This window comes from Centroberyx gerrardi, chromosome 20, assembly GCF_048128805.1.
Source record: "Centroberyx gerrardi isolate f3 chromosome 20, fCenGer3.hap1.cur.20231027, whole genome shotgun sequence".
NCBI lineage: Eukaryota > Metazoa > Chordata > Actinopteri > Beryciformes > Berycidae > Centroberyx > Centroberyx gerrardi.
The window spans coordinates 5,239,261-5,511,366 of record NC_136016.1 but is presented as its reverse complement, the minus strand read 5'-3'; the positions used below and the strand labels follow the sequence as shown (position 1 = coordinate 5,511,366).

Sequence of the window (272,106 nt, the reverse complement as noted above, 5' to 3'; positions counted from 1 at the left end):
GAATGGAGTCAGGGAGATAAATATTGGAGCTGATTTTTTTCCTTTTGCAGGAGAGTTTGCATAGAATCAGCATGGGCAGGGATGGACAGCGGGAGCATGGGTGCTTTCCTCATATATATGATTCTCGACCTTTTTCATATCAAGGACCCTAATTTAGTCCACATTAGACCCACGGATTTGATGAGATTTTGTCTCTTGGACCCAAATCTGAGAATATTTTTATTGTCAGATATGATTTTGTCCAGAATTCCATGACTATCTGTATTGTAGGTAGAGAGATAACAGTGAAACTGTGATCAAAACAGTCATTCTTCTACATTCTCTAATTGTGTTCTTGTAAATGAAATAATGGTGAAGTTTAACAATTCATCAATTTGCTGGGGACCCCGTGGAACCCACTCAAGGACTCCTGGTGGTCCCCTGACCCCATGCTGAGAACCACTGCTCTAAGGAGCTGAAACGTTTTGGGGTTTTTTTGCGCTTGAGCATTTTTTGGCACCAATGTCCGAATAAAAAACTGTCTGAATAAAAGAATCTTTGCATTCATCTCAGTATATATGGACTGATTTATTGAGGCTATTTTGCCAGGTTGTGTTTCCCCATACTGGACCTCTGTAACTCCCTGTATTCTTGCCTCGACCGCTTTATCTGGGCGTGCAACGCTGCAGAGTAGAACTAAAGGAAGAGATCTTATTAGTCCTGTAGCTCCATCCCAGCCACCTTTACACTGGCTCCCACTCAATTTCAGGATTGATTCTGAAATAAAGCAATAAATGGCCCGGCTCCAGCGTACATTTCAGCACTGTTATCTCCTTATGTGCAGGAGTATTAGATGAGCAGACAAAACTCTTTGGACTGTTCCAAAGGCCAAATTAAAGACTAAAAATGATCAAACCTTGACTCTTCTTTTAAGAGCCAACTGAGAAAACCTACTTTTATCGATTCGCATTATATGGATGTGTTTGTTTCTTATTCTTTTAATTGTGCTGCACTTTGTACTTTGTGTAAGAAAAGTGCTTTGGAACTAAAGTCTATTATTGCTGCCCAGTCTTCCACTGCTCTCTAACCTCTAGGCTATTGCCACTTGCTCATCCTGAGTGGTAAAGAGTGATAATGACTGAATAATGAGCACACTTAACAGAGTGAGAATGATTGCATAATGAGAATAGTTACGCTTTATTGATGATTAATTACAATTTTACAGACACAGTTTTATTATAGTGACTGACTGGCTAATTTTAATACGCTTCCTGATTGGGCGTGATAGATTTACATAATGAAGACGCTCACAGTGAAAGCAATAATGTTTTATAGTCGGGACGCTGTCGTGTTCCGGACGCATTTTTTTCGTCAATTGTCTAACAGGCTAATTTAAATTTTAAAATAAAGACGCACACACACGCATGAAGTTTATTTGGCTGTGAAACACCTATAAGTTCATTAAGCTGATTGCATTTGACATTCATTATTCACTTATCTGCATGCTGGGATGTGATTTGCAAAGCAGATCCCCACTATAAATATAGAGTAAGTCTGTCATACTGTTTTTGTTTGATTAAAATTGCCTGACAGGCTTCCACAGGCGGTGAAATATGCTTCTCAGTGTATATGGAAGCAAAGAAAGTTATGGTAATTGTGGAGGCAGGTGATTTACTTTTTCGAGACTCCCTGTCCTTTCCCTCCTTTCCTCATCCCTTCCTCCCTCTCTCCTCCCTCTCTCTCTTCCTATGTTGATCCTGTGGCTGGTCCATGTCTCTGTACGGTGAATGTGTGTGAGCTCTAATGAACAGACAGACAGTGACAGATGCTGGGAGCCCGCTGATCCCTCTCTCTCTCTTCAAATAGATTCATTTACATAATTACTCCCTCGCCAGTCTGAATACCACATATACACACATATGTAGACACTCACATGTGCACTATACAGTACCACGCATGGATAAAAGAAGGGGTGCTCTGTCATGTGGTTTGTACTCAAGCTGTACAATTAACATGGTAATCCTTAAGCTTTCATGAACTGAGTATAGGTTGAATGACTATTGTATTATAGCAATTGCTGATAGAGAGTAGCAAACAGACATATATTTAGGTGAAAATGTTGCAAATCATTACTATAATTAAATAACAAAAAACAGCAAAGTAAATTGCAATATTGACGAAATTGCATGATGCATGATTGCATGATGGATACATGATCCAGATGGCTTGCTGTGTTACCATTAACATTCAGATAAGGATTCCTCATCTATTTGGTCAGCATCCATAAAGGTGTGTAGGAACCTCAGTTTGTGCGTATCAGTGAGTGTGTGTATATGTGTGTGTGTATGAGCTTGTGCAGGTTGATGTGTACTGAGGAAGTTCACTTTGTTGTGCTTGTCACTTTGACCTGCCTGTGCCATCAACCTGCTGGCTCGATTAGCAACCCACTGCTCCCTTCTGACACACACACACACACACACCCAGATCATTGAGGATGACACGCCTCATCACCTCTGCCGCTCCCCTCCCCCCCCGCCCGTACGATGCGTTGGCTGACCTCTGCAGCCGAGGTCATCCCCCCCCCCCCCCCCCCCCGTTCCTTCTTTGTCTCATCACCTCCGTGTCTGTCTCTCCGCGGGTGATGACCGCTCACGGCGGCTGATCATGAGCGCCTCTCTAATGACTTGCGGCTCTAATGCGCCTCGTTTGGCGGAATGGACGACCATTTTCAAGGTTGAGAAAGTGCGTTTTTCCAGCGAAGGCCTGTTTGTTGTCCGGGAGGGGGGCGAGAGCCTGTGATTGAGTGTGACTTGGCATGTGTGTACGCGTGTGTGCGTGTCGGCCGTGTGCGATACATATGTCAACATGCGTGTATGCGTCACAAAAGGGGCGCATCCATCGCCGCTTGTCAGCCTCCCGCTCTGTCACTGCCGAACGTCAAACCCTCTCCTCCTAATAAACTAATCGCACTCGAGGTGGAACTCGAGTAATTCAGGGAAAGCGACTCGCCCTCCCTTAAATGTGATTTATGGCTGACAATAGCATCCAAAGTGCATCATTGACTCGTTACCTCCTCCGTTAATAGAGACGCTCACCGCTCTCTTCCTCTAAGCCAGTCGGGGGGAGTCATTACTCCTTGTGGCCCCCGCTCGGGCTCACGGAGCACCAGTGCAGCACATATCATTAATCAATCCCTAAACACGCTGTATTTACTGCTCCTGCAGGGCTCCGGCGGCTTGGGAATGCGTGAAGAAAACAGCACCCGTCTAATTGAGTTTATTAGCTTTAGAAATCTCACTCATATTGCGCAGAGTTGCCGCTACGAGGCGAAGTAAATTACAGTTTACCCGTGTATTGGAATAATGAGAAAAACTTGCACTGTATTAGATTAGGTTTCTATAATAATCCATACCTCTTAATTGAAAAAAAGTGCAGTATACATGTTACATAAAGCTGTTCTGTGCGATTCCAGCTGCCACAGAAGTATCAGCCGGCGCTCTGGCCTAGTTTTCAAAGAGCTGATTGTGTGGAGAAAGAATCTCATCCCTCTCCCCTCGCTCCTCTCTTGTTTTTTTGGGGAGGCTGAAGGGAGTCTCAGGTGGCGGGGCGCACTCGCCAATTACACAGCAGATAGGAGCGTAACAGGAATGCAAGGGCGGCCACAGGACTGGGAGGTAAAATCAAACCCGGGCCACAGCCGCACAGAGCAGACGGGGATTGTGCCTGCGAGACCGCGTATTACTAGCGATGTTACATCTGCGGAATATTACCCAAGAGTGAGGCGAGGGAGGAGAGGGAGAGAATAAGGACACAACGCAAATAGTTACACAGTCACAGCAGATGGCTTTGCTTACTAGATCAGAACACCTGGTTGGCTGCTTAATGAAAGTGGCAGTGAGTTACGGAGAGTCAAATGTCAGACGGTGTAATAAATGATTGTGTCACAGGCTATTAGAGTCGCACAGCTTTTACTCAGTACTGCGCTGAATAGTTGATGATTTATATCAAGGATGCCCTCATTTTTTGAAATGGCAGGCCAAAAGCCAAAGAGTAACATGAGTAGTAAATTGAATATCATCAGGGTGTAATACACCTTTTTTATATGCACGGAATCTGAAAACCGCTTCAAAATCTATAACAAAACAGCATCAAAATAGACCAAATAAAACATCTCTCCACTCTGGAGTCCTTCAGAGCGCCAACAAGAATTATTTGAACCATGAAAGAAAGAATTAAACAGCAGCTTGAGATAAAAATGAATCATTTACAAGCAGCCTCTGTTCTGTCTAATAATTCTCAAGATCGCAGCTCGTTTCATAGACGGATCGCCCGCTGCTTTGATACGCTCGATACTTCGCCGCTTTACTGTCCACGAGCTCCATCGGGTCGTCTTCATGCAGCAGATGACATATTAGCCAATACGGCAGCCATGGAGGGTCAATAAGCTTTTAGTTACGGTTCACTTAGACCCCGAGCGCCATCCGGAGATGTATGACCAAGTAGTCTGGGGACCGCTGTATCAATCTTATTGTTGCTCGGCGCTTTTGCTAATTCAATTAAACCGAGCCTGCCGCCTTCCCCTTTGGGGAGTTACCAAGTTGATGAAAATAATGAATGCTTTAAGTTGATTGGAATTGCAAATAATGGTATTCTCTTTGAAAGTGGAGCACTTGGCGCCATTGTGTGATTGTTTTGTTGGAAATTCGGCGAGATTCAATCAGCCTCGAAGCATATTAGAGTAACACTGATGAATATCTATCACCGCGCAGTCAGGTAAACAGCTATTAATGTCTTATTTTTGGGGTGTTTTTATGATGCAAAACAGATTATGTCCTGAACCATCAGAGATAAACAGATTTCATAAATTAAGAACTTGTTTTTTGACACAGAATAACAGCATAACATAACATCCATGCATTATGTGCGCCTATTTTTACCAGCCGTTGTGAAGCATGGGAGCAGTTGTCATGAAAGACCTGCACTCCATGAACACAGGCAAGAAAATGTCTCATCAGTTCAGAGAAATTCCTCTTGGATAAAAAAATATAGTAAAAAATAATGATAAAATAAAAAACAGAAATAAGAAATAAAAAATATTGTTATGTAAATGACTGCATACATATTTTGTATCTGCACCCTCAGTGGGAATCAAAGCCCTAAGCCTGGTAGTGCTAGTGCCATACTCAAGCATTGATTATGCGGTATTTCCATTTCTTATAACCTGGCACTGTAATGGGAATTTAATAGACAGAGATACATCCACAGAGAAAGAGAGAAGGTTGATACTTTCCAAGTCACTTTTCCCCCACGGGTCATTAGTTACCAATCTGGCTTGCTTAGGCATTCTTCTCTGCACTGTATTTCACAATATGTGATAAAAGTGTGCCTGAATATTATGCATCGGTTCCCAGAGGAGTGAAGGGAACGATGAGTTATCAGGTGAGATGCTCCAGAGTGCTTCAGTGTTAGATATTCATGCGACAGACGGATCGCCGTCTTGCCATGCTAACGGCCGTCGCTGTGCGCCCGTCAGCACTTCGCCCGTCAGCACTTCGCCGTGCTTCTGAGCGTCTGCTTTCAGACAGCACTGGCGTCGCCGCTGTAGCCGGGCCCGTTTCGCACCCGGGACAGGAAGGGAAAAGCAGCCGTCAGCACATTAAGTCGGGAAGGCTCGAGATTATAAGGCGCCTCCCCCACCCTTTAATATTTCTGCTCCCGTGGCAGCACTTCAGCGTAGGAGCTGTCGAGGCGATATTTTCACTATGTTTATGGTCAATAAAACGGTTGTGTACTGTAGTCTGCTGGTGCTATATCTCACAGTCCCACCAAGGACAGTGAAAACAGGAGCATTATTCTAGAGATCTTTTGGAAAGGCAAGACCCCAAATTGCCTTAAAATGTTGAATGTATGATTTCAGTCTCAGTTCTGGTTCAACATTTGCATAATTTTGGCTGTAAAGGTGCATGTTTTAGCCCATTTACTACAATTCACGTATACTTAAAAGTCGGCTGCCAAACAGCATTGCTTTCATATGCTATTTAGTCTGAAAATCAAACCCAGAAGACAAACGATAAGCAAACATGGGCATTGTGAAAAGGATGATGAGGATGTGGCTTCTTCTTGCTTTAAAAAAAGTTATGATAGTTTGTCTGGTGAACTACCCAGTAAGAAATGTGTTTTTCCAATTTATCCGATAGCACTTGAAGGCACCATTCCTTTCTTTCCAACACGGAAATGCTTTCCATGCAGAGACACCCACACAACAGAATGTACGTCTCCGCCAGAAAATAGTCCCTGAAGATTGTTTATCACCTGAACATTTGACATTCAAAAAAATGGAAATGGAGTAAATATAAAAAAAAATTTAAAAAAATAAAAATGGTTTGGAAAATGGTCGGTAGTAATATAAAGTATGCTTGCAGTGTAGTAAATGGGCTAAAACATGCAAAAATACCAGTATGGTCCTTTAAACTCACAGCATTTAGGTCATCATACCTGTCTGTGTGTGTTTGGCCAGAAAAAAAAATTCCAAGGGAGTAATATAAATCTGGGTTACAGCACCGTTGCCACAATGATAGATAACATATGTAGATGAAAAATTGCCTGCGTGTTTCAAATACATTTCGCAAGGCATTGGGAGAGATTGGGTGAGTCACTTTCAGTTTCAGTTCAGGTATACAGCTGAGGCAATGAATGGAACAAAATTTGATGGGGGTAGATAGAGAGTCATTGCTAGCTAGTGGAAATGGGCAAAAACGTGGATTACAGATATATATTGAAAGGATTCCTCCAAATCTTGTGTATGGGTGTGTCTGTTGGTTGGCCTGTGTGTGTGTGTGTGTCTCTGTATGTGTAGTAAGTCTCAGTCTATCACCAGGAAGGACACTGGACACAGTTCTCCGATTCTGTCCACACTTTATCAAAATCAAACTCAAAATATGCAAAAACCAGTCCTAGAATAATATTCCCCCTTTCAGCTATGAGTCCAACAATCTGTATGAGCACAACCAGCTTTCCCAGGCTTCTGGCTCATCAAGTCCATGTTCTTCAGTCCCACCTTCTTCTTTTCAACTGAAGTACGATTCCGAAACAGAAGAACGCCGAGGACGGATGAAGATTTAAGGAAGAAGTTTACTTGCCAACCGAGGTTGCATCAGATGGTGACCGACGAGAATAAATGGAAAGCCCCAAGATTCATTGCAAAAACAATACATCATGTCCAAATGGCACAATAGTCTACAGTACAGAGCCGGTAGAAACAGCTGGGAAAAAGAAAGCCTGTGTGTCTTAATTGATCGCACAACTTTAAGCACACAGCCCGTCTCTCCAACTGGAGGATGCTTCTCTCTAAGTTCATTCTCTCCAAGACAGCTTGGGAAAAACTTTCTCCACAAAGCCACAACTATTGCCTTGGCAGAGTTGATATTAATACTGCGCTCATGTCATGTCAGATTTACCGTAAACACAAGCTGCCAACTGGGAAAAAAGCATTCTCCTAGTGATAATTACAAGCAGGATAGGTGGGATGTTTTTTTTTGTAAGCGCCGATATTTCCCACTTGGCGTCACGACTTGTGGAAGGCAGCAAACACACTGCAGAAAATCCACCTTTGTCAGCAGTTCAAGACAATAGAGACGAGACAAAAGTTATATTCACACAAGCACAATCAACCCTACTTATCAAAAGCGAGTAATGTCTGCTGCAATTCGTTTACGGTTGATTGTAAATTCATCAATAAAATGATTTTGGATGTGGCCGTTCCAACGAGTTAAACGTGTTAACGCTTCTACCTTCCGCTTCTTCCGAAATGACGTTAATGTGTCTTTCTCCGCCTCCAGGCCAACGCTCAGTAACCGCCCTGCTTGCTGTAGCATGTCCGTGTCCGTGTGTCTTTCATCCCTCCGCGGTATCACTTTGTAATTACCCTCGGATCTCTGTACAGCGTCTACACGGCATCAAACAAGGTCAGCGGGGAAGTGTGTCTCGGTCCTCTGTCAAGGCCTTCACAAAGACACCGCCTCTCACCTGAAAGTAAACAGAGACAGCTTTCGGGAGAGATAATACGGCGGGTTGTAAAGTCACCCTGAATTACAAAGTCGTGTAAAGATACTGCGTCTGAGAGGACAACAGAGGAGTCAAATTGGAAAACGGTTGATAGGGGAGTCGCTGATGGTGTACGATAGAGAAAAGGGAAACAAATGGGCTGGAAGGCGCTAACAAGGCGGAGAGAGGGTGAGAGCTGTTTAAGTAAAAAATATAAAAAAAAGGAAAGGATTGTAAGTAAGAGAAGGGGCTGGGTGTCTGGACTGTTAAGTGAGAGAAGTGAGCAAATGAAGGGGAATGAAGGAGACACTTGGGAGAGATGAAGTGATAGATTTGGAGACTGGTAGAACAGATAAGCGGAGACAGTAATAGCTAGCTGTGACAGGAGGGGGGACACCTTGTTGAATTCTGACAAGCCCGCTCATCAGCAGCTAAGCTCCACTTAAGCTCTCAAAATATCACCGTAATGAATGGGGCATTGATTTTCTCGGAGGGAAGGGCCGATACGAATGCGGCGCAATCATAAACGTGCGCTTACGTGTCTTGAAATGATTACAAATTTTTGAAGGGTGAATGGTTTCAACTGTGGCTCGGGAGAAATGTGAAGGGAGTTTAGATGGGAGGTAAAGTGAAAAAGTGACAGTGTTTTTGACACTGATAAGACACTGTACCTGCACGAGCTACAGCAGCTGTCAAGTAACCAAGCTAACAAGCTACTAGCATGCTGTGGAATGGCTGTTGGAGGCCAATTCTGTGAACCAGGCAGCTGACATCCATTATGTGCTTCAACCATGCATGCTCTGCGCCAGATCAGATGTGATGCAGCCAACGACATGATAGATTACTGCTAGTTTGTGTTATCTCAAACAGAATCCTTCACTTTATGCATTATTTGTAAAAAAATAATAGCCAAGAGACTTAAAGACAGCCTAAAATAAATGAAGAAGACAATATCCCAACTGCATTCAGTGTAATAGAAACGGATCAGAGGAGCAGTAAACAATTAAAAATAAAAGAAATATACAGTATTTACATTTGAATTCTAGAATTATTATTCTCAATTGGATCTAGTCCAGAAACATTCCACAGAGACATGAAATGATTGGATTGAAATGTACTTGCTACTGTAATTACCCTAAAAGACATGAAATATAATTTCTCTTTGATTACTGTACTGAAGCAAATAGATGTGAATAGCAGTCTTTGAAATTAACGTTGTAATCCGGTGTGTGAGTGTGTGGGGCTCAAAAGTTTGTGTGTGTGTATGTGTGAAACCAATTAGTGTCCTGTGGTCTAAATGCTGTTTTAGAGGATTTCGCACCCTCACAGGAATAAAATTCTGGGTAAAACACAGAATCCTTGTCAGTTGTTGGCATGAAAATTGTCAAATTTAAAGATATTGAATATCAACACAAAGTAGCAGCTATCAGCAGTTTCAATACTAAATGTATATCAGGCTTCAGAAACCTGTAGCAGTCAAACCCTAATTTTCACACTGCCTAACTAGACTGAAGGCGTCCTGTGCCGGCCTGGTGACTCATCCATCACAGTAGCTGGAAGTTAGTAGTATCAGATGTGGAATCACTCGGCCTAATGAGGTACTGGTGCATATCAGGCGTGCTGCATGGAAATGGCTGGGGATCCATCCCAGCGGGACCGGGCCCTGATAAGAGTGTTCCAGTGAATGAGGAAAGCAGATCAAGCGAGAGGGATTAAGAGTCAGTGTATCAGGCCGGGTCACACAGCTCTGATTGACAAGGGTTATGTAATGAGCCGAGGGTCGCTGACACACTGACATGACTTCCTCTGCTGGACACGTATGTGTATGTAAACGGCATCAATCACGTGACAGGTGCTGATGCGGGTCGAGGCATTGCGCACCCATGGGTCCGCCTCGTGTCCAATAAAATTCATACACTAGCTCGGCAAATTAGCTTTTGACTTAAAGCATTCCATCAGCCTTAAGCATTTGAAACCCTGCAATAAGTAGAGCACATCAATTGCGTGACCTACTTGCATATTTGTCGAATTGACATCTTTTCATTGAAACAGAATGCATAATAATGATGGAATCTCTTTAAAGAGTAGTGCAGTGGTTGTATATGAAGTATTTATGCAACGCTTGGCTTTCAAGCCATTTCACTTGCATTTTTGCACTTCTGACTTTTCAATACTATGCTGAGTTCCTGAGCAGTCAGCCACCAACAATGACTATCAGCAATCAGCAGTGATGTGTTCTGCTAACTTTGTTTTAACTAGGTTATGAATGGTGGTACTCATAAAAACAATTTTATTGCAGTCCTACTTACTCTTTTATTCTTTTTTTTATTTTTTTTTTATAGTGCCAGTGGTATTTCAAAATCCAAGGCTATGTAAAATTAAAAAGAATAGACTCAACAAGCAATGAAAAATGTGAAGAACCCATGACCAGGTTTTCCATCACCCTGGTGGGAAGGATGGCTGAGCCAAAGTCTGTAGATTATCTGGTCTAGACAACAACAAGAAAGCAATCAAGCTCTCCTGACAACGGTGTGAAAGTTCAGTGACCGCACTGGGACTACAATGGTTTTTGAACAAAGCGGGCATGCTGATTGTGTAGAGCGATGGTCCCATGTCAATCCTGAAATTGTTTACTTCCGCAAAACGGTGACTCAGCCTCATAATTTATAGACCTGGGAATAAACCAGCGCAGTGACTGTTGCCTGCCTGCACCCAAGGACAAAACCTGTTTTCTCCTTGCTGTGCTTGCACCCAACGGTTAAAACTGCGACATGCCGAAGGTGCTTAGTTCAGTATGAGGTGGAGATGCTCAACTCTGCGCAGCCTGGATTTTGCCCATTGCAGGGGGATCCTTCATCATTTGCAGAGAAATTTCTAGCATGTTACTGACCTCAGATTCAGGTAGCGTGGTCACGTTGCAACAGCAACATGTTGACTAAAAGTTTGACCTAGTTTTCAGCTACCCAACTCCAGAGGGGGATGTGGAAAAAAATAAGCAAAACGAAACAAGGACAATCCACCTACAACTAACAAAATCACATTCCGCCTACTATCAGGCTGATATCCTTTGGTCCTCTGTCACTGTAACCTCAAATATGATCAAACAAAACCCATTTTGATGGACATATGCAGCATGGGGAAGGAAGGTGGCATGACCAGTGCTGTGGAAGAATGCAGTCCATCACATTTTGCCTTGTACGGGAGTAACAGGGGGTATTATGGCCAGGGTATAGGCTTGGCAGGGTGAGCTATATTAGCTAGGCTGGGAGGTTCTTCATCATGGCCCGCAATGAATTCCCCAGACGACTGAGCTGTGTGGGGCGCCTGGATGATTGCCTGGGTCCGTTCAATTTACGACCCCCCCTGCCGCCTGCTCCCAAGGGGGGGGAGGGTGGCTTAGCGGAATGCATAGAGTCAAGCATACACTTTTATAATACCCATATATGAAATTCTGTGGTGGGGATTTTGTGTATAGTTTAAATAGCGGACATGCACATGTCATAGCCCATGAAACCCCGCTCATTACTTAAGAGCCCATAGTGAATCCCACAGGAGCAGAATTTTCCAGATGTTTTGTTTTACACGTCTATTGCACAGCGCGGTGCTTTCTAGCTAATTGCCCCCGCTGGTCTAGAAATGCACACTTGTATCGGCCGGTGGTGCGGACAGGCAGAGATGGAGAGGCGGAAAGATCTGGGGAATCGTCCCGAGATCAGAGGGGCGATCACACGCCCCGTAGCCATACACCACGCTGCACCCCAGGGGTCACTGCTGCTCTGACCTACATACTTAAGCTGGGGAACATGGGGGCAATTACTGAAAAGACGATTCCACGGGCACAATGCCTTAATTAGACATGCGGTTTTTACTGCTGGCTGATACCGCCGAAATTAATCAGAATAGAGAATGGGCTTCAGTATAGCATGGGAAAAAGTGAGAAATGGGGAAAGAGGGAGAGATTAAAAGCTATGAGAAGCAGACAGGAAAAGCTAACATGGGAACAAATTCACTGTTGCGTTATGTACTTTTAAAGTGGCCCTATAAAAGCACCGCCTGTTTAATTAAACTAGCTCTCACCAACAGAATTGTTCATTTACCTTAATATGCCTCTGTGAAAACAATAGGAATGCATCTATTTTCTCGTGCTCGGAAATGGATCAAGGCTACATGTAGTGATTTTAGTCTGGCATTTCTGTCAATACACCAGTTTCCCTGTGTATCCAAAATAGATCACCGCCATGTTTGCCTGTCCCTTGATTCCACTGCTGTTTTTATTTTCAATCAATCATAGAAGCTGGAAAACAAGTAAAAAGTACTTACGTGAGCGAGAAGTAGGTCAAGATGGTTGGGAAAGTGCAGGTTCTACCGTCAAGGGCCACTTGTCTTACTATTAGTTCCCTTCCTATGAGTCGTTATGCCATGGCAACACACCCTTCAATGCCTGACACAGCATAATGAAGAAAAAGTGTTTGATTAAACTGTATAGCTGTGTGCTTTGACAAGAAGGAAGGAGAGGAAGAGGCAGAAAGGTAGCAATGAGAGAGATATGGAAAGAGAGAGAGAGGACTGAATGAAAATCAAACTGTTTTTGTTGACTGTCCTTAGAGAGTAAGCTCTAAGCAGGGTTGGAAAGAGTGCCAACATATCCTACTCAAGTAGAAGTACATGCTTAGCAGAAATTTTAAAAAGTGGAATTACTGGTGTATAAATGCACTTGAGCAAAAGCAAAAGGTACTGTCACTCATTTCTAATGTAGTCAGAGTCAGTGTTTTAAATATCCACCGCTCACCCGGCTACAGGCTTTGCTAAGGTACTGCAGTCATACGAAAATCTTCAGAGTAAAAGTTACTGTTAAAATAAGAGAAGATTTTTACTCATTCTTACGTGCAACGACAGAAGGACAAGGGGACAGAGGTAAAAAAACAACAAAAAAAAACAAAACTTTTACCAAATAAAATGCAGAATTGCTCCACAAATGTTTCTGATGCAATGCTTATGGAGAGCCTACAAAATTTGTACTCTGTAACTGATGCAGGTTAAATTATAGCTGGTACATGCCCTCTGGCAGCCATATTAGAGGTTCATAGTTCTTGGCAACAATGGCTGAGAACAGCTGGCAGCATTTCTAAACTTACCACTTGAACATTTCAGCAGTATGGTACTGGAATGTTTCATTTGCCTCTTTTTCAATGGAGACGAGATGATTTTGCGACCAGCCTGTTCAGCCTGTTCAGTCAGCTAACCGTCACTGTTGTTAACACAGTGCATGATAGCTAACATAGTAGCCAGAAGCTAGTAGTGTCTAGTGTCTTGCATACTAACATTACAGTTGCTTTGCTAAATTAGCTTGCTGGCTAGTTAGCTAACTAACAAATTCAAAAACAAGTCATTGTTTAAGTGAACTGAGCTGACTCTTCTCAAGCTACAAGTGTTTTGGAGTAGAGACTAGCTAAACAATACAGTTTACTGCCTCACAGTAAGATACATTTGGAAATATACTGCAAATCTCCCTTACTGGATAATTCACATTTACTTATAACATTACCTACACCCACACCATAACTATCTCTCTTTGTTGTAGGCTAATCATAGGCCTTGCGTGGAGATGGTGACACAACTGCAAAGCCTCTATAATAGGCCTAATGCTATCAAAACATAGGTATACTTAAGTAAAATTAAAATTACTGACTTAAAAAAAACAAACAAACAGCACAACACAAGTACGCCAAAAAGCTACCCAATCATAATAACCAGAGTATTTGTAATTTGCCTCTTCCACCCTTGCATATAATCCTCTCATGTGCCTCTCTCTTTGTGCTCGGCTTCTGGAGGGGGATCAGCAAGCCGGTGAACAGGTGTGAGCAGGTGTGCTGAAGGGGTTTGATCTCTCCCTCTCTGGCTTCATCCATCTCTCTCTGTCACATACAGCTGTGGCTCTCTGTCGGTGCCTCATTGTCATTCCGGAGGGATGTCCGTCCTCCAAACTTATCTCCGCAGGAGCCCGGCTCTTACAGTGATTATACAGGTCCTCCGGGAAGAGGAACCCACAGCCGGCCCAATCTCTGCCTTTATCTGCTTTTAGCTATGGGTGACAAAAGGAAGCATGTTGACTTGCCCGGCACCCGCCTCAAACACACACGGACATAGGCCTATATACAGGGTTCATACAAGGGTTCAACTGATATGGGTATTTAAAGGCCGATACCATTACTGATACTTCTGGATTGAAACTTGATATGTAGCTGATATGTTATGCCAATATTCAGCATCTTTCACACCAAAAAAAAAAAAAAGTATTTAGTGTTTTCCCCAAGAATTGTATTCTTGTCAGGGTGGAAAAGCCTCTGAAACAGCATTTAGACCATGGGACACTTCATTAAAATATGAATATATATACAATCAACTGAGCATGCTTGGTGCAACATCATGCTTCACATTCATGTTAGAATCAATTCAGGTGAAGGGCTTCCCATAGACAACCAGTGGTCAAATATGTAATCAAACAAACTGCATCACAGCCATCATATTAGAGGTGGACGACACTGTCTAGACTATATCTGACACACACACACACACACGTGCACACACACAAACACACACTCGTGTTTTAGTGAGAGGGATATCTGATACCTCTGACCAGAGCTGTATCAACCTGTTCCAGCAGGAGTAGGTGAGGGAACAATCAAAGTGCCCTTCACAGAGCGATATGGCACTGGGCTGACGTCATGCAACAAGCCAGACAGAGGCTGGACTGTATGCCAAGTTGGCCAATAGGGAGGAAAAAAACAAACTAATACAAACAGAGAATACAGCAGCTTTGACAGATGGGAAAAGGTATTCACTCGCAGTCACGTTTCTTCTATTTGTCAAGACACGCATGGTTATTGATATTTCTTCAGCACTCCTATTGGCTGAAATACCTTGACTGACCCAAATTAGACCCCGTCCTTGCCTGCCTGCATTAGACATAACCAGGCGGCTCCATGATGTAATCAGCCAAATGGTGGCCATACGCTCAGCTAGGGGGGATGAACTGTACGTATGGCCGGTTGCCTCGTGGTTCATATTAATGGGCAAACATTATATTTCCCATGAGCTTTTTTTCGGAGATAAGACTCGCAGGAGGAGAAGAAAGCGGAGAGACTGTTGGAACCTATTTCTCCGGGCTTTGGCGCCATGAATTATTGAGGGATTTGGAGGAAAACTGGGCTTTAGGTTCAAACGCTCTGGATTCATTAGGAGATAAGTATTGGCTATTAGGCTTTGTAGCGGAGACCTTTCATCGTGTGCAGCGATGGCAGTAGGATTAGTTGGAGGTGGTATTTTTGGGCTTTCATGCATTATGCTCGGCTATGTAATAAACATCATTAGTTATCATTGCGCTGATTACTGTCACTTGGGATGAATAATTGAGGGCTGAAGTAAGGCGCTCGTTAAACAAATTGTTTCTCATTCTTTGAGGCAATGCTGAGTTTGTTCTCTGGCCTTAGACGACAGTATTCTCCCTCAGCTAATGTTATGTACACATTATCAGCATCTCAGTACATTATGAAAGCTTCACACCAGGCATTTTACACAGCTCTAGTAATAAAGAATCCCTATTATATGCTCCAATCACTCCTTCTGGCCTCTATACAACACCCATTATAGTTCCTCTGTAATAATCCCCAGTTAAATATAGTCTGATCAGAGCAGGGGGGGAGAAAAAAGAGTCGATTTCCAGCTGCAGCCGCCACCTGCCTGCTACTGTAATGTCACATTACTGAGATAAAGAGGCCGCCCTCACAAGGAGCTTGTAAGGCAGAGTGGGGAAACTTTCAGAGCGGCACAACCCCGCTGCTTTCGCCCTGCGGTCTCGTCCTTGTGTGTAGCTGTTAAGTCCGCCAAAGGCAAAACTGAAGGAGGTTAATTAGAGGTGCGGCCGATCTGTACAGTATCCGTACTAGCGGGACCAGCGCCGATCCAGCTCCAATAAGCACTCGCGCTCCGATCGGCAAATGAAGCCGTCTCAGTGCAATTTAATGACCCGCGCTTTGGCACGGCACAGCACTTTCTTGTGGGGGGAGGAAAAATCTGCTGCGGTTCTTGGAAGTCAGTGAAGATGAGTCTAAAACTGCAATGTGCCCGCTGTGCCAAACCAAAGTCTCTGGCGGTGTCGAGAATGACATGCTGTCCAACAACAGGCGACTGAAGTAAAACTGCTGAAATGCTGTTTGTGGAAAAGAACCTCGCATTCAAGTAGGCCAAGGCCGACTTGTTTCATTATATCGGGCTGGGGAGCTCGTTTCATGCTGCACAAATTCACCAGCATAGCACCTGTTGTTCATAAGAGGAGCACTTGCTATTCAGGCCGATCTGTTTCCTTACAACCTATCGCACTGTTTTTATTCTAGGTTTCTATTCTAGGTGCATGTACAGTACTGTATCTTCTAAACATAGCTCTCTGTAGCAGGCATTTAGATCGATTCTGCAGTCTTTTCGCTATAAGGCAGGAGAGGCAAGCTGCCTGATGTCCACACTGGCAGCAGTGGGATTGCTCCCTGCTGAGAAGTCGGTCAGTGCCGCTGTAATGTACCTGTCACAGCACTACCAGCCGTTTTCCTTAGTGGCTTTTTTTTTTTTTTTTCAGTACACTCTGTTCCAGAAATTTCCACAGACTGCAGAAGACTCCAGGCTATTACCCTGCTGTCTGAGAGATCACTGCTGTATAGCGGCCTCACGTTTAAAGCAGCGTCTCTCCTTGACCCGCAGAGGTGAGGATCGAACTACAGTGTGTTTGCTCTTATAAAAGCAGGTCCACTTGGTTAAGAGCTGCATGTTTGTACTGGGTGTTGTATATCTGGGAAAAAAAGTTACATGGCTGCAGTGGTGGAAAGAGTACTAGAATGTCCTACTCAAATAGAAGTACTGTCACTTTGCTGATATTGTACTGCAGTAGAAGTAAAAGTGCTGGTGTAAAAATCTACTTAAGTAAACGTATAAAGGATCTCATTTAAAATGTCCTAAGAGTAAAAGTTATTGAGTTACTTTTTAGAAAAGAGAACGTTGTTAGATGTGATCTTTTCTATGTTTTTTTATTCTAAAAGGACGAGAGGACAGAGTTCAAGCTTTATTCTTTTAATTAAATTTGAAAAATTACACAACAAAGTGCACAAACAAAGCAATTGTGAATTGCTTTACAATTTGTTAATTTATGATTGTCCAGTTTCTGATGCTGAGAACCACAAAATCTGAACTCTGTAATGGATGTGATTTAAATTGTGGTGAAATACATTACTTAAGTAAAAATGTACTTAAGTAAAAGTAAAATGACTGACTTTAAAAAATACTCAAAAAAGTACAAGTACACAAAAAAGCTACTCAATAACAGTAACATGAGTAAATGTAATTAGTTGCTTCCACCCTTGCATGGCTGTGACTAATATGACTAAATGAAATTGCCCTTCACTACACTGAAACCCCAGAAGATAATGCATTGCGAGCACGTTAACAATCTGTATGCATTGTACATTTGACCGCCCTGACTGCAGAACAAGACATTTCTGTATGCCACAGCTGACGTTACACTGGAAGCCGGTTGGCGCCGTGCCCTCGCCCACATTAGCATACTGGCTCGGCCTTTGACCTCCCCAACCGCGTGCACCCCTAGCCCCTGGCTGCGGTGGGAATCGCCGGGTGTCAAGGAGACAGAGGTTCAGCAACAATTGGAGATGACAGCTCATTCATCATGGCCAAGGTATCCGTTCCACTGAATAGAGCACATTCTCCACCCTGCGCTGCGCCTGGCTCGCTTAATTAAAAAACGGGGAACACAGTAAACAACTTCAATGGCTTCTTCTCTTCGCAGTGCTACCTCATTAAAAAACATACTTTTGATGTTCGGCATCTATTTTCTGTATGAAGAATGGAATTGAGTTGTTCATTTCGAGGACATGCTTTGATTGTTCTCTTTGTTCTGGCCGCTGTGTGTTTTTAGTGCCGCGTGGCATGCGAGCGCGTTTGTGTGTGAGAGTGATCATTTCTTATTGTCCACCATGCAGACAGCAGAAAGTTAGCTGTGTATCTTAGCACACACACCCACCCACACACACACACACATAAACATACTTGGTTCCTGCCATTATTCATTGCGATATTGGATCTCAGGGTCGCAATTTGATTTCAGAAAGATTAGTGCTTAAAGGTAAAGTCCACCCTAAAATACTTCATCACTTAAAATCAGCTATTGGTGATGCACCTTGCATTTCTGGGTTTATTTCTCTTATTCCTGTGGATAACTGGCCAAATATAGATGATGTGACATTATATCTAAAAAAAACAACAGTAAGCAAAAGGGTTTGGTGTCAGTCCCTCAGAATCAAAGAGGAAGATAATAGAGATGCCATTTTGCACCAAAGTTCAACAATGACACAGGGAGAAATCCATCGTAGAAGAGGCAGAGAGACCAATTTCCCCACTGACAGCAGCCTCAATAGACCAGAATGCAATGCAGCCATAAGACATGTTGTGTTTTTGTGGTGATTTTAACAGCAAGTCAGAATCCATATTTAAAACCTCCAACTAAACCTGAAGATTTCCAGGGGAATTAGGCTGTAGAACTCTAATGAGAAGCACTTTAATGTCCCCAAATACTAGTTACCATGTTATTACCTGATTTTATTATACACTGATTGCTAATTTGGGGTCTGGGTGTTGGACTTTTTGAGCTGTGACATTCCCAAGTCGCTGTAAGTGGAAGAAAATTGTTTAAGTAGGAATAGGTGCAACTAGATTAGGAGGAATTAGGAGGCGGGGGTGGAGTTCACTTTCCCCCGGTGACCGCTGTGCTCATCCAACTGTGTGTAATGAGACACATTTGCATGACATGTTGAATTACTTGCATTATCTGCTTTTTCCTTTTATGAATCAGAGTTACTGAATGCAACTTTTACAATTAAGCCTCTGTGTGCTGTTGTGTGAAAACCTCTTAATTCCACTTTTTGGTGTTATTCACATTCTTACTTGATTTAATTGCATGTCTGCGCGCTGAATTAATTTCAGGAGCTCAAGGCCAATTAAACCTATTCAAAACATAGTCCGTAATTATCAGTAAATGATGAATAAGCCGGAAAATACGCTTTTTCTTAATTACCGAAAAGGTTGAATTCGGGAAGTAGGAGGGTATTATACGACAACGGCACTGCAGGTACTTGTGTTTTTTTGACCATGAAAATCAAAGAAAGCCAAAGAGCCTTGGGTAGCAGCGAGCAACTTTAGCGCTTCTAATCATTTTATTTTGCTTTCCAAGCCTCGCACAGCCTTGAAGAGAGAGGACACACAACTATTTCTAAATTCCTTTCTCCTTTTGATTTCTCAATTAACCAAATTTGCATGTGCGGTCATAGTTCTTCTCCTTCTTCCCAGTCTCTTATGATTCCTGTCTATCAGTGTATCTGTCTGTCTACCTTTCTTTTTGTCCGTCTATCTTTCCGTCTGTCTTCCGCAGTGACCCATCAATATCGTCTCTGTCCTTGGACCTGGAACTGAGCGGCATAAGTCATCCCGGCCTTGCTAATCTCAGGTAATGGAGGAGAATTGGTTTTGCCCTCCTTTCCTCCTCCCCCCCTGCACCGCCTGACCTCCAGGAATGCCCATCCGCCATCTTAACGAATGAAAATAAATAGCGATATTAAATCCTGGTAATCCATTGTCTCCACAATCCGCTTGCCAGTCCATTCCGGAACATCAAAAAGTCCCGAGCTGCATGCGCGTTCCCAGCCAGATGGCAGAACTTCGCTCATTTCGATTGAATTACTTGTACATGACATTATTTTTTCTATAGAGGAATAATTAAATTGTGTCCCTCAATTAGCTTGGTTCATGGCCAGATTTATCAAAGAAGAAGGAAACGGAGGGAAGAGTGACTCAATTAGTGGAGTAATTACAACACAGTGACCTTGAATTCAATGGGACACACTCTCAAAATCTCCTCGCAGACTTTTTGTGTTTCATCGCAGTAATGTCACTTATTCAGGAAGCAGCTGCGAATGGGAGAAATCTGCAGCGCATCCACTGGAAAGTTTTACATTGCGTTATAATTAGGCTTAGTCAGTCTTCAAGATCGACTTGATTAACTTTTCTTGCATGGGACTTTTAAAAATTAAGTTTGCGTGTTAAACCGTTCCTTCAATTAGTTTGAGTCAGTTCCCATCAGGATGCTGTTTGTATCAACTGCTGTCAAGCAAGGCTGAACATCTGAGAGCGGCCGCTTTCAAAACAAACGCCCACGCATGCAGTTTACACTCACACTCGCAAACAGGCCGTGGGTGTGTGTGTGTGCAGAGTGTGATGCTGCGTTCCAGACGGGCAGTGCTGCTCTGTAATTGGCTGAGCCAGCTCGTTAAGGGGCTCTGTTCCAGCCCCTCTGGGTGTTAATGTGGCCCCTGAACGCCTGGCAGCCGCTTTCATCCAGACCTCCACCCAGAAACCAGACCCATGACTCCGCAGCAATTAGCACCCATCAGCCTGTAAACAAACTGCCATGCTAGACTAGGCTAAGTACGTGCATGTGTGTGTGGACTCTTGTGTATAAGTGAAAGAAAAAGAGAGCGGAAGTCTATATATATATACAGTATGTACATATTGTTGTCTGTTTTCTTTGTTTTGGCGAGCAAATTCAGATACAGCTCTATTACCATGAATGGAAACATAATGAGCCACTGTGAGCCATTAAGAATTAAATGAGTGGAACACCCAGCACAGAATGGGCCTCCAAATGACTGTGAATCAATTTGCTCAGTGTGTGATATTTGTGTAGCTTGCCACACCAAATAATTGAACAACTGTGTTCTGGATTTTGCAAGTACGATGACAAAGCTCAATGGGGAAATCTGGCGAAGGAGTGTGCATATTTGTCTGTGTGTGTGTGTGTATGGCTGTGTCCATACTGCCAAGAACTGATTATTATTGTTATTATTTGAAGGCATTACTTAAATAATAGACAAGGTTCATTGATTCCAATGGCCCTAGAGGAATATAAGCTCTATATAATTTCTGTGCATTCGGGCGACAATAATGGGACTATTACTCGTTTTTTGTGGCCCGATATGAGAAATGGATCCCGCTCAAACCTGCCTGCCTAGCTAATGAATATGCACACACACACACATACACACACACACACTGTGGACTCTTGGAGGCTGCTTAAAGGCGAATGGCGTGTGTGTAGTTGAGGGAGATGGAGGCTGGCTCGGTGACTGAGAGAAAGTCTGAGTGGTTTTGTAGCAGCCTGCCTCCTCAGTGAAGCTCCGATCTGGAGCAGCAGCAGCTTCTCACCCAGGACCGAGCGTCAGAGCGCTCAGCACAAGAACAAGTGACAGATAGAAAATTGATATAGCGATGAGCGGCCCTCAGCAGGCACGGTATACATTTTGGTTCCTATTCCACCTGTTAAGCTATGCTCAGGCAGGCAGCTCAAAATGTTTTGTGCACCCGATACGAGTCGGATTTGTTTTGCCCAAAGTCTGACAGCTAAAAAAACAAAACAAAACACATGGAATCCAATCTTTTCAGATCAGATTTTAAACGATGTTAGTTGGCGGTTTGATTGTGGCATCTCTGAAAATGCAACTCAGTTGGCTCACTCAGATTTTGAGGTTTTTTTCATCTTTCTTGACATCACACATAGTGACAAAAAGAGCAGAGAACAAACACAGAGGAGAGCTAGCCAGAGAATATGGATGCCTGGACAAATGATGAGGTTTCATGCCTCCTCTCATGAATGCGTTCTGTATACTGTTACTAAAAAATGTGTGAATAGTGTGTGAGTGTGAATATGCAACGACATAGCCGGCGATTCCTATTGGCTGAATAGGTAAATACCTAGATCCTCACGCATCCTTTAATTTATTTTTTCTACTTACAAAAAAAAAAAATGTTTGTCTTATTGGATACATAAAACCAAACAACAGCACTGATTCATGGGAGGTCCTCCCTTCCCCAGCAAGAGATGGATCTTATAGGCTAAGGCCCCGTTGAAAATCCTCATTTTAAACCTGCAACAAGCGATATCAGACCTTATAACCAATCCTGAAACTGTGTGCTGTATGTGGAGATTCCAATGAGACATAATGATATAAACCAATATCCACACAGCAGCCAGCTGTGTTGCTGTTTTCACCGCTTTTCGTTTAAATTTTTAGCTTAGCTGTTAGCCTTTATGCACGCTGCTTTGCAATGTTTGTCCTTCGTAGGCTTCCGTAGTGCAGTAGCTTTGCTGTGTTTTATTTACAAGTGTGTTGCAGTTTCTGTCACCCTCTAGTGGTCAGAATATTTTGCTTATTGCAGCTTTAAGCTGCAAAAAGCCCATGTCCACACAAGAGGAGAGAGCCACATTCACCTTTGTATTTACATTACATTTTATTTTGATATTCATGTGCTTTATCTAATAATCGGTAACAAAAATAAACTGCTTTAAACACTACTTGTCTTTATTGCTTGATGGCGGGTAGGATTTGACTTAAAGGGTAACTTCGGTATTTTTCAACCTGGACCCTATTTTCCCATCTTTTTGTGTCTAAGTGACTAAAGGGGACAACAATTTTTGAAATTGGTCCAGTACAGTCTGGTCCACACAGGCCTGTGTGTAACCAAGTCTCGCTCAAGTCTCGCTCAAGTTGAGTTGTTGCAGGAAGTTACACACAAACCGGATCAAGCGAAAGGTAAAGAAAAACATTTCATTTCTCTGTAGGGTCCTTTCCATAATGTTGTCAGACACTTATAATAACAATCTGAGCCTGTCAGTGGCAAAAACAAGCACTTTAGTGGACGTACATTGACGGTGCGATTTGCCCCGTCGGATTACATTGCAGCCCGTTTCGCGGCTGCCGGCTGACGCGATCTTGCTCAATACTGGACCAATTTCAAAAATTGTTGTCCCCGTTAGTTACTTAGACACAAAAAGATGGGAAAATAGGGTCCAGGTTGAAAAATACCGAAGTTACCCTTTAAAAGGGGGCCTCCACAGAAGATTTTGGGTCTCCAGCAGTTTAGAGCCGGCCCTGAAACTTTCCATGTTACTAGCTTGTTGCTAGCATCCAGAGTTGTTTGACAGAAAACAACTTCATACAGACAGTAACCAATTTTGTAATGACCGCAAATGATTATACCATCTAAACACACAATGGTGTCACTTGCAAAGTACAATGTGGACAGTCAGCTTTAAAGATCAGATTTGTCTGCTGTCTGAACATAGCAGTATTGTTCCAAAAGCATCCTGACGGTTGTGAATCCAGACACAGCGGGAGGTGCAGCCTACATAACGCTGGTGGTAAAGGGAGGATTGCTTTTAGTGATGTTTACATGAACCAAAGAGCCTCTGCTCATGTACTTTAAACACAGCAGACCGGACCGGCACTTTATGATATAGTTTCATCTCTCTCTCTCCCTCTCTCTTTCTTTACTTTACTGCTTGGCATGAATGGCACTTCTCCGCCCACGCCGTCCTTAGCGGGCACCTGACAGACACAATGAAAGGCAGCTGGCAGGACGGCACTGAAGAATGAAGTGAATAATTTATCTGAGCATCTGGGCCCATTTCCCTCACTCATCTCACCCCCTCTACCCCCTCCCCCCCCCCCCATCCTCACCCATCCTCTTCATCTCTCCCCGTCTCTCGCTTTCACCCTCCACCCACACCTCCGTCAAGACGAGCTTTCTTTTTCTTATTTTTTCTTTTTTTTTTTTTTAGACTTGACTTCGGCTCCGTTCTCTTTCCCCCCCTTCAATCTGTCTTCTCCAGCCCTCCCTAATTCCCTCCCTCATTTTCTTTTTTTGGAGTCAATTCTGCCACATTCTCTGCCTTCTCTCGCCTGCATCCAAAGTCCTCTGTCCAAATTTGAAATTCACTTTAAAGTTCTCCTGCAGCTATCACGGGAGAACTGTACTTGATATATATAATTTTTATAGATATCTTTACAAAGTGTATTTTATTGAATAGCGTGTGTATTTATTCAACACACATACACTGCATGTAACTCTAGTTTTGGATGGTAGTATCGACACAGTTATGTGAGGAGAAGATTTTGCAGTTGGTGGCTGAGGTATGAGGTGAGGATACTGTTGATGTCGGGTGGAAACCACTGAAACTTCAATTGAAGGATTAAAGCGTAACTAAACACCAAACCCACATCTGTGTACATCTAAAGGTAAACAGCATGCTACTGAAATTGACATCTGCCATTGGCTGATCTTTGGTGCCAGGTGATGTCACCTTCTATAGAGTACAACAGGTGGTGACATCACCTGGCACCAATGCTCCTCTATGGATTGGGACAATTCTACAACCCTTGGGTTTACAAAACCTATTCAAAATCAATTCAAGCTAGGTCAAGCTAAAAGCAAGGCTGTTTTACTTAGATCCTGAAAAGTTCACATTTTGGAGATACAAGGTATTCATACACACTTATTATTCACTCTGGTGCTCCATGCTAACACTTTAGCATTCACTATGTTGAGTGATAGTAGGCGACTAGCATTATCCAAAGTGAGTACACTGACCTTTTAGGAACACAAAAGTTGTTAGCCATTTTTATAATATGGCCTCTACATTCATAAATTGTAAAAATGAATCATAATTCAGTCAGTATAGCTGATGTAGCCAGGTGTATTTTTGGAACTATTTTAGGTGAGAGTGCTTTTTCGCTGTACAGTCTCCCATCGCCCGTCACCTTTACTTCCTATGTTGACAACAAGCCATGCTCCAAGTCTTGCAGGGAGAGAAATCTTTTGACAGGAAAAGTAGACCCTGGCAGTTCAAAACAGGTTATTTTTGTGTCATATTTTGTGTAAATAGCACCAATAACCCACACAAAACTGCTAGACTTTGCCTCATATCATTTAGCTTTAGAGCTGCTACAAGTTCTCATTGTCTCACTTTTGAGATAATGCTAGTGGCCTACTATCACTCAACATAATTAATGCTAAAGTGTTAGCATGGAACAAACAATCTACCAGGGATGTTGACCGATGGCCCAATTTCCCCAAACCTTGGTGTATTCCTTTCATTTGATTAAGGTGATATTATGATTATAGCAAATTTTATACAAACATGCATAATATTGCAAAAAAAATAAAATGTGAATTAGGTGTGTTTCTATAAGCTAGGTTGAAGTGAATAAGTAGGCTTCCTGAATGTCAAAAAAAAACAAAAAAAACACTAGAAAAATGGAAGGGTTTTTCAAGAATTGATTAGTATTGGGCAAGTTGTTCTTGTTCTTTGGTGTCAGCTAATGTTGGCCATATTTCATGCTGTCCAAAGACGAAAACAAAGAAATGCAGTTGGTCATATTCTAATTCCAAGACAGAGACTTAAACAAGAGACACTGCCTGGATAACATTTCTGGGAGGTCGCGGCGGACAGATATTTTCCGGTCAGCATTTCAGCATGAACTTTTGTGTAATGAGACTGGACCGAGCATATGTCAATATTTTTTCATGAAATGTGTTTCCTCATTTTCTTTATCAACAAAAAATGTTCCGCTTCAAGCAAACACATTTTTTTTTGTGATATTGAGGATGTTTTATCATGATCAAATTTTGCTTTTTCTATTCAACTTTTCTAATTTGATACATCATAATTTGCAAAAAAAAAAAAAGAATCAGCTTATCAAACAGATCCAGGTCCAGGTTATTGGGAGAAATCATGTTACTTTGAACCTTAGTCCATAACTGCAGAACAGTATGCATGTAAGTGTACCCATGTAGAGTAAATATAAAAAGAAAAGAAAAGCCCCTGGAGGGAGAGATGTGTGTGTAGGAGAGCTGAGAGGGATGGGATGAATGTAAGAAGAAACCCTGGGGAGGAGAGCAAACGGCACAGTGGATATGATGTGTGAGTGGGAAGGAGAGAGCAAATAAAACAACAGAGAGAGAGAGAGAGAGAGAGAGAGAAGAACCGCAGAGAGGGACGGAGAGATTCGGTGAGAGAAGATGACTGGGGGTGGGGGGGGGGGCGTATTAACACACCGCCAAGTTATGCGGGGCTGCTTTTAATCCCTCCGCCCGGTTTCATTAGAGCGCTCCGTCATTCGTCATCGATCACTGGTTGTCACGGAGGATATGTGGCAGCCGCGAGCCACCCCCGGCTCTGCTCCACTCCGCAACATGCTGGGACCTTAATGGAATGATTCACTCGGAGAGAGAGAGAGAGAGGGAGAGAGACAGTCAGACAGACAGAGAAAGGTCACAGAACTCTTTAACCCCTCTGGCTGACGGCCTCGCGGCTCATTCGGCTGACAGTGAGATAGCGGGACGGGCGCTCGGCATCGCAGCGGGGCCTTAATGGCTTCGACTGTTCCGGAGCCTGCGACCGGCCAGAGTTGAGTACATTTCCTTCACGGGTCGAGTGGTGCGACTGTCCCGATGGCTCTTATTGACATCAGCCCGCTTTGTTTGTTTGTTTTTTTTATCCTCAAACATCACAGTGCATTTAAATGAAACTGGTAAAACGTGGCCAGTGGTTGAGTGAATGTCAACGAAATCAAAAATTAAACATTTATATCATATATAGCTGGAGAATATGTTGGAAAAATCGTCTCAGGGTGTAGAATTGGCTTTGGTTGATAAGGCTTTGTAGAACAAAGATTTTCTGTATGGGAAGATGAATCACTCCATTCCAAAAAAAAACAAAACAAAAAACAAACAAACCCTGTTCAAACCGCCAGTCTGTACTTGTGGGAGTTAAACCTCAGACAATGGCTTTTCTCCAAGTAATCGTACCTCCCAGCCTGTACGGCTGCTCCATGAAAACGCCGGTTACTGTAGTGACCTGAATGCCAAAAACACTTTCAGCCTGTGGGGAATGTGGCCTAAACTTTTTCTCAGATGTTGTTCATGCAAGTCGGTTAATTTTAATGTTTTAAAAAAAGAAAATTAGCCTAGTTTTTGAGTTTTCTTTACTGGGCAGTAAAGATAAATGTGTTGGCTGGAGCTCTATAGTGAATTGTCTTTGGATGACCATAGTATGGTATAGCATTTATTAAAGTATTGGTAGTCATTACTATACTCTCATTCACAGTATGGCAGGATTATATGATTGTAGAATTGTATATATACAGTATATCTTACTTTTAGTTTTAATGTACTACATAATAACCTCACTCATGTGTCACAGTGATTTTTCCATATGTATGAAGAAACCTATGAGGAGACCTCCTAGCCTCCGATCAGAAAACCCACTGATCAGAGAGCAATGAAGACTCCCTGTCAATCTCCCATATTTACCGTGAAGGCGATTCCATTCTTAAGCTGTCTCCTCACTAATCATTATCATTTGGACCCGACTGTGCAACAGTGTGTGTGTGTGTGTGGTTACGGTCTTCCCCCGGAAGAGTCAGGCTGCCAGTTCATGTGAGCCTCGTATCGGCAGGACGCTGTTTATATCCCTGACAGCCAGCCGCAGCCGCAGCCTCTGATAGGAGATAATGGGAGGGCACTAAGTAGCTGGAGCTGCTGTCCAGCAACGACAGGATCAATAACCTGTCTTCTCTGACAGGCCTAAAGGGAGCGGAGGGGAAGAATGAGAGAGAGAGGAAACAAAAAGAGGAAAATAGAAACAAAAAGTAGGGCAGAAGTCTTACAAAATTGGCTATTATTTTCATGATCCATCATTATTTAAGATCAGGCTCAGACAGTAAGCTGGGAGCTTGGATAAATATTACTCTTTTGCCAGACAAATGGGGAGAAGAGGCTGTATATTTAAGTCTAATCGCACCTAGTGGAACTGGAATAAAGTTGTGTGTTAATTTCAGAGTAAAACGGTTCCCGTTTTGTGCCACAAAGCAGCGGTTCTTAAGGTGGGGTCCGGGGACCACCAGGGGTCCTTGAGGGGTTCCAGTGGGTCCCCAGCAAATTGATGAATTGTTAAACTTCACCATTATTATTATTACAGAATGTAGAAGAATGACTGTTTTGATCATAGTTTCACTGTTATCTCTCTACCTACAATACAGATAGTCATGGAATTCTGGACAAAATCATATCTGACAATAAAAATATTCTCAGATTTGGGTCAGACAAGCAAAATCTCATCACATGGGGGTCCGTGGCCCAAATGTGGACTGTGGTGGAAGTTTTCTGTAATAGAAGAGACTTGGAGATGAGAAGTTGTCTTTCTGTCGTCTTTGTTGCTTGCAAGCAAGGTACAACGTTCACCCAACAAGTGTGTGAATCAAAGAGCGAAACAATGAGCTTTGTCCACCCTTCTTATAATCATGTAGTAGAAACAGCTGAGTCATGAGAAGTCCGGCACATTCTTATACTTGAAACATTCTACGATTAGGGTGCATCTGTGCAAGACAAAATCCAGTTCCAACCCGACACTCAAGGCCTTCTCTGGTCAGAACCTTTGTTTATCTCAAACTGGTGGAGAATGGAAAATTACTGAAGACAGAGACAGCATTCAACTGAGAAATGGTATCATGCTTGATACATGATGAATAGAATGGCCAGGTTCCGGAGATAAAAGATTTCCAGGGCAAACAAGGACCAATTCAACTAGCCACTGTCTTATCTGTCTCAGGTCAGGTCAAAGGCATGAGAGATGTGCTGAACAGCAGTTTGTACATTTCCACACTGAGATGAGCTCTCATAATAATACAAAGAGAGTACAGTACAGATATTAAAGACATATAGAATAGTATAATAGTGTAATTTCCTCCACAATTCCTCCCCTTGAGCATTCTATGCTCACTTAAACATGAGAAATCATACAAAAGAAACTTATCACATATAACTAATGTGCAAGACAGGCGAGAGTATCACACGTCATCCCGAGCACAAGATCTCACCAGCAAAACGCTGATCACCTACACTAGGAGCAAAACGCTCAGAGCTGAAGTTGTAAGAAGTTGTGCTTGGGCGCCTAATGAGAAATGAACCAAAAACTCTTCCGGGTGCTTTATTATTTAACTGACCATGGAAGAGAAAAAAGATTCACCAGTCACATCTCAAAAAGACCCCTCATCACCTTATCTGCAACATAGTATGACAATAACATAAAAACAACAACATGATAAATCACCAAATATAATTCTAAAAAAAAGAATGATAAATAATCTATATATGGAAATGAAGGGTCCTTGATATGAAAAAGGTTGAGAATCACTGCCATAAAGCAATTTCCCTTTGTGCCGCAAAGCAGCAGATTTCCCGCCAAATCTGCCCAGGTGGCGCACAATGTAAAATGCAGTGTCGAGGCTGCCAATCTTCTCACCAATGGTCTCGTTTGTTTACAGTAAATACACTAGTGTCTCAAAATGAACGTGGTAATGATTTATTGATGTTTTAATGCTACACGTAGCACCTTGAACATGCAGTGCACCATATGATAGTGATGTACACTATTCTTTGAGTGAAACTGCGCTGTTGAAAAACAAAAGAGGCTGAAACAAAAATAATCCAAGGCAGTGAATGATATGATGCTGGGGGCCATTGTGGAGTGAAATTCAATCCCTCGCAGTGAGACAAATTGTTCCATTAGCGAGTCGCTGTCCTTTCAATTTCCCTGCCTGTTGATTAATAGCTAAAGAGCACTGTCTGTCACAACGGGAGTCTAACTTGGCATGTCTTCCCCGCGACTCCTCAGCCAAGGCCCCCCATAATGAGCCTCTGCTCTCCGCTCCCAGCAGCAGATTGCTTTGATGCTCCTATTTACCCAGCTTCTGTTGGCTTACCATAAAGAATGCACAAATCCACCCACTCACCCACCCCTCCGCCTGGAAATTAGAACAGTACGCTGATGGTAATGGAAAAAAATGAGATAGTACCATCAGAACAAATGAAAATCAGCGTGGTATTGTCACTCACTTTAATGTAATGCCGTCAAGACGTGCGTTTCCAATTTCCATTCACCCTTGACACCCTGCTTGGTGATACACTAGGAGTTATATTCCCATGGCTTGACCGGGCTCATCAACAAAAGCTTTACTGGATGGGTGAACACATAGAGGTGCATATTTCACCCGTACGGATGAAATAAGAGAATGGCAGCGAAAATCAATCGGCTCTGGCTTAAGACGTTCAGTAATGCCTCGGCGTTGGGGAGGAATGCTAATGTCGCTCCTGCTCTTTATCTCCATTGCCCTGTGGAGAAGGACAGCTAGCAGGAGACCAAGCGCCTTTCTCATTTTCTCTCTCTCTCTTTTTACTGGTTTTATTCTTAAATACTCCGACTTGAATTTGCAGACCTGCTAACTTGAGAACATCAATAAATTATAGTGCCCTCTTCCTCCCTCTCTTTCTTTATTTCTCGTTTTTCTCTAACGCGCCATTTGTCTTGTCTCCTTGTTCCAACTGTTGCCCCCAGCTCAACTTCTTCTGCTCACTTTGACAGAGCGCAAAAAGGTGACGATGATGATGAGGAGCAGCTATCGTTGGGTCAGGCAATCAGAGGGAAAATGAGAAAGAGGGAGAGAGAGAGGAAGACAGAGAGAGAGAGACAGACAGAGAGAGACAGAGAGAGAGGCAGATTGGAATTCTAGTTAGGAATATTTCTCAGAGGAGTTTTATACAAACATTTCTTGAACGCAGAGTTGCTCTGGAGGCAGAAACAATGATATTGGATGAGTTAAACCTCAGTGGGCGGAGCTAGAGAATCACAGTGTTTTGGAGCGCAACTTAGCTAACTGGTAACTTGAATTACAGAGAATATAAGGTGGTCAAAATATAAATAAAACATATAGCAATGACTTTTTCTCATTAATTTATGACCATGGCATTCATGATATTGGAAGGTCAGCAGCCAGCTAACTAGCTAGCTATAGGCTAGTATGGCTTTTAATTTGGAAGGGCAACTAGGCTAATAACGTAGTATGGCTAGAAGACTTTTCAGTTAGTCATAAGAGTGCTAGGCTTCAAAGCTACTGTACCTCTTCTCTTACCTCTTGTCTTTTTCACTGGGCTTCAGTCTAACGTTACTTAGCCAGTAAAACTGTGGTTCTGTGGCTGTGCCCATTGAGGTTTAACTCAACCAATAAGATTATTTCTGCCTCCAGAGCAGCTCTGCGTTCAAAAAATGGTTGTATAACTAAAACTTCATTCTGACAGGTAAAGAGCGAGAGAGAGGTGAGCCGGTATCAAATTACTACACCTGGGAAGGCGTGCTGTGATAGTCACCCTGTTAGAAGGATCAGCCAAGGAAATATGGAGATGAGAGGATAAGAATAGCTCTCAATTTCCTGTGTCCAGTCCCAAGATGAAACATACATCCTGGGTTTAATTTTCCGACACCACAAAAGTGGATTGACATACCGTAGCACTGATCCACTCCTTGGAGTCAGACTGTATTGATGACACCATCCGTCATGATGACCCATATACAATATATGCACTGTACTGTATGTCTGGAATAAGAATTGCCTTGCATTTTGCCTTGTAATGGACACATTTGTATTGATGTTGCTAATACAAATTCAATAAGGAAAAAATAACAACACAGTAAACATATTAATCAGTTTGTCCGATCAGAATATTGACCTAGGTGTCTGTTATCATCAAGTCCGTGAGGGTGAAGCCTCATTTTCTGAACAAAAGGCAATCATAAATTGTCATAAACTGTAAAACGAGGTTGGAAATATCATTATAAATTGATGAAATTTATATGTGGGTGTCTTATAGAAGCAAGGCAAAGTATCCAAAGTGGCACAAATTTTAATAGAAGCGAACAGGGCTGGGAGTGGGATGACAGAGGTGACATGTTTCATGTCTCGGCAGAGTAATGACACATGTGGAGTGGTGAGGAGGAGCGCCGCCGCCGCTGCTTTCTGCATTCTGCTGACTCTACTCACTCTTAAGACAGATGGGGGATTTTTAAAACGATTGTTTACGTGATTTCCCCCCGTGACAAGTAAATGGAAAAACCTTCCTGATTGATTGCGGAGAAATCCAGGCACTTACAGGCTGGCACGAGCTGTCACCCACAGATAAACTGTTCTTTCTGCCCTGAAATGAATATCCACCAGACAGATATGACTGGATATGAGGGCATTTCTGTGCAGAACATGCTTTCTGAACGGCTTTTTAAAATGATATCCTTTTGAATATACAACAAAAAACACAACATATAGGTAATTGTATTGAAAGAATGATTTACGTTTGACTAGTACAATTATATCCGTGTTAGGGATGGAAGAAGAAGAGGAAGAAGATGAAGAAGACGACGAAGTAGACGAGTTAGCTTCTTTTGCTCCTCTCTTGCAGGAGGCCTAAAGCGCTTTGCAGGAAAAATGAATAATAAAAAACTCCAATAAAAAATGGATAGAAAGTAAAAGGGGTGAGACGTTTAAGAGTTTGAAATTGAAGTGTGTAAGAAAACTACTGCCGACTAAAAATGGGTTTAAAGGGAGAAGCCTGTGGTGAGCGGCGGCTGGGCCTGCATCTGTGGTGACATTAGCAGGCGGCTTGTCTCTATTGGGTAACCCTCGGGAAAATCACCTTCAAAATGTAATCTGTTATCTGCTTAAAAATGTCAATAGCAACATAATCCGCCGGATTGATCAATCACAGTCCTTTTTGGAGTACTTTGCTTCCTTTGCTTCAGAAAAAAAGTTAACATGACATTTATTCCAACTGTAATTTGAATAGCTGCAATTATCATAATCGGTAACACTACAATGGTCTTATTCCAGTGTATTAAAGGTCCCATATTGTGGAAAACGTGATTTCCCTTGCCTCTTTGATTATAAAGGAATTGGATGTGCTATCTAAACATGGTGAAAGTATCAAAATGCACGGTTGCCAACTAAATCCACACAATCCATATTAGAAAAGCGAGCCTCTAAACGAGCTGTTTGGACTTCCGTAACTTTGTGGCGTCACAAAGGTTCGCTCAATATCATTTTTGTAAGAAATAATAGACTAACAAAGTGTTTTTTTCAAAGCGGTTGAGCGGTTGTCATTGTTTATTACCAGAGAGTTTTCCCTACTTGTAGCCACCAGGCTGCGGTGTCTCACGTTTCACTCTTGAAACAGTTAGCCAATCAGAACAGAGGGTCGTTAATATTAATGACCCTTAAAGACACAGCGACAGAAACAGCCTGTTCTTGGTACGGCTCAGAGAGATGCTGGAAAATGAACGTGTAGAAATGGATTGAGAGTGTTTTTGGTACATGACACCACACACACAGCTTTGAATGGACCTCAAGACATAAAATAATATGGAAAGTGGAGAATATGGGAACTTTAAGCTGTGTATTAACCTATTGTAAGTACACAATATTACTGTGTAGGTACTTGATGAGAATCTACCTGATACATAATGGACTTACAACGGTGTAACAACACTTGTAATGTAATGTAACTTCAAAGCGTACAAACATAATGTACTAAGTACTTACAAAAGTGTTCCGGCACCTGACATAAGCAGTGCTGAGTGACTCATAACTCAATGTTATGTTGTGCCTCACTGAGCACTGGTGATAGCCTGTAATATATGAAGTTACACTGTGTTGTGACACTGTTGTAAGTACATTATGTATTCTGGAGATTTTCATCAACTACACAGTAATATTGTATACTTACAGTACTTTTCCACAGGTTAATACACTGGAATAAATGAGTAAAATGTTACCCCATTTAATGTTCAAATTAGTGTAATCTCATTTCATATAATCCGTTACTCCCCTGCCCTGGTCACCACTATGATGCCTGTTTCAGCCGTCTCTTCTCAGGTTTAATTTGGGTGTTTTGAATCATGCTTTCAACCAAGTGACCAAGGCAACACCATTAATCCATGAACAGATGGGAGAGGTCATGTTTACCAGGTACAGCTAGATGTCTGTGTCATTTCCAGCAGCAAATCAGCCTGTGTTGGTCTACAATACATACCAGGCAAACACATTTAATGAGGGATCACTGGGTAAATGCCATTTGTTATCCAACAGTCTGTTCATTTATTGGACAAGTAGTCGTCCTGCTGTTGGGGAAGTTACTTAGCAGGATTAAGTGAGAGATCATGCTTTTGATATTCTATTTGTTTCTGGACAATGTCTCGTGTATTTAGCAGTGTTTAATTTAGTGCTGTATTTGCTATTGCGGAATGATGGTGAGGGACTGAACTGCGCTCATTATAATCACTGGTTAGCAAAACATTATTTCTTCATCCCATGCTTTCACAGTCAAACAGGCGCCTTTATTCTAATATTTCTGAAATTTCTAGATCTATCTGAGGATAGCAGTGTGCTCCAGGCGTCTTCGATACTGAATAACCCAGAATTTGTGGCGTTCCTTTTTTTTTTTTTTCCTTTGAAGAGAAGAGACGTCCAAAAAGTGGATGGGAAATCATCAAAAGGGACTCACTCATTTTTGATCAAATGACAGTTTGAGGTGTTTTCATCTCTGTTTTTTTCATGATGGTCAGCTGAACTCAGCAAGACTCTCTTGTACTCCCACTGTCCCTCAACTTCATCTTTAGCGTTGTAACATTACTTTGCACTGTTAGTTTTGCCCCCAGAGACCCTGTGTCCTTTGAAAAGTAGCAAATAGACATACAGATTCAGTATGGAGGAGGTTGTTTTTGAACTGCACTCTAGATTGCTCTTATTTCTCAGTACGTGGGCAATTTGTCGCGGCGGGCACAGAAAGAAATTGACTGGATCAGAAAGGTCTGTGAAGCTTGGCCTGCCATATTAATTGCATGCGTAAACTTGCCCTTAAAGCCGCTGTGTACCAAAGCTTTATGGATTAGTTTGCTGTCACTTCCCCTTTCGAAACCCTTCCATCGTGGTTAAGGGGATTAGGCCTCGGCTGGCCCTAAGAACACTTCTATATTAATAAGTAATTGTGCTTGCTCCACTGCAGTCGGGACCCAGCGTACGTACTGAATTATAACCACATAAATACATCAAAGGAAGTAGGTTACGGGCGAGACCGGGCGCTTTGTTCGGGCTTAATCCAACCTGGAGCACCTTAGGAGTGTACTGTCTCCGCCGCTGGCCTCACAGGCATCCAAATGAGCATCGAAATGTCACAGACAGTCGAGGAGGGGATGGGAAACCACAAAGAGCTGCAGGTATAGCCGGGTTTAGTATGCAACAGAAGTTCCTCGTCGTGTCTGGAGAGCCTCCTCTCTTTGAGAGAAGGTTAAAGGAAACGGATAATTTACTCTGGCTTATCGGGAACCTTCAGCTGATTGCGAGGGGGAAAAAAAGTTTGGTCTAATTAGCTGTGGACAATCTTGAGACGGCTCAGAGAGATTTTTGATCAGAATGGACTCTTCTACAGTGAAAAAGAAAACTGATTCATGAGTGGGGACAAGGGAGGGCTTTTTTCCCCTTCTGGGCATCAATATTCTGACATATCTGAACATAACGGGGTAATTGGGAACAACATATTGGTTCAAATGCAAAATTTAATGTTCCATGACGTTTATGGTGGGTTGCCTTGACGCAGACTGAAAATCAGCATTGACACATTGCCTCAGCTTCTGTTATGACTGTCCCAGAGGACCACCAGCATGTTAGATTCTTCAGATGAGCTGAAATACCAGCCATCTGAGGAGCCACGAATCACACAGTACATTTCTTCATCTTGCTCAGTAGACCTTAAGTTTTGGGCTCTTTGAGGAGCTTTTTCAGTCACGATGTGTCTTCACTGGCGGCGGAGAGGTAACACATGGCAAGCTAGAGACATCCCTCTGAAGTCCATCTCATCTGGAATCAGAGGGGAGAGACAAAAGACTTCTCAGATCCGCTCAATCCTGCCATGCATATGGAGTAGACAAGACAGCAGATCCACACCACTCCATCATGTGGTTGGTGTCAGGCTCTTAAACCCACGCCGTAACTCACAGCAAGACAGATTAATTGTACTTTGTCACTGCTTTTGATACCACCATACTGCTGTAGCAACGTCAAGTGTGAAACTCCTCACCCACCGGCTTTGATCTTTATTTCATGATGCGATCATGGCCAGTTATTTTTTATTTAAACTTGCACTGACTGAATGTTTGAATGTTTCAGGAGCCAAAACTTTGGCTCCTGAAAAGGCATTTCACTGATTCATTGTTGGCTCTAAGACTTCCAGGTAGCACTCTTTGAGGTCGAAGGTTGGACATTTCCTTCGGCAGTGACTGATTTTCAGTAGTGCTTTAGAAGTCAGTGAAGTGTGTGAAAATGCGTACGCAATTGCATATATTTTCCTTATATAAGGTGTGACTAGTGTGCATGTGGGGGGTAATTACACTTTTTCTTTATTTATTCATGTTGTGCTTCTAAAATACACAGCACAAATTTGAATAAATAAAAGCAGAATGAAAATGCATGCAGAACAACTGAACTCGATGCTATTGATGCAGTTACCGTTTCCCCTTTGGTGCTTCGGTTGGCAGTGGTTAGTTCACTGGCTTTCAAAAACTCCATAAAATACTTTTCATGAGCCAGTGGTGTGAGCAAGCACAGTGAGATCAGCAAACTATGGGACTGTTTCCTTAATTTGTGTTTGATTTAGGGGAAACCCACACTGTATAGCACGGTTATCTCACAATGTGTTTGACACCAAGTTCTATCTTTATATTGTTTTATGTGGAGGGCTGGAGGCACAGAGCAGCATGTTTGATTGGAACCGCAGCTTGTTATTCCCTCTCAAGCCTCGAGTCATGCCCAAAATTATTTTTTGTCTGCCTGTGCAATGTCTTTGAAGAGACAATGTATGCTATTTGCCACAATCAAAAATTGATCACAATTAAACAAGTCGATGCGGCCCTGACAATATTATCATAAATTGAACTCCATGCATTGTACTCTACTATACTTATTTTAATTTGATGATATTAGCAGGATCCTGAATTTCAGCTCCAGCCAAAATCCATAGCGAGAAAGAATGTCTTTTCTTTTTTCATCTTTTGTATGAATTCCACTGTGGAAACCATACTTTAAAGCCGCCAAGACCCTGTGGGCGTGTGGAGAATGACTTGTACTGGTTCAAACGCCGAGCTCTAAGAGGGAGCGTCAGAAAAAGCATTCGAATTCCCAACACAAAAGGAGTCGTGTCCTCGTGCTTCTACTGTAATGAGCACCATGCCTCCACACAACTCAGAGCTGTTGGGGATTCTCGAAGTTGCAAAGTCTCTTTAAACTTAACTTTTACTTAACTTTTACTTTCTACCCCAAAAAAAGGTGGACTCTCAGATGTTGGTCACTTGGGTCTATTGATTAGATACTATTGCTACAGTCAAAATAGCAGCACTGTAATTACAATATTTCTGGCAGCATTCCGGCAGCATCTGCTTGCTACTGTTGTGACGGTTGGCGCACCAGTGAAATCTAGGACACTTTTGGACCCACAGTGCAATCGTTTGGCTTCAGAACACTTAGATTATGCCGCTTGGAGTATATATGCTGTTTGGAATAATTTTATGCAACTTTTTTTGCCCTTTTTGGAACTTTTCAAGGAAACGGTCTCCATTCACTGCAGTTGTTTTGGAGAAGGCTGCTACGGAGCAGCGCTAGCAAACTCGCTGTGTGTTATATTGACATACGAACTTCACCAGTGTTTCAAATGACATGAGGGTGAGTAGATGGGCTGTTCTACTAGTGAAGCAACTACAAACAAGAGTGACCATGTCTACAGAGACAGTAATATCTACACCATATGAATATATCAAACATGCTTTATAAAACAGTGTGATAATTGCTTTGTTACATTAGTATTGCATAGCTATTACAGCTGATAGCAACCAAATACTCAACCGATAACGTTATAAACACAAAGGACAGCGACTGCTTACAGTAACGTTAGCACTAGACCTACATTAGCATTTAGCAACTGATCTAACAAGCTGCAACTCAATGCAGGCACTGGCTGATAAAGTTACTCAAAGTAGACTAATAAAACTAATAAATTATAGCGAAACCTACCCGTCCAGTCACATCTGCATCGCTTCTCATCATCCCTTCTAGGAATGCTTTTCATCTTGGAAAGGCAATACTGATGTTCACTGTAGTTTTGGCTCGGAGAAGATTTCCTTTTTAGCACGCTTGCCTTCCTGTGAGCTATTAAGCAATTTCTTTTTTCTTAGATTTTCTGTTGATTAAGTTTCAGCCATGGTGGCTATCGCTGCTCATGCTAATTACCCAGTTCTTCTTCCACTGTTGCTGCTGCTGGAAACGTAAGACTTCCTGTGCGCCAGAGGATTTTTCCTGGGAAAGACCTACCAGACACCAGGGCCCTCATTTATCAATCTAACGTAGAAACCAATGAAAAAAAATGCAGTACGGAAAGAAATCACTGCTGCGGTCAACAGCGTTACCGTCGACAATCGAACTCCAGCTGAGGTTTGCATATTTCATTTATACATCTGTGATATGTATAGCCTATATATAATAGTAATATAATAGCAAACAATTTGAAAATACCTATTTATGTTAGGGATAGGCTATATGACACATAGTCGATGTAGGCCTTTACAAAATAGAATATTTTGCCATAGGCTGCATATTTTTAAGTGATGTGGCTGCATATGCTTAGATGCCAGTCAGAATATACGGTCTAATAACAATTCTCCGACTCAGCCAGATTTACTATGCTGCACCACAAGTCCACGCTGACTCGAAAACTTGCGTACACGAGTTGAGACCAGTTTGATCGTAGCCTCCGCTCACGTCCAAATTGATAAATGCCAAGCTTTGCGTGGAAATGACCGTACGCCCAGTTCGTTTCGTAAATGAGGGCCCAGGTGTTTAGAACGGCAAATGTAAAAGCTTTCCTGAACTAGGTATAAGTTCAATCAGTGTGCCTAGTGGCCAATACATTTTTGTTATCAAATCTCCAAACGAAAATTGGTGGCTGATCATTTTTTGCTTTCAACTCATCCAAATGAAAAAAGTTTTTTGAGCTTTTCCATTGTGACTTTACATCCAAGTAGTCCATGATGTTGATGAGGTAGTTTGTTAAGGACACAGAGCTCCTGCCCAAGCATGCTTTTTGCACATAAAGGATCTATATCTAGCCAGATGGGAAGAGGGCGAATCATGGCTTGAGGGGGTGCTCAGTCAGGGTCTTGTGTTATATTGGTGTTTTATATGCGACAGCATTGGTGTTGAGGTCTGAGAGGTCCAATGATCTTATCTGCAGTCTGTGTGTTTTTTCATTTCTGAGTTTGTTCCTGTTGGTGACTGTTAACATGGTTCTCACAGTTTCTCAACGGTCACACTCTTGATGGAGCTGAAGATGTGGGGGTGCAGGGTATGTTTGGGGACCAATGAGTAGTTGTCTGTTGGAAATTTACCTTTAAACGTTATGCATTTAGTACAGTACATTATTATACTACCAATAGGTCCAAGACAGATTAATTGAAAGGGATGTCACTGACCAACTTCAACAGGTTTTATGGACTGCCCTTGTATGTAAAAGCTTTTAAAATGCATAGAATTAGAAATGTCTTCAGTGGGACAGTGTCATAATAAATAATGGTTAAGTGTCCACCATGCTATACCCCTGATGCTATACCTGATTAGTTACTTTAACATAAATAGCAGCGATCAGCCAGGCAGAATGTACACATGTAAAAGTACATTTGTTCAGGATTATTAAACTAGGGGTAAAGAAAGACAATTTAGCTGTTTTTCTAATAGGCTGGGACCTGTGGCTAGAGGGAAGTGAGACATGTTAAACAGCAGGGTGATGTACAACACAGTACTGCAGATGTCGAGTCTCCTCTTTTAGCCTAGCACACCCATACATTACAGTTTAGATTTACATCACATTTTACTTTCACATCAATTGATTTTTTTGAGTGTTAGTTCCAAAACAGCCATGCCCTAGCACTGATTGAAAGATGTACAGTACCTGTTTGTTCAATGAAAATGTGATGCAAGTGTAGTAGGAACACTTGTTTTAATGTTAATGCATTACTCCCTCTTAGCTTTTGAACACACCCCCATAGCATTAGGTTGACTCCTCCCTGGTCCAGCCCTCCAATTAGCTTATGAGGGTATTTAAGATAGCTGTAGCATCATGGCTGCCTTTCTCTGTCTCTGCCTGTTGGTTGCCATATTGGCCCCTCTGTGTGACTCTGAGGTAGGTGATGCAGTCATGAGGTTGTTTAAGGTTCTTTTTATGTACCCAATGACTGAGTTTTATTTGTTTGTAATAGTCTCCTGTCTGCCTGTCTACCTGGTCGTACTGGTGTCTGCTTAGCTGAGATTTGTGACTCAAGGTATGTTTTCTAACTGTGTTGATATACTAAGCATATGTGAAGTGGCACTGCAATTGACCAATCTCATCTGCTGTAGTTCCTGTCTGCCTTTGGGCAACGTGGATGCTTACCCCCGGAGTCTGCTTAGCCAACGCACCTTTATGTCAAGGTACTGGTTACTTTAGTTGGTGGTAAGTAGGGTATGATAAATACCTGAGGTAAATTGTTATTACAACGTTGTAGCCCTGTTACTAATGTGTCTCCTGTATTGTAGGTCTCTATCAGTTGCTGTTTTGCTTCCATAGACAAAATGGAGTTTTGCCTGTTTTAACTGTCTGTGATTGTAGAACTGGGTGTTTGTGTTTTAGATCGAACCAACTGGTTGTTTGGTATTAATTCTTATGCTTTGTTTTCATTGATTAATATTTTTGGTTATTCCCCTTTAGTGGAGCTGAGTGCTGGCTTGTTGTGGAGGCTAGGCACTCTAGTGTGGTCTAGTCAGTTTATAGTGGTAAGAGCACTGGGACACATTATTGTACACCGTTTGCAGTGGTTACCATTTACCGAGTGGTGGGTAAGTTATTGCACTCCTGGAACACACCCTTCGTTAGTCTGCCTCTCGGTTGCTGGCCTCAGCCCACTTCCCCCTTTTTGTAGTTTCATAATTAAGTACTGGAAGTGTTAACAAAACTAAATTATTGTAATAAACCTTTTGCTACGTCTTCATAGAAATTTGATTCATTTCTTTGCATTTCTAACCAACTCTCTCCACAGACCCTTCCAGTCACCAATTATTCAATAAATTTGCATTTCAGTTGGAATCATGTCTCTGTCTTCAGTTAACGAACTTGTGTAGCCTGTGTATGACCCAGGTATTAGTCCAGGTTCCCCCAATATAATTCCTGGGGTGAAAAGTCTCTAGGTGTTGTCAGGTTAGTTATTTCCCCTTTTCTGTTCCTCCTACCACCCCGCCACACAAGTAAGTACGTATGCAAAGACAAGATCCAAATGTTTCCAACACATAAGAACTGGTCATTGGCTCCCCAAACCCTGCACCCCTACATCTTCAGCTCCATCAACAGTGAGAAAGTTGAGAGACAAGTGATAACCATGAAATCAAAAACAAACACACCACAAATTAGATCATTGGACCTCTCAGATCTCAACACCAAAGCTGTCGCATGTAAAACACCTATATAACCATCTGGCTGGATTTAGATCCTTACATGCAAAAAGCATGCTTGGGCAGGATCATGGACTACTTGAGTGTAATGTTTGTACTCTCTAGTGGCATTAAAGACGAGATGAAATGAAAAATGCCTTTTTAACCCTTTTAGATCACATCCCCGGTCATACTGTGCACCTATTTAACAATATATGCCAAAAAAAATACCAAAAATCAATTTCATTGTATTCTTATATCAAAATTCAATCATGTTTTCTTCCTGTAAAACAAAATATGCCGTGTGCTTACGTACGCATGCCCGTAACTAATTTCAACCAATAATATCATGACATCCACCCATCAATCAATCTTCAACTTTTAGCGCACAGAGCTAAGAGGCTAAGATTCATTAGTTAGCTAGCTAGCAACAGCATGGTACTTCGGTGTGTCTTCGGGTGTTATGACACACCCACTTTTCAACGTTCAAATCAAATTCCTCCCAACGTTATGTCCCGCCTGTCTTTCCTGTTTCACTCGGAAATACGTCACGATACGGAAGTTAGATACTCTCGAAATGCCGTTTCATCTCGACTTTAAGTCTATATGCAACTTCACAAGGTGTTATTGATGTGAACAGTTGCAGTCTTTGTATTTACTGTTTCTTGTATTTGCTGTACCTTGAGGAAGACAATAAAACATTATGTAGTGTGCTGTCTTGATACGCCTCCTTGACATCTGTTTTGGATAGAGAGATTAATTCAGTTACGAAGGGACACTGGTTAACTGTTCATTGAAAAGAGGAAATTAATCAGGAGCAACAATTGTCTGTTTAGCAGGACCAAGGAGCAGCTCATTTCTGTCCTCGCCTTTCCTGTCCCTCTGGTGGAGCATCATACTGCTCTGACCTCCTTAGTCAACAGTGTCGAGGTCTGCGGCTGAGAAACGTTGACTTTTAACAGCAGCTGTGTAGGCGATTAAGCTATCACTTACACTAGCCACTGTAGTGTTAACAGTTCCTGCAGATTCACCCAGGTCAAAAAGTAGTATACTTTAGTGTATTAGAAATATAATTTAAGTATACAAAAGTTATTACAAGTATACTTTTACTTTTGTGCTTAATTTAAAGTATATTTAACATGTACTTTTAAAAAGTGTACTTCAAAGTAGATGTCATTAAGTTCAACTTCAATGTACTAAAAATAAATATACCAATTCTGCAATACTTAAAGTGGTATTTCAGTGAACTTATAAAAAGTGTACTTTATTGTAAGTGTATTGTAAATTTTACGTAAGTGTACTTTTAAAAAGTATACTAAATTGCAAATACTTATAGTGGTAATTTAGTGTACTTATGAAAAGTATACTTATTTCCAAGTCCTTTGTAATACACTATTAGTATGCTTTATTAAAGTGTACTTTAATTTCACTTCATTAGAAGTGTATTTAAGTATACTTACAAACAGTGCACTTTAATGTTAGTTCATTTTAAGCTGTACTTCAGTGTACTTTGAAAAAGTATATTAAATTGCAAATACTTATAGTGGTAATTTAGTGTACTTATGAAATTTATTTAGCTAAAAGTGTATTGTAGTATAATTACATGAAGAGTACTTTATTCTAAGGAAAAGAACCTACCTTCTCTGGAAAAGTTGAGGCCTTCCTTGATGCCCCGTCAAATAAGTCTTGTTCAATATGGAGGAATTACATATACACTCAGAAATATAGGGGTACGGTACAGGCCCATTTCTGTCCCTACAGATACACTTGTCCCTAATGTACCCTCATAGGTATGCTAGTGGACCTTAACATACTAATTGTGTACCTTTTTTGCACCTAAAAGGTACACAGACATTTCTGACAGCAAAAGGTACACATTTGTACCATTTTACCTCCAATTTAAGGTACAATAAGAGCATGCAAATTTGTCAGTATCATATGTATAGATTTAGGGGTTCGGGGGGAGTTAGGGGCTTTATCAGTTTAATGTGCAGTTTTATTTTAATACAGCTCTCAGTCTGTACGGTCTGCATATGAGTCAGTGAGGCTGGCTTACTTAAAAGCTTAGCTTGCTGAACATTTGTCATTTTCAGGTGTTTTTTGATTATAGTTCTTATGTTTATCCATGTCTTCATTAGTACGCAAAATGATATGGTAAAAAAAATGGTTGTGTGCTTAATCAAAAAGTAATCAGTAGGCTCATGAAATGGCTATCATTTTAATGTCAGCATGTAAATTACGTTACACAGAAAACACACTGCCAGCAGGGGGCGGTAGGACGACTTTCCCGGCTATCGGGATTTTGACCCCTCCCCCTTTCAAAACTAACGGTCAGCCTTCATCTCAGCCTTTTGGTACCACGCGCTCTCACAGTGGTGCCCTCGGGTGTAAAGTGGTGCCAAAATGTCTCATTTATCGAGTTTGTCAACAGATGGGATCATTAAAACACCAATAGAAGCTGGAATACAAGTGACGAAGAGGCACAGAAATTCAGGGGTAAGTTAACTCTTAAGATCTTGGTAACTAGCATGCTCTAATTATGCTAATGTTAGCTAAGTAGTAAGGCTAATCATCTTTTCATCGTGTGTGTGAAATCATTCTACCAATTCAGGATTGCACAACATGGCTTGTTGCTAAAATAAGATGAGTCTGTAGGTACGCGTTATTTCAGGAGCGATTTTATCATCCACCTACACAGGTTTTGGTTATTATAGGAATTCTAGCCAGCTAGCTAAAGTTAGCCACATACTAGCACATAGCTAGCTAGGTTAACGTTAGTTATTGAGCTAACCTAAAAGAGTTAACCAAGAGCAGGAAAACATGGAGATAGATTTGAATCAATACAGCCTTGGGCTTGCGTGCATTTTTCAGGCTAAGTGGAAATGCAGTATTCTTAAAAAAAATAATTCAGATTTCAATAGATAGCTAAATTGAAGTCACAAGTTCAGCCGTAGCGTTTTTTTCCTTAAATATCTAACAGTTAGGCAGACTCATTGCTTAGCCTATTTCTACCAGTCCCCACTCATATGCTCCAATGGAGTTAAGTTAACTTGGGCAATGTTGACAGAGCAACTAATGTTAATCCTCTAAATGTACATAGCCTAAAGGGCAGTTTATAGTACAGCGATTTATGATCGTCACCACCGGCGATGATCATATTCTATCGTCGGTCGCAATGACATGTTGTTTATACTTTCAGCGACAGGCGATCTGTCGTTGCGATGGTCGTTGCGCCCATCGCTGAGACTTAAATTGGATTGAACTTTGACCCCATCGCTGGCTCAGTTGTCATGACAACATTATGGAACTCTCTTATCCTAACGTCGATTAATTCTCTGAGCTCAAATTAAACGGTAATCAACAGCTCTGGAAGACCGTACTTTTGTAATAGACTGTAGAATAAAACGTACACTGAGGAGACAATTTATGCTATTTATCTAGACCTGGATAAAGGAATGAAATGAAACTTCTTATTTAAAAAGAAAGAGTGAAAAATAACATTGCAAAAGCAGTTACATAACATGTAGGTACATTAGGCTATTCTGCAGACTGGTTTACAAACTGCATTATTATTATTTTCCAGTGCTGCCATAACTCTATGTAATTAAGCATATTTGCAGCTGCATATTTTTCTTGTAGAGCTTCCTGGGATCGTTGCCTCACTCAAATATGTCTTTGAGGCCATGAGAAGAGGCTCATCTTTCAACTCAAGTTCAAGCCCAAGTTCCAGTGAGCTGTGTATCCCTGGATGCTCAGAAATGGTTAGAAAAGTCCTTATGATTATCAAAATTTTATAGTTGTACTAAGAATTTATTTTAGCTGTGTCTGTGTCTGTGTGTACGAGCACTTCAGAAAATATAGTGTCATAGTGCCTGCTTTGTATTGTGTGTGATTCATTGTTATAATACCCCTGCCTGTTTCTTTTTCTACCCAGATTGCACTCGCTGATTCTGATGTTACAGTCCCCAAAAGGATGTTTGAGAGACTCAACAAATCACGAGTTTCTCTTTTCACCCAAGACTTGGCCACGCTGATTTTTGGAAAAGACACACTGGCCAAATCCACACTCACAGGGAAATCAGGCATTCAAACGGCAAAGGACCGGTTGGACCCTCACAAATTCAATGTGCTCATAGGTATGTGTGGATCCTATACATGATCACTGTTTTTGCTGTCTCTACATATCAAGGGTCTGACTAAAATAAACAAATCTTACCGTTAAAAAATAAATGTATTAAAAATATTGGTATTCATGTAGGTAATCATTGGCTTGATACCTTTGTACTTAAACACAGTTAAACTAATTCACAAATTGGTTGATGTGGTACTGGAATGCCATGTAGACTTGGCAGGGGTACTGCAAGACTTATTCATTTTGATTATTCATTGTACCTATTTAATAACATTTCATCATATATGAACTCCTAGGCTGAATTTACATTAACGTTTTTGTATTACATTTCCATTCATGTTAACATAAAAGAACTAAGCATTAAATGGGTTGGCTGCCGTGTGGACAAACATTTCACCCTGAAAGGATGCCATTTTAAAAAATTAAGAACGGCTGCTGTAACTTGAAAATATAGGTTTCTACCTACAAATGGTTACCTTTCAAAAGGACACCAGATCGTGGTGCCATATTGTGTTACAGCAACTTTGAAGCAAAATGAAAAAATGTTCCTCTTGTAGACTGCACATAAAATAAGGGTACACTGATTTCAGTGGTTAATTTTGCTTTTATATAAAAAAAAAAGTCTCTTTGTCCCTTCCACAGACACCGTGATAAAGCAGTTTCCAAATACCACAGTGTCTGAAGTGGGAGCCCTCATTCGCAGAAAATGCAACGAGTCCTACCTGCAGACAACCGACCCTCCACTGGAAGGATGAAGATGGTGACATTTAAGTTTTAGTTTCTGTGTTTTGTTCAACCATTTGTACGCTTACCTTGAGTTTGTAAAAAATGCACTTATTTCTGCACTTCATTATTTTTTAGATTCTTATATTTTTTGTGCAGGACATTGCAATGTGAGGCATGCCTCTAAGAAAATCATTCTTGTTTTGCATTAATGATGACATATTCATAGTTTACATTTCAGTAATAGAGGTATGTTTGAAGTGTGCTACAAATTGTTCTGTTTAAAGTAGCTCAGCCATACCGTCTCACTGATCAATATATTATTTTAATTTATTTTTGGTCAAGATGTGATATATGCTGTACTTATGTACACAGGGAATGTATTTTTTGACTGTAATGTACACAACAAGATCTACATTAAAGTGTTTCTAGTGTTCTGTGTGTGTGTGTGTGTGTGTGTGTTGGTTTTAAAATATATTTTCTACTGCTTTTTATTGTACTGGAGTAGTAGTATATTTTTAATGCAGTAATAATGAGCTATTGAATGGTTTTAAAAAACAGCTTTTTATTATACTAATAGTGGCTCTTGGAGTATACTGGTAATAAATTACTAATGAACTGATATCCTATTGAAAGTGTCCATGGAACACATTGATATGAAACTTAAGATATACTCAGAGAGTACCTCAAATACGACAGAAAAGGGTATTTTAAATGTAATTTAAAGTAATACATTTCGATTACAATAAAGGTACTTAAAGTTGTTCCATTTTAACACAACTAAGTACATTAAAATATATTGCAATTAGCTTGAAATTGAACTTAAGCATTTCTAAAAGAACACTTAACATACTTAAAGTTGTTCCAAAATAACACACTTAGTATGCACTTAGTATAGCACAATTAAAATGTATTAAATACATTGAAGAAAAGCACAACTTAAGTATATTTCTTTTTCACCTGGGCAGAAAAGGCTATATTTGTCAACCATTTAGCTATTAGCAAAGCACAGGAATGATTTAACAAGGCTAATGGTTGAATAAATTGTTTTAAGATGCCAACAACAGTTTACAAACTTAGCTAGCAAATGTTAGCTAGTTAGCTTTAGTTTAGCTATAAATAACAGAAGTTGGATATCTGACTTACATATTAGATAGTCACATACAAAATGTAATAAAACTGTCCAAAATCATGTCTTCAGCAACCTACTGTTCCCTTCTAGCAATGTTTGTCCAATCCAACGTTAGCTGCAGGCAGTGGTGTAGTCTAGTTTATTGTAGTGGGTATACTCAGAGATTTGTTTCCGGGGGGGGGATACATAATTGGCGGGGGGGGGGGGGGGGGGTTCTCTGGTGGTCCTCCCCCCAGAAAAAAAAAAAGTAATTTAAAACAAATTTCCTGCATTTCTACACCACCTAACCTCTTGGATTAAGTCAAGAAACACCAACCCTGTATATGTCGAGCCGGGGAAATGACCGTCAAGCAACTGTGTTCGTTGGTAGGTGACGTCAGGTCTAGGTCACGGGCCACGGCCAAACTCAAAGCCCCTCCTATATGGGAAGCCACCACATTCTGCGCTTCGTAACACAGACAGAGCGCACAGGGTGAATCTAACTATAAAGCAAGGAATCTCTGTCTGTCTGTCTGTCTGTGAGTGTGTGTGTCCTTCGTCCAATCTACTTCACACTTGGCGGGTGTATTGCTGGGGACCCAAGGACGTGCAGTGTCGGATTTGGTGCAATTTGGACACACGACACGTTCAATATTAATAAACAAGCGAACAGCACTCTGTGCAGCAGCAGGGCGGGGCGAACAGCGCTCTGTGCAGCAGCGGGGCGGGGCGAACAGCGCTCTGTGCAGGGGCGGGGCGAACAGCGCTCTGTGCAGCAGCGGGGCGGGGCGAACAGCGCTCTGTGCAGCAGCGGGGCGAACAGCGCTCTGTGCAGGGGCGGGGCGAACAGCGCTCTGTGCAGCAGCGGGGCGAACAGCGCTCTGTGCAGCAGCGGGGCGGGGCGAACAGCGCTCTGTGCAGCAGCGGGGCGAACAGCGCTCTGTGCAGCAGCGGGGTGAATGGGCATTGCACTAGTTTTATGAATGAAGTGTGAATGGAGGAGATGCCTTCCCCTGCAAAACTTATTTTATTGCAGTTATACTCTACCCGGTATTTGCGAAACAAAATCACTGAAGTGAAAGTTCTGTCACAAAACTATATTGTTACATATCCATCGTATCCAGCGCATTTTTAAGTGGGTATATGGAAATCCTGGAGCTTTCTTAGTGGGTATACGGCGTATACCTGCGTATCACGTAGACTACACCACTGGTTGCAGGTAAACTTAGCCTCTACTGCAGCACAGCACACAGAAGCAGAGAACACTGCCGGTAAACCAAACTCACCTCAAGCTAGCTGCACCCACCTGAGATCGACCTTTTTTTGAGACGTTAAGACATGGTCGTGACTATTTCCAGGTTGCTGAAGCAAAAAGCACATTGTCACATGACGCCATTCAGTGTTCCAAAAGTTGAATGACGTGAACCGCTATGGAATTACTCATTAGCTCAAACAAATAGCAGCTGCGTTAAAAAAAATAGCATAGATGGCAAAAAAGGCTAGGGTACAAGGATGTGTACATATGAGCATTAGGGGGTAAATAAACTACTAATCCCAGAGAGACTTGTGCCATCGAAGTCCCACAATTACAGAGCTCAGAATTGTCTTGTCTATCATCTCCATCGTCTTGTCAGGTGGAAGAGAAGTATCTTATATATAGAGCTAGTCATATAAGATAGACCTAACATTACAACCATGGACTATAAATGGTTACAATGTTAAGACAAGAATAACATGGTCCAGTGTTTTGTACCTGGTTGCCACTATTGGTCAGGAGTGCACAATTGCAGTTCATTATACCACTTTTTGTTTTTTAATTAAAATGTTGCAATTTATAATACATTTTCACATTTACATCTTATTGTGGCTTCATTATTCCAAGCAGAACAGTAAATAACAAAGAATTTAGCATTTTGAGTCTTTTGATCCTTCATAGAGCAGAAATCATGAGGGGTTACAAAAGGACACGGGAAGAAGGGGGAGGATCAGGAGAGAAGAGAAAAGAGTAAAAGTGGTTTTGTTGAAGCCAGAGCAACAGGGGGGCGAGAGATTTATCACCTGAGGCAAACATTGACTCTTTATGCCTCTGCCTCTTGAGCTGTCCCAGAGGTCTCCTTGCTCTTTGGCACTAGAGAGCATGGTAATAACCCACTTAGATGTGGAGCCATGAAAACAATCAATCATTAATGCTCAAACAGATTCACTCGAAAAACACAAAAAGTCTGTGAAATCTCTGAGCAGCTATGGATATCACTAAGGCTTCGGTTCCATTTGTTTCAGAGCGACTTTTAGCATCTGATCACGCCAGGATGTGTTCGGTGATGGGTCTGAGCGCTCAAAAGTTGGATTTTGCTCACATTGCTTGCTATCAGCTCTTCAAAACCAGATATGGAAGTGGTCAGGCTTCACAATGTGCATACAAGCAATGTAAAGCGATTGAGAGAGAGAACATGAAAAAGTTATGCATACACAGTTTAGAATAAATGCAGCCACAGGAGACGCAGAGCAGTTATTTGCAGGCTAAGTGTGGACATACAGCGATGTGATCTTAGAAAATCCAATCTTCAGAATCAGATAAGATCTCAAAAATCAAATGAAAAGGACTGTGTAGGAAGTGTAACCATAGCCTAATGTCTCTTTGAATGCCATCCTAAAGCAGCCTCATTTCCATTCTGTGATCATTTCTTTCTCTTTCTCTACACCTGTTAAGGCAGCACAGCTTCCTCGAAGAGTTGTGAACCGGAGAACCTCTCCACCTCGTCCAAGCACTTGTGGTAATGATGTGTCGAAAGAAAAACACGGGCAGAATTTTTTAAACCTTTAATTATCCAGGGAAAGCCCACTGAGCACGCTTGCTCTTTCCCAGCTACGCCCTGCTTCACATTCAAACAGTTACACACTTTCCCACTTTGCAGCTGCCCAGTACAACCACAGTCTTCTGCTGATGTCCACTGAGCAGCAGTCGGGGGTTCAGTGGCTTGCTCAAGGGCAACTCCACAGTATTTGTTGAGGAAAGTGAGAGTTTTACTCATTCACTAGCCAGTCCAGGGATTCAAACTAGCAACCTTGTGGTCATAAGTCCATTTCTCTACCCTCTAGGTCAGTGATTCTCAACCTTTTTCATATCAAGGACCCCTGATTTAGTAGACATTACGACCACGGACCCCCATTTGATTTTGTCTCTTGACCCACATCTGAGAATATTTTTATTGTTAGATATGATTTTGTTCAGAATTCCATGACTATCTGTATTGTAGGTAGAGAGATAACAGAGAAACTATGATCAAAATAGTCGTTCTTCAGCAATTTGCTGGGGACCCCCTTGAATCCTCTCAAGGACCCCTGGTGGTCCCTGGACCCCACGTTGAGAACCACTGCTCTAGGTTACCGCCGTCCCTTAAGACTTACAAGACTTGCGGTTACAGTATGATTTCTCCAAGACATTGTTTATACGTTCCTAACCTTGGAAACAGAGATTTTTAGAATAGCAATGTGCCCACAGTGCTTTCAGGGGGAAATCGACAGAAATCCATTAATCTTCTTCTTCCCCCAGGTAGAATACCCAGAATACTTTGTGTTGGTTGATGTTTGATTAAAGGCCTGCGGCCACCCCTCAGGGAGCACCAGACGACATAAGAAATGTATCTGTATTTATCAAGGTCCGCATGAGCAGTTGGCTCCAGAGGAAGCTGACGCTACGGTGACGTCTGGAAAATGTTTGCCACAGTTTGTGTGTGTCCTTGATCTGGGGGAATAATGACAAATCAATACTTAACTCATCTCATCTCAGGAGAAAATAGGCTGTGGTCTGAGTACATCTGTCACTTTGCTCCTGCAGAGTGGAAGAGCACAGCAGAAACACAGATCTGTGTGCCACTGCTGGAGGGAAATAATAGGGGTGTTGGCTTGTAGATCACTGTCTCCCATAGAGCCACCATATGTTCCATACATCCTGATTGTTTTTCACAAATAACAATGACACCATCAAGGTGAAAAGTGGAACATGTATCTATATAGTAACACACACTCTTACACACAAGTTAATGGGTTGGTGCGTTTCATGCAAGAAATTGGTATTTGCCTAAATTGAAAATTGCCCCAGATTGTCAAAAAAAACATGAATTTATATACAAGCATTACGCAATTCAAGCGGAAAACGTTAACAGACAGCATTTTCAAATTCACACCTCAAGATCAGAGAGATGCCTGTGTAATTCATTTCCAAAAAACACCAAAATAACTGGCATGTAATGAGGCGAATAAAATTCATCTGGAGTGTGGGTTCACGGGAGAAATTAGTGGAAAGAGTTTTGGTGCGAGACAACAAGGTTACAGAGCTGCTGGCCCGCCTGGTGTCGCCGATCCCTCTCAGGTGGCCTCTTGCTGCCTCTCTGTTGCCTTGGTGGCTCCAGCCAGTATGTTTGATATGTATTCCACATTCTCTAATGCACCTTGACACTATGTGGGTGTACAGCTCACTCTCAGTCTCTCTCTGTCCCCCCCAAACACACTATCTTTATGCTAATCCTTAGGCCTGATGCTCGGAAGATCCCCGGAGAGGGTTACACACACCCGCAAGCCATACAGGCAAGCACACACACTCTCTCTCACACACACACACACACACACACACACACGCAAACAGACTCAAAACACACACCACCTGTACTGACTGCAATTACTCCCGTGACGCTCTCAAAAGAAATGAAGGCATCATTCAAAAAGGATTTCATCAAAAATAAGCATTGATTTAGCGGTTTAGCTTTGGGTTTCTTTGCTCTGGGTGAAATCATGGATTGAAATGCTCCTTTCATGCTTGTCTCTCGCCTTCTATTTTCTTAGAGCTCGTATAGATTTCTCACTCTGGGCAATCATCTGTGTGTGTGTGTGTGTGTGTGTGTATGTGTGTGTATTCTTGTACTTCTATTCTTACGAGGACGAGGACTAAATGTCCAACCAAGGATAGAGAGATGAGGAAAATCCTCCAAATTGAGGACATTTTGCTGGTCCTCACTTCTACAAGTTAGTTTAGGATTAGTACTTGGGTTTAGGGTTAAGGTTAGAATTAGGTTTAGAGTGTTAAAGGTGCTATGTGTGGTATTTTTGCATTAATATATCATTGCCACATACATTTTGAGACATTAGTACAATTACTGTAAACAAACAAGATTGGTAGAGGCTGCCATTCTTCATTGCCGACAATATTGCCTCTGCCAGCCTCTACACTGCATTTTACATTGTGAGCCACCGGGTCAGATTTGGCGGGAAATCTGCTGGATTGCTTTACGGCACAAAACAGGAAGAGGGCGCTGTTCTTCCAGAGCAAACAGACCTAAATCCTTCAGAGGATCAAGTGAAAGACCGATGAAAAAATCACTTCAAACATGTTTATCCTCTTCAATAAAGCCAAAGAAAAACCTTTGACTGCATAAGCAACATCATCTTTGTATTGTAATTAATGCAAGGTCCTCACAAGTATAGCAATACCAGCATGTGTGTGTCTGTGCGTGTGTGTAGGTGTGTTAACGATTACACATGGCTAAATACGTACATGAATACATACTTGCGTGCGTCTGTGTTTTGCATCACCCGGACCGTGTCTATGGAGAAACCGACTGAAAATCGTATGTATCTAAAAGCGTTTAGCTCATTGATGCTAGGCCCTTCAAACAAGTGTTCAGAGCTACAGGACGTGTTGAAGCATTTCCCACCCGCTTTTCGTCTGGCTGTGCCGCTTATCTCCCAGGCAGCAGTTATTTTTATCTGAAGCCAGGGAAACATGGTCCAGAGCCTCGGCAAGGAGCTCTTATACGGCGAGAGGCTATCTCTTGAATGACAAATGAAGATGATGAAGAGGGGCGAATATACAGTCTTTCCGCCGGTACATGCTAATGATACACTGCTGCCTGTCCTCTCTGGCTGCGGACACTCCTCTTCCTTCTCTTCTCTTCTCTTCTCTTCTACTCAGCCTTTCTCCTCTCTTTTTCTCTGCCCTTCTACTCTCTTCTTCTCTTGTACCCTCTTCTCTTATTTGCCTCTTCTGTACTCTCATTTGTCTCTCTTTCTCTCTCTCTTTCCTTTAACCACCACACGATCCGCCACGAAACCATGATGAAACAAACGGCAACGCGTCTAATAGCCCTTAAAAAGGAAAGCATTAAAAAGTTTAGTAAGAAAATGCAAGGGCTTACACTCGGCTTTTTGTGCGCTTTCCGTCGGCCTCGCTAATCTTTAGCGCCGCTTGTGAAACATCTCATTCGATTTCGCCGATCCTTCAAGGTGGTTCGAATGGCCCCGAGAAGTGTGTTTTCATCAGCGGCGCATTCATTATTCGTAAATTGTTGTGAGTTTTCCTCAAGGGTTTCCATTAAAAGACTTATTAATACTTATGTGGCAGTTTAATTGAACAATTAGGACCTTGAAAGGGAAAAAACACATCCGCTGCCTGTAGGCTCTCAATGTGGCTAAGCCTATCATCCAGTATGAGCGCGGAGTATAATGGATCAAATTAGTATCCTGAACCAATTATAATTCAAATCACAGTGTCAGGAACTTTTCTATTGTGATAATCAACTTCATTATTGTAAGTTTGGAAGATATAACAGCTTCCTCATAAAGTAAATTAATATTTGATGAAGCAATCTAGAGCTCTCCTCATTATTATGAAGAGCTGCACTTCTTCTCTTATAGACGAAGTTGGATTGTCATTGCTTTATTGCTAGCATCACGGCGATACGCCCACGCCCAGCGCCACCGAGCTTTTAACACCGCGGCGATGCAAAATTAACGATATAAACGCAGAGGCAGAAATATAGAAGTCATAAAAACATCAGAAATTCTCAGGGATAGCGCTCAGATGATCTGTATAATTCAAATTCCCTGCGTTAAACCTCATGAGGCGAAAGCGTCGCCGAATGATGCAATATTAAGAGGAGTTTATGAAATAGTAATAGCCATCGGAATGACGTTCCTCATCCGCATAATGCCGTATAAACTGCTATTCAAAGGCGACAGATGACATGAATCATTTCTTCATGGCAAGTAACTCCATACACACACACACACACACACACACACACACAGTTTGGAAAGGACACACTCCAGCTTAGGCGTGCTTTATCTTATTTAGAAACCTATTGACAGCATTCAAACAGTAGGGGAAATTAAGAGCGATCGCAAAGAGATAGCTGTGCTTTCCATGTCTGAGTATGAGAAAGCTGGATCAAACATGGATGATTAGAATGAATGAATGAATGAACGCATGACCCATTTTCCCACCTAACCTCGGTGACTCTGGCTGCAGAGTTTGCCTGATTGTCTCTCTACCTCCAGCACAATGTGGTCTGATTTCACTCCACCCCCCCGACCCCCCTCCCATTCTGCATGATGATTGAAGGGATAATAGAGAAGGAGACACCTGTAATCAGCGCTGATTTCAGGGGACCGGAAATGAATTTGTGACAGGATTTACTCGCCTCATCTGTGTTTTGGATCACCAGACAATCTAGGACTGTTACCTCAGTTCAACTACTGTTATATCCTGCCTTGAACTAGGATTAGACCGATATGGGGTTTTTGAAGGCTGACACAGACATTTTTGGATTGAGGCTGCCGATAGCTGATATTTTATGCTGCTATTGAAACATCTTTATATTTAACCGTTTTCATGCCAAAAAATTACGAGCATCCAGTGTTTCCCCCCAGATTTGTATTCTTGTCAGGGTGGAAAAGCCTCTGAAACAGTATTTAGACCATGATGGGACACTAAAACTCTCCATTGAAACCCGGGATACTACTACTACTAGTAGGGATGGGACGATGGGACGCTTATCTTACAATATGATTTGATACGCAATGTAATACAATGAAATAAATAAAAGTTCAATCACAACAAAGTCTGACTGTGCAGAATTATGTTTATTTCCGAGCCACAAAACCTTTCTAGCAATGGTATTGGCTTGCTAGAATGTAAACAACAATTTAAAAATGTCATTACCAAGTGACAATAATATAATTTGGATGGAGAGCTTATGAAACTGTGATGGTCAAGCGTCTCATCTGTGATTACTGCAGCAGAATAAAATGGAGCTAATGTCACCATTCATTTTTCTGCCCCACGATACGTATTGTCACATTTTTGTATCGCGATATATTGAATTTCGATATATTGTCCCATCCCTAACTACTACTAATAACAATAATCAACCATATTCATATATATTTGTGTGGAAACCAATTAGAATCAGTATTGATCAATGCAATTAAACAGAGGTGGATAAAACTGACTGGCTGATTTGGATGAATTTTTAACAAAAGGGCCAATATCGGCCTCATAAATACACAAACCAACAAATCAGTTTAAACACTACTTTCAGCCTCTCACAGTCACTGCTCTGGTTGTTCAAGGTAAAATAAATAAAAGTCTACAGAGGCTCATTTCCGTGTTCTGGCACTTAAACTTCGCTTGGCAGGTCTGTGAGTGTGTTTGTGCTGAATTCTTAAATTTTATTTCCCCGTGGAGAGAGAGGGGAACATTGATTGTTGTGTACTGACGAAATGTGTAGCAGTATTTGCATCATCGTGGTGATATGATATGAGAAAGACATGACTGGACTCCGGTTCAACGTCAACACTAGAGATTAGAGACAATTAGCTGACGACTCTGTCACGCTGATAAACAGGAACAATGCATTTACACCGCACATCTCTGTGATGAGAACACACACATACTGTACACACACACACATCTTCCCTCTCTCTCTTCCTCTCTCTCTGTCATCACTTCTTCCTTCATTATCACCACAGCCACCCAGAGATCAAGTAATTACACCTCCAGAGCAGCATGGTAATCGAACCCCTCCATATTTAGATTAGACCTTCATCAAGTGTCAACCCTTAACTTTTATCAGATGCATGACGTTCAATCAGATATTCAATTACTTGACATGCACACGAACAAGGGCATGCAAATACTCGTTCACTCTTTATTTATTTGGCTATCTTGAAATTTGCTCTCTTGGATTTCTACTTCCACTATATCCTGTACGTATGCTTACTGAGCTGTCGGTTTCTATTTTAAGAAGTACTTAAGACACCTTGCTGTTAGCTAATTGTAATTACTACAGTTAAAACAGGGGGGAATGGCTCCATAGTGGGGCTTGGGGAAACTCACAGTCTGGGTGTCACTGATGACATTGCCTTTGATAACTTTCTCAGTGAATGTCTAATTACTTATTAGCTGGCTAATTAGGAAATAATCAAGTACTGGTAATCTAAATGTGGAAATTGAAGGGCATGGGAAGAAGTGTTATTTTTATTCTTATAGAGATAGTGAAGTGACAGTTTGCAGTGTCATCGCAGGCCCGGTGCTGGACCTGGTGGCTGTCCAGTCAAGCCTGAAGCTTGTCAAATGCACACTTTCCCCCTCCCAATGCCGGAGTGAAGAGCACAGATACAACACTGCCCCCTTCAGATCAGATCTGTCACTGGTCTGCAGGCAGTAAAATGGCTCACCAGCAAAGTTCAACTGACCAAACTGCTCTTGTTGCATCAGTATTTCTCCTTCGTCTGTATTTATCAACTTGAGTTGTTTGTCTTACCGTTCAAACAGACAGACAGAAAGAGAGAGAGAAAGAAAGAGAGACAGAGAGAGAGAGAGAGAGAGAACATCTCCAGTTGCAAAGCAGGTTTCGGAGCATGGAAAGGCTTGCGTTCTCATTTCATGGATTAGTGGAGTGAACATCTCCAAATGTTAAGGGTCTGAGAACAGATGGCGTTTTCTGGCCTTTTATGGAACAATGAGATTCCTCGAGCAAAGTATGAGAACTCCAACAGTATAGGTTGGATTTTCTAAATATAGAAATTCAATTTTTAGCCTTTGGATGAACACAAATGCATTCCTATAGATCAGAGTAGAAGATTACCAGTCCAACATCTTTCTCACTGATGGAGAATCTGTGAAGCATCAAATGATCATGCACTTTATTTACCCTCAGATAACACATGGTGATGTCATGTTCCTCACAAACTGGTACACAGTACAGTAGGTGGCGCTGTGGTTCCTGACACTAATGTAGACATCTTCAAGTCACAATGAAATGGCATTTTGAGAGCATCTTGCTTCCTTAATGGGATGTATTTCCTGTTAAAACAGGATATTGGGGGGGGGACATAAAGCAGGGAGGGATCATTCAAAAGTGTAAACCAATGACATATCAGCTAGGGAGAGAAAGGCAGTTTTATTTGATTGGAGGGGCAGGAATGTTCCAAAATATGTGCAGGTGTTATTGGTTGGAATTTGTATGTACGCCTTCTGGTAGACGATGAAGTCACCACTAAAGATTTTCCATTTTCCATTTTTTTTGGCATAAATTGTCAAATAGGTGTATGGTATGATAGGTAGAATGTAGTACTCAGGGAAGGCCGGCTTAGACCTTTGAATTGAGGTGAGTTCATGAAGTAAATAGGACAAGCAATGCTGACCTTTACCCGACACTAGGAGAGACTCCTCTCAAATAATGTGAAGCGTTCGCAGCTGCTTGTTAACTTTTTGTTTGAAATCAATGGTTTTCCACTTCAGCGGTAACGTGTGGAAAACGAGAAAGTGAGGACCAGTAAGCCCTACCGCGTTGCTCTTAGCTAAATTGCCACGGTGGACTTGAATAGATGTTCGGCTGACGCAGCGAAGCGTCAAGCAACTGTTTGGGAGGATTTAACTGACATCTGACACCATTTCAGGTCTGCATGTCGTCTCTGAGTACGTGTCTTTTGGCGTGGGATCTTATCTCGCTCCGGTTTAGAAAAAATAAAACGTGTCATTATGTAATGGGAGAGGGCCCGTCATTGGGCCTTCAGTCGGTAATCCTTCTAGGAAGAGAGATGTGGAGCCAGCTGAAGCCTCAAACCTGGTACCGCTCCACCTTCCAGTGTAAATGGAGAGATTCCTGAGAGCAGACACAACCTTAGTCATGCCTCAAGGGGAGGTAGGGGGATAAGTTGAGGTTAGAAAGAGGGATAGAGAGAGGGAGAGGGAGAAGTAGAGGCAGTCTTCCTGTTTCCAAGTGGGAGACACTTGTGGCCAAATCTGGGCAGGATGGGAGAAACGACGCAAACAGTCTCCGACCGTGGGGTTTGGACCTCCGCCCGAAAACAGACACAAAATTGATAGTGTTTATATTGCGGAATTCATTGCAGGCATATTTTGAAGGGATGCAGGATGTGTGTTGATTTGTATCAACATTTTTCCTTGAGAGTTTTTCGCAGGGTGTTGAATTCATCTCCAGTGACGGGGCTGAAGAGCTAATCAAAGGGGAACATGTAATTCTGATGAATGGCCCGACTCAGAGGCCAAAGTCCAGAATGACACATCATCTAATTTTAGAAGGTCCTGTCCTTTGGGTTAGGATGAAAAGTAGGGGGGGGGGGACTAAGAAAGGAAGGAGGACGTGGGAGGATCGTTTGATATCTTGTTGACGTGACTGCTTACATGGATTGACAAGCCAACATAAAAAATGATGTGAAAAGGATTCTGAATACATTTTCACATCAAAATGAATGCATTAAAGCTGCACTTAGCAAGGGTTTTATGTACAAATACACCAGTGTCTAGTATGTACACTGGTGAGAAATCTTTTCCATACAAGAAGTGACGAATCGAAACTCCAAAAAAGGATAATACCGGTGTTTTTTTTAAATTTGTGTCATTGGTCTAGGTTGCCCATCTCCTTTACATTGTTCCTGGTGGTGTCTGCACACTGTCAGCATAGTTGGAGACATCAGGGCTCGTTTTCATACCTTGATTCAGTCTTTTAAAGCATGAAAAACAACTTCCACAGACTTGAAAATTGCCCGAGTTGGATAATCCATCACAGTAAACATGAATCCTTCATTTGGTTTTGTCAAAGTTTCCGTTGTATTGTTATTTCATTGTGCCCGAGTCGAGTGTTTTCATATCAATGCGTTACAGTCTGTTTACTGCCAATCACCTGACACCCACGGGAAGAAATGGACGTCTCCGCCAGGAAATAATCCCTCAAGAACATGTCGCCTTACAAACTTTATTGTCACATCCATGTCTTCTTATTTAGGGCATCTTTGTTATCCAGGACAGCAGGATTTCTAGGTAGTGAAGTCCTCAAAATTCAAGCAGTTACCTCTCGCTGCCATGTGGGGCCGCCAAATTGTCTTGTGCAGCTTTAAAGTCTGAGCCACCCATGAATTACCAAGATAATGACCAATTTCAAATGGAACCCACCCAACTAGGCAAGGTATTATGCAAACACAGCCGCTACCAAGTGCTTACGATGGCATCCACACCTTGGATACATCCCCCTGAGGTGATGACTGTTATGTCGCCCCCCTCCGATCCCACTATTTGACAGAGCCGGCTGACAAGTCACTGGAGTTCATCGGCCCTGGAGATGGAAGAGCCTGGAATTGGTTTTAATCATTAGGATGGGAGCAGCTGCGGGGGCCCCATGTGCATGCCACTGTCAGACTGCTACATGTGCTGGCTAATGCATAAAGAAAACACAAGCATGCTTATTTATGTTACCAGAAAGCAAAGGTTTTTATCTTAAACAGGCTGCGCCTGTCAAGGTTGTTCTAAACGGAGCTTACAGGCTTCATCTGCTTTCGGCATTGAAAGCCAGGGAATGTTTTCTTCCCAGTAACGGAAACACACTGCACATAAAACAATGTGTTATCTTGTTTTGTGTCATCAATAAGTGACTCTGCGGTTCGTCTGATGCATTTACTAGTGTCTGTTATGCTATATTTAGTGTTAATGTGACATACATTGCCGTACCTGGAGGATGTGAAGGGACAGTGGTTATGGTGCAGATCGGACCAAAATGACCTTGTGCTGGCACTGAATCACTTAGGACTCCATGTCTCGGTTGCTAAGTGTCTGTTTGACTGTCTCCTTGTGTAACAGTGTTGCTTTGCATCCTTATGCTCTGGTATGAGTGTTGTTATCTCTTGCCTCGGCATAAAGAACAAACAAAAGAACAACTCTGTGATGAAACGGCGGACACACAACACACAGCTTTCCCCAGGAAAAGTTTCGGATTCGGTGTTCCAGCCAAAAACTGTCCAGCTTTGCACTGTGTGTATACAGAGCTGTCAGAGGAATAGATAAACGTTTGAAAAATTAATTATTCGATCGTTATCTGCGGGCTGAAGCAAAACAATCTCGGGGCTAAAAGCGTGAAAGCACGCTAACAGAGAGAAAATGAGACATACTTCAGGAGAATTGGAAATACACAAGGCGACAGAACAGAGAATAAATCACAAATAGGATTATGCCGAGCTTGGTGCTAGATAATTTAATGATTTTCTTGCATTAGGCGCCACTGTTTGAAGGTCCTTGAGGATTTTCAGCATCTAAGTAGTGCATTACTAGAATATTTGAAATACTTAATATTTGGAAAACCTCATCACGGCTAATTACATCATGTCCTTCTGCTAATTCAAACAAACCCTTTCATCTGCTTGAACATTTCGTACTTCCCTTTTGTCTACATAAACAACACGAGCAAAACTAACTTTTCATGAGCTCTCTCCAAAACATAAACTATTAAGGATTAGTAAACACATAAAAATGCTTTGATTACAATCCTTGTCATTGCTAACAAATTATCATTCATGTCTTTTAACCTCCAAATGCCTTTGGAACTTGGTTATTGGCCGTGAATACATTGTTCTTACCTTTGTTCATAAATTTTAGTCAAGCATGAAAGTATGCTAATCAAAACTTATAGTGGAAAAGTTCTATTATGAAAGTGACCGTGCGAGGTTATTCAGGAGTCTTTGCCCTGTGTTTAGACTGTGGTGCTCAGTGTGTGTTTGGGAGAATGTAAATGGATGATAAATCTTTGAACGCTGGGCTGACAACCCCCCCCCATCCCCCTTTCTGTTTTCCTATACCAGAGCTAATCTCTCTCCATCTCCAGCAGGCCTCCCACAAAAAAGACCCGCAAACCACGCATGAATCCGCGTTATCGTCACGTGTTTGTAACGTGACATGGAAGCGAAAGAAATTAGAATTTTTGAGAAATAGACGCGATTTCTCCGAGATTAAAGGTAGAAAACGGAGTGAGTGGAGGGGGGGGGAAATAGGTGGGAGATGAGGAGGATGGGAAAGCATCTCTCATCCTGAGCCCGTCCAAGCCCAAGGACATCTGGACCTGTTGAAAAGGAATTAGAGGGTTGAGTCCTGTGTCACAGCCCTATTAACCTCCTCAATGGGCAACTTTATGTCCCGCCGCAGGAACCGGGGCTGCAAATGAAAAGCGCTTGCAGCCAGTTGGGTTGAAAAACGTTCTTCATCCCAAGTAAAAAAAATAAAAAATTGCAAACCACGGGGTGACTGGAGAAATTGTTAAAACGGGAGACAATGTCCAGCCATTACAACTCCATGACTGCTACTGCAGCAATGTGAAAGAGCCAAAACCAATCTATATGTTTTTGTCTTCCTTGTTCCTCCTCTCTGCATGCTTCATGTTTACTCATCCTGTGGCGCTGGTGATTCAGAGCAGGAAACGTGGAGTCATGACTACCCAGGTCAAGGATGTCTCTGTTTGCTTAGTCTTTCATCTCCAAGCTCTCTCCATCAGCTCATTCCACCACTCCAACACCGAAACTCACCTCCCCATATCTGTGCTCTTATATCTTAAAGGTGCTACATGTAGCAGTTCATTGTCAAATTAATTGCGATGCCTTGGTATAATTACTGTAAACAAATGAGACCATGGTGGAGACGATTGGTAGTCTTTATATCACACCAGTAGTATTGTTAGTGCGAGTGTTTAGTTGTTTTCTCTTAGGCTTTACTGAAGAGAATATGCTGGAGGTAATTTTTCTATTGGCCTTCCACCATCTATTGACAGAAACTGTGAGCGATTTGGCTGCATTTGCACTGGAAGAACAGCGCCCTCTTCCTCTTTTGTGCCATAAAGCAATCTCCCTTGGTGACGTACATCAATACAGCAAATTTCCCACCAAATCTGTCCCATTTGTTTACGGAATTATGCTAATGTGTCAAAACTAATGTAGTAATGATTTTGATACTGATGTTAAAATGTTACACATAGCAGCTTTAAGTTATGGGCCTTACTATATGGGAGGGCCAGAGATATTTTAATACGATATTCTTTTCCAAGACTTATGTTTTTATTTATTTAACCAGGCAAGTCAATTCACCATATTCACACGGCGGCCATTTTCCTCTGACGTCACGCTCAGGGTGGGAAGCTCAAATGCTGTTATCAAAAGGATAATGTCGTACTGCTGTGTTCCAGGTTGCAAACGTAGGGAATCTGACAAATCGTTATCATTACACCACTTCCCGATTGATCAGCAACTGAAAAGACAATGGATAGTGAAAATCCGGAGGGACATCGGGCCATATTTCAAGGTAAAACAACATATTTGATAACCCATTAGCTGCCGTTAGACAACAGCTAACGTTAGCATTCAACCACTTCCTAGCTAACATTACCGTTTGATAGTGTTACATGATACGATAGGAAAGGCGTAAATTAATTCTGAAATATCAACGCACATCTTGGACACATATTTAGAAATATGTGTTCCAGTGAGCATAATGTCACATAACGGTAATGTTAGCGAGGAAGTGGTTGAATGCTAACGTTAGCTGTTGTCTAACGGCAGCTAATGGGTTATCAAATATGTTGTTTTACCTTGAAATATGGCCCGATGTCCCTCCGGATTTTCACTATCCATTGTCTTTTCAGTTGCTGATCAATCGGGAAGTGGTGTAATGATAACGATTTGTCAGATTCCCTACGTTTATACAACTTGCAACCTGGAACACAGCAGTACGACATTATCCTTTTGATAACAGCATTTGAGCTTCCCACCCTGAGCGTGACGTCAGAGGAAAATGGCCGCCGTGTGAATATGGTGAATTAAGAGCAAATTGCTGTTGTTGTGTGAACCTCGTAACTCTAATTTTGATGATTTTCATGTTTTAATTTCAGGAAATTCTACCATCCTTGGGCTTATGAAACCCTTTAAAACCTATTGGATAACAGAAACTGAAAACAGCTGTTTTTACCTTAATTTCGGATTTTGGAGATGTTTTCACACGTCACATAGCGACAAAATTGGCCTGGCAGACAAGACATAATGGAAAACGTGCAGCTAAAGCCTCAGTCACACCTCCTTCAATGCATTTTCTTCTGTATGATCGCTGCTTGCTTGGAACCAGAAACAAAACAACGGGGCGCTTCTTCCGCACAGCCTCGGCCCTCAGGTCACACACTGCCTAGTGATGTTGTTATTTGGCTACAGAGCGATGCGGTGCCCGGAGCTGGAGCCGGTGTTGACCCAGGCAGACCGGTGGACAGGATGTTCCCCAGGCTCCAGGCTCTCTGCACGGCCCTCACCCTGTTTGTTTTTCCGGCTGAAAGCTGCCGTTCGCTTCATCGCTCTCCCCCTCCTCCTCCTCCTGCCATCACTCTGCCTCAGCAAGACTGTAAACACATGGAGGATACAGTACACGTGTACGTGCATATGCACAAACAAATATACAGTATGCACAAAATGTGTCTACAGCAGGGTTGGGGTCAGTTCATGAATGAACTCATCAATTAAAATTCAACTGAGGAATTGGAATTGAATTGGAGTTTCAGGAACCACATATCTAAGATTATCCATAGTGTTATATATTATCAATACTGAATATCATGAAATGTTAAAGGAACCTTTCAGGTGGTATTTGATGCATAACATGTAATCGTAATACATACATTATGATTGAATGTATTGTGATTGTGATATGTGATTTGTTGAACTTGCCTTTTATTTGATTCATAATGTTACATTTATAATATTTAGCAAGTCAAGGCAACCTCTCTTAGGAGTGGAATATCATGGAATTTAATCGTGTTATGTAGTTTAGTGTAGTGTTATTACTTTGCCTATTACTCCCTGTTACACTGTTGTCATATTATTTTTTTGTTACACCCACAAAATTGCCAATTGGTGTCCTCGCCTCGCCTTTGTTAACCTTCAAAACCTTCAAAAATCAGGGAATCAGGCAGCACTGATGTCCAGTGTTCTTGTCATCATTTTGCTTGATTAAATCGAAGTAATGGAGAAAGAGAGAATCTTATATATATATATATTCTCATATAAGCTAGTTCAATGCGACTAATTATGAATGAAATTATGAATGGAAAATGAATTGGAAGCTGGGAGTGGTATATAGTTTTTGGATCATTCACCCGCAATCTGATAACACAAGTAACAACTTATTTTGTTGATTGGTAACTCTAATATAGCAATTCATTACACTATTGATGGGATACTGTACTGAATAACACATTACCACCCAACACTGGTTATGCATGTACACATATCATCCATCTCTCCTTGTCACTCTGTCATAAAGGAATGGAGCTGCCCTAACGCCTTTACAGTTTTCTCACGCCAGCCTCCCTCTTTACCAAGAAGTGTTTGTACTTTCCACCTGAAAAATGATCAAAGCTCCAACTCCCGGCCGCGGCCGGGCCGGCCCGCAGGCAGCAGAGACCCAAACAGTTTACGCACCGGCGCTGCAACCTGTTTAACTTCCCACATAGCACCTGTCCCGTCCGCTAAACACTTTCTAACCCATTTGCGGCCGACTGTAAACATTTGCGTACGCGCCCGCCGAGGCCTCTCCTCACCCCGAGTGCTGTGTTTACCTAATATGTGTAACACTCCCCCCCATCAACACTGGATGGGATGGACCTGCAGAGAGGTGGGGGTGCGGAGAGGAGATATACGCAGGCATGTTAATATGGCTGAACTGTTTGAACTTTCACTTGAAATTCACCCAGTGAATTTATGGCTATTTGTGCGGGCTGAAGAGTTCTCGTGGAAGAAATTTATGCAACATGGTCATAACAGGAGGTTCGTTTGATTGGTGGGAAAACAAAATATATTACGTGATTATATTTCATCGGTATGAACATTTTCACCTGATACATTGTTGTTTATGCAGGTATAACCTGAGCCTTAAAGGTGAAATCCACCCTAAAACACTTTAACACTGTTAAAAAAACAACTATTGGGGATGTACTTTGCATTTGGTGGCCCTCAGAATCAAAGAACAAGGGCTTCTTTCTAGACTCACCATTTTGCACCGATGTTCAACAATCATACAGAAAGAAATCCATCAGAGAAGAGCAAGAGAGACCTATTTCCTCAATAGACCAGAATGCAATGCAGCCAGAAAGTTTTGCGTAAGGGCGCAGCTGCAGTCATGGACGCACCAATGTTCAAGAAGTAGTTGGCCATCTAGCTGTATTTACATGCCCATACGTCCATCTTTGATTGAAAGGTGCAAGTTCACGCCCCTTCTCTGGGGTTTGTTGAAAAGCATTCTGGGAAACGTAGGAAATCACTAACTGAAGTAGTAGTAGGCAAGGCAGGTTGAGAGAAAGTGTGTACGCCAAAACAGTTTCATCACAAAAATTACTCCTGGATGCACTGAACATCACAGATTGATGATATTTAAGTGTAAGAGCACCCAAAGGTGAATTATTAAAATGCCTTCCTGGCTGCTATTTATTCTATTTCATTTGTAGATGGACTCAACACTAATACACAACTCAGACATTACTTTCCCCAGTGCCAAGTTGTATTTCTTTGACATGCATGTATTCTCAACAAGCAATGACTCTCCTAACACAGGGGCATTTAAAGCAGCCATGGTTAACATCTGGCCCGAACACAAAGGACTGCAAAGCAAACATTCACACAGAAAAAAAATTACCTGCGTCACCTCACTGTTCTACAGTCAGAAATCCAATACCCTTGACCCAAATCTGGAGAACAGCAGACAGCAGCAGCTTCAGGAATCAACAAATCTCCTACAGCCTGGAATGGAAGGTGCCTGTTTGTTTAGTCCAGATGGTCTAAACTGGTAAAATGCTGTGCCATATTGTGTTTTTAGATTTTTTAGATATGCCCCTCTCTGAACATGAAGGACATAAAATTGGGCTTTAGTCTATTTTTCATTCTGTTGTCTGGCGTGTTTATCCCTCTTGTGACTGTAATGTATTCATCTTAACCCTCAGTTAAAGATCATGGGAAAACACTTGAGACTTGAACTCAGATGCATTGTATGACATGAAACAATGAAGTGGGATTAGAGTCCCTTTGTGTGCTTCTCCAGCAGTCAGTAGTCCATGGTGTTACAGCTCAAGCGTGCAATTGTGTACATTTACACTGTAAAGAATCTGTGAATATTGTGAGTTGAATGAAGTGGAGAACGAAATTCATTTCATCCTATACTGTCCTTTATATCATGATTTACGACAAATATTGTTTAAAAAAGTTCATGTTCCTGATTTAGATTTGATAGGTATTGAGAATGGAGCTTTAATTGAATACCTTTTTGATAATGTTTTTGCATTCTCTGAATATCTCTCTAAAGCATGGGATAGGAGGAGAAAAGTAACATATGATAGATAAATTCTTCATACTCTATTCTATATGGATTGCAAACTATTGGTTTATGAACTGGATCAAATATACAGTGTTTGGCACTAATGGATGCTGATGCAGATTTTGTCCTGTTTGGATTTGTGTATTGTGTCTTGTGCTTAGGGGGCTGTGTTTGTATGTTTGTTTGTTTTTTTCCATTGTGGGATATCTCCTGGAGCGTTATTTGTGGGAGGTTTATGTTTATGTTTGGATGATGTTTATGTTTTTGTTTATGTTTATATTGATGTTTGGATGATAACGAAGTATTGTGCTGTTAGATGATGGTGGGTTAATATGCCGGAATGTTTGTTTTGTTTTGTTATTAGTTAATGTGTCTGAATAATCCCATGAGGGATGGGTCATGTAAATGACCAGACACAAAAATAAAATATTTATTCATTCAAATATTCATAAGGCATACAGTGTAAATGTGCAGAAATCCAGGCATGGATATGAAGTCTTGTCAAAAATGCATGAGACTGCGCAGTTTCATCGCTTTACAACTCAGATTTATCTTGTTTTAAATCCTGCCAGAATCAAAGGTAAGCTTGCCAGAGACAAACAGAGATTATTACAGCCATAATGATCTTTAATGTGTGAAAAGATGCAGGCGTTTTACACAAAGCGTGTGTGTGGTAGCTAGTAAACTGTTTAAACCTGTTTAAACCCGCTCTGTTGCTGAGACAGTTATGGCTCCAGCTCCTCATTCTCTCATATGACTGAGAAAACACTTTGTACAGTGCATCTTGCCATGGCAGCTTTTACTGTACTGTCACAAATTTAGTCGGCTTTTATGATAGAGTGGACTGTTATTTTTGGGCAGCAAGGTGGTGTAGTGGGTAGGAAGACCATCCTTCAACCAGAGGACGGGGTTCAAACCTTTGTGTCTGTCCTTGAGCAAGACACTGAATCCCTACTAGCTGAACGTGACCTCTGACCTCCTGATGGAGGCAGGTGAAAATAAGAGCATATCCCTTTAAAGTCCCAATGAAATGGCATTTTGAGAGCATCTTGCGTCTTTAATTTGATGTATTTCCTGTTGAAACAGGATATTGGGATAGGACATAATCATTCAAAAGCGTAAGCCAATGGGATATCAGGAAGAGAAAGGCAGTTTTATTTGATGGTGCACGGAGGGGCGGGATATTGTTCAAAAATCTGGAATTGGAATTGGAATTTTTATTTACTCCTACTGGTACATGATGAGGTAACAAAGATACGCTGTCTTCCAGGAAGTAAAAGTAATGGGATTTCGATATGAAGAAAATAAAAATTCTGTAAATTTTTTGGCATTTATCATTAAATATGTGTATATTAATTCAGTTAACAAGGTGAAAATGTCACTTTCCATTTCATTGTGACTTCAAGTATCACATTATTATTGATCAGAAGAGGAACGCTGCACGGGCTTCAAACGTGTTCACTGGAGCTGCTCATTGGACATGTGGGGAGTCCATATGAGGAAGAAAAGAGAAGAAAAAATCCAAGGCACTCTCCTCTGCATGAAGTTAAAAAGCCTTTATTAACCTTGGCTATTTCATGTTAAAATGTTAGAAAACACACCAAGGCTTTGCGGCCCCAACAATATAATACAAGAAACATAGGCCTATAGTATTCTGTTACATTACCACACTGCCATCTTGGTAGGAAAATAACAGGTGATTGTAATAAATTAACAGGTGATTACAATCAAATGACAAACACAGCCAATGAGCTGTGTGTATTGTAAAGCGCCATATTGGTAGGAAATGCATGTGACATCATGGGAATACAATGAATAGAACTTCACTCCCAAACCCCCATAAAAAAAGAAGGAAATACAATATGCAAACCAAAATATCATATGCAAATCCAAATAACATGACAGAACGTACTATAGTCATGTAGTCCCTTCATGTTCAAACATATTGTTTTAAAGTATTTGCAATTAAGTATAAAATCTCACCTTTGTGTGGCTTGTCCTAGTTGTTTTCATATGGATGTCTTAAAAATGGCTGCCTCTTCCCTGTGCGGCGAGCCCCCAACATGGCTAACGTTGTACAGCTTACAGGGAAGAGGCGTAGAAGAAGAGTGGCAGACATTTTTTAGACATCCATATGAAAATAACTAGGACAAGGACTAGGTGAGATTTTATACTTAATTGCAAATACTTTCAAACAATATGTTTTACTCGTGTAACAGAAACGTGTTAAAGGACGTCAGAAGGCTTGTCGAAGCTTGTTGAAGATTGGCAAATTTCGGTCTGGAAACCTTGCCCAAATGAAGTCAAAGTGCAGTACATAATGTTTTCCGAAAGTTTTTTAATGGAACGACTTGGGACTGGCACCCACAAAGTGCCAGTACCAAAGGGGCTACTTTATGATGTAAACTACCACTAGGCACTAATAGTGATTGGTACAACTGAAGAGCATTAATGCTAATTAGCAAACAGTAGGCTAACTATGTGATTAGCAAAAACATTAAGCTCTAGTGAAATTACTGTTATTTGCTTACCTTCACAGCATTAGCTAGTCTTAGCTAGTAGCCTAAAGCAAATAACTATTTACCGTTGGTGTCACTGCCAAGGTAGAATACATTTGAAACTCAGCTCTGACGCATCTGACTTTTCCTTTTTAGGTTTCTTGTGCCTGTCAGGAACTAGCATAACAGCTATATTCTGTATATAAATTATTTTAAGAAAGATTTTTATCCTCTGTATAAAATTAAAAAAGCCTTTAGTAACCTTGGCTATTTTATGTTAAAATGTTAGAACGCACCAACGCGTTGCGGCCCCACCAGGCCTTCTTCAGGGTGCAGAGAACAGTGAAACATACAGGAGGCTACAAACACAGGTGTGTATAATTAGACAGAGACTGACTGCTACTCTCATTAGCCTCCAATTGCCTTGTCTGCCTGTCTAAACTATAGGCTCTCACTTAAAAAACCCCACACAACAACAATATAATACAAGAAACATAGGCCTATGGAACTTCACTCCCAAAACCTCATGTATACGCTGTATTCTGGTCCTGGCTTGTTTGAATTTATGGTGTCTTGTAAGCCCATGCGGGCTGGGCATACAATTGTATGCAGGACACAATAATAAAAGTTCATTCATTCATTCATTCATTCATTCATTCATTTATAAAAAACAGAGGGAAATACAATATGCAAACCAAAATATCATATGCAAATCCAAATAACATGACACATTAATGTACAACCAAGGGCTAAAGTCTACACTGATTACAAGAAGGGACTATAGTCTCCTGTATGTTTCTGTTCTCTGCACCCTGAAGAAGGCCTGGTGGGGCCGCAACGTTAAAGGAATAGTTCACCCAAAAATGAAAATTCAGTCATTATCTACTCACCCCCCATGCCAGTTGAAAAAAACTGGTGAAGTTTGTTAGTCCATAAAACACTCTTGGAGCTTCCCAGTACAACTCAGCCTTCTTGAAAACAACTGCTCTTTGAGGAGTGATCTTTAGAGTTCCAAAAATAACAAAAAATAACCATAAAATGACTCCATACAGATCGTGCAGCATAATCTATGTCTTCTGACGCTATACGATCGCTCTGTGAGTGACAAAAAAAGACATTTTTGAAATGATCGTATGGCGTCAGAAGACTTGGATTATGCTGCACGAGCTGTATGGACTAATTAGCTAAAACATTACCCGACAGAATAAGCTCTAGTGAAAATTACTCGTATTTGCTTACCTTCACAGCATTAGCTAGTAGAGCAAATAACAAATTACTATTGGTGTCATTGCGAAGGTAGAAAACGTTTAAAACTAAAGCATGTACTTCCCATACAAAACTGTACTGCAGGCTTCAATTAACGCTTGCATGCATGACTCCGATCTATCTGAATTTCCCCTCTTTACAGATTCCCTGGGCAGGCACAGGCACTGGCCTAATAGAGCCTGAACCTTGGGAGAGTGTTTAGAGCATCAAAACCAGTATGTGGGTTTCAAATGGGCACTCCGGAGCCCTCGCATTACCTCCTCGACAGCCTCTTCAGTCTCTTCCCTCCCTGCTGAAAACAAGTCCAGCTCTCATAGAAGAATGGGACTGCAATCCTACGACCACTAGCCCGAGGCTGTGTCTGCCTCAAACTGCTTTAATGCCGTTTCAATCTTCCCTGACCACAACAGCTGGAAAATGAATATTTTTGATGTATGTATTTTCACTCGCTTCTAAACCCTCTCTAAACTGTTTATTAGTTATAAGCAGAATACAGACGTATGGCCCTGTCACAGCTGTATATGGTCATGCGTACAGAGCCAGAAATAATCTAATTTCACTTGATGTTTCGTATATCACATTCACAAATAATGGCATGGCTGGTGCACTTTGGTGCCTGGTACACAATAATATCCGACATATGGTCGCTGGCATGGATTCTGTCACATCCATACCACAGATGCATCCGAAAACTATATCACCATATAATGAAAACACAATTACTCCATATGATGCATTGCTGAGTTTTGCTTCTTCGCTTCAGAACAGATATGTATGGCTCTCTATTTCACCTGCTTCTTCTTATTGCCATGTAGCTTAAGCCATCTCACTATTTTTCCTGCTCTCTTTAATATGGTGATTAAGCTGCTGCATGCCTCTCATTGCTAGTTAATGCACTTTGAGATTCTTTTGATTACGCTTTGCACTTAATGAAACTCTATAAATCCCAACTTTTATTACCATAAACTAATAACATAGCTATTGCTTTATTTGTGGTCGTGAAAGAAGCACTCTGTTTATTTATTACTTTTGGTTTTAGTTTGCTCAGAAACATAAAATCTCCTCTTCTCTCCATCCCTGCCACTAACTCTTAAGGTAAAGAGTTTTGTCTGAAATATCCTCACATCATATATACTTAAGGCACACTAGGCTCAGAGGGCTACTTTAGCTCCATGCTCTCCCATTTGGTTGCCTGTGTTTGGCTCTAGTCCCATTAGTTTACACTGGATCCCCATTAGTGTCAGAAATCCTGGATGGTTCCCAGTTACTGCGAGAGAGAGCCACCCACGTTAAACGGCTACTGAACCTCTTTTCTCCCACACAGGGGGGTCAATCCCTTCCCTCTCTTTCTCCAATACAGGTGGTGTGTGTGCATGCATGAGCATTTGCATATGTATTCCAGTGTGTGTATGTGCTCACACGAGGTGTTGATGTTTGTACCTTTCAGCGAGCGTGTGTTCCCATTTGCTCCTGTGTGATTACGTTCTCTCGGACAACAAAGTTAGTCCAGTTATGTGGCCGGCTCTCCCTGGGCCTTATCTTGATTGGTTAGGGGAGGACGGGGTGGGAGAGGCGATCTGTCGGTGAGGATCCACAGGCACTCTCAGTCGCGCTGGGTCAATAGGGAGTACAGACAGATCCACCTCCTTCACAGCCTGAGAGGATCTTCATGAACACTGGAGAGGAACCATCTAACCGAGGATAACTTTAAAGCCGAATCCATCATCAGGAGATAACTTGATCCCACGTGTTGCAGGTGGCAAGAAAACTTCATTGAAAAAATCATAAACAAAGAAGGAACCTTGGAAATCTGTTGGGCAAAGCAAATCCCTGGAAGGACCCAAGAGGAGTGATGCTTTTGAATCAATCCCAACTGCGAGAAGTGTTGACTAACTGAAGCATCGTCAACTTGTGCTTAGCTGAGGAGGCTCTTGTCCATGTGTTTGCCTTTTGGTGTGTTGAGGAAGCAGGGAGATAAACCAAGGATGAGCGAGAGGCCAGGCGGGTCCAAGGACGTGGCATGAGCAGCTTTCAATGTACAGTAAACACTCAGCACCATGCCAACGCTACTGCCAACCTGGCGCCAGAGGACACTCCTGCTCTTCTTACTCCTCTTTGTTGTCTTCAATCTCCAGGTAAATTAAACAGCTGACACACACATGTATGCACATAAACATGCCACTACTATACTTCCATTCAGTTGATTCACATTTGTTCCCTTTGGACATCAAAAGTTAAGCCTGGTGCTCTCTGACATATATACACATACACACACACACACACACACACACACACACAGACACTGCACACCCAAGGGTCAACACACCCTAAAACTCAACATTTTATTGTTTATGTGATGGATGTTTAAACATATATTAGGTTGACATTTTTGACATTGCTAACTATTTCACAATGAGATAAAAACTTGGTTCTGGACAAGAACTCTCCATCTGATTTATTAGTCAAGATTACATGCTGCATTTGCCATGAAACACAGCAAAGACCCTGCTGACAGCCGGCTGTAGGCAAATATAAGGCCATGATTCTAAAAAATATGGAGGGGATTTTTCTTATCTGAAATTTAGCCTTTTTTCCCATTAAGCCAGTACTACAGGAGATCAGAGGTATACACTTTCTACAGTAACTAGTTCTAAAATTAGCGGTCAAACAGCAGCCTGGAAATACCAGTGTGGTGACATGCTTAAAAAACAGCTCCTTATCTGTTTTGGACATCATAAATTCGATTTTTTTTCCCAGGGAGGAGAGAGATAAATAAAACGCAAGGCAAAAATAAACCCAAGATCACACAGCACTTATGTCATGGTCTTTGCCCAATAAAACTTCCATCTTTGACATTACAGTGGATTCTCATGGGAGCTAAGGCTCTGTGGCTGGATTTGATTTAGCTCCATAGGGGAAAATAGACAAGAGAGAGAGAGACAGCAGCTCCTGTCTTCCCTCCGCTTGCGCTACCTTTCCGGACAGGTTCTTGACGAGACGAGTTGGAGTGAATTGAAACGTCCCCCCGTCAGCAGGCTTGCATGAGAAATCTTTGTGTCACAGGTGGAGGATGAGCCACCAGGCAGCCAAAAAAGACACAAAGGGGTTGCAGAGTTCAGCTGCTTCCTCACTGGGGTGTGAAGACTGTGAATGTTCGCCAGAGATAGGAAACCTACTGTCCTCAGCCCTGCCACTGAATAACAAATGAGAGAGGAGGCAGCCGCGGTGCTCTGTTTGCTTCTCAAACAAAAGGAGAGGTTTATTTGTCTCAATAATGAGAGCAAACTAGGGAGTGTTACTCGCTGAAGACATAATCACAATTCATGACTGACTCCTAATTAACATGACAGCTGAGACATTATGAATACCAACTGTAAATTCAAAATCATTAATTAACCCAGACACTGTTCGCATCATTTAAACATCAAAGCTAAGGAGGAATAGAGAGATGTATTTGAATTGCTGTAGGCTTGATGCTATTTTGCTTATATTAATGTTGATAAAATTGCCTGTATATATCAGAGATTACACACAGGTCAACATGTTCCCTCAGTGAGTGAAGGTGGGCCTGAGTAAATACCCCCACCATGTGGGTAAATACAAATACTGCACCATCCACTGCGCACTGTGCAGCCGTTCAGAGGCAGCAGACACTATGTAATGGATGTGTGATCAAATGAAGAGTTCTATTCCAAAATGCTATACATCCATCTTAGGACAAGAGTGAAAACACAGATCAATACATGCTTCAAAGTGTTAGAGTTTTGTAAGATAGCTAATGACATCAGTAATATTCCTTAATGTGCTCTATTTTCATGCCAGCCTCATTTTGTAAGGTTAGGGGTCAAACTTTTCAGGTGATGAAAATCTCATTCTGGAATGAAACTCTTCAAATCGAACTTTTCTCTCAATGTCTTAACCCATGTTTTTCTGAAAGGTAACGGGCTCGGTGCTTGAAAGTCTGATATCCAAACGGACCGAATATTCGGAGAACTGCACCAGAACTCTAGCAACAAGTGCGCTCTCAAGAACTGGTGAGTCACGTGTTCAATGTTCAGCTAAATGTTCAGCTAAAGCTTCAGTATCTTCATGAAGATAATGACAAGTTATTCTTGTATTGCAGGAATCTACTGTAATGGGACATTTGATATGTTCGTGTGTTGGCCCCATTCATCTCCTGGGAATGTGTCGGTCCCATGCCCGTCTTACTTACCATGGATCAGTGAGGGTAACATTACATTGTAGCACCTCATTGCTACACCTTTTCCAAAACAACAAATGCTTAGAAGTCATACATTAACAGAAAAACACTCTCACTGCAGCTTTGACCAAATTACTTGAATGGTTCTGTGTGTTCCTCAGACTTTCTGTCACTGCATTCACTGCATTCACTGCATTCACTGAGTGATTCATTCACTTCAAGTGAATGAATCACTGAGTGAATCACGGGACAGACTGCTGTCCTAGCTAGTCACAGGATCAAGTGTTCAACAGCTCAATTAGATGGCCCAACATCATCTAATTGCTCAGTCATGCTTTAAATGTGAAGCAACAGTCTTCAATTGGCCATGCCAGCTTCGGTTTTTGAAATTGACTCAATCCACTCTACAGTATCTAAATTCTTTATTTAAAGCTGCTCTAGGCAACTTTGCACATTGGCGACTCCAAATGGCAGTGAGTGGTAACTGTTAGAAGTTTATGGTCTTCAATACCCAGAAATCATGTGACTTCATGTCAGTAAACTACACAACCCAGCTGGTCTGTGATGCCAAAAGGATACCAAAGAAACGAAGAGAGATAACAGAGTGCTGCTCACTGCTGTTTAGGCAGTTTGGATTTTGATTTTTGAAGTTTTGATTTGTCAATTCCTGTGGGCAGAAGTGTACATACCCAACACCAGAACTTCATTTGGGCCAAAAATAGTGTGTCTCAGTTAGAGGGGATGGGACGCTCTGATCTGCTGCAGCCCCACTTTGTAATTTAGGTTGATAAGACGGGTGTACTTTTTACATAAAAATCTTGCCTAGCACAGCTTTAAAAAATTAACTGCCTAGTCAGTCAGCTCCTCGACTGACAGGAGAACCGACGCGTGTCAATGCGTCCTTCCATTTTCTGCAGATGCCACCAGGAGCGTGCACCGAGAATGCCTGGCGAACGGGACTTGGCGACTGAGGGAGAATTCCTCAGAGGCCTGGAGGGAGCAGTCAGAATGTGAGGGAAACCATTACTTTAAAGACAAGGTGAGGAGGGGGAGGGGGAGGAGGCCATGAAATATATAGGTTCACCTTTCCCTAAGTGTTGGGACTGAAAGCCAGGAATGTATTTGATGATTTGTGTTCTCTCATCCACCCTTTGCGGCGGGATAAATGACTTACGACAGCCATGCTAGGAAAACCATTACGGCTGTTATCTTTGACAGCTGACTGTTTTCAAAAGACCTAGAAAGTCTCTGTTTATTGGAAAGGCCTGATGAATGCATGTGTGTTTCCTCGTGTTGTGTGTGTGTGTGTGTGTGTGTGTCAGGAGGAAAAAATGCTTCGCCAGACCGCCCTCAGGGTCATCTCCATCATTGGCTACTCCCTGTCCCTGTCCTCCCTCACACTGGCTACTCTCCTCATGGGCATGTTCAGGTCAGTGGTCTGGGCTAGAGGAGTTGCATTAATATTTCTAATGGTCATGCAGTCAAAGTTGTAGATTATGTGTTGAGAAAAGGGAGATCCAAGGCTTCCATACCCCGATGAGGACCATGGGGCAGAAGCGCGTTCGTGCACTTAGAATTCTGACTAGAGTACCTTGGATCTGCCTTTTTTCCACATGATTACCAGAGGAACCTTTTTAATCCAAAGGTTCCCAAGCCACCCATCTTCAAACTTAGAAGCGGAGAAGAATTCAAGCTTTATATCTGTTTTCCAAGTTTTCCATGTGTCAAAGACAAAACCAAGAGCGCTACTTGGTACCAGAAATGTCCGCACCAAAAAGCAATCAACAGGTGCTCATGTATTCAAAATCAAAGATGGCGCAAAGAACTCTGTTGTGATGAATGACATTTAAGGCCCTTATTTCATATTGGCAATTTCAGATTGAATGAGCCTTTGTCAAGGTGAAACGCGTTTGTCAGTTTTTAATTGTTGAAATTGACATTGTGAAATGAAAGCTTTTACTTTTGCTCATCAAAACAGAGTGCCTCAGACTCTCTTTGATTTTTAATATATGTTTTAAAGACACTTTGATTAGAGCATATTGAATTTTGAGAATAAAGTTCTTGAAACCAATGCTTACTTTAAGCAACCGGTGCTGAAGCTACAAAGACAGGCAATTTGCCTTTCGATGAAAAAAACAATTTAATTTTGTCATTATGCCCCGTCTATTAGTCATTCTGATAGACAATCAATAAGGCATGAGACACAGATCCACCAGCTTTATCTTAGTCTTTGACTGATGCTATGCACGGTTTCACAATACTGTGGATGCGGATGCACAGAAGATGCATAATGAGGCTGATCATTATTAATAACATTATACAAACCCGGAAGCATTTCCATGTCGTTGCATGTAATTTGATCATTTTTCATTCCCTCTCATGTCATGATGCCCTCAGTAATCTGTTTACAGTTGCACAGCGGCTATAGATCAATGCCTTCCTCAACCCGCTCCTGTATCTGCTTACCAGGAAGCTCCACTGCACCAGGAACTACATCCACATGAATCTGTTTGTGTCATTCATCCTGAGAGCAACGGCGGTCATTTCCAAGGAAATCATATTACAAATCATGTATACCAACTTACCCACAGACGACCCTGGGTGGAACTCCCACTCCAACTCTGCGGTATATACTCACCACTCCTTTATCATTCATATAGTAGCAGATTACTGATTAGTATGCTTTATTTGGGGGGGGATTTCAGAAGCAGTTTGAATCAGCCAAACAATCTGACAGAGTAATCCACCTAAACAGATAGCGGTGATGTGCAAAATCTCCAGAGTGTCCATGGAGTACTTTGTGGCCTGCAATTACTTCTGGCTCTTGGTGGAGGCCATTTTCCTCCACACCCTCCTCTTCACCGCATTTCTGACCAGGAGACGCCTGCTGAAGAGATACATGCTCCTGGGATGGGGTAAGGGCTGATAATGAATTCTGTGTGTGTGTGTGTGTGCACTTGTATTAAAAAAGGTGTGAGAGAGAGAAAGTTTTATGTGCTGATGTGACTGTTAACTGTGTATCTTATGCTGTTGTTACTTTACAGGTACACCTGTCCTGTTTCTGACACCATGGACAGTGATTAAGATTTTATATGAAAATACAGGGTGAGTGTCTGGATACATATTTCAGTATAGAATACTGTTTTTTCCCCCTGTTGAGATTGTTCTTCATTGCTTGATTTTCTCATTCTCATTCCCAAGATGCTGGGACATTGTGAATAGAGGGTTCTATTGGATAATAAGTGGCCCGATTACTTTATCAGTACTGGTAAGTAAAGTATCAATCCTGGAGAGTCACAGATACAATGTATGTGTCTCCTGTGAGTTGCATTCCTTCAGGGAAATGTCATTCTGATTTCATACTAATTTGTACGCTCTCTGTCTTGTGAGGCCATGTAAAATAGGGGCAGTTCTTTAGTAGTCACAAGTATGACCGATTACTAATTTACTGGTACACAAATTCCCTTAGGAACAGAGGACATTTATACACATTTTAGTCAGCATTTATATTGGGCATATATCTTTTTAAACTACCTTTGATATGTGTTGCAGGTGATTTTCTTTATATTCATCAAGATCCTGATGCTGCTGCTCTCCAAGCTGAAGGCAGATCAGGTGAAATTTACCGACTACAGATACAGGTATTTTAGAGTCTCCCCTGCCGTGCCTCGCTACTGCAACTGCTTGCAAACCTGAATGGCAGCGAACAAGTTTTGAGTCTGACCTTGAGAGTTGTTTCCATAAATAGTCCCTTTGACTGGTAGATTCCTGCTTTAACATTTAAATGTTAATCGCTCCCATGTACAGCACAAACCCAAATGTCATCCCCGCAATCTCTGGCCTCTTTACTCCACACCATAAATGTCACAGCGGTAGGGGAATCTCATGCATATCATTTACCGAGATTTCTCCTCTCTTTGCTCTTTGACTCGTTTGCCAATATAAATTTTATAGTCTCTCTCCTGTAAATTTTGCCTTAACGCGGGATGTCACAGTTTCTTGTCTCGCCCGTTTGGAGTAGCCCTCCGTAATTATACGGTGTGTCTCTGTCGCCCTGTCAGCTTGGCCAGAGCCACGCTGGTGCTGATTCCTCTGCTGGGGATCCATGAGGTGGTGTTCACTTTGCTGATAGATGAGTGTGTGGAGGGCAGCAGCCGCTATGCCAGGAACTTCATCAACCTCACCCTCAGCTCCTTCCAGGTAAGGGAGAGCTAGTGAAATAATGACTGATAGTAATATTTTCATTACTCTTTTAGTTCCATATCAACCCTTACGTGTGATCTGTAACCTTTTCAGGGATTCTTGGTTGCTGTGCTGTACTGTTTTGCCAATGGAGAGGTAAGATATTTCATTCAATACATCTACTGATTTTCATCAATGGCCATCAATGTTTTTATGGACCAAGTAAATTTGCACATACAAGAAATTTGACTTGGTCACATTAAAGTCACAAGGAAGCAGCATTTCAGTGGTGTTTTGCTTTTGAAATTTCATGTATTTCCGGTTGAAACAGGATGTTGGGGCGGGACATAACGCAGGGAGGGATTGTTCAACAGTGGGTGGGTTGGATGACAACAAACATGGAAAGTGAAATGCTTTGCACATAATCTTAAGCTTTCACAAATACTGGATTCTTCAAAATGAATGAATTCCAGCCACCGGGAAGCAAACATGGAAAAGGAAACAGGGTTTTTGGCAATGAACACCCACAAATGCCCCACTTTACCATGTTGCCACTCTGCCACTGTGTCACTCTGAAAGTTATGAAGGTTTTATATTTTATAATGGGAGGGGCTGAGGGGGCGATTGTTAAAAAATCTGCGATGGTATTATTGGTTGGTATTTTTATGTACACCTACTGGTCCGCCAAATAACCACAAGTAAAACAAATGGGATTTTGACATAAAAATACAAGAAAATAAAAATATTGTAAATTTTTTGGGGGCATTTATTTCTAAATTCATTTATTTCATTTTGAGTTTAAACATAACCCAACATATAATTATAAAAAGTAGTATATACAAATAGAAATTTAGGGAATAGAGTCCCAATGTATACCTATATACCCATACCTACAATAGAATACATGGTAACTCCTTTGTTTCTATGCGTATTCAGGTCCAAGCCGAACTGAAAAAGCGCTGGCAGCTTTTCCTGTTCACCAACCACTTCCAGGCGAGGAGCTGTTTCGGGGGCGCGCCCCTCAAGCACCTGTGGAAGTACACCCGAGGGCGCCGGCCACACGGCTCCCAGCAGAGCGAGTCGTACGACGAGGGCGCGGCCTCCGGCACGAGCCCGCACCTGCTTCAGGTGGCCGTGCACGGGGGAGGCGCGGTGCTCGGGGCGGGACAGGTCAAAGGTCAGAGGGTGAAGGGCTGCAACGCAACGGGACTGGACTTTCTGACCCGGAAGAGCCTGTCCAGCAGCGATGGAGAGTTGACGTTCGGAGAGACTCTGGAGGAGATTCTGGAGGAGAGCGAGTTCTGATGAATTCCTGGGAAAGACTGAAAGAGTAATTCAGAAACATGTAGGGTTCCCACTGGTCATGGAATTTCTGGAATACCGTATTTCCTCTAATAGTGGCCCGGGCCTTTATTTACCTCAACTGCAGAGGGTACCAGGCCTTTATTGGAAGCAGGCTTATATTAGAGACAGGCCTTTATTTCTAATTCCCTCTGTTGGATAAGTATATTTGCTCATATTTTAGTACGAAGCCTCCTTGTTTTCTGATCTGCTTCTGTTGGGGTACGTTAGGTAGACGTTTTTTTGTTACTGCAATGCATTATTATGCTCCAGAGACTTCTGCCGGCCGAGCCGTCTTGTGGCACTTGTACGTTACTACAAACTACAGTTACAAACAGGCACCAGGAGTTTACCGGTATCCACCGTTGTTTGTATGTAAGCTGAAGCTAACTGAACCTGGACACCGATGTGTTCCCGGTGATCCGGCCGAGATTTCGGCGGGGGTCCGGGGCTTGGATCGGGAGGATCAATGCGGGCCGTGGGCACGGTGGAGAGGCAGCGGCGGAGAGAGGAGACGGACACGGTCCAGCCATATACTAGGTTTTGACCTAGTCTTGTTTCCTTTGTTTTTTCCCCCGGCCTGTATTTGAGACCGGCCTTTATTTGTTCGTGTCGACGACGGCCCTGGCCATTATCGGACACCCGGCTTTTAATTGACTACAGGCCACTATTAGAGGAAATACGGTATCATGGAATGTCGAGGGGTTGGTACTCCAGACAGGGAAAGTCAGGGAATTTGAATAATTCTCTGGAGACGTCATGGAATACAGTAATACACCAGAATGTATTTGAACTTCTTTCACATATTCATTGTATTCGTTTTCTGCTGTTTTTTCTCCACAGCTGTAATGGAAACCAGACTGTTTACCCCCTTTATAGAAACAACATTAACAAACCAGGAAGGAATAGTCAGACAGAGTGATGGAAAGTCATGGAAAGGTCATGGCATTTTACATCAGGCCCACAGTGGGAGCCCTGGAAACATAATATACAGGCATTTAGCAATACACAGGAGGGTTTAACAATCCATCCAGAGGCCCCAATCAAAAGTTATTCTATCTTTGTTGACTGCTCTAGAGTTATACTTATTGCAGGCATATAATGTTCACTTTGTGCATTTGTACAGTGTTTCAGATTTGTGCTTTATTTACCATGTAAAATATGATAGCATCTTATTATGTTAGGCCAGTTAAAAAGGATCCATACGGCACGACATATGGATTGAAATGTAAATATAAATACAATGTATTTGTTGTCTGAAAATGTGAATAGTAAATATAGTCAAGAGCAGAATGCACAGGCTATATGTGCTATATGTGTATATAGGCTTATATACGAGTTATTCTTATTCTTATGAAGCATAAGACATTTTGTTTTACAGTTAAAATCACAAAACCTTGATTTGTAGATATAGCGCTGTGATTCGACATGACACAAGAGGTGATGAACTTATGCGACTGTGTAAGCATGGAGTGAGACACAGCTGGAGAAATAAAAGGTTGAGGTTAAAGGATGGAAGGGTTCTTGTTCTCCTGCGGCTCGTCAGACTGGATGAGTGGGAGGATGTTTCTGTTCATCACTCCCTGGATCAACTCGTCAGCACTGATAAAGCAGAAGGAAGAACTTCAAGATTTTATTCCTTTTCTCTGGTGTGTTCTCGTCCTCAGGTAGGTTCTTCTGATCCTCCTTGAAGATCATACTGAATATAGACTAAAGAAAATAGTTTGGGTATTAGTATCTGCTTTAAAGCTGCACTAGGCACAATATTTATGTTAAAATACACCTGACCTTATTGGAGTAAATCATGAAGTAGGGCTGAAACAGAAAAGATTGTACCTTCCCCATTAATTGAGACACAGCAGATCCACCTACAAGTAACAAATAACAAGAAAAAAAATAAATTAATAAATAACAAATCAAAACTTTTCCATTTATTTATCCTCTTTTTTTTTTTATTACGAATTGAAATTTAAGAGTACAAAAGGTTAGTGTCTCCAAAACAGCAGCAAGCAAGAACTCAGTCCAGAGAAAACAGATATTTAGTTTACTGACGACACGGTACATGATTTCTGGGTAATGAAGTCCTTCAAACTTTCAAAAATTCAAACTCGTTGCCACTGGGGGCCGCCAAAGTGCAAAGTTGCATAGTGCTGCTTTAAGGTGGTCAATTAGCAATTAGTTTCATAACACATGCATTGCCATATATTTCCTAGAATTCTTCTCTTTCACCTTGACAATTTCCTCGTTCTTGGTCGGTTCCATTGCGGTCCGCATCATAGAGGTTCAAGGCCCACTCCGGTTTCTGAATGGTCTTCCATAGGGAGGTCAGGTGCAGAGCCACGATGTACTCTTTAAAGTCAAGTGCCATCACTCTTTCAATTCAAACCAGCCAGGTTTTAAACTGTCAAAGTCAATGACAGTTACAAGCACAGTGTGCACAGATGACGAGCAACAGCGTAGTGGTCGAACATGATTCGACCACTGGGACACTCTTTAAGGAAGGTCTGGTACCTGCAATAGATTAGGAGAAGAAGAAGAAGGGGGAGATAATTGCAGTATTCCCAAACTCTGGACCCATGTAATAGCTATTTAATAAAGACAATGACACAGTGACAGTTGTCTCTTATTTAAAGCTAGATTAAAATGACCACACTCTGGGATTAGATGTGGCAATTAATCACACAGGTTTAGACTGACTCCTGTGAAGCTGCCTGGGGTAAACACACACACACACACACACCCGCACACACACCCACAGGACACAGTTTGATAAATTTATGAGTAGGATCATTGCACAGAACAAAACATTGGTAATAAGACAATATGACAATCAAATTTCATGATGAAACTTTAATGATCTCCATGGGGAAACTGGGTTATTGCAGCAGCAGAGAACAGGATGCAGGTGAGAATAAGACAAAGAGACTACTGAAGATAGTGAAGATAGACTGCTGAACATATACTACCCAAACATATACAGAAGAATAGGTTTACAATGTAGTTCTAGAGAGTAATTCTCATCATCATCACTTTAGAAGGCTTTACACCCTCAGCAGGGTGCTTCACAGTCTTATCTGCTCTCTGATTAAATTGGAATTAGTCTGTTACCTAACTGTTTTATGAGGCTACAATAATGCAGTAGTCTACCCTGAAGTGTCCAACATTTATGGAAATGCAACACAAACTTCTTGCCTGGTAACAAATAACAAAAAAACAAACAAAAACAAAACATCATAAGCCATGTACTTGTGTGTCTGTGGTAGTCAACTATGAGTTTATAGTGACTTTATTGTACCTTATGGTATTATTTCCCATCATATCACTATAATATTCCTATAATATTCCAGGAAGCACTATATCTCCTATCCTATATGTCTCTGGATACTCAATAGTGAATTTACAGTAACTCATAATGCTATTTTGTTCTCCTAGGGTGCATAACATTCCTGTTATATTACTATAATACTCCTCAAGAACTTCTAGTGTATCTGGGACTCAATAGTGAGTTTATAGTGGCCTTATATACTCTATGGTGCTGTTATATCACCTATGGTATTGCTAAATATTCCTATAGTGTGACTTATAGTCTGTCAATAGTGAGTGATGGTGACCTTATTGTACTTTATGGTGTTTTTAATCTCATGTTATCACTATAATATTACTATAATATTCCTATAGAGACTTGTGGTTCTCAATAGTGAGTTTATAGTGACCTTAGTGGACTCTATGGTACGTTTTATATCCTATAATTATATTATTATAATATTCATACAGTATTCCTCAAGGAAATTATAGTGTGTCTGTGGTATTCAATAGCGAGTTTATACAGGTATAGTATGGTAGTTTATGGTATTTTTTATTATTATTTTATTATTTCTTAGGGTATCACCATAATATTCCTTTAATATTCATATAGGACATAAGTTGGTATCCTCCTAAAATAGTTCTTTTGTTAAGGGACTTGTCGCAGAACATCACATTATTTTTTGATACAAAACCATGTGAGCACATGATGAGGAGCTGTGACAGCATATCAAATCAATCAATCACAGTGTAACGAGCCTTGGTTCAGCCTTGATTCAGACCAATCGGCTGCCACGCGCTTTATTCCGCCCTGATTCTGAGCCAATGGCGGCGCCGAGCGAGTCATGTGGGCTGGAGCTGCACATCCCAGCATTTCATAACCCTAAACCCTCTTTCCCGGGGGATTAGATGATTATTCCTATCTGTTCCTATCGCTGAGAGACGGTAATAACGATGGCCGGTACTCCTGTCGGCGACAACGCAGCGGAGCGCACCGGCTACATCACCCGGGTCCAGAGCTTCAGCGCGTGCCACCGACTCCACAGGTCCCGTCCGCTTTTTCATACGATAAGAGGCTATTCAGTACTATAGCTTCTATTTCTATTACTGACTGCTTTAGCTTGGCTGCATTAATACTGCTGATTCATTCTGATGGAAACCACTGGCAATAGCTTGCTAGTGGTTGGCTGCATTTTACAGCCTTTGTTTGTTTTTGATGCGGATGAAACCTGTTGCGTGAGTCCCGAGGATTCATGGGAGTTCACAGGGACGCCGCGGTGTGTTTAGACCATTGCTGCCTTCACGGGCTGTCAGAAATTCGGAAATCAAAAGTTAACTCTCCCATGAACGACCCAGCAAAGTCGGGATTTTCACTAACAGCTGAGTTTAGAAGGCCTGTGTAGAGGGAAAAATGTCAGAGAGCATGGATGGAAGATGGTAAATTCAGTAAAATGTAAATGACATTCCTAATGTTAGTTTTCTGTTCTCCATTCTTCTTCTGCAGCACAAAGTAGCCCTGTGCCGCTTAATATTTTAACTAACAGCAGCCATCCATTAACTCCTTTTGCTACAGGGCCCATTATGTTATTATTGCCAGTCAAAAGCATTTGAATTTACATTTACAAATTCAAATTTTGAAAATAGCAGTTTACGAGGAGCACCTGAAGGCAGCAGGTGGCAATGAAGTACTTTGCATATTTCGCTTGTCTAAAATACGGGCTAGAGCATTGATGCCACAATAAGATAACGCAGCAGGTTTTGATCACACTTGTCTCTTCTCTAGTAAGCACTTGAGCGATGAGGACAATAAAAGAGTGTTTGGAAAATGCAACAATCCCAACGGGCACGGACACAACTACAAAGGTGTGTTATTCTCAGTCATTCATCATGATGCTGTGTATTCAGTCACAGGTTCATAGATAAATATTATCAACCATCTTACACAGCTATTTCCATTTTCTCCTATTCATTCCATGCTCTCATTCCTGCCAACAGTGGAGGTGACAGTCAGAGGAAAAGTAAGTACTCTTCTTCTTCTTCTTCTTCTCCTCCAACATCCTTTGCAACAATGTTACAGAGCATGCAGCGCCGTGTTGAAAAAGTCAGTCAGAAGTCTGTCACATGATCACACACACACACACACATACAGACAGAGTAACCTAATCTGTGTGCCTTCCCTAGATCGACCGTCACACTGGCATGGTCATGAACCTGACAGACCTGAAGAAGTGCATTGAAGTAAGCACATGTCAACACTGCCCTCTCTCTTCCTCCATTTTATTGCCATTTGGGGCCGCCAACAAGTGAAATTGCCTATTGCAGCTTTAACTATCATGTAAAATCAGACTAATATCTAATCCAGCCTAAAAATTACAGGAAAACATGAAATGAAATATTAAATTGAACAACTTTGAAATATCAGATAGGACCCTACCACTGTAGTTTGTTTCGCAAATTAGTTTCCATTTCCATTTTCCAGAAACTAAGAAAAAATAAGATTATGTCACTCGGTTTATACAAAATAGCTAGTGTTGGTATTCAGTAATTGCAATTTCCACTTTCATCCACAAGTTGCACTGTTTGATCAAAAGTCTCTAAATGTCAAATACGCTCTTTTTGGGTTTTTTCCAGATTTCCAGTTGAAACATGAAGCGACATTTTGAGAATCACTTTATTGATAGATATTTTAAAAACACGGCCCATATTCAGACCAAAACTAAGCATAGTTAATGGTGTAAAATAATAAGACAAGTGCAATAGATTCTGGCAGTTTTTTCATCCAAAGGAGCTCCAGACATTTTATCTGCACAGACTGGATAAGAGAAGGAGTCAAGTGTCTTATGATTTTATGGAGACAATGAAAAACCTGTGGCTTTAAATTTCACTGTAAGCTGTAGAAGAGAGGGAAGGCATGTGCACCAGGCTTGAATAGTCTACATGTAATGGAAACACTGCGGTGTAAATCTTTATCTTTTATCTTGTAGCTCCTCAGGTGATCAGTGTTAACAATGTCCCTATAGAAACTCTATCTCGGTGTTTCAGTCTGAAGCGTCCCCCACCCTGTGCATGTCTATATCAGCTGTCATACAACACTTCTGTCTATGTCCTCTTTCAGTTTTTCCTGTGTTGTGTACCTGTTTTGTATGTGTGTCAGCACAAATTAACCACGCCAAATTCCTTGTACACCCGTTATACTTAGAAAATTAAAACAACTTTGATTCTGATTAATATTTTCATTGACTGACTAATTGTTTGACTCCTACAGGACGTCATCATGACTCCACTGGACCATAAAAACCTGGATAAGGACGTCCCATACTTTGCTGATGTTGTCAGGTGTGTATCCTCCTCAACTGGTTTCACCAAGTTTCTACAGATTTGAGTTTTGTTGTTTTCAATTATTTCTTCTTCTTCTTCTTTTTCTGTCACGCAGCACGACTGAGAACGTGGCCGTTTACATATGGGACAACATGGCGAAGGTCCTCCCGCCCAGTCTGCTGCACGAGGTTAAGATTTACGAGACGGACAAGAACGTCGTCGTGTATCGAGGAGAGTAGTCAGTGTTGATGTCATGTGACGTATTAATCGATATCCCTGTGCTTGAGAAGTGCCATTTATTATTGTTGTGTCAAGTTCAGTGATGACTGGTACAGACAAGGGTTAGACCCAAAGCTGATAGCTGATACTTTGGGCTGATACCTGATATCTTTCATATAAATTCCACCATTTTCATGCCAAAAATCCCCCCAGAATTGTATTCTTGTCAGGACGGAAAAGCCTCTGAAACAGCTTTGAGACCATCATGGGACACTAAAACTCTCCACTGAATCCCAAATATGATGATATTCATTCATGCTCGTGTGGAATCCAATCAAAAGGATTAGGAGCTTCCCATAGACAACCAGTGTAGTATTGATCAATCCTACAATATGTAACCAAACTGCATCATATCTGTCATATCAGAGGTGGACGACACTGACTGACTGATATCCATATCCAAGCATAAATCAGCCCAATATATCAGCAAACCAATATATCAATCTAGCCCTGCGTTCGACAGCTGAACTCCTTCACAGAAAAGCCAATGAATCTTGAATTCTTTAGTGAACACATGAACTGAGGGCCAATACAACAACTATCACTGCACAGCTTTCCTCTGATTAGCAGCAGTAGTTGTCAATCATTCAAAATGCACCTATTACATGTTTTTATATATACACAGATACATAGATTATTCTAACTTAATACTACCCCATCCACAATATGATGTACAAAAATCAGCTCAACTCCGATAAATGAAGTATATCAGGATTGTGTTATTCCGCCATACAACTACCTTGTAATGGACAAAATAATGGAAACAATAACAATACACTATATGAATGTAGCTAATAAGGAGTAAGGCCACTGTTTCTCTTTAGAACAGCTTCAGTCCTCCTTGGATTCTGTCATCAAGTCCTGAACTGCACAGTTTTCATTGAGACTGAGTCACAGAGGTGTTGGTTCAATTCTCTGCTCATTTTTGAGGCTATAGTTTTGTGGTGTTTACTAACTGTCCTTCTGTCCCTGTCAGTGAGCTGTTCCTCTTTACAGTTTGTCATGTTTGGCATAAGTTGTCATTATTTTCCACACTATTCTTCTTGATGCATTAAATAATTTAGCAGTGTTTGTGACCAATGGTCCTATTTGAACTGTTTGGATTTCTGTTAGTTGCATTTTGTTACATGTTCATATAAAAGTGCTGATTGAAAGGCTGACACATACTGCTCATTAGCATTCAGCTTAATACGACTGGCCTGTGTAGCTGCCTTTGAAATTATGATTTACCACAGGTGATTACATGTCTAATGTGCAATAACAGTCCAGCGAGCCAAAGACTGACATCTAGAGACTGACTGACATCATTTTGTATCAACTTTTTGCTCTACAACATGATGATGTGCATCTATTTTTTCAGTGCAAGTTTTACTGTGTGAAGAATCAAGTAGTTTCTTGCAATAAAGGCAAAAGATGATTTTGGAAAATAAAAATTCTTCTTCATTTCCTGCAAACAGCAGTCAGAAACATTGTTGGTGAAGTTGAACCACTAGAGGGCGACATCTGACTTCCAGGAAACTTTAAGTATGAGATGGGATTCCAGGTGTTATTGACAAGATTGACACAAGACCATAAATGACCACAGCATGCTAAATGAAATTATTAATGACAGATAAATATCCTGCATTTATGCATGTTTAGCAGCACTAACAGAACAGATTATGCTTCCCTCTATTGTCTTCATTATCAGTAGAAATGGAGTTCTGCTCTTCCCAAGGTCTGTGTGTCATCTTCCAGCTCCTTCCCACAGGAACCCAGTTCATACATATTCCAGGCCCAGCAGAAACAGGTCTATCTGATTTATGGAAATACTTCTCAAGGTGTTGCGGAGCAGTCAGTCGTAGCGGGCGGGTGCTCCATCTTCTGGACGTAGCATAACAAAATGCGATGTGATTCATTACCCGTGTTAGACCTCGGGGTTAGCAGCGGCAAACATGTAAATCTGCAACGTGTCTCTGTGGGGTTTTGTGCACCTGAACCACTCCGGTGACAAATCACAATGTAAATATAACTTATCACAAGAGTGTAAAAAGGCATTCATTTCTGAAGCAGTGTTCTGTTATGGCTGATATGCTGGCACAAGCCATTTCTTAAGCAATACTGACACTCCGGCTTTTCAGTGCTGCATGTTGGCCCCTAACCACACTGTGAGATAACTGCCTCCTTGTCTGATAGGTTGCAGCCTGATGCCTTTATTGCCTCTTGTGAATTTAGACCACAACATGTGTGATATGTCACAGGATACAACATAGATGGCTGATAACGCTACAGCAGTAACAAGGGGGGGCCCTTTTTTTTTGAGTTGTAATCTTTATGTCAAGAATCAGCTGCCAGTTGAGGCATGACGTTATGCCCGGCTCAAACCTCTAATTAATCAAATTCCATAAACGTGTGTCACGCACAGGCAGACGATCTGCAGCGAACAAGACGGAGCAGGACAGAGAACGCTTTAAACGCTGCTATGAGATCAGAATAAACTCTTCTCTTGTTCGTCTGATGCATTGATTCTAGTGAAGGTTGGCTGATCCTAGATCTGTGCCCAGGGGGAACGGCTTGCAGCAGAGACAGACATGTTACAGCGGCGGCTCGATGCACAGCACACACAGCTGTATAATTACACTCTGATAGAACGCAGTGAGATTACTGCAATTAACAAGTAAAAGCTAGTGATTACCCTGCTGCTTCATAAAAAAGCATTTTTTGACTCCTATATATGTAAAAAAAACAATCTGATCCTGAATCAGCTCGGCCTTTATGGGCTGAAAGGTGCAACACTGCAGTTATTGTCTTGTGTGTTTAGCCCAAAGCAAGGCAGTGGGGTCGGGTTACTTCCTCTAATTGTCTTGACAAAGGTAATTACAGACTTCACTTGTTTGCTGCCTTTATATGACGGTGCCTCGGTGTCCGTGGGACGCCCGCCCCACTGTGTGTGTCACCCGCTGTGTGGCCCCCGCTGCAACAGTAGGTGCCTTTCACTGAGAAAATGGCCCCATGCCAGAGTCGAAGCAAAGATAAGCTGCACAAGAACCTTAAGGGGGGAACGTAGCAATTCCTCTTGAATCTGAAGGAGTGCTGAAGGGTTTTGGAGGGGACGGCTTGATTGATATTAGCTCTTTCATTAGGGCATTAGTTAGGAAACTGAAGGGCTGAGAGTTGGAAAAGACTGCCAGTACTCTTTCCGTGCCATTTTTTTTCACTACACCTGGCTTTTTCCAGCACCACTTGTTGCACAAACAGGGGGGGGGAGTGTTTGCTTTGTCAGAGACGACGAAAGTGCAAATCTGCAAAAAAGAAAACATCTTAAAAATCGCAGGAACGCATCTGGTTTTCTTTCAAGCTGAGCAGAAATAGTCTTGTCTGATTTGATGTAGCGGAGAGTGTGTGATGTTCAGGGGTGTGATGAGCGTAAATGTGATCCGCAGTGGCACGACAGCGTCCGGTCAGGCTGCCTACTGTACATTCAGGTGCAGAATAAATCGAGTTTGACGTGCACTGTGCTTTTCATTAGGGTGAGGTCAAATTCTTGAGCTCGGCACACATGCTGACATCCCCAACAAAAAAAAACCCCAAAAATTGACTGTCATCTGATCCTCCTGTCAGGTAATAAGACTGTAAAAAATCCTATTTTCCACTGCCAGGCTGATTAAAAAGTGAAATTACCTGTTCTCTCCGTTCCACCCCCCCCCCAGGATGAAACAAGTGAATCATCCCCCTCCTGTCATTTTTTCCTATATTGCAAGGTAAACATATCATTTCATGCATGATTTCAGCCGGTGCCGCACATCTCCCCGGAGCTTAGTGCGGAGACGACTGATTGACTGACACACTGACACACACAGGCAGACAGGCAGGGGAATGAAAAGTGTGGGAAGAGCCAGGATTATGCCAGACGAGCCTGAGTCTTGTGGGAAATTTTCGAGTAAGATAATCTCCGATAAAGTGGCTCGCCTATTAGATAACTGAATCCGTTCTCAGTGCTGCTAATTGCACATTTATCTTGATTTCACAAGGTTTAATGAAATGTTGTCTCAGCAGATTTCACCTGGTTGCGCAATTTGCTCTTTCCAGTGTTGCATTGTGTTTACATGATGCAGTAGAGCGGGAAACCAATACTGATTAAGAACAAAATTAGTTGAGTTTTTTTTGCATGCACATATGCTTCTTCATGAATAAAATTTGTATATCTTGAACCATGTGTACATCATGGGTGGGTTAGGTGAGTTAGGTGTAAGGTGTCAGTTTGTCTGTATATATCATATATCAGTTTATATATATATATAAACTGTCATGCATTTTACACGGCCAAAGGTTCTCTCAGTCCGTGCCCTTGACCTAAATGCATTGTCCAAAATGACTAATGTGTCTTGCAGAGAGCAATTGTCTAAAAATCACATATACTGTATATACACTGTTGTCTTGTCTCTCCCACTTCAGAAACTGAATAAAAAAAGAAAAAGAGCTAAATACGGAGAGCGTCATTCCAAAATGAGATTTCTATCCACCATGTGAAGTGACACTTACTCTTATGATTGACAGCATCAAAACAAATTATGCTACTTTGGGGCAGTTGGTACCATATGTCCTTGTCTAACAGCACTTATAGACTATTGAAAAAAAAAGGGGACAAAAGGAAGACAAGGCACTCTTCTTTTGTCTGCAAAACTAAAAAAGCCTTTGTTTTTCTATGACTAACCAGGTTGGTATGTAGAGGTAGGTCACAATAGAAAATTAAAGGCTTTTTTAACTTTTGCACATAAAAGAGGAGTGCCTTGAGTTCAAGTATTGTTTTACCCTTGACTTCTAAGAGCACTTCTTTCTTTTTCTTTTTTCTTTCTTTTTTTTTTGAACAGACAAATCCTCTCAACCTGGATATATGGCGTTTTGGAGTGGTGCTCTTCATATCTTTGGATGCAAATAGAAATTCTCTCTATATTAGTCTGCTTAGGAATGTTATTTCTCTGCAGCAGGAATCTGCTTTTTTAAATTGAAGGGAGTGTGTGTGTGTGTGTGTGTGTGTGTGTGTGTGTGGGGGGGGTACCTTGGTTTTGCAGATAGTTCTGCTGGAGGCTGGAAGTCTGTCTCCCTGTGTTGCACCACTGTCAGTGGGTGGTGTAGCTTTAGGCAGGAGGGGGGAGAAAGGGAGGACGTGTGTGTGTGTGTGCTGTGTGTGTGGGGACTGTTCAAGCTCGTTCGTGTTTTCTTTTTACTCCCCCACCTCCCTCCCTCCCTCCCTCCCTCCCTGTTCGCCTCCCTCCTGCTCCTCTCAGGGTCAGATAGCAGGCGCTAACACACTTTCACACACACTTACACACCCTCTCTCTCTCTCTCTCTCTCTCTCTCTCTCTCTTTCTCTAACACACACATACACACTCCCACAGCCTCAACAGAGACACACACACACACACATGCTTCACTTCCTCCCCAGAGCCCGGTTGGGTGAAGACAGAATGGGCGGCGGCGAGCTGTGAGGATGGAGAAGAGAGTGTGTGTGATCCAGACTGACTTCCACCAGTACAGACCCACCATCGCCATCCACAGCAAACCACTGGCACATGTAAGAAACCTCTCTCTCTCTCTCTCTCTCTCTCTCTCTCTCTTCCTCCTATCTTTTTCTCTGTTTCTCTGTCTCTCTGTTGTGTCTCTGTTTCCCACTCCTTCCCTTCCTCTCTCCATTCCTGCATGCCACTGTCGGTCTCTCCCTCGTTCCCACTGTAATACCCTTCTCCCTATCTGTGTGTGTGTGTGTGTGTGTGTGTATCAATACACACTCCAGCATGTTGCGTTCATGGGTACCAGGGCCCCTCCTCGCTGCGGGCCCACCCCCCGCTAGAAAAGAGGAGGTCTCTCTCCGTTCAACAGGGGGCGTCAGAGTGCGTAGCGTGGTTGTGTGTGTGTGTGTGTGTTCATATGCTGGTGTGAGCACATGCATGTACAGTGTGTGTGTGCCTGTTAAAATCCTTGTACTTATGTTTTTTGGCTGTTTTTTTTGCAGTTTTCCATGTTTTTGGTTGAAGTAGAATTCCTAGAGTTCCAGCTTTTGCTGTAAATCCGTTTTATAGGGTTGACAAGAGGCAGCGCTCATGTGCTGGACCAGACTCTCTCTCTCTCTCTCTCTCTCTCTCTCTCTCACACACACACACACACTCACATGCATACACACACACAGCAGAGGAATGCAAACACAGCCGACCTATCAGGCAGGCTGAGACCACTGAAACAGTAAATTTCAGGGAGTTGCAAACAATTGGTTGAGGCAGAGATAAGAGGGAAAACTACATCTATGTAGCCTCAAAAGATTGGCAGTACAGGTCTATATAACCATATAGAGTAGACTTAGACAGACTAATCAGTTTACTATATATTGGTCCGATATCGGCCTTTTAGTAAATATCAGCCAGTCATTTGGTCCACTGCTGATATGACCACAGCAACGTAAAAACAGTCTATAAAACCTGTGGTTAAATTTAATTTTCTTTGCACATTTTATTTATTCATTTAATTGTTCAATAATGTTTTTTTCTTCATTTAAAGATAGTAATTGATACCAGAGTTTCCCTGCCATTGAATAAGTGTGGTGGGTGGGTCACTCTGCCTTAAAGAGCTGCTAACCCATCTAAAAGAATTTCATCAGTCTGGGTTTCAGTGGAGAGTTTTAGTGTCCCATGATGGTCTAAATGCTGTTTCAGAGGCTTTTCCACACTGACAAGAATACAATTCTGGGGGAAACACTGAATACTTGCAATTTAATTGGCATGAAAATGTACAAATCGGCTATTGGCAGCTTCAGTGTAAAAATATATCAGTATTGGCCTGCTATTTTGTGCAGATATTCAATACCTTTAAATTTGACCATTTTCATGCCAAAAAATTATAAGTATTGAGTGTTTCTCTTGAATATTTCTTCTTAGCAAGGTGGAAACAGTATGTACTAAAACTCTCCTTCCTTAAAATGTCATTGCAGATTTTACAGACTGTTAATACAGCTGTGGTCAGGGAAGAACCTCCATTATACTGGCCGATATCCAATGTTTAATAAAATCGACAAATATCGGTCAAACCCAATGCTGTAGATTGCATGCTTGCTCACTTTCTTTCTGCTGATGATGAATGGTTGTGCGACATCGAGCGGCTTCTCTCCACTGCAGACCATGATGGCTCTTACAGCAGATGAATGCTGGTCTGATCTCTTGCTCTTCTCTCTTTTTTTTCCACACTCACCCACACATACACACACACACATGCATATAGCTCTTTCCTCTGGCGCTGCCTCCGCAGGTGTGTCTGCCAACAAAGACATGAAAAGCTGCGTTGATTTCTCCCTTTGATGGTACTGCATGTGGGTCATCATCACACACTTGAGTGTTTTGAGGGGTCAGAGAGAAAACTCTATACCTTCTGGCTGTTTCATCTTGTAATAAATTTGAAAGGAGCTAAATTGAAAGGACGAGATCAATCCCGGTGATTTCCAGATAATGCTATGTTTGGGTCGGTCAAACACAGCCACAGTTAATGGTGGCTGTGTATTATTCTTGGAGCTGATGTCTAACTATGTCAGGCATTTCAATCAGCCCTTCGTCAAGGCCACAATATCTGGCACTTAAGAGGAAAGAAGCCCTCCACTGCTTTTACAACGCCAACAGCTACCTCGCCGGTGTAATTACCTCCCAACAATCATGTCATTGATATGATTTATAAGCCAGCATTGTTGTACCTGACCTGCACCCAGTCTTCCACATCAGATGAGTGTAAGTGAATTGTGAGGTGCTTCGCTGATCAAAGGCTGGCTGTGCGTTCCTCCGCGACCCGGATCCAGGGTTCAGCCAGAGGCCAAGCTGTGGACCGCTTCACCCTGCGCTCCATTCACCTGGAAGCGTTTTGCAGACTGGAGTTTTAGTTGTGCAAACATTGCCGTTCTGGAGGCCGTAATAATCTCATTGGTTGCGTTAAATCTCAACAGGCGGAGTCAAATAACTGTTTTTCTGGTTTAATATTGGACTGAAGCCAGTGGAAAGGGATGAGGAGCTAGCTAATATTATGAAGCCTAGCACTCTTGCAACTAACTGAAAGTTATCTAGGTTAGCTAGTTAGCTTAGCTGAACTTCCAGGGTCAAACTAGCCATATTAGCCTATAGCTATCTAGGTAAGCTAGTTAGCTAGCTGCTGACCTTCCAATATCATGAATACCATGGTCATGAATGAATGAGATAAATAAGTCATTGCTATTTACATTTTTTATTTATATTTTGACCAGAGTTCCTTTGCCATTCAAGTTTGCTAGTTAGCTAACTGAAAAACTGTGGTTCTCCAGAGCAGCTCTGCCTCTGAAAAATGTGTGTATAAAACTCCAATTTGCAAGCGTTTTAATGGATAACTTTGAGGCAGAGTCCAATCTTTGCAATGCTGTCATTGTGTTGTTTGAAGGTAGTTGGCTTGACGTTTGTTTGGGTGGTGCAGACAGTGATTGGGATAATGTACAGTCATACAGCGCTCAAGGCTGGATATAGAGGATTTTACTTACTATTGAGGATATAGCCAATAGCATCTAAACCTCCGACAGGTGTGAATGGGAGTTGAGATGGTGTACAGCTGTTCAAATAAACTTAGAGGAATGGAGATCCTGGGACTAATATCCCAGTTACCTCCACACTGAGGAGGAATGTCAGGAATGGGGGAAATGGGGTGATTTGGGGAACTACTACATTGTCTGGAAAAACTGTGAAAAAAAGTATCCTGGACTCACAAGAAGAAACAGTCTTCGAATCAGATGGAAAGTTGGAAAGTTTGTTTTACTGGGAGGAGAAGTGAAGTGTGTAAATCACAGATCTGCACCCTTGTGTGTCTGTTTTGACGGTTCGCTCTGCAGGTTTGATTGGACAAACATCGCCGTACTTCAAGTCAAAACACGAACACTGTACCTCGCATTCATCGTGCATGGAGGGATTGCACAGTAACAAAGAGGGCATTTCATCTGGGTTGGTTGGTGCCTTCACAACAATAACGTTGGCTTAGGAGGTTGAGCCCTGTGATCATGCTAAAGGTGAACCATTGATGTGTCATATTTATCTTCCCTCGCTGTTTGGCGTCAGTGTGCAGATTGATGTTGAGTACGGCAAAGCCTGCACTGACAGGTAAATATATTGTGTTTTTAAACTGACTGTAGGCGAAGGAAGTTCAGGTGTGTCAGCAGGCAGATCCTCATGGCGCTTAAAACACACACATCCTAAATCTTATTTGGACAACGTGGCAATTACCGGCAGACACTTAAGAGAGGTGATGCCACATTTCCCTGTCTAATTTCCCCCGTTGACAAACTATACAGTATGTCAGTTTTGAGAGGTAAACTCACTGTTGGGGTTCAGAGAGCTGAGCTAATGACAGCTCTTTTCCAATGGCAAAGATACCAGTGCTCAAGCAGCAATAGGTTTTTCTGTCTGTCTGTCTCTCTCTCTGTGTGTGTGTGTGTGTGTGTGTGTGTGTGTGTGTGTGTCTTCCGCCTGTCTTTCTGTGATACAGCTTTCCCTTTTCAAAACCTCATCTTCTTCAGAAGTCGCTGCGGAAAAAATCAGCTCACATCTGTTTTTCCAGGCAAGGAAACTACAAATTTATGCTTTGGTAGCCAAGCCAAAATGACTTGTAGCATCTTGTTAGGTGTGGAGAGAAAATGAGAGAAGATTGATTGAGTCTGGCGCGCAGCGGAAGGCGGTACGGTAGACAATTGCTCTCTGCAAGACACATTAGTCGTTTCGGACAATGCATTTAGGTCAAGGGCACGGACCGAGAGAACCTTTGGCTGTGTAAAATGCATGAAATTGGGGTGTTTATGGCCATTAGAAGGCCGCGTCCCAGAATTCAATGCAGACACAGAGGCACCGGTGACCTCGCTCAGTCAGCTGTTGCTTTGGGCTATACCACTGTGACTCAGAATCACTTATAACAGTCAAGCATATGCACTGTTTGTATCTACTTGAAGCACTTGAGATACAAGCTAGGTTCTTTAACATCTTGGATATTCTGATGGGGAGAAAGGGCAGAAGATGTTCCCATGTTGAGCTGAATTCCACTGTAAACCCCCAGCCTTGGTTTATGTCATGGTGTGTGTGCAGAATACTGTTGTGTTTACATGGGTCTGTCAGGAGGCTCATCTGTTGACAGAGGTCTGTTTAGCCAGTGAGTCTGGTTCGTTGTGGTCTGGTTGGGTGGTGAGGTGCTGGTGATAAGGAGTAGGTCTCTCGCTGCAATAACATGCGTACATCCCATCAACATCCTTCACATCGCTGCCTGCCTCTGCTGAACTAAACAGCAGCTGGGTGAACTCTGACCTTTGATCTTTAGTCTTCTGTACCAGCTAGTGATCAGACCTGGGTGAAATAGTACATGCAAGTAATTCTTAGTGTTTGTCTTAAATGGCTTGAGGCGCCTATACTGTAAAAGTAGGCAAAAATAAACCATAAAACTCTTTGAAAACACTATCCAGCCCAGGTCTAGCACTGATCTCAACTCTACCTGGACTGTCGCCATACGCTTCTGGGAGGCAAGACACAACAGAGCACAATGGAAAAGATCAGACCCAAGGGTTATATATCATGACAAGGTTTGGACGGTTTTGCAGGGCAATACCTGATGAACAATTATCTTATCAGCTAGTGCTAGCCTGTCTACTTTTGCAGAATTCCTTACTTAAAGGTGCGACGTGTAGCATTTTAACATCAATAACTCATTGCCACATGAATTCTGAGACATTAGTATGATTACCATAAAGAAATGAGACCATGGCCCGAGAAGACTGGCAGCCTCTACCGGCCTCTACACTGCATTTTACATTGTGTGCCACCATGTTGGATTTGGAGGGAAATCTGCTGGATTGCTTTACAGCACAAAACAGCAAGAGGGTACTGTTCTTCCAGAGCAAACAGAGCTAAAGTTTCAGAGTTTCTGGTAATGGCAGATGGTGGAAAGAGTGAAACGCCAATGGAAAAATCACTTCCCACATGTTTAGTCTCTTCAGTAAAGAGAAGGAGAAAACCTTTGACCAAAGAAGCAAGGAAGTAGCAACATTCTATTTATGACAGGATGCAACCGGTTTTATAGGAAATGTGGTCTTAATTTAGAGAAACACTAGCACTAACAATACCACTGGTATGAGATAGAGGCTACCAATAGTCTCAACCATAGACTCAATTGTTTACAATATTATACCAAGGTATCACAATCAATGTAAATGTTAAAATGCTACATGTAGCATCTGTAAAACGTTTACCTCTCTCATTTGCCTGTCAGTGTATGAGGGGGTACATTTCTCTCCACTGGTCAGTACAGAGAGACAGAAGCATTTGCTCTCCTTTATGATTCCAGAGAGCTCAGCAGCACTGCAGCAGGACAGGGAGGAAACTTTATATTGTTTTAGTGAAAGAAGGCCAGCAGGAGGCCTGTCTGGAGAGAGGGGCGCATGTGTTTGCATGGGTGTGCGCTTGCGTGCACGTGCACGTGTGACACATTTATGTGCATGCGTGTATATGCGTGCATGTGTGTGTGTGTTGGTGTGTGCGTAAGGACGTCTGGTTAGAGGGCAAAGCACGTCGACGGAGGCAGTAGTGTGTGTGTGTGTGTGTGGGTTGTGGATGGAGGGGAGAGGAGAGAAGGGAGAGAGGGGTGTGTGTGTGTGAGGGGGGGTGTGCAGCTCAGACTCCAGACAGAAGTGAGAGCCAGCCAGCCAGCCAGCACAGCCAGGCTGAAATATCAGGCTTTCTGTACGTGTGTGTGTGTGTGTGCGTGTGTGTGAATTTGTGGTGTGTGTGTGTTGCTCCAGGTTGCGCCTCTGTCGCTGCAGCAGCACATTCAGGCACAGGAGGCAGGGATGAGGGAGAGAGAGGAGCTGAGGAGAGCCATAGAGCAGAGTGACCGACTCCTCTCCAAGGTCCGAGAGCTGGAGGAGCAGAACGGCCGGCTCAGCCAGGAAAAGAATGAGGCGGCCACTAAATACCGAGCTGTAAGTCTCCACGCTCTGCTCTGCATCTACTCTCTTTCCCCCTCTTCTTCTCTGTCTCTCTCTCTCATTTGTTTCCATTCTCCTTTTGTTTCAATAACTTGATACTTTTAGAACTCACATGATTCGTGATTAGGTCTGAATTTCTGCTCGATAAGGGATTTTCAACGTGGTCATTACACCAAAACCCCGGGTGGATGATATTAAGTGGATAATGATAGGGGAGAGACGGACTGGGAGGGGGGGGGGGGGGGAGATGCAGCCACCATGGCAGTCAGTGTGCTCTAGCTTGTTTTAATGCTCCTTTCTCCTCTCTGTGGGTTTTTACTGCTGCGCTGACCATTTTCCAGTAGATCGTTTTTATGGAGAGAGCGAGTACAGAGTGTGTTCAAGACTGTCATAGTGGCTGCGAGGCACCCTGCTGCTCTCTCTCTGGCCCTGAGGCGCACGCTCATGACTGAGTGGTTTCCTCCCAGGAGAGCTGCTTGACTGGCACGCCCCCTTTTGTTGTGGAGATCAGTTTATAAAGTGGGGGAGCATTTGACAGTTTACGTAACGCTTGATTGTGAAAAAGACAAACCGGAATTGCTGTTTCTATTAATCAATCCCTAAATACATTCAATTCCATCATTCAAAAGATAGGAGTTTGAGTCTGCCACTGATTTTCCAGAAGAAATGCAAGGAGGACAGGGTTGTTTTTTTTAATGCTACATATCCATTATCATCTGCTCAATACTTAACAAATATAACTGATTATATCATCTCTAATCCACTCGTTTCTGAGCAAAAATGCTGCACTAGACACATTTTTTAGGTAAAAATACATCCATCTTATCTGCCTAAATCATACAGTGGGTCTGCAATAGAGAAGAACATCCCATCCACCTCTAAATGATATGACATAGATTTGCTCTATTTGCCCAAATGAAATTCTGGTGGCAGTTATGGTCACTTCTCCACCCACAGAAGTGACAAATCGAAGTTTCAGAGTGAAATCGAAGTTTAAGAGTGAAATCCGTCCAGACAAAGCTGGACTCACCAACATTAGATCTTTTCCTCTCTCGTCTCTTTGGTATCTTTGGTATAAAGCATCACAGACCGGCCGGGTTGGTCAACATGAGCGAGCTGTGCAGTTCACTGACGTCACCTTGCAGGACTTCTGGGTACCGAGGTCCCAACCGTTCTCAGCTGCCTGGTGCAGCTTTAAGATAACTTTCTAAGCGATATTCCACATTGAGCCCTGACTTTCATGCCAGTGATCATTTTGTTAGAGCGGGTTGTCCCATTTTTCAAAGTGGGTGGATATCCCATTTTCGGAGTGAAGGTCTCCTAGGGGCAGAGGATTTAGTGTGAGAGAGTGGAGCGGCACTAGTGGTGCCAGTGTTTTGCAGAAAGCGCTCCAGAGTGTCCTGAGGGATCGGGTCGCTGCTGGTGCTGAGTGCCTTAGCAGACCCTCCAGGCGGCTTCAGTGGAACACATCGTAAACTGCTTTAAAGAGCCGGACTGCTGCTCTCGTCACTCCGTGCTTTACTGCTGTCTGGGTTTGACAAACTGAAGTGTCACCAAGGATCTTTTGTGACCCTCTGTAGGTGACTTTGAATATGGTAGCATCATCTACAGCATCAGTTTTGTGTTAAAACCAATGGTGTAGAGGTAAATTAAGATAATCAAGATAAGTTGATGATCTTCATAAGGCAAACAACTACAAAAAGTCAATTATACTCTCAGAAAAGCATTCATTTATGCTTTTATCCACCCTAAAATATCCTAGTCTCATCTAACCTACATGAGTTTGATACTATAATGCATACTGAATTTCATATTATAATGATCTAAAAAAGTGGTAAGCTGTATTCCGCAAATAAAAATGTGTATAAACTGGGTTTAGTTGGGTTTAAACTCTGCTGTTAGATCCCATTCTCCTGCACATTCCTCCTCCACACTCCACATTTTTCCAAACACTTCATTTACAAAGCCTTTTAAAATCAGTATAGGTAAGCGGTGAAGTCTATAACTCCTTACTCCTTTTTTTTATGAGCCTTTTACAGACAAACATTACGTGTTTTTCTATCGAACTCACCAGGTGTGCTCTGGCTCCCGACTGCGTCTTTTTTTCACCGCTTAGATTAGCCAGCCGTAAATAATGAAGTTAATCTGCGGAGGAGACAGATCGGCCGGCATAATTCATACCTTGGAGCCTTTCTGATTTGACTGCAGTGAGAAATGTGACCCCTTGTCAGAGCTGCTTAGCGCCGTTGCCTGTAGGACCAGTTCCAGTTTTCCAGGGGGAAGTTTGTCCCTCTTGCTCATTATCCCGTAGGTTTTGTGAGGCTGGAGCTGGTCGGGGCTCAGAGGGACACCTCACATCTTTCATCAGCGGATGATGAATTCCTGCTTCTTAATCAACCTTACTACAGTGCTGCTGCCCCACAAGGCCAACACTGTGTATGTGTGCTTGTGTATAATTTTCTGGATCAGGCCAATAGTTCTTTTTTTTTCAATCCTTATGAAGTCAAGTCATCCGCATCGACTCTCATGTCAGCATTTTACAATAAAACGCCAAACAGCAGGTTTTATTTAAATTAACAATCCACAACATTTTCATATCAATAAATGTCTGTTTTTCTACTCTCTATCATCAATTGATGTAACACAACAGTGATCCAACTGATATCTAGTTCATGAACACTTTTACATTTGCTTTTCTAAACACCCGGTGTCTGGTAGATCTTTCCTGGGAAAAATACTCTGATGCGTGTTACGTTTCTGGTTTGTTTAGAATAAATAGAAGAAGAACTGGGTAGTCAGCATGAGCAGTGATAGCCACCATGGCTGAACAGACAAAGAAAAGAGAAACTCAAACTGCATCAGAAAATCCAAAGGAAAAGACGTCACAGTCCCACCCACACTGTTTGATTGACAGGTGATTTCTGGGAAGTGCAGTGCAACACCACAGCAATGAGTGCAGAGCAACAATGATGAAGACAAAAAAAACCCAAACAAGGATCTCATGGACGACCACTTTAACAATAAGCGAAAAAGAAAAGGTTTTTCTTTGCTTTTGGCCGCGGGCTTCTTCGGGACACGTGGATCCGAACAGAGAAAAGTGCACTGTTTACCCCTCAATTACTGCTAATGGGAAATAAATGTGGAGCGTTCCTCCGCAGCTATCCAGATGCCCCAGTTCTGCATGTGGAAAAACTTTCAGTCTGGACTGGCTCTGAAGTTTTCTGGGGCCCGAGGCAAACTCTGGGACAAAAGACTGGCAGGGAGAGAGAGAGGGAGAGAGAGGAGGAGGATAAAGAGAGCAATATGAAGACTGACTGTAGATGTTCTGGGGCAAGGGGAGTGATTCAGGTAAAACTCTAGGCTGAGAAATAATGCAAGAGATTGTCATATGGACTTTTATTTCCCCATATTTTCTCCTATCCTCTGCTATGAGTTTTGGGGTTTTCCCTCATTAAAAACCAAGCTTCCCTGTTCAGATTGCAGTTGAATATCTCAATCTCTGTTTTCTATAACACCAGTCCACGATAGATATCTCAGGCAGTGGAAAAAAACATCCGGAGGATGCTGCAGAACCCACAGCCTCCTCTCTCTCTGCTCTGTATCATCTCTCATCTCATCTTTGGGACGCTCTGCCAATTAAATGCCAGGCTCTCCACCTCATGGAGGCACTAGTTTGATGTCTCAGAGGCTTAGAATACGGGTTGCATTTGGCAAAGGAAGCAGGCGAACATAGCAGGATGTTACCCGGTGTGTCCGGAGTGGCGGTAATCATCTGTGTATCCAGAGGGTTTTCCTCTAATGCTTTCATCCAGACACTGGTGTCCTCACATTACCTGATGACTCTCTAATCAGCATCCTGCGCAAATGTCTTTCAACTGCAAGGCAAGTCTCTCGATGAGTGAATGGTTGAAGCTTTGAAACACCAGTGAGGACATAAAATTGGCTTGCCTCAGGTAATATAAAAGGCACTGAACATATTTTAATGCAGGTAATTTATGTTAAAGTTTATTTAATTTTTAGTGTTTTGAGGACATGGTGTGAGAGCGGCAAAAGTGCCGTTTTTACCAAAATTATCAAATTAAAGCGCTTCAAAAAACTGAACCAGGCAGTAACAGATTTAAAGATTTGAACTAGACTTCAGTATTGTTCCTCGTGTAAAGTCAGTCAAAAGATACTTAGATTTTTTGGCTTCAAGCCTTAGAGTTGGTAAAATAATGCAAATCCATAATCAGACAGGATTTCCTATATTCATATTGGAATCGGTGGCATATCTCGGTGGTTCTCAACCTGGGGGTCGGGACCCCACCAGGGGGTCGCAAGATAATTTTGGGGGGTAGCGAGCTGACTCATGGGATAGGAAAAAACATATTTCTACTATACAAATTTATTACCATGTCTATTTTTTCAAATTTTTCTCTAATTTTTGCTTTTCCCCTGTGAAATACTGAATAGTTTTCAGCCTCTAGGCCTCCTCTGATAATGAATCAAATGAAATGACCTGAAAAGGGAAAATCATTCTCTGGGTTGAACTGTTCACCACCATATGCAGCCTGTTATGGAGGGTTGTGAGTAGGTATTACTTTGTTTTAAGGGGTCACAAGCCAAAAAGGTGGAGAACCGCTGGTATATCTGCTTCACTGGCAGCCTTGGTGTCAGATATGAGAGTGTTGGTGTTGGACATGAGTGGTGTCTGGAGAGGCAGTCTGGGCACGCCAAGTGCCTCTGGCTTCTCCAGTTCATGTAGGAGTTACTGGACAGCCATGAACAGATCTCTCTGTGCTGCCTCTCCGCACAAGAATCCAGACCACATTGTCAAAATAAAACAAATTGAATTCTCAGAAATCTATTGTTTTAACATGGTTTTTTTTGGTGGTTTGATGTCTGCCACGGCCCAGTGGCATTGGCAGAGTGCTTATCCTCGCGGATACATAGCTGTGTCCAGTTCTGGTCATTTTTAGACGCAGTGCTTTTCTAGCTTTGTGTAATTTAGAAAGGTCAGGCTGCATTGCCAGAGTGTTGTGGAGCCTTTGGTTCACAATCAGAATCACTTTTGGATGATTCCTCCATCCACAAATATGTTGTGTCTATGATAGAGCAGACTTCCGTGCACATGCATCATGCACATTGTCACTTTTCTGTACATATGGTATCTCCATATGGAGTTATTCATAAAGTGGAGAGCTAGTAATACATGTATCCAAACCTGCACGTTCTGTATCTCCAGCTGTAAAATGAATATATCTGGAAGGTGTATAGTATATTTTTTATAACACACATCTACATGCCTAGACACTTTATGTATATTTGTATGGCCCTCTGTAGACCTGTTAATGTGAATACAAGCACATTTTTTTGTTACATATTGCATATAAATTGATATTTTTATAATTTTTTCACTTATTTCATACTGAACATATTTCACTTTTTTGTGGCTCAGTAAGTTCTACTGCTACTACTCTTCAATCTCTTCATACAGTAATCCATACTTTTTTCATACCTTAATTCATACATTTCTCATACAGTGTTGAAATTGCCAGCTGCGTACATTTACGTAAATGCACCCCATTGGCTCTATTCATATTCTATTTTTCTTTGTTGTATCCCATTACTGTTTGCTGCTGCAATGGCTCGATTTCCCCATGAGGATCATTAAAGGTTCCTCTTACTACTCATTCCATCATGGATCCTTGCCTGATGTTTACCCTAGATAGGGAAATGCTTAGTCTAGTCTTTGTGGGTCTCGGTGGCTCCATTCAAGAAAATCATCCGCACTTGAATCTAAAGCACAATATGCCTCGTTGTTCCTGCTAAGATGAATGCCGTGGCATTGTGGGGGCCATGTGGGCGTGGGCACACAAGACATTCATGTCAATTATAACGTAGACAGAGAGAAGAATAGGCATTTCTGACTGTGGAATACGGCCCTTGTTTTCTTGTCTTTGTGCGGTGGGGCTGAGGGCTTTGATGGTGCAGCTGAGTTTTCTGTGGAGGAACAACGCAACGTTAGAGGCTTTTCTCGTGACCTGACATCCTACACCGACCACCGTCCCTCCGGGAGACCTTTGGATCCCCCGAAACTGGGGAGAGACACCTGTTTCTGGAGGAGGAGGAGAGGGGAGAGGGGAGAGGAGAGGCGGTTGTTGCTGTGGTAAAGCGCAGTCTAAGAGTGGACCGAGCGGTGACTAGCTGCATAGGGTTACTGTACATAACAGGCAGCAGCATAGTAGGCAATGGGAAGGCTTGGGAGAACATAGGGACGGATGTTTGGATTTCAGTAGCGTACTGAAACGAAAAGGAGGGGAATGGTTGATTGAGAGGACAGAAAGAGCAAGAGAGGGAGGAAAAAAAACAGGAAGGTTGAGAGAGAGGATTGGAAGCTGACAGGTTAAGGAGTCTGAGGGAGGCAAAGGAAAGGTGTGCAGAGCTCCAAGTGTGCTGCGAGAGAGAGGATCTGTTGGGAGTGTGCCGACTGGAGGTGAATTACTGCCGAAACCCACCTGGAACAACCTGAACAGCTGTCAGCCAACCCAGTGAAGAGCCAGAGCAGTGAAGTCCGTCTGCAGTAGCTGCAAGTCTCTCATCAAACTGAAGCACGATCAGAGGCAAGCTGCCAGGCAAGTTGTTACATTGCCGTTCAACTGAAGCGTGCAAAGCAAGACTGTGTGTGTAGTTCAGGGAAATTCTAATGGAGGTGATGTCTGCGAGGCGCCGGCAGCGTTGCCACTCCCTCTCTGATGACTATGAAGAGGCCAATGGGAGCCAGGCGGATCCTGGACCGGAACCAGAACCAGAGGAACTGGACTGGGATAGCTACAGCGTCACACTGGAGCACAGATTAGCAGCTGTGGGTAATTCCTTCTGGAGTGTGTGTGTGTGTGTGTGTGTGTGGTAGATTAAAGCAATAAGCCCCGCGAGGCCGTGGTTTACAGTGATTTTAGAACAGAACTGTTCTAAAATCACTGTAAACCACGGCCTTGCGGGGCTTATTGCTTTTATAAAACGGTTACTACATATACCTGGCAAGGTTTCATAAAATAAACACACAGCAACAAAAAAATGCAATAATTTATTGATAACAAATAATCATTCTTCCGCCAAGCAATGTAGTTCTTCAGCGACATTTAGCAGAATGGTTGCCAAGCAACACACAGACGCAGACACAGACAATTTGTTTGGCGCAGTAATACTGATGTGATGCGGTCACAGGTGTGTGTTTATAGAGTTTTCTCTCTAGAGTTTTATATTTTAAAACGGCTTCGAACGCAGCTCAGCCAATCATAATCAAGGACCGGAACTATCCATTTTATAAAAGAGTTTTAGTGACACAAGAATGTCTAAATAAGTTAGTTAAACCTCAGTGGTTAAAGCCAAAGAGCCACAGTTTTTCAGAGTGCAAGTTAGCTAACTGACAAACTTGAAGAAGGAACCCTAACCCTATAAATGACTTTGTTTCTCATTCATTCATGACCATGGCATTCATTATGTTGGAAGGTCAGCAGCTAGCTAACTAGCTTACCTAGCTATAGGCTAGTATGGCTAGTTTGAACTCGGACGGTCAGCTAGGCTAACTAGCTAACCTAGATAACTATGGTTAGAATTCAGGTAGACTTCATAATATTAGCTTCCTTCTCTCTTACCTCTTGCATTTTTCACTGGGCTTCGTTACTTAGAAAAACTGTTCTTTGTCTCCGCCCATTGAGGTTTAACTCAACCAAATGAGATTATTTCTGCCTCCAGAGCAGCTCTGCTCAAGAAATGGTTGTAATAACTAAAACTCTGATCTGCGTGTGCATGTGCATATGTAGACACAGGCATATGCGTGTACTTGTACGTGTGTGTCTCCACTGTTGAAGCGGTGAATGAACCTGCCATACATGCATACCTGTTCACACCTGCTCAACAGTTGCAAGGTGAAAGGGTTAAAAGGTGCAAACAGCTTGAGCAGAATGAGAAGCGAGACAATTGTAGAGAAGAGATTTGAAAAAGGCAGGGGAAGAGCCCAAGCCAAGCACTTTTATGGAAATAAATGCAGATGGAAATGTGGTTGTGCGATCATTTCACAAATGCCCACATATTTGGGTATGTTATTAGCCCGTTCCAAATGCCTTGCCCATGATGACTGGCCCATAAGAAAATAAGAGCAACCGGAGCAAGCTCTCACAATCAGGCCTTTTCAGTCCTGTTATGGATGGTGGCAGTTGACAAAGTGATCTGCTGTTTGGTAGAACTTGCTTATCAAGTCCACACTGTACGTCACTGTGTTGCCTCTTCTGTCATATATTAAAGAAAGGCAGGCTAACAAGGGAAGGTTTTCTTTGCTTCTTACTGGAGGGAGGATAAGTTCCAGCTTGTGGCATAACCTGCGGTAAGATCGTCTTTGTGTCAACTAATTGTCTCTACCTTTGCTTTAGCCTCTTTCCTTTTCTTATTCTTTCATTCATCTAATCCCTTCCATTTCAATTTGATCCTTTAATCTTTTGCTGATTCTTTCAGTTTCCCTTTACCCCATTTGACCTCCTTTTCTTTCTTTTAATTATCTCCTTTCAAAAAACATATTTACATATCGGTTCAAGATATGGTCAGATAAAATGACACAATAATAATATCTGTGGGGAAACTGGTTTGTTGCAGCAGTAAATAGTAATAGGAGACAGCAGAGAAAATAGGCTACATTATAAATACGAATAGAGCAGGAGATGTTTAAACATAATGCAACCAATGATTACGATGCTATAATATATTATTATTATTATTATCATTGACTTTATTTGTAAAGCATCTTTTCAAGAACAGAGTTTACAAAGTGCTTTACAGAGCATAAAAAGACAATATAAAAACAAGAGATTACTTTAAAAATTTACATAATTAGTCAATGAATAAGAACAAAGAATTAAAGCAATTTAATGAAAATGTTTTTTGAAGAAGTGATATAAAAGATTGAACTGATTATGTTAGCCTTGGCAGTAGTAGAAATATAGTAGAAATATATGAATGAAAAATATGAAATATGATTTACAGCATGTGCAAAATAACAACATTAGAACATACAGGAAAAACAAAAAAAATGAATGAAAAATATGTACAGTGGCATATGAAATTCTATTTATATATGCAATAAACAAGTAAAAAAACTATGAGAATATGAGTAAAATATGCATGAACAGGTCTACAGAACTTTATATATCTGTGTGTACTCTGACCTCCAGGAGCAGGAGAGCGCCCAGGCGTCCGAGCAGCGCTGTGCCCAGCTGGAGAAGGCCCGGCGCGGGCTGGAGCTGCAGGTGTCGGGCCTGTCTGAGCGTCTGGAGGAGGAGGAGGCCTGCTCAGCTCAGCTGGCCCTGCACCGGGACAGGCTGGAGGCCGAGTGCGGCAGCCTCAGGCGGGACCTGGACGAACTGGACGGCGCCCTGACCGCTACTGAGAGGGACAAACAGGTAAGGACACTCACTGTAGGAGGCTACTGGAACTTATGATGTCTTATATTGGATGCCTTATACTCTCTCTATTCTGGATACACAGATTGGGCACATTGACTCCTAAAGGCCTTAAAGAGGAACTAAACCCCAAACCCAAATGTGTGTGCATGCTACTGAAATTGCCATCTGCTATTGGCTGATCCTTGGTACCAGGTGATGTCACCACCTGTTCTACTCTATAGAATGTGACATCACGTGGCACCAAGGATCAGCCAATAGCAGATGGCAATTTCAGTAGCATGCTTTTTACTATTAGATGTCAGGCTTTACACACATTTGGGTTTGGGGTTTAGTTACACTTTAATGAGGAGTTCGACATTAGACCTTTTTTTGTAAATTGGCACCCTATCTGTCATTTTCTTTATTAGTGCTGTATTACTACTATTGGAGAGTTTTCTATACTTCCCTTTGGTGTTACATTTCCCTACAACCTACAGGATATTTTATAAACATTGACAGAGGTGCCTCTAAAAGCTAGTGTATATGACAGCTAGTTAGCCTGATTCCATGATGGAATACAAACTATTGGAGGGAATATGATGTTTATATATTTTCATATAAACTGTGTTTTTGTATTGTATTTTTATATATTTTTGTAAATGTTATGTATGTCTATATCATTGTATTTAAATCTAACTCTAACTGACTTTCCACTAGGGTTTATGGATTTTTAAGATGGCGATTCTCTGTTGTTTGTAGTAAGTCACTGTACTAAGTCACTTCTTTATTCAATTCTTCATTTGATGAAGTAAAGACCACAGAGTGCGTCTGGAGTAGGGTAACATTTGATTTGGACCAATGTTGAGACTCAACTATCAGGTGACAAAAAGTCAAAGTTCAAGAAAGTGTTACGTCCCTTTTTCCACCTCTCTGCAGACTATGTAACCCTAACCTGACCCAATTTCTAACCCTAAGATTAACCCTAACCCATACATTAAATATCTATAGACTACTTTTCTTTTTAGTGGCACATTATGGCCACTTGATAGTTGAGTTTCAGCATTGGACTTTCCAAATACAGTGTGAGTCGCTGCAGGGAATGCGAGTCTGCCTAAGTTTGACCTACTTCTGCATCATACATTTCAGGTCACAGTTTAATGCCTTTCCATTGATTCCACTTGAACTCTGGAAGGAGACGAGGCTTTCTGTGCCGTGATGAAGCACTGTCTCCTCCCTGCAGACGGCGACAGGCAGAAGCTGCGTTGACATCTCCATTACAGCCCCTCAGCTGCCCCCTTTATCTATTTAACTGAGGTGTATTAAAGGATTAAGATGCTATCTTTGCGCAGGAATGCCAAAGGAATGCACTGTACTCACAACATTGCCTGTGCCAGTGGAAAAAAAGGGTACAGGATGGTGTCGATTTACCCCGCTGCAAATTTACATTGATTCATTCGATGTGGGTTGTGTTTTTAGGAACGTGAATTTGGTGGCACATCCTCTAGCGATGTGAATACTTTGGTCCAATGTGGTAAAGGTATTGTAAGCGGAGATTGTGAGGGGAATCCGGTGCAGTAGATGCAGCAAGACCGGACTTGCTTGGTAGTACAGTTGACACAGGGCTTTAAGAAAACTGACGTGACCTTATTAACGTTTGTGGCATATTGTCATAACAGTTATTATGGGTGGACATGATGTGTTTGATCGGAATTCATTCGTCTGTCTGTCATGCAGATATTGGAGATATTTCTCATCCGTTTTCAAAACTGTTGTGAAGCCGCTCCCGCTGAAGTGAGATCACCATATACTGTTGATCTTCCCTTCTTTCTTCTCCATCCCACTCCGCTGGCTCCCATTTGCAGCTCCGACGGCTTCTAAACTTCCACACTCGTCTCATTAGGTCCCGATGTCTAAAATAGGGACCAGGATACCACATGCATATGCAAGGCTTTGATGTCCATAAGAACGAGTCAAAATAATGACATCTGTTTTCGTCATGAAAGGAGATAATTGTTTTACGGTGTGGCCGCACAGCCGTACAGATTGGACCCGCTGTTTTCACAAGACATCATGGCTGTTTCCCCAAGAGGGAAACATTTACCACAGTGAGAGGGGCATAATTCTGCATATATGTGGGGGGAAACATGCATTTTATGATACTTTCATGCTGCATGATATACATTCATATCTCTCTCTCTCTCTCACTCTCTCCTTCTCTCTCTAGTCGTCAGACAGTGAGGTGAGGAAGCTGTCGGAGGAGCTTTTCCAGAAGGACGAGGCGGTGCAGAAGCTCCAGAAGGAGAAGGAGCATCTGGTGGAGCTCAGCCAGGTGAGACGAGTGTTGTAAAGGTCAAAGGTCACGGTAACTGATTTTAAGGGTCAAATCCCGGTCCAGTAAAGTCGGGATATGCTGAGGGAGTTTAGGGGCATTCTAGGATGCTTTGAAGATGTGAATGAACAAAAATCAACTATATTTTCATGTATTTGTCCTTTAAACACCCTATCATCATATAACGTGCATCAGTTTGACAACTTACTATGATGTATAGTATGAATTCACCTCATAATGATTCATGTCAGGCTAAAAACGTGTTTAAATTGAGTTTAGGTGGCTTTACCCTCCACTACATTCCTGCTTCTGTGTCTTGCTGTATGTGATGTAGCTTTGGGTTTCATTTGTGATTGTGTATTGATGTAATTGATAGGTTTGTCCCATTTGTTAAAGCACGGAGAGATGTCTTGCTTGCTGCTTGACGGAGAATGAAACATAAGTCAAGGAAAATAGAACCATATGGCCTGTGGACCTGCCAAAACTGGCACTTATGATGAATGTGCTCCCCATCTACACAGTGGACACACACAGGCGCGCACACACACACACATACTCCGCTTCGAAAACGAAAGAAATCTTAACCCCCTACAACCTCATCATACTCTATGGCGGCTATAAGAGGCCCTGTTCTGTAATGTCTGCCAGATGCTTTGACCAACAGTAGCAGTCTGCTTCCCAATGTAATCTGTGGGAACAATTTAGCATCAAGCCTCATTATCTTCCTACTGTTTGCTGAACGTGTCTTAGATTATGGATTGAGTCTGGAATACAAAGAGAAGATTGTAAAATTAAAAAAAAGAAAACACAAGATGGATCCAAACTTGTTACTGGGATCACAGAAACCCTTACAGCTGCTTCAGTTAGTTTACTCACACAGTGTTGTCACGCTTTGTTTGACGTTCCGACGCTTTTGTTCCCAACTGATGGAAAGAGAGGGAGAAAATCTCCGATCAGCCGGATCAAACGGGAGACGACTCTTGACATTTTCTCTCCAACCAAACAAATGAGCTCCAATCTTCCCCAAGAGCAATGTGGCAGGCAGATGGATGTGAGGCAATGCGGTGGAGGATTAGTGATGCAGGGACACATCTGCAGCCCAGGCTCAGCCATCTTGTTTCTCCACCGCAGCAGGCCATTGAGGACTTGCAGAGTGAGGAGGAGAAGGTGAACCTGCTGACCAAGGAGAGAGCCAAGCTACAGATGCTAGCTGAAGATGTAAATATATATATATTTGTTGTTCATTTATTGTATATATGTTGACTCCTATATTATCTTAAACATAGTATCCAATAGGGTTAGACCAATATGGGTTTTTGAAGGATTGAAGGTCCTGAAAGCTATTCATTTGTGTGGATATTCAATATCTTTAAATTTGACCATTTTCATGCCACAAATTCAAACACAAAAAGTGTTCAGTGTTTCCCCCAGAAGTGTATTCTTATCAGTGTGGAAAATCTTCTGAAACAGCATTTAGACCATCGTGGGACACTAAAACTCTCCATTGTAAACCAGGATAATAATAATAATAATGATAATGCATGCAAACCTGTGTGGAATCTGATAAAATTGTTATGATAAATATGTAATATGTCAATCTATAATATGTCAATCAAACTGCATCATATCCATCATATTAGAGTTGGACACTGACTAGAGACAATATCTGATTTTCAATAAAAGGCCAATATCGGCCCCATGTCTCAGTCTAACCCTAGTATCCAACAGAAGCACATGTGCTGCACTGATTTCATACTGTAGCATTTATACTGTAGCATTGCATTGCGCTCATTGCATAGTAATTGATCTATTTTTCTTTCCTTTCTTGTGTTTCAGCTGGAGTACCAGCTGGATCAGGAGCGGCGGCAGCGCGGCGAGCTGGAGAAGAGCAGGAGGAAGCTGGAGGGCGACAGCAGATCCACCCTGGAGAGCCTGGGAGAGATGGAGAGGATGAGGAGCGGCCTGGAGGACTTGATCAAAAAGTCAGTCCAAGACACCATTAAGTTCTGAATCGTTCAAAACAGATGGCAGGGAGATGTCTTAAAGCTGCACTAGGCACAATTTTTACGTAAAAATACACCTGTTGTATCAGCCAAAATCCCTAAGTAGGGCTGCAACATAGAAGAGCGTCCCATCCTATCTAAGTTTGATACTACTTAGTATGATGTATACTATACATTTACCTCATACATATTTATGCCAGCCAAAAAAGGTGGGTAAACTCTATTCTGCAAACAAAAAGGTGGGTAAATTTTAGATTGGTTAACCCCCTCTTCATCTACCTGTAGGAATAGAGCAAGTGAACATATCTTCAACACATACAGAAGACTGAGCTGTCTATGGATGTTCTTAGGAATTCAGAACTCTGTGCTACATGCCCCGCTCACATTTCATTAACACCTAGGAAACAGAAAAAAAAACACACAACACTGACGTACAGTACATCAAAAAGTTCTTGATGTTTTCATGTGACGCTCCTGACTTGAAGCAGAAGAGCTTGGACTATAACATGATATGTGCTTCAAAGTCCCGTTATCTACGCTTTGAGGTGTACGGCCCCCCAGGCATTCAGTAACGTCCCGACATGTTGGTATCTGCCCCCGGTAATATGAGAGCAAATGGAGGCAATCACTGTACTTTACCTTGCAGCAAGACTCAGCTGCAGACAAGAGGCAACTGTCAGAGGGAACACACACATCCACGCACACACACACACGCAGCACACACCAATTGCTGAACAATAACTTTATAAAGTCAAAACTTGTTCAGCTGCATGACACTCTTTCACGCTGAACATTAATGAAACGAGTGACTCACCCTGTTGCTAAGGTGTTCTGTTGTCTCAAACAGTCCACACTGGCAAAGAAAATGAAATCTGTCACTCAACTCTCTCTCTCTCTCTCTCTCTCTCTCTCTCTCTCTCTTTGAAGGAGAGACCTGGAGATCTGCAGTACCAGCTCCAAGCTAGAAGCAGAAGAGGCCCTCAACATTGGACTGCAGAGGAAGAGCAAGGAGCTGCAGGTCAGACGCTGCTGTTTGTCTGTGCGCACACAAGTGGTCTCCAACCATGTGTCACTGAGAGCTGTGTGTATGCAGGTTGTCATTCCAGCCAAACACTACAGCAGCTAATTTCACGGATTAATGGAAAAATCCCCCCTAAAACACTTTAACTCTGTTAAAAATCAGCTATTGGCAATGCATCTTGTATTTCTGGGACCAGTTTGTTGTTTGGTGGTGATTTTTTCTTATTCCAGTGAATAACTGGCTAAACGTAGATGTGACATCATTAGCAGTAAATGTCAGGTCTTGTCAGCACTCAAAAAAAAACTCACTCTATTGCTCTTACTATCACTGTCGCTATTGCCCTCCACCTACAGGTAAAACCCACAGCTGAATGCAAGAAGTTCAGGCCCGTTCTCTGGGGGTTGTTGAAAGGCATTCTGGGAAATGTAGGAGATCACTAACTGAAGTAGAAGTAGAAGAGGCAGGTTGAGGGAAAGTGGGTACACCAAAAAAGTAAATTACAACACAAAATAACTCCTGCAATGCATTATACATCACAAATTGATGATATATAACAGTGTAGCAGTATATGAGGGTGGATTTTCCTTTAACACACTCAACCAGAGGGAAGGAACTAACCAGTGACCTTAATTATATAATATTTGGTTGGAATGATAACTTGCATACACCTGGCTCTTGATGGGACATGGTTGGAGACCACTGGGGTAGAGGAACAGTAAGGGGGCTCAGCTTTAGCTTACAGAACATTGGAGAGACGCATTCCTACCTTTCAACAGAGCTGCTGGGCTCTGCGCTGTGATTGGACCAGTCACTTCACAGTTGCCTGCCTGTCAGGAGATGGTTAAAACACACCGCCTACATCCAAACTGATAACCATCTCCTGCCTCCCTCCTATGGTGTGAATGGGGGGGATTGGAGTCAGTCATTCCCTCCTCTTATATGGTTGTTAACCCTTTGCACATCCTCCAATATGGAAGTTTCCACCCAAAGGGACCTGTTGCTTTTGGAATATGTGACCAATGCTTGAATAGTGTGCTTTATCTCACTGATACCCATATCATTGCTGCCATTGTACTATGCCTACTAATGCCATAATTTCATGACCAACTCATGTTGATATCAACCACTCCTTCTAGGCATTTTACAACTGACAAACACATGAAACACTATGCATGTTTCATTCTAGTATGATGTCAGTAACTGAGAGGGCAGCTGCTTCTTAAAGGAGGGGTATCATTTGCTTTTTCAGCAATTTTATATAATTACCTGGTGTCTATAAAATACATCTGTTTTTTCCAGTAAAAATCATTTAGTTATAGCTTTAGCTATTCACTTCCCACCTACGAGAAAATAGGTTGTTTTACATAAGCAGCTTCTTATGCTAATGAGCTACTGCTCTGATCGGCTGGCCATTCTGGAAGGCCCGCCCTCCTCTTAGTGCTGATTGGTCGATTTCAGACAGTCTAGTGTCTACATAGACACTGGAGCAAAATCTGACTGGCTTGTACAAGGGGGCGTGTTTTATAGTTGGTGACTGTGGGGAAATGGCATAGTAATATGATTCCATTTTTTTACTGTGATTACTTCACACCTCCAAGTACCAAAATCACCATAAATACTAAGAATTGCCACATACTAGGATACCCCCCCTTTAAGATATTAATATGTGACTACAATAGGATTTAAGTCATTTTGATATTTAATTTAAAGTGGCAATCTACAACATATTCATATAAATAACTAATCACCAATTAATATAACACAATAGTGATCCAACCTATAGCCGGTTCATGAAAGCTTTTATATTTGCTGTTCTAAACACCCGGTGTCTGGTAGGACTTTTCCCGGGAAAAATCTTCTGGCCCATAGGAAGTGATGTGTTTTACATTTCCTGTTTGTTTGGAATAAACAGAAGAAGAACTGGGTAGTTAGCATGAGCAGCGATAGCCACCATGGCTGAACAGACAGAGCGCCAAAGATGGAGACAAAAAAAAAAATATCTAGAATTACCTCTTTAAATTCCTTGTAGCACATAATCATCTTCTAATGAGAAGATTAAGACTGTGTTAGTGAGTGTTAGCTGTTTTGATTCTGTTGGCTTTATGCTCTATTTACTGTGTTGAGCCTGCCTCTGCACAGCAATTTAAACAGCCATGGGAAATGAGGAGGAAAGTGAAGTTTATACTGAGGCTTTTACCGTAAATCTGTGTCATCAGTGCGATCGAATCAAACAAGCCTGAGAGCTTTTATCTGTGCCACTGGTGCATGCTGCAGATAATGTGTTTTGTCTGTCTGTCTGCCCTTGTTGGAGGGAAGGAGATGAGTAGAGAGAGAGAGAGAGAGAGGGAGCGAGAGAGAGAGAGAGAGAGAGACGGCGTGCTTGTAAAGTTCAGGTAGTGCTCCTCAGCCCCGCCGATGCCTCTGGGAGCCTGATGTTTCATCCAGAGGTTTGTCAGGGGGAAAATAAAGAGCGTCTTTGTCCGTCCGCCGCCTCTGATTGGACAAGTGAAAGGCGATCCGTGGGTCTGCGAGGGTGGACATGTTTTCACATTTACTGTAGCTTTGGCATTCTCCCTATCTCACAATGAGGCCTTTATGTGTGTGTGTGTGTGTGTGTGTGTGTGTATGTGTGTGTGTGGACGTTCGGTTGGGACTCCTCTCCTCCTACTACTGATAAAGATGCAGGTGGACAGATGGGCCGGCCGATTGGACCGTCCGTCTTGTCTGTCGCCCACTTGCGTCTGGTTTTGATATAAAGGTCACATGAATACGTCCACATACTGAGCGGACTCAATGAGATAGCTTTGTGTATCTTTTATGATGAAGCCGCCTCCCCCCCCCCCTCTGTAGTGCGCTGTAATTCAAAGCAGCAGGGTTGAAGGGAGTACGCCGGGGGTTGCGGGGCCTGCAGTCCCATGAGTTACTTCTTCTTACAACGGCCCCCACGCTCTTAGAGGTTTTATTACACGGCCGTAAAGCAGTTACGCACCGCCGCGGCGCTGTAAAGGGCTCGCCACGATCTGAGGAGATAAAGCTCAGCTCTTGCCCCGCTGTCTGTTTACGCCAGATGTTTCTCTGGAGATGTGAGGTCAGATCGTGCTGTGGTGGTCGTCGTCGTTGCGTTCGGATGGCGCTTTTTCATGCAGTTTTCACGATTTTGTTTTCAAATGTACTATGACTCAGGATGAGAATAATGTTCTTTGTAATGTTTTGCAAATAAATGGAGAATGAATTTGAAGAATAAGTCCTGACAGGTAGGACCAACATGATCTCATATAAAGTTGTGAAATGGACACAAATTATGTGAAGATTAGGTTCCTCCATAACAAATTAGATTATGTGACAATAACATGACTTGGACATGGCATTTTCAGCTAAAGGTTGGCTAACAGTTAAGATTAGGCAACTAAAACAACTTGGTTAAGGTTAGGAAAAGGCTTTGGTCATGGTTAAATAAGAAAAATTTTAGCTACAAATTCAAACTTGACTCACGGTAGAAATTTCATTTGAACAAGCTGGGAATTGAACCTTAGTCGTCGGCATTGAAGACAAACACATCCTCCCATCCACCATGCTACTTCAATGTGAGACTAGTTCCTGTTTATAGTCATGCCTCCTTCACATAACTGTTTCATGCTGGGAACAAGGAATTTTAACACTTTACGTGCCACCAACACTGAACAGTCACAATGCTGGACCCTGACTGGCCGACAACAGCAGCTCTTCTAATTCAGATGAGCTCAACCTGCTGAGCGGAGGCTTTCCAGTTCAAATGCTGCAAACTGGCCTGATTAGAAGGATTTCAGCAATTCTTTAGTGAGGGGAGCCAATCAGGAGCGAGTCCAGTTGTGATGCGTTGACTGGAGTCAAAACTGCCTGTAAAAAAGGGATCCATTTTTGAAAATACAATAAATTTCAAATTTAACCAAAAATCACATTTAAACAACGTCTTCATTAAACATCTTTGATCGCATAAACAGAGGAAAACTTGAATTCCTATAACAGAGCCCCTTTAAAACGCCTTGACCATGTTGCAGAGTTATGTGCAGCCGATTCCACCGCCCCTCCCTCTGTCTCACTGTGCACCTGTGCTGAAAAGACGTCCCGTAATTCACGTAATAGTGGACACCGCTGATTTGACCTCGCGTCCTCACCTGCGAGGCTTCGATGAGGTAAAGAGCCCTCAGTCAACAGGCCCTGTCATCGCCCGGCCATCCCCCCCCCCGAGCCAATCAAACAGCCGGGTCTCGCGGTTGCCGCTGGAAGCCGCGCGCTGCCATCTGAAGGCGTTTAAAAGAACAAAGGGCTCGGATTCCAGCGAGAAGTCCCGAATTATCCCTGCATATGCGGACAGTATGGCCGGGATCGCGTCAATGGGGGGGGGTCCGAAACGATCTGCGTTGGACGCAGAGGCGAGGCCGTGCGATCGGGCCCTGTGTGCGAGCCAGCGGCGTTCCCCGATTGTTTGGCCCGCGCTCTTGTTTTCCCCTCCGCTGGGGGGGCTCACAGGATATGACTGCCCACGCCGCCCAGTATCCCCTCAGACACAAGGAGCGGGGAGACATCAGCGACGAGGCAACAACATCTGATTGCAATTTATGGACAATTATTATGGTTTTCGGAGTGCAGCGGAAAAAAAGAAAGCTAAAACTTTAAGCACATACAATTACGGAGATCAAACCCTCCACCAGTTCTCAGTAATGATGGGCTAATTTTGTTATTTCCCTGCCTGCCTCTAAGTGTGCTCCTAAGAGGAAAATATGGGATCATCGAGAATACAATCAATTTTATGCAAAAGTGTGCAAAAGTGAGCCTGTTTATGAATCAATAAAGCTCTCTGCTGCTCTCTCAATGCTTTTAAAGTGTTTTTAGTCCCAAACATCTTAACACTGTTAGTGTGCTATGTTTTCTACAATTGTATTACTTCCACAATATTTATTTTGAGGCTGGTTTGAGGCTGTGGAAAGTGGAAATCTAACAAGAAACAGATATGTGAGTGGGGAACTGTGTGTGTGCCTCTGTGTGTGTGCGTGTGTGTGTGTGTGTGTGTGTGTGTGTGTGTGTGTGTGTGTGTGTGTGTGTGTGTTGGAAAAGACAGAGAGGCCGTGCATGCACAAGGGGGTGTGGACAGTAAAATGCCTTAGGGGATCAACAGAGTGAAGCTGTGTGTGTCTGTGAGTGTGTGTGTCTGTGAGTGTGTGTGTGTGTGTGTGTGTGTGTGGGACAGTCAGTCAGTCAGTCAGTTGGGCTGCTGCTGCCTCACCATGGCTGTACTCTCTACAGAGGTCCTGCGCTGGCATGTGAGTTTTCCTTATTTTATTGCACTCTCTCTCTTTTTGTGTCTTCTTCTTTTAGCTTTAACTGCTGGGAAAAAAAGGAAAAGTTTATGTTGTTTGTATTAGACTGTTAAGATGGCTGAGCCCACCTATGGGGCATTTTTTAAGGCATGTAGATGAACTCCCCTTGCATTGACAAGCTGTTTAAATCGCTATCGAATCAAAGATGGTGCAGCTGCAAGATGATCCCAGTCTAGACTTGGTGCGTGTGTGTTTATTTTGCCTGAAAATGTCTTATTGTGGAGTATTTGGGGAGCTTTCTGTGCCGTATAGCCGCTGAATGAGCTGCACCACATCAGTAAAGGGTCGGTGTTATTACAGTGAATGGCCCGGGGCTACACGCCATGTCAGACACACTTCCTGACACCGAGACATGATAGAGCCGGAGATAGCGCGCACAACATGACACGACTTGGAAGGATGCGGCCATGTTGGGAAATTGATGTCAAAAAGGACAAAAAGGGATTGAGTTGTGATGAGGGGAATTCACTGTGGTCGATCTGTGTGTATACTGTTTCTAAAACAAGACGTTGTTGTGAAGGTTGGAGGCAGAATATGGCAAAAGTTTATGATGAGCGTTTAGTTTTGCAGTAGCTACAGAAACGGTGATGTATTGTGCAGTATCATTTTACCAAGGAGTTTCATGTGTAAAAAAAACAGGGGTTGGGACCCAGAGTCAGAGAGTGTGTGTGTGTGTGTGGGGTTGGGTGTGTGGGCGGGGGGTGGGGGGGTTCGGACAGATTCCCACATGACAAATCTAATTTTACGTTTTCACTATCATTAGACTAGATTTCACAAGCCTGCTTGCCAGAAAGGACAGAATGTCTCATTTTGGGTTATGGTCTTAAAAATGTTTAAGAATTCATTTTTCGTGTATCATTTTAAACACACTGTATATTCAGATCATGATGCTGCTTGGTAATGCATGACTGAATTTCAGCCAGGGATACAAAAGCAAGAAAAAGAAAAAAGTTCCTAGAATGTCATGAAAATGGCGAGGATGCTTTTTTGCCCTGCTGACCGGACATAGCAGACCCAGCCCTGGGTCAGAATACAGATAATGACGGTGGCTATAGACATTCTTGCTCTAAATTGCTACCTGAGGAAAAAAAGCCAGTGGCATGCCAGAGCCCGAGAGAAAGGCGAGTGTGTGGGACGGCCTCACCGCACAACTGCTGCCCTGAAATAGCAAACACACTGGAGAGGTGACGCCCCATTTGTTCTGTGTCAGAATGATCTACTTGGCTTGTCGAATCTCTGCAGATAACGGCTCTAACGACTGATATTCTAGTCACATTTCAGTGAAAGTGTTATTTATTTGCATATATTTCATACATTTCTGTTGTCTTTTTCTCTGTGCAGGCCCGCATCGAGGAGCTGGAGGAGGAGCTGGATGCAGAGCGGGCCATGAGAGGCAAGGTACAGTATACCTACCCACAAGACACCTCTAATGAAGCCTCTCCACTGCAGATGCAGGGGCGGACTTAGTGATTTTGGGGGCCCTGGGCAAAGGCAAGCATGGGGCCCCCTGAATCCCCCCTTTCCCTTTTTAATCCATCCTTTCCATACATTACCTTCAAATTGGGCACTTTTTTTTTGTTTTTCCCGCCCCATGGGTAGCTTTACTTATTTTTTTATTTTTTTTTACTTCTCTCTTGGAAAATGACCTTAAAGACCCCATGAAACATCAAGATTGAAATCATTTATTGTAACAAGAAGAGGGGTACGTTTCTTTTAAATTGATTAAAAATAAGTTTACATTAGTTCTATTTGTGGGGCCCTCTGGCTGCCGGGGCCCAAAGCAGTCGCCTACCTTTGCCTAATGGGTAAGACCACACCTGATGCAATGAAGCGTACCTGAGCCTTCAGTCTGTCTGTCAGGCTGCAGGGGTGATTGGAGGAAGCCAAGGAACTCTGGGATGAGCTTGGCACCGCCGTTAATGTAGCTGTAAGAGTTTGTGGATTGAAAGCGAAGGAAAAGTGGAGCGATGGAGGGATGTGAAGGAGAAGGAAAAAAAAAAAAAGATGGCTGATCCGCTGCCAGTCGGTGGGGTACAGTCGCTTGGTGCCGCGCCTCTGGTCACCCCAAACTATCTGCACCTGTGATAATAAACCAAAGGGGGGGGAGACCTTGTGTTTCTGATTAACATACAGGGCAACCCCAGAGGCGGAGAGGGAGCCCCCACATCCTTTTTCCCCCCTCTTTCTTATTTCTTATTTCCCGATCTTTCTCTCTCTCTCCTGCCCACACACACACACACACACACACACACACACACACACACACACACACACACCAATACACCTTCTGGTTCTTGTAATCCCCTTCGCCTTGCTCCCTAGAAGCATAATGGAAGGACAGACCTTTCTTTTTTCCATCCCTTCCTTTTCACCGCAGCCAAGTTGCCAAGATGTATTCTTTGTAATGTAAAAAAGCTTAAAGCTGGGGGCCTGGTTCATATAAAGCTAATCTAGCGAGGTGGGCGCTTTAACTGCTTGTTGTTTCAAACGAGACTCACTTAAAGAACGTGTGTGTTTAAGCCGCGGAACCCAGTCGCCCCCCTCCCCCCCTCAAGACCGAGTGCAGTTTCCATGTTACAGTAAGTAGAGGCAGAAACGGAAAGGTGCATATTTCACCCTGCTGAATAGAATGACAGCAGGCCCAGAGGGTGTGTTTTGCACACTTCTCCCCGCTCTGGGTGGTATTCCTAATGGTGCTGCAGGTCTCCCTCCCACCTCCAAGCCCACAGAGTGGTAGGGGGAGACAGGCAGGGACACGCCGGGACCTTTATCTGTCCCGCAGCCTTTGCCTCGTCTTCGTGGAAGCTCAAATACAACATACCGCCGCCGCAGACAGGCTCGCTATTGTTAGGCTCTGCTCCTCGGGTCGCGCAGGGGGAGATAGCATCAGGAGATAGAGGCTGACAGACAGCACTATTTTCCACGGGATCTTCTCCCAATTGGAATGCCAGCCGGTCTTACACACACACACAAACACACACACATGTATGTATACAGTGTGAGTGTACTCACACTCACTCAGGCGCAGACCTTCTGTACTTTTACACTCTCGGTATGTATGTAAATTCAGTCTGTATGGTATGTAAAAGCACCAGGATTCGACTGGTATGGATTTTTGAAGGCAGGTACGAATATTTTTAGACTTAAGTTGCCTCTGAAACAGCATTTAGACCATCATGGGACACTAAAACTCTCCATTGAAACCCAGGCTAATGAAATTCTTTTAGGTGCATTAGCAGCTCCTTTTAAAGGAATAGTTCATCCCAAAATGAAAATTCAGTCATTTAACTCAACTCTATGTCAGTTGAAGCTCCACGGAAGTAGGTATGAAAACCAAACACAGAGTTGGCCCCCGTAGTTCCATTTTACACTTCTTCCTAATTGTTAATGCGGCCATGTTTTTACAGCTGCAAAAAAAACATAAAATGTCCATCAAATCCATCAAACAACTAATCCAAGTGGTAGCCGAACAATTGGCACTGTGGGTCCAGAATTCCAATATTGACCTCATTATCTCCTGTATTTTCTTCATTGACAATGCTTTGTTTGAGAACGCGCCAGCAATTAGGTCCATTCTGCGTGCACTTTAATAGTTTGGACAGGGACTAACTTGGTGTGTATTCACTGTTTGGGCAAAATTCAGTGGAGTTTCCACTGACATGGAGGTGAGTGGTTAATGACCGAATTTTCATTTTGGGGTGAACTATTCCTTTAAGGCAGGGTGACCCACTCCACCTAATCAACTGTAAGGGAAACTCTGGGATACATCAGGCCTTTTAAATGAAGAATTAATTTACAAAAAACAAAGTTGAACAATTAAATGAATAAATTGAATGTGCAAAGAAAATCACTGTAGCTGTGTTCAGGAGAGAGGGATGAGTGACCTCCATCATGTCGGAGGTAGACACCACTGGCTGGCTGACATGCTATATTTAATAAAAGCCCAATATATTGGTCTAACCCTAAAAAGCACATATGTGAACGTACAATGGCATGTGTGCGCAGACTGAACAGAAACACACTCCTACTCCTTCACGCTCTCGTGCAAAAACAGATGAATCTCCCCACTTTTTTCAGAGCACTGACCCGCCGTTCAGCATCTGAATGGAGAGTGTTGCGTGGGGTGTCGGGTGGTGCTGATCCGGAGGAGCTGTTGACTCAGTCAGTGGTGTGGAGGAGAGCGATGAGTGAGCTGAGTGCTCCGGTGTTAACCCTTCACACACAGGGTAGGGGGGTGGATTAAGGTTGAAGGATGTGACTTTCAAAGCAGACTCCAACTCTGCAGGTTTTTGGAGAGTGAGGTGGGGGCTGGAAAGGGTGGGGGGGTCTGAAAGAACAGACTCCCTCCGGCCCCCTCAGGTTTCACTGAGTATCATCTGTTTTCCCTTGTGTTCCCTTGCCTGAGGCGCATTGACGACTCATTGCCGCTATCAGGGGGGCCTGGGACTGCGGCTTTTACAGACCAGGTCCCCGACATCTACGGCTGTCTGTAAAAACAGCTGTAAAAGACCGATGCACAAACAACAAGTGCTTTTAACTAGGCAGAGCGCTGGCTGTTTGTGCGTTTAATGGCGCAGCGTTACAGACTGGTAAAACCTCTCCATGTGTGCTTCGTCCACGTCGGAGCGTGAGAATGCCTCCGAGCTTCATTGTCATTCACAAATTGCTGTTTCTGGAGCTTGTGATATTTTGGTTGGTGCATTTATTATGCAACAGATATGTTTAGTGTTCCTTTTGTAATGCCTGGTTCAGTTTGATGAATGATATAAGCTATCAAATTGTGTTATGTTCGACTGTTCATATCAGGGTTCAATACTATTGGATTGAAGCTGCCAATAGTCAATATTCAGTATCCATAAATTTAACCATGTTCATACTAAAAATGCTGAAATGAAGTGTTTCTCTCAAAATTGTATTCTTGTCAGGGTGGAAAGGCCTCTGAAACAGCACTAAAACTTTTAATTTAAATCCAGCATAATAATCACTAAAACTACTACTACTGCGACTGCTACTACTACTACTACTATTAATAATAATAATGTATATGTAATACTACATATAATACATAATAACGTGTTTGGAATCTGATCAAAATGTTGCATTAGAATCAGTTCAGGTTAAGGGCTTCCAATAGACAACAAGTGTAGTATTGATCAATTCTACAATAAATATATAATCAAGCAAACTACATCATATCCATCTTATTGGAGGTGGACGTCATAACTGGACGGTATCCGATTTTCAATAAAAGGCAAGTCTCTGCTAAATCCTCCATGCAATTTAAATGAAAAGCCAGCATCACATCAACAAGAGCGAGATGTAAAACACATCCGCATGGTTCCACCCTGCAGGTTATCTAGCTGTGAACAGAGCTCTGGATAACATGCGCAGGAAACAGAAGCTCACAGATAATATTTGGACTATGTGACAGGAGCTAACCCTTGCAGCGCTCTGATTGGCTGCCTGCTACTCTCCTGACCTCTGATCTCTGGAAAGATCACTTCCTATTGTTGGCTGTCAGTCACGCTGTGATCCCCTGATGGTTAAATATCCTGTGCTGGGAATTACTTTAGGGCCAGGATGGACAGATACTCACTGTCCACTAAAATACTTTTATGAATGATAAACCAGGAAAAGTACACTTCTATTACTATTTTAGGCCATCTAGCAGAGGAAGGTTATACATTAATGTGATTACAGATGAGGAATGATCTGACTTTGATAATGTCTTTCATGGACAGAGAATCACTTGGGATTTGTTTAGCAATTTTACACTCTAGGATCAATATCAATATTTATCAATACTGATCTCCATCATTGTTCTTGAATGTCCGTGTGTTTGGCAGGTGGAGAAGCAGAGAGCAGATTTAACCAGAGAACTGGATGATCTCACTGACCGACTGGAGGAGGCTGGAGGTGTTACGGCCTCACAGGTAAACTAGTTATGCATGCGCACACACACACACACACACACGCCTTACATTCTTAGATATACCTTAAAGCTGCACTAGTTGAGATTTGTATGTAAAAAAAAACCTGTCTTATCGTCATGAATCACAAAGCGGGGCTGCAACATAGCAGCTTTAAATTCAAGCCTCTAAATACAGCCTGTGTACCATTAACAGATGGAGGTGAACAAGAAGCGGGAGGCGGAGCTCCAGCGTCTGAGGCGGGACCTTGAGGAGTCCTCTGTCCAGTCGGAAGCGCTGGCTGCGTCGCTAAGGAAACGGCACGGCGACGCGATGGCGGAGCTGGGGGAGCAGTGCGAGGGTCTGCAGCGGACCAGGGCCAAGCTGGAGAAGGAGAAGCAGAACCTGAGGATGGAGGTGGAGGACCTGGCCGCTTCCCTGGACACGCTGCAGAAGGCCAAGGTTAGAAAGCTCTGAGGAATCAAGTAGTGAGGTTTATAACCAGTCAACTGGGTCAACTTTGACTCTCACAAACTATTTCCTTTCTGATCAGTGAATATTGTTGTAGGGTTATGTGCCTTTTCCGGGGACAAAGCTGTCTTTTATAGAGTACATATGCTAGAGTATGTATTTCTAGTATACAGTGATGCAAGAACACAAAGGCCGGTGAACTTTGACAACAAATTATGATTTTTATTTCCTCTTTTCAGGATATTTTTTTTTTACATTTTTCTTGCCTTGAAGCATCAAATGAAAACCTGTTAAATTAAAGAGTCTTTTGCCTTTGATTTAGATATAGTAACCAGCAAAATCAAAGTAAAAATGAAAGGTTATGAAACAAAAGGCTACTCAAAAACATCTAGGTTGCATTATAATCGGGGGTTGTAATTGTGTAAAGATTTAACTAATCATATATCATTCCAAAGCACAAAGCTAATTTGCCTTCACCTGAAATCAGGCTATTTCCCTTGATTCATTATTGGAAGAAGCCTTGGGGCTGCAGATATTCATTATCTCACAAGAAAACGCATTGATCATGTAGCTCATCCTGCGACCCCCTCCCTATAGAGCCCCAAGTTGAGATGCACTGCTGTAATATCATCTCTGCTGGTGTGTGTGTGTGTGTGTGTGTGTGTGTGTGTGTGTGTGTGTGTGTGGCTCTGCAGGCATCCACAGACAGCCAGCTGAAGAAGCTGGAGGAGCAGCTGTCGGACGCCCACAGCAGAGGAGACGACCTGCAGAGGGCGCTCACAGAGGTCAACGTGGCCAAGAACAGACTCACAGGTACACAGATGCACTCAGGCAGTTACATTAAGTCAGCACATTCTATGAGAGAGAGAGAGAGAGAGAGAGAGAGAGGGTTTAGCAGCATATTAGTGATTCGAAAGATGATTTTGTGATTGGTTATTTGGATAAATATTAAGACCATCCCTTAAAATCCTCAATGTGATGTTGTAATTTTATTTGTATTGATGTGTACTATTTCTAACCAACAGTAATGATTCAAAATACTATGCTGTGATTGGTTAATTGGACTAGGGTCCACCTGTGTAGTGGTTCTTTTGTCCTGTCCGCCAAAAGCTCAGCAGTAAAGTGCTGTGTATTGCAAGGCAGTGTGCATGGAATCTCTCCTTTCTATTCAGATCTTACAGTATAACATGACCCATATTTGCCCATCCAGTGCAGATCAATGGGGAAACAGACACAGATTTGATCGTAACTTACTGGAAAAGGAATCATTTACAGTCTGTTTAGTAGATAGAGTCTTCCAGTGTTAGTGGAATGGCCTCAAATGTCCTTGCAACCTGCAGAAAATATTTTCTATGAAGTCCAGTTGGCACAAAGCCTTTTTGAATGTTATAATGTACATGATATAATCCACATCTGCAGCTGTAACCAAACTGAGGAAATTACAAAAAAAACACACTGCATGCTTGATAACAGGTTCTTTATTTAGCCTACAGTGGGTATGTCAGTGTTTGTGCATTGCTATATGTCCCATATAGAGTTTAATACTGATGTTACACTGTGTATTTATTATGGATGTTCTCCTGTGTGCTGTCAGCTGATAATGCGGACCTGAGTCGACAGCTGGAGGAGGCAGAGGGCAGATCCAGCCAGCTCAGCCGCTCCAAGACTCTGGTCCAATCACAACATGAAGATGTGAAGAAACAACTGGACGAGGAGGTCAAGGTGTGTGTGTGTGTGTGTGTGTGTGTGTGTGCTTTGAACTCAAAATGGAAAGATTTTTCAATATGTATCTCAGCATCAGAATGTGACCAAACGCCACAAACCAAGGCTCATTTAACTTTACAGGAGGCCCCACATCAGAAAACGTTTGATCAAAATGCATTTTTTTGATTCAGTCATTAATAATCATTTATTGACCCACATAACTTTATTTTAAATTCTAGTCAAGATCTCAAGGTTTCCAAAGATACCAAACATGTCATGCTGAATTACATGGAAATGATGCACAGGACATCTAGATTTTTTCCATTTGATGTAATGGTGCAGCCATAAAAAACGGTGTCTTGGGTTTGAACATTTCAGTTAATGTATGCATGATATAGATTCAATGAAGCATTGCAATAAGCAGATACAGAACATGTATGTGGCATTACCATACAGTATGGAAAAAGTGTTTTAACTTTGAAGCTACTTAAGGGGAAATTTACGGGGAAAATCAGAATTCAAGGTGAAATATTCAATCCCAAGACCATTTTTCACATCAAATGGAAAAATCTAGATGTCTTGTGCATCATTTATACACATGTCCCTGTAATTCAGCATGACATATTTGGTATCTTTGGAAACCTTGGGATTTTGACTAGAAATTTAAATCAAGTTCTGTGGGTTTGAACAAAGCTTGGCCACATAACATACGTTTGTATTGATGGACCCTGTTGTTTCCTGTCCTTGGCAGTGTAAGCAGGCGTTCAGCAGCAGCCTGAGCTCGGTGCGGCAGGAGTGCGAGGTGCTGAAGGAGCAGCTGGAGGAGGAGCAGGAGAGCAAGCTGGAGCTGCAGCGCCTCGTCTCCAAGCTCAACAGCGAGGCGACGCACTGGAGGACCAAACACGAGGCCGACAGCATCCAGCACGCCGACGAGCTGGAGGAGGCCAAGTGAGCTGGGGGGGGAGTGTGTGTGGGTGTGTGTGTGTGTGTGTGTGTGTGTGTGTGTGGGTGGGTGGGTGGGGGGGGGGTTCAGGGGGTGAACGTAGGATATTTCAACAAGGAAAAACAATATTCCACTCCTGCAGAAGTCTCACATTCATTGCAATATTATTTAAAGTAATATTAAAGTATCCGCATATTGTAGTGTTTTTACAACCACATTACTTTGACTACTACTCCCACTACTACTGCTACAACTACTGCTACTAATAATAATAAACTGTATAAACTGTATTTATATAGCATTTATCTAAAAGTAGAGTTTACAAAATGCTTTACAGGACAGCATAAAAACCAAAAAATTGTAGAATATTAAGACACAAGAAAAAGGCAAAAATAAAAACAAATTGAAAAGGGAAGTGGTTAAAGATAAAAATGTATACATAGAATGAAATAAGATGAAAAAAATTATAGTAATTACAAAAGAAACTCCATACTGTTACACAGACAAATCTTCTATAAAGCGGCGTCTCTTACAAAATTGGTTCATGATCAGATAGAATAGCCTGTAAAACATTATTTAAACTCTGTGACACTGAAACTCTCCATTGAAACCAACAGAGATTAAACTCTTTAAGGTAGAGTGACAATTTCTCCATTCAATTGTAAGGGAAAACGTGCATTCACCTTATGTACACTGCAAAAAAAGTGCATCTTAACAGGTCATTCTATCTAGCATTGAGTCTACAAATCTTAGTTGTCTTCAAACTTGGTAATTTCACGTTTCCAATGCAAATCAACTTCTTTCTAGAATTTTCTTGAATACAGTGACATAACTGTATCTTGTGTACTGCATCTGCTGTATTTCTACTGGTACTTTACATCTGCCTTATTTCAAGATGTTACCACTACTGCATTGGAAACCAGTGAAATGATCTCACCCCACTGACAGATGTTCTCACTTGTTTCAACATTACTTTCTACAGCATTTTGGTATCTCAATGTTCCAAATAATGTGCGCCCGGCAGGAAGAAGCTGGCGTCCCGGCTGCAGGAGGCTGAGGAGGCAGTGGAAGCCACCCAGGCCAAGTGCTCCTCCCTGGAGAAAACCAAGCAGAGGCTGCAGGGAGAGGTGGAAGAGCTGTGCATGGACCTGGAGAAGGTATGGACACATCACATGACTGCTGCTGTCCCACACACTTCTCTTTCTTATTTTCCCTCACCATATCGTCCCCCCCGCAGGCCAGCGGCTGCGGCCAGGCTCTGGACAAGAAGCAGCGGGTCCTGGAGAAGCAGCTGGGCGACTGGAGGCAGAAGTGCGAGGAGCTGGTGGCGGAGGTGGAGAGCTGCCAGAAGGAGAGCAGGCTGCACGCCACCGAGCTCTTCAAGCTCAAGACGGCCCACGAGGAGGCGCTGGAGCAGCTCGAGGCCCTGCGCAGGGAGAACAAGGCCTACCAGGGTACGGGGTTCTCAACGTGGGGTCCGGGGACCACCGGGGGGGGTCGTTGAGGGGGTTCCGGGGGGTCCCCAGCAAAGTGATGAATTGTTAAACTTCAGCATTATTTCATTTACAAGAAGTGAACACAATTAGAGAATGTAGAAGAATGACTGTTTTGATCATAGTTTCACTGTTATCTCTCTACCTACAATAGATAGTCATGGACAAAATCATATCTAAAAATGAAAATAGAGGGTTGAGTTTGTCTGACTGGCCTCTCTCCCTGGCAGAGGAGGTAGCGGACCTCACAGACCAGCTGTCGGACGGGGGGAAGAGCGTCCACGAGCTCCAGAAGGCCAAGAAGAAGATAGAGATGGAGAAGGAGGAGCTGCAGGCCTCGCTGGAGGAGTCTGAGGCTGCATTAGAGGTACAGTACATGGTTCACTGCTTCTGCCTATCAGCTGGGACGGCTGGGATGCACCGATGCTTTCACCTTATAGGAACAGTGTGCATATGTTCGCTCTCGGTTCACCTTATGTCAACTTTCATCACATTTAACATAGTGAGTCTGTCTAGCAACCACTCTGGTTTGTCCACCCTCTTCCTCTTCCTCTTCCTCTGTATCCCTTCATCCACGATTCATTGTAATTCTTTTCCTCCAACTTTTCTTTCTTTGTATCTTTTCTTTGTTTCGCTCTGTTTGTTTTGGTTTCTTTGTTTGTTTCCATTTCTTTGTTTCTATTTTTTTTATTTGTTTGTTTAATGTTTTTGTTTGTTTGTTTCGGTTTGCTTCTGTTTCTTTTTTCTTTCTTCCTTTCTTTCTTTCTTTTTCTTTCTTTGTGTTTTTGTTTCTGTTTCTTTGTTTCTGTTTGCTTCTATTTTATATTTTTTGTTTGTTTGAGTTTGCTTCTGTTTCTTTGTTTTTTCTTTCTTTCTTTTCTTTTTCTATTGGCTTTGTTACTGTTTGTTTCTATTTCTTTGTTTCTGTTTGTTTGTTTCTTTCTTTAATTTTTTTCTCTTTCTGTCTTTGCATTTTGTTTCTGTTTCTTTCTTTCTTTCTTTCTTTTTGTTTGTTTCTTTTTTTTTTTCTTTCTTTGCATTTTTGTTTCTTTTTCTTTGTTTCTTGATCTGTTTCTTCCTCCCCCCTCTCTCCCAGGTGGAGGAGACCAAGGTGTTGCGGCTGCAGCTGGAGCTCTCTCAGGCTAAAGGCGACCTGGAGCGCAGACTCCAGGAGAAGGAGGAGGAGATGGAAGCTGCCAGGTACCTCCGCTTCCTCAGACCAGTGACTACTTCCTCATCTACTGGACTAACACTCTTTGACACTCTTAACTTAACTCTTTTTCATCCTCTCCTCCATCTCCCTTTATTCCTTTCGCAAAGTCGTGGTACATTATCTTTAGAGGTAAGACCTTTGAATGCTCAAACGCAGCCTCACTGTCTTTAGAGTGATGTGTATCTCCGTTCATCTTTCTAACTCCTCTTACCTCCATCCCTTCCTTCTCCTCCTGTCTCAGAAAAAGCCACCAGAGGGCGCTAGAGTCCCTGCAGGCCAGTCTGGACGTGGAGGTCAAAGGCCGGGCCGAGGGACTGAAGCTGAAGAAGAAACTGGAGGCCGACATCAACGAGCTGGAGCTTCAGGTCGACCTGCTCACCAAGAACAACGCCGAGCTCAGCAAGAACGGCAAGAAGATGCAGCAGCAGATTAAGGTTTGTCTACAGCGGCGGTTTAACTCAACGAGACTACTTCACTGCTTCTGCATCTCACATCTCGCCTCCTCTCTGCTCCCTCCCCCTCTGTCCCAGGAGCTGCAGGCTCAGCTGGAGGAGGAGGTGCGGAGCCACGAGGAGCGCAGGGAGGAGCAGGCGGCCATGGAGCGGCGCTGCCTCCTGCTGGCCGGCGAGGGCGAGGAGACGCGCGGCGCCCTGGAGAACGCCGAGAGAGCCCGCAAGGCCCTGGAGACTGAGCTGCAGGAGGCCAGCGACAAGTACGGCGACCTCAACAACCAGGTGATCTGGGGTTTGACTGACTTGTCTGGAATTGAAGCTTAGTCTACTTTTGTCAGACTAAACTAAAATGTAATAGAGACTCAATGGCAGACTGAAAATACTCTAGACTGTCACCAGGCACCATATCGAGACGGACTTATTTCAGCTGCCTGTTAACTGTCTTTGGTCCCATATCTGTCTCCTCAGTTCCAGTCGGCTCTGAGCGGGAGGAGGAAGCTGGAGGTGGACCTGCAGGCCCTGCAGCAAGAGCATGAGGAGCTGCAGAGCGAGCTGAGAGGATCCACTGACAAGGCCAAGAAGGCCAGCTGTGAGGTAAAACAGGACGCAGGACAATAGATTATAGCGGTTGAATTTTGTTCTATATACAGTTATGAGAAGAAGTTCTTTTGTAAATGAGTGGATTAATTGTTGCAGTCGGCGCGAGTGGCGGAGGAGCTGCGTCTGGAGCAGGAGCACACGCTCCACTTGGAGAGGGTGAAGAAGGGCCTGGAGGCCCAGATTAAAGACATGAGCAGCAGGCTGGACGAGGCCGAGCAGATGGCTCTGAAAGGAGGCAAGAAGATCATCCAGAAACTGGAGGGGAAGGTACAGACACAGACACACACACACACACACACACACACACACACAGACAGATGTGATAGCCAAGAGAAGTCTTGTGTGACTGGAATCCCAGGACTGATTGAGATACTGTGGGTGGGGAAAGTGAACACTCTCCCCTCCCTCAACAACTACCATTGAGGTGCCCTTGAGCAAGGCACTTAACTCATAGCTGCTCCAATGGAGATGCGCAGTGGCAAACAATACACTGCAAAAAATGTGCATCTTAACATGTCATTTAGTCTCATATTTAGTCTTAAAATCATATTATTTTTCTTAAAACAAGTAAAACAACCTGCAAATGGGTTGACTTGATAATTCAACTTGTTTCCACTATAGTTTCACTATAGTTTCACTTGTTTCTCTAGAAGCAACTGTTAATATCTTGAAACAAGGCAGAATAAGGCAGATCACTCCACCAGTATAAAAGAAAATTATAACAATTCTTGAAACAAGTTGATTTGCATTTGAAACAAGGGAAAATATCTCTTGTTTTAAGAAAAATAAGATTTTAAGATTCCATAATAGATTAAATGACTGAATGAAGATGGATTTTTTTTTTTTTTACAGTGTAGAGGACTGTGGTTTTACTGGGCAGCTCCCAGGTGTTAATGTGTATATATGTGTAAATATAGGTATATGTGTGTATATAGTGAAGCAGGGTGTTACTGGAAAACAGCATGTGTGCTCAGTTGTCGTTTCCTGGATAAATAAAGGTTAAACACACACACACACACACACACACACACAAGAACTACAATCAGAGAGGTGTCGTGCATCTCTGTGCAGGTTAAGGAGCTGGAGCTGGAGCTGGACTCGGAGCAGAAGCGGCACGCCGAGACGGTGAAGACGCTGCGGAAGAACGAGCGGCGCCTGAAGGAGCTGCTGTTCCAGTCCGAGGAGGACCAGAAGAACCAGCAGCGGATGCAGGAGCTGGTGGAGAGGCTGCAGAACAAGATGAAGGCCTACAAGAGACAAGTGGAGGAGGCCGTATGTCTCCTTACCTCTCTGAACCCCTTTTATCCTTTTATCTTACACTAGATGTCCTTTGCTGTCACTTGATGATGCAGGCATGTTTAATCCAGGGATGTAGTGGGAAATAAACCCCACCGAATCCCAGTTTACCCAGTTTAAGGCGGATTTAAGTCAAGTCAAGTTTATTTGTATAGCTCTTAATCGCTGTTACAGTCTCAAAGGGTTTCAACGCCCACATTTCGGAAAAAAAATGTATGAAAATGAAACCCAACCTTAGAATCTCAACTGAGGATGAGGAAAAACTCCCATGAAAGTTAAATGAGGATATGGCCTTTCTTAGGGAGAGAGCATAAATTGATGCTTTTCTCAAAATATATATTTTTTTCTATAGTGGTGATTGTTTTCCTTACGATTATCACCGACTGGAGGTCATAGTTCACCCACCTTTTTTTATTTACCACTACATCATCGGTAGTAAGCATTTGGTTCATTTGAGTTCAGCTAGGGATGCCAAATGGCGCCAGTGAAAGAAACCCATTTCTTAACATCTAACCTTCGACTACCATTGTTTTGTCCGTTTTCATCTCACATGCCGTTCTTATCATAGGAGGAGCAAGCCAACATGAACCTGGCCAAGTACAGGAAGACGGTCCACGAGCTGGACGACGCCGAGGAGCGGGCCGACATCGCCGAGTCAGCGCTCACCAAGATCAGGACCAAGAACCGCGGCAGCTTCGGCAAAGGATACTCCTCTGTGAGTCCCGTAAACTACACTAACTCATAGTCATATTGCCATAACATTAGTTTACTAACTGCTGTTCAACTGTCGCCTTGCAGTACTGAGATCAGTAAAAAAAAAAACCTGTGTGCAAAGTGCAGTAAGTGGCAGTCGTATCATGTGTGCAAATTTAGCAAGTGAATGGCATGTGGAACAAAAGAGTTCTTAGTCCTGGTAGTCTTTAATTCAGGGACTAGACAAGTCAGGATACTGTTGGCTTTTCTCACTACTTGTTTTTCAAATAGCTGCTCCTGTTGCAGCCTTATGACTCTGCTTGCAGCCTTCACTATGAAGCCTGGATTTGTTTGCCACATTCAGGTTCCCAAACCAGGTTTTCATATAGAAAGCATAAGCAAGGCATAACTTTCTAATCAACATTAAGACTGTATTTCAACATGAAGTATAGTGTCTGTCTTTTGGTTTAGACACATTTAGTTGAAGGAAGCTGCCGTCACATCAGTTGATAAAATCATCCACCACTGGCCCATGTCCCAACTGCCCTTCCTGCAACAGACTAGTATCATCAGTGTACTTAATAACGTGACTGGCTTCATATAGACCTCTGCAGTCATTTCTATATAGAATGTACAAAAGGGGAGAGACCAAGCAGTGCTGTAGATGAAAAGAAGCTGCTTTGACATCACACCATTCACTCTGACTTGCTAGGGACTTTCAGGCAGGAAATCTATTATCCAACCCGCCAAATTCTGATCCATACAGAACCAAGTCCACAGCTTCTCAGATAGCATACGAGGTCGGATGGTATTGAAGTCTATAAATAGCAGCCTCGTGACATGATGATGGTCTGACACTGAGCCTCCTCTCTCTCTCTCTCTCTGTGTGTGTGTTCGCAGGGTTACAGCACACCGTACCCCGGCCTGGTCCGGTCGCCCAGCTCCGTGGGGTCGGAGGGCAGGGGGGAGAAGATCCTGAACGACGACAACGAGTCCGTCAGCTCCCTCATCCCGGCGTATCTCAACTCCCTCAAGAAACTCATGATCGAGTAGGAAACAGCGATAAGTGACAACCCGGATTTCAGTGTACAACTCCAATTCATTACAGGTGCTATGTCATTCTAGCTATTATGTCATTTTGGTATGAAGTTTTCAAATTTCAGAGCACAGCAACATTCACTGGCCTGTTTGTGTTTACTGTACATTCCCATTGAAATGTATCTAAAATGTACTCACTCATTTTTGTTTAATAACTGCAGTTTTTAAGATCGTGGCTCTAATAACAGACTCCAGCTTTAATCCAACAGTTTTATATCCAGTTCATAATGTAATATTTGTATGTAAAAATAGATTGAATATGAAAACCTGGTACTGTGAGGCAAAAAGTGTTCTAAATTCCCACTCTTTTTTTTGCCCTTTGAATGTGTCTGACCAACTAAAATTAGTGCCACCAGTTGTAGGTGGGTTATTTAGTGAATTAATATGAAATGCAACGACAATGTATTCTACCTAAATAATTTGATACGGTCAAAGTTTATCACTTGCTGAACTTTTAATCAAAAATTGTAACGAGGCTTGACCGAACCATTTTATTGTCGAATGTGAAAATGTGTTTTTTAAAGAAATAAAAACTTTTTCATTATCACTTCCAAATTTTCCATCTCACGTTCATGTCCAGTCATGCTGTAATATGAAACTGGAAAGACAGAGTTTTAACATATGTATTTTCATTTTATTAATGAAAAATGCCAACCTTTTTGCAATTAGCGTACAAAAATGTCTCACTCCTCTCCTCTCAATGGTCCAGTGATACTGAGCGGTAACACTGGACCAGATACAGCTGTGAAAGACCATTTTGTACAACATGAAGCTTCTGCAGGCGGCAGCACTGACACTGAATCCAACTCGAGCGACGGCGGAATATCTGACTCATGTTTCCAGGAGCTGCAGAATATGCTTATTCAAGAGCGCTGTCATTTCTATTGCATATAGAAAAAGACACATGGTGTGGAATTCATATCATATATTATCTGTACCAGCTTTCTGTGTAGCATCTGCTGAAGATTCCACTATGTTACTCTATTTTACATCCTTCATTCTAGCCACTTCTATAGCAAATCACACATCTCTTATGTATTTACATCAGGAATCTTCTCACAAACACTTTCAATTCCAATAGTAGCCAAAAGAAGCGTAACAAGTAAGCTCAAATTAATCGACTCTCTCTCGAACACTCAATCCATGTTAACAACAATCTACAGTATATTCAATAAAAACAATTTGGGTATAAAGTGCAATTGGCTAATTAATAATTCTTATAGGAATGATGGAACAGCAATGAAGGAAGTGAGTTTGAACATTAGATCTAGATCCTTTTTTCCAGATGTGATGAATGAGCAGACACCATATTTACCTATGAGATGTGGTCAGATTTGCAATTTTAGAGCATGCAGAATTTAACAATAACTGCACATAGTGTATACTAGTATCGTAATACTTTTGGTCAGAATGCATTTTGCTGATTCATTAGCAGCATCCGTTAAATCATCTTTGCCAACAATTTACAGTTATGAAGTGTATCTATACACGACTGAATTAGAATTACCTCACAGAGCAGAAAGCACACACAAACAGCCGCTTTGTGCCACTGCGTATACATAAAACTATTTCATATTTACAGGTATGAAATGTTCATCGTCGCCCCACGTTGCTTCTTGATCGCTCGCCTCACCTGAGAATCCGCTGGCACGGGATTCAGATTCTCATCGTTTCCGTTCTCTTGTGCCGAGGTTGCATAACGAAAGACGCATCACGCTGAATATCTGACATCTTAATTCATCCATAAGTTCTCACAAAATCCCCAAAATACTGTCATCGCTCCCAGCAGTAGTCAGCGGGCGCCGACCGATCGTCTCTCAAGTTCGTTAGGAGTCAAACGCTGATGCTCCCAAAGCCCAGAGAGATGTAATCCACCGTTCCACCTCCAGGGTCAGTGTGTGCATGTCTGTGTGCTCTGGGTCGAAGACGGCACGGAGGTTAGATCTCTATGTCCACCGGCCTGATCTCTCCGGTCTTGTGCTCCCGGACCCACAGCTCCCGGTCTTTGGCCGGGTCCACGCTCTGCAGCAGCTGGTCCACCGGCTCCATCGTCTGGACACACAACAAAACAGCAGTCAGTTGGGCGTCAAAAATATCCCAACATCTCATTTGCTTGCCTCTGTTTGGATGATAACCTCACATGTTTATCTCTTAGAAGCCCTGAATATGGAATGATTTTTGTCCAGTGACTAAATTGCAATCTGAGAGAGACTGAACCAATGGAAATATCAAATTGGAAATATCAAATTTAATTGCATTATTTCAAATTAAAATTTTGTGATCCTACATTTCTTTGCATTATAGTAACTGGACAAAATTCATTCCATACCTGAAGAGTCGATGCTAGGAAATAACTGCAGATTTATCCTGATCACACTTAATGTGTTAAATGCATTACTTTCCAATGAAGTTCATTCATTTCAAACAAGAGAATCTGCCACTGCTGTATCTTTCCATTGCAGATGGATTAGCAGTTAGATTTTTCTACTAATGCACTGATTATGCATGTTAAATAGAACGCATATTGTCTGTCACAGTTTTTTACTAGCTCTCTGAAGTTTTAATGATGAAAACATTTCATTAGTGAATCGAACTTGCAATAACAATGTAAGTTGTAATACTACAATCAATCCCCATGTCTACTCAGTTTCAATGCATTATGTTTCAGCCAGGGGATCAGTGTGTAGACGTCTGCACACAATTTTCAGTAACATAAATGAATCATGGATTTAGTGTGATCCCAGCCTCACAGTGAGTGGAGGCCCTGCTGTTGGTCACAGTGTGTCCAAGGCCAAAGTGTGACACTCTGAGAAAAGCAACAGGAAGACGAAGGAAATTCTGCTGACTGATAAACTGTTGACAATATGATAATAGTAATAATAATAATAATATAATAATTCAAGCAAACATGGCATTTGTCAGATAGCCTCTGCCCATGTTAGCCACAACTATATCTATGTGAAGACAATCTGGATGTGCATAAAACCTGCTTGCTTGTTGAACCTTTGTAAAGCAAGTCTTGGGTTCCCTCTACTGGTGTAATGGTGGTGGTACTAGTTTCAATTCAATTCAACTTTATTGTCCCGTAAGGGAAATTTGGCTTGCAGACAGTTTGTAGTAAAAATACACAATAAAGACACATCACATACAGTAAAAGCATAATAAAACACATAACAAATAGTAACAACTAATATGCATATAGACCAACATCAGTTTATATGACCAGACAAGAATCAATAGCTCGATAGAGTGCAATAAAAAGTCACTGATCAGGGCATAAGGTACTGTAGCATAAGGCACTGCACCATTTCATACAAATTTAGCATTCTAACTGCAGTGGCAATAAACGAGTCCCTGGTTCTTTTACTCCCCAGGTTAGACACTCTGAGGCGGGCAGAGGAGTAAATGATCTACCGGGGACTGGGACATAGGCCTATTTGTAAAAATCAAGAACTAAATGCTTTTAGACCACTTTCTATCTAAAGGTCAGCAGAAAGCAGTTCAAAGGTCATCATGACATGGTGTAATAAACAGCTGAAGCTAGTGTGTTTTCCATGAGAAGCCTAGCCTTATCAAAAGTACAGAAGCAAGCAGCTATACAATGGAGAACAACATGTTTTTTAGAAATGGATCAGATCTATTTCTGTCAGTTGCCAATCAGCCTTGGGCTTTTTACACGGGAGCCGCACGCGCCGCTCACCGCGCCTCATGTGAAGGGAAAAAATAGCTGGGTAACCATAGCAACGGCCGCATCATTTGCAGTTCTGAATTAGACCTGAATTATTTCCGCGAACATTTTAAAATACTTCATTTTGGATTAGCTTCATGTCACTCTGTGCCTGTCAGTGAATAGCATTTTGAGACTCCTTCCAACCCAAGAGCATGGAGGGTCCTGGATGGAAGGAAAACAGTTTCTTGACCGAGGTAAGGACAGTCACTTTTGCTGAATAAACATGACCGTGCCTTCACTGAGGTTGTAACCAAATGTCTCTCTCTGCAGAAACGTGTAAAGAGGTTCCTGGCTTCGAAGCGCGTCTACCTCAAGAAAAAATCAAAGAGCTAGGAAAATGGCTCAGGGAGGAGACCGTCTTTGTCGATAAGTAAATAAGAAAAAACTTTGATGGAAGATAAAGTATGGAGAGACTGCAGATTCTCTGGGCAGACAGTGACACATTTGAAAATGTGAAATGTGACAGTTCATTTTCACATGTAGGTGCATTGGAATGACTGACAGGACACTGTTGGACACCCTCCAACCACTTGACTTGGTAAGCATAGTAAACAACCTGAAACTAGTGTACTACCTGTATAGACACTGCTGTTTATCAATGAAAAGAGAGCGAGTGTTAAAGCTCTGGGTTCTACACAGGCATGGCACCAGAAACGGCTTTTCACCCAGAAAAATATCAGTGGAGCTTCAAATGGAGATTGAAAAGGAGCACTTCAAACAGCTCCTTGACAGAAAGGTAGAATTATTTTTTCTTGTGAAACCATAAATAACAATGACTATTACTGTATATTGATGGTTGTGTAACTTGTGAATCCTTTTTTTTTTTTTAACCTAAAAACAACCGCTGACAGTCTGAAGCCCAAACCAGCAAAGAACTCAGTGTTCCCCAGGGCGTCAATGGTCCAGGCAGCTGCTGTCATGGCAATACTTGACGGTGTCTTTGAACATTTCATTCCATCACCTGCTGACAGAGAAAGACTGGGAACCAAGGTCAAACCGCTGACAGAGAATCTGCTGACCCTTCTCAGTTACTTCCCGTGGGTTTACATCACTGCGGAGGACAACGTGCTCAATGCACCGTCTTGTGACAGAGACGTGTCGCTGATTGTTGAGCGAACAGCAAAAGAAGTTGATGCGATCCTAAGAAAGAACAGATCTACGGAGCCTTTGGAGGCCGACTGATTCAGGAAACTTATCGTGAACGTAGCGGCCCCGGAAATCTCCGGATACCTTCTGGGTGAGCATCTTAACGGGCCAAAGAAGGCGCAGAAAACCCGAAGATGTCGGAACGTCACTGGAGGGCAAGGATAGTCAACTGTCTCATTTGGCGTTGCCTCTAAGCAGGCCATCAAAGCGGAAGAAGAAGCCCTTGTACAGATTCCCACCTCTGCTCCCCTGAGGACAACTGTCATGACCATTACAACTTTAAATGAATACCGTATTTCCTCTAATAGTGGCCTGTAGTCAATTAAAAGCCGGGTCTCCGATAATGGCCGGGGCCGTCGTCGACACGAACAAATAAAGGCCGGTCTCAAATACAGGCCGGGGGAAAAAACAAAGGAAACAAGACTAGGTCAAAACCTAGTATATGGCTGGACCGTGTCCGTCTCCTCTCTCCGCCGCTGCCTCTCCACCGCGCCCACGGCCCGCATTGATCCTCCCGATCCAAGCCCCGGACCCCCGCCGAAATCTCGGCCGGATCACCGGGAACACATCGGTGTCCAGGTTCAGTTAGCTTCAGTTAGCTTCAGCTTACATGCAAACAACGGTGGATACTGGTAAACTCCTGGTGCCTGTTTGTAACTGTAGTTTGTAGTAACGTACAAGTGCCACAAGATGGCTCGGCCGGCGGAAGTCTCTGGAGCATGCCGTCGTCGATTACCGTAATTATCGTAATGCATTGCAGTAACAAAAAAACGTCTACCTAACGTACCCCAACAGAAGCAGATCAGAAAACAAGGAGGCTTCGTACTAAAATATGAGCAAATATACTTATCAAACAGAGGGAATTAGAAATAAAGGCCTGTCTCTAATATAAGCCTGCTTCCAATAAAGGCCTGGTACCCTCTGCAGTTGAGGTAAATAAAGGCCCGGGCCACTATTAGAGGAAATACGGTACTCCACACATTTCATTGGTGACTTCTACACACTGGCTTTGGAGGCTGGCTCTAAGTTGTCCATCACAGCATTCCAGGAAGCCATTTCAAAACTTCTCAGCTTTGCTCCTGCGGACTCTCTAGCCTTCATCAGAGCAAAGTCAGGAAAGAAGAATTCCAAGCCTTGCAAAGCTCTTGTAAGAAAGGTGGCTGCAAAGTTTGCTACTAAACAGGATGTCAGAGCCGGCCTAGATGCCACTGCAAGACTCACCTACGCTCCTTCAGATGTTTGTGTCTCCACAGATGTAGAAGCAAAAGCGGCTTCTTCGGCTTCAAGGTATAAGATGACCATAGTGATTGACATGCATTCTGCCAAAGTGGAGCAGGATCACACTGGACCACACCCTCCCACCTCTGCACCTGTGGATCCTCATGTCTCCACACCGGCTAAAAACAATGCTATGAAAGCAGTCCTTGGTGAGGGCGTAGAAACCGCTCTTAAGGAGGAATCTGGAGCTCTTGAAGCTGTGGCCACACTGGGTGAGTTACAGATAGTGTTGATGTGAATGACACAAACCATCTGATACATTTTCAAACCAAAAAAAGTAAGTAATAGCCTATAGAGAAGAACAATGATGCTGTTAAATGTGACAAAGGTAAAACAAGAGATGATGGGAATACGGAACCAAAAAAATGAGAAAATATATCACTGCTATTATTCTTTTTCTTTTGTTTTTCCAATACAGATGGAACCGAGCCCAAAAAGACCAAGAAGAAGGGAAAGTTCAAGGCATTTTTCAAGCGTCTCCGAAAGGCACTGACACGTTCCGTCAGGACCTCAGAGGCCGATCCTTGAGTACACCATGATCCCTTTGTCAAACAAATAAAAGAAAAGGAGCATATGCAACTGTGAATTTCATTTCTACTGTCCATACAGTATCAGTTGCTCTCACTTAACAAGTAGGATCATGACATTGCTTATCAGCTAATAATTTTGATACCCTAGAGGAAATGGGATCCCAGCAATTTACAGTCAGTAACTGTAATAGCCTACACCAAATCAAATATAAGTCGACGCAGGTAGACCTAATGTTTTACTACCATATATCATCAGAAAAACAAAGGTGCTCTAGTGATGATGTGTGAATATGAAATACCACCAGCAACTATCCCAACGGAAATGTCTTTTTACACATGCTACCCGCTAGATGGCACCATAGGTCCAAATTACTTGTCTCCAGCAGACCTTCCATGGCTATGGAAGTCGTTTAAGACAATGTGAATTAACTGAGGTCAAACCTGCTTACCAGACATGTTCAAACTTACATCCCATTCACACATGCCCATATTTTAGTTCACTTTTAGTTAGTGAGGTGGTGCTAAATACAAAGCTGAAGAAAAAAAATACATTAATTTATCCCCCCACACCTCATAGACCTCATATACAGTAGATCCATGTCACTCTAAAAGGGCGGGTAAACTTTATTTTGCATACATAAAGGTGGATAGTAAGTAGTTTAGTAAGTAAGTTTAGGTGTGTTTACCCTCCACTACATCCCTGCTCTTAGTGTCAAGTGTTACCTGTGAATTAATATTGTTTGACAGTGACTCAGCTATGAAAATGAGTAGAGGCAAGGGCATAACTTTGGTTTGAACATTGGGGGGGTCGAGATGCATAGACCCCGAGAACACCAACTGTGTAGAGGGGTCCGGGGGCATGCCCCCCCGGGAGATGTTTTTTTAAAGAACAGCAGTGAAATGGTAATTTCTGGTTAATTTTAGGGGGAAAATACTTAAGACTACTTATCAATAAATCAAACATGAAATCACAAGATTTATAAACAGTTGATTAAACCAACAGTTCAGAAAGTCACCACCAGTTACTGAACAATGGGTTACCAGTAAATTATATTTTATGCATGCTAACATTATGTCTAATGTCCCTATAAAGAATGCTCCTTTGTGCACTTGCTCACTGCAATGGAACCTCAAATAAATAGGCTCGTTTAATCACCATCAAGATCTTTACACATCTTGGGCACACCTGGGACACATGGATGATTTTGGGACAATCTCCCAAAAACTTGGTGCATTGCTTTCAGCTTAAGCTGCCAAACCAGGCCACAATACAAAGGGGCTTTACATACACAGTAGTTTTGTAGTAGTTGTTGTAGTAGAGTTAAAGTTGTACTTACACTTTGGTTGAACATGTCGGTCTCGTGCCGTAGGGTGGTGTACTGACACAGATGCTGCCTGATCATCTCCACCCGCTCCACCTCCAGCCTCTCCAACTCCTGAGGGGGGAGAAAGTCAGTTTTCAATGCCTGAGTCAAACAAAGATGTCTGCCTCTTGTCTACACCAAGCAGTAGGGCAGTAGGGTTAGTGTTCAACAATGACAAGGAATTTAGGAAGTTAGAGCAGTCAGTCACTATAGTACTTACTGTATATATCCATACTCTCAGATTTTCCTCATTTGCATAATTGTATATATTTTCAGATTTTGTATATTTTCATATAAATAATTGTATTCATTTTTTCTTTGTCTCAGTCCGCTCTACTGCTCTTATAGTATTGCAATTGCAATTATACCAGTTGTGTTATGTTTGATGCTCACCATTTACTCTTTATTCTTATTTATACCCTATTTTTTTCTTGCTGTATCCTATGATTTGCTGCTGCAACTACCCAACTTCCCCACAGTGATCATTAAGGTTTCATCTCATCTTATCCATTTATTTATTTGCCCTCTGAAGTATTCACATTTACACCTTTCATCAGAGGGGTCAAAGGTCAGGAGCAGTAGGGATCTTTGCCACTGGACTTTAACAGGAACGGACACATTAGAGGGCTGTTATAGGGATCCAACCTGTGACCCTCCAGTAACTAAATGGTCTCCCAAACCACCAGACCAACCTGCCTCCCCCCCAGCAGCATACACATCCAAAACAAATCAAAGACATGGTTCCTTACCAGACTTGTGGTGACCATCTCCTCAAACCATTTGGACTGGGACTGGTTGTAGAGGTCGACGCAGCGCATCAGCTCGTCTCCTGTTAATGCAAAGAAAAAGACGGTGGTTACGGACATATTACGCACTTCAGAATACTTACAAATCTGAAAGAGGATAGTGAGAGAATATTGGAAGGCGAGTGTGTGTTACAATCTGTTTTCCAGTAGTAGAGTTTGACCTGTGTAGCTCAGTGAGAAGTGTGTGGAACTAACTAACAAATATATTTACTGTATATGTATGTCAGATTGTCACGTAACGAAAAGGTCATCTCAAAGTGTGTGGGCTGAAAGATGATGAAAAGAACTCGCACACTGGCTATGAAAGGAATAATCCAACATAGAGACTTACTGATGCAAAAAAAAGAAAAATATATATTTACATGACGCGCTCAAGTGTAGAAAATGGGATAGAATAACAAAAACAAGGTGCACCAACAAAAGAAAAGAAGGGAGTACACACCTGTAATATATAGAGTAATTTAGCCATATTGCACTAGCCAATCAGAGACTAGGCTCATAGATACTGACAATGATCATACATTTATAGGGCAAATACACAGATGATTAAGATGCAACTCTCCTACATGAAAACAGAGAGCAGTGCATCTCTAAGTGTGCAAAACACTCAAACCCTACCTGCACATTGAAAGTTTCTCTAGATATAAAATGTAATGTAAAATGGCTATTGCGCAATATCTCCACTAGGTGGGGCTCATATCCAAATATTCACAATGAGCACTACTATTCAAACAAACACACACACACACACACACACACACACACACACACAAAGATCCACATCGCCTCCACCTCACTCCGCTGATTCGATTATCCAAAACAGTCCAGACAATCTAATTGGATAGATATAGATTTCATTTTAATACCATAAGCAATGATACAAGACATGGTCTAATCTGGACTTTCATTAATATTTACTGCCTGTATCCTGCTGCCCAAGAAAAAAAAACAAAAAAAACTAATCATCTATAAGATTAGATCAGAGAGAGGAAATTATGTTGATCACATTGCCCTTCTGTTGATGACACTGAATCTTCCAGGTGGCTTAAAGTCTGCTGCTGTATCCAAATTAAGACTGTATTCTTCTTTTTTTTATTCTTCTTCTAACGCTAAATAGCTTGCGGCTAGTACGGTTTCTCAAAGTGGGGCCTGGGGACCACCAGAGGTCCCTGAGGGGGTTCCAAGGGGGTCCCCAGCAAAACGAGGAACAGTTTATGCATTATGAATAGTATTATGTCACACCCTAGGGATTAGCACAATGTATAAGTGTTTTGATGATAAGTTTCACTTCACCCATTGTTCTCTCCCCACCTACAGTATAGACAGTTACATAATTCTGTATCTGATAACAAAAATCTTACTGTGTCAAATGGGAGATCATGCTCTAATGTAGATCTGTTTTGAAAAAGTTAGGGAATCCCCGGTGTAAGGAGGCATAAATTACTAAAATGGTGTGTAGAGAGATGAGAAAGTGATAATGACTCTTTGTTGTGACCAGACAGATGCCGTGCCTTTGCGTTTTTTTTGGCACGGGTCTCCTCTCCTGCCTCCCTCACACTGCAGTCATCACTGGCAGCCAGACACCGTCAACAACTGCTGCTGTTTTTCTCCCTGGTTGCATAAGCCGCACGGAGGAGGGATGACTGTGTGTGTACGAGTCGGGGTGCGTTAGGATCAAGGATTGATGCTTGTGTGTGTCTGTGTGTGTGTGTGTGCGAGCGTGTGGCTGTGCCTGGTCGAGTCATGACATCACACTCCGGTGGAGGGCCTACATCTGTTTACTCTCGAGTCACACACCTCTTAAAAAACTTTTACCGGAGCGACCTGGCTCCCTCTCATGCTGCTTTTCCATCTCAACTCTTTTTCCCCCTCTCACCCGTCTAACACGCGGTTCTACACTTTTCAATGGCTAACCCAGTTTCAAATGAGAGAGTGACTATGTGTGTGTGAATATGCATGGCAAAAAATTTCCAATTTAGTCTCATATTCAGTCTTAAAATCTTATTTTTGTTAAAACAAGTGAGAAATTCTGCAAATGTAGACAGATACTTCCACTTGTTTCCAATGCAATTTCACGTGTTTCAGGAATTTTCCTGTGTCAATATCAATATGAAATTTGGAAACAAGTGAAATTATCTCATCCTGTTGGCAGATTTTTCCCACTTATTTTAAGAAAATCCAGATTCTAAGACTCAGTAATAGACTAAATGACTTGTTAGGATAGAGAGTTTTGCAGCGAGACTGTGGCTTGACCATGTGTGTGTGTGTGTGTGTGTTGCTGCCAAACAGTCCCCCCAGAGGGCTGTGGAGATAGCCCACGCCCACGCCTCTCTGTCAGTCTGGTGTGAACGCAGACTAGCGGAGCAGAGAATGTTTCTGACCCCCCCCCCCCCCCCTCCTCTTCCACTCCTCCATTAGAAACTCCCCAGTGTGGCTGAAACTGCTGATAAAGCCCCATGACTCATAGAAAAAAGACAAACACAGCATCTCAGATTCACCGGTCAAACGGAGGGGTAAAGAAGGGGGGTTACGGCTTAAATGTCCAGTAGGTAAACATTTACCAAACTGTATGTGTTCCTGCTGTCAGAGTAATCAGATTGGAAGCGATATGGTGCGCAACCCCGGACACAAACCACCGCTGATTACCTGGAGATTTGTGATAAGGGAAAGTCATAAATCTGGGGGGGCAACTTTTATAGGCTGAATGATGAAGTCCAGATGCACATAGCTGTTATACAGAGTACCACTGCTGTGTTCATACCGATATTGGATGTCAGCCAGTCAGTATCATCTCTGATATGATGGAGAAAATGTCTGTAAAATCTGCAGTGAAATTGTCTTTGCAGATTTTATATATTCATTTAATTGTTCAAAATGTCTGTAAATTAACCCAGAGTTTGCCTCCCATTAAATAGGTGCAGTGGGTCATTCTGCCTTAAGAAGCCCTAAAAGAAACTCAGTAGCATTAGTTTCAATGGAGCGTTTTAGTGTCTAAATGCTGTTTCAGAGGCTTTTCCACCCTGACAAGAATAAAATTCAGGTGAACAACAATGAATTCCTGCATGAAAAAAAGTGAAGTTATTTATTTAAAGCGGCCCCTCCTCCCTAAATAACAAACACCTGAGTGAGACCACGACCCCGCCGCGACCTGTGGTTTGACCTTTGACCCCCTCCACCCCCCGGCTCTGACCTGCTTGTGTGGATTTCCTGCGGGCCTTCTTGATGTCTTCTTCGATCTTGTTGCTCAGTTTGATCTCCAGCTGCTGAGTCTTCAACTCCAGGTCCTTCTGTCTGTCGGCCAGAGCTTTGCGGGCCTAACAGGGGACAAAGGACTGAAGTGAGTGAATAAAACTTTCACAGAATGGCTGCTGGCACGCAAATAAAGCACATTATACATAACTATTAAAGTTAGGAGTCATTGCAACAACACCAAACGCAGCTGCCTTATGACAGCCAACGTGGCCGATATCTCAGTTCCTTTCCTGCTCAACGCTGAATTGTACATCAGATTAGATTAGAGGAGTTAATCAGAGGGGAAACTATTTTTTTGTGCTCAGATGACGGATGACGTGCGACAGGATCCGCGGCCGCTGAAGGCTTCGGACCGCTGTTCATTATATATAGAAGCGGAGAAACATTCCGGGGGACGGGAAATGCTCGTCTACTTAGGGAAGAGATGTGGAATTTTAATCACCGGCGAGAAGATTCCTGAATTTCTGCCGCTGCCAAGTGCAAGGAGCAAACTTTATTGCATTACTCTGGCTGTGACTTTCCCTGTGTGTGTGTGTGTGTGTGTGTACCTTCTCCACCGCTGCGTAGCGGCCCACCAGCTGCTTCCGTAGGTCGGCGATGTGGTGGTCGAACCTCTTCATGTCCTTCTTGAAGTTGTCTCTGAACGTCAGCAGGGGCTTCTCCACCTCACTCTGGAGCTGCAACACCCCAAATAAAAGCAAACAGCGGAGCACTCATCAGCGGAAGAGCACCTTTTAAGTTCACATGCAAACGCAAATTTCAGGAAAATGTAGATCAAAGCTTTGCACTCGGCAGCGAAAGCGGTGTCAAGTAAGAGCTTGTTGATCCGACGGAGCTGTCAGAGACGAAATAATCAATTTGCCTCTTCTCTCGAATGAAAATGAAGTAGATCAGTATCGTCTTTGACTCTCGGCTTATTAAATTCAGTTGCACGGTGTCATATGAGGACAAGAAGTTTATGACGGGACAAATAGAGAAAGGAATGCCTCTGAAAAGTCATTTCCATTCAGAACTGCAATTCTATTCTATTTCCCCAGTGTGCAGTAGGATGAAAAAATAACTAATGATTCAATATAGCATGCAGCTGAATTTCAATTCGGTGTCATTCAGTGATCCTGAAGCATCGTGTTCGCTGTCCAAAAGCATGCACAACTTTTGATTACTTTGAGTTTTCTGACATCTGAAAAGAATAAATATGGAGGGAGAATCATATAAATCCAGATGCAGATAACTCTTGTGTACGGTGTCGTGTGGTAACAGTGTTCAAGTCATATTATTTCCTTTCCCACTAACAAGTAGTGGAACAAATTACTATTTCAGCCCCGGTAATGATAGTACAGTTATCGCTTTTGTTATCGTAAACCCTCGAATTGTCAGATTGTAGATGAATTATCCAAAAATCACGATAAGGCTGTTCCCTCCAGTTCGTTTTCGTCAGCATGTCATCATCCTCTCGCTCTGAGCTAGTTTAGATGAGAAATGATAGAAAAGTTGACTTTGGGGTGAAAGTATTCCCACTAGTTTAATTTTTACGGAGCCAAAACACAAGAACATTGGCCATCGACGCTGTTTGGCTTCCTGGGAACTGACTTATCCCGATTTTCTTGAAGGCAACAGAGGATTTTGGGGCTGTAAAGAGGATCAGAAAAGTAAAATGTGTAACAAATGACTGGTCATATCGTGATTCCTTACAAGGCACTGTGGTAGAGGTCCATGATGAATCAGATCTACAACTCCCTCCCTGTAGCCGCATTAGAAACCATCCTTCATTTCCATTCATATCCTTCGCTCTCCTCCCTAAACCTGGAGCAGCGCCGCACATCTGTGCATCTCCGTTCCCCCAGAGGATAACATCACCGCCGCGGTTTCCTCCAGCCGTCCAGCTGTAATCCCAACCTCTTTCCTTCTTCTTCCCTCTCTTTATCTCCAGCTCTCCGCCAAGATAAACTCGCCCTGCACTTTTCACAGCATCGACCCGCGGTATGAGTCTCAATTAAGAGCAATTAAACTAGCTTTTTTAGGAATTTTATGCATTTAGATGAAGCTCTTATCCAGATTGAGCATGTAGGGGAACTCAAGGAGACTTTAACAGGATAAACAGCAGTTGCGGGGATCAAACCAAAGACCTTTCCAGTTACGGGACGCTCTCTCTAGCGACTCGCATGCGACCCTGCTACCCAGTGCAGAGGAGAGAAACTGCAGATTTGGGAGAGAAGGGGAAATGAGACATGACACGCGATGAAAAGTATGAGCCAGATTCAAACCCGCAGCGCTGACTGTACATGGTATGCGCTTCAGCCCGCAGAGCCATCAGGACCTACTTTACTATGTAAAAACATTTCAGCAGATTCAGTTCTGCAGCCTGCAAAGCCCACGGTGAATATTTAGTCAGGAATTTTGTATGATTTCAATATACAATAATGACTTCCTAGGTCTGTGTAAGGCTTGAAATGGAAAATTTAGTGCAATGTTGTAAAATCTCAATTTGTTGCCTCATGGATAAATGCAAAATTGAGACTTTTTTCCCCTTTTTTGCTTGAATAAATGAAAATAAATTTGGTCTAAGACACTAAGAACAGGCTAGACTTGCTTCTTATTGGTTAATGGAGGAAACCGTCCCATCTAACATTTTGTGCAAAATGCCCAAGTTTAGAGTCTGAGACTAAATATTTAAAAAGAAAAAAAAACAAACATTTAAAAAATTGAGAAAAACTCAAGTTTGCATTTATCCAAGTGGCAACAAACTGAGATTTTCAATTACTGCACTTGATTTTGAATTAGAATATTATCCTGATAAGCATTACGCAGATCTTCCTGGCTCCCTTTTACTCTTAAGTGCGTCAGAAGACACGCTGTAATGACACTCTCTCTACAGATATGCGAGGAATATCATCTTAGGTACGGAGATCAAACAGGTTAATGCTAATTAGACGGGGGGAAAAAATGTGTCGAATTACCTTTGAGGAGAACTTCAGGTGAACCTCGGCTTCGTCGGTCAGGCTCTTCTTCAACTGGGCCCAAGCCTCCCCCAGAGTCCTGAGAACAGATAATGAGCAGGGTGAGAGGGAGAGAGAGAGAGAGAGAGAGAGAGAGAGAGAGAGGGAGAGAGGGAGAGAGAGAGAGACAGAGAGAGCTCATACTTGCTGAGTTTAATATCCCACACCGAGGGAGACCACACAGACTTTTCCATAAAGACATGGAAGAGGAGGGGTAGAGGAAAGCGAAGTGAAGCGGTAGTTGGACAAAAAAGAAAAAGAAGAAGAAGAAGCGAGCGAGCGAGTCACAAGCTGGAGAGGTGGCAGGGTGAATCCTATCAGACACAAACACACACACACCCAGAGAGACGGGGGGGGGGAGTTCACCGGCAGGGCCAGTGCAAAAGTTCACAGATACACAAGCAACCAGTAAATCTGAAGTGCTGAGCTGGGGTCCACAGCCAGTTCAGAGGATGATTAGGAGGTATGGGACATGAGATATGGCTCGGCTTATTCTCTCTGCTCAGAGTGCGGCTTTTGATCGCGGCCCGAATGTGAAGGGTCGTATTGTTTTGAAGATAAGCGCTAAAACGAAGTCAGATGATTTGCATTACGTAACGATTATTCACGATTTACTCATTTAATAGGCCGGACGTTTATTACGCTTCAAAGAAAAACGCATGATTCATCATTAGGGCTGATGGAAACTGGGGCAGTCTCTTCTTCTTCTTCTTCTTCATTCTGAGCATTTGTGAAGTATTGACTCGGGCCAAGGCCTGTCAAGCCCGGCTATCCTCCAGGCAGACTGCCACAAGCCACAAGGCTCTTGGTCCCGGACTGACAGTCTTTACGGCTAAGCGGGTCACTTCAAAGCGTCGCTCTGAATGGAAGACATGTGCGGAATTCTCTCAGACCGACGTCCAAAACATTCCTTACACCGCCGGAGCAAAGTCTGGCACCTGTGCTGCCTACACAGTACATCAAGGACAGGCAGATAAGAGACTTGCACACAAGATAAGAGTGGATACTAGGGATGCCGCGATCGATCGGCCAGCAATCGGAATCGGCCGATATTCAGTATAAATATGAGATCGGAGAATTCCGATAATGCTTTATAGTCGCCGATTGCAAAAACCGATCGATGACGCAAAACACATGAGCCATGTGTGTTTGTTTACATAATGGGCTGCACTCCTCGGGCCGGCCGCTCTCATGGTCAGAGATATAGCCTAACGTCTTTTTTTTTTTTTATATAATTGGGGTGGGGAGTAAGCTATTTGGTGTGATAATCAGAATGTTATATGTATTATAACATTGTAACCTTAAACCTTATGTATCAATCACTGTGATCGATACATATTCACATCTCAGTCAGCAGCGGCACAGCGTCTCCTCCTCTCCTCTGGCGCCGTGCGCACAGCAGGCAGGTTGATAACCATGGATCCCGTGCGGAATTCTGAACAGATTTCTGTCATTCAAATTTCTCTGTAATCCGCAAAGTCTGATTGTTAATTCCTTGTGTCAATTATGTTTTTATCACCAGTCAATCAAAGGTTACGATTTGAAATGTAAGTCTCGGGTTTTCGCTGCCTACGGCACCACACTCGCTTTGTGAGTCCTTTGCGAGAGGAAGTAGGCTATTCAGTAAGATCCCGCACGTAATTCTGAACAGATTTTTGTCATTCAAACAACTCGGAATTAGTTTAGCTACTTACAAAGACTGAAACGGATATATATCTTCGGAGGGTGTCTCCATTTATTTAACTAGACTCAACAACACAGGCAAATGGCAACACTCTGAGTCTTGTGCTTCGTTATCTCACTAAATCATGTTGCTACCTAGGACGCACATGGTTTTGTTTACATAATGATCAAGTAAATATTGAGGTAGAAAAAAATAAAATGTAGATACCTTTTAACCAGGACTCAATTTGATGGATGAAATGTATGTAAAATGGAAACTGTTAGACCTATAATACTGCTATACCAGCTGCTATAACAAAACAAAAAAACTATCGGTATGGCCGATCGGTATCGGCAGATATGGCTCATAGACGATCGGCGGCAAAAAACATTATCGGGGCATCCCTAGTGGATACGTAATAATCCGCAACATTTTCATACAAGTAAATGTTTTGCTGCTTTCTAAGTGATTCAACCTGCAGCCAGTTCATGAAAGCTTCTACATTTGCTGTTCTAAACACCTGGTGTCTGGTAGGACTTTCCTGGGAAAATTCCACGGAAGTGATGCGGTTTACATTTCTGGTTTGCTTGGAATAAACAGAAGAAGAGCTGGGTAGTGAGCATGAGCAGCGATAGCCACCATGGCTGAACAGACTAAGAAAAGGGCTGTAGCCACCTACAGAAACTCAAACTGCATCAACAGAAAATCCAAGGAGAAAGAGGGTAAGTTCCCAAGCCAAAAGGTCATACAGGTGCATTTTCCACCTTCAAAACACATGAGAAGCTAGAGGAACCACAGGCCTGAGCTCATATCTTACGCTTCCAAGCTGCAAAAAACATACTGCACCGCTCCAAATGTTATTCACAGTCAATAAGTTACATCTGCCATGACCCTGCGCTCTTACAGCGTAAGAGTCTCCCATGACAAATGAACGCTTGCCAACAACATATCTCAGTGAAATAAATCGCCTGCCATGTCCTCCCCTCTATTCAGCGGAAGATACAGCGCATGATTGGTGGCAATGAAAAGTGGTCACATGCCTCGCGGCCACGTCTCTACCGAACAAATGGTAAATTCAGGAATAGACGGCTGGCTCGGGGCCGCGGCCGGTCGGATGGTAGGAACCGACCAACAAAACAGCGATTGTCCAGGCTGGACAACAGCGCTGGCCCGAGGCAGAGCATAATGACAGTATTGTGTTGCACTTTTCTGGGCGTGGGCAGGCCGAACTGGCTGGCATGATCTGGATTCTATATGGGACAATTCCATCCCACTCTACCCCCCTCCATTACAGTGCTAATATATAGAGGGGTGATCTGATATGCATGTAAACAACGTGGTTCAAGGATGCAGTGGAGGGTAAACCCGACTAAGCTTAGTTTGCCTGCCTTTTTAGGCTGATGTTCATCTTTATAACTCTAAATTCAGAGTATACAAACTGATGTAATCTATATGAGGGTAGGGTCTTTTCAGAATAAAAGCATAAAGTAATGGTTTTCACTCATAGTTTACCTACCTTTATATTACGGATGGGACGATACGCTTATCTCACGATAAGATTCGATACGCAATACGGGGTTCACGATGCGATACGACCACGATACGATGTAATAAATAAAAGTTCAGTCTGACTGTGCAGAATTATGTCTATTTCTGAGCCACAGGTCTTTCTAACGATGGCATTGGCTTGCTAGGATGTACACAACTGTGATTACCACAGCAGAATTAAATGGAGCTAATATCACGATTCATTTTTGTATTGCGATATATTGAATTTCGATATATGGTCCCATCCCTACTTTTCATTTACCAGTATGTCACTAGTGTAGTGGCATGATGAAACTGACTATACTTGGATTACAATTTTGACTTTACACAAGTAAAATCAGATCAAATCCTTTCTGACTCTTGCATGCCGTCACGTTGCTATGCGTTGAAGCCACTTCATCGTGGAATCTCACAATAACGCTGCCGTCCTCGCGACCTAAATCACAGCTTCTGGTCTTTGTGGACCTCCTCGGCCGGCCGCGGCCCTCTCAGCTTCCCATCACGTTACTTTCCGTGCTCCCGCATCCCCTCAGAGATCCAGACAAAGAGCCGGCCTCAGCATGATATCCCCTCTGCTGTCAGACTGAAGAAAAGAGGAGTGGCTGCAAACTCTTTCTCTCCGCAGGGTTTCCCCCCCACCTCCCAACCCCATCACACACACACACACACACACAACTAAATGGTCTGTCTCCTCAAATCTCATTGCCCTCATCTTCACTCTCTCCCTCCCTCCTCTCTCTCTCTCTCTCTAATAGCTGAAGCATGCCGCAGGACGGAGATCAAAGGATACAGTGATTTACAGGAAGGCCGTACTGTTTCACAGCTTCGCTGACAGGGCCTCCGGACCCAGACTCGCACCAGGACGTCTCGCCTGGTTGGCTAGTTGACTGGCTAGCAGACTGGCTGGCTGATTGGCTGACTAATTGGCTTGTTTTCTTGCTGGCTCGCCGGTTGGCTGGCTGGCTGGCTGACTTTCATCCATACATTTCTACTTCATATGTTCTAGCTGAAGTTGTTAACATAGCTCCCATTTGCTGCAGTGACCCAATTTCCCCACAGGGATCATTAAAGTTTCCTTTTATCTTATTGTTATTGTGTTTATCGTTTTATTGTTTTTTTACTTATTTAGTTATTTATTACTGTCTCTTTAGGGGGCAACTTCTATTGTCTGGGCATTCACTTTTATGTAAAATTCTATCTGTTTTTACTTCTATCTCTGTTTTCTAGTTGTATCTGTGTATCTCTTGTATTACCTTTCATTTATTTATTTATTATTTTGTATTCAACTTTATTTCATTTAATTGTGGTACTTTTACATCACTGTCTCTTTGGGTTTTATTGTATGTAAAGCACTTTGTAAACATCATTTTTAGAAAAGTGCTATAAGAATAAAGTTATTATTATTATTATTATTACAATATATAAGAAGTCAATGCATAGCCGGTTCAAGCCTCCGTGACGACAAGCATCCGCCCTGCTGAAGTGTCCTTGAGCAAGACACTGACTCAACGCCGGCTGCATGGTGCTATTCTGTATCTGACCTCTGACCTCAAGAGAAAGAACATTTCCCTCCAGGGATCCATAAAGAATCAGATTATTATTACAAAACATACTGGAGGGCAAGGAGACCTAAAAACAGATCATTAACAACCTCATGATCTCCACAGTGGCTGAATCGTGGAAATTCTGGCAGAAAGCTTTTGCAATGTTGAAGTGGACATTTTTTCCTTTTTTTTTTTTTTTTAGTATTGCGTCACATCTTCCATGCAGGTTCCTCTTTCTGCTGGAAATCCTTCGAGGAGGAAGGTCACTCACCCTTCTTCCTGACTCGCTAGAGGGATCTGGGAGAGCTTGGAGAGATTCTTGGCGTATTCCTCTTCTATCTTTATCCTGAGGGGGAAGTGGAGAGTTTTGTTACCACACCACATTTGCAACACTCCGTCCATCTCCATGTGCATTTCCTGCGTTGTGCAATCGAGTGATGTAGATCAATGAGAAAAAAAAGGGGAAATAGCTTGTTTGAGTAACAGCTTGTTTGGTTTTCATGGTAACTTGAAGATGAAGCGTGAAAAAGAGGAAGTTTGGGAGATTGCTGATTAAAAAATTGACCACGCACACACCCCCACCCCCACCCACACCCACACACAGGCTTTTACCTTTCTCGTATGAACTCGGCCATCTCTTTCTGCATCTGTTTCCCCTTCAGCTGTTTCTGCAGCAAAACCTCAAATCCTGTGATGCAGCCGTTGCCCTGAGGATCCTTCTTATCGGTCTGCAGGATCGACACAACAAACACACGAGAAACACACTGAGCGAACAAACATGGAAACATCACACCTCGACCGCAGAGTTCGGTGACATAAACCGGCTGCCTGCCGCATACCGCCTGAAATACTTAACGATAGTGCAGCAGCGCTAGTTAAACGCTGCATTAACTTAGGCTGTTAGAGTGGAAACAGGCAAACAAAGCAAGCCAGAGTAGAGTTGGACTGATATATTGGGCCGATACTGACCTTTTATTTAAAAAAATCCGATATCAGCCAGTCAGTGTGCAGTCCGCATCAGGATATGATGCGGTTTGTTTGATTACATATTTATTGTAGAATTGATCAATACTACACTGGTTGTCTATGGGAAGCCCTTAACCTGAATTGATTCTAATGTGACATATTCCACACAATGAATAAGTTTTATTATCATTATCAAATGCCGCTTCAGAGGCTTTTCCACCTTGAAAAGAATAAAATTCAGGGGGGAAACACTGAATACTTATAATTTTTGAGGATTTTTTTGGCATGAAAATGATCAAATTTAAAGAATGAAAGCACAAAATATCTAAAAATATCAGTATCAGCGCCAGCCTTGAAACACTCATATCAGTCAAACACAAGAACAGAGGCCATGTTACATAACTGGGAGGACTGAGCGCTGTATGGTTCATAATAAAAATTGATCCGGTTTGTTTTGCCATTCCCAGGCTCGGGTGTACAGTTTCTCCGCTGTGTTGTCGCCTCCGTGTGTGTATCGCTGGAGTGTGTTAGCACTGCACACCGCACCTGGTTGAGATTACACTGCAGGGGTGGGGAAGCGTCCAAACAGACCGGCGGAGGCCAGCTGGCTCGCACCGGTCCCACCAGCTACATGTCATGTATTATCCTACAGCTCTGTCTGTCGGATCTCTGTAAACCCGATCCCGTTTCTCACTGTGCAGCGCAGCCTATCTCAGATGAGTGTGGAGTCGCGATGGAAAGATGAAAAGGATCCGGTGTTGTTTTTGTTCGCACGGACTCTCAGGGACGCTAAATGAGTGATTTACTGCTAAGGCGAGCAAGAAGCAGAATCACTTTACTGAAGGATTGTTTTCCTTCCTGTGGTTACACTGCAAAACACATCCAGCTTAAGTCACTTCATCTAGTGCTGAGCCTTACAATCTTGCTTTTCTTAAAACAAGTGTAAAAATCACCATTGGGGTGAGATAATTGCACTTTCCAATAAAAAGCAACTTATTTAAAGATTTTTTTTTGATCAAGAGTCATTGTCTTGATACTAGTAATCTGCAAATTATATGATAAGATAATAACTATGATATTATAATAACTCAAACTGTAATAAAATGTCCCACTAAAAAGAGTCAAAAATGTAATACAACCTGTTTGGAATATGTAATAATATCTTCAAACTGATATTGGAATATTTTTTTTATTAATGGGATTATATTAATTATTAGATTAATGGGATATTAACTTTTTCAGTTATTACAAAATCAGCCTGAAGATGTTCATATATTATTTGGCAATCAATAACAGTAACAGGCTTTATTAGGTGCCCGAGAAGAGCCGGGCTCTGTGTATGTGTTTATTTGTTTGGTCACTTTGTTCATGTGCAATGCTTTTTGCAATGCACACTGCTTAGGGGAATTACGGTATGCACTGTTTAGGCAGCACAGAGCCCTAAGAACCATGCATGAAGGAAATCCAGTGTGCGCTTGTACACCAGGCAGTACGGTAGAGGTCAAACAAGCATCATCCAACTGAACATCCACATACCAGACAGCAGCTTGGTGATTTTCTAACTGCAGTGGCTAAGTCGATGCATGAATTAAATCTGCAGTTCAGCGATGCTCTTAGTTACAGCAACACTGTGCTGCCACAGCACTTTGGTGTTAAGAGGCGTTATTCAAATCAACATAGTTACACTCACTCCAACCATCGCACTTGTTACATATTCAACCCATTTAGAGGGACCGCATTACATTTTGACCAATTATTATATTATGTCAGCTCTTACAATATAAGTTGCTGCATGCCTTATTCTGGCTGGTTGCAAGATAGACACTTGCTTTTAGAAAATTCAAGAAAAAATGCAGTAAAATTCTCTCACCCCACTGGCAGAAACTTTCAGCTTATTTAATTAAAGTAGAATTCTACGATTAAATATGAGACGACAGGGCTTGTTAAGACGGAGATTTTTTGCAGCTTATTACTACATACTGTACTGTGCGGCAGCTAGTAGGAGCTGCAACAACATCAATAGAACGTGTCTCTTCCTCCACAAGTCTATGGCACAGCCCTCCCACCCCCCGTCCCCCACACCTGTCCCCTTGAGCTACGGTGGCCTGCACTTGACAGAACCAATAAAGTCACATTTTCCAGCTAATTAGAGCAGCGATCCGGCAGAAACGTCTCATGAAGAGGTAAGTGTGTCTTGAAATGCAAATTTGAGAGGAGGTTTTGTTCCAAAACAGAGTGCCAGCTGGAAAGTGAGTTTTGAAATCTAGGAATCTCAGCACCTGGTGAAGTAATCATTAAGTATTGAGTATTGAAAGAGATATTTTATGGTGTTTTTGTGCCATGGGGCAGTAAAAATGTTACTTATTGCCCCTGTAATGTTATGGTGCATTTACCCAGAAGTAGTCACAGTAGCTCCATTCGTCCGGTTTCAGCAGCTGTTGCTCAGGCATACTCATTGGCATTGGGAACGTCACACAGTTAATCTGGAGGGAGGAGAGAGAGAGAGAGAGAGAGAGAGAGAGAGAGAGAGAGAGAGAGAGAGCGAGAGAGAGAAGGTAGATCAATAAAGGGGTAGTTTAATGGTAGTGGATTACAGTATCAGGAGAGTGACAGCTTCACTTTGATGAGTTTTACTGTACAGCAGTTTGACAGTGTGGGGTCAAACGGTACACAATGTGTTGACAGATACAGTTTATATAAAGAAATATCCACACACACACACACACACCTTTTTATTCAAGGTACTCCGCACTCTGTTGCTTTGGCAACACTCTTTCATCTCTGCAGCTCCAAGAACACACCAAAGTAAAGAAGACATTTCCAATCGACCCACGACTGTTCATTCACTTTTCTCTATTCACCCCGTCCTTGGGGATAGTATTGTCGATACGCAGCCTTTGTGGTTCTAGGTTTTTTTTTGGGGGGGGGGGGGGGGGGGGGGTTCTGCCTTCGAGCGCAGCACTCTGCACCTCTTCCTTGGCCCGGAGCAATCAGCGAAATTGATTCTTAGAGACTGCCCTTAATTATCTCGCCGCAGTTAATTGTCTGCTCTCTCTCCCAGCAGCAGGAGTGTTGGATTTGTTGGTTGAATGGGTCCCTGCTGGGATCTGCCTCGCTCTGCTCTGGGGTGACGCTCTATATGACTCCATGTATCTCACTCCAACTCGCTCCGTCTCTGTGTCTCTGTGCTCGGGGCTTTGTGCTGTGCTCTTATGTCTTTTCTTCAAACCACCAGGGTGTTAGAGTAAGGTGGATGAGACTTGTATTATGTGGGGGCCTCATGTAATTAACGAATTACACCACACAACCTCTCCGCTTGGTAATGAAATTCTCTGTTGTCACCGCTGCCTTGGATACAATTGTACATGGTCAAGATTTGACAATTGACAAAGATTTGACAATTCGTCACTGATTGATTTAAGTTCAATTCAATACATATATGCATGTATTAATGTACTGTATATGCAACCACACACAAACACACAGCATCCAAAGCTGTGTTGCAGTTGCAAACCAAATGGGAGGTGGGGGGAGATGGAGAGAGAGAGAAAGAGGGAGTGAGGGAGAGAGAGAGAGAGAGAGAGAGAGAGAAAGACAGAGAGAGAGAGAGAGACACACAGAGACAGACAGAGAAAGAAAGACAGAGAGAGAGAAACAGAGAGAGAGAAAGAGAGAGAGAGGGAGAGAGACACACACAGAGACAGCGAGAGAAAGAGAGAGAGACAGAGAGAGAGAGAGAGTGAGAGAGACAGAGAGACTGAGAGAGACACAGAGAGAGAGACACACACAGAGAGAGAAAAAGAGAGAGACACAGAGAGAGAGAGATAGAGAGACAGAGAGAGAGAGAGAGATAGAGACAGAGAGAGAGAGATAGAGAGAGAGAGAGCGAGAGAGAGAGCGAGAGAGAGAGAGAGCGAGAGAGACAGAGAGACTGAGAGAGAGAGACACAGAGAGAGACACACACACAGAAAGAGAAAAAGAGAGAGACAGAGAGAGAGAGATAGAGAGACAGAGAGAGAGAGACAGAGAGAGAGAGAGAGAGAGATAGAGAGAGATAGAGACAGAGAGAGAGAGATAGAGAGAGAGAGAGCGAGAGAGAGAGAGAGAGAGAGAGAGGGTTTAGCAGGGACTTCGGGGCAGACAATAGAAGCTTTATCTTCTCTCACATTCATTCCAATTAACCTCAGGAGGTAAACAGCCAGGAGTGAGGATGCACTGTGTTTATATATAAAAAAACTTTATCTGACAGACTCAGTCGCACCAGCGTACCCTTGTTTAATGCCAAAACCTCGCCTTTCATAACAAATCGACAAACCCCAAACAGCTCAGCGCAGAGCCAATATTCAGATTTAAATGGAGGGAAGAGGAAGGAGAAAAGGCCTCTAATTCAAATGCATCTTGGCTTATGGAGCTTATAATTTGTTTGAGGGAACGGCCTCCTGTTTAATCACTGCTGAGGTCTAGAGGTTGACAGCTCGCAGTACGCAAGACTGACCCCCGCTTCTTTTCTTTATGAAGATGAGGGCAAGACTACTGCCTTTCAACACATACACACACACACACACACACACAGCCTCCAGCACTTTCTCATAGATTCTTCCCTGACCTTCGCTGCCCTCTATCAATTGGCCTCTTTAACTCTTGACTCTTAGCGGATATCAATGTGGGACTAAACCAGTACTGAATGTAGCTCTTTTCACCTCTCTCTCTCTCTCTCTTTCCTATTATAAACATCTGCTTATCAATAGCATCATCCTGGTTGCTATGGAAGCAGAGACATGCCCCCCCTCCACCTCCTCCATCTCCCTCCACCCTCTAAAAGGCTGTGGCTTTAAATGTAGAGTGAAGAAGAAAAATAAACAGAGAAAAAATAAGAGAGAGAGAGAGAGAGAGCTCCACCAACCCCCGTACTAGACCTCTAAAACCAAAACAGCACCTCTGCTATTCAGCGAGCGCGAGGCCCACAGGACATGATGACCCAACAAACAAGAGGGGGAAATCATCCGGATGCTGGATGCTGGAGAGGATGATGTCACTCTGAATCTGTGTACTAGCAACTGAAAACACTTGCTTCCCGGTCAGAAAAAGTAAACGGAGAGAAAAGGCAGAGAATGCTTGAGGAGGAAAGTCGTCCCACCTTCTGTTTGCAACTTGTTCACAAGCAATAATGTGTATAGATGGAGGTATATTTATTGCTTATTGTATATTGCTGCCACATGTGATATTCTACTGTCCTTTATTGGATTTACAGCAGAATTTATGCAGCAGAAACAAATTTGTCACTAGGGAATGATAGAGAAAATCCACAATTGTGAAAACTATATTACAGTATATCTTCATATGCAAAACTACCTGAGGTTTTTAACAACATATAGCTTCAAGTGTGGTAATTTGGGGCCGCTGTAGTCGGGTGAAAGCCGGAGTTGAGAGTTCTGGTTAGTTGTGCTACTCACCGTGATAGAGGTCTCCTTGTTCTGTTTCCTGGTGGGCGACGTTGATCCCGGGCTCTGCGGAGAGAGGTAGGACGCTCCGTCAAAACCGTCCTCCGTGTCAGACATGATCGCTCACATACACACACAGCCGCTCAACACATGCACACACACACAAAGACAGTGTTTTCCTGGCGAGCTCTATTAGCGTCCGTCTGGGTGCTCTTGCTGTTCCCGCTCCCGCTGCTGCTGCTGCTGCTGTGAATGTGTGTGTGTGTGTGTGTGTGTGTGTGAGAGTGTGTGTGTTGCCGTGCAGAGTAGGGAGGGTAGTTCTGCAGCGCAAAGCACCGCGTGGTTGGCTTTCTCTGTGTGTGTGTGTGTGTGTGTGTGTATGTGTGTGTTTTCCCACATTTACACTCAGAATAATTTCCAGTGGCCTGAGGTAAATCATCAGTGTGCGAGTGTATGGAGTGTATTTTAAATAAATAAATAAATAAATATGGAGGGAGAGAGCAATGAGGAAAGAAGTATAAACTTAAAGTGAGAGAAAAAGGATGACAGCTATAGAGGGAGAGGGAGAGGGAGAGAGAGAGAGAGAGAGAGAGAGACTACATCCCACACTGCCCATGCCATGGAAAGAGAAGGAAAGAGCACTTGTTTGAAAAGCACCACACCTCTTCGCCCGCAAAAAAAACGACAGAAATAAAAAGGGCAATACACTGAATCATCAGTAGCGGGATGGCGTTTTTATACTTGAATGGCTCTGTGTGTGTGCGAGCGCGTGTGAGACAGAAAAAGAGGAGAGATGAACAGAGAGAATGAATAAGTAGTGGGTGGATACTGTAGAACTGCACCCTGATTGCCTGGCTAATTATGATCAAGGGAACAGATAATGTAGGAGGGATTAATCTGCTCTAAACTGCTATCACCCTCTCCATTAATGAGTAAGGAAAGAGAGAGCGGTTTTTATCATCTAAAGTGTGGAAACATACTGCATGCATCATTATTATCATCGTACACAAGCCAAACATACTCTATATTATCTATGATTTATCGGGATTACGCCTGTATAAAGAGACTATTATGAGGCAATTTGTACATTTTGTCATGTAGAAAACACTTCACACCCTTCTACAAATCGCTGTTATCATGTGTTCATAACTTCCAATTTGGCTGATTTACATGATTTAACTGCAGTTGAATGATTGCATGGTTCCTCTATGGGTTGAGAAAATTCTACAGCGCCTTGGTTTGATAAAACACTTTCAAACCCTTATTGGGTAAACTCAAAAATTAATTGTGGTCAAGCTAAAAAAAAGGGCTGTTTTTTCTTAGTTCCTCAAAACTTGACTAGGCTTTCACCTGACAATGGCATATGGTTTTGCATAAGACTGCAAAACTAAACCTGGGCTGCTTTTTACTGGCATTGACTGGACTGTACAATACATTAAATAAGGTGTGAAACATGGAAATTAGAAGTATGGTCAAAGATTAGAGAATATATAACCATCAAACGGGCACAAACTGAGAGACATTATAAAATCATGTGGTCTTGAGTTACTCCCACTTCACTTTGACACAAAAACTGTTTAAACCACAACACCAGACCATGCCAAAGTTTCCCTTTAAAGTGCTTTCTGAGCACTTTATGAATATCTAAAGGTCCAGTGTAGAGCAAGACTCTAGCAATGCCAGGGTTCATAAGGTCTGATTCCCACCCACGCTCAGAATGAAGTACGCACTCATGATTCCTGCAAGGTGCTTTGGATAAAAGCAAATGACAACATCTATGACTGTAACTTTGGAGGTGTCCGCAGACAGTAAGAGAAATAAATGAGTCATAATATCCTGCAGCAGGCGGTACAAGGTAGCATTGTTATTCACATGTGGTGAGGGAGAGCCTAAACAAAGGAAGCTGTAATAAATCTCATCTCTGAACAGCCTGAGGCAAAAAGTGTGTGAGGGCATTAAAGACAAGGTAGAGAGGGAGGAGGAGGAGGAGGAGGAGGAGGAGGAGGAGGAGGAGGAGGAGGTGGAGGAGGAAGAGGACCTGTGTAGCTCAGTGGGTTGAGAAAGACACCAACACTGCTATGACTAGGACAGCGGGTCTCAAAGTGGGGTACGGGGACACCCAAGGGCCCTTGAGGAGGTTCCAAGGAGTCACCATTGCGGCAAAATGAGGAATAATTTAATGTAACTAATTCACTAGAGAATGTATAGGAATGACTATTTAAATCACAGGTTTCACAATATGCGATACCACAGAAAATATCGCGATATTCAATATTACCAAATATCGGCCCAAGCCTACTACAATACAATACTAAGTCAACAATGACAAAAATCTCGCCATATGGGGATTCCTGGGACAGAATCGTATCAAATGTGGGCCCCTAGTCCTAATGCATGTCTATTGGGGCGTCCAAGTAAAGAAAATGGGGTTTGATTTCCACTGGGAGCACCTATACATAAAATATATAACAAAATACAGTCATATAACAGTCTCATGAAATTTTGTGAAATGAGCATGATGTCCTAAAATGCAAATAAGGTGCATGAAAAGTGAGAGAAGTACGTTTCCCCACCAGGAAAGGATTACGTAACAGGCAGTAGGTTGACGTTGAAATAGTGGAAACTAAGGGTGTGTATGTGGGGGGGTGGATGGGTATATACATTTACCTTCAACTCCAGCAACCTGGGTTCAATTCTCAGCTCATGCCAAGACGTTAATCATGACCAAAACTTTACCCTAACCTTAGCCTAAGTTGTTAGACTTGCCTTAACACAGCCGTTAGCCAACCTTTTTAGGTGGCCGACGTCAAAACGGCGAGTCCAATTCATGGTGAAATCCTTTCACAGTGGAGGAACGCGACCTTCCCATTATTCATCTCCATAACACGTAATTCGGAATTTGCGCGGAATTTCACGAAATCTCTTGAGACTGCGTTGCCTATCGTGTTGAGGAGGAGGAAGAAAAGAAGTGCCAGACAGCCTTACCTGTGGTTCTGTGCTGGTCTTCCTCACCAGACTGTTGTGCGAATGATCCACATGATGCAAGGGACTCCCGCCCGAGTGAAATCCATTCACTGGAGAGGGAAATTGAGTGAGGAGCGGGAGAGATAAAGAGGAAAGAGAAATTTCATTTGTTGTTCGGTGTCTGCAGATGAGGTGCCCCGCTGTAAACTTCCGCTGCGTCTATTTGATCCTCGGGGAAATTCACTTATCTTTACGACCCGAGCCGAGGCAGCGCTGAACTGTCTCTTTGTTTTTTGCGGCCTGATAAATGTCTTTAATGGGGCGGAGACAGGTAGTCGAAAACAGAGCCGAGCTTGATGGGAATTCGTCAAGAGATTATTGACTTGTGCAGCCAACATGAGCAAGCATTTTCCCATTCGCACTGGCTGTTTTTTTGTTCAAAATGATGATGATGTCTGAGTATGCGTGGGAGTTCGGGCTTGTAAGTTTGAGGCAAAACTATGCAGCGCTTCAGACGCTGACTTGACTGCATGATAGAAGGGATACAAATGAATGGGAGCTGCTGCTGGCGTTCGACCACTTCTGACACTGGGAGACATCTGACAAACCTTACTGGCTGTTGCTGTTTGCTGCCTCTTAAGGAGCGGTGCCAACAGAAAGACAGAGGAGGCCTTAGTTCTGCAGTAGAGAGGCTACAGATAAAATTAGTCACAGGAAGTGTGTGCGTTTGGTGTGTATGAGCAGGCTGCTTTTTGTGCCACTATGGAATTTTAGAAGCATTCACAGCCCCGGGGCACTACAAAGCTGAAGTGATATATAGAGTCAGGGTGGAGAGAGAGAGATTTGTAATACCTGCTGGTAGAGAGTTCTTGTGTCGGAGGGGGGTTTTGGGCGTCCCGGGCGCACTGGACGGCCTCTCCCACGTTGTTTCTGAAATGAAACGGGCATTCAGGAGAAGGGGAAGAAAAGCAATGAGATCAGAGGACAAATGCCGGTCAACATTTACATAATGCTATAAAACTGTGTCGACCATGTTACGGGGAAACTATTTGCGGGCACTTGTGCTTTTTGGTCGGAATTAGTGATTCCAAAAACTGCCACTTGTTGCTGTCAGCGTTGGAAAACAAGAGCAGATTGTGTTCTGTCCAGATTTTGTTTAAAGGATAAGGCTGGTGTTTTTTAATGCATTTCTTATCGTCAACAAATCCTATGAAAATAACAAAATCAGCAATGATTTTGTTTTGCTAACAAGTCTCGTCAATGTGGCCAATGCCCAATGAAGCCATGTCCCAGCAGCCATAGCAACTGAACTGTTAGCAAACATAGCTTATATTGCATATACATCGAAGCACTGCCTGTACAACATGTTTATTATAAAATGCTAGTGTATAAGTTGTCTTACAATTATAAAAATGTTTAGCTATATCACTATATACATCATTATAGGAAACTAATAGAATAGATACCCAGAACTAAGTTATCCCACTGTGTGATATTGTCAAAGCCCATGTGCATATAAATTGGATTATGGGAGAGTCAAATCACAGCAAAGGTTTACAGTTAGACTTACAGTTAAAGTTAAGTTTTACTGATCACAGCTTTTACATTTTACTAATTATATACTGCTAAATAAAGAAGATCTTTGTACAAAATTTCTTTCACCACACCATGACAGAGTTTCACAGCCCCCAGGTATAGAAGAGTGATTTGTCTCACTTCCAGTTGCCCAGGCTGAATTTGGCTCTTCAAGACCACAGCACTGTGGTAGAAAGACCTTATTTATACCAGCCTGGGGTGGAAGAGGAGCCTCGCGGTTAGACAGGCTGTCCTGTAACTGGATGGTTTCAGGTTCAATCCCAACAACAGCCGTGTGTCCTGCTGAAGAGTCTATGAGCAAAACACTGAACCTCCTACCTTGCTCACTCATTATAAATCACTCTGGATAAAAACATCAGTGCTAAAATGTGAATTTTTTTTCCAATCATCTGTTCTGTAGCTCGTCTTGCATGCCAATTAAAAACAACAACAGGTGCAAGCTTTCGTTAACAAAACAGAGACAAAAAAAAAAAGTGCTTTTGCAAATGTTTCATGAATCTCTTTTGGTGGCTCTGCAGAGTTTTAACTCGGCTCCACAGCAGCACAACTTTTCCATCGTCTGTCCCCATTTCAACTTCTGCTGGTAAAAACGCTGGAGAGAGAAAAGAGGATACAAAAAGCATGACCGGCAAAGACCCGAACAGAGAGGAAGGTCTCTCTTTGATTTTACTCCCCTATGTCCGTACTCACCGCAGCATTTGAGCTCAATTAGCCCTTTACTGTCAACATAGAAAGAATAGGCACAGAGATGTAAAGGGCTCTTATTTCATTTGGGTCTTTTTGGCCGGCTCTGCCCTGTTTGGCGCTGCTTAGCAGTGGAGACAACTGAGCCAAGCCCATCAGCTCAAATGACACGCATGGAGAGGATAACTGGCAGCCAGGCTTATGGAGAGAGGCTGTGCCTTCGCATTTGATGTACAACACCATCGCAAACCCTTCACTCACAGGCCCCAAATGCCTCAATTTCTCTCCCTTAGCTTGTCATCAACAAATCGATACGGTGAGAGAGATAGGATATTAATGCAGAAGAATATCGCATAATCTACTTAGCTCAGGGAAATTGTTTTTTATTGTGATTGTCTGATGCGCCGGATGGTTAGCAGTCAAAACAACATTTATAAATCCGATTTTATACTCTATTTAATATGTGGCTAATACCCAGTTTGCCATATTCAAAAGGTAGAAAGTTGAATTGAAATGAGAAGAAAAGTCAGCATACCATTATCAGTTCAAGTCAATGAAATATGCACTTAAGTATACTCTTTTGAGTGCAATGAAACACGGGTTGACCTCACAACAACAGCAAATCACCCTTCTTTGAAATAAGAAAATACTGTAATCATAATAAATAAAGTGATGAGGAGGCAGGGAATCACGCATATTTACTATAACGCATGACATCGGAGTGGAACAGGTTGGGTTACTAGGCAACTGGCTCTTGAAATGCAGATTGCCGCTATCGTTTCCTTCAAACGAGTTTGAACACAGGTGAGAGAGATCGGCCTCGGCACCTGCCAAGCTCACGCCCTGCGATGCTCAGGCTGTACAAACAGCGGCGCCGAGAATCATTTCCGACAGCCGCCTTGTCACAGATGAGCTGGAGTGTAAAAGTCGTCAATCACCCTTAATTGCCTTGATAGCTCTGATTGATCCCTTTGATTACGTGGGTGGAACACCGGGGGATGTAGTGGAGGGTAAACGCACCTCAGCTCAGTTTACACACCTTTCTATTTGCAGAATAGTGGAGTTTATAAAGTCATAAACCTTAATGATGTGAATTTATAGCATAAATCATAGTAAATAGCATCAAATGATCCACGTTACATGAGGATAGGGTCTTTTACTGAAAATAAAAGCATAAATTAACACTTTTCTGAAAGTATAACTGATTTCTGTTCAGATTGGTGCACCGGAAGTCATAGATTATTCCCTGAACTCAACACTGTTCAGTGGAGCAGCTCAGTGGCTGACAGTAGAAGACTGTGGCTGCACTGGGTGTGTATGAGTGAATGTGTGTAACTGTACAAATATGATTGCTGAAAAACAGCATGCATGCTCACTGCTCAGCCAACCTTCCCTGGGTAAATAAAGGTCTAAAAAAAAGGGCATCAGCATACCGTCTACCATCGCTACCAGAAGTGATGCGAGATATCCCCGACTCCGAGCAGGGAGAAGGAGTAATGGCCTAGTTAGGTTTGACACTGCTATATTTTATTCATAACCATATGACACTCGCCCCTGTTGCATTAGCGGCCTTCTGTCTCTGGTTTTTATCAATCACAACACAGAGTCCATTCACACTCCATAATATCCCACAGAGGAGAGAGCAGCAACACTGACAGGACCTCGTCTTATAGTGTCAGACCAAACAAGGATGAAACAGAATTTACACATTTGATTATTGCAAAATTATTTACTGTTGCATGAGGCTCCCCGGATGCTGTTTACACCACAAATTCCAACTACAAAGCATTTCTATGCATCTGCAAACCAAAGTTATTTATAATTTAGTATAAATCAGAAGTCATTCATAAATACCTGGAAACCAAGTGTCTGTGGTAACTAAAGCAGCAGCGTGTGTGCTGGGACTGTAAAGCATTTGGTTTAGTGTGTTTACACAGCAACCCGCTGGACAGGGAATGACGCGCGGTGAGTCTTAGAAACCGCAGCACGATGCACCGCTGCACACAGCAATGCAGGAAGGGAAAACCTCTAAGAAACAAAACCATAACACAAGGCCATGCAGCGCTCACCCACGCACACAGCTCTGTTACTATGGCAATGGAGAAACACAGAGTGCACGCACACAAACACACACACACACACAAGCTACTATCTAATCTTGCTGAACTTTAGCATAAAGAAAGGGAGGTCCAGCTAAAATAGCGGAGATGCTATAAATACCGATTGTTTCAGTAAAATGTTATCAGATGGGGTTTTGTTTGGAAAAGGTCCGCTGTGGTGAGTTTGAAAGAACCGGAGGGGGGGCCTCCAGTACAGTAATGACTGAGTGTGTGTTGGGAAGGAGCATTTTCCCTGCTTCAATTTTCTCATTATGCAGCGAAGACACAGTAAATAAGTCCCGGCGATTTCCTCCCGCCCTCAGAGGGCAGTTTCATAATACCTCAGCAACAACACTGTTTTCATTTTGTGCCGAGATATACAGTAGATGCTGCGGATGTGTGTGTTTTGGTTTTTTTTTTATGCAAAAAGTTATGAAAATTTAATCGTTCTCCCTCAAAGGAAATACTGAAAACGGGTAAAACAAAGGCCGTGCCGGAACAAAAAGAGCCCCGCCGCATCGCTCTCGTCACGTCTGACTCCGTCCCTCCGGGATAGCAGAGCCGGATTACTATTGAAGATAAGCTTCCAACCCCCTGTCACATAAAGACAAAACAGATCTGTACAATCCCCATAGGAATGAAATGGGGACTGAGGGGGGAATAGCAAGTGAAAGTTAGGAGGTTGTCTTAACTGTTACAGCATCTACACACACACACTAAGTCCAAAACCCTGACAAGAAGGCGGAGCTGCTTTCGTTCGGTTTGTTTCCTCCCTTTGACATTAGCGCGTTAACCGTCTAATTTCATCTAAAAAGAGATGGAGAGGAAAAGGAGGGGAAAGGCGGAGCGACTTCCCCGGTCTCGTGCCTGGGTGGAGCTCCCGGCTTATTTTAGATCCCCTCCCGCGGCCGCAACCAGACCACTGCGACCACGATCGGAGACACGCACCCATGTGAGCGGCTTTGATGCGACTGCTAAAGCCTCGCCGTAATCGAGGCGACGACACTAATGTGAGGAATACAGGTTGAACCCGCCGTCGAGTCATTCTCTGACTGTGATTGTTGAGCGCGGCGTCTGGGAAACAAGCCCTTTGTAACCTTTATTACACCCCGAAGTGAAAGGCGCATGAGAGTTGCCGCCATGCCAAGACAAGATATTAGTGTCATCAGTCAAGCTTTACTGTGAGTTCACTTAGGGATAGTAAAAGCAGGCGTTGCTGTGTCTACAGGAGAGAAGAGGGTATTAAGCTGTCTCAGTGCCAGGGTGTGTGTGTGTGTGTCTGTTTGTGGGGAGACACAGAGTGGTAATTGTGTTGACAGAAACAAGGCATGGTGAAGAAGCGCTACCAGTTCTTAGGCCCCTGATGTACTCTGTCTCCTTCTGGTACCAGCGCTGCCATAGGGAGACAGAGGGGACCGATGGCATTAAACTGTATTCCAGACAGATGAAACTGCTCAAGTATCATATTCAGGGTAAATTAATGATCCGCTATGTAACATTTTCATGACAAACATAGCCTTATTTTCAATCTAAGTGTTTGGGATGAAGAAGTGATCCATGAGACTTCCTGGTTTTGCCCATAAGAGCCCATGTGGTTGGGTATGTGGAAACATCTTCTCAGCGCACGGAAGTGACAAATCAAAACTGGAAATTGCATGTTTTATGAGACTCTTTAAAAAAACATTAGAAAACATGACATCTTTTGCCTCTCGTCCCTTTGTTATCTTTGGTATAAAGCATCACAGACTGGCCAGGTTGGTATGCAGAAATTCTCAAAATTAAAACAGTTATCTCGCTGCACCAGGATTTTACTGTAAAAACACACCCATCCTCTCAGCCTAAATCGCAAATCGGGGATGCAAAATTGTCAAGAGCGTCCCATCCCCCTAATTGAGACCCTATAGTTTCGCCCCATTTTTGCCCAAATTAAATTCTGGTGTTGGGTATGGTCACCTCTCCACCCACAAGAAATGATGAACCAAAACTGTCTCCTAAGCAGTCACATCACATGATTTCTGGGCATTGAGGTTTTTCAAGCAGTTACCTCTTGCTGCCATTTGGAGTCACCAACATACCAAGCTGCTGCAGCTTTAAACTGGTGTTTTTGTAGAACTTGAAAGACTATTACATTACATTTGCTTCTGCTCTTACCATTGCTTGCTGTGTTGACATAGTATCGCCGCCCTTGTGGAGACATGTAGCATCTCCAGTGGGGAGGCAGGGGGTCTCTGAGGTCCTCAACGGGAAGCTGACTCAGAGATGCTGTCCTCTGTCAAAACAGAAAAAGCAATAAATGTATCAATAAGTGGCAATAACCCCAAACAGACTCGTCAGCAACTTGAAGGTTAATATAAACACCACCTCGGCTCCTAGCCAAACTGTTGTTATTATTTCTCATGGGTCTGTCATAATTGAGCATAATCGCTGGAGATATAACTCTGCAGATAAAACAAAACCGCTAAAGATCAGGCAAGACAAGAGACACAGAAGAAATGCACAAGACTCAGCCTGAGTTCAATGAGGTTCTCATTTCCTGAAGTATTTCACAACCAGCAACCAATGACATCATAGCGGAGAGGGCTGAGTTGCACTGCCACACAAAGAACAACAAACTGGCGTGGGTCTTGCAGTTGGACCGGGACCCAGAGCTACAAAAGTCAGTCAGTGTATGTGCACAGAACGTACGGCTGAAGAACATAGGAGAGCATGTAGGCAAACTGCACCACATCTGCTATTGATTAGCATGAAAACAACATCAGGCCCCGAGAACATTGTAACACATTGTGGAGATGCTGTTGTGAGACTCGGGGAAAGCCAGATGAAATTCCATATCAGTTACAGTTTTGCTGTTGGGACCCGTGCCAAGTCATTCAAGCATCTAGGAGAGGTTAGTTTTAGGAACTGGAAGGGAATACAATCCAGTTACTGCAATGATTCAAAGGAGGCCCGCAGGCCAAAGACAGCTCCTTAACTCACGTCTACAGGAGGATGAGGCTTCGGGGCATTTACGTTGATGTCGGGATTACCTTTAATATGATGCGTTTAAACATCAGATGAAGGTCCAACCCGTTGCAAGCCATTTGTTGTCTCTAAACCAAACAGTACGGGTCAGTTCATTTGTTTACATTCTCCTAAAGTGGTAGAGAATGAGAACAGGAAAGGGTCGTGGTTGAGGAAGCCAGTAATCCGCTGATGGAGCTTGGATTCTCTCTTATGCAGTCTTGGGAAGCCACTCTGGAGATGTGTTTGGATGGCGGGGGTGGGGTCGGGTGGGGTGGGTGCTAGAGTTTAACAGGAATGCTATTCATTATCAGTAGACACAGCTAGACACCAGGCCCAGGACAGAGCTGACCTTTCGGCAAACGGAGCATCAGCACTAAACAAACCTCACCGCATTGCCTTTCTTCATTAGGTATTTACCATCTCATCAACCAGTTGTCGGTGGTAATCAAGCAGTACTGAGTGCGCGCGCTGTATCGATTCAGGCCTGATCTGTCCCTCGAGGTAGAAGCTGCATCTCGCTCCCCTCCTTTACCTCACACAATGAAGTCATTAGATCGAACTGCTGTCCTGGAAGACGACGAGAGGAGAAAACGAGTCTTCTGGTCCCGCAGGAGCGGCGAGTACGAAGCCATGTCAACCCCGGGTGACTTATGACTGCATGTAATTACACAGTCTCCTACAACATTGCTGTGATGTTTTCCCTTTGATGGTCTCGGTGGTCACTGTTATATTCGGCCCTCTTCCGCCCTCGAGAAACGGATCCGCTTAAACAGTCCAGCATTTTGCTCCAAGCGAAAATGCAGGCGTATAATATTTCAAAAATGCAAATGCTGCGCCGATAGATGGAGTGAGAAAGCGTGCGTGATGGAGGCAGTGGCAGTGATCCAACATGCGCATGAAAGAAAATCTAAGCTATTTCCAATCATGACAGTGACAGAGGATCAGAGGTTCGCATACTGAAAACGAAATCGAAAAAAAAAAGTCAATATCGGTGCCAAAACACACAGATACAGTTACAGTAGGACTGGGCGCTATATGAATGTGTGCAGAGGCAAGGCATCCTTCAATTGTCCCACACCCCATTGCAACAATGCTGTTTGTTGTTTCTAAGCCAAACAACACGGGTTATTAAATTTGTTTGCAGCATGTAATTGGATGAAAACAGGAAAGGGCAGGGAGAGCCAGTCGTGGGTGAAAGTGACGGTCACCTGAACCCCATGCGCTGCAGTAACAAGAGACGCTTGGGGTTTTCTCCGCATTTCCTGCTTCATGCTAAGTTTCCTGCTGGCTTCCTTCAGATACAATTAAACCTCATATCATCTGGGAATGTGAAACACAATGTTGTTTGGTCACATGTTCATTATCAGTAAAGTGATACCGGAGTATTGTTTTCCTCTGAGCGAAGCGGCTATGCCTCTCCAAGGCAGGCAAAGACAGATGGGAGTGGGCCGGTTATGGTCAGGAGGACGCAGATACAGTCTGCGAGATTCTTGGACATGAACGCGTTTTAGCTCGTCGACATGGTTCGTTTCCAGCACCGCAATAAAAAAAAAAAAATGCAGAAACTGACTCTGAACCTACTGTGTAAATCTGTCTTCAAACTATTACTGGAATGTCCATAGGTCCACTTCAAGTGCGTCTCAAAGCTGAGCTACGCCTTGAATGAAGAGCGTCTCGAGCCACTAGAGACAGAGTTAAAATTCTCCCTCCTGACAGAATGTTTGTGGAGGATATGACAAGTCTCTCAAGCAGAAAAATAGACATGAGTGAGTGAATGGGAGCACCTTGGTGGTGGGAACTGTGACAAATCTAAGAGCCAGCTTGTCTCGGCATATGCAACATTAAATAATGCACCATTCCAGATGGTTAACCTTATAAACCCCAGACTGCCTTTGGCTCCACATTCACAGCATGCCAGAAAAGCCCCTGGCAGAGAACAGAAGGATTCATCCACGGCTCCGATGACTGAGGAGCAACCACAACAATCATGGCTGCTGTCTGTGAGCCGTGCAGCCGCACTCAACTTGTCTGTCTTCTAGTCTGATTATATCAAAGTTGAAGTTTAATTAAACATTTATTAGTCATTACGGAAGGCACTGGAACAAAAATCAGATAGGATAAGCAGGAACTCTACTCTTCTCTCTCTTTCATACTCCACCATGAGCTTACTGACAAGTCTAAGAGCAGCATGTTTTCTTCCAGCAAAATATCTATGTGATGTCATGTTTTCTCCGTGGGAATAAGAAAAATACTTCACCAAACAACAACACGGGCCAAGAAAGACGAGGTACATCGCCAATAAGTGCTTTTTTTAACAGTGGTAAAGTGCTTTAGGGTGGCTGTTTCCTTTAATGAACGCTGATTTGGTTTCAACATGCTCTAGCTTCATGCGAATTGCAACCTTAAATGCTAGCAAGCAAATAAAAAATAATAGAATCCATTTAACCAACAAAATACGACGCTGACTCAGAAAGAAACAGGAACCTTCATTGGTATGCCTGGTATTATACACAGATCCCTGGGTTTTCTTCCTCAGATTACAGACGTTTTCCCACACCCCCAAAAACACAGGCAGCATCTCTTATTATGGAAAACAAAATACCTCATGGTCTCTCCATTTCAGTGACACTGGCTCCTTGCCTGGAAAACTAAGAATAATTTGTTCAATTCCCTTGGAAAATGGCTTTAAATAAATAGCCAGCCTTTCCTTGAGGTCAGTCGGGGAATAACAGCGTAGTAAACTTGGGTCGTTACCCCTTCACCTGGACTTTAATAGGCCGGGCTGAGGCCTACGGGAAAGATTCTGCTTGCTTCAGCTTCACAGTTATTACAGAGAGAGTTCAAACCCAGGGCATAATCTCACTGCTGGTGAAAATGTGGTATAAAACAAGCAGTTTATTCAACGGCATCCCATAAATATCGTCTGATCTAATGTACTGCAATACAGAGTGTGTCTCTGAATGTTAATTGGACAGCCGGGTTAGACAGGCCACTTCAATATGTTGAACAGAGGATGCTCACTTGAAAAATTTGACTTCAGTTCGGGGTTAGGAAAGGAAAAAACATGGAGAACTTAATTGGTTCCCACCAAGACCGGCTTAAAGTGTTGATTGGGTTTCTAAAGTCAGACCACATAAACATAACTCTCTATCATGTTATTCTAATAATCCGCGGAACAGTAAAATTAATTTCAAAGTTGGCCCGCTATGATATACAGAATAACCTTAAGTTAAATAGATTCTACCACTGACGTCAGAGAGGCAATTATTTTTCGCTGTAAAGATTCTGAACAGTTTCCAACCTTGAGCAAGACCGCAAAATTCAGTTTTTCGGAGGGATTTTGAAACCGAGTGACGAATGGGTCCTTCAGCTTTCAAGCCCAGTTTCAATTTAGCAACGTTACAATAGAAACATTGTCCTGAAAAGGTGATTCACTGGATGCAACTGTCACCGTCTGAGGTCACATGGATTGCGAAACGGTGAGTCGCCCACTCATCGGCTGTGTGGAGGAGGAGAAATGTGCAGCCTCAGTGGTCCAGAGTTTCAACAGACTGGATAGGTCCCACTCTAAACTCTAGCTATCCTCACACTTGCCTCAGTGAGTGACTCAGTACCTCCTGACTAGTGACAGGGTGTGTGTGTGCTCGTGTGGTTTGCCATGCAGTATATCGTCCCGTTACGTTATGTGCCTAAGCGGAGCCTGACCCCTGGTAACCCCCCCGTGAAAACATCTGGACGTGGGAAGGCGAGAGTCCGCGGGGGTCAAGGTCTGTCGGACCAGCTGTCCGCTTTCCATTTGGAAACGGAGCGAATCCTGAACGCGAACATGAGGTGGAAAGGGTCCTGTGCTGCCTCAGCAGCAGGGAGAGCATCGAGATTCTTAGTCACTTCACCCCGAGCTATTCTCGGCGCGAACATAACCGGTACGTCTTCACTTTTGCCAATACACTGATTAGTCTTTCCTGAAAAATAGCAGAATATCACGCTTTTCCATTTTGCTAAGATTTGAATGTTTCATATAGAGGCACGCGGGTCTTGAAAACCACAAACACACTGCAGCTGCACATACTGGAGCAGAAGCCACAAATGATGAGATGCGCACAGAGAGCGTAGGCCACCTCTAGTCAGGAGTTACTACTAAAATAGTAGCAAGGTACACAGCGTCTCTGTACACTCTGATTCTTTTTTCCCTCCTTCTCCTACCTTGTCCTGTCAGCAGAGTACAGGAACAGAGGTGTGACAGACAGGGGAAGTGTCTGTTTCCTATTATTTGCTCATAAATACCTCGGCCTTTCCCTTTCTGTGTCAACACTGTCATATTAGTATAGCCTGTGTTTCTAGACAGTTCGCACACAACTGCTGATGCCACTGTTTGCGCCCCAATCAGTATTGTCATGGAATAGGACAGCAGCAAATGCTGATGCTTCAATTTAACATCATGAGCAATGTAGCGTCAGACTGAGATATCGGATAGGCTATTGCCCTTTCACTAAAAATCCAATATCGGTCAGTCAATGTTGTTTACGTCCGACTCTGGAGAGCTGGATGGAGGTTGCTTCTTGACTTTCTCCCCTACTATTGGAAGTTTCATGGGAATAACTCATCTTTGGCTGCAGAGAGCGCTTACCCTTGTTATTTATTTGTTATTTAAACACATAAGGTATGGGATGGTATGGGATGGGGGCTAGTATCCCACACCTAAAAGAACTCCATTAGTTTGGATTTCAGTGAAGCGTTTTACTGTCTCATGATGGTCTAAATGCTGTTTCAGAGGATTTTCCACTATGACAAGAATAAAATACTAATAATGTTTGGCATAAAAATGGTCAAATTTAAAGATATTATCGCCACTATCGGCAGCTTCAATCCAAAAATATCAGTATTGGCCCTCAAAAACTCAGATTTCGCAAGTGACCTCAACCCATGCAAAAGAAGAAAATGCTTCCACTCAGACTCCCACACGAACAAGGTGACTCTCTCTCGTCACCGCTGTTACATATAGGCCCCAATGGAGACTGGAAAGACCAACAAACAGCTCTCGCCCAAGAGTTTCGAGGCTGAGGAGAGAGTTCCCAACCCTCTGGGATCACTCAGCGGGTGTCTGGGCCTCTCGGGGTGCGAGAAGCACAGCCGGGGAAGAAATTTCTCACACGCGCGTTGGCCGACTAATTACTACCGTAAGACCGAGCGAGGAGAGAGTGTTCAGATATGGAAAGACTGAGCTGGTCTCGATGGAGGGGGAGTGAAATATACACCCTAGACCTTGGAGGGAGAGAGAGAGAGAGAGAAAGAGAGAGAGAGAGAGGGAGAGAGAGGGAGAGAGAGAGATGAGGGCTCTAGACCATATCTTTATTTGGGAGACATTGTTTTGGTTTGGGCAGATGTGGGAGCCTGAAGCGAAGCCACATTCCCAGATGTAGAGGCACTTCAGACATACAGAGACACTCAGAGAGGAGGGACACACATGCATGTTGAAGCATGCACTCGCGCACACACACACACACACACACAAACTGTCGTCATTGTCTGCTCAATGCCTCAGCAGTGCATGTGTGTTGTATGTGTGTGTGTGTGTGTGTGTGTGTGTACATGTGTGTGCAGGCTGGAGTGCTCAATCCAAGTAACAAAGCCTGTTTTGTGGGCACCCCGCCCCCCTCCGGTTTATGTGAATTGCTTAAGCCCTGTTCCTCTCTCTCTCTCTCTCTCTCTCTCTCTCTCTCTCTCTCTCTCTCTCCTCAAGGCTTCTTCTTCATCAGCCATACAAATTACATGAGAATACGACAGGACCAATGTGACACACAACTGAATTAGAGGCAAATGGTGAATGAATGAGTCCACTAAATACTAAGCAAGGAGCGCACTCTCCAGTGAGCGGGGCTTATCTGGACAGCGCCGGTCATGTTCTCAGGATCAGATATGGCAGCGTGTCAATCCACACTGAAGTACTAAACTCACTGTGAACTCCACAGTAAATAATGTGCTTTTTTATCGACAAATCAGGATCATGCACATTTGTTTTTAATACATTTAATGTAGATTATGTTTCAATGTGTACTATGGATTGAGATCTAACATTTTTTTGTACCTCATGTGAAGCTAAAAGCCACATGAGGCAACATTATTATGTAAAAATACACTTCTAATCAGCCTAAATCACAAGACGAGCTTCCTATCCCCATCAATCTATTTGTCAAAATTCAGGTGTTGAGTATTTTTTTTCACTACCTCCAGCCACTAAGGAGAAAGAGGAGTGCAGCGTTGTGGTGATGTCACCACAAATCCTGCCTTCATGTACGAACTATAAGAGAAGAAAAAACATATGACTTCATCTCTTTGGAACCCTGACACTGAAAGGGGTTACAACATGATCTTTCTGGAGGTGTCACTAGTCTAATTCAACCAAACATCTGAGATGGGAGATGCCCACTTGATATACTCACTCTCACCACCTCCTCTTTCCTCCATAACATCCAAGCTAGGCTTCTATATAAGGACTCTCCCAATCTAGCACAACCAATAATTACATCAGATCTTGTGTATTGGTACATATTCTAATCTATTCTATGAAGGGCTTTCTGGTTGATGTAACTTACCCTCTGGGGGCCATATTGGAGGTCTTCAGCTCTTGCACAATAATAGCTGTGAACAGCATGGATGTGTTTCTAAATGTACAACTTGGCCCAGCAGAATTGAATAGACATGGTAAATTTCTGTGTCATTTTTGACTGGGAACTGATTGTTTCATCACTGATACATATGATTAATTTTGAGATTGTATCGGATCAGAGAGTAGCACTCCCTGCAAATGTAGCTCTACAGTGAAGTAATTGACGAAATTATGATCAGAATCAATCGGCATAATGGCAGTAACTAGGAAAATAAGGCCCAGGTTGAAAATAACCAGAATTACTGAGCTGATGCATCTCAAGCTACAACTCAAAGAGTGTTTTGGAGTAGAGACTAGGGCTAAAGACAAAACAGTTTACTGTGTCACAGTAACCTACATTTGGAAACACATCTACTTCACCAGACATTACTGAATTGACCCACTGCCACACCACAACAATATTTTTTCAGGCATCCGTTTGTCATATATTTAGCCATTATTTGAGCAGAACCAGTGCTCCACTGGACCTCCATGACTGCATCAGCCACGGTTGCTAGGAGATTTGTCACACAGCTTCAAAAGCCTCGATTCTATCCTTCAGCTTCAAAACATACAACAGATTGTGGTTAACAAGGCGCTGTAATGCTTAGCCATTAATCTGACATTTTAGAGCTCTACACATGTTCCATGACAATAAATGACTACGTATTTTGGTATGACGTCTGCGCAGGGAGGTGGGTTGAGTTTTCCAGCGTGCCGGGGGGAAGCACCTGGCCGCGTGTTGGAGGAGCCTGACCCCCGGCATTCCACTGCAGGGATTATGCCAGGCTAAATCACCATCCAAACCTCTGCTGGAAGCCCCCGCGGCCCCGCTCGCACCCGCTTCTACGGTTTCATAATAAACACAGCTGACACACTACCAGGAGAAGCATTAGGGAAGCAAAGTGGTTCTCCATAATTTACGGCTCTCAGCAAATTGCTTACAATAGTTCCCTCCAGGCTACGCGGAGACATAATGGCATACAGTAATTCACGCTGTAGTGAAAATAATTCCTAATGTTGTAATAATGTAGGCTGAATATTAAAAATTTGGGAATATCAACATTACATCATCTTCAAAATGACTGGCCTCTTTAACTGGAAGAACAAACTCCTGGACTGTACTGTGGCAAAGTGCACCAGCAGTTTTAGTCTGTATAGGAGTCAATGGGGACTCTCCCTCCAGATGGCTCCTGCTGGGCCCAGCTGCAGGCTCCTATTACATGTTAACTGCCCGTGTTGATATTTCAACACTTATTGGCGAGTCCTGATTTGTTGTGGGAATGCCCCATGGATCCCCAGAGCAACAGCACTGGATAACTGCACTCCAGCCAATCGTCAAAGGCTATAACCCGGCGTGTTGGACTGGTTCAGTGAACTACACTACAGCCAATGTTGTGTCTATCACCAGATGGGTTCTTTGGTTTGTTTTTTTTTAAAGATTTATTTTAGGCATTTTATGCTTTATTGATAGAGACAGTGTGAGAGACAGACAGGAAGGTATGGGAGAGAGAGAGGGGAGGACATGCAGCAAATGACTGCAGGCTGGATTCAAACCCGGGTCGCTGCGGGAAGGACTGAGCCTTATGGTACGCGCTCTACTCGGTGAGCCACCGGGGCGCCCCCACCAGATGGGTTCTTGAGCAAGACCCTGAACACCTACCTGCTCCCTCATTGTAAGCTGGAAGTTGGAATATTTCTTCAATGATTGTCACCTTCCAGATAAGCTCTTAATCAGCTATTGCGGTCTTGATACATAGTCAGTTCAGATTTAGTCACACATGAGCACAATGCAGGCTACAGAAAGGTCTTGGTAATGGTTAATCCAGTAAATAGTAGCAAGTAGAGGGGACTAGGAGAGCGCATACCTCCGCCAACACTGAGCAATTCTCCAACTTGCTCTTACACCCATTCCTATCTCTTCAATTTCAAGTTAAATTGATTTCTTGACCCTGTAAACAAACCCTGAGGATTTGGAATGAAGTCTCTGTCTCTGTTAGTTTCATAGTTATGGTGAAAAAAAAAAAAAAAAAAAAAAAAAAAAGATAATTGTCTAATGGCGGAAGTCCCAGAGTCGGATCACCACCAAAATCGAATCAATTGTTCCTTGGCCCGTGGCCCATCTGTTCACCAAATTTCATGGAAATTTCATAAGTCATAAGCGATTTCCAGCTGACAGAGAGACAAACAAGCTAACCAACAGGGGCGAAAACATAACCTCCTGACAGAGGTAAAAACAAAAATCCCCTTGAGTGACAGTAAGAAAAAGGACGGAAGGCTAAAATGAGAAGCTGCTCCACAACAACTAATGGGATAATGGAATAACAGTATAATAACTCAGAGTCAGAGTCAGTCGGGCCAAGAAGAGCTTTACAGCACATCTAACATCTGTCTGGAAACAGTGATGACGCTGTGACAGACTTGATTAGATATCAGCGGTCAAACGCATTGGGAGGCTGACAACTCATTTGCAAGCTAGCAGGTTAAAGGAATGTGAATTGTTCTGATTCATTTGACAGTAAACGTTCTCCAACATTAGAGCGTTCGAGTCTGTTTTGGACAAAATATTCTGTTCAGCTGCTGGGTGACATCAGCGAGTCATCAGCCGAACCTCATGGCACCCGAGTCATCATCGATTGCGTTCAGCTGCCGCTCTAACTCCCTTTTGTTCTAAATCCTTCCCTGCCATTTCCTCCTCATTAAGTGGACAGTGCGCGCTGATGAGCCAATCACCAATATGACTCACTGTCATGACTCACCATGTAATGATCACTAAAAAAAAATCCCCTCCAGTATACGAGTGAGGCTTCGACACTGATAGTATGTACCGTTCCTCATAGAACTGAATTGTTTGCACCTCTACACACTAACTCTGAATCTCATTTTACACCTAATGTCCGCTGACAAAGAGAATCCCAGCTTTCTTTCTTGAACCATCATATTGAAAATGATAGTTAAAGCCAAGGGAAAGGCTGGCAGCGAAGTCACGACGCACGCCGCACTATGCAAACTGAGTTTTGCATTATTATTGACTTGCCTCCAAAAAAGTAAAGCAGCATCAAGTGTGGAGGCTCTGGGGAATGTTTAGAGCGTGATGCGCCAGGCGACAACAGGTTTTCTGCTGAATGATTCATTGGGCTGTGAAGAATAGAGCTGTTCGGAGAACAAAGCCCCCAATGCTAAAGATGACAATAGAGGGTGTCTCAGAGCTAGATCAAAGAGCTGCATTGTCAACCGCGCCAGCTATGGAAATCCTCACCCAGACTATTAGCGCACATTAGTCTGAATTTGTGATCATTCGGGATTATGAAAGTGAATTCCTTCCGCTGGAGTTGGCGTGGAACAGCTTGAAGGAATGACGGTGATTTCTTGGAAGTGCCCGACCCGGCTTTGAACACAGAATGAGGAAATAAAAGAAGTTACTTTTGTTTGCCTCCTCGGTCAGCCCCCGTTCGATCTGCAGATGACAAATTCAAGGAGAACTGGGTGAAACCTCGAGTTTCAGTATGCGTAATTCAACCCACATGTGGTACGGAGATGCATCGCTCTTGTTGTGAACTGCAGCACACTACAGCGCTTTACATTCCACATGAACGATTGCAACACTCATATGGAATATTTCTCCTTCTTTCACAGGGGCAGCCGGTCCTGTTCAAAAATTGAAACCTTGATTTTCTAGCCCTGCCCCTGCTGGATGTACTCTCAGTTAACACATGAATAGAGATCCTTTGTGATCCGGCTCCCAGCTGAAGCGGTCCGCCTGGTGGAACGGGTAGGCTGAGGTGATGGTGCAACACTCGCCCATCAAAGCAAAGGATCAACAAGCGCTCTCTTCTTAATGGTTATTTTTGGAGCATTTCCACTGCAGAGAACGGTGGAAAGTGACAGGATAGGTGTGACAGCGTGGGATGAGGTGACAGTTCAGATTTGAACCCACAACGGCAAAAGCTGCAGACCACGGAGCTCCAAAAAATGTCCCCAGTTATCAGCCTAGTTTAGATGAAGCTGGGGAGAATATTTGCGATAAGTCAGACCTCAGATCAGATAAGCATGGCGCTGATTCCTTAAGGGGTTGAGCAGTTATCTAGCTTTGCATCAGTGTTTTGGAGAAAGCACATATGCATCCAACCGACTGAGGGATACACCCAGCATGACTTGATTTTGTTACTGCTTTTAGAAACCAAACAATGCCCTTCCTCCTCTTCAGATATTGCTTTTCTGCCATCTCTGTATGGTTGAAATCAATATCACGATAATCATAAGGATTCTTTTCGATATCGATACATATCGCGATACGGATCGAGTGGTAATGTCAGGTGTGATGTCAAACAAAGCTGAAATTTTCAAACAAGAGAGTTTTTAAATAAAATTTGCCTGTTATCATCAGTTTAGACAGCAGAATTGTGTCACAATATCCCAAAATCACCATATCACCATATGATTCCACTGAAAGATGATAATATTGTACTGTATATCCTTTCTTTACATCATATACACTCATCTAAAATATCTGCCTTTAAAAAAAGGAGACTTTATTGGTCTTTTCTCTTGCCCCTGCCCCACAGGGAGGTCAGAGGTCAAAGGTCAGGGTCTGGAGCTGGTAGGGATTCAGCGTCTGGCTCGAGGATACTTCAGCAGGGCGGATGCTGGCCGAGACGGGGGCTTGAACCCAGATCCCCCGGATCCTCCGGTTGAAGGGCAACTTCTCTGCTTACTGCACCGCCCTGCTGCCCCACCCATCCATGCCATTCCTCAACAGATCTGAGAAACCATCATAGGGGATGTTGTGCTTGAACTGCCTGCTGCTGCTGCTGCGGGTTCGCTTCCTCAACCGCCCCAGTGCTTCATATCCTCTTTAACCATCAGCACAAGCCCAGTATTAGGATGGATTGGGCCGGTGTGCTGTCAGTTTCAGTCAGTTTTTTCACCAGATCACGTTATATCTCCTCTCATCCAGTATGATGATGAAGTGATAAAAATGGCAGGGAGCATTGGCCATGCGCCCGTCTCTCTCGAACAAGCCGATTATGACAAATTGTCACAACACAGAGTGGTGTCACCGACTGGAGACAGCAAGTCATTTCCTGAACCCAAGATTCAATCTCTTCCAGTGGAGTGAGCCGAAACACGATTTTGCAAATGAAATCAGCACAATTGAATAAATGAAACAACAGAAAAACAACAAAAAAAATGTGGGTCTCCTCCGCCTCAGCTTTTTCTGAGTTGGAGCGAAAGAGAAGGAGGGTGGGGGTGGGCATGGTGGGTGGGTGAGGGGGTGTATGTTTGACCACAGTGAGAGAGTGCAGCATGCCTCCTCTCTGCCCTGCCCCAGTGCATTCATGCACACAGAGAGGAGACCTGAGAATTTAACTGGAATGCGCAGTGGAATGAGGAAGTGCGGAGGCTTCAGCCAGCCAGCCAGCCAGCCAGTAGATAGGTGGGAAGGTTACAGTAAATCTGATAAGCACAGCAATAGGGAATCTGCTTATTAGCTCATCTCTGAAAGCTATCTTTATCTGTAAGTACGTGTGTGTGTCACTTAATTCTCTCTCACTCTGTGTGTGTATGTGTGTGTGTGTCACTGAACTCTCTCTCACTCTGTATGTGTGTGTGTGCGCGTGTATGAGAGAGAGGGAGAGAGAGGGAGAGAGGGAGAGAGAGAGAGAGAGAGAGAGAGAGAAAGAAACAGAGAGAGAGACAGAAAGACATTCCATTTTCTCACTATTTTGAAAAGCACAAACTAAGAATCCATGTGCAAAGTCAGTTGACAAAGCAAAACTGCATCCAATTCGAGACTTGTGTAAAGTTGAAATAAGTTGAGATAATGAAAGCCTCATCTGTAAAGCTACTGGGGCTGCAACCGGGACAGCCTTACCTCCAGGACCTGGACGTAACTTGAGGGAAACCATCCCCGGGCTCCATCCTTCTCTCCCTCCCACCAGCCGCCGGGCAGAGCCTGGACGATCTTGATAATGTCCCCCGCCTCGAAGCTGAGCCCCTGCTGGTGCTGGTCCCCGCTGAACCCGTACAAACTTTTGCAGTAAGATCCAGACATCGCCAGCGCTGCTGATGGTGTAACGGCGTGATGATCCCCCTCCTCGGAAGAAAACTTGGCTTTTCAGTTAGCCTAACCGAACGGGACTTTCTGCTAGAGTTTGTGTGTGTCGCTTAGCTCTCCGATGTGTATGACATGGCAAAGTCCGAGTAAAAGTTGTCTGAAGTGGGCAAAAGTAACAGGTTATCCCTCTCGGTTGTCAAGGCGTCGCTCTCCGCTCAGCTCCAGCCTGCCTGCCAGCCTGCATGCCCTGGACTGGGTTAGCATCAATTTCGACAAAGGAAGATAGAGGATGACCGGAAATGAAGCAACTTTCCCTTCAAAATAAAAGTGCGCAAAGTTGTTTTGTTTTCAATTGTTAAAGCACTTTGTAAATTCAATACTACTACTACTGCAATTAGTTCATTAATTACTGTTATAGTATTTCTGATTGACCTGACACCAGGAACAGGAACTCTCATTCTATAGTCTTTATATATTGCTGCTATAAGTTAAAATGTAGGCTACTTTTAAACATCCTTCCAAGTTGTCTAGTATAGGTTTTGTGTTTGAGTCTGTGTGTTTTGGCAGCCCTAGATCATAGAACATAATGACAGATTATCTTGGTAGTAATTACAATTATAGCAATAATTACAATTGCTAATCCAGTTTGAATAGACACATACAGTATATTCTGGACATTACATACAGTTAGTCCTGAGGGCTCCGTCCCTTCAGCAACAGTTGTTTTTTTATTAATTCATTCAGGAATAATTGCCACTACAATATTTTCAAACTGACTCCTTCCAGACAGTAGACATCCTTCCAAGTTGTCAGATGTAAGTTCTTTGTTTATTCCTCCTTAAATGTATTCTTTATTTTCACGTTGGTACTTTCCTAATATGTTTTATTTTTGAAAAGTACGACCGGAAGTCTTATTTATTATTCTGGCTAGCTTGACACTGGTGCGATTGTCAAATCAAATTTGCAACTCCCTTCCAGCTCCTCTCTCACTTTCATAGACTTGCTTTTATGCAATGATGATTTAGTGTCTTTGTTGAATTGTATTTTCCTTCCCTTTTATGTTTTACTTTTACATTCTTGCCTTGTTTTTCTCTTTCTTATCTTACTTGAATTGCCGATTTTTAAAATGTATTTTATAATTTAAATAAATAAATAGACAAAAGTTAATCATTGTCTTTTTTAAAGCTTATCTCTTTCATCATTTAATTTAACAATATTTTTGTAAAAACCCTCAATGTTTTGCTTTCTTATTATTACTGAATTTAAATATGGAGTTGACAAGACCTTTAATTTCAAAGCAAATCAAGCAAGAATGAGCTTTGGTATGAGCCACTCTGGACTTGTGATTATTTCCCAAAAGACACAAAATCTTGATAGTTCCTCTGCTGCTCTGTGGCTGTTGTAACACATCACTATTTAGTCTCAGCCTACATATCACTCCTTATAGATGATTAATGTGGCTGTAATTAAGCTTTTTTCCTTTCCATGTTTGGATGAATACAACTGACTTGAATTAGGGAAACGTTTTTATCAGTTGAAATAAAGGTTTTTCCTATGGGACTGATTCAAGTGAGAACTGCTTTATCTCTATGGTGACAACAGTCAAGAGTTGCTGTTTGAGATCATACCAGAAGGTGGCGCTATCAGCCTTTATAGACTTGCATAGACCCCTAATGTGTTGGACTTAAAAGTGAAAAAACAAAACATATTGTACAAGTAGACCTAATGCATCACATACTCTAGATATGAAACAGTACATAACCTTAAAAAGGAACTGCGATTTTCAGTCATTTTGATCCTGCTGTGTTGCTCTTTCTTTCATTCTGCTGGGAAAAACAACATTGCAAATGATGTAATAATAATACATCATGTAATCACTTGTATTACTCCCGAACGATGCGCTGTAGCACCAAGTGGCATCAATTTATACTTATGGATTTGGTCCATTTGAAAAATATTGTCATCATGTACAATGATTTAAATTAGTTGATAAGAGACATTTTTATCAGTGACTGTATTAGATGACTTTTGCCTTTTATTGAGTATTCCTGCCATACATCACTAACCTTTGACCCCAAACCTCCTTATTCTTGGCTGTCATATTATTGTCTGCTTCCAGCTCAGACTGCACCGTCCTTAACTTAGCCAGGTGCTGATTTGCCTGTTCCTCCTGTTGATCATTTCAAAATTTATTGTACACTATATCTGTATATAAAAACAGATGTGGTCAGGAAACGGGAGATGAAATACGGTCTTACAGCTTCCTCCCTGTCTGCCGGTTGTAGGCCTTCACTTCCAGCAGCAGCAGGACGCTCTCCTTGTCCTCGGCCTGGGGAAAAAAAGAATGAAGTTAGCTTGTGTGCTGCAACCTCCGCTACTTGTGATTTTACTGATGATCTTGCCAGCATGGACATAAACAGTGACATCGGACATCAGCGTTTTACTGCTACCACATGGAAACCTTGCAACTCACTGGACTTCTTTGATTTTCATTGCTTTACTTGAATTGATTAGGCTACATAGGTACCCTAGGTAAGGTTCATGTCCCTAGGGCCCAATCAAAATCCATTTTACAGTTTCAAAAAATCCAGTTTTTGAAAGTTTTATCCCACTTCTGTAAATCAGACTAATTGGAGACACAAACGCTTCATCCAACAGCTGCAGTTTGCTAATCTTTTACCATATTTTCTGACTCCCTTCACTCCTCTTTTTTGCTTGGTAGCCGGCTCTCCTCCGGCTCTCCTCCAGCTCACGCACCTGCAACAAAGACATCCATAAATCCATATCTAACTTAATAAAATAAAGACATACACCTATGAAAAATGCATTACTGCGGTTTCCGGTTTCTGGAGCTGCTCCTTGCCTCCCGTCAACGCCAGTTTCTCTCTCTTCTTCTTCTTCATCCTCTCTTGGTGTCCTGCTCCTTCTTCATGGCTGCCTGCATTTACACAGTGAAGAAACAGTCTAACAAAAGTGGATTGTGGTCCTGGTTCCCACTACAGGGCCAAACAAGGCTAGCCAAGGCTTACTTGTCATTGCTATGGAATTTCCCCCATAAACAATATCTCTGTGACTCTTTACATTTTATTGCACATGGAAGTGATTTGTCTTCTGGACAAAAGTTTCAACTAAACAAACTGCTTTTGATGAAGTCGGCCTGTGACCTAGCATATGCCCGTATTGCCTTGCTGTGGGAAAACTGAGTGAAGGGATCCTGGCACAATATCCAAGAACAATGCAATGTATCTAACCACTTTGAGTTTCACTACCATCAGCAATGGCTTTCTCCTCAGCATTCTTAGCTTCGTGGACGGCGTCCAACAGGACAGGAGCGGCATCAGCTTCCAGCTTCTTCTTCTTCGTGTTCTTCAGATTGGCATTCTGTAACAAAAGTTATGGATTCTACTGTATCCCTGGGGAAGCAACAGCTTATGATATACTCCGCAGATTACTCAGTCAGCTCTAACTTACTCCTTTCAGTTTGCTCCAGGATGGATTCTTCTTCTTCTTCTTCTTCTTCTTCTTCTTCTTCTTCTTCTTCTTCCTCTTCTTCTTCTTCCACTAACCTCCTCCAAACCTCACCTTTGATCTGTGCAACACCCGGCACCTTGGGTTCCTCAAGCTCCAAAGAAACTGGTGAGCACTTGAATCTTACCTTTCACGATCTCCACAGTCTTCTTGGCCTTTTCCTCCTCATGAATATTAACATCTTATGTTGCAATAGCTTGCTCTCTTGCTGGAGGGTTTCCAGTTGTTGGATTTCCTCACATTTTGTGCCTCTATTCGGCCAGAATCTGAAATATTTGTTAGATGTACAGATCAATTTTCACCCCGTGGCAAAAGATACAACAACGGTGTTTTCCCAGGTCCATTATGAAATTCCTGGGCCAGGTTCAAATCCCTCTCCAGCTTCTTCTTGGCTCTTTCTACCTCCATCTACCTCCTTCTCTTGTTCAAGGGAGCCCTCTAGCTGCGACATTACAGCATTAAAGATGATGTCAGAATATTGTGTAGCACTAGGGCACTCCAGTTAAATTGGACTACATCTATCTATCTATCTATCTATCTATCTATCTATCTATCTATCTATCTGATTATTTATCTTAATGTACAATAAGCGTACCGTGAATGAGGCTGAGGCTGTTTGAAATGACCCTCTCTTGGTCTTGGCTGGGTAGAGCTGAACTCCCTGACTCATCCGGAGGTTCTTTATTCTCGTCCAGCCAGTGAGTGATGCTGTAGTCCGCAGGGAGCGAAGTGAGCCTCAGCCTTGCCTGTAGCAAGCGTGGGCTTCTGGAAACAGACGGTTTCATCCAAACGCCGATACATACAGCTGGTTTTTGAAGGTGGTGTCTGATGCTTTAGGGAACATACACTCCTCTTCAAGGATGGAGAAGATGCCCTTGATGATAGAGAACAAAAACAACTGATAAAAAAACAATCCTCATATACATTTCTATCTTTATCAGTGTGTAATAACATCTTTGTAACTAACCTTTTCAGTGAGCTCTATACTATAAAACCACCAAAATGGCTGGTGCGATACTTGTAAGACTTCTTCTTAACTTACAAAACAGTGATTTATCAAACACAGGTTATATTCAGTATAACAGTTCATTGGTGCAGTAGAAGATGATCCATCTGCATTTCAATTTTTTATTCCATTCACCTGCAACTTGCCCCTTCCTGAAGCCAAAAGAGAAGCTCTGATGATAGAACTTGTGTCTGGTTCATAGTGTACAAAGAGACTTCTTGTTTGAACTGAATGGAGCTTAAGTGAAAAGGATATACTGGTTTTCTGTCTGTGAAAAGGAACAAATAAAAAGTGAATAGAGAATTACACCTACACTGATACTACATTGATGAAGACACTATAGACTGGGAGCCACTATAGGAGTCCATGGTGACACAGAGTACGTCTGAAGCACACAAAGTTGTCAATAAATCAACTAGATTATTTTATTTCAATGATACACACATGAGGACCTACAGTATATAGGAAGGGTCAACTAGATGTTACTCACATAGATCTTCCATGCTGCATCCTCCACCTTGTCAAACGTAGGGATCACGGGGCGCACATCAACATTCTTCACTGTTACAGCCTTGGAGACATGAGGAGTCAGGAAGAAGCCTGGATCTCCATAAACAAACGCCACATCAAGCGTCTATTTTTTTGCGCTGCAATTACCTGAATGTATAAATAATTGTACCAGTAGTACTTTAAACATGATCACATTAGTCACTTGCAGTAGTTAAGCACTCACTATACTAATGGTTTTCACAGTGACTTTACCACATCTCTCTTCTGAATGTTCCCCTTGACATAAAACTCTTAAGCATCAATCACATAGTAGATTGTTTTGGCATCAAATGACCTGTTCTGAGCCTCGACCCTGTACTCCTTTTAACAGCTCAAACATAAAATGATGTGACTTTAAAACCACCATGTCACAGCTAATTTACCATAATCCACAACTGTTGAAGCAGATGTGCATATCTCTCAAAATCTCAATATCATCACTTACCGAGGTCTTCACTTTTTGTCTTGTAAATATTTTTTTCTAAATATTACAGCTAATCAATGACCATTAGATATGATGATTAATAAAGTAAAAAAGAAAATTAACATTAAAAATAACATTTAAGATTTAACATTCATTTGATGAAGACCAACCACTCTCTTAACAGTTTCATTAGTAACTGAAAGGACTGCTTTTATTGAGTTAATTTGGTCCAGCAATTATTTGCAAAAGAGACTGAGCCAAACCTCTGATCAGTTTTGTGACATATCGCATTATAGGCTTATATTCACATTGGATGTCAAAGTTGTGAGACTGGTTTTGAGTCATTAATAGTATAGATACTGTATAGTGTATATTATTATAATGAATAGTTGTCTGGAAAATATATACTGTATGACACATTGAAAAACTGTGCAATGCATTGTCATTCATGCTGTACAGATAATTTTCCTCTGAAGAAATTACATACAAAAATGGAATTACATTTTCTGAATGATTGGTGGTTTTGGAAAACACTTTTTTAAAGTGTACAATTATTTTTCACTTGGCAACTAACAATCAATTGTTAATTAAGTTTGTTACTCAGTATGCCTTTTATTAAGGTAGAGACCTGGTGATCGTAACAGAAATCTAATTAAAACTCTATGTAATCCTGCAGTATGGAAGACATGCAGATGGGTATTATACTTCCATGTCAGGCTTAAGTTCCAGTCTGGCTCTCAGACAATTGAAATTCCTGTTATGATAAGACTTTGAGACACAGAGTATTTACGACTGAACCCCAGAAAAAACAAAACAAACCAAACAAAAAAAAAACTGTGCAAATATGGAATACCTCTGTCTAGTCTAGTATAGTAAACAAATAGCCTCAATGAAAGGAAATGCTCTGCTGCCTTTCTGATCGGCCCAGATTATTTTATGGTTATGGGGCCTAATTGTGGTTAATACACTGATCTCATGCTAGCTTTAGGTATCGTATGTGCATGACTGACACTGCAGAGGAGCCTATTTTAGCCCATACTGTAAATGTCAGCAGGCATTCTGCTGAGGATCTGCCCTGATCTCTGCAAACACCAGAGTTTCTCAAATTAGACTCTTTGTACTACTCTGGTAATACATTAGGAACCAAATATCCATCAATTTATGTTGTTATTTAGATCAGTCAGCCTATTTTCTTACACAGCAGCTGTAGGATAACCATCTTTCTGTGGGTCACCGGAAAATTTGACTGGGATTTTGGTGGCTCAATAAACTAAAGAGTGAGTGAATATAATATGAAAGCAGATGTGAAGAAAAATTCCAGACAAAACATATGCTTCACACCACTTTATTGTACTACGGTTTCACAACAGAACAATAAGGTTTGCTAACTTCAGTGAGGAACGTGCATAGTGGATGTGCAGTGAGCCATCACCTCAAGGTCTACTCAGATTCAGCAGGCTGATAGGACATAAGGGAAGGAAAGGAAAGGAAAGGAAAGGAAAGGAAAGGAAAGGAAAGGAAAGAGTTATCTGAATAAACTGTACCCTTTCAATTTTCAGTTTTCACACAGTAAACTGGAATAAGCCACATATCACATATAATATATCAAATCACAATCCCTCATCCAGGTCACTCAATTAAATTTTACAATTGGATCCATAATGCAGGAGAAATGTTACTAACATCATTTGATTGTCTACTTTTCTCTTTTATTTCCCAATCAAACAGAATAAAATGAACTTTATTCATCCTCGAGGGGGGAAATTGGGCAAGAGGGAGAATAAATCTTAACAATAAAGAAAACACATTGTAATGATCAGATTGGATATTACCTTTCCGGCGTCCCTGGTCTTGGCTCTCATCTTGCTGACCTGGGACTCGGCGATGTCTGCCCGCTCCTCTGCCTCTTCCAGCTCATGCTGCACCTTCCTTAACTTAGCCAGGTGAGTATTGGATTGCTCCTCCTGCAGCAATCAACCCAACCTTAATAAGCCCTAGTCATCATCAAAAACAGTATTTGGTTTTCTGTCAGTCAAAAAATGTGATCTTACAGCTTCCTCATTCTGCCGTTTGTAGGCCTTGACTTTCAGCTGCAGCTTGTCCACCAGGTCCTGCAGTCTCAGAATAGTCTTCTTGTCCTCTTCAGTCTGATAGGTGAGCTCCTTGACCCGCCTCTCGTACTTACGGATTCCCTTGATGGCATCGGCGCCTCTCCTCTGTTCGCTCTCCACTTCTCCCTCCAGTTCACGCACCTACAGGAGAATCGAAACCCCAAAACCCAACTCCAGCTGTTAAGATGTAATCAACTTTATTTAGTTCCCAGTGATGCTATGTTAATCTCATAAAAAAAGGCTGAGGTACCCGAGCCTCCAGTTTCTGGAGCTGCTTCTTGCCTCCCTTCAAAGCCAGGTTCTCAGCCTCGTCCAGACGGTGCTGCAGATCCTTCACTGAGGCCTCCAGGTTCTTCTTCATCCTCTCTAGGTGACCACTGGTGTCCTGCTCCTTCTTCAGCTCCTCGGCCATCATGGCTGCCTGCATTTACACAGCAATTGCCTGGTTTCCACTAGACAGCTAAACAGTGCCAGCTGGGGCTTACGTTGCATTCCAGAGATGTCAAAGTCAGAACTTCCGGCTTCCTACTTGGAAAAATGCAATGGAACGGCCCTTTATGTTGGAATTCCAAGTAAGTTAGTTGGTAGCAAGATTTCTCAACCCTGATGTTTCCTAGATGCAGTTATCTGATGTCACATCAACATGGTGGCATAAACTGTTACATTACTTTTAACATGTTAAAGTTCTATCTTCAACATTGCATGACCTTAAATCTATCAAAACACCTGTGTGGTAAAACATATACATTTGAAATGCAAAGTTGCTAAAGTTCAATGCTACTAGCTAGCTAGGGAACATTATTGGACAAAGAAAATTTTGCAGATGCCCGTGTTTCTTCCCTCGTTTTTCCAAGCTGGACCACTGGAACACACAGCGGTTGTAATTACGACCTACCAGCTGGGAATTTTTTTTTTTTTTCTTTTATTCTTCTTACATGTTATTGCAAGTGGAGTTGTGATTTGTCATCTGGTCAAATAACCAACTAGTGCAAGCCGCCTTGACCCCACCATTCCCTAACATTCATACATTGGATAACAGGATCAAAATCACTGGAAATAGCACAAGACGGAACATGTATGATATTTACATCAGTGATAGCCTTCTTGGCCTTTTCCTCTGCATTGCGAGCCTCTTGGATTGCATCCTCCACCTCGCCCTGAAGCTGACTGACATCTGCATCCAGCTTCTTCTTGGAGTTGAGAAGGCTGGTGTTCTGCAACCAAATGAGTTAAGAAACTGTAAATAAAAGGTGACTTAGTATACTTCACACAATTGTGCTTACAAAGAGAAAAAGTAAGTAATCATTGAGTCGCTGGCATTGATCAACAACTCTATTAACCCCCCGCAGATATACAGTATTAGGGCCATTTTGTGCTATGGGACAGTAAAAATCGTATGTATTTCCCCTTTAAGATTTAGATGGCCTCAGTTGGCAAGCTTTCTAGTGATGCTGCTCACCTGGGAGTGCAGTAGCCCCACTCTCTCACAGGCGTCAATCAGCTCCTGCTCGGCCAATTTGCGGCTCCGTTCGGTCTGCTCCAGAGCAGCTCTGAGCTCCTCCACCTCTGCCTGCAGCAGGCTGCTCCTGCGCTCCACCATGGCCACTTGCTCTTTCAGATCCTCCTGGCTGCGCAGGGCCTCGTCCAGGTGAAGGGTTTGTTCCTGGGGTGAGAAAGGAAAAGTAGGAGGGTTCGACCAATCATTATTTGACCATTTTCAAGCCAAAAAAGTGGATGGAAATGCCTATGAAACAGTGTTTAGACCATCATGGGACACTAAAATTCTCCATTGAAACCCAAGGGTTAGCAGCTCTTTAACCTCCCACACCTGTTTAACAGTAGGGAGAACTATGGGAAACATTACTAACTTTAAATGAAGAAGCATTGAAAATTGACATGAATAATTAAAAAAAATAATTTAAAATCAAATGTCATTGCGGGTAGTTGTGGTCATGGTGGAACCTCCATCATATAAGATGTGGACAAAATGACTGGTCGATATCCAGTATTTAGGGAACCTCTGCTGTAAATAATTACTCTCACTGCAGTGTTTTTTTTTTTTATTACTTTGAGGTGCGCTTGCATGTTCCTCAGCTGCTTCTGGGCTTCGCTGGCCTGCCGATTGGCGTGGCTCAGCTGGATCTCCATCTCGTTGAGGTCAGCCTCCATCTTCTTCCTGATCCTCATGGCGTCGTTCCTGCTGTGTATCTCGGAGTCTAATGCCGACTGCATGGTTTCAACAGTGCGTTGGTGGTTGCGCTTTATCTGCTCTATTTCCTCATCCTTCTCAGATAGCCTGCGATCCACTTCTCCTTTGATCTGAGTGAGCTCCAGCTGGATACGGAGAATTTTGGTTTCCTCATGTTCCAGAGAAGCCTAGAATATAGATAAAAATAAGCAAAATACATCAATAGCAAATTATAAATGTAACAGAAATAATTTGAAAGCAACAATCTCTTTGAGTTACCTCAGCCTCCTCCAAAGCAGACTGGATCTCTGTCTTCTCAGTCTCAGTTTGTTTCTTATTCTTCTCCAGCTCATGGATGGCTTTGCCATTCTCCCCAAGTTGTTCAGCCAGATCAGAGATTTCCTCTAAAAAAAAAAAGTATCATATTTCTTCAATGATGGGTCAAACAAAAAAACATCATAAAACAGGATTTGTATATGTTAATTCTAATGATGTCAAACAGTACAACTCTCAAACTATAACCTTGTTGCTTCTGTGATGTGAGCAAGCGATAGAACCTGGATATGATCCATAGGCAATAGAATTGTTGCCTGAACTGTCCCAGATCACAGATCAGAATATATGGGAATTATGACCCAGGATGAAATTTCCCTTTAACAAATCGGTATCACATTAGGTAATGTACATACGTTGCAGGTTCTTATTCTCTCGTTTGAGGACCTCTAGGTGCTCCAGAGCTTCCTCATAAGAGTTCTTCATTTTGAAGAGCTCGGTGCTGAGGGAGCGAGACTCTTTCTGTGACCCTTCCAGCTCAGCCTGGCTCTCCTCAAACTTCTGCTTCCATTCCGCCACAATCTAAGGAAGATTCAAAATATTTTGGTGGCAATTAAAATTTTGATTTATTGAGGTGGTAATCTGCAAGATCCTTTTTTTTGCTGACGTTGCTGTGGTGTTTTTGCGCTGCACTTCCCACAGATCACTTGTCAACAGTGTGTTCAGTACTGCAACGTCTTTTTCCTTGGATTTTCTGTTAATAAAGTTAGTTTCTGTAGGTGGCGCTCTTTTCTTTGTCTGTTCAGCCATGGTGGCTATCACTGCTCATGCTAACTACCCAGTTCTTCTTCTGTTTATTCCAAATATACCACTGTTAGTGCTGCAGGAAACATAAAACGCATCACTTCCTGTGCACCGGGTGTTTAGAACAGCAAATATAAAAGCTTTCATGAACCGGCTATAGGTTGAGTAACTATTGGGTTATATCAATCGACAAAAGAGAGTATCAAAATTGATGTTTTAAACTAAATTTGCAATTTAGTGTCTTTAGTGGCAAATTTGTGTCTCTGTTACCTTATCAAAGTTTCTCTGCTTTTTATCCAGGACAGCTGCTTGTGCATTTGCCCTTTCCACGTCAGTCATGAGATCCTCCACCTCTCCCTGCAGCCTCTGCTTGGTTTTCTCCAAAGACGAGCACTTGGCATTCACAGCCTCGATGGCCTCCTCAGCATCCTGCAAACGCTGAGCGAGCTTTTTCCTGAGGAGAGAAAAATTAGGTTTATGTTAATGTTTATATAACAACCTTTGTCATTTTTCTTTTTGAAAGGATCATTTTGAATATCTCAAAAATAATATCTAAGTATTTAAAAAAGAATCTCACTTGGCTTCCTCCAGTTCATCGGTGCGCTGGATGGCATCAGTCTCATACTTGGTTCTCCACTGGGCCACCTCACTGTTGGCCTTGGACATTCCTCTCTGGAGCTCGGCCTTGGCCTCCTGCTCCTCCTCAAACTGCTCCCTCAGCAGATCACAGTCATGGCGAGCAGATTGGAGGGCATGGGCAAGGGCATTCTTAGCCTGTTTTAGAGGCAGATTGGAGTTTTTGTCATACAATTATTTCTCAGAGGCAGAGCTGCTCTGGAGGCAAAAATAGGCTGATTGGTTGAGTTAAACCTCAATGAATGGAGCCAAAGAACTACAGTTTTTCTAGCTAAGTAATGACTGAAAACCAGTGAAAAAGGCAAGGGGAATAGGTAGCTATAATATTATGAAGCCTAGCGCTCTTGCTAGTAACTGAAAAAAAGCAATCTAGCCATACTAAGTTATCTAGGTGACCTTCCAAGTTCAAATTAGCCACACTAGCTGCTAACTAGGTAAGCTAGTTAGCTAGCTGCTGGCCTTCCAACATCATGAATGCGATGGTCATCATGAGTGAATAAAAAGTCATTGCCATTCATATTTTTTTATTTATATTTTGACCAGAGTTCCTTGCCATTCAAGTTTGCCAGTTAGCTAACTTGAGCTCACAAAAACCTTCTTTCTTTGACTCCACACATGAGGTTTAACACAACCAATAAGATTATTTGAACCTGGCAACTGAATTAAGTATTTGCCTATTCATTTGCAAGGGGCAATCTTAATATGTGAAACTTACTACTACTAGTAAGGTTGTTACTTGTGTTCGTATTCATAGTTTAAAGAGTGCAGTAATTCAACAAACCTTTGTTTCTTCCTCAGTCTGCCTCCTCAGTTCCTCAATTTGTTGAGTGAAGGCGAGCTTAGCCCTTGACATTTGAGAGAGTATTGCTTCTTTCTCCTCAAGAAGACGAGAGAACTCACCTAGTCCAGAGGTATCAGGAAAAGAAAGTTAAGAAAGGTGTTTGACTCCAGAAATCATTTAAACTAGATTTAACACTGTATTCTCAATTGCATACCATTTTCATTCTGAAGTCTTGCCCTTTGAGCATTTATTTCAGTGATCAGACGAGTGTTCTCATCATGCTTTGTCTTGTATTCACCCAGTTGGTCTTCCAGAGAGTGACACAGTTTCTCATAATAAGCCTGATAATATTAATAAAAGAAATGTTGTTATATGTATGATATATTAATTAATTAATAATATTTTGTATACAGCTCTAGCTCACCTTTGACTTGACCATGGCCTCTATGTTGCTGGACAGGTCATCAGTCTCCATCTTGTACTCACTCTTCTCCTTCTCCAGCTTCTGTTTGACCCGCTGCAGGTTGTCAATCTGCTCTCCTAGCTCGGCCACAGTGTCAGCATGTTTCTTCCTCAAAGCTGCAGCAGTGGCTTCGTGGTGGAGAGTTGACTCCTCGAGGTCTCGTCTCAGTTTCTGGAACTCGGCCTCTCGCTTCTTGTTCATCTCGATCTGAGCAGTGGTGGCTCCTCCAGCCTCCTCCAGCCGCTCGCTGATCTCCTCAAGTTCCCTGGAGAGATCACACCTCTGTTTTTCCACCTTAGCCCTGGCAACGCGCTCAGCCTCGATCTCCTCCTCCAGCTCTTCAATGCGCGCCTGGGTAAAGCAACATACAGGAGTTGATTGTTGATTTGCAGTAAATTTTAATTTAATAGCCAAACAGCTTTTCTAAGTACCTGGAGTTCCTTGATCCTTTTCTGAGACTGCACAGCCATACTCTGCTCGTCCTCGATTTTGGCTACAAGTTGGCTGAATTCAAAGTCTTTCCTGTTATGCAAAACCATGTGATTAGAGCATACTGTGTAAAGTACCTATCAGTATGTTTCACTGCACCAACACTGCACCAATACATACTTTTTAAGGCGTTCCTCCAGCTGCTGTTTGTCATTTTCTAGATCCATCATGGATTCTTGAGTTAGTTTCAGATCTCCTTCAAGCTTCCTCTTGGCCCTCTCTACATCCATCCGGATCTTTTTCTCTTGTTCCAGAGAACCTTCAAGCTAACACATTGAAAAGCACCTTCACAGTTACATTATACAGTATATTATGCTAAGATTTCAACAAGGCAGTAGCTTTAGACTCACGTCATCGACTTGTTGCTCCAGCTTGACCTTGGCTTTGGTCAGAGAGTTGACTTTGTCTTCCTCTGCTTGCAGGTCATCCAGTGTCCGTTGGTGGGCCTCCTGGAGGGCCGACTTCTCCTTAGATAACTTGCCAATGGTATCATCTAGAGTAGACATTTCCTCAGTCAGATTCTTCACCTGAATGTGCAGCAAAAATTAGCATGTTAGTAAATGCTTAAATCTCTTGATGTTCAGATGATGTTCGGAGGACACACACCTTGTTTTCAGTGGCGTGTTTTTCTTTCTCCACTTTAGCCAAGGTGAGCTCCAAGTCATCGATGTCTTTCTTCAGCTCAGAGCACTCGTCCTCCAGCTTCCTCTTCTTGGCGGTCAGCTCAGAGTTCACCTCCTCCTCATCCTCCAGTCTCTCACTCAGCTCTTTGGCTTTGGCCTCCAGCAGGATCTTGCTCTTTATCAGGCCCTCACACCTCTCCTCTGCATCTGCCAGGCTCTCACTTTCCTGTTGCAGCATTTAATAAAATGCACAATTAGCATTTGTGAAGCATATTACTACTCTCTTATGACAACATGATATGCCAACAGCAATGTTATCTGCAAACAGCGTGTTCACTCCACTCACAGATTGAACCTGCAGACACAAGTCATTCTTCTCCTGAAGCAGGGAAACCATTTTGGCTTCCAGCTCCCTCCGCTTGGCCTCAGCTTTAGCCAAGTCGTCCTTACACTTGGAAAACTCCACTTTCATGGTGGCCATCTCCTTCTCAGTCTCAGCACTCCTCAAGAGTGGCTTGATCTTGAAGTAAAGCTTCATCCACGGCCAGTGTTTGACATTCATGAAGGAGCGAATGTTGTACTGGACAATGTAAATGGATTCTCTGTGAAGCAATTGTTTGAGTTAATTCTTAGCTCTTAGATTCAAAGCAATCAAGTGAATATGCATGTTTACTTTGACATACAGTGTATCTTTAATAGTCTATGGCCATCAAATTCTACTGTCTGTGATTACCTCCTCTCCATCATTTTCTGAAAGTCCCTCCTCTTAAGGAAGCCACGACACAAGGCTTGAGTAACAGTGATGAGAGAAGCCAGTTTGTCATCCCTCATCTCTTCTAGAAGACCCAAGAGCCCTGCTTTGAAGAACACCTACAAGAAATTGAAATTTGGGCTCATCTTTGGATACCTATGGACACTAATTCTTTAATCTGCAGAATCTATGACAATAGTAGCAAGTCTATCACATTCAAAATAATTTACCTTGGTATGCCCAAACTTATACTGCGTGTGGTCCACATCGATAGACCCCAAGAGCTTCTCAGCAGCTTTCTTGTTGTCAATGAATTGGCCATCAGGGATCACACTGGCATTCAGTACTTTGTACCTACAGAGAAAAATTCCAATCAAAGAAAAGTTTTGTCATATTTTTCACAAAGGTATTCTGTGTGTTTTACCTTTGCTTGAAATCCCCGTACTGTATTCTACTTGGGAAGCCCTTTCTGCAGATCCTGATTCCTTCCAGCACACCGTTGCACCGCAGCTGATGGATAACCAGCTGGTTCTCCATAGCCCCTAAGGTCAGCCAGAACCGCATTATAATCAAGCCGCTTAAGATACAGCCATTTAAATTATTTGTATGACATTATTGAAATACCTGGAGTTTTAGTTTCATTTGGAATCAGACACCTTACAAAATGAGGATGGGTGCTTCTCAGATTTGTCATCAGCTTTCCCAGGTTTTCCTGTTCGGGATTATCAATGTCATCACTATGTAACACAAAATCACAACTGCTATCATTGCTTTATCATTTGTAACAAAATATTCTTACACATCATTCAATATTATATCACACTTCAACTACCCTGAAGAGGGCTGACACTGTCTGGAAGGATGAACCCTTCTTCTTTGCCGCTTTCTTCGCAGTTCCACTGCTTTCTACAAGACCAAATGTTTTCATCTATGAAACATTTATAAGGCTGCACAGTAGGACCTTGAAATTAACTTTTTTTTTTCCGAACGATCACAGTCTCCCACCTGTCTCATGTTCTTACCATCAGATGAAGAATAGCTAGAATAGAGGAACGCCAGCAGCTTCAGGCTTGCTTTCTGGAAGAGCTGGACTACGGTTTCATTCAGCGGATCCTTATTCTTGTCTAACCAGCCGGTGATGCTGTAGTCCACAGTGCCAGCATAGTGCACCAGGGAGAAGTGAGCCTCAGCCTTGCCTTTGACAGGCTTGGGCTTCAGGAAGTTGTTTGATTTGCCAAGATGTTGGTCGTACAGCTTGTTTTTGAAGGTGGTGTCTGACGCCTTGGGGAACATACACTCCTCTTCAAGGATGGAGAAGATGCCCATTGGCTGTTGAGGACGGAGAATGAAGAATTTATTTTTAACACAAAAAACACTCAACAACTTTGTGTAATACCATCTCTTTATAAACTAACCTTTTCAATGAGCTCTATACAGGCAGCCAAGTCCATTCCAAAGTCAATGAACTCCCACTCGATGCCTTCCTTCTTATACTCCTCTTGCTCCAGCACAAACATGTGGTGGTTGAAAAACTGTTGCAGTTTCTCATTGGTGAAGTTGATACACAGCTGCTCCAGACTGTTGTACTGCAAAGGAAACCAGTTAGAGCGTTATCTAATTATTAATTATGCATTTCAGTAAACATGCTGCTTACTGCAAACTTACATCAAAGATTTCAAACCCAGCAATATCCAAGACTCCAATGAAGAACTGCCTCGGTTGCTTGGTGTCCAACATCTGATTAATGCGAAGGACCATCCACAGGAACATCTTCTCATAGACCGATTTGGCCAAAGCACCAATAGAATTGTAGACCTGCAAAAAAAAAAAAAAAAAAAAAAAAAAAAACGTGCTCCAATGAGTTCACCACACATTTGGGAAATAAGACCTTTAAAATAAACACATTAGAAGAAAATGATAGGATTGTTGAAATGTCTGACTTGTAGATTATGTAAATGAAAAATGTGCTTTTTACAACCAATTTAACTGCAAATAAAGGTCTGTATTATACAAATCTGAACAAATACCTTTAAAGCACACATTCAGCATGTCCCATTATAGCTACACCCAGCTGATAGAATAGGGTCAGACTACAGCAGCAAAAAATAGATCATTTAATTTGTCATTCAGAGATCTCATCATTAGGTTTTCATAGTATTTTTGATTCAATATATGTTCAGTCTATAAGAAATCACTAAAATTCTATCTCTCCAAAATGACACCAAGGGGCTTTAGCTGTATAGTGTGTCATCAACCTCCTTGCCAAGATAAGCAGTTTCTTGAGGTAAATAGAAACTTCTTACAGTTATAAGAAGTAATATGAAATTCATGCTGTATTGTAATGTAATTTGTTGTTTTACAGCACTGTATTATAACAGAAATATACCTGCTGAACAGTCTGCCCTTTGGTGACATACTCATTCCCAACCTTCACTCTGGGGTAGCACAATGCCTTCAGCAGGTCTGCAGAGTTTAGACCCATCAGGTAAGCTGCTTTGTCAGCCACTGAAACAGGGAAATAGCAAATATGAAACAATTATTAAATATTTTGCTTACAGTGCAGTGAAAGAGAGAGCAAAATACAAGGGCAGAATCCCAAAAAATGATGCTCATATCTACCCTCTGTCCCATCTGGCTCTGCCTGCTCCTCTCTTTGCTTCTGCTTGAACTTCATGTTCGCATAATGCAGCACAGCACCGGTTAGCTTGTAGATGCCAATCTTCTCCTCTCCAGTGAAGCCGAGGATGTCAACAGCGCTCTGAAAGCACAGCATTACAGGGCCGAGTTGAGTCACAGAGCATGTTTGCAGGGAACGAAAAGAAAAGATTAAAAACATGACTCACATCGGTGGCCATCAGTTCCTGAGTGTCATCGATACTCGCCACGCTGATTTCCCCTTGGCTGATAAATGGGTAGTCGTAGGGGTTGGTGGTGATGAGAAGAGTCTCTGGATTGAAAAATAACGTGCCTCAAAAATCCAGGCTTTGCAACAAAAACACACTGCATACCCCGTTGCTTACAACACATCAACTTTGTTTCAGATGAATTGAAACAGACATCAAATCTGTGTTGTATTGAGTGTTCCTTTGAAGAACATGTGGGCGAAATATGACTGACATAACACTGTATTAAACGCTTTTCCCATATGTTACCTATGAGCTCAGGCTTCTTGTTGGACATGATCTGGTAGAAAATATGATAACTCCTCTCTGCAGCCAGCTGAAACGTCACTCTGGATTTTTCCAGCAAATCTACCGAAACAAAAAGAGATGGGGGTAAACGAAAGGCTCTAAGAACTAAACATTACATGACTCTATTATATTCAAACTCACACGTTTCAATATCAGCGGAAGCCAGTTTTCCTGTGGTTCCAAAGTGGATTCTTATGAATTTTCCCTGAAAGGAAAAAAAAACTTCTAACAATCCACGAAACAAGATGATAAATCAACGACATGTAATAACAAAACCTCTGTCTCTTCACTCACAAAACGAGAGGAGTTATCATTTCTGACAGTCTTGGCATTTCCGAAGGCCTCCAGCAATGGGTTCGCAGAGATGATCTGGTCCTCCAGAGTCCCCTAGAGCAACAGCAAGGACAGGTAAAAATAATATAGATGCCGATAAAGAAGTGAAATGAATGAGTAAATGAATGAATGAATTGGTTTATTAATTAGTCATAAATTCACTCATCTACTCCACTTTCTGATGAGAGGCTTTTTTGCTGCTCGTTAGTTGATTTTAATTACAAATGTCTTCATACAAACACTGTTTCCTCGAAAACAACAGAAGTTCACCTGTATTTTGCCAGAGGCGGCAACATCCTTCTTCCTGTCCCCAGACACTGCGATTGTCGCAAAGTACTGGATGACACGCTTGGTATTCACGGTCTTCCCTGCACCGGATTCTCCACTGCAGAATAGCAAAACACACACCAGCAGCTATTTATCTCCTCTTTCATACAAAGTATCTGTAGCATTTTCATCAATGTGCAGCTTACGTGATGAGGATGGACTGGTTTTCTCTATCTAGAAGAAACAACACAGTCATATTAGAAAGTTATCATGCATTGCCTCTAAGTTAATACAATACTGAATATGAATACAATGTTCCCAAAGACAAGTTACCAGTAAGCATGAACTGATAGGCGTTGTCGGAGATGGAGAAGATGTGTGGTGGAGCCTCCTGGCGCTTTTTGCCCCTATAGGCCACCACTACTTCCTGTTTGTACACTGGGAGGCTCTTATAGGGGTTCACAGTGACGCAGAACAGACCGGAGTAGGTCTAAAATAAAAAAATGTTAGTCGTCTTGGTTCCTATTGAAATATAATATATAACACTTCCCAACAAAGCCAAAGAACAGTAACTGCATGAGGAGTGAAACTGAGAAAAAAATACTTAAAAGTTTAAAGTCTCATTGGTACAGAAATTTAGGGGTATATTTATTGTTGATATGAAATCTAGACCCTAGTCTTGACCTTTGACCTTTAAAATGCATAAAAAGTAGTTACTGCTGTTTGCCTTTGTTGGGCATGATTTTCCAACACATCCCACTCAGTAAGCCTCCAATACGGGGCTACAGCGCTCCTGCTGGATGCAAGACGAGCAGAGGCTCTCTGACATTGTCTGGGAAGGACTATCATCCACTAAATGGCGTATCGCTCACATAGATCATCCACGCTGCGTAGCGCTCCTTGAGGTTGTACAGCACCGAGGCCTCGTTGAGGTGGGTCATCATGGCCATGTCCTCGATCTTGTCGAACTTGGGTGGGTTCATGGGGAAGACTTGGTCATCCTTCACTGTTACAACCTGTAATGGGGAAGAGAGACGTGCCCTTCATCAGCTGAGCAGGGAAAGCGAACCAGCCAGGACTAGCTGATGTTGTGCAAGTCATTTTTAAACAGTAACTACAGCTGATGGAGGAAATCAGTACAAAACCACAGCTACCTTACCTGTCCTGCATACGTTTTAACAGCTACTTTCCCCTCCTCTTTGCCTTGGAGAGTGCCTTTGACGTACAGCTCCTTCGGATCAATTACGAACACCGCCGTTTTGGCATCGAATGGCCTGTTCTGGGCCTCGATCCTCTCTCGTTCCGGCTTCCTCAGGTACGGGGCAGCCTCCCCAAACACTGACATCTCAGCATCCGAACTCATCTCTGCAACGCACCCCAGAGGGGACTGCAGCGTCCAGGGGTTAAAGGTTAGAACGGTGTCTCTGATGTGTGACAATATGGTTATAATTGTAGGAATCTGCATTTCAAAAAGCTTTGTTTCAATCAGAATCAGCTCTTACCTCCCTCGGACACAGAAGACTTGCTTGTGAATCTTCCACTTAGAGATGCCAGAGTAGAAACAAGCTGAAATTCTACCAATGAAGGCGTTGACCCTTTACTCCTTTTATAGGGTGCCTCTCCCCGCATTGGGAGAGACACAGCAAACACCTATATTTAGGTCAACCCCCCCCCTTAACGAATGTGGGTGGGGAGAGGTGATGATTTTGGTATGTGACATCACGGAGATGTCGCCGAGCTTTTGTTTTAAATCCGCGGCAGGGAGGGGGCAACTGCGGCTCAAGAAAAGAATCGGGGCGGAGAATGCCAAAGGAGGGTGACCTCTGCCAGAGAGACGGCCCTCGCAGATGCTGCAATGCTCCAAGCATGAAGGGACCGCTGCATGACTACCAGCATAATAAGGGGGGTCTTCTATTGTTGGTGTAGCGTCTTCGTCAGGGACTTTGCAAGATCAACACAGAGCCATCGAGATGCAGCTGAATATTTAAATATCAAGATAGTCTGTAGCTAGTGGGCCATGAAACTCAAGTTCTCAACAGTGTCTACAGCTCTACAAAGGCAAACAGCAGTAACTCCTTTTTGTGTGTTCTAAAGGTCATAGGTCACGATGATGGAAATTCTGTTAAATGATATAGAATCCACTTCTGTACCAACACTACTTTTGTCGGGGCAGGAAATTAACTTTAAAGTCATTTCATCCAATTTAACTGTTTAGATAGTTAGTGTTCTTTGGCTTTGTAGGGCAGTATAGGTGTGTAACTGTGTGTGTGTGTGTGTGTGTGTGAGAGAGAGAAAAGGACCTTTATGCAGGTCTAAATCACATAAAGGTCAAAGGTCATGACGACGAAAATTCTGTTCAATGATATACAATCCACTTCTGTACCAACATTGCTTTTGTCATGGCAGGAAATTAACTTTAAAGTTATTTCTTCCACTTAAAGTGTTTACATAGTTAGTGCTCTTTGGCTTTCTAGGGCAGTATAGGTGTGTAACTGTGTGTGTGTGTGTGTGTGTGTGTGTGTGTGTGTGTGTGTGAGAAGGACCTTTATGCAGGTCTAATTCACATAAACCTCCTCTATATTGAGGTATCAAATAAAATGCAAGTCCCTCTGAGGCTTATTAGCTGTTTTGAAATATTACACAAAAACGCATCCGTGACCCTTGTGATTGCTATGATAGGCTTATAAATAACGGCGTGGCTGATGACTCACTCAATAGAAATTCCTTCAGGATCTTCCTGGGGGCTTTAGAGATTACGGGGGACTAATGGTCGTGTCAGAGATTTGGAGTCCTCTCTCTCCTCCTGCCAGCATCTCCCAGTGAATCAGCTTTGAGGGACACCAGAGGACACCAGGAGACATTAGGTTCTTTTTTATTTGAATGAGGGAGATAATGTCAGGTCAAATAACAAACGCTGTCCAGTTTGTTATGTTACTTTTTATACCAAAGCGTGTGAAAAGATTATATCTAGAAAAATGAATGTCTATGTATAAAACGAGGTAGCCTACTTGAACTACCTAATGTCACGCCATTAAGCACTATGACATAATAAACATAACCAGTTATGCTAATGAGGTTGCTAATTAAGCTAATTAATGCATTCATTAAATACTTGTCTCCACATAACTATTAACATGTACAGTATGTAGTAGTATTAATATGAACTCTGAATCTTAAAGCATTAGTTTAGCAGTAGTTTCAAGAAAATTTTTCCTCATTAATATGCAAATTTACGCAGCAAGGTGCTTCAAAATCTGATTATTTACTCTATTAGGGGAACCTGTGCTGTATCATGTATTGTTCTTGAGTTATTGTGTTCACAGGAATATGTCTACACACACACACACACACAGACAGACAGGAGAATTACATTATAAACAACTACACCAGTTTGCAGTGAAATGAGGTTCAAACTGTCACTCACTGGCAGATCTTGTGTCAGTGTCATGAGAGAGAGATTAGAGGGCTATAAACTGTCAAGAGTGGTGCTAAATCATGAACAAGCAGCACATGAACCCGCAGTTTAAAGTGCCTCCATCTTAAATCTGGGCTGCTTAAGGGAATTAATCAAGCCTATAGTGAGGAGAGGCAGTGAGAGACATACTATACATATTCAGTGGTTACTGAGGACAACAAAGCAATATATATATCATCACTATAGTCACAAACTGTCCTTTTTTGAACAGGCCTATACGCACTCGTGAGCTAATTTGTTTCTATTGTTTGCATGATGACTGGATAACTGCCTCAGTGCTGTGAGCATTTCGTACATCACCTACTTGAGAGTCTCAGAAAGCCAAATTGAATGCAATGGATTGCAACCATACTGCATTTCAAAAGCTAATCTTTAATGCAACAGATGGTAAAATCTCATGGCTTACGAGCTAATGTCAAGTCAAGTTCAAGTTGTCTAAATAAAGCGCTGCTAAGCAGAGGTCACGCAGTCCATTATCTGTCACAGATATCGTTTGATATCATTTGAGGGACAACTGTTAAGAACATTTGCTAATAGTTCCTGAATAGCTTATCTCAAGTGATAATTAATAAACATGAATCATCCATTCAAGCAATATGTTTCAATTTGTAAACCTATTGATTCCATTTATTTCAGAGATTACAGTTGTGATTGATGATAGCCCCTTAATAAATTAGCCGTCTCACTCTTTTATACTGTAGAGGAGTGGAAAAGTACTGGTTATGGTTATGGGCTGCAGCCCGACAGCAGAGTTTTGTCCTTGCTGAGATCAGTGTCTTTGTTTCACATGTAACCATTAATCTGCAGCTGTGCTGTTTCCAGTTATCAGATAATATGCATCTTATCCTGTTAGAGTCAAGTAATAACCTTGAAGCAGAGCACTAACCAATGAGATGTGCTGCTGAAGCTTGACTAATTAAAAGAGTTTATAAGATGTATTATTTTGTTTCCTCTTTGGCAATATAATAACAACTACAAGTAAGTATTCAGTGGTGTATTTTGGGCGCCCTTACAAAAAAGAACTACAGTAATCCTATCATAAGTTTGAGAAGGATACTATAAATATCACAGCAAAATGTAAGTCCCTACAGGACTATTATAATAAAACCATAGGAGATCTAAAATCATTATAAGGAACAATAAGGTCACTATAAACTCACTATAGAGTACCACACTATGATCTATAGGAATTATTCGGGCTACTGTCATTGTCAGTGAAAGGTAGTGTACATCACAGTGCCCTCCAGTGAAATTACTGTGAAAACACAGGCTCAGCCCTTGCCCTATGGAGAGGCACCCTGCCGAATTCCATTAAAAAAATCTGTCAATTTAATGTTGTCTTGTTTATCAGCAAACAAAAAATAGCTGGTAAAACTTGACTTAAGGCCTCTAAAAAATTTGAGGGTCCACTCTTTAATTCGGAATAGATGTAGGCCTAATCTACCAGTATGGAGGACCAAAATAATCATAATTAAATAAATAAATATGTCAGTGAAATAAATAGACATAAATACATAAATAAATTAATAATTGATTGACTGTTAATTTAAAAATTATTAAATAATATTATTTCATAATTATTGTTTTCATAATAACATGACTATGCTATACTATCCTTTTTATTTCATAATAAAACTTTTCATTTCATAATGTCACTTTTCATAATGTCTCAGCCGTCTGTCAATCAAAGTGAATGGGGCGGGATCTATTTGCTGACCGGGTAATCCTTTGCAATCGATTATTTTTCCTGGCTCTGAGGCTGGTCTTGCCCCATGGGCCAAATGGCGTTAAAAAAGTCATAATATTATGAGAATAAAGTGGTAATTTTGAGAAAAAAGTCTAAATATTACTTTAATATATTATCAGCACCTGGATAAGGACCTGACACCGAGGGAGAGAAGAGGAGCAAATTCCGACAGCTGCCAACAGCACCCAGCACTTCAGCTACACTCAGCTAACAGCTAACAGGTAATTGTAGGGAAATTGTTTGCCAACTCTGGATATGTTTAGCATGCATTCCTACCTATGGTTCCTACTATGGGTGTCAATATTGGGTAATTGTTCTTGGCCCAAAATCTGTCATCGACCCTCATTATTAACAGTTAACTAAGGAGATTATTAGGCTACTTCCTGGCTCTATTGAGTGCATTGATTCTTGTATTGATTAATACCTTCTACCATGACAGACGTTACTATCTTCTGCTACGATTCCGTTCTTTTCTACTACAACATATAGCATGACTTTACCCCACTGATGTTGACCTGGTTTCTTCTGTGTGTATGTGTGTGTGCGTGCAGTGAGCTAGAGGTTTTTTGTGAAACCTCCTGGAGATCTGTCCTCTCTGTCCTGTCTGTCTGAGGAGCCCAGACCGAAGCCCCCAGTCTGAGCAGAGCAGAGTGCTGGGAGCTCCTGTTCTTCTCCAGCAGAACCTGATGTAGGAAGAGGGACCAGAGCCCCGTAGGCTTTGTGGAACCGATTAATTCAACATTGATTTGTTAGGCTAACTCTAGTCAGGATTTTCATAGTAATCCTCGGTTTTTTCAATGTGACCATGGCATCCCTCTCTGTGAAGTTCTCAAGACTATTCTTGATGAAACTACCTGCTTAAGCGTTTGACATTTAGTCAACTGAGAGTTGCCTGTTGTTTTACCTTGCATCTCAAACCAATGAATGCAAATCACGATCAAAACAAAACATTTAATTCATGCATTGACTTACCTGCTATAGGTAAAATCACTGATCTCCTGGTAAGTAATGTCCACTGGCTGCAGCAAGGATCCTGTCCATGTGTGTGACTTCTAGCCTGCCTGGTGTACAAGCCAATCATGGGACATTTGGCATCTGTCAAATTCAGCTGAAACCACCTAGGTTTAGGCTAGTTGCTGTGGGTTGCTGAGTCTCGAAACATTTTGAAGCAGTTTACTTGACTGCTAGTTTGTTTACCTGGCCTCTGTCAAAAGTCCAGCTAGTTTCAACTTTTTTAACAGACTGATATTTTCACGCACTGATCTCTATCAATCCATGCCATCCAGCATGCACAGGTCTCACCGAAGTACATTCATAACTAGTCATTTTTATGTAGTACAAATGCACATGTGAACACCACCATATTGCGACGTAAACAGTCTATGGGTGTAAAGAGCGCGTACTGGAATTAGGCAACGCAGTGCGCACTGGGCACAAACAGCCCGGCTGCCTCTGACTTGAGTCCACTTGGATCCATGGAGCTAGTGGATTTTCTAATAAACCATCTTCCATATTTAACTCTTAACTACCTGTGCTATATGTGCTGCCTTGGAATGAGAGGACGTTAAAGTTTACTGTTACTTTAGTGTGCCACCTTTGGCTTAGGATCTTTTTAGAACTGCCTGGGGGATGAAACCTTTCTTAGCTTTCATGTGCGGACTGGGAGAAGAGCAGTTTTAGTTTTTGAATGTTGCGCCTAATGTAGAGAACGAGAGAACACTACACATTACTGTGTGTAGTGTTTTTCAAAAAGTGTGAGAATTGCTGTACTGAACTGAGAATTGCAAGTGAAAAGCAGAAAATGTGCTTGTAGATTTGCAGACTTGGTTTAAGGATTTGATACATGAGTTTCAGGTTTTAGTGATTGTGTCCCAAGATCCAGTCAGTTTTAGTGTGTAAACAATTGTGAAAAACTATAATTCAGTCAGTAAAGGTAATCCATCACTGAACGAGAGGCTGCCAATCGCGTTTTGCAAAATTGCTTCAGAACGATAATATCAGGCTATAAACTTTTACATTTTTAAAGAAGTTCTGTTCACAGTTTCATATTAGTGTTCAGGAACACTGCAAGAGCTAAGACGAGACAGACTTATCACCGTTTTCTACTTGTAAACAAATATACCGCTTCCGGGTCATTACATGTCCGATTTCTGCATTTTCCACTCCAAAATAAAACTTTTAACCACTAGAACGCAACAACTATAACAACTTAAATCTGGAGTCAATTGGATTTAAGTTTCAGTCGGTCGGTCGCATGCAACACATCCAGTGAGTCATATTTTGGGCTCAAACATATGGGAGAGTTGTACATTTTTTTAGTTCTTCAAACACAAAATGTTTTATGGTTTAGTACAATAGCCTCTCATTGTAATGTCTGACAAGGTTTGAGAACACTTTGGGAGGGACTGTGCCTCCATGCAGAACATTTCAAGATCCTTGATACTTAGGTTTGTGCTTGTGGACTGCCCTCTTCAATTCAGACCGCAGATTTTCAATAGGGTTCCATTGCAAAACATCGATTTTGTTTTCCCGCAACCATTTCTGTGATGATTTTGATGTATGTTTGGGGTCGTTGTCTGGTTGAAAGGTCCTTCCATGGCAAAGTCTCAACCTCCTGGCAGGGGCAACCAGGTTTTGGGCTAAAATATCCTGATACTTAGTGGAATTCATTATGCCATCGATCTTAACAAGATCTGGACCACTAGCAGTAAAACAGCCCTAAAGCATCAAAGATCCTCCACCATATTTCACTGTGGGCATCCGGTGCTTTTCCTTGTATGCAGTCGTCTTTTGTCGCCAAACATGCCGATGGTGTGCATGGCCAAAAAGTTCCATTTTGGTCTCATCTGACCACAACACACAATTGTAGTTCCAGTGATGCTTGTCAAAGTTCAGGCGCTTCAGTTTATGGGTTGCACTCAGTAAGGGCTTCTTTCCTGCAACCCTTCCAAAGAGCTTGTTGACATGGAGGAGGCATCTAACTGTTGATTTTGACACTTGATAACCTCAGCATTCCACTCAACTGTGCAGTTGTGAAACTGTGATCCTTGGGTTCCTCTTGGCCTCCCTCACCATCTTCCTCCCTGTTCATGGGGGCAATATGCACATGCGTCCTCTTCCTGGTGAATTTGCAACTGTTCCAGATCTCTAAAACTTATTGATTATTGCCCTGACTGTGCTTAGTGGTATTTTACTATCTGTCTTCTGTGTGCAACCTCATATTTTGACCCCAGTGAAATAGGAAATGATGAAAGCAATACAGTTTCTGGATTCTGAGATCAATAAAAAAAAATAGAATTGTATTTATTTTATACAATAAATTTTGCTCATTTTCATGAAGGGTGACAATAATTCTGGAGTTGATTGTATATGTATATGTATCATACAATTCCTGTATGATAATTTCTGAATTTTACAATGCATCAATTCCACAGTAAATGAAAAAAAATTGACTGACATGGACTGATTGCAATGCAACACTGAATTTATTTTTTGCAGTGGGATTTCAATCCCTCTCTGTTTCCTTGGCTGTTTTCCTCAGTGTTTGGAACAGCCGACGGAAGAAGCGTCGGATTCTGTTCTTCTTCTTCTTGGTCTTTTTGATCTCTGAAAAATAAAAGAGGACAATCAATGCCTCAGTTCATCTTGATGGAAGTAAACATGAGCTACAGTGTGAGCGGACCTGATGAACTCCTACCTGATGTGGTGTCAGAGGATTGTTGCACCTCCTCCTTCTCTTCAGTGCCAACCAGGCTGCTGGTCAAGCCTTCCTGGACTGAAGTAATGGCAGGAGCTTCAATAGGGAGAGTCAGAGGAACCACAGGAGCTTCAGTAGCGAGGGTCAGAGGAACCACAGGACCTTCAGTAGCGAGGCTCAGAGGAACCAGAGGAGCTTCAGTAGGGAGGCTCAGAGGAACCAGAGGAGCTTCAGTAGGGAGGCTCACAGGAACCAGAGGAGCTTCGGTAGCGAGGGTCAGAGGAACCAGAGAAGCTTCAGCAGGGAGGCTCACAGGAACCACAGGAGCTTCGGTAGTGAGGGTCAGAGGAACCAGAGAAGCTTCAGTAGGGAGGCGCAGAGGAACCACAGGAGCTTCAGTAGGGAGGCTCACAGGAACCAGAGGAGCTTCAGCAGGGAGGCTCAGAGGAACCAGAGGCGCTTCAGCAGGGAGGATCAGAGGAACCAGAAGAGCTTCGGTAGCAAGGCTCAGAGGAACCACAGGAGGTTCAGTAGGGAGGCTCAGAGGAACCACAGGAGCTTCAGTTGGGAGGCTCACAGGAACCAGAGGAGCTTCAGTTGGGAGGGTCAGAGGAACCAGAGGAGCTTCAGTAGGGAGGCTCACAGGAACCACAGGAGCTTCAGTAGGGAGGCTCACAGGAACCAGAAGAGCTTCGGTAGGGAGGCGCAGAGGAACCAGAGGAGCTTCAGTTGGGAGACTCAGAGGAACCAGAGGAGGTTCGGTAGGGAGGCTCACAGGAACCACAGGAGGTTCAGTAGGGAGGCTCAGAGGAACCACAGGAGGTTCAGTAGGGAGGCTCAGAGGAACCACAGGAGCTTCAGTAGGGAGGCTCACAGGAACCAGAGGAGCTTCAGTAGGGAGGCTCACAGGAACCACAGGAGCTTCAGTAGGGAGGCTCACAGGAACCAGAGGAGCTTCAGTAGGGAGGCTCACAGGAACCAGAGGAGCTTCAGTTGGGAGGGTCAGAGGAACCAGAGGAGCTTCAGTAGGGAGGCTCAGAGGAACCAGAGGAGCTTCAGTAGGGAGGCTCAGAGAAACCACAGGAGCTTCAGGAGGGAGAGTCAGAGGAACCAGAGCAGCTGAACCAACAGCAGAGTCCATTTCTGGGCTTGGTGTTGTGTCCTCTTCCAGGCCAGGCTCTTCGCTCAAATCTCCATCAAGGGGGGTGGAGTTCACGGCTCCATCCACTACAGCTGGCTGGGTGGAATCATCTAGTTCCACCTAAAGAGGGAGAGAAGCCGTTTGAATTTTTGATTTTTTTTTTTTTTCACTATATCTTATCCAGCTACTCATTCATACATCTGCGCAGGTCTTCTTACCTCTTTGGTGGTCAGCACTTCAGACATTTCCATGTGTTTCTGTGGCTCGAACATCACACAGATTTCCCCCACTGTGACGTCAACGATCCTGGTCAGCAGCTCTGGCTCAAAGTGCTTCAGCTTCTCCAGCAGGACGTCTGGAGTGTAATTCTCTCTGACCTTGTTCAGGATAGAAAGGACCTTTTCATCCCGGATGGAGCGGGAGAAGGTGGCCTGACGGTCCGTGGAGGTCAGAGAGGCGGAGAGCTTATCCTCAACGGCCTTCGTGAGTCCAACAGCCAGGTCACTGAGCTGCAGCGGGGGTACGGACAAGAGGATCTCCGGATTAATCCAGAAGCCCTGCAGCACTTTGGGCACAACCAGCATCACCATTTCCTGGGGGCTGAGGAGGCTGGAGCTGGGCTGCTGCTTCTCCATCAGGCTCCTGATGGCTTTGTCAGCCAGACGGATGATCTGAGGGTCTCTGTTGATGAGAGACGCTCAAAATGAGTTGAAATACACATTTTCTGAAAAGACACTATTTCCCCACGGGAATCATTCAAGTTTCATCTTATCTCATAAATGTGACTTACTGAAAACAAGGACTGTTGGCTTCAGGTGAGTTGAGCACGATTCGGGCTAAAAACTCAATAACCATCATTTTCATGCTGATGTTCACCTCCCACATCTGAAACAAGAAGTCAAATTAAGATTTGACATATTTACAGGATCAATCTAGTGTTATGTGATAATTTACTCTTTTCATGATCTTGGTCTTACCAGCTTGAGGAGAGGCTGGACACTTTCATCAAAACTCTCGAGATCAAACCTCCACAATCTTCAAATGGAAAGAAAACAGAAGGTTCATCTTGACTGTTGCTCTATTTTCTTCTCATTAGTAACAGACTATCTTAAAGGAATAGGCTAGTTCACCCAAAAATGAAAATTCAGTCATTATCTACTCACCCCCATGCCAGTAGAAAATCGGGTAAAGTTTGTTAGTCCATACAACAGATGGACAGACAGAGTTAAAAAAATAACGGAAAATAACCATAAAATGGCTCCATGCAGCGCTTACAGCATAATCCAAGTCTCTTGAAGCCAAAGGATCCCAAAGTGACTTGAAAAGACTGACATTTACACCATTATTTAGCTATATATATAGCTGTTGATTTAAAAAACGTCACATTTGAGCGCACCCCGACCTCGACAGGTAAGACTAGCTTGAATTACCAGAAACAAGACTTCCGGTTTGGCGGTTTAGCCTTCCAAATAAAAGCGCAAGATTTTAAAATAGAAATACTGTTTTAAAGCAATTACTTTGTATTTAATTGTCAAATTCAATAAGTGAGCACCCATATTAATGTTTGATGTCATAGCCTAATAACAATGAAAAATGCCATAAAATGTGCCATTTTTAACTATAAACTATACACTGTGCAGAATACATACAGAACAGAGACTAAAGTGGACATCAAACATGAAACATGGCATGGGGGTGAGTAGATAATAACTGAATTTTCATTTTTGGGTGAACTATTCCTTTAACATTAGCAGAGTTGATGATAGATTGAGTGGTGGACTGTCTCACCGCTCCCTGAGAGATTTCTTGCCCTGCTCCACCAGCCAGTCAGTCATGTCCTCAGCTGTCAGCTCAGATGGGACCTGCTTTTGTTGCTGACGCCTCAAAAACTGCACCATCATTTTTTTCTACAAGACAATAGAAAACATCAGATGTTCTCATGTATAATCATAGGAGACACTTTTACAGAGGTGTTTTATTTTGTGCGGGCCTGAAACACAAGTGGTTCTTACTTGTACTTCATAGTACTGCCACTCCCAGCAGAGCTGCACAGTCTCTCTGTACACCGGTACATTGAACAATACCTTTGAAGGAAATTAGATAATGTCACTCAAAAGCCTCTTATGCTACATACATACATACATCAGCTCAAAATCTTTACAATTTAACTGCAATAAACAATGCTCACATACCTTGATGGGTCTATAGATGACCCTTTCTCCTTCAATCCAGTCCATGGATGTTTTGTTACTGGATGACAAATCAACAGTGCAGAAACAACGACACAATAAAACCAACTACCAAACTCACAACTACAGAACAGAGGTAAAGGCACTCAAACACAGTTGATACTGGTGGCTGAAATGAACTGAGGGTGTTCAGGGAGAAAGTTTCTGTGGGAGATGGAATGGACTTATTGTTGAGTCACTGGGAGCAGAATTCTGCTCTTAATGACAGACAGATTCTGTTTTGGTTCAGCTGTTCAGGCAGAGATGACCTGGGAAAATACATGTCTGGGCAAATATGATGATCAAGATCGATCAATAAGTTGCCTTTACATTTTTTATTTAATCACACAGGAATGTCTTTTTGCAAGGCAACACCTGAATAGATGTTAATCCTGTGTTTTGACTTGGTTAGTTGGTTGGTATTGGGAATGTAGCCTACATTGCCCTAAAAAACTGCCAGGTGTATCAGCACTTTTATATCCTTGATACGCACACTGCGTAACATTTTGGTCAACATTGCAGGATTACACAGCCCAAGTAGACAGATAAACACTCTCACATTGTCTACATGGCAACTTCTAATGCTTTGGTATTATGCTGCAAGTCTGACTTCAATTCCTGTTGACCGACACGTTGCCTTGTCATCTTCTCCAAAATGTTGCTTGTTGTATCACAAGCTTTAGGTCCAAGATGCACAAGCAACATTTTGAAGCTGTGAAGAAGGAAAGTATTACTTACAACAGGGATGGGATTGGCAAGCAGGACAAAATCAATGTAACCACACTGGCTATAGGAGAATAATGAAAAAATACTTACATACTTTACATTGCTTCACAACACTTCCCATGTATCATGGCCCTTATTCCTCTCTCTAACACATTACACTGAATTGATTTATTAAAAGTAACTTTTACTTGAGTATATTTTAAATGAGCTGCTTTTCTTTTTAATTGAGTAGGTGTTTACACCAGTGATTTTCCTTCTGCTTAAGTAAAATCTCAGCAGTAATGCTTTCCATTTGCGCACGACCCTTCAGACAGCAGGCCTTTTATGGAGTTGCCAGGGCGTCTACCTATGCTAATCAGCATCAACAGGCACGCGCATCCAATTAAGGAACAAGTGGCATTCATCATCAGATACACCTGGAATACGCAAAAATCGAGACTCTGCGCATGCTTCATGAATCCCACGTTGGTTTTGCGTAGGCATGTTTCTTAAGAACAAAAGTAAGAACAATTTAAGAAAAGTTTTGTGAATGAGGCCCAATGATTTCCTTTTAAGTGAAACCATTTTCCTGCTTTTATTTCAGCCCAACTTTAACAGCCACATAATCACCACCAAGAAATGGCTGCCCATCAATAGCTGTGGGCTTTAACGTTAATTGCCTTGTCACAAAGACAGTAAACCGTAAGTACGCTGAATCTATCTGCAGAGCTGTAAGCAACAGAGAGAGCACTGCACTAACATTGTCAAGTGGAGCCAAAAAAACAATCTATGCACTGTACTGTAAGGTGCTTTGGACAGAAGCATCCACTAAAAGGAACATATTATATCAACAAATACTGTACAAGCCAAGCCCATGTCCACTCACATTGTTGATCCAGGAGATGTAGGCGCTGACGCGGGTGAAGACGGAGGGCTTCTTGGGGTAGTTGCAGCCCATGCTGGAGCCGAAGCTCACCACACCGCAGACGTCCCAGGAGCCGTCAGGGTTCTGACACTTCAGGGGGCCACCAGAGTCTCCCTGAGGGGTAACAGAGCCAGACGTGATGTTCAGGCAAAAGATGGCAAAAACATTTAGAAATTGTACATGGCACTGTGTAAAACTATTCTAAACTGTGAGGCTGGTATATTTTCACAGGAACTCCATTTCTATATTACATGAGACTGTAGAATAAAATGTAAGTGTTGTGGGAAATTAATGTGACTCACGTTGCAGCTAGCCAGCTGTCCATCTCCTCCAGCACAGATCATGTTCTTGGTGACCAGGCTGCCCCACCAGTCAGGCTTGGTGCAGTTGGAGTGGCTGACCACAGGCAGGAGGGCCTGCTGCAGGATGTCAGCGATGGGACCTCCAGCTGTGGGAAAGAACAGGGCATTCAAATTTAGGGCTGTAGTCAAGACCACCTTAATCAAGTCCAAGTCAATTCCAAGACCAGGTCCAGTTGAGTTCAAGTCAAGACCACGTCCAAAAAGGCCAAGACCAAAATAGGCAATAAACAGTGTACATGTCTTTCCAAATGTAAAAATAAAGCTGAAGGAGTTTCTTAAGGATCAACAGAGATGATAGCTCTGGACTATACCCTTCAACATCCAACTAATGAATATATTTTTAACCTCATTTGGCCCATGGGGCAAGACCAGCCTCAGAGCCAGGAAAAATAATCGATTGCAAAGGATTACCCAATCAGCAAATAGATCCCACCCCATTCACTTTGATTGACAGATGGCTGAGACATTATGAAAAGTAACATTATGAAATGAAGAGTTATGAAATAAAAAGAGGAGCAACGAAAAAAGAAAAAGGGAAATAAAAGAACCACTTTGAAAAATGTAATTCTGAATAATATCATCATGTAATTGAAAATAAAAGCCATTTGAAAAATAAAAAAAAGTTTTTATGAAATAAAAATACAAATAAATATAGTCATGTTATTATGAAAACAATAATTATGAAATAATATTATTTAATATTTTTTAAATGAAAGGAAAACAATCAAACAATTACTAATTTATGTAATTATTTATTTTAATGACACATATTTATTTATTTAATTATGACTAATATGGTCCTCCATAACCAAGCAGCACTTATTTCAATAGCATTTCCACTTTTAGAATTGGTTCGCCTGACATAATCTTGTTCAACCAAAATACATCACAGAGGACGGTGTGAACCGAATTTCCCAGCACACCTGTGTGATTCATTAAATGTTTTCTGTCTGTTATAACAGATCAGTACGTTTGCCAGTACTGCAAAACGACGTTAAATTGACAGATTTCTGTGTTTGGCTGGTTCTCTCATATTCACACCATGCCATAGGCTATGTCATGTCACATGACCTATCAATAATTGTGTTTTCGCCATACAGCTATATTCGTGTGCCTAAATTTGCCAATGGCAAACACATAACCAGAAAGCTACAGCGGTTTCGGTTATGCGCATTATCAACGCTGAAAGGACATTCGTGAATGTAACAATAGTATGACTTATGACAGTATCCAAAGAGTCGACAACATCAAGACAGTTACCATCCTATTCCAGCCTTGTCCGTAATAGGGGCGGGAAATTCGCAAATTAGTACAACTGCCTGATAAAGTTAACGAATCAGTTAACGAGTCACCCAGCAGAATCGCTAGCTAACGCATACAGCTGCTAATTTATGTAAGAGCTGAATGTTCTAACTTTAATATTCATTATTGTCAATGACACAGCCATACTACGCATGCGCCAATATTTGTACCTGCTAAGTAACGTTGCTTTTTTTAATACTAATTCAGAGATGTGTCTAGGTCTCACAACGTCATACGTAGTTTATTAAAACCTTATTACGCTGTTAAATCAAACAAGCCTCTTCTGGGAAAAAATAATGCAATGTGAGACTCCCAGCCAAAAGGAGGAGACGTAACCTGTGAAGACGGAAGTAAGCAGGATGATAACCAGCCATGAATAATACCCTCGTGATTGCAGTTACGTCAAGCTATCTAGAGAGAACCAGCATAAGCCCGGAAGTAGCGCAAATTTGCCTTCAAAATAAACGCGTAAACGTAATGTTGTCACTTAGCGGTTAGATCTTGCATACGTTTGATATGGGGTTTATTACTATATTATTTTGAAGGTTATGGCCGGAAGGCGTCGTTTTTATTATGTTTCACTTGACACTAGTAACGACTATGTAGTAAGTATCCAGTAGGAGGAAATTGTCTTCCGTATCTTTTTCTTCAGTAATTACAGTAAACGGTCTGGCTGGATTTCAGCATATTGTGAGGAGGTTAAGAAGCTACCGGTACTTGGTTAGCTCTTCCTGTATAGCAAATTTTTTCGGGAAATACACACTGATATCAGGCAATATTTCTAAGAAACCATCGAGAATGGACGACTGTTTCCACCAAACGCCACTGTTTACGTTCGGAGTGATAGCTGACATTCAGTACGCCGACATCGACGACGGGTTCAATTTTCGTCGGACAAGGAGACGGTACTACAGAAGCAGTCTTCAGCTGCTGCGAAACGCTCAGGAAAGTTGGTCCGAGTCACCTGTCAAACCTACATTCATCCTCCAGCTGGGAGACATTATCGACGGCTTCAATAAAGGGCACAACGCCTCAGACCGAGCACTGGACACCGTGTTGAGAGAGTTCAACTCCGGCCCTGCGGAGGTCCACCATGTGTGGGGTAACCACGAGTTTTATAATTTCAGCAGGAGCACACTGTTGCATTCAAAGCTCAACAGCACATCCTACTCTGACAAGGGGGGTGGGCCCAGTGCCGGTGCTGATATCTACGCCTACCACTTCAGCCCGGCCCCCGGCTTCAGATTTGTCGTTCTGGATGCCTATGATGTGAGCATGCTGGGCAGAGAGGAGTCGAGTGAGAAATACACCACTGCTTTGAATCTGTTAAGGGAGCACAACAGCAATGAGGATCTCAACTGTCCTCCAGGTATGCAGGCCTGTTACTTAGTCTCAATTTTTAAGCTTTGTTTGTCCAGGGAGAGTCGACTAAGCATGTGTGATATTTTCCAGAATGCTTCACATTCACACAGTTGAACACATTTACACTGGGAGCTGCCCAGTACAGCCAGAACCTTCTACTGTTGACCATTGGGAGCTTCCCAGTACCACCACTGTTGACCACTGGGAGCTGCCCAGTACCACCACAGTCTAGTACTGAACAGCTCCACTGGAGCAGTTGGGGGTTAAATGCCTTGCTCAAGAACACCTCAACTAGTTGTTGAGTAAAGGGAGAGCACTAGGATTCGAACTAGTGACCTACCTCTAAACTTTTCATTCATTCTTTCATTTACATTCTGGTTATTTAGCTGCCACTCAGGGTGGCGTACAATCAGTGAACAGGTGGAGGGTTCAGAGTTTTGCTATAGGACACTTCAACAGGACACTTGGCTGCTGATAGTCACATCAGCTGTTGATTGAATGAGATCGAAAAGAGTAGGGTAGACTGTCCTGGTGGGTAGGAAAATGTATCAGAAAAGGCTACCTTTTTAAATGTGGTAAAGAGTAGGGTAGCCCATCCTGTCGGGTAGGACAATTTATCAGAATAGGCTACTTAGGCCTAAATGTATTGTGGTAAAGACTTGGATAGCCCATCCTGTCGGGTGGTAAAATGTAAGGTAGAATGCCAGTTGCCTATAGAACGCTGTTTGCCCCAACAGCAGCAATACTCTGTAAACAATAGACTGAGACTAGGGTAACATGTCATACACCTACAGTACACTATTGCTGCCCCGAGAGCAGCATTGCCCAGTAGGATAATAGGCTACTATCTGTATAAATGTGGTTAAAAGTAGGGTAGCCCATTCTGTCGGGTATGACAATGTATCAGAATAGGCCACTTAAATGTATAAATGTGGTTAAGACTAGGGTACTAGGGTATAGTACAGGCAGAAATTGCAAGGGTTTTGTTGTATTTTTCCCAGCCAACTGTCTGACCAATAATTCAACGACATTTCCATCCATCCATCCTTACAGTGTCTGGGGGTCTAGAGCAGAGGTTTGCGAAGTTCAACGGCGGGTTCAGTAAGGAGCAGCTGGATTGGCTGGATGCTGTTCTGTCCCAGGCTGATGAGAAAACGGAACGAGTCACCATTGTCAGTAAGTGAAGTCTTTCCGATTTAGACATCGCATGTGAACTACTCCGAATGCCTATAAGACAGTGGTTCTCAACCTTTTTCCAGTCATGCCCTTTCTCTGAACATTTTTTAAAGATTATTTTTATGTAATTTCTGCTTTATTGGATAGTCACAGTGAAGAGATACAGGTAGGGATGCGATACCTTTGAACACTTCGAGAATTAGTAGCAGTAGTAGAATTTGTTGTAGTAGTTACAATAGTTACAGTTACAGTAGTTATGATACTGACGACCGAATCAAGCCTGACAATTCAAACTGTTTATTTCGGACAGGTCACCTCCCTGTTCACCCCAGCTCCACCGATCCCGTCTGCCTCGCCTGGAACTTCGACGAGCTCCTGGCCGTACTGCGCTCCCACAGCTGCGTGGTGTGTTTCATGGCCGGACACGACCATGACGGCGGATACCACCAGGACAAAGACTTGGGAGTGCACCACCTCACCTTGGAGGGCGTCATCGAGACTCCGCCGGACAGCGACGCTTTCGGCACCTTCTCCGTCTACGAGGACAGGATGGTTCTGAAAGGGAACGGCAGGATGGCAGATAGAGAGCTGCTGTTTCCGTGATGCCAAAGTGACAAAAGATGATTGGACGTTGCGCAGAGGCCTTATAGAGCAAATGAAACGGCACTGACACTGAAATGGAATTGATATATGACAAAGCTGTGATTAAGATTCATAGATTACTGATGGGTTCCCACTGGTCATGGAATTTTTGGAATACCGCAGAATTTAGACAGGTGTATTCCACACAGGGAAAGTCCTGGAATTTGATAAATTCTCTGAGGAAGGCGGGAATTTTCAGTCACTTTACAGACATATGCCAGAATGTATTTCCCAACTTCTCTCACACATTCATGTCATTGCATTAGATGGTGGTTTTCAGTTGTTTTTGTCCACAGCAAGCCCAACTGTAGTGGGAAAAACCAGACTGTTTACCACTTTACAACTTCTCTGAGCTGAAAAACAACATTAAAAAACCAAGAAGGAATCACATTCACTCCCAAGTGCTGAGAACTACTACAAAAACACTGACGCACATTCTGTCTGGTCTAGTACTGTGATTCCCAAATGAGAGTGAATGCATGCTGCTACATCAGAACACATACCTCATATACTTTATGGCACTGTATCCTAGGGCTGCACGATTTTGGCAAAAATCATAATCACGATTATTTTGATTGATATTGAGATCACGATTATTTAACACGATTACTCATTGACTTTGGGAACATCATGCATTTATTGAACTTTTAAAAAAAACCCATTGGATTTCTTTGAACTTTAAATATAATTGAACTGAAAAACAAAGAAATAAATGCAAATAAATAAATAAATAAAAGTAAAAAAAATGAGATAAATAAATAACTAAAATAAATAATATATAAAAAATAAATAACACCGACTATGTTGTAGTGCACTGTCACAACCTACTGCAAAATATTCAGTAGGTTGTGTAATCTATGAATCTTTCAGTCAGTCACTTAGTCAGGTAACAGAGGCACCTGACTGACTGATGTCGCATCACATCACGTCTGTAATTTGGGGTCTCGCGGTGTGAAAACAAAAGTGAAACTTAACATACCACAGTCAGTAATGGGGATTTGTAGACAGTAACTTGTCTTCGCTGCCATACAGACTTAAACGGTAGGTGACTTTAACGTTACCTCGTGGTATTTAAGTAACGTTAGTGGAATTAGGTAATTTAACCATGTCGCAGTGCTTCAGTGCAATTGAACACGCACCGTGGGTCTGTACAGTGTTTCCACACCAATGATTTTTTTTTTTTTTACCTTTCCTGTCGACCAACGGCTCTCTTTCTGTCATCTTCTACCAAGGAAGGTTTAAAAATAAACGGAGAAACGCGCCGGCCGGCTCTCTGTTACCGACTCCAGCTGAAACTATACCACAGCATGTTTGGGCTTTGGAGGAGGGGCGGAGCGGAGCGCACCGTTGCGGAGGAAAGGGGTGCGCTGGATTTACAACACAAGACAAAACGAGAGCAACATTGCTAAACGGAATGAGGCATAAAAATCGTTTTATCTCGATTTTCTTGTTTTCATAATCGTGGGAAGCCAAAATCGTAATCGAAAATAAAATTCGATTAATCGCCCAGCCCTACTGTATCCTAATATTTTATTTTGTTGACCTGAGTGAGTGTGAAATAAATATTTAATCATGTCAATAAGGTGATTATGTTTTAGTCTGGAAGTTATTTGCATATTTCTATGGAAATACTTCTATGGAAAAATGAACGTTTGCACTGTTTGAATTACAGCCTAAGCCTACAATGAATTGTGCAACAATGCAATATTTTGCATTGTTAACACAGAAATAACCAGGAAGAGAATCATTTTGCACTGGGAGAGCAGGTTAGGTTGAAACAAATGGAGGGGCATTTTGCCATACCATTATGGCGCAAGGGAAGGGCCAAAATTAAGACCACTGAGAGGCCGGTGGAGGCTATATCCTTGCTGAAGCCAGCTACTGATCTTGCCAATGATAAGCCAGTGGGAGTAAATGAGAAGCCGACTATTGATTCAACCAAGCGACCAAAGACTATAGGGCTGAGTGTGTAAATGTAGTCGTCTGGGTTTGGTCCATAAACGCTCAATCTATTATGCCAATTTACCTCTCTGTTCACTTACAGTAACTCTCCCCTCCTCACTCTTATCTTAAACAACTTGGACAATACATACAGAAGGGGTGTATTCAATCCCTGCATAAGAGCTCAACCAAATCTTTGGAATTGTAATGTTGATTGTCTGATATGTATCAAAAACTATGAACAAATGCATAATTCATTGAATATGAATAATGTATGCACAGCAGAGAGAGAGAAGAGAATGAAAAACTTTTAATAAATATATCCAAAATTCACCCATCGTTTTGTCATTGAATCGATCGCATCAATTGTCCTGACAACTGTTCACAGTATGCTGTCGATTACTGTTCCACACGCAGAACAAAGAGTGGGACTTTTATGAGTGAGAATATAAGAATACTAATAATAGAATGAATGTCGCTGTGTTGGTGAGAGTAGCCATGGTGCTCACATTACACTGAGCCTGGCTCTGGTTCCCTCAGCAGACTCAGGAGCTTCTCCATCTTGGCTGCTTCCACTTCCGGACCCTTGGGCAGCTCCTCACCCTTCTTCCCCTACTCACACACATACAAACAACACACACATACACACATCAGAAATCACTGATGGCAGGTGACAAACATTGCAAAGTGTGTGGCACGGAAGTGTTACTGGCACATTAAATACTCCTGTCTGTAGGAAAGCACAGCCATTGAAGAGCAGTATTATGGCTCAGTATTTGTCCTGTGTTGCTGCAGAAGTCCATTCTCCCTCTCTCTCAGGGTGGATATTTAACTGGCCTCTGCTTATCAAAGTCTTCACTATGGTTACAGGCCTTTCTCAGACTGAATCTGACTTGACTTGAATAAGCCTGATACAACACAGTAAGGGAGCTGATCCAGAGAGACAGCTGCATGCACTAAGTGAATCAACATCAAATCTCGCTGCAACATAATATCTCTGCTATGATGAATGGCTCAATAAGGCTCCCTCCACGGTACAGAGAAAGTCTGACTGGGCACAAACCAGCACAGGTCAAATCCATAAAACTCTATCTTCAAGTCAATATCTCCTAAGATCGCAACCTGTGTTCTAATCAGCGATGAGATGAGCACATTGAGTTCTGATGAAATGCACTGAGCCTTATTTGCTGCTTGTGGTAAGAATTTGGAGCTTCAATTATCAAGCTAGTTAGACAGGACTGGCACAGTGGGGTGACCCATGGAGAAACCCTGTGAGGTCTTGGTAAACAGTACTTGATGAACACATATTCACACCAGATTCCACCATGAAGTGATGAGTCCACAAGCATCATCCACCCCAGTAGAATCTTGTCTCTCCAAACCTCAGACTTCATTTACTATACACACAGGCTGATAGAGGACATTTTGGCACTGGATCAGACTCTCACCTTGGGTTTCTTGCGGAGGTTAGGGGAGAGCTTGAGGCTGGTGACGTAGCCCCGGTCATCCCCCACTATGACGATAGGATGGACAGGATTGAACTCGATGTGAGTCAGCTTGGTCCTCTTGGCCACCACTGGCTGCTGGCAGATGGCCTCGTATTTGTTGACGCTTAGGTCAAAAACGTGAACCTGAAAAAACGATGAGGGATCAAAGGGGTTTAGGTGCATTCGGTTCATAGTAGTGATAAATGAGGAGAAAACTGGATCAAGTCTGACCCTCCAGCATCTGAATTGACGTTATGGAAGTACGGCACTTCTTGATTACTAACAAGCAAGAATACTTAAACTGCTAAAACTCCGAAGCCAAGCTCTGGATTAAAAGGCGTAGGTTTTGAAATCGCTCTTACCTTGCCGTCCGTGGTGACAGCAGCAAATACAGTGGAGGAGTATGGAGACCAAGCCACGTCTCCAACTGCTGCATACAGGTCAAATGTGAACATGGGAGTGCTGCAAACAAACATGGACGCACAAGATCAAACAGCAGGAAGTCGGTCACTTTTTGTTGTACTGCATCGAATGGTTGTGTGTGCCTTCGAAATGCTATCACATCCTTCACAAACACAGAAAACTGAACAGATAGACAGTATAGGATGAGATGAGATGAGATGTGCCCTGGTCCAAAGCCACTGTCATTACTCTTTTGGCCTATGAAATCAATAGTTCCTGGTCATGCTACAGAGACTTTGAGTTGAAAGTGAATCTAGCCTGGTACCCTCTTTTATCACACTGTGGAGATTTTCTCTCCTAAAAAAAAAAGCTCTTTCTCAAATCACTCTTCTGTGTGTCTGGGCATATGGCACTTCTCCCTACAGGCTCCCTAGGGGGGTAAGGCCATCTTTACACTGGAATCAGTTACAAAATGTCCAGACACCAATGTCTCGTCACAGCCTGGCAGAGAAAAGGAGTGGAGATCAAACAGAAGGCTCTGCGCACACTGTCTTCACGTTATTAACTTCTGAAACACCACTGTGAGCAGGAGGAAGAAACAAAATGTTTACAGAGCTTCTTCGAATACTAATGAGGGTGTGTATATGTGTGTGTGTGTGCGTGTGTGTAAGCAAAACTTTCCATTTTAATTAGTTGTAACTTGGGTAGACACAAGGGTCATTTTGAGTAGAATGACACAGTAGATAAACCCAGAGAAATATAGCCTATGCAATACTTGAGTCAGGGCTATGGGGATTTATAAATTAGGGACACGTTTATCACAGAGGAGGCTGAGGTGCAGATTTATTAAGCCACCTTTTCGCCTGACTAATAGACCTGATGTGAGACACACTCTTAAACTGCAAGCCATTTTGTTCATTCAGGACTGGCTAAGTTTGTCCTAGAGAAATACAGCATGTACCAGCCTCAGCCCTCAAATACCTGATGCTAAAATTCAAAGTTATAGATTTACTCTATCATTATGGAAAGACTGCAGGCATGATGGTTTTCCTGTCCCTTCTTTGAATGTACATTGAGATTGACATGTTTTTTACAGTGTCCATGAGAGACTGTCTACTTGATAGTGATCACAGCAGCAGTTACCTGATGTACTCAGTATAGTATGGACTATGGAATTTATATAGGAATCAAGACTATACTGGAACTAACCTCAGCAATTGTTTTCCATGGAAAATGTGCCATGATATAGTGAGATACAGTACGTAAAGCTAAAACAAAGACGCTAACTAGGCATGAATAAACAGTTTGAGCCTCGACTCTTTTCACTCAGCGGTCTTACTTGATGGTGTGGTCCCAGATCTTGACGGTCCAGTCGGAGCTGCAAGAGATGAAGACCTTGGGGTGGAAGTGGTTCCACTTGACAGCATCCACCGCCATGTTGTGAGCATCATAGGTCTCGAGGAATTGGCTAGAGTAGGTCTTGGAGCACTGGGGGAAGACAACAAAGAGTTCCCATTAGTGCCCGATGGGATGCTACAAAACACAAACTACAAACTGTACATTACTACTCTACCATAATGTGCTGCTCAAAATACTTATGAGAGACTAAGAGTATTATTGAAACGGCTCAGAACTTTTCAAGGCGTGTGTGTGTGTGTCTGTGTGTATGTGCATGCGCAGTATGTGTATCAAAGCAGAAATAACCACACTAGGAAGTAGACAATTTAGTCTTTTTTCCATTCCTACTTGGGCTCTTTCCACTCCTTCTTGATGATGTACATTACTTGACACAAAGCTCAACATCATGCAATCAAAAGTGTTTTAAATGTGTTTCATTACAATTAATCCCAATGAGTGAGGTACTCAGGCTATTAAAAAGAGCTGCATTTCATCGTTTTTCATTCAGAAATCCTAATGTAGCAACGATCATTTTTGTCTGTTGTGTAGAGAGACTGTGACATTGATATTACAACATCAACAACAACATCAAAAGACAAGTGAATAGACATTAATGAGCTTGTCGAGTCATCAAGGTAAATGGAGCTAAGTAATAGTTGCCACATCCGACTAGAACTTCCAGTGTAATAAGTATGTGCACCACTAGGTTTAATTCTATAAAGATGGTTCCATTTTAATGATGTGTGTATTAATTAGCGACTTTTAGGAGTGGCTATCTGTCCACAGTATTGTAGAACAAGCACATGAGGGAGAAGAACATAGAAAGGATGGGAGGGGAGCCAAAAACTACCAGCTGTCTGATGTAGACAGAGAGAGGCTCTGCCTAAGGAGACTCATTAAACGGTTAAGGCCAAGTGTGAGGGGCTCCCAAGGGGCCACACGGACACACACACACACACACACACACAGGCACGCATGTGAACTACTAATGGGAACTTTCCAGCTTGTGAAGCCTCTAGAGTGCAAGCCCAGCAGGATATCTGGAACTGCAACACAACCAAAATGAGCTTCCATTTTTCAAAGCAGATAGTGGGACACAGCGAGGAGCCCCGAGATGATCCTAATCTCATTTAGAGGTGGCACCGAGAGACAACTTGTTTTAGGGCTTAGGCTTTGCTGAAACTGCAACATTTTTGAATAGAAGCTTGCAAAAAGTCATTCAAACAAACTGTGAACTTTTAACGAAAGCCTTCTTTCTTTTGGTAAATAAATAAGAGAGAGTTTTGGTAGCTTTACCTACCTAATGGTCAAAACTGAAAAGAGGGCATGGCTATGAGTATTAGAACATTATGTATTTTTTGTATTTGTCTGTCTACAGCTACCTTGTCTGGTTGGAGCTTTGACTGATCAAGCAGGTAACTTCAGCAACATGCTTTGTGTCATTTAAGAAGAGGCGTATGATTTTATTTTGGCCATTGAGTCAAATCCAGGATACTGTAATCCTTGTAACGTACCTTGTGTATTTTCCCCTCCTCAGTGCCAACGAGGAAGAGGTAGTCGATCTGTTTATGGAAGTCAAATGATGTACCGCAAGCTGTGGACAAGAGACATCAAGCACTTAAATTAGCCATGCACCGTTACAGAGACTGGCATTACGAGTGCCATAATATTAAGACAATCACAGGAAAATATATTTAAAAGACAAATCAATATACTTGTATGTGATTAGCAACTTACCTGACACTATCTGAATTGTCCTGATGCACTGAACCCCACCCATATGGTGCTCCAACCAGGTTACAGCTCTACCAACCAGGTATAAACTCTTTCTACTGATTTTTTTCTTTTTTTGATTCTACCTATGAACTAATGTTCTAAATTGATTGTTTAGTAATGGTCAAATAATTTGGTACTCAGATATGTTAATGTTTAAATTTCAGTACTCAGTATCAGTGATGGCAATGAAAAAGTGGTATGAATGCATCCTTTAGCACACAGTGTGAGTGAAGCCCTACCAACGCTGAGCTGCTGCGCACCCTCTGGCCCCTCAGAGGCAGCACCCTCCACTGAGAGTTTGATGATGTCGGTGAAGACCAGCTCATTCTGTAGGCATACAGACACATTGTCATGCAGTTGTAGATATAGACACATGCAAAAACAAACACACACACACACACAAGCATGTCAGTGACAGTCTGTACAGTTGTGTTTGATTTGTACTCTGCTAAAAAACGACATGCCTGATTATAAAGAAAATATTTCCTTGGCTAACCTTGACCAGGGTCCAGGACACTACTCGGCCATCAGACGACACAGAATAGAAGTTGTGGTTGTTGTCCATGTCATCATTCTGCCAGCGCACCTGAGATAGAACAGAACAATGTGAAATATAACTCAACAATGTGATGCACACATTGAGAAGAAGTAATTTGAGAGGAAACCTGAGAAAAAGAGAAGAGAGAGGAGAGAGAAAATATGAGAATGTCAGAAACTAAGTAGGGCACTGGTCATTGAGTGGTGATAGAAAATACTGCACATCAAACAAAAGTTTATAGATGTAATTTGCACTGCCAGCTTTATTGTCCCTGCTGCATGCTTTGATTTATATACTACTTGGCCAGGACCTCACTGCCACTTATCAAAGCTGCCTGAAAAGAACAAGGAAAATATTTTCCTGAAGAAAGTAGACGCTGTTAAACTCACAATGATGGATCATGGCTTCGGATAAGACTGGATTGATGTCTGTCCCTGTGATATTTGATAGTTTTAAACTGAATTGGGTCTTTTGAGATGATCTGAGTCGATCTATACAAACACACACACACACACACACACACACACTGGACCCTCATCACCCTATCCAGCCTCCGCCACCTCCTCTACCCTCACCTGCCAGACGGGGTCGGTGTGCTTGCCAGTCTTCGCCGTGCTCTTGTAGACGGGCTGCACTCCCTGTACAATCAAGTTGTAGACGGCCACGCAGCCGTCGTAGAAGCCCACCGCCACCAGGCAGGACAGCTCCTCGTGGATGTCGAGGCACATGACGCCAGAATTTGTGGGGTAGATGTAGTCCGGGAAGGCGGAGTTCTTCATCGAGTAGAAGACCAGCATGCCGCGCCCCTGTTTACTGAAGTCATCTAGGAGGGAGAGGAAGAGTGGACAGTGGGGGAGAGGGGGGGACAGTGACCATCAGATATCAGGTTTGATTGGGGTTTGCATAACTGCTCAGTTATCAATCCTGCAGTCAAGCCAAGTGTACTTACATGATCCCATTCCCATAGCAAACAGATCCGGGTATTTCTTACTCCTGTTGATGACAAGTGCCCCATCAATCACTCGCTCTCTCTACTGGTAACACAGTTGCAAATTCATTCCCAGTCAATGTGTTTGAGTTGTATTAACATTGACGTTGTTATATATAGTTGCAGCTCTAATTTTCACCCCAGCATCCTGTTAAACATCAATGTGAGGGAATGAGAACAGCTTTGACGGGCAAACTTACCAGCAGAGGGCAGTGACAGACAGTCTTTTGGCTTTGTCATACTGGAACTTCCACAAGGGGAGAAGGGTGCCCTCCTGCTCCCTGAACTCATCAGAGGCATCCTCGAAGTACTTGAAATCTGAAAGGAGAAGAGAAGAGAAAAGAAGACAAGACATGACAAGACATGACAAGACAAGGAGTAACAAATGGGTTTGCAGTTCATCATACTGCCACTTGACATGTTTACAAGAAACCCATACCTTGTGCTATGTCATCAAATGTATTCTGATTGACCATCCGTTCCAAGATCTTAGCCGCCTTGGCCACTTTGGTGATATCATCGCCCTATAGAGGAAACAGGAGTGAAACTATTTCAGATGGACATGTTGCAAAACTTAAGTACTGCTATCATATAAGTACTGCACATCAATCAGTGGAAAAAGAGAAATCCTTCCCAAATTCAATGCATAAGATACCAGGGACAAATTAATCAGATCTAGACACTGTCTGAATATGAGACACGTGTTAATGCCAGATGTAAAGGGGACCAGGGAAGTAGGGGAGTAGGCAATTTACCTGAGTCTCCGTTATCACAATCTTCTTCTTGCTTTTGTCGTCATCCTTCTTCGATGGTACGGCTTTCTGCTTTTCCTTGTTCTTCTCTTGCTTCTGCAGCTCCTCCACGTACGCATCGTAGATCTCCCACTGCGCGGAGAGAAGTGGGGTCATCGTAGTCAACACACACGAGCACAAATGTTCACTGATGGGCAGCAGGGTGAGAATGGGCCCGGCCTAAACATTTCTACTACCTGATTGGCATTGGCAGAGAAGGTGCAGCGTCGGGGAGGTTCAGTCTGGCAGCTTCTCTCCTAGAGGTAAATTAAAGACATCTGCCCACTGAAAATCTTAGAGTTACATTTTTCTATGCAAACCAATATTAAACGTTCTCTTTCATATGTGTAAAAAGTGTGCTTTATCATGTGAGAGGTGATGCTCCTCCAACATGAGGTTGGCTGCCTGTCCCCCTCCTACCCTCAGTGGGTTGTTGAGGGTCTGGGAGGCTCTCTCGCTGAAATTGAACTGGTTTGTGACTTTCTGCTCCTTCTTGTCAGTCTTGGAGGCAGCGCTGTCCGGCCTGTCCTCTTCTCCACCCTCCTCGGCTTCCCCTCCATCCTCTCCAGGTGTAGCCTGTGGGAAAACCAACAGAGGCACTGCCAAAGACCACCAAGAACACAAAAGAAAGTGTTGATCAAAAGCAATAATTTTGAATTCAAGGGTTCCGTGATAAGTCCTTAAAATGAACAGTAAAAAACCCTAACCCAATAAACCCCTACCCTATGCATAACTTGCTCTAATGTTAGTGCAACAAAGTTCTGGTTTATCAAGATCTTTATTACCGGGGTCTCTGGTTTCTCCTCATCAGGTTCTGCTCCAGCATCGGCTGCTACTTTCTCTGGAAACAATTCAAAAACATAATTTGACTGTGAGGAAAAGTGCAGATTTAAAGTCAAATTTGTAAGTGAAGTTGTCAGCGATCACAGTCGCCAGTTATGTTATGGTGCATGCTGGTAGTGCCTCCTTGTGGCACCAATTATATATTACACCATAAGGAAGAACCATTGGAGAGGTAATGTAGTCATATTAACCATTATGAAACCAGATCGCTACATGCTTGGAACACTGTCTGCAGTCACTAAGGAAGGTGACACATTTTTGGGCTTGGATGTCTCTAACAAACAGTGTTACTATTCTCTATAAACCTACTGTAAATCTAGTATAGACAGAGTATATTATTGTAGCATGTTACAGTAACTCATCTCTATGCAGTAGCTACCTTCAGTGAGTCCCTGCTTGGCCCTCTGCCTACGGGCCTCATCAGAGTCTTGGTGCAGCAGGTTGCCCTCCAAGACAAAGTGAACAGCCATCTGATCCACACCACTGATGGGCTTGTAGGAACGTTCCTGCCAAACACAAGAAGCAAGGACATGATTGGTATAGGTTATTGTTAAGAATAACTAGTATAGGAAGGAATAGTTTTTTATTAGGTATGGGTAAGAAAATAGTTTACGTTCGTGGACTACTTGGATGGGAATAGACAGGTAACATTAGGAAAAACACAGGGACTTGGGAGTATGTCACTGTCATCTGACTTTCTCTTTAAACAATCTACCTGAACTGGATCTGAGGTAGCTTCCGTATTACAATGACCCTATCCTTACTTCCTGTCATTCATAGTCAAAGTTGTGAAGTTATAGGCCTAGTAATTTCCTCACCTTGAAGCTGTAGCGGACAATATTCTGGGGGGCATGTGGGTTGTTTGCAGTCAGGATCCTTGTGATTTCCTCTTTAAGCTCCTGGTGATGTCAATAAAGACAAGAGCATATCAATAAGGACTAGACAAGCCTGAATCATTTAGCAGAAGTCAAGTTCCCTCAACACAGGCCCATGCGCCTGTCTTGAACTCCTGCAGTCAGGACCCCTCTGTCCTTGTCTTACCGCCTCAGTGAGCTCCAGCTGGTCTGCAGGCTTAACAAGTGTCCCTTCGTCCCATCCATCACCCTGCTCCACCCCATCCTCGTCATCCTGTACAAAAAGAAGAGTTTCACCCCAGGTTCCACAGAAAACTGTATGACATCATGTTGTGATAGGACATAGGCCTACGTTTCTGATAGGTCAGTTCTCCTTTTTGCACTTATGCATCTGCTTACTAGATGTCAATGCTTATCATTATTGTGGCTATTCTGTTCCAGTTGTGTGACTCCCACCTTTAGTGAATCCACCTTTTTCTTACTTGCAGGTTTGGTAGCCTTTGCGCCAGGTGCCTTTTGAGATTGAACATTTCCCTGTGTGAAAACAAATACAAAATAGTAGCAGTAGCACAATGAACAACGCTGTTACGTTACATAAGGTTAACTATTACCGTTACTTATTCAGTTAGTGAGACCATCACTGTTAGCTAACGTTAGCTAGCTAAAATAAACTGACGTTTAACCTACCTGCTTTCTCACAGTTGTGGTTTTGTTAGACACGGGCATTCTGTAAAAACAGCCTATTCAAAGTACGGTTTAACGATTTAAAAAACGATTTAAAGTATTTGCACCTGCTTATTCCACACAAATCTCGTAAACAATACTTTTAAATGGTTCAAAACAAAGGCAAACTTGTTCTCAGCAACTGAGCGCTGCTCACACCAACAGTGCTACTTCTAGCTGCAAATGTGTACGTCAGTTGCCATGCCAACCAACCGCAGTAAAGATAGCGTGATATTTGATTGATATTCGTTTGATATTCAAATTCAACGGCTAATAACTACTAAATCCTTTGACATAAATGTATTAAAGTACTTGACATAGCATGATTGTGAATGTTGTCAAATATAGGTTTACCTGTCCATTTCGTGGGTTGAGTAAAGGCTGATTTCACTGTTTTTTCTCACACCACAAAAGACATGGTCTGACTGGACCACAAACTACTGTATAGACTGGTCCAACCTAGACTATATTATAAATGACAGCCTAAAGATTATTTAAGACCCTTTGCCAGATTTGTGAAACTTTGTATCTATTTGTGAAAACAGATTCAGATTCTCTATACACACCACAAAAGATATGGTCTAGACTTAATACATCCAAGTGTTGGATCCATTTTGCTCATAAGATAAGATAAAATAAGATGAAACTTTAATGATCCTGAATGGGGAAATTGGGTCGCTGCAGCATATATATACACAAGAATATGAAAAACACAAAGAACACAGATATATGAATTTACGGCAAATATAAATGATGGGTAAAATGTGTGGTGTATTCACATTAACAAGCCTACAGAATATATATGTGCACAAGGCGTCTGGGTGAAAATGACAATGTGCCAGTCGCATGGGCGTTCAAGCCGCTGTCAATTGCGCTATTTCCGACAGTGCTTGAACGCAGCATCAGCACAGACGTGGCCGTGGTGCAGCTGCTGCGTTCAAGTGGCGCAGTGTCCCGTCTGGAGGCAGAGCGGGCGAAGTTTTACTCTGCATTGCAGCCTGAGCGCTACTGCTGGAATCCAACACAACAATGGCGACTCCCAGTCCTGACAGCAACTCCACAACCTCCAGCAACAACAGCAGCAACATCGCAGGATCCGCGTCGCACCAGCATCACCAGCAGATACAGAGCCTGACCACGGTCAGCAGCAGCATGCAAGGTAGGCGACGACGGCTTTCACTTCACATTTTCTACTTCAACTTGAGACACTTGAGTTACTGGGGAAAGGTAGCTTGTAGCTCCCCAGAAACTGAAACACCACAGTCAAGCTAGCCAGAATAACGAAACACGTCTTCCGGTCAGAACTTTCAAAATAAAACCCTTATTGCGATCTGTGTAATGCTTAACAGTTTAATGAATTAAGAAGCGGAAATAGAAAAATGTAAAGTTTAATGTAATATTCGAAAATCTGAGTGCATTAGCCTCATAAATGCACAATTGAGATTTTAGACTTTTTTTTCTGTGTTTTTAATTGAAAGAAATGAAAGCTGGCATACTGGTTTGTGTCCAGGCGAGACCGATATTATAATTTACTGAGATGTAAAAATCACAAATAACTTCAAAAAAAAAAAAAAAAAAAATTCAGAAATTTGATGTTTTAGGATAGAAATTCTATTTTGATTTTGAAATACAATATTAAACTGAGAAGCTGCACACAGATCATGTTGCAACATTTTGAGTAATACAGTGGTATGCCAAATGGACCAGGAGCAGTGCCAAATGCAGCAACAATAATCTTTTAGAAACAGTAAGAATTTAATTATGATTTTATGCAAATGCCCCGTTAAATGAATCAATTATTTTCCATTTGGCACTGTACTCTTTGGCACTTACTCAAAATGTTGCAACATGTCAAATTTTCGTCTTTTATTTTGAAGGCTAAACGCGTAACTTCCGGTATTGTTCTAGCTTTCTCTGGCTAACTTGACGTAGCTCCCTGTAGCTAAGTACATGGCTACCAAGTTAGCAGTGATGCAGTAGCCTCTTTTTAGCTGATGAATCGCCAGGCCTGTCGTGCCACAGTGTGCTACTGTTTTCTTTCCTGCTACTCTAATGATTCTCATTAGAAACAAGAGCCAACCCCCCATAACTGTGACATTATAACGATGCTCTCAATGAATTTCCATCCATCGATATTAGCACCAGGCTGCTACAAGCACCACCAAGGCCTACACTGAAAAGTGTTTCCCTCTCTACTCGGCCAGGCTACTGTTTGCATGCATTGCTGTGGAAAAGAAACGTTATAATTCAATAATTACAGCGGCTAACCTCACCGTGTCAGTCTATATGTTTTACTGCTTTGGATGCATTGGCTTTAAGCCTTTTGATTGCATCAAAACGGCACGGAGATCCATTATCGGACACAATTTTTACTAGTTCTGGCGAGATTTCAGCCTTTTTAATAAGCACGTTAATTTGGTCAGTATAACCAAACAGCCCACTGATTAACAATGTCAAAGTCGTTATAAAACACGAATCTATCGTTCGTTTATGTAACCTGTCTATATTTTGTGATATGGATGGTTAGCAATGCAGCGTATGAAGCCTCCGAGTCCTACCCTAGATCCATTATCGGACCCAAGCATGGTCGTGGCTAAAGCAAATAGCCTATTATTGTTTTGGCTTCTTGGTCGGCTTTCAACCACTTTTCTTTCTTGGTAAGATGGGGGTCGGAGCTACAGCATTGTCTGCTAATGCAAGACTTATTATAAGCGTGGAAAAAAACACAAGAAACCGTCCAACGCTAGCTAGGCGGATACGCCTGTCCGATTTCGCTACGCATAGGTCAGATTGAATTTGTACTCCTAAATATGTATATATACTTGCACAAATTGGCACATACAGTGGGTAACCTATTGACATACTGTGGGCTGCGTGTTTGTCGGGGGTCTCGTCCAAATTTTGCCGGAAAAAGGAAAGAAGCACGCCAGACAGGGACGTGTCCGATAATGGATGTCTAGGCGGTAGCTGTCCGACAACGGACGCGTTTACGGTTATGTTGATTGACACGGGCTTGTAGCACCCGTAGCCTCATAAACAATGTGTGGAATGTCTTCAATGATAGTCAACAGATCTGAGTTGCATTTCCTAACTGTGGCAGATGTCTAGCATCAAATGTTTTATCTAAACCTTGCAGAAACCAACACCTGCTGGAGATGTCAAAGTGAAACAGGTATTCAACACTTATTGCTCTAGGTTTTAGTCTGCTGCTGTAGGTTATTTGTTTTCATCCTACAATAGGTTGTTTGTTTACATCTTGGCAAAAAAGCAATCCTTGAAATGTTTCCCATTCACCTTCATCTTTTATTTTATTTTATTTTTCCTGAAATTAGGTACATCATGCATTTATGTCCACTTATCTGCATGTTACTCTACCCTAGTTGATCCTCTAATGCAGGGGTTCCCAAAGTTTCTACATCAAGGACCCCTAAATAGATCCACATCACCCCCATTTGATTGTAACCCAATATGAGAATATGTTTGTTAGATATGATTTAGTGTGTAGGTGGGTAAGTAACAGTAGAGACAGTGAAACCTCTGATCAAAACAGCCATTCTTATACATTCTCTCATTGGGCTAGCATTTAGGGAATCAAATAATCATATTAAAGTATTCCTCATTTGGCTGGGGACCCTTTGGATCCCCCTCAAGAGCCCTTCTGGTCCCAGGACCCCACTTTGGGAACCACTGCCTGATGCAAATTTCAATATTGCCCCAAAGGCCTTCTGATGGGTCTAATTCCCTATTACCATTGACTTGTGCATACTAGGATACCTAATTTTAGGATGTATTAGGAAAATATGACCCCAAACCAAGTTACACACATGGTTGTATGGTGGTGCACTCACACACACCCAGCGAAATACGGTGCTTAGTGCTTTATTCACCATCAAAGCAGTCTCACTGTAACCAGCTATGCATTCCCCTTTCAGCAGCGGCACTAGCTGGGACGGCATTTGTTTAAAACACCCACCGATACACAAACAAGCCCAAAGGACATGTAGTAAAATGTTTTTTCTTTACTTCAGGGTTTCAGATAAGCCTGTCTGGAGTGCCCCAAAGTAAGCAATAGAACTCGCACACATAGCACACCGACCTCTACTCTTTGTGGGTACATCTCAGTAATCTAACGTCGCTTCCTTTCCTTATTATCCTGTATCCAGCCACACTGATATCAAATGATTGGGTGAGGGTGAGGCAAATCGCTGCCTGGCGATCGTTCTCCGTCGTTGTGGAGGTCCAGATTCTTGATGTGTTCATCATGTTGATTTGAACGGGATGAAACAGGGGAAAGGAAGCCACTGTATACTACTGAAACAGCCTGTGTGGTGCTCTGGTAGTTGGGAGTCTGTCCACTGTTCACTGCTATTAACTAGTGTAAACTCAGATATGGGCGAGGAAGATTCATTTGCACCGGGGTTTAAAGGTTAAGGGATTGGTTTGCACTCAAGATTTGGTCAACTAGGGCATGGCAAAGAAGACTCAACACTTTCACTCAACACTTTTCATAATAGCTAAGCCTAATCATTAATTATTATTTGGACATATATCATTATACGATCCAACAAGTGACACCATGGAGGAATTCACTGGCAATGAACTTATGCTATCACAAGATTTGATTATAGTTCCATTTGAATCAGTTATCTGACATGTGAATGAAGTGTTAGCTAAGTGTTGGGTCCCTTTGATATCCTGAGGGAACTGTTCAAGTTTGAGCTGCACATTTCCGAACCTTATCAATGGAATTGTCTCGTACAGGGATTCCCAATATCAGCCTCCTGCCGATGCATTCTGTGTAGGTTTACCTTACTGCAACAGCCAACAATTCAAGTAACCTGCTCAAATACGATATTAGTTTGCAAGAAACTAGTATGGCAAATGAATTGGTGCCACAGACTTGTCTGAGCATTGGGAACCCCTGCACTTCTGGGCACTTTGTTTGTGTTCCAAATGCATTTTGTGCTTCCTTTGATCTTGAGAAATTGCTTGAGAAAACCCAAATGTCCCTTGGGTCAACCAAACTGCTGCTCATAGACCGGATGTCTCCTAGCATGAATAGGTGGAATGGTGATGCCAGAAAGCAAGTCTCCAGACCAGTCTTCATTGACCTATTATACCATTGTACAACAGCACAATAATACTGTGGCTGTCAGGTCATATGGAAGTTTTGTGGCATAAATAGCTTACTGCATATGCACACATTATTTCAAGTATGTAGGGATAGGAGTTACTGAGGTAAGGCGAGGCATTTTATCACACTATGTCTGCTGCATACCCTCACACAGTATCATCTCTTTGCACTAGTTGGTTAACAGCCACAGTACGGTGTGCATGTTGTGGGAATTTGGATATGTTGATGTCTTTGTCCTGCCAGGTAAACGCAAAGCTCTGAAGCTGAATTTCGCGAACCCTCCCGTGAAACCGGCCTCTAGGCTTCCCATCAATCCGCCGGCTCCCCCCTTCCAGAACCCACACATGTAAGTAGAGATGGTCGAGGATGGGATCTCACTACTACTCTATTGGCAGTTTTTGGGCCAGTGTATCCTAGAGTAATGCAATTATTGCTGCCTGCGATGACTGAGCATTTGTACTCTCCGCATTGTTTGGTTCCTTGAAGGAACTGAATAGTAAAGAAAGGAGTGAGGGCATTGTTTAAATGTTTCTGAATCAGAGAAGCTCGGGGATTACGGATGAATTATTCACCATATCCACATTAATGTATAATGCATGTTCCTCTCTCGGCCCCAAACTGTCCTCTCTCGCTCTCCTCCCTCCCTCTCTTTCCTGTGGCCTCTTTCTCCTATCCTATCGTATTCTATCCTATCCTATCCCATCCTATCCTATATGCTATCCTGTCCCGTCCTGTCCCGTCCGATCCTATCCTCCCTCCCCGTCCTCCAGAGAGCGTTTGCGGACGCACAGCATCGAGTCGTCGGGGAAGCTGAAGATCTCTCCGGAGCAGCATTGCGACTTTACGGCAGAGGATCTGCGAGACCTGGGGGAGATCGGGCGCGGGGCCTACGGCTCCGTCAACAAGATGGTCCACAAGCCCACGGGCCAGATCATGGCTGTCAAGGTGACCCGCTAGACAGAGTCTGACAGTTCGTAGACACGCCTCGCTTGAGTTCCCTTCATCCAAAATATGAGATTCCTTAGTCCAGAATACAGAATCAAGTGGTTATTTCTTCCTCTAAGGCCACGTTCAAGATACGTTCAGTTGTGGTTCCTTAGTCCAAAATACAGAATCTCTTGGGTATTTCTGGACTTTAAGGCCGTATTCACGCTATTCTGCTTTTTTTCAAACTGCCACCGCAACTTTGCGATCAAGTTAATGGGGAGCAGCCGCAAGGCAGGTGGAAGACGGCCACTTTGGGAAAAGACGCTGTATCCAGCTTTCTAAATTTGACAAAAAATCAACTTTTTGGAAGATTGTACATAACGTGAACCGCATTTTTTTGCAAGCCGACCAATCACAATGAAGAAGAGGTGGAGTTTCACACGATGTAGGCAGCTGATTGGCTCCTCTGCGTTCATCACCAAAGCCAGTGCAGGCAGTCTTCTCTTTGCCAGTCAAACAAAACCCACAGAAACCCAAACCAGCGCCACACGCAACATGCACGCATGTATCTATTGTTCGTTCATGTAACCTATATCTGTTTTACCATTGAAACAAAACACCGCACATCATCACCAACCAAATAGTGTTTGACGTTGAAATGACAAACACAAACGAAGTGCATGTTATCGGCACAAAATTTGGTTGAAGCAGAGCTTTTTCCGCAAAAAAAGTAGGAATGTTATGAACGAGCCCATAGGTGGTAGATTTGATCACAAATTTTATTGTTTGCTCATTGTTTTTAATGAAAAGGACACTCATTGCATGTTCCAGCATTGAGAGAGAGAGCTGAGCATGTTTCTTGTACTCAGCACACCGGCATTGAAAGTTAAAAATATGTCTAATTTATTTATAAAAAAAAAAAGGGTGCAATGCCTCAAACAGGTTTTCAGTGTTCTCATAGGAACAGCAGGAGCTATAACTAGTGGCTTGTCCAAGTTTCTGCTGAGCGCTGCAGGCTTAAAAAGAGGTGCTCGGTGGTCACACGGTGTAATGTTTGCTTTGTGTTATTCTTGAGGCCTAAAACAGCTCAGTCCGTGTTTACGATCGGCTCTCTCTCAAATCTGGAATTCTCCGCAATGAAAGGGAGGCTGATTTTGTAGTATCAAAGGATGCTTGTTTGAGCTTACACCTAAGTGAACTTGAGTTTATCGTAGCTCTAACAGCTCTAATCCAGAAAATGTCTCTAATGTTTCCCTAGAAAATCATCTAAGAGGCTCTCACTCTCACTGTTTCCATCTTTTCTTCTGGCCGTTGAAAAGTGAAAGTAGTTAATGTCCTCCAATTTGAATTAGAACTCAAGGACATTCAAATTGACCATAGAAAAATATAGAAAACCAAAACTCACTTGCGTTCCTCTGTAATAAATGAAATTTGCCCTTTCCTATATTGCCCAAAACATTATTGCGATTAATTTTTCCGCCCCACGATATGTATTGTCACGTTTTTGTATTGCGATATATTGAATTTATATATATCGTCCCATCCCTACAAAACATAAGGATGGTCTTGAATGATCCAGAGCTGGTCTAGAGGGCCTGGATGGTGTGAATAAGCCTAAAATCTAAATGTGTTTTTTTGTGATGTGTGTCTCTCAGAGGATCCGCTCCACTGTGGATGAGAAGGAGCAGAAGCAGCTGCTGATGGATCTAGACGTGGTGATGAGGAGTAGCGACTGTCCCTACATCGTTCAGTTCTACGGCGCTCTCTTCAGAGAGGTCTGGCACACACATTGGACTCTAATATTCCATTAATAATCAGAATAATAGCTAATAATAATGTCTCTTGTAATCACCTAAAATGCAATAAACCGGACTAACATTTAACTCTTTCTTTCAGGGTGACTGTTGGATATGTATGGAACTTATGTCTACCTCATTCGACAAATTCTACAAATATGTATATTGTGCATTAGATGACGTCATTCCAGAGGAAATATTAGGCAAAATAACATTAGCAGTGAGTAGATGCTTGACCTTCTCCTTAAACACTATGCTTTCATAACATGCATATCATCGAAGCATGAATAGAGGTGATCAGTTGATGTGTTTTGTCTCCAACAGACCGTTAAAGCACTGAACCACTTAAAAGAAAACTTGAAAATAATTCACAGAGGTAAGGATTTTTTTTTAATCATTTTGTTGAAGTGCATTATAATCTGTAAAACCTGCAATGACATTCTGTTTTCTATGCATATTTTATGTATTCATTTAATTGTTCAATAATGTTTTTTGTAAATGAATTCTTCATTTAAAAGCAGTAATGTATCCCAGAGTTTCCCTACCATTGAATTGGTGTGGCGGGTCACTCTGCCTTAAAGAGCTGCTAACACTAAAATGATTTAATTAGTCTGGGTGTCAATGGAGAGTTTTAGTGTCCCATGATGGTCTAAATGCTGTGCTCTGAGGCTCTTCCACCCTGACAAGAATAAAATACTTGTAATTTTAAAATCCAAATCTAAAAAAAAAATCTAAAAACTGTTATAGGCCTTCAAAAACCCATATTGGTCCAACCCTACTCAGAACAATGCTTCACTTTATATATGAAATTGTCCTTTCGTATGATTTTAGACATCAAACCTTCCAACATTCTAATGGACCGAAAGGGCAACATCAAGCTGTGTGACTTCGGCATCAGCGGCCAGCTGGTGGACTCCATAGCCAAGACCAGAGATGCAGGCTGCAGGCCGTACATGGCGGTAAGCAACCGGCAGTCACAACTGAAACATACATATGGGAAACCTGTCAGATACACGCTGATGTCACTGTGGGATATGCAAAATGCCACTGAACACATGCCGCCCACTCCCACTGGTCATGGAATATCTGGAATATCATGTGATTTTTCAGAGGTAAATTCCAGACAGGGGAAGTCAGGGAATGGGATAAAATTCCCAGGGGAAGTCAGGAATATCACTTTTTACAACTTGCCTCACACATTCATTGCATTAGCTGGTGCTGTTCAGCTGTTCCACAACAAACTCAGCTATAGTGGAAGCCAGACTGTTTACCCCTTTGCAACTTTTCTGAGCTGAAAAACAACATTAATAAACCAGGAAGGACGAAAGTTTTTAGGTGTTGGAAGTACACCAAGTTAGTTATGGAAAGTCACGGAAAAGACATTGGATATTTCATCAGGGCCATGGTAGGAACTCTGAAAGTATCAAGATTGGCTTCTATTAGAGAATATCTATTGTCTGCAACAGTGGATTTCATATTTTTGAAAGTGTTAATGTCCTCAAAAGTTCTCTCCACTTGGGACATCTCTTTCACCTGGGAGCAAGCAAGTTGAATCCCTACCAGATTCAAGGGTGCTGTTCTGTAGCTGACTCTGACCTCTGACCTCCCTGAGGACAGAGGCAAGAGAAAAGAGAATCTGCCCTCTGGGGGTCGGTAAAGTACCTCAGTCTCACAGGGTCCGTTCTTCTGTGTGGTTTCAGCCGGAGAGGATAGACCCCAGTGCTTCCAGACAAGGCTACGATGTCCGATCTGACGTATGGAGCTTGGGAATCACCCTGGTAAGACAAATCATGTTGTCGCCTTCAACATGAAACCTTGAATTTGTTATGTCTGAGGAATTTTGAGTGGATTTACAAATGGGAAATGAGTTTAGTCCTTGATTTGCGCTTGGTTTCAGTATGAGCTGGCCACAGGAAGGTTTCCCTACCCGAAGTGGAATAGTGTTTTTGATCAGCTGACACAAGTGGTGAAAGGAGAACCTCCTCAGCTCAGCAACTCAGAGGAGAGGCAGTTCTCCCCCAAATTCATCAACTTTGTTAACCTTTGGTAAGCATCACTCACTGTTGTATTATACAGTCATACATACAATCAGTAGAGGTACATCATTTTATTATGTAGTGTTTCCAAGGAACATGCCATTGCTCAATAACTACTAACTGAAAGTGGAGAGTAAGTCTGCCATTGAATGATTGATTTTGCTCCCCTCTGCTGGTGGATTGTCTTTTGTTGTTGTTTAGCTAATTGTTTCTTTCTTTTTCTATCCAGCCTTACAAAGGATGAATCAAAAAGGCCAAAGTACAAGGAGCTCCTGGTAAGTTCTTGTACTAGTTATATTAAAAGCTGAATGTCCAGCTCTCAGTTTGGATTGGCTAACTTACTTTGGAAATATCAGATAAACACACCTTTTAGACAGACCGCATAACAATTAATTTAAATATTGCGCTAACCCAAAATCACCATTCATACCACTACTATTTTGCTTGGTGGAAGAATAACTGCTACTAGTGCTACCAGTGCAACTGCTACCAGTACTACTGTTGCTATAAAAATCATTATTGCACCTCTCCATTCTTTTTTTATTACAATGGTCAGTTACTGCCGGTTTGTAGAAATTTACTGGATGTGGTGCCTAACAAAACCCCTTAGCTCTTCCAAAATCACTAAAAGGCACGGCCTCTTGTGGCCAATTTGGGTTCATTACTCAAAAACAGTGATATGTTACTCATTACTTGAGCAATATGTAATTGTGGGATGGGGGTGGGATAAAGTATTTGGATAATTAATCTTCAACCTGATAGAGTGGGTAATAAAAGTAGCAGACTGGTAACTGTAGTATCAGTACTGTAATTGAAATAGTAATTTGTTACAATAGGCTTATTACTTACTACCGTCGGTTCTAAGTCGGTTCTACTTTTTAGCAACCTCGAATTTCTATTTCTGTTGAATACATGCAGTACTACTGACCTTTTTTCCACGGGGGCCAGTTTGAACTTACTTCACACTCTGGGTGGGAAATTCTACCCAGAGGACCTAACAGTTATCAAATTAGCCAGCAGTCTCAGGAACAACTATGCCTGCTTGAATTTAGCAGAGATGTTAGCTAGCTTACTAGCTAGTTAGCAACTATAGCTAGCTGCCTTTTTTTTATTAGCAAACAACATAATACAAACAATTAGACATTCAGTACATGGGTTTAAAAAAAATCTAAATAATATATTTCTTTCCAGACAGTATTGAAATTGTTTAGGAGAATAGTTCTTTGTGTAGCTTAACTATTGACAGACATTTTTTATTTTCAATACATTTAAAAGTATGTATGTGATATTTCCCCAATGAAATAAGTGTATCATTTTTACCAGTGATATATTTCTAGCTAGCTACCTAGGCCAGTAGCTGTAGCTAGCTATCATGGGCCAAAGATATTACCTTAAAATGTGAACCTAAATGCCTCAGGATTTTTGAAATCCATTTGTTTCTAACACATTGTTGTGCATCTTGGTACACAACAGTAGGACATACAGTAGCTGGGCTATTCTTGCTCTTTAGGGTAGTTTCCCACTGTTAAAAATGGCCGCCATTGGAATAATGTCCATTATTAGATTCAAACTCAGATGTTGCCCTAATAAGATTATTTTAATAAAGGAATTGTGTTTAAAATGTTGCTACACATACAATATATTTACCACCCATGTCTCCTTCAGAAACACTCATTCATCCTGATGTATGAAGAGCGGTTCGTGGACGTTGCCAGCTACGTGTGTCGCATCCTGGATCAGATCCCTGCCTCTCCCATCTCCCCTATGTACGTGGACTGATGGAGTTAGGTGGGGTGGGTGGGTGGGTGGGGGTCACCCAACACGGCAACACGCAGTGGGTGGGAACACTAAGCTTCGTGACGCGACGCATGACATCTTAGCCCTCAGACGCAGAGTTACGTAGGTTCACCTGTTTCTTCACACGTTCCAAAGAACGAAGGAACAAATCCAAATTGCCCGGTGCAATGAGATTATTATTATTATTATTATTAAAACACACCGTTACGCTTCCCATCACTTCATTCAACGTCAGTGAAATGTAAAGCATCACCCATCTTCAGACAGCAAAAACTTGAAGGCATAACCTTGTCTTAGTAAAAATGCAACGCTCATCTTTTTGTATGTGAGGAAAACGGAATAGAGTATACATATATGGTATATATACTTGAACTCGATGTACACAAATACAGAATCTACCAAATAAAAATGTTGAAAAAGTGAACAAAAATAGCCACCTATTGGATTGTACATTGTGGACTGTATGTATGCATTTGTGTGTTCACCTCTGAATTGTTGACATAATGTACAGATGTATGCCGACAGACCTACTGTCTAAACACACACACACACTCGTATCACGCAGTTTGATGTGGGCACCTTCACTCACGGTAAATGAATGCAAACGTGTTTTTCTCCGGAACGCTGACGGACGGGTAGCGTGGCTTTACTTTATTTTTTTTATTTTATTTTTTTTTTTAAATATGCAATCTGTGAGAGTTTATGTCTTGATCCATGAATCGGGACAACACACATTTCTCACATCCGATGCTACATTTGCCTGATATAAAGTCGCTCTAGGACACTCGGCCCGCTGATGTAAATGTGTATGTATATAGAGTACATCTTAATCTGCTGTTCCTGGCAGGTTCTGCTCGACGGTTAAGGCTCATTCCCAAACAGAGAGATGGTCTTGTGTGGTGACATGCTGTAAAACGATGTCTAACTATCCCCCGGTATTTACAGATAGTGTCAGGAGATTACAGGTTGAGAATGAGCCTTAACGCTCCTCTGCAGCCTGTCATAGCACTGTACAGTCGAACTGCTCATCCACACTGATCACATAGATCCACCGCGCTGCCCTACAGAGGCAAACAGCAGTAACTACCTTGTGTGTGTGTGTTTTTTAAAAGTCAAACAACCTGACGAGGGTTTCGATTTCCCCATCAACAAACATTATACTCATAAATGCTGCTAAATGATACGCTATCCACTTCTGTACCAACAATGCAATTGTCGGGCCAGGAGGAAAACACGAATTTGACTCCGCACAGTTACTGCTCTTTGGCTCTGGGAGCCAACGCGGACTCAGCATGTTCCTCAGTGACTCGGCATGTTTCTCTCGCTTGCACTGATGATGGAATGTTTCCCACGCCGAACCATGTATTACACTCTGTGACGATGTGTCTCCATAGTCTGAAACGCGACCCCTGACCTGTTTTCCCTCGTCGGCGCAGAGACACTACACTTGGGGGTTTCTCATATCTGCGCAGACGGAGGAGAGGTCGCGACTCGAGACTATTGAGATGCACCCTCTCCATCTTTCTCTCTCTCAGAAAGCCACGTCTACCAGTCGGGGTCACTCACCCTCAATATGTAATTTAGTGAAAAAAAATCATCACACAACTTGGAGTTAGCTAGTTAACCAAACTGTTTGTATGGTCTGTGTAAAAGGGAGGATGGTAGTTGTTCAACATGGGGACGCAGTAGAGGCCTGTAACGTAGTAACTGCCTATAACGTAACACATGCCAATAATGTCATGACATTCAACATAATAAAGCATAATATAAGGAAATAAAAAGGCAATCATTTTAATAACTTAAGTCAACCATTATGATTTTTGACAAGATCAACTGGATGATGGTCTGTTCACAGTTAAAGAAACATTTACCTAGCAAAGAGAAAAGGGCTTAATATGCAACCTTGTCCATCCAACCCCAGCCCATTTTAGAATACTACATTAAATATCAGGTTATTTGATCAAAATATAAACATTTAGTCTAGTTGAATATTACCGCTATTGCTACTCTTCTAACTTGACAGCTAAAAAGAATGTATTGTTATTACAATATCCAGCCAAAAAATAGTCACAGATGTAATAACCAGTCAAGAATGTAATATTACGTTATTGGCAAAAATATATTACAATATCACTTCAAGATTTTATTGCATTTTTGGCTTTGTGTTCCACCATAGGGTTTATTACATGTAGTTTTATTACATTACTGGCATTTGTTATGTTATAGGTTATTATGTCATCGGTCTCTACATATGTCAGCCATGTTGGAAAATGGCCACCAGTGTGTGGGGCTGTCAGGGGGCGTTCAGGGTCACTCGTTATAAACCGAATTGTTGAATACCTGTGGGTTTTACACAGGAGGGTGGGACATTACAACAAGCTGGTAGAGATGCATTGCAGACCAGACATGATTCTCTCACGCAGTCCGATTGGGGAATTCTGTCGGCTCTTTCCTTTCCATTTCTATCTGTAATGCTATGAGACGATGCAACCCCTGAGAAAGCCCACAGTCTTTTTCTTTTCGACACGACAGAAGGAGCTGTTTCACTACAAATAGTCTCCCGTCTGTTTTTTTCTCATGGGATATGGATCCAGGAAGCTAACTTACCACTGGTGAATATGAATCTCCAGGAAGAGTACATGTTGTATAAATTGCAATTTACTAGAATGTTCATATTAGATTATAAGATAATATTAAGGGCAATGAGTATTATATTGTATCTTTATCGAGGGTTAAAAAAATAAAGTTCACATTGAAAAAGATTTGAAACCTGTACCGTGTGCTTCTTGTGATTTGAACATGAATTAAAGGTCATTGCAGAAATGATTTTGCTGTGATAAGTTTATTGCTCTTCTTTCTGTAGTATACAGGGGTGCAGGCAAATACTGTATTTTTTTTTTTACAATAGTAAAGCAAGTCAGTGGCCAAGCAACATGGAAGCTTCTGTCAGATGTGATTTTTTTTCTCTTGATTAGGGAAAATGACGGCAAAATCAACCTCCGCCAGGTATAAAAAAAAAAAAAAAAAAAAAAAAAAAAAAGGCCAGTAGATATTCTCAATCTAACAAAACAAGGGTTAGACAGAAGGTAAAGGAAATTTGGCATATAATTAAGGATGGGCATTCGTACATGTAACCATAGAACCCATTTAACAAGTGCAACAGTTTACTTCATAAGTAACAGGAAAAAGGAATATTTGGTCAAAACAGAATACTAAGTGAGACCCGATGCATGGTTTACAGATTTAAAGGCACATAATCGTTTTATAAGGTTCTCCCATTTCATCATGAAACGTCTCGGCCGTGGTACTTCATTTCTTTCATGTTGTTTGTGGTGAAAACAGAAAATCATCGACTTCTGGCTGAAACCTTTAGAGGTTTTCGGAAATTGAATCAGAGTATTAAAAAAAAAAAATCTCACATTATGACAACTACTTATAGGCTCGGGTGCAAGTTTGTGCTGTGTTATGTGCAGTATTCACAGTAAAGATCTGAATATATTACATTTTCCTATTCACAAGTGCTAATAATGGACATTTCCGCTTCATATTTTTCTCTGAGGAAAAGTGATTTAAGAAAATGCGTTCTCTCTCTGAAGTGGTCGGTTCACTTTGCATCACATTTTTAAGAGAAATTTGTACTAAGAAATGTGCATGGTCAGAATGGTAGCACTGGAGTTTTCCGGTAAATCAAGAATCCCAATCTATCATAAAGGAATGTCAGTATAAATACATGATAATGTATAAATATAAAAGAAAAAAATAAATAACTGTGATGGTCTTGGAAATACAAAGGGTGAAATTTGTAAGGACGAATCAAGAATTAAGTATGTAGTAAGAAAAAGTAATAGAGATGAAATTGTATCTATTTTTCATTAACATTCCTCTGACTTTCCGTTAAGTGAAATCACTTTATAGTGTTAAAGAATGTAGTATATAAAGGAAAATTGTCAACTGATTTATTTTGGGGCTTTCTTTTTTATATGAATATTTGTCCATGTCTTTTGATGGGAATAATACATTGGTAATGGATGGTGAGGGGAAATAGTTGTAAATTCGGCACAGTTTTTTTGCTGATTAAAACTGTGATAAGACCAAAGGTTTTTCATAGACATTATCTTTTCCTCTCCCTAATGTCATTCTGTGAATAAATATGCCAAATAGTGAAAAGAAACTTGTATAAAAAAAGGTCCTTGAAAGGAATGACAACCGTTTCTGCACACATAATCTATGCTCAAGCAAACTGTGACAAATGTGTACTAAACTAGAGGTGCAAAGTGAGATTTTTTTCATATTTACATCAAATGATGAACTGAATACATAATACACTTGTTTTGTGGTTTGTGTCTTCTCCCACACCGCTGACAAAATATGCAGACGTCAACTTGTCTCTGTCAGTACAGATAGTTATGATATTTACAAAATTGGCCATACTAAGCAATCCAATTCGCTTTGTCATTTCTTTCTTGTTTCCAGTAATACAAACATAGACTCAGAAAGTATACAATGATTGTCAAAATGTGTTCAAGTCTAGATGGCGTAACACTGATGTTGCATGAAGTTCTGGTATAAAGCACTGTAGTCATGTCTTTCCATTGCGGTGACTTCTAGAAAAATCCTTCATGTGTCCACTGTCATACTGATCTGGTAGTTGTGCGCATCGTTGTCCAAAAGGACAAAGATCATGTCAAAAAGCACCTGGTCTTTGGATTTTGGGTATGACAACAACATGAAAACTGTATTTCAGGCAAGTGGAAAAAATAAACAACAGTCTATGGCAAAATATAATTCTGTAGTTCAATTTCTGACTTAGCCGTTGATCTTTGGATCTAGGCTAATGGTCTACGCTTAATGACATATCATCCCGCTGCAGTGCAACAGGGAACAAACGCTGGCACACTGAATCTGTTATGGGTAGCACTCAATATTTCTTTGGTATGGTCGGTATCTCAGCGGTCTGTAGCTAGTAGCTACCTGCTAGCTGGTGTCTTGTGTTTGATGGCTATCTGATGGCATTGGTCAACACTCGGATAGTGTTGCTGCTTTCACCAGTGCTCCAGGTGAAGGTCCATGGCAGAGTTCAAGTTAATGTCTGTGACATCCAGGAACTCTGTGTTGAAGATACTGGGCCCGTTGGGCGGAGCGACGCTGAAGGCCGTGGCCGAGCTGGGCGGCGTCAGGTCCAGCCACTCCATCGTCTCCCACGGCGTCTCGCTGAAGGTCATGCCGACCATCCCCTGCACCTCGGGGACGGGGGACACCTTGGTGCTGATGGGCGACAGAGGGGTCGGAGCGTCCATCAGGTCTCTGTTGGCCAGGAGTTTGTGGTGGTGGTGGTGGTGGTGGTGGTTATGGGGGCTGCCGTACCCTTCCCTGTCTCCGTTCCCTTCGTCTTCCTGGCCTCCCTCCTCGGCGGCCATTTTAAGAAGGGCCGCCTCCCCTCCGCGGCCGATGGGACTGCCCAGCAGAGTCTCCAGGTGGCTGTCGGCGATGTGATTGGCCGAGTGGTCGTAAGGGAGCTGGGGAGGGGACAGGTGCTCATAGTGGCGGTGGAACCTCGGGACGACGAGGCCGGCGCTCCCTGGGGACACAGTAATGTGAGGCACAACTTTGGTTACAGAGGACCTCTCTCTCTCTTCCCTGGCGTTAGCTGGCATCTCTTGAAGAGAAAGGGGAGAGGGAGGGAGGATTTAATACCGACGCACAGGTAAGATGGTTTCATTTAATACCAACTTGCCTATGTATGTGCAATGCCAGCTACACCTTTAGTCAAGAATGCTAGCATTATTTGAGAAATTACATTAGATGTGGAATTTTAGAGCTGACCCTCAATCTGTTCCCTTACCTCCACTCTCTATGAGCACATCCAAAAGTTCGTCCATCTGCTGACTTCTGGTCAGTTGCTGTAATGGTAATAAAACAGTGGTTAATACTTTTAATAAATGGAAAAGTGGCTTAATCTTTAAACCTAGTTATTTAATGGCTGAAATTTCAAGCTAATTCTATTTGAAATGGATTTCACGTAACACAAAGATGCAAGCTATCAAGCAATTCATTCAAACTTGCAGAATGGAGTTTTAGTTAAACAAACATTTGTCAAAGACTGAGCTGCTCTGGAGGCAGAAATAATCTTATTGGTTGAGTTAAACCGGAGGTCGGAACCAAAGAAGTTTTTCTGGCTGGAGCCAGAAGAAAGAAGTTTAACCTTTATTTTACCAGGCAGGTCACTTCAGAGCAAATTCTTATTTACACAGAGGTGAGGAGTGGGGAGGTAGTTATTATGAAGCCTAGCGCCCTTGCTACTAACTGAAAAAATAAATGCAATCTAGCCATACTAAATTATGTAGGTTAGCTAGTTAGCCTAGTTTATCTTCCAAGTTCTAACTACCCATACTAGCCTAGCTAACTACCATACTAGCTATCAGTATGCCAATTAGGTAGCTAGTTAGCTAGCCTACTAACCTTCCAAGACCATGAATGCCATGGTCATGAATGGATGAAAAAATAAGTGAATGCCATTCATACTTTTTATTTACATTTTGACCAGTTCTTTGCCAGTTAACTTGCACTCTGAATAAGTGTGGTTCTTTGGCTCCGCCCATTAAGGTTTAACTCAACCAATACAGCTATTTCTGCCTCCAAGGAATGTTTATACAACTAAAACACCAATCTGCTTCAAACTTGGTCAAGGGTGGAAAGTAAGTGCAGTGGACAAAGCGATGGATGAAAAAAGGGGTGCAATATAGATGATGGACTCAGAGATAGAAGGGAGATAGAGGGAAAAGTGCAGTTAGAGCAACGCCAATGGGTTAAAAAAAATACTTTGGCCAGCCACTATCTAATGAGTTTTAGCATGGACTTGAGTTTACCTGCTTGACTGCATCCTCATAGCATGGGGGCTGTCTTAAGTCAGATGCAGCTGATTCTGAGCTACTGAAGGCAGGGGTAGAGACCTGGCACTTTTGGCCAACTTGCCGAGGAGAGGGCAATATAGACATCTACATGAAAAATAGGCGAAAAGTAACATTAGCCTACCAATTAGAGAAGGGGAGCTTACTAAATGTGAGAGTACTGTACAGAATGAACTGTGAATTAGGCCCTGATGATGAGATAAGCTGCTTCCTAACGTTAAAAAGTGAATTTTAAAAAATGGGTTGGCGTTGTGAACTGTAGAGTTCTTGGCAAAAAAAAAAGTCACTGACATATGAAAGAATATGTGATGAAACAGGGTGAACTCTGTTTCAAAGGGTGGGAGATATGATGAGAGTGACAATGAACCTCATAATGGAAGATGATTGTATAAGGTCAGAGAAAGGCAACACATTAATGGAAAAGAGAAAAATGGTTAAGTGAATGTGAGGTGATTCAGATACGTACATGACACCACTGCATTGCACCTGTCAGTACTATTATTCTTGACTTATTCTTACCTTTGGTTGCATATTAGGGTTATTGGCTTTAGTTGTGCCCCTGTGGTTGAGGCCACAATCAGCTGAGTTGGGAAAGACTCCCTGAAGGCCTCTTTGGTCAGAAGGATAAGAGCAGTTCACTGTCTGGCCTCCAGTCTTCTGCTGGATCTGTAGTTAGGGAGGTAAAATGTTTTGGTACAGTGTTACCATGCTGGTTAGAAAACATAATACAGCAGAAAGACATAAGACAGTTTGTTTGCATGATGATGAACACCAACTGGAGGTTTACCCACCTATTCATTTACCACTACATCTGATTATTTTATTTTAGTTGGACAGGGTACATCTGTTAGTTAACTATTTTCACATAGCAGTAAATGCATCATACCTGCATGTTGCGTGCCCTGGTGTTGCCCTGGGGCAGGGGGTGACTGCAGCCGTCCCTTCCCAGCGGAGGTGATAGCAGGTAGGGGTTATTAGGAGACGAGGGCTGGGGGCTACTAGAGGGCTTTCCGATGGGAGAGTCTTGTGGCGAGCACTGCGGACTGAGGAAGGCAGACATGGTGGAGGGGCTGCCGGAGGAAGGGGCCGTGTCCATACACCGTGGCCCACCGGGACCCCCCATACCGGGGAGGGGAGCACCGCAGTGTCCCATGTCCTCCATGCAGCTCCCGGGAGGAGTCTTCAGCTGCTTGGGAGAGGAGAGAGGGCAGCTGGAGGAGAGGGACATGGGCTCCTGCTTGATAGTCACCCCGAAGAAGTGCTGGCCCATCATGGCTGGATTCTGCTGGTGGTGCATGGAGGGGTGGTGGGGCTGAGATGGAGGAGGGATGTTATCCTGCGTCGCTCCGTAGCAACGCTTCCTCTTGTGGAGCTGCATCTTAAGCTCTTCAACCTAACAAGCATGGTCACAAAGGTATTTATGTAAATGTCGTACATTATATACTGTATGAAATAACACTGTAACACTAAAGCTGCACTAGGAAAGGTTATTATGTAAAATACACCTGTGCTATCAGGTTATATCACAAATTGGGGCTGCATCAGAGAAGAGTGTCCCATCCCCCCCTAATTGATTTGCCCAAATGAAATTCTGGTATTGGTCTGATGGCTGAACCTCGTCACCACCTCCACCCCTACCAGCCACTAAGGAGAAAAAATGTAGGTCCAAGGAGTTCACAGCAGTTTTCTGATGCCACATTACATGATTTTTGGGTAATGAAGTCCTTCAAACTTTCCAAAATTCAAACAGTTATCTCCCACTGCCACTTGGGGCCACCAAAGTGTGAAGTTGCCCTGTGCAGCTTACTCTGCTTTTGATTTTTTTGTCCTGGTTTTGATGTTTTAGGGTTATTTGTTATAACCCTATAAAAAGGGTTACTGTAGAATGACACACTGATGTTTAAACATAACATCAGATCAGATAATCCACCCACCTGCCTCTGTTCCTGGTGCAGCTTCCACGTCAGCTCCTCGATCACCTTCTGCTTCTCCACCAGCATCTTGTCCTTCTCTGCCTCCAGGCCCTCCATCCCTCCGCCCTCCCCTCCCCGCGGGCCTCCCCCGCCGCCCAGGCTGCCCCCCCCAAGGCCTCCCTCCTCGGCGCTGAGCTGGGCCGGGGACGGCTGCAGGGCGAATTGCGGCGGCGAGGACATGGGCACGTCGCTGAAGCTGTCGGGGAGCGAGCCGCTGAGCGACAGCTCCGACGAGGCCGGGGAGATGGGAGGGGTGGAGGAGGTGCTGGGGTACGGGTAGTAGCCCCCCTGGGAGAGGGCGCTGGAGGAGGAGGGGGACTGGTAGGAGGACAGGGAGCCCGTGGGGGTGACGGGGAAGGTCACGGTGGTGATGTCGCTGGAGCCCGACGGGGAGGAGCTGGCATTGGAGTCCTTGAAGGGCCGCAGGCGCTCGATGAGGGCGGTCTTGGTGCCTGAGACGGGCATGCCACGGATGCGCAGCTGCTGCCTGAGCTCCGACACCTGGCACAGCGGGAGAGAGAGAGAGAGAGAGAAAGAGACAGAAAGAGAGAGAGAGAGAGAAAGAGCTTGAGATCAAATAACTTTGACCTAAGTCATGCATGACAGGCAGTCGTGGCATTTACACTGTGGGTTTTTTGTTATCTGAATTCCATGGGGTGACACCTACTTTTAGATCATCCAGATTGGCTGGCAGAGGCCCAGGTTTGACTGGCGAGATGCTGGTTTGATTAGGATATGTGGTCTTGACCGGAGAGGAGGAGCTGCTGTTGACTGTGCTGGCAGGACCGCTGGAGCTACAGGCCGACAGCGGATCACTGGCTCCTCTAGAAGGGGGAGAAATGAAGCGGGTGAGATACTAGTCACATGCGGCACATTGGCTTATATACATAAACTCCAGTCGTGAAAACCACCACAATCTCATCAGTTCAGTTTGACTTACTTCTGGGTTTGGGCCGGCGGGTGCAGCGGCTGGTAGCTGAACGTGGGCTGCCGCTGCTGAGCCTGGACCTGGGCCTGCGTCTGCTGGGCGTGCGCATGCTGCTGCGAGTGCGTGTGCGTGTGGGCGTGTTTCTGCTGGCTGAGGATCTGGAGCTGCAGGAAGAGCTGCTGCTGCTGGAGGAGCCGGGCGTAGGCCGAGTCCATGGGCGGCGGGGACTTCTCGGCCTTCTGGTCGGGAGGAATGTACTGGTGGTACTTGAGCTTCTTCACCTTGGGCTTCACATCTTTGGGCTTCTTGTGTCGGTTCTTGTCTGACGTCTTGGACTGTTCGGGGTAAGGAGGACGGGACGGTGAGAACATGGAATCCACCCGACTGGGACCAAACTGAACTAATGTTCTATTCCAAGCATCTGCAACATTTTTCAATGTCTATAGAGAGAATAAAATGTCTTAAAGAGAGTAGCTAAGTTAAAAAAGTAAAAGAGAGGTGAAAGTAAAACCTTTGAGGATTTGCTGACCTTGACAATAGCAGGAACAGGTATAGGTGGAGTAGCCTGGCTGTTGTTGGCACCAGACAGCCCTTCATCCTGGCTTTGATCAGGTGGGTCTCTGCTCGCACCCCCCTGTTCACAGATAAAGAGAAAAGACTTTGAAAACTCTGATGCTGAAGCTGCTTTTTGATCCAGTCTGACTACCAGGAATTTCCTCATTGCAACAGTGGTTTCTACTTCCATTTCACCGCTGCCTCTTAACATGCACTCTCTATTCTTTGTGCCCCATGTGGCATCTGTAACATTGTCAACAACTCCCAGACAAAATACTAAACCGAAGGTAACAGATCTACAAACTGACCATGGAGACTTTTGAAAAAGAACTAGACCTTGCAAACGCTTTGGTTCAATAAACTGCTTTGTGTGCTGTTTGTCATCAAATGCTGAAGTCCCATGGTCTAGCTGCAGACGTCCCATGGTCCAGAGTCGTTCTGGATTACTGTGACTGGCTGGACAAGTACAAACTCCAAAGCAACTACAGAAAAACTTCAGAACCTCTTGGGAATGGAGGCTCTGAGGAGGAATGAGGAATCATTCATGCAAATTAAATGTTCAAGAAACGTTTTGTAATTCCAGACCAAAGCTAGTAAAATGTGAAATGTTTATGCCCACATTCTAAAATGCTGTCATTTCAAATGTGTTCACTTTGAGCTGCAGGGGAATTATGTTTGCACAATCAATATTGATTGTAGAATATTGATTGTCACAGAATATACTGACTGAGAATATATTTTTCTGCTCAGTATGCTCATTTGATAAACTGGTCCGTTTAGAAGTGGAGTTTCAATCAAACGGGTTTATCCAAGATTTTTTTATCCCCTCCTTCTGACACATGGCTTGTGCCAAACTTTTGTCCTGGCACAGTGCTAAAACAAAGTCATGAATACCTGGGCACAGTTACTGACAACAAATTCAACTTCGTCAAGAACGCAAAAGCAATTTGTGAAAAGAGACACAAGGAAGCATTTCATGTCAGCAGTTCACTGTTTCATTTGATTATTTGAATGACTATTGTCAATCAAATATATGTCAACTATTGTTGTTTGTATCATTGTTTTTTGCTGCTGTTGCCTTTGATTTTATGTATGCTGTGGACTTGTGTTGTCATGTAATGCATCTGCTTCATTCACCTGGCAGTAAAAAGAATTCCCCTTGGGGATTATAAAGTTGAATTGAAGAGGTGTGGAGACTGCCTGCAAGACATCTTGTAATCAAAATGGAATTATTATTACCATAAAATTCTGATAAAATGCAGGCGTATTGATGTTTCATCCTCAAAAGTATTCCAAAAAGCTTTTCCAAAGGCATTTCAATCTGATATTAGACACAGAGTTGATGATTAAATGGGAACATGTCAGAGGTAAAAAAAATCTTGAGGGTATAAACAACACTGTTCTGGCATGAATTTCAATCAAGTGACCGTTGGAATGAGATCACCAGTGAAAGGTAAGCAGTGGGGAAAGCTAAGGACGAATTGGCCGGCAGGACAGAGCGGCATGCGGGAATGTGACACCTGCCCGATTAAACTCAGTTCAACGGTCACTGGCAAGCAGAGGACACGAGGAGGAAGGTGTAGTTCACTTTGCCACCACTGGAGGGCAGGGCAACCACAGCCTCGATGCAGCGGGAGAGAACTGGCAACAACTGCTTGAGGTACAACAAAGTAGGAGTAAAAGACAGAGAGGGAAAACAGAAGAGGAGGAGAAGAAGAGAAGGGATTTGGAGAACAGAGGTTTTGTGTACCTGTCTTGGGCTGGTGAGGGCGGGCGAGGAGGAAGAGGAGGGCGTGCTGCCGACGGCCTCGGACGAAGGGCAGGCCGAGCCCTGCGACTCGTCGCTGTGGTGCTGCTCCGGGGACAGGCTGTCGCTGCTGCTGTCCTCCTCGAAGGCATACGAGTCCTCTTGCTTTGGGAACTTACCATGGTTTACTGAAAGGAGAAGAGAGGGAGACAAAGAAGACCATGCTTTAAATGTTGTTTGACACGAGAGAGTTTTTGTAAGGATTTGTACGTGCATCGCAAGTTGTATACAACGCACGTTCTCTCCTTTCAGCTGCGAACACTGGTATTCACACACTGCCTGCCTGTCACTTGCACCTAGTACAGCACTCAGGCCAGAGGTGTTACGCTGCGCTGGTGAGAGACTGACACGGCCACTTTACAATGAGGGCAGCCCTGATTGGCTGGGCTGATAGTGAACAGGGCTTTGATTGGCGGAGCTAAGAGCGGCTACGCTATCTGAGAGAGCCAGGGTTAGTGAAGGGACAGAGCCAGGGGAGGGAGGTGGTAAAGGCTGGTGTGTGTGTGTGCGTGTGTGTGTGTGTGTGTGTTGTGTGTGCGCAGAGGTATAAGTCTCTCTTTTAGTATCCAAACATGTGACCTGCCAGGAACAGACCCTGGTTTCAATCACGCCACCAGTCCCGTTCTGTGTAACTCTCTGACCTCCCAACACACACACACACACACTTGCACAAACACACACACACACACACACACACACACACACAAAGCTTAACACATAGCTTAGTACACAGCATTGTCCTAGATGCTATTTCCTCCCACCTGTTCATGTTTAAAGACTTGGTCGCTGTTTCTCTCCACTCTCTTAGTCGGTCACACAGAGGATACACACACACACACACACACACACACACACCAACACTGGACGGTGCACTTATGGAGCTGTTAGTGTGTGCTTGGTGCATTTTCTATCTGTTACATACAGTACAGAACATGCTGTTTCCATGAACAAGTCTTTAAGTCAATTTGATGTCACCGGGAGATTGAGATGGCAGAATTACAGGAAATCCACATGCTTCCGTTTTTCAAGTGGTTACGGCGGGTCAAATAGTTTCCAAAATTACCGGACAGAGGTTGAACCAATCGTCGCGCAGTGTTCTGTACCGGGTTGTGGAGCTTTAAGGTGAGGGGTTAATGCTGCAGGAGGGGGATCCTCGGGTGACAGCCGAGCAACAGCCTGGTCCTGTCACAAAGCTCTGTAGGTGGCTCACTGGAGCCATAGAAGTCTGCCAGTTAAAGCAGAGACACGGGGGAGGTAGATACACACACACACACACACACACACACACACAAGGTACGCCCACGCACACGAGGATGCACGCAAACACACAGCAAGTGCTCGCACAAATACACACGCAAGTATGCATGCATTCACACAGATACACGTGCCCGCACACACACACACTTCTAAAGAAAAGGGTGGACCCAAATACAGCTGCTGTTCATCTCAATAAACCATGGTGCACTCCTTCTACAGAGGTAGTGTAAACCAGCTGACTGCAGCCTTTACGCAACATGTTTACTGGAAGCTCAAGGGGGCAAACATAAAACCGGCACGTACAAAAACATAGGAGAGTATCAAAAACACTGGCCGCTCCGCCAAGAATGATATAGCGAGAATGACTAACATGTCAGGGGTTTAAAAGACAAACATCGTGAGGTCAGAACGGCGCGGCGGGGCGGCTAAGCCCTGACGCTTTGGACGTCCCTAAATCAATGGAACGTCTAAGCTTTGGATATCCTTAAATCAAACACTGGCTGTGGGTGGATAGCTCAAGAGGGTTCCCCAAACACTTGAGTCCGTAATATACATTTAAAGTACCGCTGTTGTGAAAGCACCTCTTTTCAAAGGCGATTTGCCTTTTCAACGCCACAATAACAGTTTTTGGAGATCCAGCGTGGTCTCAAGAAATTTTGGGACATGAGCACGGTGTCTTACAATGCAAAGTTCGGTGCGCGAAAAGTGAGAGAAATACGTTTCCCCAGCACGAAGCGATGCAACTAGAAACAGGGATTAGTTTCACATAGATATAGCGCAGTGGAATATAACGTTTTCCAGGTTCAATTCACATTTTTTCTACTGTGAGTGACGTTTTAATGTTCAGCGAAAGGTTTTCTTATTTAAAGAGTAAGTAAACTCCAAACCCAAATGTGTGTAAAGTCTGACATCTAATGGTAAAAAGTATGCTACTGAAATTGCCATCTGCAATTGGCTGATCTTTGGTGCCAGGTGATGTCACCTTCTATAGAGTACAACAGGTGGTGACATCACCTGGCACCAAAGATCAGCCAATAACAGATGGCCTTTTCAGTAGCATGCTTTTTACCATTAGATTTAGATAGGCTTTACACACATTTGGGTTTGGGGTTTAGTTCCTCTTTAACCATGACCAAAGTTTCAGTTGCCTAAACCTAACCGTAACCTTAACCAAACTTGTTTTACTTGCCTAAACGTAACTGTTAGCTAACCTTTTCACATGATGTACAGGTAAAAAGTGGCGAGTCCAGCTCATGCTACTGCCATATCACCCAATCTGTGCTATTGCCACATAATCCTTTCATGGCGGAGGAATGTAATCTTCACATAATTTGTGTCCACAACACGTAGTCTGCGTGTCAGAGTTTGTGTGCATTTCACGAAATTTTGTTAGACTGTGCTGGGAGATCATTACAGAGAGGGCTGCAGTGCATTCATTAAAGTGCATGATCACAATAGTAGTAGTAGTAGATCACAATCTCAAATAGACTGCTTTAGTAAATGACTTGAACAATAGTTGGTTAATATACACACACAACCAGGAGGGGGACGTGCTGTTTTCTTTTCCACTCAAAATGCGAGTGAGTATCAAACCACACACATCCAAATTTAGAGTCACACACGTTGAGGTGCAGGTGATAAACGTGTGTTAGGGAAACTGCGTGGCGTCTCTGCACGGATACCTGTCATGGTGGCCATTCTGACGGCAGAGTCTAGGGGAATGATATTCTTTTGGACCAGCTCCAGGGGGCCAGGCCTGAGAGCCAGCTTCTCATTCAGGTCGTCGGCGAGCCGGGCTCGCTTTAGCCTCGTCTGGGCCTCCAGAGAGGAGCCGTCTGAGGCTGGGTCTACACAACACACAGCAGGACCACACCATCAGCAACATACTGTACACACACACACGCTTGGTAAAAACCGCATATATAAATCTGGACATACTGTATATATTGGCCTTCTGCAGAGCTATCAGTGCTCATACTACATAGGTTTTCATATTTGTTTTGTAGTTTTCATTCATTTTTCTTTGTCTCAATGTGTTTTACTACTATTACTTTGCACACCATTGCACTTTTAATGCAGGTGTACTGCACCCAGCACTATTTTTTATGTGTATTTGCACTATTTTTTCATTCCATTGAAATGTACAAACTGAACTTTTATAATGCACATGACAATAATCCTGAAAATACTTTTCATTTAAAATATTTTTACTTAATAGGTTGTAGTGTTGTAATTGTGGTTTTAACCCTCATCTGCTCTATTCTTATTTATACCCTTTTTTTTTTTTTTTGCTATATCCTATTGTGTATCTTATTCTCTGGTTTTGCAATGACCCAGTTTCCCCATGGAGATCAATAAAGTTTATCTATTCTAATCTGCCTATCGGGTACATACATGTAAATACAACTGTAATATTTTGTGGGTTTATAATTCAACAAACCAAATCTACAAAATGGTGTTATAACCCACAGTGGCGCTATCCAATATGGACCCGTTGCATTCTGCTGTTGTTTTCCATTCTGCACGACACACAGCCGATGCTTCCTTCAGACTTCAATAAGGCTGGTATTTGCCTTGCTCCTCTGCTTTGGAGCAGTTCAAATATCTCATCCGCTCTGTTGCTCTACTCACGGTGCGGCCAGACACTTTCAGTGCTGGAAAAATAAATGGAGTAGCTCTAATTAAAGGGAACGGTCTGCAGTGGGTGAGAGTTGTCTACCTTCCACAATCTCTCTCTATTAATTCCAGTATAAATAATCAGGGCCAGACCTGACCTCCCTAGACTGATTACCTAGCAGTGACGATAAGAGACCAAATCTAGTTCGATTACCTCAGTGAAAGAAATAGCAACAGCACTTATTTGGTCAAATATCATTGTAGTCACATATTTCGGAGGCCAAATCTGGAGGATGAAATGAGATACAATGCCAGAATGAAATGAATTATATAAAGCACTTCGTTGGCCACCTCAGGTAAAAGTATTATTGTCTGGTGAAAAATGGGTTGAAACTGGAGATGTGACAGGTAATGCTTCATAAGAAACATGAAAAAATAACTCCAAAATTAAGCCAGATTCATCTCCGATATTAATTATTTTTTTATTTCCAAATACAGCAAGTATTTGGCTTAATGTCTCACTCAAATATAGACATCTATCCTTCTTTATAAAACGTAAGGAGGAGAATTAGGGAGTATGGAAGGAAGAAAGGAAGGAGGGCAGGGAGGAAGGTGGGGAGAATGGGAGAAAAGAAGGGAGGAAGATAGGGAGAATGGGAGGAATGTTAGTGAGGGAGGTAGGAGTGGAGAAAGTAAGAATGGAAGGATAGAATAAAGGAATTAAGTAAGGAAGAAAGGGATGGGAGGAAGGACAAAAGGAAGGAAGGAATTGATGGAAAGATGGGAGGCAGAAAGAAAGGATGGAAGAATATTATGAAGGTACGAATGAAGGAAGGAAGGGAGAATGGGTGGAAAGAAAGCGAGGAAGGAAGAAAGTTAGGGTGCGAGGTAGGAATGAAAGAAGAAAAGAAAGTAAGGAAGGAAAGATGGAAGGTAGGGAGAATGGGAGGAGGAAGAAAGAAAGGAAGGAACAATTTTAGGATGGGATGTAGGAAAGAAGAAAGGAAGGTAGGGAGAACGGGAGGAAGAACGAAGGTAGAAAAAGGTAGAAAAGAAGGTAGAAATCAAACAAAGGAAGTAAGGGTGGAGGGAGGGAATAAAGCAATGAATTAAGGAATTAAGGAAGGAAGGAAGGCAGGAAGGGAGTGAGGGAGGGAGGGTGGATGGAAGGAAGCAAGGAGGTAAAGTAAGCCAGGAAGGACAGACGATTCTGTATGCCAACATGGATTGACTGTCCTTCCTCTCATTGGTGTGTGTGGAAGGATCAGCTGCCGTCCCGTCCCGTCCCGCCTCACCTGGCCTCGCTAGCGCTCGTCACGTTGACGAGCCCGTCCGCCGTGCGCCAGCAGGGTGACATCACCATCTGTTTATAATTCAGCTGTCCCGGCCCCGTCACCGAGTCGGGCCCCCCGCCGTCTCAAACCCTCTCGCCACACCTGACACGGACTCGGCACGCGGGCTGATTTAAGACCTGATTTGACGTTACGGGGACACACAGGGCTTTAAGTGTGTTTAAACTGTGTAACCAAACGGGCGACGGGCGCGACGACGAGCGAGGCCGTCGCTAGACTCCGCCGCAGACGTCCCAGAGCGCGGGCATAGTGTAACGTGATACGGTGAAGTCTGAAGCCGGCTTACAGACGTTTAAACATTCTACGGCGGTATTAAAACATACGATGCACTTTAAACCTAGCGCGATACATGTACCTGCTGACTATTTCTGCCAAATGTAAACATTGCGCTAAGAGGTAAGACGTATGGTGCATTAGGCAAGAATAATTTCCTTTGTGTTTCCATCCAGAGGATTACAGAAAGGCACCGCTGCTATGGAAATGGAAATTGGGCCTTGTAGAAAGAGTGTGGTTAAGCACATGTGGAAAGGTATACCTGCAGTTGTAGCCCTACTACTGTTATGAGGAAATATTAGATTGTATGTGTGTGTGTAGCCGGACCTGTGGCGAGCAGTCAGACAGTGCGCTCCTCTGCAGGCCACACGCCAGCCAGCCCCGAGAGGCTGGGGCGGATTCTCGGATAGCCTAATAAACACCAGATGTTCCCTGGGTAATATATACACAGACCCTGCGCCGTGTCCATCTCCCCAGCAGGAATAACACAGCCAGGCAGAGCGGGCCAGCATCTGAAGTATCACATCTAGCAGGAGGACGGAGGACGGAGGACGGAGGGAGGACTCACAGCTCTCCGCTGTCCCCAAGACTCAGACATAAAGACCCAGAGGGGAGAGATGAAGCTGCTGGTTTGGAGATAGACGTGGGTGATAAGCTACCTAGTTCTCGAGAGTGTGTACAAATCTGTTCACAACCCCCTTCCATCTGCGCCGCCGTCCGCCATCCAGACATAAACGACCAATCGAAGAATCTTTTTAAAAAGCGCTCGGAGCCCGCTGGCCAATTGCAGTTCTCCTTGCTGCCTTATCTCTGACAGACTCCTAGAAACTGATAGGGCCTTGCCGGGCCTCTGGATTCCGTTCCCCCGCACACTTACCAGCGTTTATCTGGAAGGCTGGAGCCTCTGTGAAATGGCAAACGGTGCCAGAGATATCATTCAACAAATCCCTGGCCTGCAGTCCCCGGTCCCCGGTCCCCTCCTATCCCTGCAGGCACTCCAGAGCTCTAACATCTACCCTACAGCCGTGGGACCAATGCTACACACTGGCCTCTCCCACTGCTCCCACGTTTGCCAAGATGACACGTCGTTGCTTTACAAAAATACAGACATTGATAAGATCTTAGTTTATAGGTGGCTATCTGCGGCTGTAAATGTCTTCTGCTGCAGGAAAACAGACGCTAAACAATCTGAGTGTTTGTTTTCTTTGGGTGAATATTTGAAATGCAGATTTCCGAAGAAGTGCCGTGTGACGCATGCCAACGATGCACAACGCCAAAGAAATATTCGACAATGTATCACGTTTGTGGCGTGTACTGGCATTGAAACTTAAGCGGCATAGCCAATGTAAGTCATGCCGCAAACATGACAGCGGACGCTCTGGCCTAAAGAACATGAGAGCCCATTAATCCTAGTGGCAGTTGGGGTTTAAGAGCTCCCTCGGTGCAGATGGGTCTAAATGTTCTCATCACTATTTTGATGTCTAAGAAGCACAAAGCCTCTGTCTTAGTGCAAGATCGCAGCTCGGGCTCTATGTTGCAAGATGGTCGTGTTTGGGCGTGCCTCTGTTTTGATGCGCTGTGCTGGAGGCGCTGTGCTGTAAACAGGTACTGTCTATGTAAATCTGGCCCGCTGGCTGAGCAGTCGCTGTGAGTCCAAGAGCCCTTGCAGCACGAGAGCATTCCTCGGCGGTCACTCACCGACCTGTCTGCCTGCTCGCTGGCTACAATATCTGCCTGTCTCTCTGCCTGCCTGCCTGCCTGCCTGCTATGTGCATGTATCCACCTGCTTCCTCTAGATCCACTGTTGGATCTGTCAGTACCGTCCGTCCAGTGGATTCATCCGTCTCTAGAGTCTAGAGTCTAGAGTTTGGGATCTGCTTGTCTTTAGAGCTGTCTGTCATTTTTAACTGTTTTCCTTTCCTTCTACCTGGCTCTCGCTGCGTTTGTCTGTTTCCATGCTTTAATCTAGGGTGTAGGTCTGTCCCTCAAAGAGAGAGAGACAATTTATAGGTCGGCCTCAGCTCTAACATGGTGTGATGGGGGCAGCGGTGATTGCAGGGACTCTGGTTACACTGTTTTATGGTGAGGTAAGTGCCTCGTGGTGTGTCATGTTTCGGAGGCCAAAGTCAGATGGCACAATTGTACACACTAGCTAGATCAGGGACAGGCAACAATGTGCAATGGAGGGCAGAGTGTATGCAGGTTTCCACTCTAACTAAAGACTACAGCAGCTGATTTCACTGATTAGATCCTCCCTGGTTGAGGATCAGGGAGGCAGATGTGTTAATCAGATAAATCACCTGGGGTAGTCTTTGGTTGGAATGAAAACCTGCAGACTCTCGGCCCTCCACGGCACATAGTCGCTCATACCTGACCTAAACTATCCTTCTGTTTCTCTGTCTTTCTCTCTCTCTCTCTCTCTCTCCTCTTTTGTTCTTTTTCAGGCGGTTGGCAACAGGATCGGCCTCTGCCTGTTCGTTCGTTTGTTCATTCATCCACGTGTTGTGCAATATCTTAGTATCAATGATTCCATTTCGACAAACCTTTGGGAAATGACGCATCTCACTACTGCGTTGCAGCATTTTCAAAAGTACAGCAATTTTAATAGTCATATCTACCACACCGCAAGTTCTGATCTTCAAATCTATCCATCTTGCTCTACAAATTTGCCTCCAGGATCATCAGTGTACCTCATGTTGGATTTTTACAATTGTGAGAAACAATTTTCCCCCCTAAGGCTTTTTCATTCATTTACTGATTGGCCCATGGGGTGACTCCATCATTTGTACAATCAACCAATATGGGGCAGCACAAATGCCAATGTAGACAATGTAAATGTCTCTATAAAATATATTATAACAGATTTGAATTTTTGATCTTTTTCACATTTACATATCTTGTTACTGATCAGCTGACAGGGTGACCGCATCATTCGTGGAGGGACGACATGTTTGCTGTTGCCTCTGTTCATTGTGTCTCTCTCTCTCTCACTTTTTCTATCTCTGTCTTTTCTGTCCCGCTGCAGTCTAAAAGCACTTGTGCATGCCTATGTGTTGATGTGAGTGGAAGTGTGTGTGCGCATGTACGTTCGGCATGTATGTGCACGGTCGGAAGGTGTTACTCACGAGGCATGATGCCCTGGTCTGCCAGTTGCTCTCGTGTCCTCCTCTGCTGAAGTCTTAACTGTAGCACTAAAGTTGGGGTAGGAGGAGGGTAAGACAGAGAGAGAGAGAGGGAGGGATGAGGATGAAAAGAAAGAGAAAGAAGAGAATGAGAAAGAGGGGAGGATGGGAAAGGCAGGTAAGGGAAAGAGAAGAGGCAGGGAGAGACTGAGAATTCAACCCACTTTAGATAAGTAACACATGCTGCTGATTGTGTTTCATAGTTTTGACTCTGACTACTTGCTGGATTTAGTGGGAGAGCAGATGTGGCCACCAAGTGTAATTTCACTTCATGTCCATGTTGCAATGAAACAAGCGTCCCATGCCAATCTCTAGAACTCATTCAACAGACAGCATGCAGCTCAGACACACACACACGCACACGCACATACATATATACATATACATGCAGAAAACAGAAAAAAACCCAAAGCTGCTTGCTCACAAATATTTCTGTGAGCAGGATGTAGGGAATGATAAACACAGCTCCTGGCTTTTAAACAGATCTGCTCAGCAGTGTGTGGTCCGCCGTGTGTGTGCACGCCGTGGTGTGCACGTTTCTGTGTGCTGTGTGTGTGTGTGTGTGTGTGTGTGTGTGTGCAAGTGGTCTAGGTGGGAGTGTGGGGTCATAAACATAGAGCCTCCCCCATGTCTGTTCGTCTCCTTGTGTCTGTGGCTCTTTGCTCTCTTTATTTCTGTCTCGATGTGTGTGTGCATGCGTGTCTATGTGTGTGTGTTTGCCTCCCCACTGTTATCTGAAGGTCTCTCAGTGAAATCCTGGATCTGACACACAAGTATGAAGTGTTCCTCGCTGTGCTTGTCTTCATATTGTTAATTATCTCTCTCAGGTGGTTCGTATTCGAGCTGCACTTTTTGCAGGCGCGCCATAAAACCCGAGTCCGCGAGTCTAAGCTTGTTAAGCTTGTTGATGTAACAACTTCTGAGCTCTTTAACAGTTTGACCAAATGTCAGTGGACTCGGGTGCCACATTAGAGCGCGGAAAGGTCTCTCTTGGGAGAGCACCTCCATTATGTAACACCGGGCCCTTCCCTTCATCTGACATCTGCTTTAGTTTACAGTGCAGGGGCCGTGACCTGCTGCTCGCAACATCACACAGAGCCAACGCAGGCATTAGCCGGTGACTGAAAGCTGACCAAAACATGTCACTGATACGGCCTCGGTCAAAGGAAAAGTATTTTTTATAAAAATACATCGCCTCACCTCCCCACCCCCCCAATAATGATCACCCATCCGTGCATACAGGCACGCTTACATGCACGCTCTTTCTCCTAATCTGTCTCTCTCCGAGGTGACAAATGAAATGTAATTGTGTTAGCTGATTCTTGCACAGCCTCTCTGATATGAACTCAAGGAAAGGATCATTGCTGCGCTGCATTATGCTTATTGAAAGGGTTATCAATTATTCTGTCGGCAAAAGCGCAGCAGCTGCCATATAATCCGGGCTTTCTTCTAAAAAGCCTTGCTAAAAACCGGAGGGTTGTCGCTCTTGATTGCAAAGTATACACGTTATAGAGAGAGGACCCGAGCCAAACGGTGTAATCACAGATCATTGAAGCATATGATACTCCGGTTCTCTCGCCGTTCGCTTTGAAATCGGAGAGATTCGTCTCCGACTTTGGCTTTCTGCACAACAAAGAGCGTATGAATTGCATATGAACCGCCGCATTTGCAAAATCTCAAATTTATAGCGGAAATATGCCGTACAAATAATGTGTGGCCCAGTTGGCACCGTGGCGGTGGCGATTCTTACACAGGCTGGTGGTAATCTGATTTATTGTCCTAGTCACACTCACAGTCACCCAGTAACAGAGTAACAGGCTAATAATAACACCTCACCAACTTTTACACTGAAACTCTAACTACTGAGCTAAAGGGACTGGTTGCATTTATTACATCAATCCTCCTGAACTTTCCTTCAACACGAGCAGGAATGCAGTCAGGACAGATGAATGAGCGTGAGTGTATAACTTCTAATAAACAGGTATTCCTCAATGACGTATGAGGTTTATTTTAGTCTAATACCCTTGCATAAAGTGAAAATCCACCTTAAAACAGAACTCACATATTTTATTCCAATGGTCTTGGACAGTTCAGGCTGGATTTGTGAACATGAACCAGAGCCAGACGCAGACACAGACACAGCAGAGCCAACACTCCACCTGTGTTGCCATTAAGATACAGTTCTCTGGAGCTGCTCCACTGACAATGAATGATGGTCGACAGTGTGATTCCAGGGTGATTTTCTGGTGATGTGGGCTCATTTTGGGTTGCAGAACTACAATGAGAAAAGCTCATTTGAGTGTAAAAGCTCCAAAAAGCATTATATTCCTCTAAAGCCAGTGCCCCAGTCATTGTCAATGAAGCACATCAAGGTTTTTTCTCTTGATGATATGGCATCTTGGCCAGAAATACTGATTAAACCAGCCAAGATCACTGGAACAAGATATGTGAGATGTGTGTTGTGGTGTATTTTCTCTTTAAAGGTCTAATCCAAGACAAACACACCAAGGTAGACCTGCCACCAAATAAAAAATATGGGCTTGAGATCAATTTTCATTCTCAAATTGATTATTAGAGCATTGCATACAAAGACTAGTAGTATATGACATGAAACATCTTTCAATAAATCCTAGATTGGGTGCGGTAACTGACACAAAACAGGTCTTTTTGCGAAGAGAGTGCCAGTGTGTGGTACTGATTTAGTATTTAACATGTGGTTGACACCTCGTTGTATTGATTTAACTCGTATTTGACGCCTCTGTCATGCAATTACGTAATGGCAGTCCGCTTTCAGAGCAACAGGCCACAGCCCTTTGAGCTGTTAATCAAATCGGCATGAGAACCAGTCAGTAACACACACACACACGCGCGCATGCACCCACACACACACACACACACACCATGTGGTCCGCTGGGAGCACTTAAGTGAGATCTCTATCTTCCCTTGTAGCTAAAACCGTGCAGCAGTAGTTCCCATAGCTTTGATAATGTGCGAGGAGCAACAGTTGTGGGCTTCGCATGTTCACAGGCCCGCCGAACGCAACTCGGGCCGCCGTAGCTTAAAGAAAACCGTAAATCTCGCGCAAGCAGATCGGCTAAGACTCCCTCTGTCATCAGCGGTTATCAGAGGGAGATTTAGAGGCAGTTTTACTTCGCTTACGCACTATATTTCACTCATGCACCCATAAATACACTCAACCAATCATGTCGGGCTATAACTTGCATCGCCCCGGCATTAATCCCGCTTGACTGTAACATCAAGCAGACTCGGAGAGAGGTGACCTTTTCGGCATTAAAGGCGGTATATCTCCACATCTGTGCCACATTAACCGGCTGAAGCACATGGGTCAAAGCAACACTGAACGCAGCAGAACCTGAGCCGCCCCGCCAAACGTTGCCGAAGCCTCCCACTGCTTTTGAACTACAGCCGTCACTCCCCTCTCTCTCTCTCTCTCTCTCTCCCTCTCTCTCTCTCTCTCTCTCTCTCCCCTTTGCCTCCCCAGAGCACCGGGGGTCATTTCCCACCCTGCCGGTCTGCTCTAAACAACGCAAAGGAAAAGCATCATTTACCCTCCCATTTCTGGAAAGCAATTACAGCTTCGCAGGGAGATTGCGAGGAAGGGTTGAGGCCTGGTCGATCCATTTCACATACTGTTTCTTCTATTTGCACCACTGTGAAAGGCTGAAAACACTGCTTTTGGAGTTCATCGTGTATATCAAGCTTTAAAGCAAGGAGAGTGGGATGTGAGCTCTGATCGCCGCCATCAGTTACATTTTCCTCAGGGAGGTGGCAGTGTTGGTCAGACTACACACACACTGGATGTTCAGCCTACTGTAGTACAGAGCAACGCACATGCACAGGCTCCTAGAAAATGCCCAGCAAACTTCAGAATAAGAAGTGAATGTACAGAGATATAGAGTGATGGAATTAAAGATGGAGTGTGTGTGGTGTGGTTGGTGTGTGTGTGTGTGAAAGAGAGAGTGAGAGAGAGAGAGAGAGAGATAGATGGACACACAAAGCCCCAACAGCTGCTGTGTGTTAAGGGGAGTTTAAATCAGTGCTGTAGTCCATACCGTTCCTCCCCTCTTTTGATATGCACAGGTACACATACACACACATACATACACACACACACACACACACACACACCCTCAGCTTTGATCTCAGCCGTGTTATGATAACCCCTGACCCCCATCCACCGCCTAATATCTCGTTATCAGCTCGTACAGAGCCACAGAGCGAGGAGGTCTCTCGGCGGCGGCGGGTCAACGGCCGGTGCAAAACAAGTGCACCAACCTGCCCGAGACATCGCCCTCACATGTTCTGCTTTCTTTTTAACGAGCGGGCAGAGGAACATCAAGGAACACGCCCAGTCGTCAATCCATCACGCCCGTGACAGGGCGCGTCATCGGGCTTGGCACACGGAGGATTTTCGTCTTACGTTGAGGCCTCCCTCCGGTATTCCTCGTACCATCGCATGCCCGCGGTAAATTACGCACACCTGTCACCGCACTGGTGTTGCTGAGGAGCGTATTGCAGGTGTCAAACACAAATCATCGCCCGGGACACATGAATGACATAATGCACACGGGATGATCTCAGGGGAAAGGGAAGAAGAAGCGCTCTATAAATGCCAAGTGTTGACAGACAAACTGTTACCAAGGAATGCGTCTTTGGATTCAACATAACTCTGTATACTCAAAGTGCATGGCTGTAGAGAGTGTGCATGAGAATGCCCTTACATGCAATGATAAACATGACAGTACATATAGACAAGTGAATACATATTACAAGTCTGTATGACTTACCTGATCTAAACTTGCTTCGTATCAGTATGGAGTGTTCAGAGCCCAGAAGAGTCATAATGCTTACAGTACGGTTCCAGTGTTCAAACGGGGCAAAATAAAATCACACACACTTGACAAGCGGCACACACTCGCACTTCGACCCCCCCGGCCGCCTCTCTGGACCCCAGGCTGAGACGAGATCGAGCCTGCCTCATCAAAAACTGGTGTGAGCAAAAAAATAAATAGCACACTGATTGTCTTCTTCTGTGTCTCTTTCAGCCAGTGTGCGCGCTAGCAGCAGGCTCCCCGCTCTCTCCGTCTGCCTCTCTCTCTTCCTGCCTCCTCTTCTGCGCTCTCTCTCTCCCCCAGGGGCTGATGTGGGAGTGTGTGAGTCGGCGGGCCGGCGAGGCTTTGGTCCCATCTAAAGCTGAGAGCTCTGAGCAGGGCCGGGGACAGCAGAGAGAGATATGCCCTGCTCCTGGGAGGGGCCAGCTACCCAGGGTTTTCCTCTGGCTCCACCCCCGCCCCTCCAGAGCTGGAGGGCTGGACGGGGCTTGGCTGGCTGATGACTCCCTTCCTCCCCCCCTGCCACCAGTGTAAATATATCTGCCTATCTGCCCCATGGACTGTCATTAGAGAGGAGAGAGAGAGAGAGAGAGAGAGAGGAGGAGAGAGATCAAGATACAGAGACAGAGAGAGATAGTGGAGTAGCAGTACAGCCAGGGGGTGGAAAGTGGGAAAAGCAGGGATCTAGTGAAAGGTGTAGTTTGTTTTGTTTCAACACGCTCTGGATCAAACTTTGGGCAGCCAATCACATCGGCATAGTGTGGGCAAAACAGTAGCCTAATGCAACGCTGTTTTCCCCCAATTCAGCAGCAAGATTTTGTTGTTAAAGTGCCTTAAAGACATCAAAATGAGTTTCAAACAACTAGGGGAAAGGCTCCATTTGTGAAGGAGGCTTTGTGCTTGTGACTAAAGGCAACCAAGAGACAAGAGAGAGAAAAAAAACAATATAATGATGCGTTTCAGGCAGAAATAATTGGGGGGGAAATTATATTTGTCTGTCTCCCCCCAAATCTACACCTATGGATGTAGTAACTTAGTTTACCCAACTTGCTATTTGCAGCACCTTTCTATGCTGATATTAATCTTTATGATGTGAATTCATAGTGCACATCATAGCAAGTTGTATCAAATTGATGCAAATTATATGAGGATAGGTCATTTTAAGGGGGGAAAAAAGCATAAATTAAAGGTTTTTCTGAAAATCTAATTGAGTTTTGTTTATATCGGTGGATGGCTGGCTTATGATAATCACAGTTTGGGGAAAAGTGAAAACATTCTTCCGGGCAAACCTCTGTCAGCTGGCTGAGGTCTTTTAACAGCTCC

General features: G+C 42.8%; 10 protein-coding genes across 15 annotated transcripts; 5 read left to right on the top strand and 5 right to left on the bottom strand.

Moving 5' to 3' along the window:
- Nucleotides 1-74,127: 74,127 nt before the first annotated feature.
- On the top strand, nt 74,128-80,228 carry glp2r (glucagon-like peptide 2 receptor). Its single transcript, XM_071907828.2, has 13 exons — nt 74,128-74,133; nt 74,478-74,574; nt 74,664-74,768; nt 75,659-75,780; nt 76,064-76,170; nt 77,211-77,367; nt 77,497-77,656; nt 77,786-77,846; nt 77,943-78,009; nt 78,294-78,382; nt 78,803-78,941; nt 79,038-79,079; nt 79,860-80,228. Exons 1-13 carry the CDS (start codon nt 74,128-74,130, stop codon nt 80,226-80,228), a joined length of 1,521 nt encoding a protein of 506 aa, XP_071763929.1.
- A 4,242-nt stretch (nt 80,229-84,470) lies between these two features.
- pts (6-pyruvoyltetrahydropterin synthase) lies at nt 84,471-88,556 on the top strand. The gene is made up of 6 exons (XM_071907929.2): nt 84,471-84,613; nt 85,351-85,430; nt 85,563-85,585; nt 85,749-85,805; nt 86,833-86,903; nt 87,001-88,556. The coding sequence occupies exons 1-6, from the start codon at nt 84,522-84,524 to the stop codon at nt 87,122-87,124; spliced, it is 447 nt and encodes a 148-aa protein (XP_071764030.1). The 5' UTR covers nt 84,471-84,521; the 3' UTR covers nt 87,125-88,556.
- A 3,997-nt stretch (nt 88,557-92,553) lies between these two features.
- Nucleotides 92,554-135,701, top strand: LOC139918325 (putative uncharacterized protein MYH16). Of its 3 annotated transcripts, XM_071907645.2 has the most exons (24): nt 92,554-92,718; nt 98,971-99,150; nt 108,363-108,590; nt 110,797-110,901; nt 112,033-112,119; nt 112,738-112,883; nt 113,832-113,922; nt 120,624-120,680; nt 125,129-125,215; nt 125,408-125,653; nt 126,358-126,475; nt 127,257-127,384; nt 128,118-128,314; nt 129,334-129,466; nt 129,547-129,763; nt 130,033-130,169; nt 130,899-131,002; nt 131,257-131,449; nt 131,546-131,749; nt 131,936-132,061; nt 132,164-132,334; nt 133,139-133,339; nt 133,932-134,078; nt 134,957-135,701. In XM_071907645.2, exons 1-24 carry the CDS (start codon nt 92,635-92,637, stop codon nt 135,107-135,109), a joined length of 3,540 nt encoding a protein of 1,179 aa, XP_071763746.1. In that variant the 5' UTR covers nt 92,554-92,634; the 3' UTR covers nt 135,110-135,701. The 3 variants fall into 3 exon arrangements, with proteins under 3 accessions (XP_071763746.1, XP_078146814.1, XP_078146813.1); XM_078290688.1 differs by lacking the exon at nt 98,971-99,150; XM_078290687.1 differs by lacking the exons at nt 92,554-92,718; nt 98,971-99,150 and adding an exon at nt 105,313-106,000.
- A 30-nt stretch (nt 135,702-135,731) lies between these two features.
- On the bottom strand, nt 135,732-184,704 carry gas7b (growth arrest-specific 7b). 2 transcript variants are annotated; one of them, XM_078290689.1, is made up of 14 exons: nt 184,286-184,704; nt 170,913-171,030; nt 165,235-165,312; nt 164,404-164,492; nt 161,431-161,484; nt 158,371-158,460; nt 155,624-155,739; nt 155,283-155,357; nt 150,218-150,296; nt 147,809-147,937; nt 147,199-147,322; nt 143,952-144,031; nt 143,176-143,274; nt 135,732-137,206 (listed from the first exon to the last, which is right to left on the bottom strand). In XM_078290689.1, exons 1-14 carry the CDS (start codon nt 184,463-184,465, stop codon nt 137,093-137,095), a joined length of 1,425 nt encoding a protein of 474 aa, XP_078146815.1. In that variant the 5' UTR covers nt 184,466-184,704; the 3' UTR covers nt 135,732-137,092. The 2 variants fall into 2 exon arrangements, with proteins under 2 accessions (XP_078146815.1, XP_078146816.1); XM_078290690.1 differs by lacking the exon at nt 164,404-164,492 and having other exon boundaries at nt 184,286-184,418.
- A 6,602-nt stretch (nt 184,705-191,306) lies between these two features.
- Nucleotides 191,307-204,248, bottom strand: LOC139908968 (myosin-1-like). The gene is made up of 38 exons (XM_071895864.2): nt 204,066-204,248; nt 203,758-203,901; nt 203,219-203,375; nt 203,092-203,119; nt 202,889-203,003; nt 202,580-202,672; nt 202,427-202,490; nt 202,247-202,345; nt 201,938-202,041; nt 201,714-201,852; nt 201,481-201,599; nt 200,760-200,909; nt 200,510-200,680; nt 200,135-200,423; nt 199,927-200,009; nt 199,719-199,806; nt 199,519-199,636; nt 199,325-199,448; nt 199,077-199,213; nt 198,690-198,945; nt 198,327-198,569; nt 198,071-198,247; nt 197,841-197,986; nt 197,663-197,753; nt 197,193-197,582; nt 196,983-197,109; nt 196,769-196,887; nt 195,929-196,125; nt 195,622-195,805; nt 194,964-195,129; nt 194,554-194,678; nt 194,154-194,462; nt 193,546-193,749; nt 193,175-193,300; nt 192,337-192,507; nt 192,027-192,227; nt 191,808-191,939; nt 191,307-191,433 (listed from the first exon to the last, which is right to left on the bottom strand). Exons 1-38 carry the CDS (start codon nt 204,246-204,248, stop codon nt 191,416-191,418), a joined length of 5,787 nt encoding a protein of 1,928 aa, XP_071751965.2. The 3' UTR covers nt 191,307-191,415.
- A 10,744-nt stretch (nt 204,249-214,992) lies between these two features.
- On the bottom strand, nt 214,993-217,486 carry LOC144542993 (chymotrypsin-like elastase family member 2A). Its single transcript, XM_078290913.1, has 5 exons — nt 217,477-217,486; nt 217,106-217,251; nt 216,765-216,917; nt 215,138-215,195; nt 214,993-215,029 (listed from the first exon to the last, which is right to left on the bottom strand). The coding sequence occupies exons 1-4, from the start codon at nt 217,484-217,486 to the stop codon at nt 215,193-215,195; spliced, it is 312 nt and encodes a 103-aa protein (XP_078147039.1). The 3' UTR covers nt 214,993-215,029; nt 215,138-215,192.
- A 1,586-nt stretch (nt 217,487-219,072) lies between these two features.
- Nucleotides 219,073-222,020, top strand: adprm (ADP-ribose/CDP-alcohol diphosphatase, manganese-dependent). The gene is made up of 3 exons (XM_071895872.2): nt 219,073-219,836; nt 220,883-221,005; nt 221,316-222,020. Exons 1-3 carry the CDS (start codon nt 219,266-219,268, stop codon nt 221,606-221,608), a joined length of 987 nt encoding a protein of 328 aa, XP_071751973.1. The 5' UTR covers nt 219,073-219,265; the 3' UTR covers nt 221,609-222,020.
- Nucleotides 222,021-224,021: 2,001 nt separating this feature from the next.
- On the bottom strand, nt 224,022-233,391 carry dnai1.2 (dynein, axonemal, intermediate chain 1, paralog 2). The gene is made up of 20 exons (XM_071895874.2): nt 233,353-233,391; nt 233,137-233,199; nt 232,853-232,939; nt 232,630-232,710; nt 232,191-232,317; nt 231,754-231,809; nt 231,389-231,544; nt 231,166-231,225; nt 230,933-231,061; nt 230,617-230,701; nt 230,378-230,495; nt 230,139-230,182; nt 229,765-230,012; nt 229,148-229,237; nt 228,891-228,978; nt 228,390-228,469; nt 226,817-226,965; nt 225,438-225,537; nt 225,037-225,219; nt 224,022-224,200 (listed from the first exon to the last, which is right to left on the bottom strand). Exons 1-20 carry the CDS (start codon nt 233,389-233,391, stop codon nt 224,099-224,101), a joined length of 2,085 nt encoding a protein of 694 aa, XP_071751975.2. The 3' UTR covers nt 224,022-224,098.
- A 964-nt stretch (nt 233,392-234,355) lies between these two features.
- map2k4b (mitogen-activated protein kinase kinase 4b) lies at nt 234,356-247,874 on the top strand. 3 transcript variants are annotated; one of them, XM_071895865.2, is made up of 13 exons: nt 234,356-234,547; nt 236,525-236,560; nt 237,417-237,449; nt 238,766-238,868; nt 239,293-239,467; nt 241,105-241,224; nt 241,346-241,465; nt 241,570-241,621; nt 242,077-242,204; nt 242,946-243,023; nt 243,143-243,291; nt 243,511-243,556; nt 244,947-247,874. In XM_071895865.2, the coding sequence occupies exons 1-13, from the start codon at nt 234,418-234,420 to the stop codon at nt 245,058-245,060; spliced, it is 1,284 nt and encodes a 427-aa protein (XP_071751966.1). In that variant the 5' UTR covers nt 234,356-234,417; the 3' UTR covers nt 245,061-247,874. The 3 variants fall into 3 exon arrangements, with proteins under 3 accessions (XP_071751966.1, XP_071751968.1, XP_071751967.1); XM_071895867.2 differs by lacking the exon at nt 236,525-236,560; XM_071895866.2 differs by lacking the exon at nt 237,417-237,449.
- A 27-nt stretch (nt 247,875-247,901) lies between these two features.
- myocd (myocardin) lies at nt 247,902-270,851 on the bottom strand. The gene is made up of 13 exons (XM_078290772.1): nt 270,739-270,851; nt 265,873-265,938; nt 260,189-260,353; nt 257,193-257,377; nt 255,417-255,521; nt 254,900-255,222; nt 254,627-254,783; nt 253,921-254,460; nt 252,873-253,379; nt 252,506-252,652; nt 251,945-252,073; nt 250,921-250,978; nt 247,902-250,734 (listed from the first exon to the last, which is right to left on the bottom strand). Exons 1-13 carry the CDS (start codon nt 270,791-270,793, stop codon nt 250,121-250,123), a joined length of 3,051 nt encoding a protein of 1,016 aa, XP_078146898.1. The 5' UTR covers nt 270,794-270,851; the 3' UTR covers nt 247,902-250,120.
- Nucleotides 270,852-272,106: the final 1,255 nt, after the last annotated feature.

Bases quoted from the DNA above. Each gene is read 5' to 3' on its own strand.
- glp2r (XM_071907828.2), top strand. The intron at 76,171-77,210 runs GTCAGTGGTCTG...TCTGCTTACCAG, and splicing joins CTCCTCATGGGCATGTTCAG to GAAGCTCCACTGCACCAGGA. The intron at 77,368-77,496 runs GTATATACTCAC...CCACCTAAACAG, and splicing joins ACTCCCACTCCAACTCTGCG to ATAGCGGTGATGTGCAAAAT.
- pts (XM_071907929.2), top strand. From the start codon at position 84,522: ATGGCCGGTACTCCTGTCGGCGACAACGCAGCGGAGCGCACCGGCTAC. The intron at 85,431-85,562 runs GTGTGTTATTCT...TCCTGCCAACAG, and splicing joins GCACGGACACAACTACAAAG to TGGAGGTGACAGTCAGAGGA. The intron at 85,806-86,832 runs GTAAGCACATGT...TGACTCCTACAG, and splicing joins ACCTGAAGAAGTGCATTGAA to GACGTCATCATGACTCCACT.
- LOC139918325 (XM_071907645.2), top strand. From the start codon at position 92,635: ATGGAGAAGAGAGTGTGTGTGATCCAGACTGACTTCCACCAGTACAGA. The intron at 129,467-129,546 runs GTATGGACACAT...TCCCCCCCGCAG, and splicing joins TGTGCATGGACCTGGAGAAG to GCCAGCGGCTGCGGCCAGGC. The intron at 132,335-133,138 runs GTACAGACACAG...ATCTCTGTGCAG, and splicing joins TCCAGAAACTGGAGGGGAAG to GTTAAGGAGCTGGAGCTGGA.
- gas7b (XM_078290689.1), bottom strand. From the start codon at position 184,465: ATGTCTGGATCTTACTGCAAAAGTTTGTACGGGTTCAGCGGGGACCAG. The intron at 171,031-184,285 runs GTAAGGCTGTCC...CTGTTTTGACAG, and splicing joins GTTACGTCCAGGTCCTGGAG to AGGACAGCATCTCTGAGTCA. The intron at 144,032-147,198 runs GTCAGAGCCGGG...TTGCATTAACAG, and splicing joins CAGGAAATCCACACAAGCAG to GAGACGAGCTGATGCGCTGC.
- LOC139908968 (XM_071895864.2), bottom strand. From the start codon at position 204,248: ATGAGTTCGGATGCTGAGATGTCAGTGTTTGGGGAGGCTGCCCCGTAC. The intron at 198,946-199,076 runs GTAATCACAGAC...ATTGCTTCACAG, and splicing joins CAGAAAATGATGGAGAGGAG to AGAATCCATTTACATTGTCC. The intron at 197,987-198,070 runs GTGAGTCTAAAG...TCAATGTGTTAG, and splicing joins TGGAGCAACAAGTCGATGAC to CTTGAAGGTTCTCTGGAACA.
- LOC144542993 (XM_078290913.1), bottom strand. The intron at 216,918-217,105 runs GTGAGTCACATT...GTTACCCCTCAG, and splicing joins GACAGCTGGCTAGCTGCAAC to GGAGACTCTGGTGGCCCCCT.
- adprm (XM_071895872.2), top strand. From the start codon at position 219,266: ATGGACGACTGTTTCCACCAAACGCCACTGTTTACGTTCGGAGTGATA. The intron at 219,837-220,882 runs GTATGCAGGCCT...CCATCCTTACAG, and splicing joins GGATCTCAACTGTCCTCCAG to TGTCTGGGGGTCTAGAGCAG. The intron at 221,006-221,315 runs GTAAGTGAAGTC...TATTTCGGACAG, and splicing joins GGAACGAGTCACCATTGTCA to GTCACCTCCCTGTTCACCCC.
- dnai1.2 (XM_071895874.2), bottom strand. From the start codon at position 233,391: ATGCCCGTGTCTAACAAAACCACAACTGTGAGAAAGCAG. The intron at 231,062-231,165 runs GTAGTAGAAATG...CTCTCCGCGCAG, and splicing joins TCTCTGCCAATGCCAATCAG to TGGGAGATCTACGATGCGTA. The intron at 224,201-225,036 runs GTGAGAGTCTGA...GTGTGTGAGTAG, and splicing joins ACCTCCGCAAGAAACCCAAG to GGGAAGAAGGGTGAGGAGCT.
- map2k4b (XM_071895865.2), top strand. From the start codon at position 234,418: ATGGCGACTCCCAGTCCTGACAGCAACTCCACAACCTCCAGCAACAAC. The intron at 237,450-238,765 runs GTAAGCAATAGA...TTGTCCTGCCAG, and splicing joins CCTGTCTGGAGTGCCCCAAA to GTAAACGCAAAGCTCTGAAG. The intron at 241,466-241,569 runs GTGAGTAGATGC...TGTCTCCAACAG, and splicing joins TAGGCAAAATAACATTAGCA to ACCGTTAAAGCACTGAACCA.
- myocd (XM_078290772.1), bottom strand. From the start codon at position 270,793: ATGACTCTTCTGGGCTCTGAACACTCCATACTGATACGAAGCAAGTTT. The intron at 265,939-270,738 runs GTAAGTCATACA...CCCCAACTTTAG, and splicing joins ACGAAGCAAGTTTAGATCAG to TGCTACAGTTAAGACTTCAG. The intron at 257,378-260,188 runs GTATCCGTGCAG...TTCTCCTTTCAG, and splicing joins CAGAATGGCCACCATGACAG to TAAACCATGGTAAGTTCCCA.